At 44.8% G+C, this 288358-nt stretch overlaps 2 protein-coding genes across 3 annotated transcripts; both read left to right on the forward strand.

The window, feature by feature from the left end:
• Window positions 1–29867: 29867 nt before the first annotated feature.
• On the forward strand, window positions 29868–93161 carry LOC141148592 (natural cytotoxicity triggering receptor 3 ligand 1-like). Of its 2 annotated transcripts, XM_073636185.1 has the most exons (6): window positions 29868–29996; window positions 43036–43368; window positions 44006–44308; window positions 77938–78258; window positions 86105–86230; window positions 92329–93161. In XM_073636185.1, the coding sequence occupies exons 1-6, from the start codon at window positions 29924–29926 to the stop codon at window positions 92448–92450; spliced, it is 1278 nt and encodes a 425-aa protein (XP_073492286.1). In that variant the 5' UTR covers window positions 29868–29923; the 3' UTR covers window positions 92451–93161. The 2 variants fall into 2 exon arrangements, with proteins under 2 accessions (XP_073492286.1, XP_073492287.1); XM_073636186.1 differs by lacking the exon at window positions 86105–86230.
• Window positions 93162–118386: 25225 nt separating this feature from the next.
• LOC141148591 (uncharacterized) lies at window positions 118387–220876 on the forward strand. The gene is made up of 8 exons (XM_073636184.1): window positions 118387–118595; window positions 128620–128946; window positions 130810–131109; window positions 140394–140498; window positions 143652–143723; window positions 185935–186003; window positions 188187–188456; window positions 217444–220876. The coding sequence occupies exons 1-8, from the start codon at window positions 118550–118552 to the stop codon at window positions 217659–217661; spliced, it is 1407 nt and encodes a 468-aa protein (XP_073492285.1). The 5' UTR covers window positions 118387–118549; the 3' UTR covers window positions 217662–220876.
• Window positions 220877–288358: the final 67482 nt, after the last annotated feature.

The raw sequence follows: 288358 nt of genomic DNA on the forward strand, positions 1-288358 counted from the left end.
AATCCAAAACTATTCTTCTGCTTATACCACGGCACTTACAAGAAAAAGGGGCACATCATTTCACAATCCACACATTCTGCTTTGGATTTCAAAAATAAAAATAAATAAAAACAAAAGGACCAACAATCTGTATGATGGACCAGAAAGCATCAAAAACTATAAAACAACTGGCTGCAGGTGGCATCTATCCTAACAGGGTGTGTGGACTTGATGTGATGGGTCTGTTATATTTAAATTTTATTTAATATTACTCTTACATCATGGACCGCACATCAAGTTATTATCAAAAACCTTAAAATTTCATTTTTATAGAAGAACTTCTTATGTATTCCATCCATCTTGGCTTTGTTAAATATTATGGCAGCTTTATTCAAAATAACAACCTCATCTTAATCTTTTTTTTCTCTCAATAAGGGCTTATTGTATAAATGTAAAATTACAAAATTGTTATCTTAATCTAAACTAATCCCATTTATTACAAATTTCCCCATTAACCTGGACTTCATTTCCAACCAAAGGTCTAAACCAGTTTCAATATATCTATATTATTAATAAAATTGTTAAACTCATATTAGAAATTAATACTCATTACTACTTAATTTTACTTAATTTCCCTTTTTTTTAAATGCACTGTTTCCACTATCAAAGGATATTCAATTTGTGTAATACACAGTTAAATGTAACCTTCATTTTACCATGTTTGGAAAACAGATTCAAAATAATTGTGATCACATTGTTTACCATTAGATTCGTTAACCCGGCACATTTTGTTATAAATGTTTTGTCTAAAAAACAGAAATTGGCATGGTGTCCTTCCAGCTTATCACTAACCTCTCATCTCAGCCACATTTCTTTCATGAGAGCACAAAGGAGGGGGTCACATCTGCGTACATGACACACACAAGCAATAGAACTAAAGGTCCCAGCATTCGCACACACGTACACCAATGTCTCTCTAAAATCGCTTACATTTTTCCCATTTGTACACAACACATGCATATCATTCTCTCACTTTCTTTTAACTCTTTAATATTTCCCTGCCTAAATTCTGCTTTCCTTATTTTGTTTAAATAACTTTTATATCTAGCTTCTATGATTCTATGATCAGATGGGGAGCCACAGTGCTCATCCCATCTTCCCTCTCTGACAACATATAAAGTATTCTGTTTTAATTCTCATTTCTCTGTTTCTGACTCTAATAGTTATAGTGCCTGACTCCAAATTCATCCCACAACTTAACATGAAAATGTCCCTTTCTGTCTAGTGTTAATGTCACCCTTGATCCATCCTGCTCACATTGATAACTGTTTCTTTAGCTATTTACTCTGCACGATTCTTAGTCCCTGTGGACCTTGGTAACCCAGTTACCCAATGTGGATCCCTGTCCACTCTAACCATTAATCTAGGGGCTCAGTATAGGCGGAACCGCACCTTTGGTTCATATGTAGCGCTCCTCTTGCGCTGGGCATTTTTGAGGGTCTCTTACCCTTCATTCCCTTACTTAATTCAATGCCCATAATGACTGGCCAGTCTTCTCTCTTCTCTACTTGTGCCTATACCCTCTTGCCTCTAAACTACTTTATCTAGCAGATGTACTACATATACCTGTGAACAGCACTATTCTTCCCTTTCTTATCTATAACACTCCGATGGACAATAGACAGGGACAACATAACATATAACCACCAATCAATACAGTTCGATTAAGGGGAGTAAAATAGGTACCCTTTGTCCCGAAAATGCCTTACCGATCAAGGAAGTCTGATAACTCAAATGTAAGCAAAAGGCTTACCTCAGCCGGCTGATTATCAGAAATTCCCGGATCGTCTCAAGCTCCTCGTTTCGGATACTCAGGGTCACCTGGAATCCCCTCCTAAGGCAAAGCTCGCCATGCTTGACTCGGTTAAATTGATGATAGGCAACTCCTATCCTCATATTGATTAGTGGTTCCAAATTAATAATATCTACTGCAGTAGGGAACAGACACAAAAGATACGCTCAGCATCTTTCCAAATTACTGTTCTGCTTTATTATGACGCAATTGAAGGTTTTTATGCACATGATTACGTAGGTATCACATTAATATTACAATTGTAGGTTTATGGTAACAAGGGGCGTTACATAGGCAGGCTAATTCTAATCAGGACTCGAAAGAATGTAAACATTTACTGAAAACATTATTAGTGCCGTGTGCACAGTGAGGGCAGAGTGCAATACATACAAAATACAATACAATTATATACAGAACTTACAAATTTCCATTACAATAGTATGAATGGCATAATTCTCAAAGAGAAAGCGGTATACATAAAACAAGGTGCGCCTATAAAATATGATATTATTTGGAAGCCCTGGTGGGAAGCAAGAGGGATTCACATGTAAAATACTAATAAACACTAAAATAATTTTGTAAAGGAAAAGGGATAACTGAGAAGGGACCCTTGAGAACTTAATGATGAGAGAATGGAAGGAGAAGGAAGGAGTGAGATGTTTGAATCTGTGTGAGAGGGGGAAGCGGGTTTGTTAAGTTAATAAAAATATTATGAGACGTTTCCTTAGGCTCCACCCTATATTTAGATAATATATGTCCAGGTTTCAATGTTTTGGGATGGAGTTCTGGATCAACAAGGGGATATATGTATTTGTTGGATGTATTTCTGTACTGTCCCTTTTTTGCCCCTTGTATAAATAACAAAAATTTTTCAATAAATAAATAAAGTATAAAAAAACAACAACTGCGCAGTGGTAACACGACACTCCATAAACTCTCGGGGCAAGGAATCCCACGCACATCCGCTTCCGGCGCCAATTGACGAAATCTGTCCCACTGGAAACTAGACAACGCATCAGCCACTGAATTATCAACTCCCGGAACGTGCAGCGCAGTCACAAAACAGTTAATACATAAACAAAGCAAAACCAAATGCCGCAGTAAGCGTACAACCAGTGGGGAAGAAGCAGTATTATTATTGATGGCCTGTACCACCCCCATATTATTGCAATGAAAACGCACACGGCGATTCCAAAAGTCTTCCCGCCATAGCTCCACTGCCAGCACTATGGGAAACAATTCCAACACCGCCAGATTACATACCAAACCATCCTCCCTCCAGGATGCCGGCCACTCCCCGGCGCTCCACTTACCTTGGTAAAAAGCCCCAAAACCGCCAGAACCTGCCGCGTCAGTGAACAGTTCCATATCAAAGCTGGAAACAACTTTTTCCAACCACAGAGAGCAACCATTATAGGTTGCCAGGAACGAGTCCCAAACCTTCAAATCCTCCTTGTAATCCACCCCTAAATGAATATAATGATGCGGAGCACGGACACTGGCCGTGGCCGCCGCAAGGCGCCTGCAGAAAACACGCCCCATGGGCATGATGTGGCAGGCAAAATTCAACTTGCCAAGCAACTATTGCAACGCTCGAAGCTGAATCTTCTGCACCCTTAAAGCCCCGGGCCACCTCCAGCCGCAAACCTACCAACTTGTCCACAGGTAAACGGCACTCCATAGCCACCGTATCGATAACGATACCTAAAAAACACGACTCAGTAGCCAGTCCCTCCGTCTTATCAGCGGCCAACGACACCCCAAAGTCTTCAAACAGATGCTGAATTTTGGCCAACAGAGATGAACATACCATGCTCCCCGCAGGCCCTATACACAAAAAATCATCCAAATAATGGATGACGGATGACAAGCCGGACACATCCCGCACTGCCCATTCTAAAAAATTACTAAACTGCTCGAACAATGAACAGGAGATCGCACACCCCATGGGCAAACATCGATCAACAAAAAATTTTCCCTGGCACCGACATCCCAACAGCCGGCAGCAATCAGGATGAACCGGCAAGAGGCGAAAAGCAGCCGTTTTCACCAATAAGGTCCCTTTTCCCAAACGCTGGACCCAATCGACCGCCGTATTAAAAGACGTATAAGACACAGTACACAGGCCCGGGTCAATAGAGTCATTAACTGAACCCCCACGCTAATGGGACAAATGATGAATAAGCCGAAACTTGTTCGGCTCCTTCTTAGGAACCACACCCAAAGGGGATATGACCAAGTCCGGTACCGGCGACAACTCAAACGGGCCGGCCATACGTCCCTACGAAACTTCTTTTAACAACTTTTCCGTGACAACCCCAGGGTGTTCTTTAGCCGACTTTAAATTATCTGCCATCGGCAGAATCACCTGCAACCGACTATTCAATTTGAAACCCTCCGTAAACCCTAACTCCAAAAGCTCAGCCGCGGCTCGATCAGGATAGCGCCTTAGGAAGGGGACCATCCTTTTTACCATCTCCGGCGTCATCCCTTCTTCCAACATCCCCACCTTTTCCCCGTCCCTGCTTAAAGCACCGGGACTGTGAATGTGAACCCCCACATGTGGAACACTAATGTCGGAAACAACACTTTGCCCCGAATTTACAGGTGCCTGCATTGAATTGCCAGCAGAAACCCATGCGACTACCGGCCGGTTGTTTGGCTGAGCCCGAACCCCCGGCCCCACCCTGAAAGGGAGGCCCCGAACTTCTAGGAGAGGACATTAGCTACATCCAAAGGCTAATGTCCTTATGGTCCCACCGTAAAGAAGGGTGGACTGCCTTCCTCTGCCAGAACTGCACATCATAGCACAGCCAAGCAGTCCCCCCATACACCCTTTGCGCTTCCCCAATCGAATCAAGGTAGCAAAAAAGCAGCAAGCAATTCCCCGGCGCCTTTTCCCCAATCACGCTCGCCAAAATCGCAAACGCTTGCAACCAGTTTGCAAACGTGCGCGGGATCAATCTATAACGCCGCTTCTCCTCCTCCTCTTTCTTGCTCTCATCGGGTTTAATTTTGTCCAAGTTAAACTTCTCCAAGGGAAGCAAAGAGAAGATTTTGACATACTCACCTTTCCAAATGTGCTCTTTCATCTCTGTCTTCAAATGAGCGCCCAAAGGCCCCTCAAAACAGACATATACTTCGCATTTGGCAGCATCCGCCAAACACACCCCATCCACACCTACTGTCCCTTTACCAACCGCCACAGCATCACCAGCTGCCGCCGTTGTACCCGCCACCACTGCCGGCGCCACCAGCAGGGCCACCGTATGGACCACCCCTACACCACTCGTATTCGGACCCCCTACCAGCCCTGGACTTCCCACCGACACCACCGGGGCTGACCCCGCCTGCCTAGACCCAGGACCAGTAGCAACGTGGGCTGCAGCCCACGCCGCCACCGGGGAAGCATCCGCTACGGGCCGCGTATCAGCCTCACAACGCGCCAACACCTCACGCAACCCCGCCAACAATGTTTGCACCACCCCCACATCTCGCTCCCCCGTTACTCCAATGGACAGCGACCCACTACCCTGACCTAACCCCTTAACCCATAACTACCCCAGTACTCCCATCCCTGCACCCAGAAGTCCCCTCGCTAAGGACAGGAGAGGAAAAAGTTACAGAAAGGTTTTCACCTGGCTGTCGCTGCCGCACCGGACATCCAGCTGTGTCGCCCATTCTACGCACCACCTCTTGGATCATGCTCGCATCCCGCTCATCCAACTCTCCCTCCGACAGACTGTCTTGGGAACTCCCGGCCCCTCCTTGAGCAATGTCAGTAGGCCGCATCATCGGATTCCCCGTCGCTGTCGAGCGCCTTGCAGTGACGTCCTCACCACACGCTACACCACTCCGTGCCTCACGCTCCATGCGACTGCCATGCTGAGCCTCAGGCTAGGCAGGAGAAGCCCGCCTGGCCGCAGATCTGGACCGTATACCGCCCTGGTCCCCACGATGATGCAGTGGCACATCTACCGGTCTCCTCCTCCCTCTGCATTCTGGATTACAGGCCCCGGCCGTTCCTGGCAACAAGCCAGAGACGTCGAGCAATCTCTCCCCCGCCGAGCCGCCCTCCGCTCAGGCGGGGGGCCCTGAGAGGTGGCCGCTGTCCTTCTAGTATCCACCGCAGGAGGAGCGGGAACGGGGATTCATCCCGGCCGCTCCACCATCCACCGCCGGCTTCTTCCTGGCAGGCGGCACCAGATCCTGCACCGCGCCGCCACTTCGCTCCCGGGCACCATCCAGCGGCGGGCTGAAACGCTCAGGAGGCCTTGACCTCCTAGCACGTGGCCGCACTGGAGGGTGCCTGGCTGGGGACCTGCAATAAACTAGACACAGTAGCCTGCAGCCAGTCAGCGCCTCTCGCCTCCGTCTCCTCTCACAATCTCTCAAACAGCTACCATCACAAGTTACCATCGTGCCGCTCTGCCTAACGGGGACCGCTAGCCGGGAAATCACCTGTTCTCGAAATCTTCTCACCCTCACTGATTACCGCTCCTAAACTCCACCCCCCAAAGATACCTAAACTCCCCCCAATGTCCTGCCTCCTAAACCCATGCCCACGCCTCACTGACCCACCCCAGTCATGCTGGCCCTACCCCTAGTTACACTCAGCTCCGGGCCATTACTTTCTGTTCCTGTGATGGCAGTTCCCAGGATCAACAATCCCTGGTGTTATTACCTATAAATGCCAATATCCATTTATATTTTGTGCTTTTAGGATCCATATCCTTTTTAGAACAATCTACTGAGTTGGCCAGAACTTGTTCTTGAGGCTGGGTTCACACTATTGCAAATTTGATGTGGGCTTCCCCGCATCCAATTCACACGTCAGGCGATTGTGATCGTCTCTCTATGGAACTGGTTCACACATCTCCGGAGCGGCTCTGGTGCGAATTGCACAGGAGTCCTGTGCGTCTTCTGGTTCGTTTCAGGTCCGAATTCAGCCAAATATTCGTGCTGAAATCGGACCTGAAATGGTGAACAGGGACACACTGGACCCCTGCTGTGAGCCGATCCATGCTGCAGTGTGAACCCAGCCTTAGGGAGTCTATTCCATATTTTTATTCCATATTTTCACAGTGAAGAAGCCTCTTGCACGATTTACTGCTGTCTGTGGACCTGCCGGTAAGATTCCCATCACCTGCTATCCTGGTTACAACCTAAATTGATTGGTAATTGATTCTACAAATGATCTGTTACCAATAATTTATGGTATAGTCTGTATTAGGCATAATAAAAGTTTTAATGCTATCTGGAAACCTTTTAAGCAAAATAGACACCTCTGAAGACTTGGAAGTTTTAGCAATGGCCTTAGAGTGTATGTATAGGGCCCAAAATGATGGTGGTATTTTCAATATTGCTGCCAATGTTTAGCCAACACTTTCAGATCAGGACTAAAACAGATTTAAAAAAAATTAATTTCATGTGTCCAACCAGTAGGTGGCGCTCCAGGGTCCTTTTTCACTTATTTACCAGACTTATTGTAACCGCTCTGCTGAAAAAAAAACTGTTTACAGACCTTAATATTTGACATTAAAAAATGTAAAATATTTACTCTGCTTCAGCATTCCACCCTCGTCCATCACTTTAGTAATGATTTTGTTAATGTCATTGAAAGTCCCCAACTGCTGACAGTAGCAAGTGACAGTGAGGATGGCTCACATTTAATAATCTCTCCAATTGTGTCATTTAATGATTTGATTCCAGTGTCCAAGGGATGTGTTGGCTTCTGATTGGCCACAGTGTGAATGATTAGAGATTATTAGATGAGCCTCCAATCGTCACCAGTGGATGATTTTAAAAATATCAGTAAGTGATTGGGGAAACAGGAGCTCTGATACAAAGTAAAGTTTTAAAATGTTTTCTGAACTTTAGCCAACTACCTCATCAACCAAGTAAGCATTAGAAAAAGGCCAGCACAGCCAATCTTTAATCGAACTGCTTTTCCAAGTGAGAGAACTTTGAATTTTTACTTAGATTGTATTCCATGATAACAGTTATCTTCACAATAATTTACATTTTTATATATCGCTCTTCAGCAAAGCCTCAGATGTTACAGCTAGGGATGAGCCGAACACCCCCCAGTTTGGTTCGCACCAGAACCTGCAAACGGACCGAAAATTCGCACGAACGTTAGAACCCCATTGACATCTATGGGACTCGAACGTTCGAAATCAAAAGTGCTCATTTTAAAGGCTAATTTGCATGGTATTGTCCTAAAAAGGGTTTGGGGACCCGGGTCCTGCCCCAGGGGATATGTATCAATGCAAAAAAAACTTTTTAAAACGGCCGTTTTTTTCGGGAGCAGTGATTTTAATGATGCTTAACCAGTTGCCGACCGCCGCACGATGATGTACGTCGACAGAGCGGCACGGGCAGGCAAAAGGGCTTACCTGTACGTCCTTGCCTGCCCGCGGGTGGGGGGTCCGATCGGTGCCTGCGGCGGTCGGCAAATCTCCCCCGGCAATCGGTGGTGAGGGGGAGGCCATCCATTCGTGGCCCCCCCTCGCGATCGCTCCCAGCCAATGGGATCATTTCCCTGCCTCTGTATTGTACACAGAGGCAGAGGAAATGATGTCATCTCTCCTCGGCTCGGTAATTTCCGTTCCGGGCCGAGGAGAGAAGACTGTAATGTGAGTGCACCAACACACACACACACAGTAGAACATGCCAGGCACACAAAACACCCCGATCGCCCCCCCGATCGCCCCCCGATCACCCCCCAATCACCCCCCCTGTCACAAACTGACACCAAGCAGGTTTTTTTTTTTTTTTTTCTCTGATTACTGTATTGGTGTCAGTTTGTGACAGTTCCAGTGTTAGGACAGTGAGTGTTAGGCCCCCTTTAGGTCTAGGATACCCCCCTAACCCCCCCTAATAAAGTTTTAACCCCTTGATCACCCCCCGTCACCAGTGTCGCTAAGCGATCATTATTCTGATCGCTGTATTAGTGTCGCTGGTGACGCTAGTTAGGGATGTAAATATTTAGGTTCGCCGTCAGCGTTTTATAGCGACAGGGACCCCCATATACTATCTAATAAATGTTTTAACCCCTTGATTGCCCCCTAGTTAACCCTTTCACCACTGATCACCGTATAACCGTTACGGGTGACGCTGGTTAGTTCGTTTACTTTTTATAGTGTCAGGGCACCCGCTGTTTATTACCGAATAAAGGTTTAGCCCCCTGATCGCCCGGCGGTGATATGCGTCGCCCCAGGCAACGTCCGATTAGCGCCAGTACCGCTAACACCCACGCACGCAGCATACACCTCCCTTAGTGGTATAGTATCTGAACGCATCAATATCTGATCTGATCAGATCTATACTAGCGTCCCCAGCAGTTTAGGGTTCCCAAAAACGCAGTGTTAGCGGGATCAGCCCAGATACCTGCTAGCGCCTGCGTTTTGCCCCTCCGCCCGGCCCAGCCCAGCCCACCCAAGTGTAGTATCGATCGATCACTGTCACTTACAAAACACTAAACGCATAACTGCAGCGTTCGCAGAGTCAGGCCTGATCCCTGCGATCGCTAACAGTTTTTTTTGTAGCGTTTTGGTGAACTGGCAAGCACCAGCCCCAGGCAGCGTCAGGTTAGTGCCAGTAGCGCTAACACCCACGCACGCACCGTACACCTCCCTTAGTGATATAGTATCTGAACTGATCAATATCTGATCTGATCAGATCTATACTGGCGTCCCCAGCAGTTTAGGGTTCCCAAAAACGCAGTGTTAGCGGGATCAACCCAGATACCTGCTAGCACCTGCGTTTTGCCCCTCCACCCGGCCCAGCCCAGCCCACCCAAGTGTAGTATCGATCGATCACTGTCACTTACAAAACACTAAACGCATAACTGCAGCATTCGCAGAGTCAGGCCTGATCCCTGCAATCGCTAACAGTTTTTTTGGTAGCGTTTTGGTGAACTGGCAAGCGCCAGCGGCCTAGTACACCCCGGTCGTAGTCAAACCAGCACTGCAGTAACACTTGGTGACGTGGCGAGTCCCATAAGTGCAGTTCAAGCTGGTGAGGTGGCAAGCACAAGTAGTGTCCCGCTGCCACCAAAAAGACAAACACAGGCCCGTCGTACCCATAGTGCCCTTCCTGCTGCATTCGCCAATCCTAATTGGGAACCCACCACTTCTGCAGCACCCGTACTTCCCCCATTCACATCCCCAACCAAATGCAGTCGGCTGCATGAGAGGCATTTTTATGTCCTCCCGAGTACCCCTACCCAACTAACCCCCCCAAAAAAGATGTTGTGTCTGCAGCAAGCGCGGATATAGGCGTGACACCCGCTATTATTGTCCCTCCTGTCAATCCTGGTCTTTGCATTGGTGAATGTTTTGAACGCTACCATTCACTAGTTGAGTATTAGCGTAGGGTACAGCATTGCACAGACTAGGACACACTTTCACAGGGTCTCCCAAGATGCCATCGCATTTTGAGAGACCCGAACCTGGAACCGGTTACAGTTATAAAAGTTACAGTTACAAAAAAACTGTAAAAAAAAAAAAAACACACAAACAAAAATATAAAATAAAAAATAATAGTTGTCATTTTATTGTTCTCTCTCTCTCTATTCTCTCTATTGTTCTGCTCTTTTTTACTGTATTCTATTCTGCAATGTTTTATTGTTATTATGTTTTATCACGTTTGCTTTTCAGGTATGCAATTTTTTATACTTTACCGTTTTCTGTGCTTTATTGTTAACCATTTTTTTGTCTTCAGGTACGCCATTCACGACTTTGAGTGGTTATACCAGAATGATGCTTGCAGGTTTAGGTATCATCTTGGTATCATTCTTTTCAGCCAGCGGTCGGCTTTCATGTAAAAGCAATCCTAGCGGCTAATTAGCCTCTAGACTGCTTTTACAAGCAGTGGGAGAGAATGCCCCCCCCCCACCAACTTCCGTGTTTTTCTCTGGCTCTCCTGTCTCAACAGGGAACCTGAGAATGCAGCCGGTGATTCAGCCAGCTGACCATAGAGCTGATCAGAGACCAGAGTGGCTCCAAACATCTCTATGGCCTAAGAAACCGGAAGCTACGAGCATTTTATGACTTAGATTTCGCCGGATGTAAATAGCGCCATTGGGAAATTGGGGAAGCATTTTATCACACCGATCTTGGTGTGGTCAGATGCTTTGAGGGCAGAGGAGAAATCTAGGGTCTAATAGACCCCAATTTTTTCAAAAAAGAGTACCTGTCACTACCTATTGCTATCATAGGGGATATTTACATTCCCTGAGATAACAATAAAAATGATTAAAAAAAAAATAATGAAAGGAACAGTTTAAAAATAAGAAAAAAGCAATAAAAAAAAAAAGAAAAAAAAAAGCACCCCTGTCCCCCCTGCTCTCGCGCTAAGGCGAACGCAAGCGTCGGTCTGGCGTCAAATGTAAACAGCAATTGCACCATGCATGTGAGGTATCACCGCGACGGTCAGATCGAGGGCAGTAATTTTAGCAGTAGACCTCCTCTGTAAATCGAAAGTGGTAACATGTAAAGGCTTTTAAATGCTTTTAAAAATGTGTTTATTTTGTTGCCACTGCACGTTTGTGCGCAATTGTAAAGCATGTCATGTTTGGTATCCATGTACTCGGCCTAAGATCATCTTTTTTATTTCATCAAACATTTGGGCAATATAGTGTGTTTTAGTGCATTAAAATGTAAAAAAGTGTGTTTTTTCCCCAAAAAATGCATTTGAAAAATCGCTGCGCAAATACTGTGTGAAAAAAAAAATGAAACACCCACCATTTTAATCTGTAGGGCATTTGCTTTAAAAAAATATATAATGTTTGGGGGTTCAAAGTAATTTTCTTGCAAAAAAAAATAATTTTTTCATGTAATCAAAAAGTGTCAGAAAGGGCTTTGTCTTCAAGTGGTTAGAAGAGTGGGTGATGTGTGACATAAGCTTCTAAATGTTGTGCATAAAATGCCATGACAGTTCAAACCCCCCCCAAATGACCCCATTTTGGAAAGTAGACACCCCAAGCTATTTGCTGAGAGGCATGTCGAGTCCATGGAATATTTTATATTGTGACACAAGTTGCGGGAAAGAGACAAATTTTTTTTTTTTTTTGCACAAAGTTGTCACTAAATGATATATTGCTCAAACATGCCATGGGAATATGTGAAATTACACCCCAAAATACATTCTGTTGCTTCTCCTGAGTACGGGGATACCACATGTGTGAGACTTTTTGGGAGCCTAGCCGCGTACGGGACCCCGAAAACCAAGCACCGCCTTCAGGCTTTCTAAGGGCGTAAATTTTTGATTTCACTCTTCACTGCCTATCACAGTCTCGGAGGCCATGGAATGCCCAGGTGGCACAAAACCCCCCCAAATGACCCCATTTTGGAAAGTAGACACCCAAAGCTATTTGCTGAGCGGTATAGTGAGTATTTTGCAGACCTCACTTTTTGTCACAAAGTTTTGAAAATGAAAAAAAGAAAAAAAAATATTTTTTTTTGTCTTTCTTTATTTTCAAAAACAAATAAGAGCTGCAAAATACTCACCATGCCTCTCAGCAAATTGCTTGGGGTGTCTACTTTCCAAAATGGGGTCATTTGGGGGGGGTTTGTGCCACCTGGGCATTCCATGACCTCCGAAACTGTGATAGGTAGTGAAGAGTGAAATCAAAAATGTACACCCTTAGAAATCCTGAAGGCGGTGATTGGTTTTCGGGGCCCCGTACGCGGCTAGGCTCCTAAAAAGTCCCACACATGTGGTATCCTCGTACTCAAGAGAAGCAGCAGAATGTATTTTGGGGTGCAATTGTACATATGCCCATGGCCTGTGTGAGCAATATATCATTTAGTGACAACTTTGTGCAAAAAAAAAAAAAAATTGTCACTTTCCCGCAACTTGTGTCAAAATATAAAATATTCCATGGACTCAACATGCCTCTCAGCAAATAGCTTGGGGTGTCTACTTTCCAAAATGGGGTCATTTGGGGGGGGGGGTTTGTGCCATCTGGGCATTTTATGGCCTTCAAAACTGTGATAGGTAGTGAGGAGTAAAATCAAAAATGTACGCCCTTAGAAATCCTGAAGGCAGTGATTGGTTTTCGGAGCCCCGTACGCGGCTAGGTTCCCAAAAAGTCCCACACATGTGGTATCCCCATACTCAGGAGAAGCAGCTAAATGTATTTTGGGGTGCAATTCCACATATGCCCATGGCCTGTGTGAGCAATATATCATTTAGTGACAACTTTTTGTAATTTTTTTTTTTTTTTTGTCATTATTCAATCACTTGAGACAAAAAAAATGAATATTCAATGGGCTCAACATGCCTCTCAGCAATTTCCTTGGGGTGTCTACTTTCCAAAATGGGGTCATTTGTGGGGGTTTTGTACTGCCCTGCCATTTTAGCACCTCAAGAAACGACATAGGCAGTCATAAATTAAAGGCTGTGTAAATTCCAGAAAATGTACCCTAGTTTGTAGGCGCTATAACTTTTGCGCAAACCAATAAATATACACTTATTGACATTTTTTTTACCAAAGACATGTGGCCGAATACATTTTGGCCTAAATGTATGACTAAAATTGAGTTTATTGGATTTTTTTTAGAACAAAAAGTAGAAAATATCATTTTTTTTCAAAATTTTCGGTCTTTTTCCGTGTATAGCGCAAAAAATAAAAACGGCAGAGGTGATCAAATACCATCAAAAGAAAGCTCTATTTGTGGGAAGAAAAGGACGCAAATTTCGTTTGGGTACAGCATTGCATGACCGCGCAATTAGCAGTTAAAGCGACGTAGTGCCAAATTGTAAAAAGTGCTCTGGTCAGGAAGGGGGTAAATCCTTCCGGCGCTGAAGTGGTTAAAGTAAAAAAAAAAAAAAAGTGAAATATTCCTTTAAATATCGTACCTGGGGGGTGTCTATAGTATGCCTGTAAAGTGGCGCGTGTTTCCCATGCTTAGAACAGTCCCTGCACAAAATGTCATTTTTAAAGGAAAAAAAGTCATTTAAAACTGCTTGCAGCTTTAATGTAATGTCGGGTCCTGGCAATATGGATGAAATTCAGTGAGACAAACGGCATGGGTACCCCCCAGTCCATTACCAGGCCCTTTGGGTCTTGTATGGATATTAACGGGAACCCCGCACCCAAATTAAAAAAGGAAACAGCAGTATACAGGCTCTGTACTCTGAACAGCAGTATACAGGCGGTGCAAACAAGACAGTGACTGTAGGTTTGTTGTTCAGTAGAATCTGTTTGTAATTTTGAACTGGTACATTTTAAAAGTGTTTAGCTCCAGCCAAAAAATCTATTTTAAGCTTTTTGGAAAACATAGGGAAGGGTTATCACCCCTGTGACATTTGTTTTGCTGTCTGTGCTCCTCTTCAGAAGATTTCACCTCATTTTTTGTCCCAATGACAAATGTTTTTTGAAAATTTGGGGGTTTTTGTGAAACAAGGATTGGTGATAAAGCATCAGTAGAAAGGAGAAATGTTTTTCCAATATTAACTCTTACAGGAGAGAATTTCCCTTCCTAAGGGAAGATTTCATCTCACTTCCTGTTGTCTCCTTCTGTTTGCAAGTAGGAGTCGTTTGTAAGTTGGATGTTTGAAAGTAGGGGCCTGCCCTATATACTCTGCAGAAATTTGGGCCTTAGGTGTTGTTGTGGCCACAACACTGTAAGCCCTCACAGGGCCCGGCTGTGAAATATTAGAACAAGAATTGTAATTACATGCCCCTGTTGAACAGGGGCAGAAAAATTGGGCCTTTGGTGGTGGTGGTGGTGCTAGTGCCACAACACTGTAAGTCCTCACTCGCTCTTGGTGGGCGCAGAAACGGGCCCTGCTGTGAAATATTAGATCAAGAATTGTAATTACATGCCCCTGTTGAACAGGGTCTGAACAATTGCAACCCCTCACAGATACTCTATTTGGAACGCAGGAACGAGCCCTGCTGCAAATATTGCATCAAAAATTGTAATTACACGCCCCTGTTAAACAGGGGCAGAAAAATTGGGCCTTAGGCACTGGTGCTGGTGCCACAACACTGCAACCCCTCACAGATACTCTAGTTAGAACGCAGAAACGAGCCCTGCTGCAAAGTATTGCATCAAAAAATGTAATTACGCGCCCCTGTTAAACAGGGGCTGAAAAATTGGGCCTTAGGCACTGGTGCCACAACACTGCAACCTCTCACAGATACTCTAGTTGGAATGCAGGAAAGAGTCCTGCTGCAAAGTATTGCATCAAAAATTGTAATTACACGCCCCTGTTAAACAGGGGCTGAAAAATTGGGCCTTAGGCACTGGTGGCGGCGCCCAGAACCAAAAATGTTCTTTCAAGCTATCAGCGTGATCATTGAGGGGGAAGAGGATAATTACTCAGGATAGTCACTCAGCATCAACATAGGCAGTCTTTGAAGGGATCTGAGATTTTAAAAAAAATGATTCGGTTACATCAGCATCAGGTGCTTGGTAGCTGGTGGTGATCCAAGACTGATTCATTTTTATGAAGGTTAGTCGATCGACCGAGTTGGTGGACAGACGCACCCTGTGATCGGTTACAAAGCCTCCAGCAGCACTGAATGTGCGTTCCGAAAGAACGCTGGATGCAGGACAGGCCAGTAGCTCAATTGCATACTGTGCAAGCTCTGGCCAGTGATCCATCCTCAAGACCCAGTAACCCAGAGGATTTTCGGTGGGAAAGGTGTCCAAGTCAGATCTTGCCCCTAGGTATTCCTGCACCATGTAAAACAGACGCTGGCGATGGTTGCTGGAATCGATCATACCTTGGGGCTGCGGACTAAAAAATTGTATGAACGCATTGGTCAGACGGCCACCTTCTCCACCACTCCTTCTTTGACTGACCGAAGCCTCAGCAACACGTTATCCAGAAACAGGAGTTTGTAACCTCCCAGTCCCTGGGAACGCGTTGCACAGACCTTTCTGCAAGGCCTCCCGAAGATGTTTCATCCTCTGCTCCCTCTGCGATGGCAAGATAAGGTCCGCAACCTTACTCTTGTAATGTGGATCAAGGAGGGTCACCAGCCAGTATTGGTCCTTCTCCTTGATACCACGAATACGAGGATCCTTACCCAGGCTTTGCAGGATCAGGGAGGCCATGCACCGTAGGTTAGCTGAGGCATTCGGTCCGGAGTCCTCTGGGTCACTAAGGACGACATGGTCCACAGCCACCTCCTCCCAGCCACGTACAAGTCCATGTGTTTCTTGGGACTGATCCCTTAAAGACTGCTGCTGTTGCTGAGTGCCAGGCTCCACCTCCATACTGACACAATCCTCCTCCTCCTCGTCCTCTTCCTGTGTGATCGGCGGGCACGCAGGAACACTATCTGGATAAAGGGGGCCTTGAGATCTAAGGAAGTCCTCCTCTTCCTGCCTCTGTTCTGCCTCAAGTGCCCTGTCCATTATTCCACGCAGTGTGTGTTCCAACAGGTGAACAGTGTCACTGATGCATGCACTGTCACTGCTCACCATCCTCGTGGCCTCCTCAAATGGTGACAGGACAGTGCATGCATCCCTGATCATGGCCCTCTGGTGTGGGGAAAAAAAACAAGCTCCCCTGACCCTGTCCTGGTGCCAAAGTCGCACAGGTACTCATTGATGGCCCTCTGCTGCATGTGCAGCCGCTGCAGCATGGCCAACGTTGAGTTCCACCTGGTGGGCATGTCACAGATTAGGCGGTTCTTGGGCAGGTTAAACTCCTTTTGGAGGTCTGCCAGCTGAGCACTGGCATTATATGACCGGCAGAAATGCACACAGACTTTCCTGCCCTGCCTACCTAAGCCCGGGTACCTGCCCAAGAACCGCTGCACCACCAAGTTAAGGATGTGAGCCAAACAGGGCACATGGGTCATTTGTCCCTGTCGGAGGGCAGAGAGGAGGTTGGTGCCATTGTCGCAAACCACCATTCCTGCCTTAAGTTGGCGTGGAGTCAACCACCTCTGAACCTGCCCCTGCAGAGCTGACAGAACCTCTGCCCCAGTGTGGCTCCTGTCCCCCAAGCACACCAGCTCAAGCACCGCATGGCATCTTTTGGCCTGCATACTTGCATTGCCCCTTGAACGGCTACGGAGCACCGCTGGTTCTGAGGACAAAGCACAGGAAGAGGCCATGGAGGAAGAAGAAGAGGAGGGGGTGGAGGAACGAGGTGTGTCACAATCATTAGTAGTGGCATTTTGGAGGCGTGGTGGCGGAACAACCTCCAACACTACTGCACCTTGTCCTGCATCCTTCCCAGCTGCCAGCAGAGTCACCCAATGCGCGGTGAAACTTAGGTAACGTCCCTGTCCATGCCTTACCGCTGACGAGCCCTGTCCAGCGAGGCATGGACATTGCCTTCCACATGCCGGTAGAGAGACGGAATCGCCTTCCGTGAGAAAAAGTGGCGTTTGGGTACCTGCCACTGAGGAACTGCACATTCCACAAACTCATGGAAGGGGCAGAGTCTACCAACTGAAAAGGCAGCAGTTGAAGTGCTAGCAATTTTGCCAAGCTAGCATTCAACCGCTGGGCATGTGGATGGCTGGGAGTGAACTTCTTTCGGCGGTGCAGCAGCTGGGGCATCGAAATTTGCCTGGTACAATCTGACGTTGTTGTACCGAAAGCAGATTGCCCACAAGTACTTGGCTGTGACACACCTAATTCTACACCTTCATTCCTCTCAGTGCAGGTCTCAAAGAGGACTGAAGGTATAGTGGGGTTGGAGATCTCAGCTGATGAGGAGCAAGGAGAGGTCCTCTTTGTTCTTTGGTGTGGGTCTTTTAGATACGCTTGCCAACGAACTGCATGGCAGGTCAACATATGTCTGGTCAAGCATGTGGTGCCCAAGCGGGAGATGTTTTGGCCACGCGAGATACGCTTGAGACATATGTTGCAAATAGCAGCGATGCGATCTGATGCACTCATCTCAAAAAAGGCCCACACCAAAGAACTTTTGGAATAACGCGCAGAGACAGCAGAGCCCTGCACATGCGGAGCTTTGGGGTGTGATGCAGTCAGTGTGCTGCCCTTAGGCTGGCCCCTGGAGGGCATCCTGCCTCGTTGGTGATGTGCCTCCTCCTCCTCTCTCCTATCAGGCACCCACGTTGAGTCAGTGACCTCATCATCCCCTCCCTCCTCATCACTGGAGTAAACCTGGCAGTATGCTGCAGCAGGGGGAGCATGACTGCCAGATTGCTGTCCTTCTTGGGCATCCCCTCTGTCCGTGCTCACGTTACTTCATCTAGCTCAGTATCATCATCAGAGCCTTCTAAATGCTGGGCATCCTCCTGGAGCATGTACCCAACACTGTGGTCAAAAAGTTCGAGGGACTCCTCGGGAGGACATGGTGGGGATAGGGAAGGAGTCACTGATGCCATTGAGCCGAGGGAAGAGGCCGGGTTGGCAGCTGCTTTGCCAGACAAGGTACCCTGAGCATGGGTGAGAGAGGATGAGGAGGATGAGGACGGCTTGGTCATCCACTCGACCAAGTCTCCTGCATGTTGTGGCTCAACACGGCCAGCTGCCGAAAAAAAGGATAAGGCCAAGTGTGTCCCACGGCCACGTGCTAATGAGGATGCACTGTCTCCACGACCAGCACTGTTGCCTCTAGACACAGAGCCTGCTTGCCCTCTTTTATTGGCTTGTGACTGTCTGCCTCTCCTTGTTGGCCTTCCAGACATACTAATGGCCTGTAGCTGCACTAAGCTGGGATATATATATATATACTGATACTGCAGCTAGCAAAATCAGCTGCCTGCCTGTAGTATGAGAACACCACCAACCTTCTACAGGTAGCTTTAGGTGAACACTGTGCAGAGCTCGCAAAAAACTAACTTGTAGCTTATTTAGCTGCCTGCGGTAGTGATAGGATCAGGAAAACACCACCAACCTTCTACAGGTAGCTTTAGCTGAACAAGTGCAGAGCTCACACTACACTAACTTGTAGTTTTAGCTGAACACTGTGCAGAGCTCACAAAAAACTAACTTGTAGCTTATTCAGCTGCCTGCGGTAGTGATAGGATCAGGAAAACACCACCAACCTTCTACAGGTAGCTTTAGGTGAACACTGTGCAGAGCTCGCAAAAAAATAACTTGTAGCTTATTTAGCTGCCTGCGGTAGTGATAGGATCAGGAAAACACCACCAACCTTCTACAGGTAGCTTTAGCTGAACACTGTGCAGAGCTTGCAAAAAACTAACTTGTAGTTTTAGCTGAACATTGTGAGGAGGACGCACTACACTGACTTGTAGCTTTAGCTGAACACTGTTCAGAGGACGCACTACACTAACTTGTAGCTTTAGCTGAACACTGTGCAGAGGTCGTACTACACTAACTTGTAGTTTTAGCTGAACACTGTGAAGAGGACGCACTACACTAACTTGTAGCTTTAGCTGAACACTATGAGGAGGACGCACTAACCTAACTTGTAGCTTTAGCTGAACACTGTGCAGAGGTCACACTAAACTAACTTGTAGCTTTAGCTAAACACTGTGAGGAGGATGCACTACACTAACTTGTAGCTTTAGCTGAACACTGTGCAGAGGTCGCACTACACTAACTTGTAGTTTTAGCTGAACACTGTTCAGAGGACGCACTACACTAACTTGTAGCTTTAGCTGAACACTGTGCAGAGGTCGCACTACAGTAACTTGTAGTTTTAGCTGAACACTGTTTGGAGGACGCACTACACTAACTTGTAGCTTTAGCTGAACACTGTGCAGAGGTCGCACTACACTAACTTGTAGTTTTAGCTGAACACTGTTCAGAGGACGCACTACACTAACTTGTAGCTTTAGCTGAACACTGTGCAGAGGTCACACTAAACTAACTTGTAGCTTTAGCTGAACACTGTGAGGAGGACGCACTACAATAACTTGTAGTTTTAGCTGAACACTGTGCAGAGGTCACACTAAACTAACTTGTAGCTTTAACTGAACACTGTGAGGAGGACGCACTACACTAACTGTAAATAGTCTAGCTGCCTGACTGTGGTACTAATAGGATCAAAAGAACACCAGCAATTTTCTTCAGGTAGCTGTAAATACTGTAACAAGACAAGCCTGCCTGTCAGTAGGAAGATAACAGGAACGGGTCTAGCTAAACTGAATACAGTGTATATATATATATATATATATATATATATATATATATATACACACAACACCTTGGATGCATATATATACACAATACACTGTAAGTGCAGCTAACTCACTGACTGTCCTGCCTAATCTAGCTAACTCAAATGAAATTACACTGTCTCTCTCTCTCTCTAAGCACGCCGGAACACACTACACAGGGCCGCCGTGCAGGTGGCCTTATATAGTGTGGGGCGTGTTCTAAACCCCCTGAGCCATAATTGACCAAAGCCACCCTGGCTTTGGCCAATTACAGCTCTCTCTACTGACGGCGCTGTGATTGGCCAAGCATGCGGGTCATAGTGCATGCTTGGCCAATCATCAGCCAGTAATGCACTGCGATGCCGCAGTGAATTATGGGCCATGACGTGCCACACGAATTTGGCGCGAACGGCCCATATCGTTCGCAATTCGGCGAACAATCGAACAGACAATGTTCGAGTTGAACATGGGTTCGACTCGAACGCGAAGCTCATCCCTACTTAGGAGGAACCGGTCATCAGAGCAGAGCAGAAAGTGTGGAGAAATCTGCCCAATGTGGACACAACCATGATAGAGATTCTAAGGCTTAGTTCTGGAGTTTTGAACCGTATCCAACACGTTTGGGGCGGCTTCGGCCCCCTTTTCAAGAGTTTTGTGTGATTTTGGGCCTGGTTCAGGTGCACATTCAAGTAAAATTTTGCAACTGAACTGGTGAACAAAACCACACCGGACTCCAATGAACCTAGCCTTACTCTTTATATTTGGATATACAGCACATCTAAATCTGTACAGCAGAGATACAGGTTGCATGCCGCTTTTCAAATTGCATGTGTGATGTGACTGTAATATTTTTTCTGTGACCTAAATGTAATAACTGATGTTTACATGTATTACACATTATTTTGTACTGTTTGCAATAATGCCACTTATCTAGAAAGTATTTCCTACCATTTATGGATTGGCATTGCTCATGAGTACATTAGAAATGTAATTAACCCTTATTCATCAAAATTATGATTCCTATTTCAGAGGATGCATAAAATCTGACTTGTATCCTAATACAGACTTTTGGAAAAATCTGTGAGCCAATCACACAAGCCGAAAATTAAATTTCTAGGGGGCGTTCTGTACACTAACTGTGTTCAGAAAGCTTCCAGGCTGCCATATTGCATTGAAATTACCAGAAAATGACAGTGCTGGAGACTGAATTGTAAAGGTCATTTTTAATAACATTAAATTACACAATGGCTTGTATAACAATTGTACAGGCTGTATCATTTTTTTCTTGCTATATTTTTTTCCCGAAAATGCAATTACCCTTTAATACAATACCAAAAATCTGGAAGAACAAGCCTCTTAAAATGTAAAGGTCATATCCAATATATACAAAAGCAAATACTACAACAATACCTCAAAATATGTTCTCATGAAAAATGCATTGTACTTTCTTTTTTCTGAAAACATGTCTAGAAGAGATCTGCTGCCACTCTGCTGAGATCTACATCTGATCAGAGGACTGCCGGTTGCTGGTGGCAAATCTCAGAGTTCAACAACCCTTACATACATTGGGGGTGGGACATTTATCAATTCTCAGTAAGGCAATGTTACACTGGAGTAACGAGGCAGACTACGACACAGGTTTTGTAATAAATACAAAAAATTAAACTACGTGCAGTAGGAAGAAAACTCACACATGTAAAGTCATAATCATACCTGGGAAGTTGTTGGAAATGATCCAGCAATGCTGGAATTTGTATGTGGTTGCTGGGTGATTCTCTGATATGGCCCAGAATCTTTGTAGACATACTGCAGCAACCACATTGAGGACATTCTCACTTACTGTGGCCATTGCAGTATATTTACAAACATTCTGAGCACCTGATACCTGCGCCCCTAGGGGGAAGAAGAGAAGCGCCCCAAACTACACTTGTGCCAACACTACCTGAGGGGCCGGTGTCCCCACAACTGGAGGTAGGAAAATCACTGAGGTTATTGAGGTAAGGGTTGATGCTGGGTGTAATGGTGTAAAAGGAGGGTGATTCTGGAGGTAATGATGTAAAAGGAGTTTGCATGTTCTCCCTGTGCCTGCGTGGGTTTCCTCCGTGTACTCCGGTTTCCTCTCACAGTCCAAAAGATATGCTGGTAGGTTAATTGGATCATGTCTAAATTGGCCCTAGTATGTGTATGTATGAATGTGAGTTAGGGACCTTAGAGTGTAAGCTCCTGGGCGGCACAGTAGTGTAGTGGATAGCACTTTCGCCTAGCAGTAAAAAGGGTCACTGGTTCAAATCCCTACCACAACACTACCTACCTGCATTCATCAGCCAGGAAGCTGCGCATGGGACATACTTGGACATTCCAACATGACAATGATCCAAAACACAAGGCCAAGTCGACCTGTCATTGGCTACAGCAGAATAAAGTGGCCAACTCTGTCTCCTGATCTCAATATCATTGAGCCACTCTAGGGAGATCTCAAACGTGCAGTTCATGCAAGACAGCCCAAGAATTTACAGGAACTGGAGGCTTTTTGCCAAGAGGAATGGGCAGCTTTACCATCTGAGAAGATAAAGAGCCTCATCCACAAATACCACAAAAGACTTCAAGCTGTCATTGATGTTAAAGGGGGCAATACATGGTATTAAGAACTGGGGTATGTAAACTTTTGATTAGGGTCATTTGGGTAGTTTCTGTTGCCATTATGATTAAAAAGAATAAACACAGTTGATTGATAATAAATGGCTTCAGCCAAACACTAACCATGAGTGAAAGAAATGTTTTTGTGTTTTCATTCATATTCTCTGTAAAATGGACAAGAAGAAATCATAAATTCTGCCAGGGTATGTAAACTTATGAGCACAGCTGTATGTATGAAATGTCGACATTTTTAGTTATTTATTGTCACGTTCCAGTCAATACTTTACCCTGCTATTGAGGCAGAGCGATCAAACTTTTTCATATTGATTCACTGTGGATGTGGGAACACGTTTAGTGATTGCAGCAGCTGTACACTATTTATTTCTATCAGTAGGTGGCAGCGCACTACTACCTTATTTACATTTTTTATATATTTTTTATTTCTGATCATGCTGGAATACTGTAAATCACTGTATAGTCCTGGCAACCTTCCGAGGTTCTGTGCAAACGGCTTTCCCTCTGCACACAGAAGACTGGGAATTGGACGCCTAACGTGGCCGCCCTTCACAGAGCACCTTGAATTTATTTTCAATGAAAATAAGGCATTCTCTGATTGGATGATGTTGAGAGGAGGGAGCTGACATTATCTCATCCAATCAGAGAATGCCATGTATACACATTTCAGTGGGTTCCTATGCACATTGACATCAGTTTACATGTGTGATTTGTATGTGCATTTTCACACTACATCACTTTTCTTCCCTTTTGTGGGTTAAAAATAAACTATGTGGGGTTCCCTTTAGCCCCGGTTCACACCAGAGGCGGCACGACTTGCAGGTCACCTCAGCGAGGCGACCTGCAAACGACTGCCCGGGCGACTTGAAAAACGACTTCTGTATAGAAGTCTATGCAAGTCGCCCCAAGTCGCCCCCGAAGTAGTACAGGAACCTTTTTCTAAGTCGGAGCGACTTGCGTCGCTCCCCTTAGAACGGTTCCATAGCACAGAACGGGAGGCGACTTGTCAGGTGACTAGGTCGCCTGACAAGTCGTCCCAGTGTGAACCGGGGCTTAATATCCATACCTATCCAGGGGTTCCTCCTTAACCACTTTAGTCCTGGGGGGTTTTACCGGCTTCCTGACCAGGCCACTTTTTGCGTTACTTTGACAATTGCCCGGTCGTGCGACGTTGTACCGTACAGAGCTTTCTTTTGGTGGTAATTGAATACCTCTGCAGTTTTTCTTTTTTTGCGCTATAAACAAAAAAAGACCAACGATTTTGAAAAAAAGAAAAAAAACAATATTTTTTACTTTCTGCTATAAAACACATCCAATAAAAAAAATGTAAAAAATCTAATTTCTTCAAAAATTTAGGTCAATGTGTATTCTGCTACATGTTTTTGGTAAAAAAAAAATCCTAATAAGCGTATATTGATTGGTTTACGCAAAAGTTATAGTGTCTACAAACTATGGGATAGATTTATGGATTTTAAATTTCTTTAAACTATTTTTACTAGTCATGGCGGCGATCAGCGATTTTTAGAAGGACTGCGGCGGACAAATCTGACACTAAGTGACACTTTATGGGGACCAGTGACACCAATGCAGTGATCAGTGCTAAAAAAATATGCACTGTCACTGTATAAATGACATTGGCAGGGAAGGGGTTAACATCAGGGGCAATGAAGGGGGTAAATGTGCTCCTAGGGAGTGACTTCTAACTGTGTGGGGAATGCTGTGACTGGAGGAAAAAAGAGATCTGTGTTTCTGCTTAGCAGAAACACAAGATCTCCATTTTCTTCTCAGACAGAACAGCGGTCTGCCTTATTTACATAGGTAGACCGCCGTTCTGCCTCTCCAGTGAATGATCAGCGGGTCTTGGCTGTGTCCAATCACAGCGGGAGCTGGTCACGCCTTGTGCACAAAATCCCGTACAGGTATGTGATTTTGCGCAGCCAGGTCGCCCTGCCACAGTATATATGCGGTGGGTGGTCCGGAAGCGGTTAAAGTGTTACTAAGCCCAGTTCCCGGCATTCACTATATCTGGTCTCCCACAGTACACAGTACATGAAAATGCTATTATTTTAGTAAATATCACTTGCTAAATACCTTTTCTCATCAGCAGTATAGAGCAGTCTTATGACTTCTATCAGTGTCTGGCTAAAGCTTGAAGGAGGAGTTTTCATTCTCCTCTGACTGTCCTATGAGGCTGCAAGACTCCTGACCCTCCTGACCCTCTGTCTGGATTGGTCCTGTGTTGGTCACATGCACCCTCCCAAAACAAAAAAACTCTATAGCAATACACACCAAACTGAGCATGTGTAGAGTGTCCCCAAGGCTCTGAACTATCAGGAGATGGATTGGGGACAGTGCAAGAAGGGGAGGATCAGAGGTGACAGGACCAAACAGCCTTTTTACACAATGCAGAGGATTAACCCCTTAGATTCCGCAGTGAGTATAACAAGCATGCTTTACTGCATATACAGACTGATTTTACTGTTGTGGGTTTAGTAACACTTTAATATCCACATCAGTTCCTTCATTGAGGATTAGGGTCTGATATAAACATGAAGGGTAACCATGCAGCAAAAAAACAAAACATGTGGTGTTTCCCTTAATATCCATGCCAGACCCTAAACCTCTAATATGAATATTAACACAGAGGTACAAAAAAAAAGTTGGCTTCCCACTTTGGACAGTATTAACGTCAAAACATAAAATTGAACATATTGCAGCTTACCAATCATTCGATGTGATGGCTGCATTCATTTTCTTTTTTAGGTTTTGTTCTGTTTTCACCTGATGATCCAGCCAGTAACACCCCTCTTGTAGTGTCCCCCACTCTGGGTGAAGGAGAAACAAAGACACCTCTTTATAGCAGCATTGTCAGTCTGCTGTCCAAAGGTGTCTTTTTTTCTCCTTCATCCAGAGTGGGGGGCACTACAAGAGCAGATTTTGATACACTAACAAATTGCAGCCAAATTCCAGCTAATACTTTTTAAGCAGTTACAGCAACTGTTTTGTTCCTTTTTTGGAATAAATGTTTTACATAAATAAATAAAGCAGATCCTTGTAAGCACCCCTGTCAGTGGTAAATGTTTTTTTCTCTTACTGCTACATGTGCAAGACATCTTGTTCTGTTGAAAAACAACAGATTTACTGGCAGGATCACAAGGAGGAAATAAAAAAGATAGAAAGCCTAAAAAAAGAAAAGAAATGCAGCCACCACATCTAAGGATTGGTAAGCTGCAATATAATAAATGTTTCCTTTGAAACATTCCGCGGCTCTTTGAATTCCAAGACGGCGTTAGTATATGCTTACATACAAGAGGAGTGTTGTGTAAGTTTTCATTTGCCTGTCAATGTGATTTTAACGTAATAAAGAAACAGTATTACACTATGGATTATTCCTGGTTATAATTCCCATAACATACACAAGGATCTATCTTTACCTGCTGGAGAACTACAAGGATAAGTGGACCATCTATTGGGAAGACCATCTGATGAATATCTTCTTTTCAGGCGCAGAGTCCACCATTATCTGATGAGTGTGGGCACATAAAGAGGGAAGCCCAGCATGGCATATGAATAGCAACTGCACAAGGACTGCCCATTAATATAAAAGACTTTTTTTGGGCACTGAAAATTAATGGGCCCTTTGTATTTGTGTTATTTCATTGGGATTTTTGTATGACATTGTTGATGTTGAGACAGCGCTGGGTACACGTGTTGTAACATGATTTTAAAGGGCCTACACCTTATGCCACAGCAGCAGTCAATTAGGCAATGGGGCGCGGGGCGCGGGGATTACAATTTCTATAAGTAATTTTTCTCCCTCACCGATGGGCACTGATGAAGCTACACTGATAGGCGGTAATGATAGGCGACACTGATGGGCACTTGTAGGTGAAACTGATAGGTAGGGATGGGTAGGAATTCGGCAAATTCGAAAGCCGCGGAACACCCTTTAAAAGTCTATGGGAGAAATCAAAAGTGCTAATTTTAAAGGCTTATATGCATGGTATTGTCATAAAAAGTGTTTGGGGACCTGAGTCCTGCCCCAGGGGACATGTATCAATGCAAAAAAAAGTTTTAAAAACAGCCGTTTTTTCGGGAGCAGTGATTTTAATAATGCTTAAAGTGAAACAATAAAAGTGTAATATTCCTTTAAATTTCGTACCTGGGGGGTGTCTATAGTATGCCTGTAAACGGGCGCATGTTTCCCGTGTTTAGAACAGTCTGACAGCAAAATGACATTTCAAAGGAAAAAAAGTCATTTAAAACTACTCGCGGCTATTAATGAATTGTTGGTCCGAAAATACACATAAAAGTTCATTGGTAAAAACGGCATGGGATTGCCCCACAGGGGAACCCCGAACCAAAATAAAAAAAATGCATGGGGGTCCCCCTAAATTCCATACCAGGCCCTTCAGGTCTGGTACGGATATTAAGGGGAACCCTGCACCAAAATTTAAAAAAAATGGCGTGGGGTCCCCCCAAAAATCCATACCAGACCCTTATCCGAGCACGCAACCTGGCAGGCCGCAGGAAAAGAGGGGGGGATGAGAGAGCGCCCCCCCCCTCCTGAACCGTACCAGGCCACATGCCCATAACATTGGGAGGGTGCTTTGAGGTAGTCCTCCAAAGCCCCTTGTCCCCATGTTGATGGGGAGAAGGGCCTCATTCCCACATCCCTTGGCCGGTGGTTGTGGATGTCTGCGGGCAGGGGGGCTTATCGGAATCTGAAAGCCCCCTTTAACAAGGGGACCCCCAGATCCCGGCCCCCCCTGTGTGAATTGGTAATGGGGTACACATGTACCCCTACCATTTCACAAAAAAGTGTCAAAAGTTTAAAAAACACAAGAGACGGTTTTTGACAAGTCCTTTATTAATTTCTTCTTCTTTCATCCTCTTTCTTCTGGTCTTCCTCCGGTGTTCTTCTTCTTCCTCCATCTTCTTCTTCACCTTCTTCTTCTCCGTCTTCTTCTTCCTCTGCTCTTCTCATCCCACATCTTCCTCCAGGCTTCTTCTCCGCTCCGTCCGCACGATCCGCCTCAGTGGGAGTCTTCCGCCGTGTGACGCTTCAGTTCTTCTGACATTTCTTATATAATGGAGGGCGGGGCCACCAGATGACCCCGCCCTCCTCTGACGTACGGGGAACTTCCCTGTGGCTTTCCCCATGTTGTCAGAGGGGGGCAGGGTCACCCGTTTATGTACCTCTGTTATATAAGAAAACCGAAACGTCACACGGCGGAAGACTCCCACTGAGGTGGATCGTGCGGACGGAGCAGAGAAGAAGCCTGGAGGAAGATGCGGGACGAGAAGAGCGGAGGAAGAAGAAGATGGAGAAGAAGAAGATGGAGGAAGAAGAAGATGGAGGAAGAAGAAGATGGAGGAAGAAGAAGAACACCGAAGGAAGACCAGAAGAAAGAAGATGAAAGAAGAAGAAATTAATAAAGGATTTGTCAAAAACCGTCTCTTGTGGTTTTTAACCTTTTTGACACTTTTTTTTTAAACTTTGGCGCGGGGTTCCCCTTAATAACCTTACCAGACCTGAAGGGCCTGGTATGGAATTTAGGGGGACCCCAAAGCATTTTTTTTTTAATTTTGGTTTGGGGTTCCCCTGTGGGGAAATCCCATGCCGTTTTTATCAATGAACTTTTATGTGTATTGTCGGACCAATAATTCATTAATAGCTGCGAGTAGTTTTAAATGACTTTTTTTCCTTTGAAATGTCATTTTGCTGTCAGTACTGTTCTAAACACGGGAAACATGCGCCCCTTTACAGGCATACTATAGACACCCCCCAGGTATGAAATTTAAAGGAATATTACACTTTTATTGTTTCACTTTAAGCATTATTAAAATCACTGCTCCCGAAAAAACAACCGTTTTAAAAACTTTTTTTTGCATTGATACTTGTCCCCGGGGCATGACCCAGGTCCCCAAACACTTTTTATGACAATAACTTCCATATAAGCCTTTAAAATGAGCACTTTTGATTATTCATGTTCATGTCCCATACACTTTAACGGTGTTCGCATGTTCGAACAAATTTTTTGCCTGTTCGCAAGTTCTGCTGCGAACCAAACCGGGGGGGGGGGGGTGTTCGGCTCATCCCTACTGATAGGCACTGGTAGGCGACACTGATGGGCACTGGTAGGTGAAACTGATGGACACTGGTAGGCGCCACTGATGCGCACTGGTAGGCGCCACTGATGGGAACTGGTAGGCGACACTGGTAGGCGACACTGATGGGCATTGGTAGGCGCCACTGATGGACACTGGTAGGCGCCACTGATGGGCACTGGTAGGCGACACTGATGGGCATTGGTAGGCGACACTGATGGGCACTGGTAGGCAACACTGATAGGCACTGGTAGGCGACACTGATGGACATGTGTGGGGGGAATCCTTATGCTGCTAGCATTAGTAATCAGATAGGAAGGTATATCATATTTACTTGTTTTAAACTTTTTTTTTTTTTACATTTCTTCAGTTACTTCCTGGTTTCCATGCCTAGGCAAATGACGCTATACCTCTCAGGAGCCTTCAGGAGTGGAGGAGGATTTTCTCAGCTAAGCACATCCTCCTTCCTGCATGTGCAAGCTAAGGGAAGATGGATTCCTGGAAGTAAGTAATCATGTGCCCTTACTCTAGATGGCCATTGCCAGAAATTCTAGGGGGTGCAAAGTGGTTTCTCAGCAAAATAAATCTAGGAGACACCCGGATGGATGGAGGGTTTGCTTAGAATATTGAAAATGACTTTACTGAAATCCAGAGTGCCCTCTATATACAACCTTGCCTCTGCTTGTATCTTCAGCTGCTGCCGCCTCCTGATTTCACACAGAGCCAATCCCAGTGCACAGCTTTGACCCAATCTACCATTTCAGATTTCCCCCTCTGAACACTGAGTTCCAATATACTTTTTCACGTCAATCTGTTTATGTGTATATTCTGACCTTATTTCATTATCCTAAGCGCCAGATCTCACCCTTTGTTTCTTTGTACCTTTAATCCTTTGGACTTGTCCTAGGTCCAATAACCTTAATGAGGTAGCTGGGTGTCTCCACCCCATCATTTTTCTATATTTATAGAAAACTATATTTCCATAAATTCTTGGAACTTCCTGGTACAAGCGTCAGTAATTTCCACATAGTACCTACACAAATATTTTTCTTATACCTTTCCGTTTTTTTATCCTGACCTGCTCTATGACTGATGGTTTCAGAAGAATGAATTTCTATGTCATCTGATTATACAATCTGTATGTCACTCTGTGCAAAGGTGGCATTCATCAGATGCCTTTGTACACCTCTATCCGGAAAGACTAGTAAGAAATATTGAACGTAAACACATCTGAACAACTTAAAGAAAACCAATAAATGGTATGGAACCTTCAGAACAACATGGGGTATGGACAGGCAGCCGTCCTCCTCTTGCTTCTCTATTATACAGGTCAGTTTGATTTCACTATTCTTTTGTTCATTCACTGAGAGGAGCATCATTGTTATATTATGAGAGGTATTGAACAACAGACTTAGACTGGCCATATATTATACAATTTTCTTGTTCAAATTCCTTTAGATTTACCTTAACTATGCAGTGTAAGGGTCTGCCTGATTTCATACAAATTGAAAGTGTTTAGGTCTGACCTCATATTATATGGTTTTGGTAAATCTAAAGGAAATATTTTTCAAGAAAATTGCATAATGTATGGTCAGCCTTAGTTTAGTTGCATGATGTAGGGAACACTATCAGTATATACTGACACAGAAACTGCCACCTAATTTCTTCATTATCAGAGCAGCTGAAGCTTTATCTATCTATCTATCTATCTATCTATCTATCTATCTATCTATCTATCTATCTATCTATCTATCTATCTATCTATCTATCTATCTATCTATCTATCTATCTATCTATCTATCTATCTATCTATCTATCTATCTCTATTTATCAGCTGAAGCTAAGGCTGGCCATACAAATTTCTTATTCAATTTCCAATTTCCTTTAGATTTACCTTCAACTATGTAGTACAAGGACCTACCTGATTTCATACAAATTGAAAGGGTTTAGGTCTGACCTCATATTATATGGTTTTAGTAAATCTAAAGGAAAATTGTACAAGAAAGGTGTATAATGTATGGCCAGCCTAAACTTTTATATCTATCTATTCTTTTCTTTCTTCCTTTCTTTTATTTGTTTTTCTTTCTTTCCTTCTTTTCTTCTGTCTATCCTTCTTTCTTTCTTTCTTTCTTTCCTTCCTTCTTTCCCTCCATCTATCTTTGCTTCTTTGCTTCTTTCCGTCTTTCTTATTTTTTCTTACTTTTGTTCCTTCCTTCTTTACTTTTTCCATCCTTCCTTCTGTCCTTCTTTTCTTCTTTGCTTCTTTACGTCTTTCTGCCTTTTTCTTTCTTTTGTTCCTTCCTTCTTTCCATCCTTCCTTCTGCCCTTCTTTTCTTCCATCTTTCCTTCTTTCATTCCTTCCTTCTTTCTCTTTCTTTCGTTCCTTCCTTCCTTCTTTCTCCCATCTTTGCTTCCTTCCTTCTTTCTTTCCTTCTTTCTTTTTCTTTCTTTCCTTCATATCTTCCTTATTTCCATCCTTCCTTCTGTCCTTCTTTTTTCCATCTTCCATTTTTCCTTCTTTCATTCTCTCCTTTCATCTATCTAGTCGATTACATTGTAATCACTCCACCTACATCACAGTTGCTTTAAACAAAACCCTTCCGGAGTAAGCTTGATAGTAAGACTTGTGATAGATAGCAATGAATGATATCTGCCTGTCTTAGGCCCCTTTCACACGAGGCGGACTCCATTTCTACGGAGCCCGCCTCGGTCCGCCGGCTCAGCGGGAGATCAGTCCGTTGATCTCCGCTGAGCCGGCAGATGACAGGTCCCTCTCTGCTCACTGAGCGGGGAGGGGCTTGTCAGGCGCCGCTGCCGCCTATGGAGGGATCGGATGAAAACGGACAGCCTGTTCGTTTTCATCAGATCTCAGCCGATCCAATCCGCCAGCGACGGACCTTTGACGTAGTCAAAACTGACAGGCGGATCTGAACGGTCCGATCGTGTGAAAGGGGCCTTATGCATGGTTGGGATTTGCTTGTGTCCAATGTGACTCCCCCATCAGACAAGGGTGTTGTCTCATTCCACGCCTTGTCTCCATGATCAAGCAGACCTGCATGTCCCTGGAACAGTTTCACTGTTGCTTGCCATACTATTTCTAGTAAGGAATTTCTACTTACCGTAGAGGTAAGATGGAGCAGAAGCGCGTTTCTTACGCATTACGTGTAGGGCAGCCCATTCATTTCAATGGGCTGCCCTACAAGCGAGAAACATACAAAAGAATTCCCTGAACCGTTTGTAAAATCGGGCCGCATGGTGCGCATAAGGAGATGTGTGGGGGGTGTTATTAAGAATTAATTGCACTGCTGAACATCTGCTAAAGGCAGCACGTTTCTGTGCATGTCGAGAAAGTACGTGACTTTGCATGATTTACCAACATGCAACAGTGTGAGAGTAGCCTTCATCTACCTTGTTCTGGCCATTGTCTATCACCCTTTGTTTCTTCGTTTAGTGGAATTCAGTCATGGCCACTTTTCTTACGGGTGAGACACCAGAAGAGTTTATTGGCACACATGGATATAAATGTTCAGTATATATTCTGTAATATAATTATTTATACAATGACCTAAACACATAATTGGTGAGCAGTATTTACAGGCATTAAAAAGCTTTGACAGAAAAATAATCTGAATAGATTAGCAAAAGTGGGACCACGTAAAAAGGTGATTGACTCCTACAAAGGTAGGATTTTGAAGGATATGAGGCTGTCACTGAGGTGAGCACACAATCAAGGTAATATAAACATGTTTATCCCCTTAGCGCCGACCGTAAGCACATATGCGGCCTCGGCTTTCAGGGGTTATACCGGGGTACTTAGGGCGTGGCCTTTGACTGAACGCCTTGCTGACATCTCCCTGCAAAGCTGACACTTAAGCATTGTACACCGCTCATTTTTTCCATTACAATGTGAGTACCCTTTTTATCTGACCTAATAAATAGTGGTTTTAAACGGTTTCACACTATGGAATCCTTTCTTCTTATGTCCTTATGATATCATCCTGGTCCTGGTCCTGGTCTTGCCAAGTACTGCTGCACAGTGGCACATACCGTGACTACTCGTTACCCCTGCAGGGGATATACAGCTGGTGAGTCTCTGCACAATCACAACGCGAGACACCAGCACTGGATTAACACCTATTGTGTGCTTTGAGGAATCCCACAACGGACGCCTTTTTTCACTTATAGTGCACCGGGCACATACCCTATGAACTGTTTATTATCATAGAACCATTTGCATGGCACGTGTGTTTAGTACTTTTCAGAGTGACCTCTTTATAGGGCACTTGTCACTTTGTTATTTGTAACGTTTGTAGAGCTATATTTTAATATTTATTTATTTAGCACTAGACACTTTAGAATTTTTTGCATGTCACGTGTGATGTATTTATTACAACTTTGTGTTTTCTAGTGTCTAGACATAGACCACTTCATGCTCTTAGCAGTGGTCAATACTGTTTTTTCCTTTTGAGGGAATATAGCACTATACACCTTGGATGTAATTTATTGCACTCATTATGCTTCTTATGTTTAAATCACCAGTCACTTTAACCCACAGGAGTGGTAATAACTGCCATACATATTTCACTTAAGGGAATACACACGTGACACTTTGGATATAATTGTATATATGCAGACATTTCTTTTACAACTTTGGGACAGCGCCACACTCACACACTTTTCTTTTTTCACTATACCGGGGTGATGCCTGCAGCTGCAGGCATCACCCCAGTACTGTTTTTTTAGAGCGGGCAGTCGGCTCTTTAGGGATAACAACTGTTGCGGCTAAAAGCCGTAAGGTTGTTATGCCACAGGAACGGGAGGGGACATCCCCCCTCCCGCTGCCTTCCGCCGATGTTCCCGGGCCTCCCAACCCACCGGGAGACCTGATCCGCGATCCGGCACTTCCACTGGCTAGAGAGACTGAATCAAAGCCGGAAATGGCTTAGTTCCAGTCTCCTATGTGAAAACACGGAAGCGACGTCACAACGTCACTTCCAGTTTACTCGGCTGCCAATGGTGCCGAATTAAAAAAAACTACAGTATTCAGAATCTTCGTTTTTGGCGATCTAAATACTTTGAAGTGCAAAGGAGGGATTTGGGGTCTTTTAGACCCCCGATCCCTTCATAAAAAGAACCTGTCCCCACCTATTACTGTCACAAGGGATGTTTACAGTCCTTGTGACAGCTATAAAAGTGATCAGAATTTTTTTTTTTTTTTTACAGAGATAGTGTAAAAAAAATTAAAGAAATAAAATAAATAAGAAAAAAAAAAGAAAAACATTTAAACGCTCCCGTCCCCGCGAGCTCACGCAGCAAAGTGCATGCGTAAGTCACGCCCGCATATGTAAACGGTGTTCAAATCACACATGTGAGGTATCCCTGCAATCAACAGAACCAGATCTCCTCTGTATCTCTAACCTGGTAACCGCTAAAAAAATTTAAAGCGTCGCCTATGGAGATTTTTAGGTACCGTAGTTTGTCGCCATTCCACGAGTGTGCGCCTTTTTAAAGCATGATATGTTAGGTATCTATTTACTCGACATAACATCATCTTTTACATTATACAAAACAGTTGGGCAAACTTTTCTGTTTATTTTTTTTTTAATTCATGAAATAATTTTTTACCCCAAAATTTGCGTTTGAAAGACTGCTGCGTCCTTGGGTTGTAATGCCGCGATCATCTTGTGTCAGCGGGGAGCTGAACCCTCGTGGGATCACAGAAGGATGCCAACTGGCTTGCTCAGTGTAGAAGTGATCCTGAGCTGTCACACTGGGGAGCCGCCCACCGCTCTGATAGCCAATCAGTATTCACTGATTGGCTATCAGAGTGGTGGGCTTCTCCTCAGGCCCGCTGTAAGCCCCCCACCTACAGAGCACTATGTGAGTGCATAACACTTTGTTACAAATCTTGTTTTTACAATAAAATCTTTTTATGCTGCACATGTACTGCCCTTGCGCTTCTTCCTCTTTTTTCTGCTTCCTATATCTTAAACAATAGCACAAAGCTAGAGTTGATACTTGTTTCCAGCAAGAATAAATTGAGTTAATTGGCACAGAGTAGTCCAACGCGCTTCGCAGAGTGGTGTCTCTGCTTCTTCAGGGTAACTCTGTATATGTCAACTCTGATATCCACGTATATCTGACGGTGGACATTGTTTGCATGGCTGTGTGCGGTGCTTTGCTGAGCTGATCTGTTAGCATTCTGGGCATATAAACTGCTTCCTCCTGAATCCACCTGTGTGCGATCCAGTGTCTGCCAGTGGGTACTGACGCCATGGACTACTTGGCCAGCTTGCAGTCTCGGTCCTTTGCATCCATAGAAACATACACACTTATATTTTGATGAAGTTGACATATACTGAGTTTCCTTGAAGAAGCGGAGACACCACTCTGCGAAACACGTTGGACTTCTCTGTATCAATGAACTCAATATATTCTTGCTGGAAATAAATATCAATATCAACTCTAGCTTTGTGCTAATGTTTACACTTTGTGATATGATTGTATCTATCTTTATGGAATTTTAATAATGTTTGTACAATATTACCTTGATTGTGTGCTCACCTCAGTGACAGCCTCATATCCTTCAAAGTCCTATCTTTTTAGGAGTCAATCACCTTTTTAGGTGTTCTTGCTATTTAAGGATGTGGATGTGATGGCTGGCCCTAGAACTGGTAAACTACAATTTAAATTTAGCAAAAGTGGGATGTCATACTACAGATAAACCACAAGTCAGGTTCAGGGTCATGAAACATTCACACGTTCCTGTTGTAGTTACCCCAGTGATGGAGAAAATTAATTACTCCTTTAATTGTGGCTCATATTGTATAAGAAAGCCTCCAAATCCTGGTTAAGGGACCATATAAGGACATAAGTATGGTTTTACCTTAAAGTGATTGTAAAGTCTGTTTTTTTCTTTAAAAAAATAACAAACATGTTATACCTCTGTAGCACTCTCTACCTTAGGTAGGTGCTAGAGTGAGGATTTTTGTAGGAAAGCTGCCAGAGCAGGTCAATTTGGGCAGGCCTATGCTTCAGGCTAGGCCTGTTTGTTTTGATCTGTGGGCAGGGAGTGGTTAGTGTAGCAGTGGGTGTGACCACCTGTGCTCTAGTTCTGGGGCGCCTCCCCTGCTTCCAGGGAGAATGATCTTGAAGAGGGGCAGGGCACAGGACTGGAGTGGCAGGGAGCTCATATGAGGAGCCCTGATCAATCCCCAATTGGAATTGGCATGAGGCAGGCCTCCCATATAAGCTCAGGTCCAGCCCACTGGGGGAGGGTTGTCGGCCGGGAGATGTGGAAAATGGAGTACTAGGCAGTAGCAGGGTCCCCATCCCCATCTGGGGGGGTGCGAGGCCTAGTGGAGGAGCCCGGGAGAGCTGGGAGGGAGCTTCATCTTTACACGGTCATGCGTGAAGTATCCTAGAACAGAGGGGCTGGAGAAGCTGCCGGAACATATGTACAGTTAGTGTTCTCCATCATGGACTCGGGACAGGAGAAGGTCGGTGAGTGGTCCAAATTGGATTGCTGGATAAGACATGCCAGGGGAGCTGGGTGCGAGGCCAGTGGAGAGACTGTGGGGAAAGTGTCAAATCAATGCGGACTGAGGACGCAGAATTTGCAAACTGGACTAGCTGGAAGTCCACCAATCTACATGTGCTACTAAATTACTAGGCCACCGGGGAGAAGTACTGCAGACCTCTGGCCTAGTAACAACAACTATTACAGCCAGCCACTGAGACTGTTCAGAGCGGCCTCTTTTGCTCATAGAGGATGATGTGACAGGCAAGATAATGATCTACAGTAAAGTTTGTGCAGGAGGATAGAAGTCCTGGGAGCAACAGTCTGCAGGAGGTACGCAGAGGAGGGGAAATAGTCTGCATGGTGATGCAGGGGAAGAGACTGTAGATATTATATGCAATGGCGACCCTAGGGGGGGGCCAGAAGGGGCCCTGACCCCCCCAACATTATGCTGGGCCCCACCATGTGCCCCCCCCAAAAAAAAAAAGATTTTTTTTTTTTTTTTTTTTTTTTTTTACAAAAAGGCAATTTCTTTTTGTTTGTATTCATATCGGATGGGCCGCATCTTACTCGGGCCACCGCTGGGGTAACACAGTCTCTATTGAGAGGGAGAAGGTCCCCAGTGGGTGATTCCTCCCCCCTCCCTCTGCTCGCTGACACTGCATAATGCGAGCACTCACACAACCACGGCCGCCCGATCTGCTCCTTCCCCTGCATCCTCATTGGCAGGGAGAAGAGCGAGTTGCAAGAAGGACTCCACAGGACTCTCAGTTACTGAAAAAACAGACTGAGGGCAGGGGCAGGACAGCAAGAGGAGGCTGGGGAACCCCACAGTGGCAGAACACCAGGGCCCGGTGGCAACACAACCTTTGCAACCCTGATAGTTCTCCCACTGCTTTGGACCCTTATATTTTCTTGGTATGCTGGTGACATATATCTCTTGTTCTCTGTCACCCTGGGGGGGCCCAATACAGTAGGAAGGGAGCTCACTGCAGAACATGTGAAAGGGCCATTGTGGGATCGTAGTAAAGGGGTAAAGGGCCCCAGGATAGATAGATATATCTATCTATCTATATATATTTTATCTATATCTATCTATCTATATATATATATTTGCATTTTATATTGCCCCCCTATTTTTGTCCCTGTCCCCCCATGTGCCCCCCCTAAATATGAAAGCTGGAGACGCCACTGATTATATGTGCATCAGTACTTCAAGGCTCAACCAAATTTCAAGTTCTTTAACCACTAGCTGCCCGCCCACTGTCATATGACTGCGGGACGAGGCAGGTCTTGTTCTGGGCAGACGTCATATGACGTGATCGCCCTCCCGAGCCACTAGGGGGCGCGTGCCCACCCGCGATTGCCGGGTAACAGAGCAGGACCGTGGATCTGTGTATGTAAACACAGATCCACGTCCTGTCAGAGGAGAGGAGACCGATGGTGTGTCCCTTGTACATAGTGTGTCCCTTGTCACCTCCCCCAGTCAGTCCCCTCCCCCACAGTTAGAATCCCCTCCCTAGGACACACATTTAACCCCTCGATCACCCCCTAGTGTTAACCCCTTCCCTGCCAGTCACATTTACACAGTAATCAATGCATTTTTATAGCACTGATCGCTGTATAAATGTGAATGGTCCCAAAAATGTGTCAAAAGTGTCCGATATGTCCGCTGCAATATCGCAGTCACAATAAAAATCACAGATTGCCGTCATGACTAGTATAAAAAAAAATAATAAAAATGCTATAAATCTATACCCTATTTTGTAGCTGTTATAACTTTTCCGCAAACCATTCAATATACGCTTATTGCGTTTTTTTTTACCAAAAATATGTAGAAGAATATATATCAGCCTAAACTGAGGAAACAATTTGTTTAAAAACAAAAAAAGATTGGATATTTATTATAGCAAAAAGTAAAAAATATTGTGTTTTTTCAAACTTGTCCCTCTTCTTTTGTTTATAGGGCAATAAATAAAAATCGCAGAGGTGATCAAATACCACCAAAAGAAAGCTCTATTTGTAGGGAAAAAATTGAAAAAAATTTCATTATGGTGCAGTGTTGCATGACCGCGCAATTGTCATTCAAAATGCGACAGCGCTGAAAACTGAAAAATGGCTTGGGCAGGAAGGGGGTGAAAGTGCCCCGTATTGAGGTGGTTAATATGATGGCAAAGCAATATGTTCTATGGGCATCCCATATTCCCTTTCCCCCAACTAAGTTATATCCCTCAATAAACAAAAACAAAACAACGCAAATGACTGTTCATTGTCTTTGAGGTGATAGATGGAGGTCTGGCAGCTGGGTGATATGGTAGATGTTAGTTACTAGTAGCAACCAAGCGCTACACTTCCCTCCTCTGTGCAGTTGGTTTTGCACAGAGCAGCCCAGATCCTGCTCTTCTTGGGTCCCTCTTTGCTGCTCCTAGTTCCTCCCTCCTATCAAGTGCCCCCACAGTCAGCAGCTTCCTATGGGGACACTGGAACCGACAGCTCCCTGTGTCCATTCAGGCACAGAGCCCAAACCGGCCCGCCCCCTCTCTCCCCTGATTGGCTGACTGATTTTGATTGACAGCTGCGGGAGCCAATGGCGGTGCAGCTGTGTCTCAGCCAATCAGGAGGAGTGTGCCAGGAGGCTTAGACACTCGTGGACATTGCTGGAGAGAAATGGGGCTGGGGAGGCTTCTACACACAAAAGGTTTTTTTATCTTAATGCATGGAATGCATCAAGATAAAAAACCTTGTACCTTTACAACCACTTTAACTGATCTAATGCTACAGGAATGGCATTGTAAACTGAATATATGGCCAAGTCCAATATCATCTCTAAAAGGTGATATCACTCTACAAACAATTATGATCAGTTACTCACACACTAGTCCTGTATATACTACAGCTAAAACTTGTAAAAGTGAGTCTCATGTCAGAGCTGAAATTACACACGCATCTAATATGATCATTTGTGCCACGCCATAAGGACGGGGGACTCTGTGGTGAAAAAGGCATCTATAGCTAAGTATTTTTGTTAGATTTTCTAATATTATTACATTTGTTATCTGTATCTGCCATTACTTAAATAAACATTACACATATAAGTGTTTATGTGATCTCTCTTTTGCACATCTCAAATAAACCCAAAAAATGTAAACTATCATGTAACTGTGATAAAACACCTGGGAGGTCTTGCAGAGTTCATAACAGGAGTGAATCTTATCAGCTTTAGGCCTTCTTCAGAATCCTTAAGGCTGGATTCACACCTATGCATTTTTAGTGCTTTTTGCATTTTGCAGATTTGCACTACATTCCATTTAACATGGTTTCCTATGGGTCAAGTTCTGTAGTTAAATTCTGCAAAATGCAAAAAGCACTGAAAATGCATAGGTGTGAATCCAGCCTTATTCAATATGAAGCTTTTGCCTTTTCTATGTGTTGGGACTCTGCTGGGCGTGGCTGCTCAGTGCAGCCCAGTTTGTCTAGTGTGAACCGGCCATAATGCCGCGTACACACGAGCGGACTTTACGGCGGACTTTGCCCGGCGGACTGGATTTCGTCGGACAATTCGATGTGTGTGGGCTCCAGCGGACTTTGTTTTCTCAAAAGTTGGACGGACTTAGATTTGAAACTTGTTTAAAATTTATCCGTTGAAATCGAGTCCGGTCGAAAAGTCCGCCGTCTGTATGCTAGTTCGACGGACAAAAAGCCACGCTAGGGCAGCTATTGGTTACTGGCTATGAACTTCCTTGTTTTAGTCCGGTCGTACGTCATCACGTACGAATTCGACGGACTTTGGTGGATTGTGTGTAGGCAAGTCCGTTCATTCAGAAAGTCCGTCGGAAAGTACGTCGAAAAGTCCGCCGGGCAAAGTCCGCCGTAAAGTCCGCTCGTGTGTACGCGGCATTAGGCTCGATTCACACCTATGCATGTTGCTTTTGAGCGTTTTTGGAGGTTTTTTTTTCATGCTTGCCACATTTTTGAGCAGCGTTTTTTTTAGCGTTTTTAGCGGCGTTTTTGCGGCATTTTTGCCGCGATTTGCGTTTTGCGTTTTTTTTTTTTTTTTTTTTTTTTTTTACAGTTTTTTTTTACAGTCTAAAAAAAATTTAAAAAAAATAAATAAATAAATAAAACGGCAAAAACGCATCAAAAACGCTGCAAAAACGCTGCAAAAACGCTGCAAAAAACGGTGCACTTGCGTTTTTGATGCTTGTCCATTGAAATCCATTACATGCAAAACGCTGCTTTTTGCATGACAAAAAGTCCCCGACCCTTTCCAAAAATGCAGAGAAACAAAAAGGCATTGATGTGAACATGTTCCATAGGAACCCATGTTAAAAAATTCCCGTGCATTTCTGCAAAATGCAAAATGCATCAAAAAACGCGCTAGTGTGAATGGAGCCTAAGGCTCGGTTCAAATCTATGCAGTTTGCGATTGGTGCATTCTACAGTGCATTTTGCTGTGCGTTTTTGCACACACGATTTTGACGCAAATTGCGTTTTGTGGGGTTTTTTTGGCCAATTTTCATTGCACTACATGCTCTTCTGCAGCTTCTCCATTGAAGTGGAACCAAAAAAGCAAAAAAAGCACCATTTTGCATTTAAAAAAAGCCCCTGACCCTTTCCAAAAATGCAACAGCTGAAAAAAGCACAGGTGTGAACGTATCCCATAGGAAACCTTGTTAAGTGGACTGTAGTGCGTTTTTGCAAAAAGCACCAAAAAAACGTATAGATGGGACCCTGAATCTGAGTGTATCCTGGTCCTAATATTTCCAATTATTTGGCTTCATAGGCAGAATAAAGAGAATAAAAGGGACTGTTGATGGGGACACTGATGTAAGGGGACTGCTGATGGGGACACTGATGTAAGGGGACTGCTGATGGGGACATTGATGTAAGGGGGCTGCTGATGGGGACACTGATGTAAGGGGACTGCTGATGGGGACACTGATGTAAGGGGGCTGCTGATGGAGACACTGATGTAAGGGGACTGCTGATGGGGACACTGATGTAAGGGGACTGCTGATGGGGACACTGATGTAAGGGGGCTGCTGATGGAGACACTGATGTAAGGGGACTGCTGATGGGGACACTGATGTAAGGGGACTGCTGATGGGGACACTGATGTAAGGGGACTGCTGATGGGGACACTGATGTAAGGGGACTGCTGATGGGGACACTGATGTAAGGGGACTGCTGATGGGGACACTGATGTAAGGGGACTGCTGATGGGGACACTGATGTAAGGGGACTTCTGATGGGGACACTGATGTAAGGGGACTGCTGATGGGGACACTGATGTAAGGGGACTGCTGATGGAGCCACTGATGTAAGGGGACTGCTGATGGGGACACTGATGTAAGGGGACTGCTGATGGGGACACTGATGTAAGGGGACTGCTGATGGGGACACTGATGTAAGGGGACTGCTGATGGGGACACTGATGTAAGGGGACTGCTAATGGGGACATTGATGTAAGGGGACTGCTGATGGGGACACTCAAAATTAAAGTGGGCCAGTCTGGATGAAGTCCAGGGCCAAATTTTTGTCCCAGTCCAGCCCTGTGCCAATGTAAACAAGGCAGATCATTGTTCTGTGAGAGGGGAATGTACTGATCCTGTGCTTCTGCTAAGCAGGAACATGGATCTTTACCCTACCCCACCACATAGTTAGCAAGCACTCCCTAAGAACACATTTAACCTTTTGATTGCCCCCTGATGTTAACCCCTTCCCTGTCAGTGTCATTAGTGCAGTGTCAGTGGATATTTTTTTCACTGATCACTGTATTAGTGTCACTGGTCCCCAAAAAGTGTGAAAGGGTCAGTTAGGTGTCTGATTTGTCCACCGCAATATCACAGTCCCCCTATAAGTCGCTAATCACCACCAAGTAAAAAAAAATAAAATAAAGAAAAAATATAGAAAAATATCTCTTAGTTTGTAGACGCGATAACTTTTGCACAAACCAATCAATATACATGTTTTGATGTAGCAGAATACATATTGGCCAAAATTGATGAAGAAATTAGATTTTTTTTTTTTATTTTATTGAATATGTGTTATAGCAGAAAGTAAAAAATATTGTTTTGTTTTTTTCAAGATGTCTGTCTTTTTTTGTTTATAGCGCAAATAAAAACCGCAGAGGTGATCAAATACGACCAAAAGAAAGCTCCATTTGTGGGAAAAAAAGACATACATTTTATTTGGGAACAGCGTTGCATGGCCGCACAATTGTCAGTTAAAGTAACGCAGTGCCGTATCACAAAAAATGACCCGGTGAAGGGGAGCAAGTCTTCCGGAGCTGGAGTGGTTAAATACTAGCAGATTTGACCTGGTCTCAGCCTACAACAGTCCCTGTACAGCAGGGCTGGAGTGTGAGAGGAAGTACCAGCACAGGTAGCCAATCTGCTCATGTACTGACAAAAGGCATGCTGATAGGAGGAGAAATCAGAGTGACAGAGAGATGAACTCATGTTGCATCTCTTCCCACTATCCAATCACAGACTGCGGTGGATTCAGGATGACCTGGGCTCACAGAAAGTAGGTTATATTACGCTGTCCATACTGAATGAGGACATCTAGTGGCAGAAAAGAAATTCCTGCATGGGGCATTTCTGTATTGAACCTGGATATTGCAGCAAAATTGGTTTTACCATGTTGTCTTTTAATGGACTATTCATGTCAATCATGTTATTTTTTGCTGGAGTTCTGCTTTAACATTCCTTGCAACTACTGTATGGTCACAAAAGGACAAAAGGAACCAATGACTTGGAGCACTAGGATCCCTTGTGATTGCATGCAGTGTGTGTATTTATCTTATCATACAAACATAACCACTTTATTTATTGTCATCTCATGCAGATGCTGATGTAAAGATGACTGGACCTTCTACATATACAGCCACCCTCGGAAGAGAAGCTAACATTCCCTGCACATTCACATTGGATCAAAAGCTCAAGTATCCACAGTTAGAAGTTTATTGGTATGATAATATTTCAATTATTGCAGGAACTAATGATTCGCCGAGGTATAATACGTCCAAATATTCCATGGATAAAGACCAAGCTTTAAATGGCATTGCAAATCTGAGGATCTCTAAAATATCTACGGCAGATCATGGAATCTACAAATGTTCAGTGAGCTATGCAGGACCCCCAGAGCCAACAATTAGAGAGATAACCACGACTGTTCAAGGTACGGTATATTAGATGTGTCCACACATTGAAGAGGAACTTCACCCATGTTTCATATAGAAGTGCACACTCCATGAGTAATGTGTAAATGTCATTATAGCTTACATACATTTGTATTATGTATTTTACATATACATTGGAACTGACCTCGCAATACTGGTGATAGGGAAATCACAGAGCTTAGGGGTTTCCAATAACATTTTGACTGCTGAACCACATTCAAAAAGATGTATTTTAATATTCAAGCCTATAGTTTGAGCCATAGGCAGGGAGAACAATACAGTAAGTACATGGTGACATTCAATATGATTGTTCTGCCTGAAGCTGGGGCCTAACTAGATCTAATGCCCTATACAAAGGTGGGGGCTACCTTGTAAGTCTCTTTGAAGTCCTGATTAACTTGTTGGTCAATTAACATATACACGTCACTTCGCAAGTTCTGTGGGAAAGCCAGAGGTAGACCTTTTAACAGCTGAAGGTGTGAATGGCATTTGATCACCAAAACAGCTGTTAACTCATATGACTTCTAACATAATCAGAATACATGTTTTGATAATCACAACTAAATGTTTGATAAATAAATAGCTATTCCATTTACCCTATCACTGGTTTTGTACTTTTTTTTATATATTTACCAGCTGTTCCGAAGATCACAGTTGTTAATGATGATATCATGATAAATAAAATGAGTTTCCTGTGCTGTGAAATCTCTGGATTCTACCCGGTGGACATTAACATCACATGGCTCCAGGATGGAGAGCCATTGGGCAATGTTCTACAAGGAAAACTTCAAAACAATTCGGATGGGACATACAGTATAAACAGCTCGATAATACTAAGACTCACTGAGGAGGACAGAAAGCGGAACTTCTCCTGCAGAGTCCAACATGTGTCTTCACCTACACCTCTGAATAAAGACCTTCAACTGTATATATATGAAGGTAATGACGCTGTTTATTTTGCCTAAAGCAGCCTTTCTAAACCTCTTTTTTTTTTACCCCAGAGGAACACCTAAAATAATTTTCAGGTCTTGAGGAACCCTACTAAATCCAATTTATTCAGGGTCAATGGGAAAAAGTCCCTTACATTGTGGGTCAGTAGGAAGAACGCAACCCCTACAGACAGCCAAAAAGATCATTGGTGTCATGCTGCTGGCTCTGCCAAGTGGTGTTGGCCCCAGAAGTATGGAGGCATCATCAGAGGGGAGATAAATCAACCACAGTTCAAGGAACATCCCTGGAGGAAGCCTGGACAAGAACGGCTGGCCTAAAGCTTCTTTCAGATAGGGGGCTCGAACTTTGGCGATCTGACCAGAAGTAGGAGTGGGTCAAACCCAGGTACCCACTCCCTCCTTCTCCCCAAAAAGTGCCAAATGTGGCTGTGGAGGAGGGGGTAGATGCAAACAAGCAGAACTCTCCTTTTTTGGTGAAGTTCCGCTTTAGTCCCGGTTCACACTGATGCTGTGCGGGGAACTGTATGTGATTCGGACAGAAATCGCACCACATTGAACCAATTCATTGCACGCGCACGAAAAAGGTGCATGCACCTTTCTTTGCCACACTGGAATTGCACTGGAAGTGTCACATGAACGGAGTGCGATTGTGATGCGGAAAACGCACATGAATCGCTGCAAATCCCACACCACATCAGTGTGAACTGGGACTTAAGCTGTCCATAAATGGACCAAATTTTGTCTGGTTCAGCAGAGATCAGTCAAATTTTGATCAATGTGTCGTCACTCCCGCTCGACAGAAGTCGATCTTAGGCCTCATGCATATGCCCTGATCCTAAAACCCACATTTTTTGCCTAAGCCCCTGAACACAACTCTATAAAAGCCTATGTGTCCATACACACATAGGCTTTTACCAGAGTTTAGGAGGAACAGCATTTAAAGGCAGTTAATGCTTCTCTCCTGAATAAATAAGAATCATATTCAGGAGAGGAGCGCAAAAATGCATGTAAACGCATGTTAGCGCTTGTGCATTACTTATTTTCAATGGCTAGAATAAATTATTATTTAGCCCAATGAAATGAATCAGCGCCCAAGTGCTTGATGCTGCTAAACATGACACACGCGTTTACCAGTGTCCATCGTTTTTCTGCTGCCAGAGAGAGGCACCTAGGGAGAGTCCAGAGTGTAACCTTCCTCACAGGGGAGACCTGCACAGGAAATCAGGACACTGATTATCAGTGCAGCCCCAACAGTGCCCATCAGTACACATATCAGTGCCATCTATCCATGTGGTCCATCAGTGCTGCCTATTAGTGCTGCATATCAGTGCCTACCCATCAGTGTCACCTCATTAGTGCCCATCAGTGCAGCCTATCAGTGCCCATCAGTGAAGGAGAAAAACTACTTATTAAAAAAATTTTACAACAGAAACTAAGAAAAAAGTTTTTTTTTCAAAATATTCAGTGTTTTTTGTTTTCTTTAGCAAAAAATAAAAAAACCCAGTGGTGATTGAATACCACCAAAAAATGATGAAAACGTCATATGAGTACAGTGTTGCATGACCGCGCAATTATCATTGAATGTGCGACAGTGCTAAAAGCTGAAAAATGGTAAAAGTGGCCGGTGTTGAAGTTGTTAAACTCCTATTTAAAGGGTACATCAATCTGTACCTGTATATCTTATGCATTTCTTCCATCTGCCCTCAACTTTAAGTCTGTTCTTAACTATATACACTACTTTAGATTCAATATCCAGCCTTGATTCACATTTCCTGTCTGTTGGTCTTGGTTATTGCCTTCTGTCTGTTTGCATAAACTCTATCATTACAGCTTAATATAAACCCGTGTTTTTCACTTTATAAACCCCCCCCCCCTTTTTTTTTCCTCTCATCACATACTGTATGTACCTTTTTTCACTTCCAGGGAGTAGAGAAAATGCCCAATAACCAAGTACTGAAGAGTATATGACTAGTTCTATGCAATGTTCTAGTGCTTGGTAAATAGCCCAGTGCTGTAACATAAGGGCAGGGAGAGAATCCTTATAGGGCGTACACACGGTCGGACTTTGTTCGGACATTCCGACAACAAAATCCTAGGATTTTTTCCGACGGATGTTGGCTCAAACTTGTCTTGCATACACACGGTCGCACAAATTTGTCGGAAAATCCGATCGTTCTAAACGCGGTGACGTAAAACACATACGTCGGGACTATAAACGGGGCAGTGGCCAATAGCTTTCATCTCTTTATTTATTATGAGCATGCGTGGCACTTTGTCCGTCGGATTTGTGTACACACGATCGGAATTTCCGACAACAGATTTTGTTGTCGGAAAATTTTATCTCCTGCTCTCCAACTTTGTGTGTCGGAAAATCCGATGGAAAATGTCCGATAGAGCCCACACACGGTCGGAATTTCCGACAACACGCTCCGATCGGACATTTTCCATCAGAAAATCCGACCGTGTGTACGGGGCATAAGAACCATAAAGACCCCTTTCACACTAGTCTATTTGCACCTGCCGAGTGCCGACATCCAATCCAATCTGCTCCGTTCCCCTTTCATCTGGTGGATCGGATGGCAGTCAGGTGCAAACTGACAGGCTGTTTGTTTACATCTGACCACCAATAGAGGAGAGAGGGCTGTGTCTGTGTCCCCTCTGCATAGCGGAGTAGGGATCAGCAGACAGATTCCCCGCTGAGCAGGTGGACTCCATGTGGAGTAATGAGATTCTACACAGTCATAGTGCTGTGTTTCTTCATTCATAGAGGCTGAGCAGAGAGGTGGTGCAGCAAAGAAGCAGGGACTGTGGAAACTTTCAGTTCCTCAAGAGCGGGGGCTAGCAACCTGTTGATCGCAATCTACCAGTCGATCACAGCCAGGTGACTGGTAGATCGCGCCCTGAGCTTGCCAACCTGCCATTTTCAAGAACAGTGAAGAACGGAGTTTGCTCTGCTAGAGTGAGAAGGCGGCCACACTCCAACAGAGTCATACAAACTGCACTCCGCCTCTCTGTATCTGGCCTAGGAAAAGGCTGCGCCTGGATGGGAAAGGTTCCCCGGGAGTAGAGCTCACATGTGTGGAAGGGGTACATTGTGCTGCACTCTCAGTGCCGCGGTCTTGCAGAAAGACCAGGACCTGAAACCATAGCTCCCAACTGTCCCTGATTTCGAAGGACTGTCTCTGATTTGGAACAATGTCCCTCTGTCCCTCATTCCTCCTCAATTGTCCCTCATTTTGGTCTGATCTATATAGATGTATATAAAATGCACTTTTTATCTATTGAAAAGTGTTTTCCAGCGCTAAACCATTCATCTGATTTCTAAATTGCTGCATTTGTAAATTCTAAAAGCCAATATAAAGGAATAGTAGTGGTAAAAAAAAGCACTTGTGGATTTAACCAATCTTGTTTTTTTGTACAATTCCCCTTTAAGGGGGCGTCACAAGGGGTGTGTCCTATGCCTGCACACTTTTGCTGATAGGTGTCCCTCATTCCCATCTCAAAAACTTGGGAGGTATGTTGAAACACTCACTAATGGAACTGCACAGGAGGAAACACACCTCTCCGGCCACCGCCCTCCAAACCCCCGCCCCCCCGGAGACGGACGGAAAAGGGGGCGGTCTCCCCCCACCCACGGGAGACGGACGGGGTGGCAGCGATCAGAGGCCTCCTTACCTTAGGAGGCAGATGACAAGAATCCGGGGTAGGGCTGCTTGCTGCAACTTCCCCAGAAAAAGAGCCGCGGCCGTTGCTTCTCCTCCAGGCTAAACAGGAAGTGGGACTTAAGACTCCCTGGAAAATTGGGTCTCAGGACTCGCTTCCTGATTGGCCAGGAGAAGAATCAGAATTTGCTATTGTCACACAACTGGATGAGCTCATGGCGCAGTGCTTTTTCCCCCTCCCCCAGAGCCCACCCTATTTTTAAAGCCGATTCGAGCCACAGGTTCTAATCATGTACTTAAAGGATCACTAAAGATACATTTAAAAAAAAAAAAAAAAATAACAAACATGTTATACCTGCCTCCACTGTGCAGCTCGTTTTGCACAGAGTGGCCCCGAACCTGGTCTTCTGGGGTCCCTCAGTGGCTGTCTTGGCTCCCCCCCACGCAAGGACTCAATGGCATTGAGTCCTTGCGGGCGTGCTCCCGTGATACAGCCGGCGGCCATAGCCGCTCACTTTATCACTCGGCCCCGCCCCCCAGCGAGCCGCGTCATTGGATGTGGTTGACAGCAGCGCGAGCCAATGGCTGTGCTGCTTTCAATCCATCCACTGTAACCAATCAACGGCCAGGCTGAGCGGCGAAGAGGATGTCGGGGGCGAGCGCGGGACTTTCGAGTGGTCAGGTAAGTAAAACGGGGGGCTGGGGGGGCCGGTATTGTCAGATGTTTTTTAATCTAATGCATAGAATGCATTAAGGTGAAAAAACTTTTACCTTTACAACCCCTTTAAAAAAAAAAAAACAGTGAAATACATGCCTCCAGTGCCCTGTATGTAGATTAGGTTCCGGGCACATGGATTAGGAGGGGCAGCGCCCCTGTGCCCCTTTTGGACAGGCTGCCACTGTGTATAACCTCGGCTGCTGCCTCTGCAGCTAAAGGGGGTAGGAGTCTGTGTTCCTGTGTGATTCAGTGTAGTGCAATTTACAGTCTATTCATTTAAATCGGATGTGTATTGCACCAAATCACACAAAAATAGTGCACCAAATCGTATAATACTGCATGCGATCTGGTGCAGGCAAATGTACTACATTTGCAATGTGCGTTTGGGGAGCCATTAACAATGTATTGCCACCCACAGCAGATCCAAAGGCAGTGTGGTTTGCAGTGCAGGAAGCATGCTCTGAACCCACCTTTCCAGTAACCATGTTCTGCTGTGAACTGGACCTAACAACAGGACACTGTGCCGGTGATCTTTGACTTCTCCCACGTTATTCAGGTAGATCTCTCACCTCTCTAAGGTCGCCTACCCTTGCTCTACAGATTTCTAGGGGAACTTGAGATGTGGATCACTGACATCCAATTTGATGGTGCCTTCATAGTTCTTGGGACAATGCCAGGGCCGATCCTAGGGTCACAGGCGCCTGGGTGCAGAAATATTTCTGGCGCCCCCACATGGGTGTTGTCATCTTACTAACTCCTCCCCTCCCCTAAGGAGTCTTTGTTACCTTGGGATCCTCCCACGATCTCTTAACAATAAGCAGATACAGGAAGAGAAGCAGAGTACTCTAATGGGACCTGGAGGGGGGGTCTCTCTGATGGACACAGAGAGGGCCACTGTTAGAGAGAGCCCCCACCAGGCCCCATTAGAGACTACAATAGAGTGTCACTGAACAATAGTAAAAATAAACAACATTATATTAATATTTGATGCTTTGATGCCCAGGCCCAATCCTAGAAGACTTCACTTATCTAAATGTATACTGGGGCTGGCTGCTGCTTTTCCTGGGGCTGGCTGCTGGTCCTGATTCCTGGCTGCTGGTCCTGGGGCCTTGCTTCTGGGGCTGGGGTCTGACAGCTTGGCCCTGGCTGCTGGTCCTGGGCCACGGCAGCTGGGGCCTAGCTGCTAAGGCCTGGAATCTGGCTGGTCTCATTTCTTAAGGCAGTTCTTTGCCCAGTTCCACTTCAGAGCCCTTCAACTAAAGCTCTTGTCCAGATAAGATAGCTTACTGTTTTCCTGGACAGGGAACTTTGTCTCACCCCTGTTGTGATGGCTGCAATCTCCAGTGTTAACCCTGGGCAGGTTATTCCTACCTCACAATTATGCAGTTCTCACCACAGAAGTAAGTCTCTTTGGCTGGAAAGGCATTCTGAGCCAGTAGAGGCCCATTGGACACAGGACAAATTCAGACTGCCTGACAACTTGCCTAAATAAGAGCCAAAGGGCTTTCTCTGATGCACCGAGCCCATTACTTGTATGGTTATCCGGCAAAAAATCAGTCTGACAGTGTCACTGTGGTGGTGTACAGTAATAGTGCCCCATCTTTGGCATCAATGGAAGGAACAGTGCCCCATCATTGGTGTCAGTGGGAGGAATAGTGCCCCATCACTGGTGTAAATGGGAGGAATAGTGCCCCATCATTGGTGTCAGTGGGAGGAATAGTGCCCCATCATTGGTGTCAGTGGGAGGAGTAGTGCCCCATCATTGGTGTCAGTGGGAGGAATAGTGCCCCATCATTGGTATCAGTGGGAGGAATAGTGCCCCATCATTGGTGTCAGTGGGAGGAATAGTGCCCCACCCATCATTGGAGCACAGGTGTGTCAGGAGGAAGGAGTCTCTGAAGCGGCTCCAGGTGATCTTTGTGAGAGGGGAGTGGTGGTGAAATCTCTCCCAGTTCTCCTGGCCCCTTTCTGGGGAAGCCATGGAGGCCAGCGGGGTCTCTCCTGCTGGAAGCTCACAGCCATCTCCTGGGCTGTCGGGTGACATGCCTTCCTCTGTACAAGCCGATCTCTCGACCCCTGGTGAGGATGAAGGATCCGAGGCCATTCGGGAGCGAGTGGTGGCCGGGATAAAGGTCCTAAATAGGGAGAGAGACAAGCTGTACAAGCTCAGAGCGGAGCTGAAGCACTTGAGAAAGCAGTGTGAGGGCTTGTATAGCTAGAAACGTGGGTCCATGGAGATCCAACTGGCCAAGGTCCGGGTGGAACATCAGGAAACCATTGTGTCCATGATGGAAGGCAGAGATGGGCCCTTTAAGGAAAAGTTTGGCAACGACAGAAAGTTTGCAAGGATGACAAAGATGGAGTAGGAGACCCCCAGTTCTGACCCCCTGCCCCCTCAGGGAGAGGTAAGCAGCCCAATGCCTTCCCAGGATTTAGGAGGCATACTGAGGGTAATCCAGGCAATGGAGTCTCCTATGCGGGAGGATCAGCTGGTGTTTAATGATGAGGACATTACTGATAATGTGCCTGACAAGGTAAAGCCTGTCAAGTCTCATATGCTGGATAAAACAATTTTTGTGCCATTCAACACCATGACTGATACTGACAATGTACCCAGTGACAATCAGGCTGCTAGTCCTATGTGTAGCAATGCTGTACTTGCTGATGCTGCAGTACAGCAAAGTTTGCATTTAAAAAATGACATTCTTGCAAAGGAACTGCAAGAATCAGCAGAACCAATTAACCCCCCTTTAGATGAGTCTAAAGCTGTTTGCCCCACAGCTGCTGAAGACTCTACAGCACAGCTTCAGGTGACAGCTGGTATTGCAGCAGAAACTGTGACTATTCCTGATGGGAATGTGAATGTTTGTGTGACTGATAAAAATCATCCCAGTACAAGTGTGGTGGACAGTCCTACCAACTCCGTTCAAGCAGTTAATAATATTAATAATAATAACAATAATAATGTACAGACTAATGTGATATCAGTGTGGGGCAGCCTACCACTTTGAGCACCCCAGGATCTGGTCTTGGGTCTCTGGCTTCTGCTGGGGGTCCGAGAAGAAATGTGGTAATTCTCAAATGGGAAGGTGGTGCAATCCCTCCAGCACTGCGTGCGGTGGTGGATTTGATTTTGGAGATGGGTTTTAGGGCAAATGACCTGTATGCCCTAATACATGTAGCTGGGACATGGGATTATACCATTAGCTTCACCAGGCCAGAGGGTCTTGACCTGTTCTGGGAGCGATATGAGACTCTGTGCAGGTCAAGACCAGAATGGGAAGGTCTGGCCCCAGTTGCAGTTTCGCAAAGGTCAACGGTGAAAAAGATAACCATCATACTCACTAATGAGAGCATCCCTGCTCGGGACCTAGAGGTTTGGTTAAGGCACTATGGGGAGGTTTTGGCTAAGCCCAATAAAATCCCTGATGAGCGTAAAATCTGGACTGGGGGTTGGTCAGTAACAGTCAGGTTGGCCAGGGATGGGAATGTTGTCCGTCACCTGCCCTCCTCAGCTTTTATAGGGAGGGATAGGATGACTATTTTTAACCTGGTCAGCCGAAGCCGTGTCACCGCTGTGGAGAAAAGGGGCATTTGAGCTCTTCCTGTTCAGCCTTGATATGTTCAGTGTGTCGGGGTCAGGGTCATATGGCTAAGGACTGCACTGAAATGATCAGGTGCAACCTGTGCCTGCACCTTGGCCACCCCTACAGCAGATGTCCTGAAGCCTGGCACAATATGGAGAAGGAGGTAATTGATGACATGTCAAGGCTGGACAGGATGGAGGGTGAGGCCCCTGGTTTACCATCCTCCTCTGCGATGACTGACTCCCCTGGTCCTGCTCAGGAGCCCTCACCAGTTCCTGTGGCCACCCCTACTGTGTTTGTAAGTATTCCTTCTGTATTTGTCTCTGTGTTCCCCCAGCCTACTGTACCCTCTCCTCTTGTGTCAGAACCTTCCAAGTCTGTGTCCCCCGAGTCAGTTACCCCCCAGGAGTCTACCCCTCCTATGTCTGACTCAAAGGGAGCACCCCCCCACCAGGAGTGGTAGCGTGTACTAAAAAGGTCCCTTCTTCCTCTGTAAAGGAGTCTTCTGTAAAGACTTCAAAGAAAAAAACAAGAGATGAAGGCATCTCTGACGCGGACCTGCAGTACCTGGAGGAGAGAAGGAAGGTTGGAAAACGGAAGAAGCAGGCAGTGAGGACAGAACGGGCTCCAGTGCCTGTCTCCAACCGTTATAGGTCCTCTAAGTGGGATATTTCTTCATCTGGAGCTTCTTCGGAGCAAAGTTCCAATTCTGAGATGGAGTTTGTGGCGGCCTCAAGAAAGAGAGAGGCTTCTGGTGATGAGCAGCAGAGGAAAGCTAAGAAGCAATCCACCCAATAACCCAAATGGCGGTTCCTCCTCCATTAAAAGTGGTGACAATAAATGTCGCCAGCATTAAGTCAGTAAGAGCTCGTTCTATGGCCTTCTCTTTGTTCAGCCAATTAGACGCTGAAATTTTATTTTTGCAAGAGACTAGGCTCACCTCCTTGGCAGATATTCATATGGCCAAGAGAGAGTGGAGGTATGGTCCATCTTACTGGTCTCTTGCAGCCGAGCCTTAGGGCGGTGTGGCGGTGTTGTTTAAAACCGGCATGGTAACTGTCCGGCGGGTTATTGAGGTGGAGATTGGGAGATGTATGATCTTGGACGTCCTTGTGGGAGGGCAGGACCTGCGCCTAATTAATGTCATGGGCCGCACACAAAGTGGGACAGGAAATGCCTTTTTACAAGGATCAAGCCATTTCTTTTTACATCCCGGCAAGTGGTCTTTGGAGGTGACTTTAATAACTAGGCCCAAGGACAGGAAGGACTTCAAGGACAGGCTGGGATATGATAGCTTTTTTTAAATAGTATGGTTAGGGATGCTGGTCTTGTGGATGTGCACATTAAGCACTTCCTGGATGACACCAGGTTCACCTTCCATCGAGGTAGTAGTCAGAGTAGGATAGGTTGTTTTTTTAAGGAGACCTCTGCTTTCTCGCCCCCAGTGGTGCAGGCAGTAGAGTTCTCTGATCACTGTATGCTATCTGTGGTCCTGAATGCTTCAGACACCCCTCAGAGGGGCAAGGGCATCTGGAGATTGAATTTGTCTCTACTCAAGGAAGAACATGTTAGACAATCCTTTGAGGAATCCTTTCAGGCTCAGGTGACCATCCTGGACTTTTGTAGCAGCAAGGCTGAGTGGTGGGAGCTGACCAAAAAGAGGATCGCTGGATTCTTCAGGGGCCTAGCCAATAGAAAACAGTTTAATAAATACATGACCTACCAATGTTTATGGAAGAAGCTGGATATTCTTGTCTCGAGAGGAGGAGATCCTGGGGCAATCTCCGAAGTGAAACTCCTTCTCAGGAAGTGTCAATATGGCTGGCATGCCTCTTTGGTTCTAGAGAGGGACTATGGGAAGTACCACTCGCCTGACCCTTACCAGAACTGCAAACAAGGTGTAGCTGTTAAAATGGTTGTTGGCCTTAAGGTCAGTACAGGTTCCTTGACAAAGTCCAGGTCAGGGATTCTGGAGGTCGTGAGGTCCTTTTATGCTGACCTTCTTGGGAGGAACGAGCTTGACCGTGACAAGATGGAAAGCTTTTTGGACTCTACTCCAGGTCTAAATGGTGGAGATGTTCCATTGATGAATTTGACAGAGGGGATCACATTCGAAGAGGTGATAAGGGCAACTGAACAGCTTGTCATCAAAAAGTCACCTGGACCAGATGGCTTGACGGCTGAGTTTTACAAAGCCTTTAAGTCTATTCTGGCCCCACATTTGGTAGAGGTTTTTAACAGTTGCCTTGCTGAGGGGGTGCTTTCTCCTTCCATGAGGCACTTGGCTGTGATTCTTCTTTCAAAAGGTAAAGATCCTTTGATGATTGAGAATTGGCGCCCCATCAGCCTTCTTAATGTCGATAGAAAGATACTGGCAAAGATAATTTTCTGGCGCCTATCGTCAGTAGCAGAGTCTTTACTTTCTCGCCATCAGCACTGTTCGGTCCAGGGTAGGTGCACCTTCACAGCGGTTTTAGCTGTCCGGGAGGCCTTGGAGCGGTGCAGGGCTGCAGGCTGGGGAAAGTATTTGCTGACATTGGATCAGGCAAAGGCTTTTGATCGTGTTAACCATGAGTACCTGTGGTTGCTCCTTAGTAAGCACGGTCTGCCGGGTGGTTTTGTCGATTGGTTAAAAGTCTTGTATAAGGGGGCAGAAAGCTTTCCTCTTGTTAATGGTTGGGTTGGGCAGTCCTTTGAGGTTGGTCCGGGGTGCGCTAGGGTTGTCCCCTGAGTCCCCTGCTCTGTGTGTTTGCAATCGATCCCTTCATCAGGAGTCTAGAGAGAAGCCTGTTGTGTGGGGGCCGCCAGTCGGGCTCCCGGGTGAGCCGCCTTTGAGAATTGTTGCCTATGCGGACGATGTGTCAGTGATTTTCACTGGGGCGGATGAAGCAGAGGAGGTGGTCTCTCTGACATCACGGTATTCTGAAGCATCAGGCTCCAAGATCAATCAGGAAAAGAGTGAAGTTTTCTGGATGGGAAAGGAAGGTGAGGGGTTTGATCTCCCGGACACCTTTCCAGTGCCCCAGGAAAGAATTAAGATTCTAGGCATTGAATTTGTACCCGGCGATTATGGCCTCAAAAACTGGGAAGACAGACTGGAAATTGCCAATACTAAGGCTGGTCAGCTGAAGAGATGGAAGTTATCTATGAGGGAAAGGGTTGATCTGATTAAGACTTACCTGATTCCGATCTTCTTGTATGTCAGCTTTGTCTGCATCTTGCCAGTGTCTCTCTATGCTAGGGTCAGTAGTGTGTTCTTCCAGATGTTGTGGGGGAACAGTCTGAACCCCATCAAGAGGAATGTCACCTATCTATCCAGGAGGGAGGGTAGCTTAGGTATGGTCAACCCAGTTCTTTTCTTTTCACTGCTTTTTCTCAAGTTTAACATTGGTAATATGCTTGCATTGGAACCTCCTGGATGGGTAGGCATATTTAGATCTTGGTTTAGGCCTTTTCTACGACTTTGGGAAGAAGGTGGCCAAGTGAAGAATCTCAGGGGTCATCGTGGTCAGCTACCAGCCTATGTTGCTTCCTGCCTGAAGTTACTACGGCAGTGGTGATTGTCGTCTGGAGATCTCAGATCAGTTCCGGGGAAAGTCCTTATGAGGCGAGTCTTGAGCGAAGTCTTTCATGACCCACTGGCCTTAAGGGATTGCCCAGGCCCAGTTTTGAGGGCAGGGTTAAGACTTATTAATTTGGACAGAGTACCCCCTAAATTTAGGGATCTGGCCTGGTTGTGCTTCCATGGGAGACTCTATGTTCGGGGTAATTTGAAATTCCGCAGTGGGATGGATCGTAGCTGTCCTCGGGAGGAGTGTGCAGGTGAGGAGGAGACTATGGACCATTTTCTACTTCATTGCCCTTTTAACATAGAGGTATACAAACAGGTGGGGCGGGCCCTCTGTGTTCCTTTCCTCTCCAGGCTGGGTTATGCTGAGTGGGTGTATGGAGCATTCAATACTGGTGGTGTTTTTTGTTTAGATACACTTTTTCTAGTTAGCCTAGTAGTCCGTTATTTCACTTGGAACGCACGGTGTCAGGTCTGCACTCGGCATAAAATCCTTCCTGTTGAGGTGGTGGTGTATGACATTTTGCATGAGGTGGAGAAGATTCGGGTACTTGAGAGAGACAAGCGGAGTCAGGGGGCTTGGTTGAAGGCGTGGAGGGGTTTTAAGCCTCCCTGACTGCCAGGAGTCTCTTTCCCGGGTGTGGCTGTCTGTCTCTTATCACCCTAGATTATTATTTTTTTGGATTAATTTTTGATAAATGGCTGCGTACATAGGTGATGGGTTGTGCCTCTTAGGCCCTCTCTGCTGCTTCGTGTAAATAGTTTTCTAAAAATGTTTTGGTAGTGGATTATGTATATATTGTAAATGTTCTGAACATGGATGTGTATTCCTTGGACTTCTGTTGACGTTTTGTACTATGGTTTTGTTTTTTTACTTTTGTATAAAATTGGTTGCTTGATTCTTTTCAATAAAAGATCAATAGTGCCCCATCATTGATGTCAGTGAGAGGAATAGTGCCCCATCTTTGGTGTTGGGGGGGAATAGTGCCCCATTATTGGTATCAGTGGGAGGAATAGTGTCCCATCAATGGTATCAGTGGGAGGAATAGTGTCCCATCAATGGTATCAGTGGGAGGAATAGTGTCCCATCAATGGTATCAGTGGGAGGAATAGTGTCTCATCATTGGTATCAGTGGAAGGAATAGTGTCTCATCATTGGTATCAGTGGGAGGAATAGTTTCCTATCATTTGTATCAACGGGAGAAATAGTGCCCCATCTGTGGGTGTCAGTGAACGGACTATTTCCCCATTGTCGAGGTCAGTATCAGGAACTATGCCCCACTGTTGCTGATAATGGGAGAAAAAATGCCCAAGGGCCGGAAAAAAGCAAACAAAGGGCCACAGTTTGGATACCACTGCTCTAGAAGAAACAGCTGAGCCACATACACATTGTAAAGACTTACTGTACTCAGGGCTGTATCTTGCTCCCCGGTCTTCGGCTGTGTGGAAAGCCTCTTCTTTCTGATGCCATGACCAGTGACGTAGTGTGGATTGTCAGTGCCCAGGGCAAGGCACGTAATTTGCGCTCCCTAATCTGCGGACTTTTAGCGCTCCCTGAGTCCCTTCTTACAAAAGTACTGACCAGCCTGATTCCAACACTGACCACTTCACTAACCTACCTGATTCCTACACTGCCCCTTACACTGACCTACCTGATTCCTATACTGACCACTACACTGACCTACCTGATTCCAACACTGACCTATCTAATTCCTACACCAACCACTACACTGACTTACCTGTCCACTGCACTGACCTACCTGACCACTACACTAACCAGATTCCTATACTGACCTCTACACTGACCTACCTGATTCCTATACTGGCCACTACACTGAGTCACTGACCTACCTGTCCACTACCCTGACCTACCTGATTCCTACACTGACCCTTACAGTGACCTACCTGATTCCTACACTGACCACAACAATAACTTACCTGATTCTTATACTGACCACTACACTAACCTACCTACTGTCATGAACTGGTGTGACCAGAACCGTGTGATCTGCGACAGAGGACACCCAAACGCATATAAGTGAAAATATATATTAATTTATTAAGGAAAGTGAGTAATAAATAACAACCAACTCCAATATGACACAGTGCAATAACCAACCACAGACAGAGACCTACAAATAACAATAGACAGATAAATGCAATAAATGGGAAATACCAGGTTCATAAACAATAGCCAGGCCAGGGTCATACACAGCAGATCAGCAGGGAATGTTCCAGAGACGTAAACGTAAGCCAGGCCAAGGTCATACACAGGGAAGTCAGTAGATGGGGTATGGAACACAGGACAGGGAGAGGATGGATGGGTCAGACTGCAGGCAGGGACCCAAGGTAACAGGTGGGACAGGATAGGGTCCCAGACAGGGAGACAGGGACAGGATCAGGGCTCAGGGCTCAGGATCAGATAGCTAGCAGGTCAGGAGGCAATGACGAAATCAAGGCAAACATGTGAATGCTTGCCGGGTATTTATAGGCCTATGATTGGCCTCAAGTGACACCTGATTGTAGGAGGTACTGTCTGCTCCACACTGCCAGGATCCATCCGCTGGTGGACGCCAGTACTGCGGCCCAAAGATGATTATAAACAGGGAAAAGCTCTCCTGACAGTTCCAAACTGCCAGGAGACACCTGCTGGTGGACCTCAGTACTGCATGCCAAATAACAGGTCTTACCAGCGGATGGAACATTTCCTGACAGTACCCCCCCTCAAAGGAGCGACCTCCGGACGCTCCAACTAGCCGTTGCTGGGGAAAGTCCATGGTGTCCAGCTGGGCAGTGGGCACATCAGGCTGGGCAGCGGACAGGAACACTCCAGGCTGGGCAGCGGACGGGAACAACTTGAGCTGGGCAGCAGACGGGAACAACTTGAGCTGGGCAGCAGACGGGAACAACTTGAGCTGGGCAGCAGACGGGAACAACTTGAGCTGGGCAGCAGACGGGAACAACTTGAGCTGGGCAGCAGACGGGAACAACTTGAGCTGGGCAGCAGACGGGAACAACTTGAGCTGGGCAGCAGACGGGAACAACTTGAGCTGGGCAGCAGACGGGAACAACTTGAGCTGGGCAGCAGACGGGAACAACTTGAGCTGGGCAGCAGACGGGAACAACTTGAGCTGGGCAGCAGACGGGAACAACTTGAGCTGGGCAGCAGACGGGAACAACTTGAGCTGGGCAGCAGACGGGAACAACTTGAGCTGGGCAGCAGACGGGAACAACTTGAGCTGGGCAGCAGACGGGAACAACTTGAGCTGGGCAGCAGACGGGAACAACTTGAGCTGGGCAGCAGACGGGAACAACTTGAGCTGGGCAGCAGACGGGAACAACTTGAGCTGGGCAGCAGACGGGAACAACTTGAGCTGGGCAGCAGACGGGAACAACTTGAGCTGGGCAGCAGACGGGAACAACTTGAGCTGGGCAGCAGACGGGAACAACTTGAGCTGGGCAGCAGACGGGAACAACTTGAGCTGGGCAGCAGACGGGAACAACTTGAGCTGGGCAGCAGACGGGAACAACTTGAGCTGGGCAGCAGACGGGAACAACTTGAGCTGGGCAGCAGACGGGAACAACTTGAGCTGGGCAGCAGACGGGAACAACTTGAGCTGGGCAGCAGACGGGAACAACTTGAGCTGGGCAGCAGACGGGAACAACTTGAGCTGGGCAGCAGACGGGAACAACTTGAGCTGGGCAGCAGACGGGAACAACTTGAGCTGGGCAGCAGACGGGAACAACTTGAGCTGGGCAGCAGACGGGAACAACTTGAGCTGGGCAGCAGACGGGAACAACTTGAGCTGGGCAGCAGACGGGAACAACTTGAGCTGGGCAGCAGACGGGAACAACTTGAGCTGGGCAGCAGACGGGAACAACTTGAGCTGGGCAGCAGACGGGAACAACTTGAGCTGGGCAGCAGACGGGAACAACTTGAGCTGGGCAGCAGGCTCCGGGTCATCGAGCTGGGCAGCAGGCTCCGGGTCATCGAGCTGGGCAGCAGGCTCCGGGTCATCGAGCTGGGCAGCAGGCTCCGGGTCATCGAGCTGGGCAGCAGGCTCCGGGTCATCGAGCTGGGCAGCAGGCTCCGGGTCATCGAGCTGGGCAGCAGGCTCCGGGTCATCGAGCTGGGCAGCAGGCTCCGGGTCATCGAGCTGGGCAGCAGGCTCCGGGTCATCGAGCTGGGCAGCAGGCTCCGGGTCATCGAGCTGGGCAGCAGGCTCCGGGTCATCGAGCTGGGCAGCAGGCTCCGGGTCATCGAGCTGGAGGGCAGACACCCGGACATCGAGCTGGAGGGCAGACACCCGGACATCAGGCTGGAGGGCAGACACCCGGACATCAGGCTGGAGGGCAGACACCCGGACATCAGGCTGGAGGGCAGACACCCGGACATCAGGCTGGAGGGCAGACACCCGGACATCAGGCTGGAGGGCAGACACCCGGACATCAGGCTGGAGGGCAGACACCCGGACATCAGGCTGGAGGGCAGACACCCGGACATCAGGCTGGAGGGCAGACACCCGGACATCAGGCTGGAGGGCAGACACCCGGACATCAGGCTGGAGGGCAGACACCCGGACATCAGGCTGGAGGGCAGACACCCGGACATCAGGCTGGAGGGCAGGCACCCGGACATCAGGCTGGAGGGCAGGCACCCGGACATCAGGCTGGAGGGCAGGCACCCGGACATCAGGCTGGAGGGCAGGCACCCGGACATCAGGCTGGAGGGCAGGCACCCGGACATCAGGCTGGAGGGCAGGCACCCGGACATCAGGCTGGAGGGCAGGCACCCGGACATCAGGCTGGAGGGCAGGCACCCGGACATCAGGCTGGAGGGCAGGCACCCGGACATCAGGCTGGAGGGCAGACACCCGGACATCAGGCTGGAGGGCAGACACCCGGACATCAGGCTGGAGGGCAGACACCCGGACATCAGGCTGGAGGGCAGACACCCGGACATCAGGCTGGAGGGCAGACACCCGGACATCAGGCTGGAGGGCAGACACCCGGACATCAGGCTGGAGGGCAGACACCCGGACATCAGGCTGGAGGGCAGACACCCGGACATCAGGCTGGAGGGCAGACACCCGGACATCAGGCTGGAGGGCAGACACCCGGACATCAGGCTGGAGGGCAGACACCCGGACATCAGGCTGGAGGGCAGACACCCGGACATCAGGCTGGAGGGCAGACACCCGGACATCAGGCTGGAGGGCAGACACCCGGACATCAGGCTGGAGGGCAGACACCCGGACATCAGGCTGGAGGGCAGACACCCGGACATCAGGCTGGAGGGCAGACACCCGGACATCAGGCTGGAGGGCAGACACCCGGACATCAGGCTGGAGGGCAGACACCCGGACATCAGGCTGGAGGGCAGACACCCGGACATCAGGCTGGAGGGCAGACACCCGGACATCAGGCTGGAGGGCAGACACCCGGACATCAGGCTGGAGGGCAGACACCCGGACATCAGGCTGGAGGGCAGACACCCGGACATCAGGCTGGAGGGCAGACACCCGGACATCAGGCTGGAGGGCAGACACCCGGACATCAGGCTGGAGGGCAGACACCCGGACATCAGGCTGGAGGGCAGACACCCGGACATCAGGCTGGAGGGCAGACACCCGGACATCAGGCTGGAGGGCAGACACCCGGACATCAGGCTGGAGGGCAGACACCCGGACATCAGGCTGGAGGGCAGACACCCGGACATCAGGCTGGAGGGCAGACACCCGGACATCAGGCTGGAGGGCAGACACCCGGACATCAGGCTGGAGGGCAGACACCCGGACATCAGGCTGGAGGGCAGACACCCGGACATCAGGCTGGAGGGCAGACACCCGGACATCAGGCTGGAGGGCAGACACCCGGACATCAGGCTGGAGGGCAGACACCCGGACATCAGGCTGGAGGGCAGACACCCGGACATCAGGCTGGAGGGCAGACACCCGGACATCAGGCTGGAGGGCAGACACCCGGACATCAGGCTGGAGGGCAGACACCCGGACATCAGGCTGGAGGGCAGACACCCGGACATCAGGCTGGAGGGCAGACACCCGGACATCAGGCTGGAGGGCAGACACCCGGACATCAGGCTGGAGGGCAGACACCCGGACATCAGGCTGGAGGGCAGACACCCGGACATCAGGCTGGAGGGCAGACACCCGGACATCAGGCTGGAGGGCAGACACCCGGACATCAGGCTGGAGGGCAGACACCCGGACATCAGGCTGGAGGGCAGACACCCGGACATCAGGCTGGAGGGCAGACACCCGGACATCAGGCTGGAGGGCAGACACCCGGACATCAGGCTGGAGGGCAGACTCCCGGACATCAGGCTGGAGGGCAGACTCCCGGACATCAGGCTGGAGGGCAGACTCCCGGACATCAGGCTGGAGGGCAGACTCCCGGACATCAGGCTGAAAAGCTGGAACATCAGACTGGAAAGCTGGAACATCAGGCTGGAAAGCTGGAACATCAGGCTGGAAAGCTGGAACATCAGACTGGAAAGCTGGAACATCAGACTGGAAAGCTGGAACATCAGACTGGAAAGCTGGAACATCAGACTGGAAAGCTGGAACATCAGACTGGAAAGCTGGAACATCAGACTGGAAAGCTGGAACATCAGACTGGAAGGTTGGAAAGTCAGACTGCAAAGCTGGAACATCAGACTGCAAAGCTGGAACATCAGGCTGGAAAGCTGGAACATCAGGCTGGAAAGCTGGAACATCAGGCTGGAAAGCTGGAACATCAGGCTGGAAAGCTGGAACATCAGACTGGAAAGCTGGAACATCAGACTGGAAAGCTGGAACATCAGACTGGAAAGCTGGAACATCAGACTGGAAAGCTGGAACATCAGGCTGGAAAGCTGGAACATCAGGCTGGAAAGCTGGAACATCAGACTGGAAAGCTGGAACATCAGACTGGAAAGCTGGAACATCAGACTGGAAAGCTGGAACATCAGACTGGAAAGCTGGAACATCAGACTGGAAAGCTGGAACATCAGACTGGAAAGCTGGAACATCAGACTGGAAAGCTGGAACATCAGACTGCAAAGCTGGAACATCAGACTGCAAAGCTGGAACATCAGACTGCAAAGCTGGAACATCAGACTGGAAATTGGGAGCAGGTTGGGTTACTGGCAGGATTGTATGAGTAGGGAAGAACTTCCGTTTCTTCTTTGGCTTAACTGCTGGAGATCTGTAGGTGGCTGTAGGACTGTAGACAGGAGGTGAGGCATACTGAAAGGAAGGGCTGGGATATGGCAAGGAAGGGGGAACAGCAGCCAGAGGGAGTTCTTGTGGGAAAGTTGCAGGTATTAGAGAAGAGGCAGGTGGGTTAAAGGCAGGATAGGTACAGGAAGGAGAAACAGGGCATTGATACTTGGTGGGGAGCAGGGTATATTGGGCTGTAGCTGAGGTTGCCATGAGCGATGGGGGAATAGATTCTTGGGAAGGCAGGTGATTAATGGCAGGGCTGGGTTGTTGTGGCTTGGCTAAATTAAGGAGATCTGACCATGCCTGTAGCACAGGATGAACAAATATTGATTCACACACAGCCTGACTAACCAGAGATTGCACTGAATGGATGCAATCAGACAACACCTGCGGGGAACAAGAGGCATAATGTTCCTTGAAAAAGGCTGGGTCATCCTCTAATAACCACACCAGAGACTCAACCTGATCAAAACTGAAGGGGGGAGAAAAATCATCCCTGCCCTCTGAAGTACTGGACAAGGCTAGCTCTGCACACAGCTGGATCAGAGGCTGAACATTTTCAAATAGCAATCTACCCTGATCAACCAGAGAATGGGCCAGATGGATACACTCCAGGAGCTGATCCCTGGCCCACTCTTTCAATACCAGACGACAGTAATTGTTATCCTCCAACACCAGTGAGGCAAGGAGAACAACTGTTTCTGATTGCATTTTCATAGCACTACAATGGTTCCTTTGCGCAGTCACTTCTGGTCAGAGAGGGCCTTGATTTACTGTCATGAACTGGTGTGACCAGAACCGTGTGATCTGCGACAGAGGACACCCAAACGTATATAAGTGAAAATATATATTAATTTATTAAGGAAAGTGAGTAATAAATAACAACCAACTCCAATATGACACAGTGCAATAACCAACCACAGACAGAGACCTACAAATAACAATAGACAGATAAATGCAATAAATGGGAAATACCAGGTTCATAAACAATAGCCAGGCCAGGGTCATACACAGCAGATCAGCAGGGAATGTTCCAGAGACGTAAACGTAAGCCAAGCCAAGGTCATACACAGGGAAGTCAGTAGATGGGGTAAGGAACACAGGACAGGGAGAGGATGGATGGGTCAGACTGCAGGCAGGGACCCAAGGTAACAGGTGGGACAGGATAGGGTCCCAGACAGGGAGACAGGGACAGGATCAGGGCTCAGGGCTCAGGGCTCAGGGCTCAGGGCTCAGGGCTCAGGGCTCAGGGCTCAGGGCTCAGGGCTCAGGGCTCAGGGCTCAGGGCTCAGGGCTCAGGGCTCAGGGCTCAGGGCTCAGGGCTCAGGGCTCAGGGCTCAGGGCTCAGGGCTCAGGGCTCAGGGCTCAGGGCTCAGGGCTCAGGGCTCAGATAGCTAGCAGGTCAGGAGGCAATGACGAAATCAAGGCAAACATGTGAATGCTTGCCGGGTATTTATAGGCCTATGATTGGCCTCAAGTGACACCTGATTGTAGGAGGTACTGTCTGCTCCACACTGCCAGGATCCATCCGCTGGTGGACGCCAGTACTGCGGCCTAAAGATGATATATTACAGGGAAAAGCTCTCCTGACAGTTCCAAACTGCCAGGAGACACCTGCTGGTGGACCTCAGTACTGCATGCCAAATAACAGGTCTTACCAGCGGATGGAACATTTCCTGACACCTACAGTATTCCTATACTGACAACCCTACAATATTCCTATACTGACCACTACACTACACTGACCTACCTACAATTTTCCTTTACTGACCACTATACAGCGTGACCACCTGCTTTTCTTCCGACTGCTCTGCGGCCTCTGTCACACTGCCAGACTGGCTGCCACAATGGGGAAATGGATCCAGTCCGGAGAAGAGGAGGAGGAGGAGAAGAAGACAGCGGCTGCTCACAATGAAGTGGAGATGGGACTCCAGGAGCAACCCTGTCGCCGCACATGACCCCATTTGCCCAGTCGCCAGTGTGTGTCAAGCTCGGGACAGTTTTGTCCCCTGCGCCAGAGCGCAGGGACACAGGAAATAGAAATTAGGAGGACAGAGCTGAGAGTGACACACATTGGCACGGAATTTTGCCCCCCAAATGTTGCGCCTGGGGCCATGGCCCACTCACGCTACGCCACTGGCCATAACAGAGGAAACACTGCACTTATTCTCACAATGCAGCTGTGCAGACTACAGGGGAGAAGAGAGCAGGGTGCCTGTAGTGTGCTCACTCTGTTCCTGCATGTCAGATCACTCCTTCTGTTCTGTCTGTCGGTCATTTGCAGACTGCACTTTGAAAGACGAGGAATCGCTGGCCATTTCCGGATTGAGGTACCTCCCCCACTTACGCCACTGCCCGCCCCCTCCTCCGTTGTTATGGGATAGGATTTAAAGGCTTCTGTGTGCGCTGCTGGGAGAGCAGTGCTGTCACTGGGCTTGAAGACAGAGGAACCGAGCTCCTGCGTTGACAAGTGTCAGCTGTGAGCAGCAAGCACAGGGCTGGCACCGGCGGATGGATATAGCTGTGACTGTCAAGATCACTGCATGGCGGTGGCACGGCGCCCGAAAGTGAACAAAAGAGTCTGCTTGTCTTGGGACAGTTTTTCTTTTTAATTGCTGGAGATCGCGGCGCCCAGTCTTCTCTCTGCCTCCTCCCACCCCTTCAGGCTCTGGACCTAGAAAGTTGCCTCGTACAGAAGCCAAAGCAGCCTGGGCTGTCCCCCCCTGATGGCGCCCCTCCCTCTGCCTCAGCTGTAAGCGCCGGAGCGCGGTGCACCACGTGTACGTGGCCAGGATCGGCCCTGTGACTTGACCTGATGCAGAAGTCTCCTTCTTTTTACTTTTCCCCACCAATAACCTGCCATCAAATTTTTACCACCTCAGCAACCCACCACTTTGCCATTCCTTAACCCTTTTGACGCCCTTTTGACGCCAATGTACTATCCCAAAGGAACCATCTCCAGTCATGATGCCTCCTGTGTTTATAACACAGGGCATTGTTTCTTCCCTTCATTGTGAAAAGGGTAAGGGAAGGTTATAACACCTGTCAGTTTTTCTTTCACCACCTGTGTCCCATTGGGGAAATGTTCCTTTACTTCCTCCATAGCCAAAACAGGAAGTAAGAGGAAATTCACTTTCACTTTCAATGATAACTGTAAACAGGACAGATAGAGGGGATGAGTCTCCATGAGGGGCACAGACTGCAATAAAACTGACAAGTGTTCTAATTACTCTCCAATCTATCCAAAACTAAAAAAAAAAACAAAGTTTTTCTTTAAGTTACACTTTAACCTCTTGCCAACTGCTGAATGGCTCCCCTGTGCGAATCGGCGTAGCTGTACGGCGGCCGCTTTAAAGGGTATAGGGGGCACACGCACACCCGCCGCATCACTGAGGAGCCGATGCACGTACCCGCTGGCTGCGATGTCCGCCGGGCACGCGCGATCGCTCCTGACAGAGCCAGAATTGGGATCTATGTGTGTAAACACACAAATACATGTTCTGGCAGGGGAGATGAGACAGATCATGTGTTCCTAGTATATAGGAACAACGATCGGTCTCCTCCCCCCAGGCACTTCCATTCCCCCCTACAGTTAGAACACACACTGAGGGAACACATTTAACCCCTTGATTGCCCCCCCAGTGTTAACCCCTTCCCTGCCAGTAACATTTACACAGTAATCAGTGCATTTTTATAACACTGATCGATGTACAAATGTCAATGGTCCTAAAAAAGTGTCAAAAGTGTCCGATCTGTCCACCGCAATGTCGCAGTCCCAATAAAAATCGCAGATCACTGCCATTACTTTGTAGATGCTATAACTTTTGCGCAAACCAATCAATATACGCTTATTGCGATTTTTTTTTTTTACCAAAAATATGTACAAGAATATATATATATCGGCCTAAACCGAGGAAGAATTTTTTTTTTTTTTTTAATTTGTGATATTTATTATAGCAAAAAGAAAAAAATAATTGTTTCTTTTTCAAAATTGTCGCTTTTTTTGGTCATAGCGCAAAAAATAAAAACTGCAGAGGTGATCAAATACCACCAAAAGAAAGCTCTATTTGTGGGATAAAAAGGACATAAATTTTGTTTGGGTACAACATCGTACGACCGCACAATTGTCAGTTAAAGCGATGCAGTGCTGCATCGCAAAAAATGGCCTGGTCAGGAAGGGGTAAATTCTTCCGGGGCTGAAGTGGTTTAGAAAATTGCTGTTTATGTTATATATGTATAACTTTATGATAAATATGAAGCAGTGCTACAAAATGTAACTCAATATTGTGAAAACACAAAAATAAAATCAATATAATGACATCAAACTTATTAGGTGAAAAAATGTGTATAAAGAAATCACACCAAATATAAAAATAAGTGTCCATAAGAGCCCATTCACAAGGGGTCCCCGCAATCACAATTCATAGTGCTTCCACCACCAGGTGACACCAAGTAGTAAAGCCTCCTGTGGACCATCATATTGTATGGTCAAATGCGTGGGTTACATCTCCTTATGAACGGAGACTCCAAAGCGATTCGTTATCACGCACGCTTGCTGACCAGCGGTTGAATTTGGTGCAGTCACACAACCTGCTGCTTTTTGGGAGCAATTATATCTGTTTTAATCGCTATATGCAAGTTTTTTTAAACCTATTGCCCAAGGATTTGCTTAGTGTGATTCCCTTTGCAAGATTTACTTGTTATTTTTTGAATAAATGTTTTTCATGGGTTACACTATGGGCGTATATGCTTTTTATTTTCGATCCTGTTGATGAACCAACTAGATCACATTTGGCGCTTTGGAGTTTCCCTTCATTAGAAGATGTAACCCGCGCAATTGACAATACTATATGATGGTCCACCGGGATCCAGTGGACCATCACGAACAACTCACTTACCAGGTACAATTATTATCTCAGGAGATCAGGGATATGGGTCAGCCAGTTCCTTTATCTTGGTTGGATATCCTTAAAAGGAATACTCAAAAACAAGACGATGACCTTCTGAAAATTAAGTTAGGAAAATTTCGGCGTGATCTTAACGATTACATGAATAACAGTTTTTACATGGATGATCAAATCTCCAATACCTCACCTACCCAATTCGTATCCACGTCATGAATCTCAATCTCAATTCCAAAACACTTCCAATATTCCATCTCTTCTTTCTTTGCCCATACCCACTGTACCCCACCTTCCATCATGTCCCTTGCTAGACATTTCAAAATCACATCCCTCAGATAAATTAAAGAAGTCCAGATCCAATACTTCATCTAATACTATTACCAAAAAAGCTCATTATGAGAATAAATCACATAAACAAACAAAGGCGCCTCTAAGTGCAGAAGGTAAACAATTTTAATACCCCAACTGGGTTAAAAACACTTACAAAATAGGAGTGGTTAACAGGCACATCGTGGGTGAGGCTGCATTGGAAGGGGTCACGATCAGAGGAAGCCTTCAGGAGGATGGATGTGGTCACTGTCAGCAGCGGTGTAAAGCACAGGGAGCCGCTGTGAGGCCGGCGTCGTCAGCGTGTGAGGGCTGCGAACCCGGAAGTGATGTCATCCGATGAGCGGCTCTGTGACCAGCCTGAACCGCAAACGAAGGGCCAGAGAGGGGATGTGATGTCATCAATGAGGGACGCGTTTCGGAACCGTCATTCGTTCCTTTCTCAACCTCGCCTAAAGGAACGAATGACGGTTCCGAAACGCGTCCCTCATTGATGACATCACATCCCCTCTCTGGCCCTTCGTTTGCGGTTCAGGCTGGTCACAGAGCCGCTCATCGGATGACATCACTTCCGGGTTCGCAGCCCTCACACGCTGACGACGCCGGCCTCACAGCGGCTCCCTGTGCTTTACACCGCTGCTGACAGTGACCACATCCATCCTCCTGAAGGCTTCCTCTGATCGTGACCCCTTCCAATGCAGCCTCACCCACGATGTGCCTGTTAACCACTCCTATTTTGTAAGTGTTTTTAACCCAGTTGGGGTATTAAAATTGTTTACCTTCTGCACTTAGAGGCGCCTTTGTTTGTTTATGTCATTTTAGACCCTGCTTCAAGTCTTTTAAAGTTGCAGCCCTTTTTGCTGAAGATTACCATCCTCTCTTCCCTATCTACCAACATTTCTCCTGCTCATTTTGGACTGCCGATCCTTTATAGAGACATTATTTGGACTACAATAGTCCTGTGCGCCCTATACCACTTTTTATTTCCATTGAGAATAAATCACACATCGATACCAATATAGGACAGAGTAAACTATATATATATATATATATATATATATATATATATATATATATATACAAAAATTCTATAATAGGAACAAAGTGGTTACTACATCCCCCATCTTATCCATCACATCTGAGCTACAAGAACCCAAACATATCCATCCTACTATTTTGTCGAATAAAAATTCGGCGATTGATCCTTCTTTTTTAGTGACGAACCCCTCTCCAGCAGCTCTGCAAAAAGAAAACACGACGGAGAGGCTGTAGAGGGGGAAGAAACAAGCAGAGGAGTAAGTCATCACAAACTTCGGAAACTATAAAGATTTTTAATCTTTCTAAACACGTTCTTTCCCCTGCTGAAACAACATTACTCAGTAGGTGCCTTAATTTTGCTCCTACTTCCAAGCCAGACCCATATGTGTTATTTAAAGACCTTAATAAATACATCAGACATCTTACACTCAAAAGATTCTTTGATATCCAAAGGACCAAACAACCTGAGACCACCAACACTTCCCATACTGACGTATCTACCTCACTACAGGCTATATCTGTTAAGTTCAGTTTTGATACAGACATGATGGAACAACTAGAGGAACTTAATCTAGATAGCACCATTTCTAACTTGGATCTTTACACACAACATGTATCCACGTAACCACCAGTGCAACATTCCTTTTTAAAACACAAATCCATCTTTTACCCATATCAGTCCAAAGGTCCACACATAACAACATTTTACAATATGGTATTTGCTGACATGAAAAAATTATGCTCCCATCCATCTCCATGTAATTCAAATTTAGGGCATCTCACTCCCCTGGAATACCAAGCCCTAAAATCCCTGGCTGACAATGAGAATCTAATTGTCAAGACTGCAGACAAGGGAGGAGGGGTTGTCATTATGGACCGAGATGACTACATCAAAGAAGCATATCGTCTTCTAGGGGATACCTCCACATACAGGAAATTAACTAAGGATCCCCTTCCCGAGTATAAATTTGAAATAAACCTTCTAATAGAAAGGGCAACAAAATCCCACATTTTGGAAAAATCTGACGCCTCATTCCTAATTAAAGATTTTTACTGTACTCCTTATTTCTATCACATTCCCAAGGTCCATAAAAGTTTTGCCAATCCCCCTGGTAGGCCCATAATAGCAGCCATGGATAGCATAACTTCAGGGCTTTCCAAATACATAGACCATTACCTCCAGCCACTGGCTCAGGGCCTCCAGTCCTATATCAGGGATGGTACCCACCTTCTGGAGTTATTTGAACCATACTCTTGGAATACTGATTACATCTGGTTGTCATTGGATGTCAGCTCCTTATACACATCCATCCCACATACTTTTGGACTTGCAGCCCTCCGTCATTTTCTCTTCCAAGACCAGTATATGAATGATAGACAAGCTGCATTCATTTTGGACTGTACCAAATTTTGTCTTGAACATAATTATTTTGCCTTTGTATGTACAGGTTCAAGGCACTGCGATGGGAGCTAATTTCGCTCCCTCGTATGCCAATCTGGCAATGGGTCTTTGGGAACACGAGTACGTATGGAATAACAATCCCTCCTCTAGGCATCTTGTATACTATGGTAGATACATAGATGATATTATTATCATCTGGAGTGGTTCCCCGCAAGATATACCAGATTTTGTCAACCACTGCAACCACAATCCCCATGGCCTAGGATTTACTTATGTTTCCGATGCAGATAAATTGGCGTTCTTAGATTTAGAGTTATATCATGTTGGTGACACTATACACGCCAGAAACTACTCTAAACGCACTGCGGGCAATTCCCTGTTACATTACAAAAGTGCCACCACCACAAGTGGAAGAATAATATTCCAAGAGGTCAGTTCTGTCGCCTTAAATGTATCTGTAACTGTACCAATCACCTAGACTTCATCAAGGAGAGTAGTGTGCTCAGTGCCAAATTGAGAGATAAGGGAAATACTGAATCACTCATTCAAGATGCATATATGCATTACTTATCAGATACTCCCTTACGGAGCAAAGAAGAAGTTACTGACCAGTCAGTTCGATTCACCACCAGATTTCATCATGACCATAAAAAAATGGAAGGCATCCTTAAAAAGCATTGGCCAATACTTTTGGAGGACCCTCACTTAAAAACTCTTCTACCCAAATTTCCCATAGTTACTTATAGAAGAGCATCCAATGTCAAAAATAAAATTGCTCCTAGTAAGCTGAAACCTTTATCCATACAGTCCAGTCCACGTTTATGCTTACTTCCACTATATGGCATGTTTCAGTGTAGAAAAGCCTTATGCAAAACTTGCGACTATGTAGAACATGGCCAGAAACATTTTTCTACCAAGGGCAAGATCTATGACATCAATGAGTTTTACAATTGCTCATCTGATTCTGTAGTTTATTGCCTCTATTGTCCCTGTAACTTACTATATGTAGGCCGTACTATTCACCCCCTTAGACAAAGGTTTGGGGAACATCGCAGGAAGATCGAGGAAGGGAAAGATAGACATAGTGTCCCTCGCCATTTTTCAAAATGCCAAAAAAGTTCCACCCACGACCTGAAGGTTTGGGTCCTAGAACAAATGCCGAAAAATCTTTCTGAAGCAGAAAGGTTTTTCAGGCTGTGTGAACGGGAAACCTATTGGATATATTCCCTTGACACTTTGTCACCTGGGGGAATTAATGAGACTCTGGAGCTATCTACGATTCTATAATGATTTATGATTGATCTCTTTCCCTTCTATTTCCCCTTCTCTATCCCGAGTTTCCCTTTTCAGTGAATGAGATATACCACTATTATACTATATTCAATAAGAATAAAGTGTATAAAATACATTTAAATGCATACATACATATATAGGAAATCCAGTCCACGATAGATTATATTCATTTTGGTTTTTTTATTTCCATTTCTTTTCTATTTCCTAAAACCTGTTATTTTTAATGGTCCAGTTTTTAAATATCCTTTCTGTAGCGCTGGTAGATTTACAATCTACCGCAGATTAGGTAAATTTAGTGAATTGGGTGTTAGGAAGGTTAAAAGTTCGCCTGTGTTCCAGCTTGGCTGACGTTGTGTGTGCTTCCGTGCTGACCTGTGGGTGTCGCTGTTACCATTAGTCAGTGTTGGAAGGGCAACGTGTCGAAGCGTATGGATGCTCCTCTGTCCCGGAGGCACGCTCGGTGGAGGTGGTCCTCCGAGTTGCATTCTGGGCAAGGGTATTTATGGGACAGACGCCATGTTCTAGTGTTCGTTTTACAGCCACCTGCTGGCCCTCCTGGCCGACAGGTATGCGTTAAGGAGCTACCTCGTGGTCCTCCGATCGGGATGCGATGCTACGGCGCAGGGGTGGGTCCAGAGGCTTGTCTGGGGCCTACCACCGCGGCCGAGGAATGGTCCTGAGCTGTCGGTCCTGTGTGACAAAGCTGGACAGCCGAGGAGATCCCAGGGGAGGACCCATCTTCGAGAGATCATGCAGCGTGCTGGTCTATAGAGGGGCCTGGTGACTCGATTGCAGGACGTATCCAAAAGAAGTAATTATACAGCATAGTGTCACCGGATCGGCTTAAAGGTTCAGGCACTGTGACTGACTATTCACTGCAGAAGATCTGATACATCCTGTGGCAGAGGATCGTGCAGATTTACCCCCCCAAGTAAGTCTGTGGCAGAGACTTTTGATTTGTGCTGCGTACTGTCTGCTAGACTGGTGAGAGAGGCCTATCCAGACGAGCGGAGAGTGTGTCCCATGAGGGGAATGCATTCCACATAATTATCTGAATTCTACCGGGACATTTGTCGCTAAGATTTTGCAAGAAGATATTTGAGTTTCTCCTGAAGGTTTTCTTTTCCGTCTCTTTCCTGCTACTTCCTAAAGTTTGACTGTTCAATAAAGCATTGAAAACGTACTCCAGTGTTGGTGCGTGTGTTGTCTAGCAGTAAACTCAACGGAATCCCTAGACTGGTGCCGGTGAAACAGAGGGAAGCAAAGTGAAGGTAACAGACCCGCTTAAACCAGCAGCTCCACCGTGAGTTAGTGCTACATGTGGGGGCGTCGTCTGAGATTTGTTGGCCGACAATTATTGCAACCCAGTGGAGTGTTTTACCGGGAGTTTACAGAAAGAGCTGGACTTTGAAAAAAAAAATCTTTTCAGGAAGAGGAAAGGTTAAACTACAGGACTTTGCTTTTGGGTGCGTGGACGCTGTGTGCCAGAAGAGGCCTGTGAGCTACGTGACTGAAAGAACAAGTGGGAGGAGTTACCCTACTTGCTACCGCGTGGGACGCGTGTAGTGTGCTTGGCGCCAGAGGAGAAGATAAGCCTCGTGATCGTGCTGAAAAGATCAGAGTGTGGCCATGTCTTTTCCGGCGTTGCAATCGGTTGTGGGACCCAGAGTGTTCCCTGCAAGCACCGTGATGAATACTGTGCAATCTGGAACTCTGCTCACGGATACTGGAGTTAGAATGAAACTGCAGGGGAAGTTTGTCCTGTATACCTCGGGAGATGTTGAGGGACTGGGCATGACCTGCCATCGATGTGGAGGATTGGCCGTGCATCTCCGTCCATTCGGCCGATGTCCGCAGTGTGGAGAGTATTTGTAGTGGAGCCACCTACTATGCCACCCTGTGCCTACCGGATGGATTGGGTGACAGGTATCGCTACAGCGGAAGCTGCTATTGCTACAGAGAGAGAGCGACGGGCTGCCATTTAGCCTGTTGCTACCGACAATGTTTCGGAAAGAGACACTCTTGCTGCCGTCTCATCAGGAGACATTACTTTGATTCCTGAGTCTACTACACCTGTTCCTGTGGTGCCTACTCAGAGGAAGGGGGGCTATGTGAAGGCTTCTCGCGGCCGTGGTCGAGGCCTACCCCAGAGGTTACCTGAGCCGGAGCTACCAGAGTCTACATCTGGAACGTGTAAGCCACTGTTGGGGACTGTAAATAAGTATTTTCCAGCAGAAGAATTGAGAGACTCGGAAATAGAATCCGTGTCGGATCTTTCCGGGGATGATGACTTGTTCGAAACCATTTCGCAAGAGCTATTGTGGTCACAAGGCGAAGATGTTGCCTCCACAATGACCCTTCCTGAATGGACTGCCATGAGTTCTGGGAAGACGTCGCCCTGTGTGGAGACGCACAGTGCTGTTGCTGGGACTTTGTCAAAAGTTATTGATTTGCTACAGACACCGGCTGGGTCTATGGTGAAAAAGTCATTAGACTCCTGTGTACCGCCTGGTATGGGAAAAGACAGATCTTTGCCAAAACTTGCTCGCTTGCAAAGGATGTTAAACAAGCGTGTGGCTGCAGAGCATGGATTAGAATTCCCCTATGTGCCTCAGGATGTCATGCGGGAGATTGAAACTAATCAGGAACTTTGGTACAATGAAGCTGTTTGGGACTACTTGTCTGTGCCTAAGCCCTTTAGAAAGACTGGATGTTCTGTCCGGATGGATGAACGTTTTAATGGATGCTTTGTTCATTGGAACTATGGTCGGCATATCTATGCTGATAAAGTGGTAATCTGCAGACCGGGAAAGGACAATGCTGCGTATTTTATTACCACTGTAGATAAAGAAGGAAAGTATGCGACTCTACCAGATCCTCGGTTTTTCTGGTAATTGTGGACACTATTACTTTGAAGTTAGCTAGTTAGATAGCGACAGGGTAAAGAGATCGGCGTGGTCAAGATCTACAGATCCTGTTCGGTGTTTAAATCCAAGGACTTCTGTTTGCTAGCCAGATTTCTTTCATAAGGAAAGTTCTTGTGCAGGGATGGACTCCAAAATACTTCTAATACAAATTATAGGAAGAGAGTTTCATTTTAAATGAGGCTTTGCTCCTGGTGTTGTGTAGTGTGTATATATGTGTGTTTAAATATGTTTCTTTTTCAGGGATCATCGGATCATATACAGAGCTGGGAGGCTTTTCAGCTAGTTAGTTAGTGAGGATGTAAAAAAAAATGTATACTGTGGTTTTGTTCGCGGCTGTGAACATAATGTTTTATAGATATAAGTTTTATAATGTCTTTTACCTGTCCTTTTTCTCTCTCTTTGCCTATCTAAAGTTATGAGAAACTCAAATGCTACTCTCAGGCTTGAGAGTTCGGTTACTGCGTTCAGGACAGACGTTGGGGACAACGCCTATTGTAGTGGAGGGAGTATGTAGCGCTGGTAGATTTACAATCTACCGCAGATTAGGTAAATTTAGTGAATTGGGTGTTAGGAAGGATAAAAGTTTGCCTCTGTTCCAGCTTGGCTGACGTTGTGTGCTTCCGTGCTGACCGGTGGGTGTTGCTGTTACCATTAGTCAGTGTTGGAAGGGCAACGTGTCGAAGCGTATGGATGCTCCTCTGTCCCGGAGCCACGCTCGGTGGAGGTGGTCCTCCGAGTTGCATTCTGGGCGAGGGTATTTATGGGACAGACGCCATGTTCTAATGTTCGTTTTACAGCCACCTGCTGGCCCTCCTGGCCGACAGGTATGCGTTAAGGAGCTACCTCGTGGTCCTCCGATCGGGAGGCCCACGATGCTAGGGTGCAGGGGCGGGTCCAGAGGCTTGTCTGGGGCCTAGCACCGCGGCCGAGGAATGGTCCTGATCTGTCGGTCCTGTGTGACGAAGCTGGACAGCCGAGGAGATCCCAGGGGAGGACCCGTCTTGGAGAGATCACACAGCGTGCTGGTCTATAGAGGGGCCTGGTGACTCGGTTGCAAGACGTATCCAAAAGAAGTAATTATACAGCATAGTGTCGCCGGATCGGCTTAAAGGTTCAGGCACTGTGACTGACTGTTCACTGCAGAAGATCTGATACATCCTGTGCTAGAGGATCGTGCGGATTTACCCCCTCAAGTAAGTCTGTGGCAGAGACTTTAGATTCGTGCTGCGTACTGGCTGCTAGACCGGTGAGAGAGGCCTATCCAGACGAGCGGAGAGTGTGTCCCATGAGGGGAAAGCATTCCACATAATTATCTGAATTCTACCGGGACATTTGTCGCTAAGATTTTGCAAGAAGATATTTGAGTTTCTCCTGAAGGTTTTCTTTTCCGTCTCTTTCCTGCTACTTCCTAAAGTTTGACTGTTCAATAAAGCATTGAAAACGTACTCCAGTGTTGGTGATTGTGTCGTCTAGCAGTAAACTCAATAGAACCCTAGACCTGGTGCCGGTGAAACAGAGGAACGCAAAGTGAAAGTAACAGACCCGCTTAAACCAGCAGCTCCACCGTGAGTTAGTGCTACATTTCTAATACATAATATCAGTTCTTTTTAATGTATATCATCCAGTTTTTAAACATCCTTTTTAATATATATATTCCTTTGGGTTCTTCTTGTATACTGACCCCTTTTTCCCTCCCCAAAAAATGTATTTTCATTTTTATTTCGTCATATTCCCTATTATTTGATTGTATTATTTAATCTATTTGATTATACCATTTATAGTTTGAAAACACTATATACACACAGTTATTTTTATTTAGTTATCCCATATACATAAAAATATACTCTTCCCATTAGATCTTCATTTGTTTTTATTCCTAGAGTCCATTCACATTTGTTGTATACACTCATTTATTGCTGGAGTCCCTCTATTCAGGTTGTGTTGTACACAACCTCCACTAGATGGCTCCAATCGTGAGCACATTTATAGGCCCCCAGGAGCCTTTATCCTCTATGCTTGAGGAAGGCGCGCGCCTGTAATACAAAGTGCGCATGCACCGAACCGTATCGTCAGTGACGTCACCACGCCAGAGGCCTGCGTTCCACAGCTCATCCGAGCTTAGCCTCGTTTTCATCCCTGGGACGGAGCCTACACTTCCTGCTGGACGGGACTGTTTTTCTTCTCTCCCATGGACAGATCTTCACACAGGCTACTCACGCTGGGACATCACTACCTGAGGATTATCTGTGCTCCATTTCCCTTTCCATTTATGTAAGTGGACATATTCTTTCTGTATATTAAAGTCTTTTACTGATCTTGACCCGTAGGCGCTTTTTTCTGTTTATTTTTCATGTCACTGGAGCCTGCTTCACTCTTCCCCTAAAGGCTTGCCCTGGATCACAGACTGTTTTTGCCTATACAAAAAGGTTTTTTGTCCATTGTTTTTATCTCACATTGTGCTATCTTTCACAAGTTTTTTTTCCCAGAGGACATGTGTATTGTAGTTATTGTCAACCAGTAACAGCGCTACTTACCTATGTTTTTGCTCTATATAGTACTTAAATACTTGGTGTCACCTGGTGGTGGAAGTACTACTAATTGGGATTATGGGGACACTGGTGGAGCAAGTGAATCGTGGATAATTTGTTTCCTTTGGACTTTCTTGTTTCACATATATTTTTCCTTTTTAGCCCTGAATGGGCTCTTATGAACACTTATTTACATATTTGGTGTGATTTCTTTATACACATTTTTTCACCTAATAAGTTTGATGTCATTATATTGATTTTATTTTTGTGTTTTCACAATATTGAGTTAATTTTTTTTTGCGCTGCTTCATATATTTATCACAATTCTTGTATAAAGTGTCACAGATTGCTTAAGCGGCTGCTCATTTGTAATTTATATGTTTTAGCGTGGATATCCTATATGATTTTTTGATGTATAACTATATATTTTATTATCTGCAGGATGGGCATTGAATCTGTCTGCCCAGAAAGCCATGATGGGGAAAGATGTGAACGTTCCCTGCTCCTTCACAGTCAAGAGCCCTCCTATTGATCGCAAATATCTCTCAATAATTTGGTACTTCCAGGGAAAGGAAATATTTAGTGTTCAGAATACAGCAGTGAAATCTACAGATCCTCGTATGTCCTACACAAGCCGGGCAGAGGATGGAATCGCTGATCTGTCGATATCAAACATCAATATAACAGATAGAGGGATCTATAAGTGCTTCATACTGTACAGGTCAGAGATGGAAGAGAAGGAGATCCGACTAGATGTACAAGGTACACAGTTTAATATAGTCTAAAAACATACTTTTTGGCTGATATATCTTAAAGTTTCATCAAATAAATATTTCCCAGCTCAGGCCTAAACTTTTCTTTATTATGTATAGCAGAGGGTAAGGTTAGAACCTCCATTGCGGTTTTATTGTTGTTCCCTATTAGGGGGATCAAACTTCTCTTCCTGTCTTAGCCCTCCTTCATATTGAAGTAATTTCCTGAACTACTTTTGCCGATTTTGGGTGGGACTTCAATAGACATCGGTGCATAAGGCCGCACAGATGTCTTTTAAGTCGCTCGCAAAGTCACGACTTTGAAATTGTGCATTTTCCGATAAAGTTGCACGATTTCAAAGCCGTGTTCAGTGTGAACGAGGGCTCAATGGCAGAAGGACAATGTTCAGTTTTGGTCTGGGCTTCAATGACCTCTGGTTTGGAAAGGGTTATTTCTCATGTGCAACAGATAATGAATACTGCTGTCTCACTTGTAAGCCAGGCACACCACTTTTTGATACTGTATATATTAACCAAAAAATCCACTTCCTGTCTTTAAAATAGAACTAAAGGCAAAACTTTTTTCTTTTTTTCTTTACTTCCTGTCTCATAGCCAAAACAGTAAGTTAGAAGAAGTCCTTCCAAAGTGAGGGATTTTCACCGTTGTCATCAGGGTCACAAGCACTAGTGTCCCCATTGAAAGATGTCAACTATATTGCTTTTCTTGTGACAACCCAAAATTTGGATTTTCCTTTATTTTCACTCTTTGTTATAGCAATAAACAGGACAAATAGAGAAGGTGAATCTCCCTAAGGCCCCTTTCACACGAAGGGTCCGATCAGGTCCACCTGTCAGTTTTTCAGGCCGACCTTATTGGACCCCCCATTCACCCCTATGCACTAGCGGGAGTAGTCACCCACCAACCTCCTATGCAATCCAGTCCGCTAAAAAAACAGAAGGCGATCTGTCCACCTCCATCTAAGTGCATCAAATCGGAGGGTAGATACATGAAAACAGACAGTGGAGTCCAGTAAGTTACGTGACTTGACCTGATGCAGAAGTCTCCTCCTTTTTTATTTTTCCCCACCAATAGGGATGGGCTTTATGTTCGGGTCGAACATGAGTTTGACTCGAACATTGGCTGTTTGCCCTGTATAGCCGGCGCTAGCGATAGTAGTTTTTCATGACTTTTTTTCTTTTAGAAATTTTGCTGTCACTGTTCTAAACATGGGAAACATGCGCCACTTTATAGGCATACTAAAGACACCCCCCAGGTACGAAATTTAAAGGAATATTACACTTTTATTGTTTCACTTTAAGCATTATTAAAATCACTGCTCCCGAAAAAACGACCGTTTTTGAAACTTTTTTTGCATTGATACATGTCCCCTGGGGCAGGACCCAGGTCCCCAAACACTTTTCATAACAATAACTTGCATATAAGCCTTTAAAATTAGCACTTTTGATTTTTCATGTTCGTGTCCCATAGACTTTAACGGTGTTCTCGTGTTCAAACAAAGTTTTTGCCTGTTCGCATGTTCTGGATGCGAACCGAATGGGGGGGAGTGTTCGGCTCATCCCTACCCACCTATAACCTGCCACCAAATTTATACCACCTCAGCAACCCTACTTTTAGCCACCCATGGGAGAAACCATTCATCTGGCTCCCCTTTTAAAATTCCCATTAAGGGCCACCCATTTGGAGTGTCATTGAGAGGGACCACTGGAGTTTATCCCCAAACTGGAGGTCATGTTTGCCGAGGCTGTTATTCCCTGGTGTATCACACCACAAGTCTGATTGACTCATTAGGCGTACACCTTTTTAACTTCAATCACTTTGGTAAGCCTTTTAATTATTGGTGGCGGATCATCTATCCGCAATTTCTCTGCACAACCCTTCACTTCAAGTCACAATGATGTTTATCTTATTCCTTGATGGACTTTGAACCACTTTTGGACATTTATTTCACTGTCATACCGTTCACTTGCTTGGTTGATTGCATCTGACTGTCTTACTCATTAGAGGTATGTCATTTAGATATCACATTGAGTGTAAAATGTCCTCTTAAGTTTTACTTTGAGCTTATAACACTTGTATATTATAATCAATGAGTTTGTAATTATATTTGTTTGTTTTGGTTTTCTCACTGTCTAAGTTGTACACATCCAGTGTAAACTTGGCACAATTTCCAGCCTCAGTTCATGCTGAGACAATTTATTAGCGCTGCACTTATCTTCACATTTCTCACTTTTGCAATTGATCATTTGCTGTGCTGGCTGCTACCTAACAATTTAAAAGAGACAGCGCGGTATATTTGTTTTGTTTTTATACTAATGCAAAATTATCCAAAGGGACTAACAAAAAATGTTCTCGTACTATAGCAGAATAAACGATTTTCGTTTAATCAGTGCAGTAATCCAAAAAAAAAATCAGAAGAGCAAGACCACGCATGCTCGGAAACGAAAGAATACATTCACTTTCGAAATTGTATTCTGTCATACAAAATTTTTTGTAACATTAGTAGCCTATTGGTTTTTGATATAAGACTAGCATGCAAAAAGAACAAAAGATGATCATTCGTCCGATATTCTCATTGTGTGTACGAGGCTTTACTCTCAACCATCTTGTGTTTTACACAGAATATTTGATCCTTGTTGGTCTTTATAATAACTATTCTTTCTAGGAACTGACCTGTCTCTGGTTGACAGAATTCAATTCTACACTTGAGTTAAAACTTGCTACTTATTCAGACTGTAATGACGGGAAAAACTGAACTCGGTAATGAAGGAGAATGCAATGTACAGATCCACATGTGGAGAAGAGGACACAGCTGGGGTTGGTTTACCAAAGGCAAATAGACTGTGCACTTTGCAAGTGCTGTTGCTCCAGAGATTAGTAAATGAGGTGAAGCTTCACTTTACAAACAATACCCAATCACATGCAAGGAAAACAAAAAAACTAAATTTTTCCATGCACGTGATTGGATATTGGCGGTCAGCAGAGCTTCTCCTCATTCACTAAGCTCTGACACATGCACAGTCTATTTGCCTTTAGTAAATCAACCCCAGTGTATCAGTGCTGAAAGTGACTCCATCACCATGGGGTCTAAACTAAAGAAAAGCCACCCTGTAAATGGAAATGCTTTATACTTACTTTCTGGTGGCCCGTGTTTTCAAACACTCTACTGCATTGCTGATCCCCAGACAATGTCACTTGATACAAAAATAAAAAGAAAAACTGCGCTGCAGAGCAAAAAAGGTCAAAGGTAAAAGCTGCACACAAAATACACCAATATCTGTGTATACCATGAAAAATAAAAAATAAAGTGCGCTAATTATATGAAAATACACACATAGATGTGAATACATGTGGGTAGTAGTAAAAACCACAATCTACTGAGAGCAAGTAAATGACTCCATGAGTGGTAAAAATATATAAGTGCAAAATATAAAAACTCAAATAAAGAGAAGAAACAAAAAATGTGTACATGTGAAATACAATGATATTAATAGCGTAAAAATCTGAAAATCAAACAAACTCAGTCCATGGGTTCAAATATAAAAAGTTCATCAGTGAAAAAAAGCTTCCATCCACTATACAGCTCAGCAGCAACTAATCCCCCTATGAGTGGATTGACAAAGGAGAGAGATGTGCAGGATGGTGCAAATCCACTGGCGGTGACCCCAATAAGTGAGAAAGTGATAAAGGTGGACTCTTACCCTCCGTGTTGGACCCCCTCCTTGGCAGGGTCTATCAGGCATGCAGATTTTTGCCCTCTGCAGGGACCATGTAATGAGAAGATCTCCCCAGCAGCTGTTAGGAATGTTGTCTCCGACCCGGGCTGGTCCAAGTGAAACGCCTGGAGAGGGGGGAAGGAAAGCTCTCTTGCTCCCAGTGTGGCAAAGGAAAAAACAAAAGAGCGGAGCTCCAATAGTGTAAAAAGTTTCGGAATTTATTAAATAAAAGTACAGACCGCAACGGAGAGTGCACGCTCCGTGAGGTGAAAATACAATTAAAAACAAGCCGGCATATAAGAATCGTAATAACCCGTGCATAACATGGGGCAATCGTGACGGCTTACAACGTAGCCACGCCCTACATGTTTCGTCATTAGCAGACGTCTTCAAAGGGGCACGGGCTACGTGTTAAGCCATCCCCTATATAGTATAACAGTGCACACCAAGCCTCGTTTTCACCTCCACTCTCAGGGGAGGGAAAACCCAAGCCTCTACCTGGTGCTCCTCAGTGAATGGATGTTGCCAAGGTGACACATAGGACTGAAACTAAACAAAACTTCAGCCCCTCCCAGCAGAGCCAATCTCTCGCGCCATCTGGAGGAAGAAGCCCAGTATTACTAGACAATTAATATGTCTTACAGATGCTAATTTGGAATGTAAAACTGACAGAGCAGAAAGGAGAAAATCACTGAATCTCACCAAGAGGCAAGATGTGATGGAAAAAATTGTAAGTATATATGGAAATGTACGGAAAAGAAACAACGTTCATCTCCGTAAATAAAACCACATTCAAAAAACACATGTATGAAAAAAATATATGTATTAAAGTCACACCGTAATAAATGGAGGCCCATCCATGAACGTGAAGAGCACTCGGTATCACAATGATGCGACTAAATCATTATGATGTATAATATCTAAACTTATCACTATGCTCCCAAAAAAAAAAAAAAAAAAATTGTGAATGGATGAAGAGATAAAAAAAGTGAATGGATGAAGAAAAAAAAAAAAAAAATTGTGAATGGATGAAGAGATAAAAAAAGTGAATGGATGAGAAAAAATGTGAATGGATGAAGAGATAAAAAAAGTGAATGGATAAAAAAAAAAAATAAATAAATAAAAAATTTTGAATGGATGAAGAGATAAAAAAAGTGAATGGATGAAGAGAAAAAAAAATTGTGAATGGATGAAAAGATAAAAAAAGTGAATGGATGAGAAAAAATGTGAATGGATGAAGAGATAAAAAAAGTGAATGGATGAAGAAAAAAAAAATGTGAATGGATAAAGAGATAAAAAAGTGAATGGATGAAAAAAAAAAAAAATGAAAAAAATGAAAAAAATGAAAAACATGTATGCAAAAGAAGGGAAGAAAGGAAAGGAAGCACAGGGCCCAAAGCATCACCTATGAGTTGTCAATGAACGCATTCAACTCAATATCAACATTTAGGCCTACAGGTCTGAGGGAACGGATCTTATAAATCCACTCCATCTCGAGTTTAGAGATGGCCCGTCTTTTAGATCCCCCTCTCCATGGAAGTTTGAGTTTATCAATGCCCATGAACAAAGTACCGCTAGGGTCTTTTTTGTGTTTGTCTAAATAATGTTTGGAGACTGGGTGGCCCAAAAAACCCCTACTAATATTTCCAATATGTTCCCCCAGTCTAACTTTTAATGATCGGACCGTGCGGCCCACATAGTGGAGCCCACAAGGGCAAGTGAGTAGGTAAACCACATGGGTGGTTGAACATGTGATAAAAGATTTAATATGGAAATTAAGCGGGGAATTATTGGTAATGAATTGACACACCTTTCTCTCCGTTAAAGCATTAATAGCACAAACCTCGCAATTTTTACATTTGAAATAGCCTGTCATATGTTGAAAGAACATAGGTTTATGAACCGGAGGGTCACATGCAGCAGATAACACCCGTGCTTGGACCATCCCTTCCTGACAGACCCCAGCTGGTCTTTAGGGGTGCCCCCCAATCAGTTCACGGGTGGGTTTTTTTTTTTTCTTCATCCATTCACTTTTTTTATCTCTTCATCCATTCACAATTTTTTTTTTTTTTTTTTGGGAGCATAGTGATAAGTTTAGATATTATACATCATAATGATTTAGTCGCATCATTGTGATACCGAGTGCTCTTCACGTTCATGGATGGGCCTCCATTTATTACGGTGTGACTTTAATACATATATATTTTTTTTTCATACATGTGTTTTTTGAATGTGGTTTTATTTACGGAGATGAACGTTGTTTCTTTTCCGTACATTTCCATATATACTTACAATTTTTTCCATCACATCTTGCCTCTTGGTGAGATTCAGTGATTTTCTCCTTTCTGCTCTGTCAGTTTTACGTTCCAAATTAGCATCTGTAAGACATATTAATTGTCTAGTAATACTGGGCTTCTTCCTCCAGATGGCGCGAGAGATTGGCTCTGCTGGGAGGGGCTGAAGTTTTGTTTAGTTTCAGTCCTATGTGTCACCTTGGCAACATCCATTCACTGAGGAGCACCAGGTAGAGGCTTGGGTTTTCCCTCCCCTGAGAGTGGAGGTGAAAACGAGGCTTGGTGTGCACTGTTATACTATATAGGGGATGGCTTAACACGTAGCCCATGCCCCTTTGAAGACGTCTGCTAATGACGAAACATGTAGGGCGTGGCTATGTTGTAAGCCGTCACGATTGCCCCATGTTATGCACGGGTTATTACGATTTTTATATGCCGGCTTGTTTTTAATTGTATTTTCACCTCACGGAGCGTGCACTCTCCGTTGCGGTCTGTACTTTTATTTAATAAATTCCGAAACTTTTTACACTATTGGAGCTCCGCTCTTTTGTTTTTTCCTTTGCCACACTGGGAGCAAGAGAGCTTTCCTTCCCCCCTCTCCAGGCGTTTCACTTGGACCAGCCCGGGTCGGAGACAACATTCCTAACAGCTGCTGGGGAGATCTTCTCATTACATGGTCCCTGCAGAGGGCAAAAATCTGCATGCCTGATAGACCCTGCCAAGGAGGGGGTCCAACACGGAGGGTAAGAGTCCACCTTTATCACTTTCTCACTTATTGGAGTCACCGCCAGTGGATTTGCACCCATCCTGCACATCTCTCTCCTTTGTCAATCCACTCATAGGGGGATTAGTTGCTGCTGAGCTGTATAGTGGATGGAAGCTTTTTTTCACTGATGAACTTTTTATATTTGAACCCATGGACTGAGTTTGTTTGATTTTCAGATTTTTACGCTATTAATATCATTGTATTTCACATGTACACATTTTTTGTTTCTTCTCTTTATTTGAGTTTTTATGTTTTGCACTTATATATTTTTACCACTCATGGAGTCATTTACTTGCTCTCAGTAGATTGTGGTTTTTACTACTACCCACATGTATTCACATCTATGTGTGTATTTTCATATAATTAGCGCACTTTATTTAATGTCACTTGATAGACCCAACGTAATGACACCAGTGGCCCTTTTTAGCTGTCTGTAAGTGGGACATTCTTCCTACTGTCCACCAATGTAAGGGGCATTCTTTCCACTTGTTTTTAACAGAGGTTATCCTAGACCTGAAAACTATTTTAAGAGCTCCTCTGGGGTAAAAAGGTTATCTTCTTATCACCCACGTAATGCATATGTGCAGCAGAAAAAAAGGTGTCCACACGGCAAACATATACGTTCATGGACAGCCGAGGTTTCTGTGCTCACTACACACTCCCAGCACAGAGACTGAGCGGTCATGGACAGTTCTTGGTCTCTAGCAGTGTTCAGGAACCAGTGGGATGGGCTCCCAATTTTGTGACTACTGTGACAGCCAATCACAGTGGTCATGTGATTGGGTAGCCAGTCCCCTACTGCAAGTATAAAGATTGACTGAAAGGGATACTGGGGCTGGGCAGTGAGGGGTTAACAGAGGTTGGTATGAAACCATTTTAATGACTTTAACCTCTCTGGGACAAATGAGAGAATTGAACATTACAGTATTCACCGTGTCCGACTGCTCTTCACTTCTCTATCCCTACTCTCAGTTTTACCTGCTTATCTGCGGCATTTTATGTTTGTGGTTAATTAGAAAAACACCTTAAAGTATTTATAGGTAAACATTTTTTTTCTGCAGATGAAAAGATGTCCTGTACCAATGACCGTAAACAATATAAAACACCTATTATTCTTGGCTCGTTTCTTGTGGTCTTGCTATTAGCCATTTCGTTTCTTTGTAAAAAACAAACACCAGAGAGAGAAGGTAGGAAACAACATCTTTCTTAATGACTCAACTGTTTGGTCTTTGAAACCAAATATCACATGACTATGACAAAACTGCACCTACACTATATTACCAAAAGTATTAGGACGCCTGCCTTTACACGCACATGAACTTTAATGGCATCCCAGTCTTAGTCCATAGTGTTCAATATTGAATTGGTCCACCCTTTGCAGCTATAACAGCTTCAACTCTTCTGGAAAAGCTGTCAACAAGGTTTAGGAGTATGTCTATGGGAATGTTTGACCATTCTTCCAGAAGCGCATTTGTGAGGTCAGGCACTAATGTTGGACGAGAAGGCCTGGCTCGCAGTCTCCACTCTAATTCATCCCAAAGGTGTTCTATCGGGTTGAGGTCAGGACTCTGTGCAGGCCAGTCAAGTTCCTCCACCCCAAACTCGCTCATCCATGTCTTTATGGAGCTTGCATTGTTTGAGCACTGGTCCAAATCATTTGATGGAGGGGGGATTATGTGTTGGGGTTGTTTTTCAGGGGTTGGACTTTGACCCCTTCCAGTGAAGGGAACTCTTAAGGCATCAGCATACCAAGACATTTTGGACAATTTCATGCTCCCAACTTTGTGGGAACAGTTTGGGAATGCCCCGTTCCTGTTTCAACATAACTGTGCACAAAGCAAGGTCCATAAAGACATGGATGAACAAGTTTGGGGTGGAGGAAATTGACTGGCCTGCAAAGAGTCCTGACCTCAACCCATTAGAACACCTTTGGTATGAATTAGAGCAGAGACTGCGAGCCAGACCTTCTCATCCAACATCAGTGCCTGACCTCACAAATGCGCTTCTGGAAGAATGGTCAAACATTCCCATAGACACACTCCTAAACCTTGTGGACAGCTGAGAATAAAATGTGAAAAGTGTAGCGCTATACATAAAACAATATAACAGTGATAGACTGAAAATATTAGTGTATAAAACATGTAAACAATCTGATACAAACGTCCAAGATGTAAGTCCAATGTTCACATGTACGAAAAGGCAAATCAGTGAGGATAAAGTTCAAATAAATACATCAAATGAATAAACTTCCTAGGAAGTGTGTCCATCAAATAAATGACTGGTGAATCCTCTATCAAGGATGCTGGTAATGCAACAAAGTAAATGTGGCTGTGAGACAAGAAGATCCTCTGTTAAGAAGATGTCAATGGGTACTATTACCAGACAAGGTGGACCCATTTGGCAGTGGGTCAGTCGGGCTCGTATTGGCCGAACGCCTCGGGATCTAGAGTTGTGTTGAATTTAGTTCTGGCAGAAACCTGGAAGGTGGTCACTCCAAACGAGGTAAGTCCACTTGTCAGCAGTGTGGATTTGGCCAAAGACCCAGGACTCGGATACTTCTGCAGACAGAATGAGACTACTACCCAATAGGAAAGCCATCTGGAAGCTGATGGGAGGTGAAGGAATAAACTTGGTCAAACCGGAATGAGAAAAAAAATGTAAATGTTCCATATGGTGCAGGTCAAAAACAGAGAGATTTATTTTTAAAAGTACAAAACATCAATGACGTGTACAAAAAATTTAGTTTTCTTTGTGATCACAAGATAAAATTTTTAAAAGCAATGTGGGAAGCAAGTAGAGCAAACGACGCATTTCGTCCCAACAGACTTCAGTACGTTTCGTCCCAATGGACTTCAACTGGGGCAATGCCCCAGTAGATGTTCGTTGGGACAAAGCGTGTCGGGCTTGCTCTACATGCTTCCCATATTGCTTTTAAAATTTTTATCTAGTTTTTATTTATTTTATTCCTTCACCTACCATTGGCCTCCAGACGGCTTTCCCATTGGGTGGTAGTCTCATTCTGTCTGGAGAAGTATTGAGTCCTGGGTCTTTGGCCAAATCCACACTGTTGACAAGTGGACTTACCTCGTTTGGAGTGACCACCTTCCAACTCTAGATCCTGAGGGGTTCGACCAATACGAGCCCGATTGACCCACTGCCGCTGGCAAGTGGGTCCACCTTGTCTGGTAAGAGTACCCATCTACACCTTCTTAACAGAGCATCCTCCTGTCTCACAGCCACATTTACTTTGTTGCATTACCACCATCCTTGATAGAGGATTCACCAGTCATGTATTTGATGGACACACGTCCTAGGAAGTTTATTCATTTGATATATTTATTTGAACTTTATCCTCACCGATGTGCCTTTTTGTACATGTGAACATTGGACTTACATCTTGGATGTTTGCATCATATGTTTACATGTTTTATACACTAATATTTTCAGTCTATCACTGTTATATTTTATGTTTAGCGCTACACTTTGTTTTTCACATTTGTTTAGGACTTTGTTTGTTTTAATGTCAGCAGCTTTTTTCTGTATTTGTTTAATTTCCCCTTATTACTCCTACAGCTGAGAATAAAACACAGGAGCCACTCTAAGTGCAGTATGACAGTAGATTTATTTTCACTAATAGATATGGGTACTCACAAGAGTAAAGTAGTAACAGGCATTTAGGCACAATATGCCAAACATCCGTGAAGGAGATGCATTCATGATACTGCTTGCTGGGGACTCAGAGCTGGCTGCGCCGGTGATCGCCGACACTTATTGGGTCTGAAACACTCACAGGGAGCCGAGGGGGGAGAGAGAGAGAGAGAGAGGGGGGGGGGGAGAGAGAGGGGGAGAGAGAGGGAGAGGGAGAGAATTGGGCAAGCGAAGTAATTAAAACATTTAAATTACTCTTATGAAACTGACATTATAATACAGCACATGCACATAAAGTCAACTTATCGACCATTAGCCGAATTGATTGGATACTTTGTGAGGGTCGGGGGAGATCATGAGAGCTGGTAATTTGGACAAAAATGAAAAATAAAGAAATGAATTTAAAAAAATTAAATAAAACATATAAAATATTAAAAATGAATCTAAATAATATTAAAATAAAAAATATATAATGAAAATTATATATTTTATATATTACCATTCAATTTATATATTATTACCATATACATTTTTTTTCATTATTCTTATATATTTTTTATTTTAATATTATTTTTATTATATATTTTTTTTATTTTCATATTTATTTTTATTATTTTTATCTATATTTATTTTTATTTTTATTTTTTTATTTTAATTTTTCATTTTTGTCCAAATCACTAGCTCTCATGATTTCCCCAACCATCACAATATATCCAACCAGACAAATCTTTATCCAATCAATTTGGCTCATGGTCAATGAGTTCACTCATGTGCATGTGTGTGTGTTCGTGTATATATGTTTGCGTTTCACTGTTATGTGCTGTATTATAATGCCGGTTTCATAAGATTAATTTTAATGTTCTTAATGTTTCTATTAAGTTCCTTACTTTGTATGCCCAATTAGTCAGGTAGTTTCAGATCTTGATCTGCTTAGCGCTCTCTCTCTATGTATCCACATCAAGCAATTAAAAATGTGTGTATAGATGTATATAGCCGTGGGATCTTAGGACCCAGTAGCAACCATTCCTGTGCTTATAAGCCCTCATCCAACATGGCCCCCATTAGGCGTGAAGAAGGACGCATGCTCCGCAAACACGCCACCTATTGGTTCTCCTCTACCTGGAAGGGACGACAACCCTCGGCTCCCTGTGAGTGTTCCAGACCCAGGAAGTGTCGGCGATCACCGGCGCAGACCGTTCTGAGTCACCAGCAAGCAGCCTCACGAATGCATCTCCTTCACGGATGTTTGGCATATTGTGCCTAAATGCCTGTTACTACTTTACTCTTGTGAGTACCCATATCTATTTGTGAAAATAAATCTACTTTCAAACTGCACTTAGAGTGACGCCTGTGTTTTATTCTCAGCTGTTCCAGAAGACCCTTCTTATCTTCCACTGGGCTGCCTTCAAGTTGCTTTTAAATGGACTTTATGGACTTTTTATGAGTCGGCTTTTAACCTCCTTCAACCATTAATTTCCCCTATGAGCTCACATCGAGTCTGGTGCAATCGCTGACTTATTTTCTATGTGTAAACCTTGTGGGCGGCCTTCCCAGAAGAGTTGAAGCTGTTATAGCTGCAAAGGGTGTGCCAACTCAATATTGAACCCTACGGACTAAGACTGGGATGCCATTAAAGTTCAAGGCAGGTGTCCTAATACTTTTGGTAATATAGTCAATCTATCAGTAGCTTGCCTAGATTAAAGTAGAACTATGGGCAAAACTTTTTTTCCATTTTGGATAGGATAAAGGAGGATTATAATCCCCCGTCAGTTTTTGCTTGCCATCGTTGTCTCATTGGGGAGGTTTCCCTTCACTTCCTGTCCCTTCGCCAAACAGGAAGTGAGAGGAAATCCCTGCAAATTAAAGGAATCCATTGGAGCCCCCCCACGTCACCAGAACTAGTGCCCCCATTTGAAGCTTTCCCCTCTATTACTTTTCTGGGGACAACCCAAAATACTTTGACTTTTGATGATAACGTTAAACAGGACATGTCAGCCCATCTAACACTCCCCTCCCCCCATATTAACAATGCTACTGTCCAAATCTGACCCCTGTGCTCCTTCATCTAGAGTAGGCGCACCCTAATACAGGAGGAGTGTTACTGGCCAAATCACTGGGTGAAAATAGAGGGGAAAAAGTCTAATAAGGTAAAATAATGCAGCCGCCACATCTAAGATTGGTAAGCTGCAATATATTATATTTTTGGTTTTGGGTTTAATACTGCTCCGTCACCATATGATGTTTTAGACAGTGGACGCTACAAGAAGCGGTCTCCCTCTAACCCTAATATCAATCTTCCCCATAGCTTTGATTCTAACAACAAACCTCTCTGTAACTCTAGCATTAACCCTAACCATAATTCTAACACTAACCCTTCCTTTAACTCCAACCTTAATACTAACCCCACCTGTATCATTAACATGAACCCTTCCCATAACTCAAACCCTAACACTAACTCCATCCGTAACACTAAGATGAACCCTTCCCATAACTCCAACACTAACCCCATCTGTATCACTAACATGAACCCTTCCCATAACTTCAATCCTAACATTAACCCCATCCATAACACTAACATGAACCCTTCCCATAACTCCAACCCTAACACTAACCCCATCTTTAAAACTAACATGAACCCTTCCCATAACTCCAACCCTAACACTAACCCCATGGCTGGGTTTGCAGCACTGCCCCATTGTTTTCAATGGGAATGGGCGCTTTAGGAGCAGTAAATACACCGCTCCTACAGCGCTCCAAAGATGCGGCTTGCAGGACTTTTTTGACCGACCTGCAAGCACACCGCTCCAGTGTGAAAGCCCTCGGGGCTTTCACACTGGAGTGCATTGAGCGGCTCTTTCAGGGTGCTTTGCAGGCGCTAACCCCATCCGTAAAACCAACATGAACCCTTCCCATAACTCTGACCCTAACCCCATGTATAACCCTAACATTACCTATCTCCATAACTCTAATCCTAACCCTTCCTTTAACTCCAACCCTAACACTTACTCCATCTGTAAAACACCATCATGAGCCCTTCCTATAACTCCAACCCTAACACTAACTCCATCCGTAACACCAAAATGAACCCTTCCCATAACTCAACCCGATAGAACACCTTTGGGATGAATTAGAGCGGAGACTGCAAGCCAGGCCTTCTCGTCCAACATCAGTGTCTGACCTCACAAATGCGCTTCTGGAAGAATGGCCAAACATTCCCATAGACACACTCCTAAACCTTGTGGGCGGCCTTCCCAGAAGTATTGAAGCAGTTATAGCTGCAAAGGGTGGGCCAACTCAATTTTGAACTCTACAGACTAAGACTGGGATGCCATCACAGTTCATGTGTGTGTAAATATAGTGTATATCCCTGTGCATGTAAAGGCAGTCGTCCCAATACTTTTGGTGATATAGTGTATATCAGTCTGCTACCACTTCTTGTACCTTTTTTTTCCTTCCTCATTTTTCTGTGTTCAAACTATCTGAACCTGCTGTAACCCCTTTTCGGCATTTTGAATGCTTCTACAGATGACATTCCGTTTTATCATTCTTTTATTGTGCTGTATACAGTATACATATTTAATGACATTTTCATTTACACTACTGATGTTTAATTTATTATTTTAAATATGTGCTGTAGATGCCAACATTCCCATGAACCCTGTTCAAAGAAATGGAGAAAATGCAAATGCAGGGGAAGAAAATGACCCAGAGCCCGAGCAAAATGACGAAGAAGAGAGGGAACCCTTGAACCAAGAATAAATCGGCACACCCCAGAGGAGAGCCATAAGGCAACAAGACACAGCTCTATGAACATGGAAAATGCAGACCAGATGATCAAAGTCTAGCAGCCAAGGAAGCCAAAACCACCACCACATCCTTATTGAGAGATAATCTATCCTCTAGATCCAGAGACAGAAAAAGAGGAGAAATAGGATATAAATTGTTTTATTAGGCCCCTTTCACACATGCTGTCCATTTGTCAGTTTTTCATCTATCCGTTGACGACTGAAAAACGGACATCAATGCATCTCTATGGTAAAATGGATGTAAAATGGATGATCATTCACTTATACCCGCATCCCTCAACATCCGTTTTTTGAAACGGATCAAAGCTCTACTTTTCTATCGGACGAAAAACGGATGTAAACTGACAAACTGTCTGTTTTTCATCCGTTTTTGCATTCGTAGTGGTTGTAAAGAAACTGATTTGCAGCTGATGAAAAAGGGATGATCACTTCATCCGTTTTGATGTGACTAAACTGATGAAATGAGCAGTCCACATGTGTGAAAAGGGACTTAATAACAGTGTACTGATGGATAAAGATTGGAATTTCGGAAGATGATTATATTTATTCTATTCTATTGTTTTTTTTCTATTCTATTCTAATCTTTTGTATTCTATCATTTTGTTTTCTATTCCATTTTTTTCTATTCTATTCCAATTTCAAATTTATTCTATTCAAAATTCAAATTTCAGAAGATGGTTATATTTTTTCTATTTTATTCTATTCTATGTTTTTTTTCTATTTTCTATTCTATTCCATTGTATTCTATTTGAAATTCTAATTTCAGAAGATGGTTATATTCTATTGTATTGTATTCTATTCTACTATTTTCTATTCTATTCTTTTATTTTCTATTTTTTTTTTATTCTTTTCTTTCATATTCTTTGCTATTCTATCAATTTTTTTTCCTATTCTATTTCTTTATTTTCTATTCTATTTTCTTATATTTAAAAATTCAAATCAAATTTGAAAATTATTAAAAAAATGTTTCAAATTCGTTTTAAATTTCGTCCAAAATTTTCATTTCATTATTTCAGATTTGTTCAAATTTGTTACTATTGTAATAATGAAAAATTTGTCTGAATTTATATTCGGAATGAAACGAACTGACATTTAATTGGACTTAATTCCATTAAGTTATGGCGTGAATAGAGATCATGCCTTTATATATAGGATAACTGATCTTTCTATTGTATTTCTGGGTTATAAATGTGTTACTTGGCCACAAGATGGTGCTATCTGGTATCACGAACTATAATTATTTGGTCACTTCTGGGATCACTGTATAAATGCACCTTGAGTGATGTCGTCACATAGCCATGCCCCAGATGATGTCAGCGTGTGACGAAACACGTAGGGTATCACCTTCATCACGCATAGCAACACCGGTTGGACAATTAGGATTTATTTATGCTGTAGCTTTATTTTAATGCATGGTACCAAGGATTTGCATTGTAAGTGAGATAATTATTTGTAATAAAGATGTTTTAATTTATCTACTACACTATGAGGCTTGGTTTTCTTCTCTGTCTCCCTACTCGTTAACTGACATTTGTTTGCAGAGTGGAACTTTCTGCCTTTTGATCCCAGAAGAACGTATGGCTACTCAATCAATGGAGTGCCATTTATCTCTGGTATGGAGCATGCGTTTTCTACTCCCTGTCTCTGAATCCTTTTACAAGCTCTGGAGTAGAATGTTGCGCTGCACAGTGTTGTGCGTATCTTGAAGAACACATATTTGTGGACTTTGTATGATCACTGAGATTGGTTACATATTTTCTTTCTGTATGACCTGTGTGATTATGCTAAAACCTATTATTTTTGTGTATTGTTTTGTTATTTGAGGTTCTTTGAATAGGGAACGTGTACAAGCATGTCTGTGTACCGTTATTAAAAGTGTAACAGCTACCATGTACAAAATACACTTGTAGGTAGGTGCAGTCTGTTTTCTCCACTGCAGGAGGCGCTCACACAAGTGGTACTGTAGCCTGTAGAGTGTAGAGGAAGTCAAGGGAAACCTGGTTTCTTTATGGTTTTCTGAGTCATGGAGCAGTGTTCCCGGTTGGCTACACTGCATCCATGTGACCCCTGGTAGCCATCTTGGGTCAGCAGAGTCATGATAATTCCCTGCCCCCAGGTTTTGGTGCACTTTTGCGAAGTGGGTAGAGTTGGGAGAGAGACCTGACAGGGAAAGTGATTAGTGGCAGGGAAAGGTTCCTGACGAGTAGGGACAGGCTAGGGATTCTCTATCCTCAAGGAAGCCTCCCCTTTTTGGGACCGAACCGGCCAGGCTGCACTTCACCCTCTAAGCAGACAGTGTTGGTGCATCTCTTCTCGCTGAATCTCTTCATTTAAACTGAACTGTGTTTCCCTAAGCAGCACTCTGTTTGTAGTTTGGCATTCTCTTCATTACAAGCTCCAAGTTTTATTGCAATCGGCTCTGTGTGTATACTGCCGCTGCACCTTCCCACACACTAAAAAAGAAAAGGGAAAAAATGTAAAAAGAAAAAAATATTTTGCTATTCAGATTCTGTTTAGACATGTGCACTGCCTCAAAAATGTGTTTGTTTTTGTTTCATTCTGGGGTTTCTTTTATTCGTTTTTTAGATCATTCCTTATGATTGAAATTTGTTATTTTGAATAAATTCGTAAATTTGAAAATTCGTCAATTTGAAAAATCTCAAATTCGGAAATTCGAAATCCAAAAAGTCGGAAATTTGAAATTCAAAAATTCAGAAATTCAAAAAGTCGGAAGTTTGAAAAGTCGGAAATTCGAAAAGTCGGAAATGTTCGAATTTACAATTTATTCAAAATAACTAGATTCGAAAAGTCGAAAATCTGAAAAGTCGGAAATTCTAAATCTGAAAATTCGAAAAGTCAGAAATTCGGAAATTTGAAATCCAAAAGTTAGAGAATTCGGAAACTTGAAAATTTGGAATTTAGAAAATTCTGAGTTTCGAAAGTTTGAAAATTCGAAATCCGAAAAGTCGGAAATTCGGAAATTCAGAAATTCTGGAATTCGATATCCGAAAATTCAGAAATTCAATAATGTTGTTTCTTGGTGTCGTTTGCTGCCCTGCCTGTGCACATAGCCAATAATAGAGCAAATCTTCACAATTTGAGGTCAGAAGTTTTTGTTTTCTGCTTTGCATCGGGGGGGGGGGACCTCACGCCATGTTTTTTCATGTATTTTTCATTCTACTTTTTACATTCAGCTGTCAGTGGGGAAACCCACTGACAGCTAATGAGTCATCGGTTGTTAAGGATGTGGCGACTGGCTTCCCGGCCCGCTCCATATCAGGAAGCACTTCTTTATACAGAACTCAAATCGGTCAATCAATTTTCGGCTTCATGTACAGTAGCCTACACTGGCAGCTCCTAAACTTGAGTTAAGGAGTAGGGATGAGCTTCGAGTTCGAGTCAAACTCATGTTCGACTCGAACATCGGCTGTTCACCAGTTCGCCGAACAGGGAACAATTTGGTTCGCGGCAAATTCGAAAGCCGCGGAACACCCTTTAAAAGTCTATGTGAGAAATCAAAAGTGGTAATTTTAAAGGCTAATTTGCATGGTATTGTCATAAAAAGTGTTTGGGGACCCGGGTCCTGCCCCAGAGAATGCAAAAAAAAGTTTTAAAAACGGCAGTTTTTTCAGGAGCAGTGATTTTAAAAATGCTTAAAGTCAAACAATAAAAGTATAATATTCCTTTAAATTTCGTACCTGGGGGGTGTCTATAGTATGCCTGTAAAGGGGCGCATGTTTCCCGTGTTTAGAACAGTCTGACAGCAAAATGACATTTCAGAGGAAAAAAAGTCATTTAAAACTACCCGCGGCTATTAATGAATTACCAGTCCGACAATACACATAAAAGTTCATTGATAAAAACTGCATGGGATTTCCCCACAGGGGAACCCGAACCAAAATTTAAAAAAAAACTGGCGTGGGGGTCCCCCTAAATTCTATACCAGGCCCTTCAGGTCTGGTATGGATATTAAGGGGAACCCTGTGCCAAAATTTAAAAAAAAATGACGCAGGGGTCCCCCTCAAAATTGGATTTTAAGGGGAACCCTGTGCCAAAATTGAAAAAAAAATTGGCGTAATTACCTTTTTTTTTTTTTTTCTAATCTTCTTAGCACTTCCTGGTTTTCCTCCCATGGGAGTAGGCGTGTTTCTAGCCTCTCCCAGACCTCCCACAGTCCCCTGGGAGCTAGTCTCAGGCTTCCCAGCATGCATTGTGAAACAATCTCGAGAGATCTCGGAAACTGTTGTGATGGCAACCCAGAATCTTACAGCGATGACACTGGGCATGCACGGGAACAAGCGGTGAATGCTGGGAGTACAGCATTCACCGCATCCAGGAAATACATGCTTGTGGGCTTCAAATGCCCACAATGAAGATGGAAACCGCCTTCAGTGTATTTTATAAGTTATTCTTTACAACGAAATCGGACACAGGCGGACTTATTACACAGAACATGTGAGTAGATAATCATGAGAAGAAAAGTTTGTGAATGAACTCCAAAAAAAAAAAACGATAGATAGGTGGACCCCAGCTTTAATTCTGTTTCTGGTTACAGTTGTATTGTTAGAGTAATCATAGGCGTGCCCACGGGGTGTGCCGAGTGTGCCCAGGCACACCCTAATCATTCAGCCCTGTCTGTGTTTCAACAATTTTTGTCAGTGCTAAATGCCTGCAACATCTGTCCTGTCCCTGTGTAACTTCTGTCACCACCACTGGGGCCAGTAAAAACAGCTGTGCTGCCAGTGGGAGGTGATTGAGCAGAGAACTGGGACCTCAGCTGCGGAGTAAGCCAGCCGCATTTTCCGATGCAGCTTCTATAGTTTTGGCTGCAGGTCCTCACAGTAGCCGGCGGAGTGATCTACATCTGCACTCCGCCCCCCCTCCAGCCTCTCTCTCCCTAGAAGCAGCGGACTAGCAGAGCCTGAGAGTGGCAGACGAATGGCTGCAGCCTCCTAGATCCAGGGAGTTTATGCACTTAGAAGCTTCCAATCTCGTTTTTCTATCTCCCCCAAGTCTCATGTATGTTCAATCTGTGCCCTCCTTCACTTAGATCCTCCCCCTATCTCCAGTGCCCAGAGAACCTGGAGGAGGGGCACTGCTAGTGCCAGGTGCTGCTGACACTGTGCAGGGAAGGAGGTGAGCTGAGCTCATGTTCTAAGAAAAGTCAATTTGGAGAGGTAAGCTGACAGTTTCACATCAGAACTATTCAGGAGGATTTGTTTGCAGTGTGATGAGAATGATTAAGCTAATAGGAGGATCAGAAGAGCAGAGTGTGTATGGGAGAGTCGGCTGAGTCTTCAGCCTTGCTCACAGCTAACAGATATCTTGAACACTGGCACTTATCACTATATAAACAACCCCCACACTCTGTGTATGTCCAGATAATCTGAAGAAACTTTATAACCATTCAATTTAACCCTGTGTTCTCCAAACTCTGTACAACATGTAAATTCCCCACATAAACGAAACACTCTATATACAAGTTACCTGCCCTCAATAAACAGAGCAGAGCACAGTGTTCACAGTTATTTACATGGTAGTGCAATTGTATGAACACTGATTATTTAGAGAATAATGATTTTTTTAAATTGAGAATTAGGCTCGGTTAGGCTTTTTTTACGCACACACACAGGCATGGTTTTCATGCATTACGTGTAGGGCAGCCCATTAATTTCAATGAGCTGCCCTACGCACAAGCATCATAGAAAAGAAGTCCTGAATCTTTTCCAAAAGTGTGCGGCATCCTGTAGTTTTGTCCACATGTTTGCAGATGCATGGAGGTGCCAATAACAAACAATGGCACTGCTGCACATCTGGATAAGGGCAGCACATTTCTTTGCATGTTGGGAAGGCGTGCAATTTTGCATGCGTTACCCACACGCATAGATGTGAACTTAGCCTTAGAGTGTTTCTTTTTTTTATGGTGAATTTACACTTTGGATTTTACAGAGTTTGGATCAATACAGGGTTAAATTGAATGGTTATACATTAACTTTGCATGATCTGGAAACCACATACACAGAGTGCTTTCACTCTCATACCTCCCACACTCCTCTCCTGTACATACTGCTCACTCTCATACCTCCCACACTCCTCTCCTGTACATACTGCTCACTCTCATTCCTCCCACACTCCTCTTCTGTACATACTGCTCACTCTCATACCCCCCACACTCCTCTCCTGACCATAGTGCCCACTGTCATACCCTGCACACTCCTCTCCTGTACATAGTGCCCATTGTCATATCCTCCACACTCCTCTCCTGTACATACTGCTCACTCTCATACCCCCACACTCCTCTCCTGTACATACTGCTCACTCTCATACCCCCAACACTCCTCTCCTGTACATAGTTCCCGCTGTCATACCCCCCACACTCCTCTCCTGTACATGCTGCTCACTCCCATACCTCCCACATTCCTCTCCTGTATATAGTGCCTACTGTCATACCCCTCACACTCCTCTCCTGTACATAGTGCCCACTGTCATACCCCCCACACTCCTCTCCTGTACATAGTGCCCATTGTCATACTTCCCACACTCCTCTCCTGTACATACTGCTCACTCTCATACCTCCCACACTCCTCTCCTGTACATACTGCTCACTCTCATTCCTCCCACACTCCTCTTCTGTACATACTGCTCACTCTCATACCCCCCACACTCCTCTCCTGACCATAGTGCCCACTGTCATACCCTGCACACTCCTCTCCTGTACATAGTGCCCATTGTCACAACTCCCACTCTCATCTCTTGTACATACTGCTCACTCTCATACCTCCCACACTCCTCTCCTGTACATACTGCTCACTCTCATTCCTCCCACACTTCTCTCCTGTACATACTGCTCACTCTCATACCCCCCACACTCCTCTCCTGTACATAGTGCCCATTGTCATACCCCCCCCCCCACACTCCTCTCCTGTATATAGTGCCCATTGTCACACCTCCCACTCTCATCTCTTGTACATACTGCTCACTCTCATACCCCCCACACTCCTCTCCTGTACATACTGCTCACTCTCATACCCTCCACACTCCTCTCCTGTACATAGTGCCTACTGTCATACCCCCCACACTCCTCTCCTGTACATAGTGCCCATTGTCATACCTCCCACACTCCTCTCCTGTACATAGTGCCCATTGTCACACCTCCCACACTCATCTCCTATACATACTGCTCACTCTCATACCTCCCACACTCCTCTCCTGTACATAGTGCCCATTGTCATACCCCCCCACACTCCTCTCCTGTACATAGTGCCCATTGTCACACCTCCCACACTCATCTCCTGTACATACTGCTCACTCTCATACCCCCCCACACTGCTCTCCTGTACATAGTGCCCATTGTCATACCTCCCACACTCCTCTCTTGTACATACTGCTCACTCTCATACCTCCCACTCATACCTCCCATACTCCTTTCATGTACATAGTGCCCACTCTCTTACCCTCCACATTTTGCACTTTTCTTTCACTGTGCCGGCAGGGTGATGGGAAAGACCTTTCTTACATTATAAAACGTTTGCTCATATTTATTTATAAGAATATTTACAGTGTATATGTGTGTGTGTGTATATATACATACATACATACACACACACTCGCATGTGCGTTTAAGATTTGGTGCACACCCTAATGCGATAGGCTGCGCACACCTATGAGAGTAATATGAACAGGAGGGGGGACCTCCTCTTCTACTGTATTTAAAGACTGTATTCTGGTTCTGATAAAAGAGTCTGTGTCATGAGCAGGTGTGACCAGAACCGTGTGATCTGCGACAGAGGACACCAAAACGTATATAAGTGAAAATATATTAATTTATTAAAGAAAGTGAATAATATAATACAACCAACTCCAATATGATACAGTGCAATAACCAACCACAGACAGAGACCCACAAATAACAATAGACAGATAAATGCAATAAATGGGAAATACCAGGTTCATAAACAATAGCCAGGCCAGGGTCATACACAGCAGATCAGCAGATGGACAGGGGATGTTCCAGAGACATAAACGTAAGCCAGGCCAAGGTCATACACAGGGAGATCAGCAGATGGGGTATGGAACACAGGACAGGGAGAGGATGGATGGGTCAGACTGCAGGCAGGGATGCAAGGTAACAGGTGGGACAGGATAGGGTCCGAGACAGGGAGACAGGATCAGGTTCAGGGCACAGGATCAGATAGCTAGCAGGTCAGGAGGCAATGAAGAAGTCAAGGCAAACATGTGAATGTTTGCCGGGTATTTATAGGCTTGTGATTGGCCTCAAGTGACACCTGATTGCAGGAGGTACTGTCTGCTCCACACTGCCAGGATCCATCCGCTGGTGGACGCCAGTACTGCGGCCCAAAGATGATATACTATTAACAGGGAAAAGCTCTCCTGACAGTTCCAAACTGCCAGGAGACACCTGCTGGTGGACCTCAGTACTGCATGCCAAATAACAGGTATTACCAGCGGATGGAACATTTCCTGACAGTCTGTTTCCTGTTTGACCCTCCGTACAGAGCCTCGTCTCGTATTTGGGGGGGAGAATTATTCATATGGATTTCTTGTTCGGCTGATTGGAGTGTTCGGTAGTTGCCTTTGTGTTCGGGAATGGAATCTCCTAAACGGCTTTAACCCTTTTCATACTCGGGGTGATTCCCACAGCCCAGAAGGACAGCTACAAGAGGACACAGGCCAAAGGAAGCACAGTATGAATGGCTAAAGCGCTCTACCCTCAAGGACTTACTGAAGAACTGGGGCCGACCGGCCAACAACCGTAGGAAGAGGGACATTATCTCAGAACTAGTCGAAATGGATAGAGCCGAAAGACCCAACATAAACAAAAGGCCCAGCGTAACAGACAGGACACCCGAAGAGGCAAGTTTTGATCGGGCTGTTAACATAAGACTGGCACATTATGGCCCTAACCCTACAGCGGAGATCATAGACCGAGTTATAGCGGTTGTGGAGGCAAATTGGCTACAGCAAAGAGGTGCTGCAGCAGCAGGAGTCACAGCAGCACCAACTGAAAGGAGAAAGGTACATTTTGCTGCTTTTAAAAATTTCATCGAATCAGAAGGGGAGATTGATAGGTACCTTGCCGATTTTGATCGGCAATGTGCCCTACACCGGCTGCCCACGGAGGAATAGGTTACCATTTTGTCTAGGAAATTATCCGGCCGGGCCAGTGAAGCGTTCAGGGCCATCCCAGACAAGGAGATTATGAACTATGGGCTGGTAAAAGAAGCACTTTTGGCCAGGTATGCCGTCACACCGGAGGCATACCGGAGCAGACTGGAGACTCATATACCGAGTAGGCATGCCGCCTACACCGCACGGCATCCCACTGGGTCGATGGATGCCAAGCAGTATCCGAGGAAGAGGTGCTGAAGCTGTTCCTGCTGGAGCACTTCTTTGACAAGCTGTCCCCAGAAGTCAGAGAGTGGGTCAGAGACCGAAAACCTTTCACCTTGCCTGAAGCAGCTTGCCTGGCGGACAAATACACAGATCCGCAGGGGGGAATCCCCGCACATCCATGCCTGCGGCTCACTGCATTGAGGAGGAAGAACATTGAGGCGTCCTGCACAAGGCTGATCAAGTACAAGCAGCTAACCAGGACAACAGGCAGTAACACAGGCAGACTGTCCGGGTTAATGGAAAGGTAGCCAATGGCCTACATGATACTGGTGTCACCAAGACCCTATGTGACAGACCTAGCCGGGAGAGAGACTTTTGGAGGAGACTGAATGCTAGCCTCTTGCCGATCGATCGTGGGCCCTGGCATTTGGGGGAACGGTGCTCTTTGTGAGCTGTATGCCTGGGGACCCTTGAGGTGGTATTACTGTGGGGTCCTGGTCCCCCAGGACACACAGATTCTGGGGACCCTGGATTTGCCATATTCGAAATACTGGCTGATTCATAATGCTGGGACAAATACTGTTAGGAGATGCTGATGTCAATTCCAGCCACCTGTCTGTCTGTTGCCTGCTAGAATGTGTATTGTAAATAAGTCTAGTATGGGATCTAAGAGTCATTAGATCCCCATTGTTGTTTGTGTTAATTAACTCTGCTATTGTGTGAAGAGGAGTTCGGTGTGGATTTATGATAATGTTGATTGGGTTTTCTGAGCTACAAGATGGCCAGTCTGGCCTAAAGGTCATGTCTGAGTCATCTAGGCTGTCTAAAGGGATTAGTTAAAGCGGGGGTCCACCTATCTATCGTTTTTTTTTTTTTGAGTTCATTCACAAACTTTTCTTCTCAGCATTACATACTCACATATTGTGTGTAATATGTGTCAGATTTCGTCGGAAAGAATAACTTATATTATTCACTGCAGGCAGTTTCCATCTTCATTGTGGGCATTTGAAGCCCACAAGCATTTATTTCCTGGATGTGGTGAATGCTGTGCTCCCAGCATTCACCGCTCGTTCCCGCACATGCTCAGTGGCATCCTGGGAAGCCTGAGACTAGCTCCCAGGAGTCTGGGAGAGGCTAGAAACACGCCTACTCCCATGGGAGGAGAACCAGGAAGTGCAAAGAAGAATAGAAAAATAAAAGATAATTACGGCGATTTAAATTTTTTTAAACGGCATGTCAGCATCTAGGCAAGGAAGAGAATACATACAGATATTGTTCAAAATTTGGGTGGAACCCCGCTTTAATTAGCCCGTGTTAATTAGGTTTCTGGTCACAGGTGTATGTTCAGAGTAATATGAGCAGGAGGTATACACCTCCTCTTTTACTGTATAAAAGAGACTGTATTCCTTGCAATAAAGGAGATTCCTGGTTGAACTTACATACAGCCTGCCTGGTGTTTGTTCTGAGCTACACAACTGGATTAGAACGGCACATAGCTGTAGTTCTAGTCCCGGAGCATCAGATGACCAAACCATCAGATGTTGCGATCTGCAATCTGATTCTATAGCTGCAGAGGAGTGTCGGGAGAGTGGAATCGAGCGAGCAGGGGCTTGTGACACCCTACTACAGAAGAACCTCATCCCAGAGAGCCAACACACCGGAGACACTGTAGCCGTAAGGGTAGCAGGAGGCACCATTTACCAGCTACCCGTTGCCCGTGTTCACCTGGATTGGGGGGTTGGTTCGGGACACGTGAATGTGCGGGTGATGAAGGATTTGCCAGCAGATGTACTACTGGGGAATGATTTGGCCCCCCTCGTTTCTGCTTATGCCCCGATGGGCCCCGCTGAAGCCAACCCAGTGACTACCCGTGCCCAGACCCGTGCTGTTGGAACTGGCCCGCTCTCTGCCAAGACTCAGGTAAGACTACCTTCCCCGACATGTACCTTAGATCAGGCTCCCCTAGGCTGGGATACCCCAGAGGCATTCGGGAGGGAAACCCGGGAGGACCCGACCTTACACAAGTATAGGGCTAGGGCAGATACTCAGGAAAGGGGAATAGATGGGGAGCTTTATGAATGGGTGGGGGATAGACTGTATAGGATCTCTAAGCCATTCCCGAGAAGTAAAGTCCCTTCACAGAAACGACAGCTGGTGGTAACTAAGAAATACCAGCTGGAGATTCTGCGAATCAGGCATGATGTACCACTAGCAGGACATCTAGGGTCCCATCGCACCGTCCATAGAATTACACAGAATTTCTTCTGGCCTAATTTTAACCAGGATGTGTGACAGTACTGCAAAACGTGTGACATATGTCAACGGGTAGGTAAGCGGGGGGACCACCCTAAGACCAGACTTATGTCCATGCCTATTATTGGGGAACCCTTTTACCACATAGCCGTTGACATTGTGGGTCCCTTGGCCAGGCCTAGTCCATCCGGGAAGAAGTATATGCTCACCATGGTGGACTACGCCACCTGTTACCCAGAGGCAGTAGCTATGTCCAACATTGAAGCAGAGACAGTAGCTGATGCCCTGGTTAAGATATTTACTAGAGTGGGGTTCCCTAAGGAGATTCTCTCTGACCAGGGAACCAAGTTTACTGCTGTGCTCACCCAGCAGTTGTGGAAGGTGTGCAATATTAAGCCCTTGCTGAGCTCACCTTACCACCCCCAGACTAATGGTCCCTGCGAGCGCTTTAATGGGACCCTCAAGCAAATACTGAGGACCTTTTCGGGCACTTGCAGAGACTGGGAGAGATTCCTGCTTCACCTGTAGGGATTAGCCAAACACCCCCCCGGTTCGGTTCGCACCACAACTTGCGAACACACCAAAACTTTGCACGAACGTTAGAACCCCATTGAAGTCTATGGGACTCGAACGTTCGAAATCAAAAGTGCTCATTTTAAAGGCTAATTTGCATGGTATTGTCCTAAAAAGGGTCTGGGGACCCGGGTCCTGCCCCGGGTGACATGGGTCAATGCAAAAAAAAGTTTTAAAAACGGACGTTTTTTCGGGAGCAGTGAGGGAGCTGTCAGACTGTTCTAAACACAGGAAGCATGTGCCCCTTTACAGGCATACTATAGACACCCACCAGGTACGAAATTTAAAGGGAATATTACACTTTTATTGTTTCACTTTAAGCATTATTAAAACCACTGCTCCCGAAAAAACGGCCATTTTTAAAACTTTTTTTTGCATTGATACATGTCCCCTGGGGCAGGACCCGCGTCCCCAAACACTTTTTATGACAATACCATGCAAATTAGCCTTTAAAATGAGCACTTTTGATTTCTCTCATAGACTTTTAAAGGGTGTTCAGTGGCTTTCAAATTTGCCGCGAACACCCCAAATTGTTCGCTGTTCGGCGAACTGGCGAACAGCCGATGTTCGAGTCGAACATGAGTTCCACTCGAACTCGAAGCTCATCCCTACTCACCTGTTATTTGCGTACAGAAAGGTACCCCAGGAATCTACTGGGTTCTCCCCCTTCGAGTTACTCTATGGGAGAAGGGTCCGCGGACCCCTCGATCTCATTAGAGGACACTGGGAGGGAAAGACAGAGCAGGAGGGGACCCCCATTGTGCCCTATGTTCTGGAACTCAAGGACCGCATGGAGCAACTGTCTCTGATGGTAAGGGAGAATCTCCAGGCGGCCCAGGGGAGACAAAAGAGATGGTACGATCAGGGGGCCCGACAGCGTATCTTCCAGGTTGGGCAGAAGGTCTTAGTGCTCAAGCCTGTGAAGACCGACAAGATGCAGGCATCTTGGCAGGGCCCGTATAAAGTAGTAGCCCAGGTATGTGATACTACCTATGTTATTGCCAGCTGTGCAGATGAAAGAATCCAGCGAACCTTTCATGTGAACATGCTGAAGGAGTATCAGGAACTGCAGGAAGATTTTGTTGCAGTATGTGCCCCTGCTGCGGACGGCTCCGAAAGTTTACCCCTCCCTTACTTACTAGAGAGAGAGCCCCTGACTGACCTGACGAAAAAGAACTTACCTAGCAGAAAGCTATTACCCTGGGAAATGAGCTATGCGGCAGTGGAGAAGTGCTTGGCCCTGGTCTGGGCCCTTAAAAAGTTGAACCCTTATTTGTACGGACAGGAATTTTCATTAGTCACTGACCACAACCCATTGGTCTGGCTTAACCGGGTCTCAGGAGACAATGGCAGGTTGCTGCAGTGAAGCTTAGCCCTGCAACCTTACAATTTCACCATCAGCTACCGATCCGGTAAGCAAAATGGCAATGCTGGTGGGTTGTCCCGGCAAACAGACGTCACTCCGGCCTCCTAGTTTCGGACATCCCCAAGTTGACCCGAGAAGGATCAAGCCAGGTCTGCCAGAGTGTCCCGCAAGGAGGGAGCCATGCGCTCCCACAAGGAGGGAGCCATGTGACGGGCATCACTTTTGGGCACAGGGTGACTGAGAAAATATATCTTGAATTACTTAAAATGGGACAATAATATTTGTCCACAATATCTCCCAGGATATATGTAAAGACTATTCTTGGTTTGTTTGATTCTGAACTCAACATGTTAGTTGAGAGAGCTGATCATATTGGCCTCTAGAACTGGGTAGGAGCCGGACAGTCTACTCATACTATAGTTTGTTGCCTACTAGGCTGAAGAGGGGGAGATCACTGTTTGTATTGTTAATTGTAATTAGCTCCTGCCATTGTGAGAAAGTGTCCTGTGTGTGAGGCTCGGTGACAACAAGTCTGACCTGTAGTGAAATCCTGATTAATCATACAGTGCTCAGGAGGGCACAGAGTCACATCCGCTGCTTGAAGGGATTAGTTAATTAGTTCATGTTAATTCTGTTTCTGGTTACAGTTGTATTGTTAGAGTAATATGAGCAGGAGGGGGGACCTCCTCTTCTACTGTATATAAAGACTGTATTCTGGTTCTAATAAAAGAGACTGATTCCCGTTTGACCCTCTGTACAGAGCCTTGTCTCGTATTTGTGGGGGGAGAATTATTCGTATGGATTTCTTGCTCGCCTGATTAGAGTGTTCGGTAGCTGCCTTTGTGTTCGGGAATGGGTACCCAGGGTTTAAAGATCTACTAAAGCAGGCCAGAATAGTGTGTAGCCATGTCAGGCAGTCATACAAAGCCAGTGCCTGGTTGGCTGAAATTCAGCTGGAATTCCACCTGCCGTAAACCGGCTGATTTGTGACATGCCCACCAGGTGGAAACCGACTTTGGCAATGCTGCAGTGGCTGCACATGCAGCAGAGGGCCGTCAACAAATACCTGTGTGAGTATGGCACAACAATATGCTCAGGTCGGCGCTGCTTTTTTTCCCCATGCCAATGACTGCTCATAAAGGATGCATGCACTGTACTGTCACCATTTGAGAAAGCCACAAGGATGGTGAGCCGTGACAATGCATGCATCAGTGACACAATCTCTTGTGTTCCTGCTGGAGCAGACTCTGTGTGGCATTATGGACAGAGCATTCGAGGCAGAGCAGCGGGACGAAGAGGAGGACTTCCTTTCCTCTCAAGGCCCACTTTATGCAGACACCATTGTTCTTATGCCACAGAACACACAAGAGGAGAGAGAGGAGGAGGAGAAGGATTCTGGCAGTTTTGGAGGCATTGAAGCAGAGGAAGATATACAGTATGTCAAACAGTAAGAGATGGTTTTCCATCCACAGAACCCTTCAGAGTAGTACGTGGCTGGGAGGAGGCAGTTCCAGATACTATAATCCTCAGTGATCCAGAGGAGTCTGCTTCTCATGCCCCCACAAATTTGCGGTGCATGGGCTACCTCATGCTTCAAAGCCTGCAAAAGGACCCAATAATACGTGGCGTAAAGGAAAAGGATCACAATTGGTTGGCAACCCTCCTTGACCACCGTTATAAGGGGAAAGTCTCAGAACTCATCCCGTTCCCACAGAGAGTGCAGAAGATGAAATCTCTTGAGGACACCTTAAAGAGAAGTTTATCGAACGCTTTTCCCGACTCTGGTAGGTTACAGTGTCCTTGAAAATGTAGTTTTGAGACTTCTGTTGATCAAGAGAGGAGCGGTGGAGAAGGCAGCTGCCTAAGTGATGCATTTCTGAATTTTTTAGGTCCTCGCCGCCCAGGGCTGTCAGCTTCCATATCCCATCGGCAGCATCTGCATCACATGGTGGACGATTATCTAGGGGCAAAAACAGAGATGGAGAGCTTTCCAGTCGACAATCCACTGGCTTACTGGGTCATGAGAATAGACCACTGGCCAGAACTTGCCCAGTATGCTATTGAGATGCTGGACTGCCCCGCATCCAGCGTGCTTTCTGAACGGGCATTCAGTGCTGCAGGAGGTTTCGTTACTGATCGTAGAACATGTCTGTCCACAGACTGGACCATCTGACTTTTATCAAAATTAATCATTCCTGGATTACTAGCAGCTTTGAAGCCCCTGATGCCGATTAAGTGTTTTTGGGATGTGGAATCTCTGCAGGACTTCTAGGCTGCCTAGTGTTGTGGGTGATGACTTCATCTGGAAGAATGTCTTTGGTGTAGGTTTCATGGGCACAATTAACACCCAAAGACCAATTTTTTTGCACATGCTTGACAAGTGCACATCATTACAATTTTTGACAGCAAGGCCAATTCTTGCTTTCATCAAGAGTACCTCTATAGGGTTACAGTGTGAAGGTGCCACCGACACCCAAAGAACAATTTTTTTGCACCCGTTACAGAAGTAGAAATCCAAAGTCTGTGGTAGAGACACCAGAATTGATCCAAAAAATCTTTACTCTTGTTCCCTGTGCACTACATTGTGGCCTCATCATACAGACTAGCTCACCAAGCCGTTGCTTACAAAATAAAGAAAGCTTGCTTTGAAAATGTAATTTTTTGGGCTTTATAAATGCTATTATTGCTGCAGCAGCTTCTATACACAGTATAGATGTGCCACTTTACAGGTGTACTTAGGGGACCCCCAGGCACTATATTGAAAGGAATTTTTCATTTTTATACTTTCACTTTAAGCATCAATAAATCACTGCTCATTTAAAAATTAAGTTTTTTAAAAACTTTTTTTTTCATTGATACATGTCCCCAGGGCAGTACCCGGACCAGGGCCGTCTTTAAGGCAGGGCAAAAGGGGCAGCTGTCCTGGGCCCTGTCATTGTTGTGGGGCCCAAAGCAGCTGCCTCATACTTGCCAACAATCCCAGTTTAATTTCCCTTGTCCTTTGAAGTTTTAGTCCTGTGCTGTGTCCCAATATCTCAATGTAAAGTGCTGGTACTAATGCTGCCCAGCTCTGCCTTATTGTTGTGTACAGCTGACTCCCCTGCAGACCCTGTGTTTTCATGTAAACATCCCGGCATTCATATGTAAATAGCTGCAGCATTCATAAGTAAATAGCTGCGGCTGGCGGCATTGATATGTAACTAAAGGCAGCATTCATATGTATATCATGCCTCCCTGCAGTGAGGAGATGATGTGCTGTAACCTCTAACAACCAATCAGTGTGCAGTAATAGTGTACAGTAATCTCTAGCAACCATTTAATAAGCAGAAATCATTTGCTGTAACCTCCAGCCACTAATCAGTGAGCCGTAATGTGTGCTGTAACCTCTAGCAACCAGTCAGTAACCAGTAATGATATGCTGTAACCGCTGGCAACCAATCGCAATTGCTGCCTGATCTGATACAGTAAACTGATTTTAAGTCTAGCTGCTATTTATTGTATGTCTCAGAGAAGGTAGAGAGTGAAATTGAATGGGGGGGGGGTTGGGGGCAAGAACATTTTTGCCCAGGGTCCAATCAATAGTAAAGATGGCCCTCAACCTGACGCCCATAACCATTGTATGCCCTATTACTAGCATATAAGCCTTCAAAATTGGCACTTTTGATTTTTCACCTTCGGGTCCCATAGACTTCAATGAGGTTCGTTATTCGGTTACAAACTTTCCCGATGTTCAAAAGTTCTGGTGCGATCCGTGACAGGGTAGAGTATTTTTTGCTGTTTTAATAACCAAAAATATGCCAAAATAATGATGGTCTGCTTTTTATATGAATATTATAAATAAAGACATGTGATTCTCGGTCATTGATTGTAATGCCCCGTACACACGGTTGGACTTTGTTCGGATATTCCGACAACAAAATCCTAGCATTTTTTCCGACGGATGTTGGCTCAAACTTGTTTTGCGTACACACGATCGCACAAAGTTGTCGGAATTTCCGATCACGAAGAACGCGGTGACGTCAAGCACGTACGACGAGACTAGAAAAGGCCATTTCAGAACCAAGCGCGGCACCCTTTGGGCTCCTTTTGCTAATCTCGTGTTAGTAAAAGTTTGGTGAGAGACGATTCGCGCTTTTTCAGACTCGTAGTTTTCAGATCGTTTTCTGCCGTTCAGTTTGTGCTTGTGGGTTTGTATCTGCTCTTCAGTGCGTGCAAGCAAGTTCTGCGTGACTTTAAGTAGTCATTGTGTTCTTGTGCATTCGTTACTGTGTTTCAGGTCGCTCTTCACAGGTCTTGCTGTTCTTCAGTGCGTTCTGTTACTTCGTTCTGAGCAGCCGACCTTTTCTAGCCATGTTGCGTATACGTACTCCTCGTAGAGTTCGTGCTGTGCGGGGGCTTGGTGTTGGGGTCCTGACCTTGACACAAGTCCAGTCCATGAACAGGGTGGGGAGGAGTTCATGGACCAAGAATTGGTTGCTTCAGCGTGACCAGTTCTCTCATATGCCTTTGCTCCGTGAGATCCGTGAGAATAATCCTGATGATTTCAGGAACTTTCTCAGGATGACGGACCCCGTATTTCACCGTCTGTTGGCTTCGCTGACCCCTTATATTAGCAGGCAGGATACCTGCATGAGGCAAGCCATCACTCCGGAGCAGAGGCTGGTCGCTACCCTGCGGTATTTGGCGACAGGGAGAAGTCTTCAGGACTTGAAGCTCTCGACAGGCATCTCCCCCCAGGCTCTGGGGATCATTATCCCAGAGACCTGTTCTGCCATCATACAGGTCCTGCAGAAGGAGTATATGAGGGTAAGCTTTTTATCCTTTAATATCACATTTTATTGTATTTAATGATTGATAATATATTATATTTCTTTCCTCATTCCCTAATTACCATGATTGGAATATGCTGTGAATGTCCCCTTTGTCCTCATGCATGCTGGATTTGTATGTAATTCATTTTTTAGTCCTTCATACAGATTGTCCTTCAATAACCTCCCCAGCATGGTGTCTCCTGCCCTATATTCACCTAATGTAGTCACTTAACAAATGTATTTTATCAGCTCCATAGTAGTGCTTTACCCCAAACACCCCCTAAAATGTTTTGAAATGTGATTTGTGCTTTAAATTCAGTCAGAGTGCCAGAGGCTTTTTTTGTGGTGTCCCCAAATCATTTTTCTTAACCCTCCCTCCCCCCAACTGGTAAGTCAGCTGATACCAATTCTCTATCTATCCTCAATCATCTATCTGATGACTTTGCCAAACCCATACACACTATACACATCTCTTTTGTGGTCAGATGTATGGATGAATTCCCCAAAGCATGTAGTGCAAGGGCATGCCTGTATACTTTCAAATGGTACTGTTTGAAGTTTTTAGATCCTATTATTATCTTGAGACAGGTAATAGCAGAATGTTCAAAGGTGCTCAAATAATACAGTGTGTATTTATATCTTTGTATTCTGACACTTTTTACCTGTCCAGTGGGCTACCAATAGTGTAACTAAGGAGGGGCTGTTCCAAGTAATACCCTGTATTTAGGCATTCATCTCTCAATGAAGTGAAGAGGGTTACCTGTCCAAGATTTCCACACCCCCCATAATGTTAGAAATGGCCCATGAGAGGGGGGGAGAGGGAATATGATAGGTGTACCTTATACTTTGGTGTTGTTAAATTCCCCTTAATAAATGCTTTCTGGAGGTTGCCCCAGAATGTTTGTGCCTAATCTGCTTGCCATGTTTCTGAGAAAAAATATTAATTTATTTTTGTTTTCCTCAACAGTTTCCTTCCACGCCACAGGAATGGCAGACTGTGGCCTCCCATTTTGGCCAGCGGTGGGACTTTCCTAACTGCGGAGGGGCAATTGATGGGAAACACGTCCACATCATCCCACCACCCAACTCGGGGTCGTACTATTTCAACTATAAGGAGTTCAATAGTATTGTGATGTTGGCGGTGGTGTCGGCTAATTACGACTTCTTGTATGTGGACGTGGGGAAGAATGGCCGGATGTCCGATGGTGGAGTCATCGCCCAGACGGAGTTCTACAGGTGTCTCCAGAATGGCAGCTTGGACTTGCCGGCTCCAGAGGACAATGTGGAAGGACTCCCATTCGTGTTCGTTGCTGATGAAGCGTTTGCGCTGGGGGACCATCTTATGCGGCCATTCCCTATGAGGACCCCGGAACAGAGGGTTTTTAATTACCGGCTGGCCAGAGCCTGAAGAGTGGTGGAGAACACATTTGGAATCTAGTATAAACTTAATCATATAATCATGGCGTGCTGTATTCTCCATAACTTTTTACGGAAACATTCGGCCAACTATGCTGGCTCAGTTGGGTCTGAGGCCGGAGTGATACCTGAAACAACACTGACGGCGCTTGAAAGCGGCCGTCCTGGCTTGCCTCCCTGAGTGCCCGTGATGTCTGGTTATGATACCTGGAGTTCTTTGCGGGTAGGGGGGCCATCAATATGCCAGCAAATTTGTGAAGCCTTTTTCAAATAAAAAAGCAAAAAAAAGAAATTCTTTGTGGACATTTACTGCTTGTGTTTGTTTTAGCTGACCCTGACAGAAATGTGTTGAGTCCAGAAAATGGCGTGATTGTGTAACCTTATACAAAGCACTGTTGGGTGTTATTTACTAAAGGCAAAGACACTTTTCACTACAAGTGCACTTGCAACTGCACTGAAACTGCACTTGTAGTGCAAAGAGGGTTTGCCTTTAGGAAATAAAGCCCATTTTCACAGAAAACACCAATTACATCACCAACAAAGTGTTTTATTAGCGTTGACACAATAATCCACACATTCTTGCTTAACAATCTCTTTAATACCTGCACAATCACATGTGCATTTCGAAAAGGTTTTTCTAACAAACCCACATGTTTGTTGTTTTTCAATTTTTGGGGTAGCATTATAAAACAGATAAAGGTCCATTTATTTAAGATAAAACAGGCATGTGTAAAACCAACAAGAAAGACACAAATCTTGAACTTACAAAGTTCACCTTTGGTAGAACTTCAAGGCAATATCAGACATGAGTATTTATGAACTGTGTTTGATATTGCGTTCAGATGGGGTGAAGTCACCCCAGGAAAAGGCAAATTTGGAAGATGCACACAAATTTACCAATGTCAACATGTGCGATCAGGACAGAGCGATCAGCACAGAGCTGGGTTGTGGAGCTCTCACACCCCGCAGCACGCCGCACAGCCGTTTTTTCCTATGTTATGTTTGGTGCACATGAGCACCTTATAAATGTGAGTACCCCATGTGGGGATTGGATGTGATTTTAATAAAAGTATCCTACGGTATTATACTATATTAGCCTTTTTCTTTTATATGGTCTGATGTGAGTGGAGCCATAAAGAATCCAGTGTGGGAATCAGCTGTACCTAATACTGAGCCCAGGGGTGGCTCCAAAAGCGTGTATTGACACAATTAAAACCTGTGTCACACGCTCCAAGGTGAGCGCAATCACATTGGGGGTCACCAAGGCACTTCACAGCATGTTTTTCTTTGGGCACGTTTGATTCTAAACCGGAACTTTTTCTTTGAACCATCACCATTACACTGACTTTTATTTGAACTTGGTCACTTTATGTTACTGGATTGGAAGATTTTTTCACGGATGTGATTTGAACACCTTTATTAGGGCGATTATAGTTTCAATTCGCCCACGCATGTGATTGATTTACTCTGTTTGTGTTTTACGAATATATATATTGTTTTATTTAATTTTTTTTCTTTTTCATTTTAATCACAGTGGATCTACATATGTGTAACATTTTTTAGCATATACACCTTATTAGGAATGATTATATTTTAATCACTGTGGATTGTATATTTATCTTATTACGTTTTTCTATGCACATTGCACTTTGTAATTTATTGCACTAGATATTTTTTAGTGTGTTTGGTCATAGGATTCACACAGCGGGTGATCTTAGTAAGTGATCAGAGCTTTAGGCTCTATTTGATTTGCACGCTTTATCATCTATGATTTGTACTTAGATTTACAGTTATTCAGTTACACCCCTAGGCGCGGCGCATTTTTTTCATATAACATGTGCGACCTGCCATCACGGGGGATCAAGGGACGTGTTTTGGGGGAGAAACCCCTTCCTCTCAGCTACTTTATTATTGAGGAAGGGGTTGCACCCCCAAAACGCGTCCATTGATCTCCCGTGATGGCAGATAGCACATGTTGGCACACTGTGTGCATCCTACAAATTAGGCTTTTCTACAAATCTTGCAGAAACATTTTGAACATTGGAGCACACCAAAAAACCCAGGGATTGGGAGGGGTTTTAAACTCGCCCCAAAACATCAATGATGTTTTTATTTTTTAGAATAACATCATTGATGTTTTTCTTTAGGTTTTCCAATTGTAAATTACACCCCATGATCTCCCCGATCAGGATCTGGGCACTTTCTGATGTGAAAGGATCTGGATCCCCAACATCACGATCACCTAAAAAGAGATAAACCAAACAAAAACAGGTATCAAAAATATACCGGCATCCATCTCTTACCTGAGCCTGTGGTCGCAGGCACTCACCTGTTGTGGTGACTAGTTCCACCACGTCTTCTTCATCCTCCTGCACTGCTTGGTTTGGGGGAATTTCCCCTTCTTCCAGAGGTGGGGAGTCTGTGGTCTCCTCGGATGAGGGGTGTCCTCCGAGTCTTTTTTCCCCTATGTAAAACACAAATGCTATACTTAGCACACAGTGATTTGATGGCAGAACTATAAATAGGAAACATTGCTTGGAAGTGGGGTACAATTGTCTATTTTGGCAGAGTTAAAAAATGTAGCGTTTTCAGTGTCCTTTGTCAAGCTTCAATACTTTACCTGTTTTGTACAAGCTTCACAGATGGAAACCCCCCATAGTATACACTGGAGCACCTGTGTGGCCCCCCAATAAAAATGGTGTTCTTGTGTCCCACACTAGTGCTCCAGTGTCCAGATGTTAAAACAGCTGCTGACTGTCCTCTCCTTACACAGAATCTAGTTTGCATTTCATTCTAGTAACAAAGCCATCTACACAACCAAAATAGTTTCTGACAAGTAGGGCGTAAAAATTGTGGCCAAATGCATATGGCCTAAACAATGGTGTTTTATAGGCCGAAAGAAAAATCTTTGATACGAACGAATAATGTGCCCATGAACATGAAAGTTGCCATTTACAAATGTACACTTGTAAGAAAAGCACATGGAGCAGCACTAACGTAAGAAACATAAAAAGACTAGGAACACAGGACAACTACTTACTTTTTTGCAGCACTCTCCGGATCTTTCTGTACTGCTCGGCCTCTCTTAATTTGAGGTCCGACCACCGCTTCCTGAGCTGATCTTTCGATCGTCGTACCCCGAATTTCCGGTGCAGACTCTTGACCACTTTCGCAATTATCTTGGCCTTTCTGACATTGGGGTTGGGGTAAGGTCCATACTTTCCATCATAGTCGGCCTTCTTCAGGATGTCCACCATCTCAAACATCTCCCCAAAGGACATATTTGAGGCCTTAAATCTCCTTCTGGATCAGGACGTTTTCAGCTCCGGGCTTTCCTCCTCCTCCTCCTCATTGCTATAATTAGCACGATCCTGCTGTGTATCCGCCATGTGCTCTTCCCCCACTGCGCAGAACGAAAAGGGGCGGGGAATAGACTAGAAAGAACGTCAGGGGCGGGCGGAGTTACACGCATGTGCAGTGTGTATAAAGCGTAACACGCGTGAGTATTACGTACGATCTGTGAGCGGAGGAAGGAGCATCAAAAGCGCCGATCATGCTAAGGAAGGTAAGATCTAAACTTGGGCCTATATTGCTTCGAAATAGAAGCCTATATTTTAACAAGATTAGGAGAGTTTGGCCTGACCTTAGGGTTTGTCTTGTGTTGTGTCTTGCAGAGAAAATGGATGGCTTCAATGACCACAACTTCCTCCCCCTGTTCATAGACAAGTACAGGGAGCTGCCCTGTCTGTGGCAGGTGAGACATCCCCATTATAATAATAAACAAAAGAGGCAGGCAGCGCTGGAGAAACTGCTGGAGTTGGTGAAGCCGGTGGTCCCCACAGCAACCATCCCCTATTTAAAAACCAAAATTGGTGGCCTGAGGAGCACTTATCTTAGGGAGCGCAAGAAGGTCACAGATTCCCAGAGGTCCGGAGCTGCAGCAGATGACGTTTATGTCCCCAGGCTGTGGTACTATGAGAGACTGCGATTTCTGTCAGACCATACTGAAGTCAGGGAATCCCTCTCAACCCTTCCTTCCATGCTTCCTTCAATCCCAGCTGAGGCTTCTGATGTCCAACCTGGGCCTTCCAGCCAGGAAGAAGTGGAGGAGCCCAGCTTGAGTCAGGTGTAGCATTGTTCTACAGATTTCTGGTCAATAAATAAATGATGTTTACTAGATGTTATTATTGATCACTAATTGCTGATTGAAAAAAGTTTTTTACATATCAATAGACAGTAGTGGGCAAAAATAATTGGGACAAGAATGAAAAATGCTGGGCTCAGAATGCTAGTCTGTTATATTTGTGAACATTCAAGTTGCAACAGTCAGAAGGTGAAAATTGAGTGTGATTGATGAATAAAATACTAAAACAATGTCCCTTTTTCATACACAGGAAGACCTCAGCCAGGAGGAGGTTGTGGAATGTGGCAGCCAGGAGGAGGCGGGGGTTAGTGGCAGCCAGGAGGAGGCGGGGCTAAGTGTCAGCCAAGAGAAGCCTGGGACCAGTCGCAGCCTGACTGAGTCTCAGGTCCCTCCCCTCCGCCTTAAATATAAAAGAGCGAGGAAGATGACTCCCATGCAGGATTCTGCACTCAGGCTCATTCAGGAGGCTTCTGCATCCCTCCGAGCCTTACCCACTCCTGAAGAGGCCTTTGCCTGCAAGGCTGCCACAAAACTGCAGGGCGTGCAGGAGGGTCAACGCAAGCTGTGTGAGGACCTTCTTTATAAACTCCTAAGTAAGGGGGTGAGTGGGGAACTAACACCCAAGACAGACGTTATTGAGTTGGACCATCCTCCTCCTCCTCCTGCCGCCACAACTCCACCACCAGAGCCACCGCGTGGAAGGAAGCGTGGAAGGAAGACCAGAGAGTGATGGCCCTGGGTTCAGTCTGGTCTGACAAAAGCTGCAGTCTCTCGTATGACCACAGCCTGGGGACACAGATGTCATCTGCTGCTTTCCGGATCTCTGGGACTTCTGGACCAGACTGCCCTCCCTTAGATGTGGACTCCTCAGGCCACCAATTTTGCGTGAAAATTATTGATGTCTGCCCTGGGGGTCCAAGGCTTCGCCAATTTCTGCAGTTTCTCCAGCGTTGCCTCCCTCTTTGTTTAGTTGTGACCCCTTAATAAAAGTTTTTTATTTGGGAAAGTATACTCTCCTGTGTATTTTCATCAAAAAAGGACAGTTTGTTGGTGACGATTCAGGTACATTTCTAACATAAAATGTGAAATTAACAAGGGACAACAACACCAAACAATCTCCTACAGATTAAATAGAACAACATATTAATGGTGTTGTGGTAACTTGACCCAAAAAACACACACAAAAATTTTCACGAGTACAAATATAAATCCCAAAAACCAGAAATACGCCTTGAAAAAAATACAAACCCTAAAAAAATTAATCGGCCTTAAAAACCAAAAAACCAAAACAAAAATAAAAAATAATGATGTCAGATGTGACAAATCAAAATATATCAAAATATATTGAGGGAATCCCGATAAATAGTAAAGAAATTAGTTTGTGAGAACTCTGTGAATATGAGCAGCAAAACTACTTAATTCTTGTCACATTATAAAGAAGAAGAGAGTGCGCTGTATTAAACCATTTTTAACATTGCAGCGTGACGAAAGTACTGTATCCATTGCGAACGCTCATTTTACCAGACCGAGCTGTTCCGTCTCGGAATTTCTTCTGAGCATGCGTGGCACTTTGTGCATCGGACTTGGCCACACACGGTCGGAATTGACGCAATCGGATTTTGTTGTCGGAAAATTTTATCTTCTGCTCTCAAACTTTGTGTGTCGGAAAATCTGATGGAAAATGTCCGATGGAGGCCACACACGGTCGGAATTTCCGACAACACGCTCCGATCGGACATTTTCCATCGGAAAATCCGACCGTGTGTACGGGGCATAATTGTAATGAACATTACATATTGATAAGTAAGTGTTTACTATGGAATGGATGGGATGCGGCTATTTGCAGACAGTAGTTTGTCTCTCTATCCTGGCTATTCTCCAGCCGGGAATGTCATTGGCACTAACTCAGTGCAGTAGAGCTGGGGGAAGGAAGAAAGCGAAAGTGAAAGAAACTAGTTTCTTCCTTTTATTCCGAGAGCAAACACATTTTTTTTACTAGCTGTTTTTACTTGTGTTTTAATATAGATTTACATTTCTAGTTTTGTAAAATAGCATGAATAGCTGAGTCAGCTAAGAATAAAGAGACGAAAGGTGTGACAATGAGAAGAAAATCTCCACCCTCCTAGTAAAAAGAAATGTCTCCTCTGGGATTCTTATGGCTGCTTTTCTTGCAACACACAGGTAAGTTTTATTTGTTTATATTCCTTGCAACATATAAGACAACCAACCACACAGCAGTGGCAGACTGAGGTAGGTGCCCCACCCTCACACAAAGGGAGGGGGAGATATTAGCAGATTTGTAGGGAGTGTTCTGCCGTTATGTGCCAAAAACAGTCTGCAAAAATGCAATGTATTAGTCCTTCATTATAGGACTCTACTGTATGGCTGATGTATTTCCTTTAGGTCCCTTTCACACTTGTGCGACTTGTCCTGCGACTTGGGACTGAGAGGTCGCATGACAAGTCGTACCCCATGATTTCCAATGAGTACCATTCACATCTGTGTGACTTCAAGTCATGCCGACTTCCAAGTAGTCCCTGTACTACTTTGATCTGAGTTTCATGCGAGTTGAGGTCCATAGACTTAAAGTTTACACAGGCATTCCCTGAAATTGTGCAACTTTGAAGTCACGGTTTTGCCCCTTTCATACGTGTGCGACTTGTCCTGCGGCTGAAAAGTCGCATGACATGTCGTACCCCATGATTTCCAATGAGTACCATTCATATCTGTGCGACTTCAAGTCGCACCGACTCTAACCACTTCAATACGGGGCATTTTCACCCCCTTCCTACCCTAGCCCATTTTTAGTTTTCAGCGCTGTTGCATTTTGAATGACAATTGCACGGTCGTGCGACACTACCCAAATGACATTTCTATGATTTTTTTTCCCATAAATAGAGCTTTCTTTTGGTGGTATTTGATCATCTCTGCGGTTTTTATTTTTTGCGCTATCAACAAAAGAAGAGCGACAAGTTTGAAAAAAAAAAAAACACAATATTTTTTACTTTTTGCTATAATAAATATCCCAATTTAAAAAAAAATAAATAAAATTTTTTCCTCAGTTTAGACCGATATGTTTTCTTCTACATATTTTTGGTAAAAAATAAAAAAGATCGCAATAAGCGTATATTTATTGGTTTGCGCAAAAGTTATAGCGTCTACAAAATAGGGGATAGATTTATAGCATTTTTATTTATTTATTTATTTATTTTTACTAGTAATGGAGGCGATCTGCGATTTTTATTGTGACTGTGACATTGCAGCGGACAGATCGGACACTTTTGACACCATTTTGGGACTATTCACATTTATACAGCGATCAGTGCTATACAAATGCATTGATTACTGTATAAATGTCACTGACAGGGAAGGGTTTAACAATAGGGGCGGTGAAGGGGTTAACTGTGTTAGGGAGTGATTCTAATTGTGGGGGGAGGGAACTCACAAGGGCAGGAGACCGATCAGTGTTCTTCTGTACACGGAACACATGATCGGTCTCCTCTTACACACAGATCCACGGTCCTGCTCGGTTAACGAGCAATCACGGGTGCCCGGCCGGCATGGCGGCCGCCGGGCATGCGCATCGGCTCCCAAGTGACGCAGCGGAGGCGCGCGCCGCCCCCGAGACGGGACGGGAAGCCTAGGACGGGAAGCCTAGGACGTCATATGACGCCCGCCCAGGATGGGAGATCCCTTCTGTGGACGTCATATGACTATAGGCGGGATGTGAAGTGGTTAAAGTACAGTGGAACCTTGCAAGTAATGCGGTTATCGAGCATTTCGCAAAACCAGCGCTGTATTTCTAAAAATCCTAACTCGGTTTGCGAGTGTTGTGCAAAACGAGCAGGATTCAGGCCAGAAGCGGTGTGCAGTACGGCTTTTGACCTGAGGTGGGGGGGGGCGCTGGAGCCGAGTAGAGCCGAAAGTCGCCGAACAGCACCCTTCTGAAATGCGCGGAAAGGCCCGAGGACAGTTCGGCTGACCTTGGCAAACCTTGGAAAGGCTCGTTAACGAACTCTTTCCGAGGTTTGCCGAGGTCAGCCGAAGTGTGCTCGGGCCTTTTTGGCCGTTTCCGAGGCTCTCTGGTGCCCCCCACCTCTGGCCGCATGCGGTATTGCATCCCATTGAAGTCAATGCGGAACAAATTATTTTTGTTTCCATTGACTTCAATGGGAAAATTCGCTTTGATATGCGAGTACTTTGGATTCCGAGCATTCTCCTGGAACAGAATATGCTCGTAATCCGAGGTTCCACTGTAGTCCCTTTACTACTTTGGTCCAACTTTAATGCAAGTTGAGGTCCAAAGACCTCAAGTTTACACAGGCATTCCCTGAACTTGCGTCAAAATTGCGGTAAAATCGGGCGACTTTGAAGTCGCAGTAGTGTGAAAGGGTCCTAAAGAGGAGTGCCCCCTCCACAAAGGTTAAAAGGTAGCAGCTGCTGACTTTAACTGTTAGGGAACTTACCTGTCCAGGAATACAGCAGTGTCCTCGCCTGAGCCCATTCTTGAACTGGCTCTAGGGTACTGGCGCTGCCATCTTGGCTAAGGCCCCTTTCACACGAGCGAAACTTCAAAGTCGTGCGATTTTACCGTGATTTTGCGGGAGCATTCATGGCGAGCAGATAAGGGTCTTTACATTTTGGCATCGGGTTCCTGTCCAAATCCATACCAGACCTGAAGGGCCTGGTATGGATTTGGGGGGGACCCGCGTTGTTTCTTTCACAATTTTGTTTGCAGCTGACAGCTGATAACTCATCGGTTTTTAGGGATGCAGCGGCAGGGAGAGGGAGAACGCGTCTCCGCCAACAGAAATAGGGGGCTCAGATAAGTAGCCGGGGGGGAGGGGGCGGTCACTGCCAGAAGTTTTTTCACCTTAATGCATAGGATGCTTTAAGGTGAGAAAACACAAGGGTTTACAACCCCTTTAAGCCCTCGTTCATGCCGGTGCAACTTGTCATACGATTTGACAGTTTTTAATCGCATGACAAGTCGCACCCTATTGTCAGCAATGGAACTGTTCAAAACGGTACGACTCCGACTTTGCGGCGCCGCAATGATTTGAAAAAAGGCTCCTGTTTGCGTTATCGGGTTCCGACTTGCATAGACATCTATGCATGAAGTCGCACAGCTGTCAGGCAAGTGAAAAAACTTCTGGCACCTGAAATCGCACTGACCTGCGACTTTGAAATCGTGCTGCTTCATGTAAAGACGCATTCAGTGTGATCCAGGGCTAAAGCAGAACTGCATGCAAATATATAAACCATAATACAGTTTAGTGTTGTATAAATTGTAATCAAACATATTTTTCAATATTACTAGTTACTAATTATTTAATAAGTGGTCCTTAGTCCCCCTATACTCTTCCCAGATCTCAAAACTTACTGTATGTATCCCCCCACAATTAATATTTTCAGGGGGGGATTGCACTGTTCATAATCAGTATATACTGCAGTAAATGGCTGGTGATATGTGTGCACACTGCAAATTGTTTTTGACTAAAGTCCATTACATGTTGTACAGTAAATAGTTTGACTTTGATCCTCCAGTATATTGTACATGGTTAGTATTTACTGCAGACTTAGGCCTCATACACACACTGGACATTTTTATAGCTGCTCCTGGGGGCATCTGACATTTTCTTTTCCTGCCTCTAAACTCCCCTCCATGTTATCCTATGTGTCCTTTCACACATATGCCGCGTACACACGATCGGACATTCCGACAACAAAATCCATGTTTTTTTTTACGACGGATGTTGGCTCAAACTTGTCTTGCATACACACGGTCACACAAAACTTGTCGGAAATTCCAAACGACAAGAACGCGGTGACGTACAACACGTACGACGAGACGAGAAAAATGAAGTTCCATAGCCAGTGCAGCTCTTCTGCTTGATTCCGAGCATGCGTGTGCATCGGAATTGTGTACACACAATCGGAATTTCCGACAACGGGTTTTGAACCAGATCTCAAATTTTGTGCGACGGAAATTCTGATGGAAAATGTCCAATGGAGCCTACACACGGTTGGAATTTCCGACAACAAGCTCCCATCGAACGTTTCCCGTCGGAAAATCCGACCGTTTGTACGAGGCAATAGGCTTTTAGCAGCATTTAGTGGCAGGAAAGTTTAGAGGCAGGAAAAAAAAAAAACGAAAAAAAACACACTAATGCCCCGTACACACGATCGGATTTTCCGACGGGAAATGTTCGATGGGAGCTTGTTGCCGGAAATTCCCACCGTGTGTAGGCTCCATCGGACATTTTCCATAGGAATCTCCGTCACACAAAATTTGAGATCTGGATCTCAAATTTTCCGACAACAAAATCCGTTGTCGTAAATCCCGATCGTGTGTACACAATTCCGATGCACAAAGTTCCACGCATGCTCGGAATCAAGCAGAAGAGCCGCACTGGCTATTGAACTTCATTTTTCTCGTCTCGTCGTTACGTGTTGTACGTCACCGCGTTCTTGTCGTTTGGAATTTCCGACAAGTTTTGTGCGACCGTGTGTATGCAAGACAAGTTTGAGCCAACATCCGTCTGAAAAAAAACATGGATTTTGCTGTCGGAATGTCTGATCGTGAGTACGAGGCATACCGGTGCGTCCAGGAGCAGCAGAGTTTTGGCAGAAAAACACTTGACGCTGCTAAACTCTTCTAAACGCGCCTAAACACTTCAGCGTTTATTCATAAATAGTTAAATAAAATAAAAAAATGTATTTAAATAAATAATTAAAATAAAATAAATTCAAATTCTGGCCAATGAAATAAATGAACACCCAAGCACCAAACTGCTTTGAAAAAAAATGCAGCTTTTTTTTACAATAAACTATGTGCATGAGGCCTTAAAATCATAGAAAACATTACACTAGGGATGGGTGAATCTGCCCAGGTTTGATTTATCAAAGAACCATAAAGTAAAAGAGAGCGCACTGGCCTAGTGCATTATCCTTAAAACATAACTATATGTAATCGCTTGCCAACCGTATACTGTATATGTACACATACCTCCCAACTTTTTGAGATGGGAATGAGGGACACTTACTAGCAAAAGTATGTAGAAATAGGACACGCCCCCTGCCACACCCCCTTAAAGGAGAATTAACCCCCCAAAAAGTTTAGTTAAACCCACATGGGCTTTTTTATTATTATTATTAATTTTTTTATTATTTATTTATTCCTTTTATATTGGCTTTTGAAATTTACAAATGCAGCAGTTTAGAAATTGGATGAAAGGTTTAGCACTGGGAAACACTTTTTGAAAGATAAAAAGTGCATTTTATATACAACTATATAGATCAGACCAAAATGAGGAGGAAAGAGGGACAGAGAGACATTGTTCCAAATCAGGGACAGTCCCTCGAAATCAGGGACAGTTGGGAGCTATGTATACGGGGGAAAGGCGGCTCTCCTGCGCAAGGATCAAGTACCTAGTACGTGATGCTGCACTTCCAGGTTTGTGGCGCGCGCAAGCATTGCCGGCGGGCCACGCCCGCTCCTGCTTCGGTACACTGACAGAATGGCGGTCTGCCTATATAAACAAGGCAGATCGCCGTTCTGTCACTACAGATCCATGCCCTCTCCTAGTACAAACATTTACCCCACAGTAGTAAAGCACAACTCAGGCACACATTTAACCCTTAGATCGCCCCTGATGTTAACCCCTTCCCAGCCAATGTCATTAGTACAGTGACAGTGCATATTTTTTAGCACCGGTCTCCAAAAAGTGTCAGTTAGTGTCCCGGCTGTCTGCCGCAGTATCGCAGTCCCGCTATAAGTCCCTGATCATCACCATTACTAGTAAAAAATATATATCCCATAGTTTGTAGAAGCAACAACTTTTGGCAAACCAATTAATATACGCTTATTGGGATAAATAAAGAAATAGCAAAAATATGTACCAGAATACATATTGGCCTGAATTGATAAAGAAATTAAATTTTTTACATTTTTTTATTTGATATGTTTTATAGCAGAAAAATTTTTTTTTTTTTTTTTTCAAAGTTGTTGGCTTTTTTTGTTTATAGCACAAAAAATAAAAAACGCAGAAGTGATCAAATACCACTAAAAGAAAGCTCTATTTGTGGGGAAAAAGGACATAAATTTTGTTTAGGCACAGCGTTGTATGACCGTGCAATTGTCAGTTAAAATAACACAAAGCCTTATTGCAAAAAAATGGGCTGGTTATGAAGGGGGGTAAACCTTCCAGCGCTGTAGTGGTTAATGTAAAGGTGGTAAGTATTGTACTCACATGACAAATGCATCAAAGCTCATCAAATAGAAGCAGCACCATCCAGTCCATTATACATCATAACACGTGACAGGAAAATTGGAGATCCAACATGCTAACGTGTTTCGAGGACTTGCCTCTTCCTCAGAGCCAATAAAACATGGCTTGGCGCTGCCCGCCCGCAACCTAGATGGGGTAAGTGTCAGGCTGGATGACTGACTGACCCACCAACCGGCTGACTGGGGGGGGGGTGATCGGGAGGAGCTGGTGGTTGTTTGCCGCCCCCCTAAAAAAAAAACAAAAAAAACACCAGCCGCCACTGGTGATGGGCAAATCCTGTTGGGTTTCCTTCCGCCAAGGAATTCTTGTTTGAAATTCGGCAAACCCAAACCAGGCAAATCCCATTGAGGCCTGTCCTGCTGATACATTCTGGTGATTTGTAGAGCTACGAGACAAATTACTGCAAAGAAAGGCATGGGAAGCTGGGCACTGCTATGGGAGACATGTACCAAAGCAGAATATATATATATATATATATATATATATATATAATCTTTGAGCTTTGGCTTTGAGGGCAATACTGAAGATACACAAATCCTTTAAAGGGATTGTAAACTCCCAAGGTTTTTCACATTAATGCATTCTATACATTAAGGTGAAAAACCTTCTGTAGTGCAGCTTTCCCCCAGAGCCCCCCTTATACTTACCTGAACACAATCTTTTCAGCAACGGGAATGAGCACACCAGCTCCAGCCGGCGTCTCAGGTCCTGATTGGATAGATCTATAGCAGCGGGAGCCATTGGCTCCCGCTGCTGTCAATCAAATCCAGTGACGCGGGAGCTGGGGGGCGGGACCAAGTCCTGCTGTCTGTGTCAATGGACACAGCAGCAGGACTCAGGAGCTCGCCCGCACGCGTGCCCTCATGGAAAGCACTTCTCTCTGGGGGCATTTGAAAGGAGTATGAGCCAGGTGCGCTGCAGAGGGACCCCAGAAGAGGAGGATCGGGACCGCTCCGTTCAAAACCCTTGCACAGAGGAGGTAAGTATGACATGTTTGTTATTTAAAAAAAAAAAATAACGAGCCCTTTAACATGCTTAGGGAATGCCTTAGACCCCTTTCACACTGGGGCGGTTTGCAGGTGTTATTGCGCTAAAAATAGAGCCTGCAAACCGACCTGAAACAGCCTCTGCTGTTTGTTCAGTGTGAAAGCCTGAGGGAGAAGAAAAAAGAAGAAAAAATCTCCTGCAAGCCACATCTTTGGAGCGGTGAAGGAGCGGTGTATTCACCGCTCCTTCACCGCTCCTGCCCATTGAAATCAATGGGACAGCGTGGCTATACCGCGGTAATACCGCGCTATAGGAGGGGTTTTAACCCTTTTTCGGCCGCCAGCGGGGGGTTAAAACATAAAAATAGCGCTGTTTTACAGCCGATGCCCCCTACCGCCCCAGTGTGAAAGGGGCCTTACAGCTGTACATGGTGTTACGGTACAGTAGGGACAATCTCAGTGACCGCGTACACTGGCACTATTTGGCTGTGAAATGCATTTATTTTTCTTTTACAATTAGCTTGCCTTAAATTAACCAGCGGTACAATGCTGCTGGCTAATGTCTATCAAGCACTCATTAGGAATTAGGAAATTGCAGACTGTACAGGAGTGTAAAATTGGCCAAAATCAAGATTATTTTAGATAGCAAGGCTTGGCCCAAAATACACTCCCTGAAGCAAAAGCCCAATTTTTAAAGGAAAGTGTTGCAGAAAATAAAACACATTAATTTACCTGCTAGCAATAGTTCACAGGGAATGCAGTGCATTGGGGGTTATTTACTAAAGGCAAATCCACTTTGCACTACAAGTGCACTTGGAAGTGCAGTCGCAGTAAATCTGAGGGGTAGATCTGAAATGAGGGGAAGCTCTGCTGATTTTATTATCCAATAATGTGCAAGCTAAAATGCAGTTTTTTTATTTTCCTTGCATGTCCTCCTCAGATCTACAGTGACTGCACTTCAAAGTGCACTTGTAGTGCAAAGTGGATTTGCCTTTCGTAAATAACCCCCATTGTGTTTCTAAACTTTCCTTGGGAGAACCTGCACATAAATTCAAAGGGACCATGAATCATGAACCAACAAGATTTGCCTTAAACCCATGGTAGCAGTGAACCCGAATCTCATCCCTATTTAAAAGTGAAGGGACCACAGATGATAAAGCAGTGTAGAATGGGCACGCAACAGGACAATTGGCTGAAATGTACCACAATAATTAAGAGAGCACGGTTGACAGAGCAGTGTGGAATTGATCAGCAGCAGGACATTTTTAAAAAGAAAAGCTGGGCCCACTAGAGACAGTGGGGATTATTTACTAAAGGCAGATCCACTTTGCACTACAAGTGCACTGCAAATGCACTTGGAAGTGCACTTGGAAGTGCAGTCGCTGTAGATCTGAGGGGGACATGCAAGAAAAATAAAAAACAGCATTTTTGCTTGTACATGATTGGATGATAAAATCAGCAGAGCTTCCCCTCATTTCAGATCTTCCCCTCAGATCTACAGCGACTGCACTTCCAAGTGCACTTTCAGAGCACTTGCAGTGCACTTGTAGTGCAAAGTGGATTTGCCTTTAGTAAATCAACCCCAAAGAGTTCAGACTGGGGCTTTTCTACAAGAATTAAAATACTGCAGGAGATACAGCAGTGTAAAATTAGCCAGCAGCTGGACAGTTTTATTCAGGGATCATAGGCCAAATCAGTGTATGCCATTGCCAATGTAGCATTTACCCCCCGCAGAAGCTGCAGGTGATGATGGGCTCTCTGTTCTGCCACAACTCTTAAAGCTGCTCAATTCCCACTGAAACTGCTGGTAGATTTTATGAATGTATTGAAGAAATTAAATTATTGTAACAATGCACACATCATTTAACAGGCAAATTAACAGATTCTAGGATATTGTACTAGGTAAATGAACACTGACCTAGAAGCTGGAAGTAAATTTAACTCTAGCAACGTTCAACTAAGTTATAACCGTTGCAATAGGGTTAAAGTATTAGTGTCAACTAATTAAAATAGTGAAGGTCCTTGTGTGCACATTATTCATATCCCCATTAGCAGGTGGGCAAATACGATTCTGCTAAAGGAGTAACCCTAAAGGTGTCTGAGAGTACCTGGTGCCTCTGTCCACATTGGCCTGCTTACATTGGGGCCTTTCTGTGGGTGGTGCACGTGTAGCTTCCCCTTTAAGTATGTACAGCAGATGGCTAGTGGGCTGCTAAACAAGGGGGAGTCTCTCCTGCATTAACTGTGTCAGTGGTGACATAAGCTTGGATGTTCAGTTCACCCCTTCTGGTACAGGCATCCGATCCAGATCACTTGGTGGTCTGCAGTCCTCTGAAGCCAGGTCCTACTAGGCTCTATGTAATTCCCTGCTCGTTCTACCCTGACCCCCTTCCCCCTGGCAGAGGCAGTCAGCCAATTAGCAACAGACGGCAGAGACTCACTATGTGGTCTGCATGGATTCAGAGGAAATTTAGTCTTAAAGGGGCACTGTACAATATAACTCAACTGCATGGCTGCAGAACTAGCGCACCCACAATCCCTGCACATGGAGGAGTAGAAAGCGGGATGCTTATCGCGGGCATTCAGAGAGAGAGGGGGGTCATTTTGCAGCTGGGACCTGGAGTGAGCAGACCTGCTGCAGTGTATGTCAAAGCCTGTGAAAGACTGAGCACTTGAGAGCACCTATAGAGCCCGAGCCAGAGAGGGGTCGCTTGCTGTGCTTAAAGGACCAGAGTTGAGAGACCTCCTGCTGTAAGTGCCTCCACCAGAGTTGGGACTGGTAAGCCTTGTAAAAGCTGACAAAATCACATAGTAAACAAGTGAGGAGTAAGAGTTAGCATGCCACAACTATACAGTTTTGCTGTAAACATAAATCATTTAAAGTAAATTCCTTTCTTTAATTACATCTATTGTACATATTATTTGCAGGTGCTGCTCTGGGGTACGTACTTTTCACTCATTCAGCTAGAATGGGATCAAATACAACTATTCCCTGCAAGTTTGATGTCAATGCTGTCCCACCAGCACAAAGAACTTTCTCAGTAACATGGCGCTTTCAAGAAAAGGAAATCTTCAGGTATCCAAATAACCCAGGGGTCCTTAATTCCAGACTATCAATAGATGAAGATAGAATAAAAGATGGAACTGCGGATTTGTACATGTCTGGAGTATCTATATCGGATGGTGGACTTTACAAGTGTTCTATGGCTCAAATCCCAGGCGAGAAGGAGAAAGAGATCAGACTGGATGTCTATTGTAAGTCCCCCCCATCACATCAGAGGTTCTCTTTCACATGAGAATCTCCCCCTTTTATCAGAGTCCCCATATAACCTCAGTTCTTCCTTTTAAATCACATCCACATCACAGCAAAGTCCTCACTTTCACAACCCCCCCATTTTCACATCAGAAACCCTGCGATAAGATCAGAAACCCTCTCATCACATTAGAGTCGCCGTGGGATGGGTAAAATCTTTACCAGATGTTGCCCTCAGGCCCTAGTTTGTAGACCCGCTGGCCTAGAACACACCATTAGTCTACAGTTTTGTTTGTGGAGTTATGAATTTCTGAATTGTTGGACTACATTCCAAATAAAGTACATTGTAAAACATTAACCTATCTTGATCAAAAACACACTCCCAGCCTGCTAACTGAACAATTAAGGAGCAGCAGAAAACTGTAAAAGTTTATTACTAATGTGTGTTTCAAGGGCATTGCTTTAAGGCAGAATTTCTCAACCAGTCTGGCCCATGGTTATAACCTAGATGACCCTAGCCATCTTTCTGCAGGATGTGTTATTATTGTTGTCAATAACCACTAACAAAAAAATTCCAGATGGTAATTGACTTTACATTCATAAATACGATTGTTTTACTCACCACAAAATCCCTTTCTTGCAGTACATTTAGAGACACAAGATTCTGAGACAATTGGGTAATGCGGGCGCCTACAGGAGGATCTGGACAGTGGCAAACAAAAAAAAAATAGTAACCAGCCAGATATAACCCACCAACTCCTAGCATGCCTCTGTTTTGAGAGCAAGACTTTAAACACAGATGGGTAGGATCTATGTTCTTCAATAAACTCCAAGAAAACAATTTTACAGTGAATACTAAAATCCAATTTTCTTTCCCAAACATGGAGGGACACAAGATTCAGAGACAATTGGGACATCTAAAAGCACTCTAATTTGAGGGGCTGGCAGCACATCAAACAAAGTGCTAGCTTAGAGAATGCAGGAATAGAAGACTAGTTGGCAGCCTGATGCCAAAAAGCCACAAGAGGCACTCACTTTTCAGTAGAATATTCCTTGGCAGAAAAGGGTGGCACCCAATCCTTAAGACCGGAGCAGATTAAAAGGAATGATCTTTTTTATACAGGACAGGCAGGAAAGGTAGAAGGAGAGGGAGAGATCATTTTTAGGAATAGATATAGTTAGGCTTTTCTTCCACTTTAAGGTGTAGAAAGGTGCAGTCTATACTCCCCACTGCAGGTGGCACTTGACTGAAGCAGCAATGGAAGAGGAGAAGGAAATGTGAGGAACTTGGTTCCTCTCTGACTTCCTGGCATCACAAGGAGACAGCTGTCTCACTGGACGCTGGCGACCACACATGACTTCAGCGGCCATCTTGGGTCAGACAGGGTCTATTCAGGACTCCAGCTCCTAGGTTTGGCATGCTTTTTGCGAGTGGTTAGTGTAGATACAGATGCCCCATCTGGCAGGGACAGTGCATAGAGATAGGGAAAGATTCCAGAGGAGTAGGGACAGTGCAGGTACTATGTCTACCTTGCTTCAGGAAGACTGCCTTTTTTGGGCGTGCACTGGCTAGGCTGGATTCTGCTCCTTGTTGCAGATGCTATCAGCTTCAGATATGCCTACCTGCCAGGCCCAACTGGGTTGCATTGAACCTTTCTACAATATATCGCTGTTGCCTAACTTGGACTCTGTGTGTTCACTGTCCACCACACCACACTGCACCTAACTCACAAAGGTAGTCCATGAACTACAGAAATCAGAAAGTCTCAACTTTCAAAACCATTCTTTAAAAGCTGAAAAACTTGACTTTGCAGCAAACTCTTATACTCTAAGCTTGTTTTGATCTAACATGGCTTTTGTTACAGCCCCTCCAAGGATCACCATAACAGGTAAAAACGTTAATATATCTAAAGAGAATGTCCTGAGCTGCGCCATTTCTGGATTCTACCCGGTGGACATCGACATTAAATGGCTTCGGGATGGAATAATACTGAACAATATTATATTGGAGAAACCTCAAAGAAACCCAGATGGTATGTACAGTGTGAGGAGCTCAGTAACAATAATACCCACCGAGGAGGACAGGAAGCGGATCTTTTCCTGTAGGATCCAACACAAATCTCTTACTGCACCTCTCGAGGAGAAATTCAAGCTGTTGTATGGAGGTAATATTATTATTTTTTCTCAAATCTGACATAGACAGAGCTGTGTAGTCTGTATGTGGTTTAAACACAAGGACAAAAACAGATCATTATAATAGGAATCTCATATCACAGTTTCTCTCCATGGAGATTCCCATCTACAGCTAGATAGAAGCAGATAAAACATTCCACAAGATGAGAGTTCTTTAACAACTGTTTGTTAGGTTAAATGTGTTTTGCTTTTCATACATAAAGTCTGTCCAGTTCTCTCTTGAAGCTCAATTGAAAACACAAGAATAATTATGCAGGTAAATAGACATTCTAACAGTTACCAAAGTCCAAGTATTTCCTGCACTTTCTTTTTGCAGCAGTAGTGCAGGGTAGTCTATATAGCCACCCATAGACGGTTTGGATTTGAACCAGGTATGGGCAGGCTGAATGTACCCAAATTGATCGATCTTTCAACTTGGGTACAACCAGCCTGTTTTTACATGCGATTATTGCCAGTGGCTGTTATAGGCACTAGCAGTAATCACTGTGTTCTCCCGGCGGGGAAACTTCACTGGGGCTGATTTACTAAAGCTGGAGGGTGCAAAATCTGGTGCAGCTCTGCATAGAAACCAATCAGCTTCCAGTTTTTTTTTTTTGTCAAAGCTTAATTGAACAAGCTGAAGTTAGAAGCCGATTGGCTACCATGAACAGTTGTACCAAATTTTGCACAGTTTTAGTAAACCTACCCCAATGCCTCAGTGGGAACACTGACTGGGGGAGATTTACTAAGATTGGAGCAGCTCTTCATGGTAGCCAATCAGCTTCTAGCTTCAGCTTGTTCAATAAGCTTTGGCAATAAAACCTGGAAGCTGGCTAATTGGTTTCTATGCAGAGCTGCATCAGATTTCGCACTCTCCAAAAGACACTGACAATTGGCAACTGGGAACCCACCCTTTCAAAGCTAGGGGGCTGGCACATAACAAAGACCCCATTACTGGCCATTCCAATCCTGCTGACCACCCCTAATCACTTGCCGACCAGCCGCCACATTTATACTGCGGCAGGTCGGCTCTCTTGCGTGAACTGACGTACCGTATGTCTGTCTGTGCATGTGAGATTGCGGGAGCGCGCCCGCAGGCCCGGCACACTCGATGTCCGCCGGCCGCCCCCAATCGCTGTACACAGAGGCAGAACGGGGATCTGCCTTTGTAAACAAGGTGGATCCCTTTTCTGACAGGGGACATCTCAGAGATCTGTAGGTTTTTGCACTTTGCACAAAGAGACTATATTGCTTGTTTTGCACAGTTTATTTGCTTTTTTCTCAGTTCATTGAACTTGCACATATCTTTATTTACAGAAGAATCATTTCATTGTTCAGCCCTTGTTTAACAATATTTTGCACTCTGCACTTTGGAATCAGTCACTTTATAGTGTATTGTGGAGAGTTTTTACATTGATTTATTTTCGTTTATTTATCAATTCATTTGCATTTGTACCACTACCTAGTGGAATGGAAGTTCCTAGTGATCAGGAACAGCGATCTCTATCATGTCCCAGGCAGCACACCCCCCCCACAGTTAGAACTCACTGAGGGAACACATTTAACCCCTTGATTGCCCCCTAGTGTTAACCCCTTCCCTGCCAGTGACATTTATCAGTGCATTTTTATAGCACTGATCAATGTAATAATGTCACTGGTCCCCAAAAAATGTAATCTGCGGTCATATCTGTCCGCCACAATGTTGCAGCTCCGCTAAAAATCGCAGATCGCCGCCATTACCAATAAAAACAATAAAAAAAATAAAAGTCCCTAAATCTATCCCATAGTTTGTAGACGTGATAACTTTTGCGCAAACCAATCAATATACACCTATTGCGTTTTTGTTTTTTTTACCAAAAATATATAGAAGTATATATATCGACCTAAACTGATAAATACTTTATTTTATATGTAATATATATATATATATATATATATATATATATATATATATATATATATATATATATATATATATATATATGTATGTATGTATATACATACATATATATGGGATATGTATTATAACAGAAAGTAAAAAGTAAAAAATATATTTTTTTTTTTCAAAATTGACGCTTTTTTTTATAGCGCAAAAAATAAAAACCGCAGAGGTGATCAAATACCACCAAAAGAAAGCTCTATTTGTGGGGGGAAAAAGGACATCAATTTAGTTTGGGTACAGCGTCGCATGACCGCGCATTTGTCAGTTAAAGCGACGCAGTGCCAAATCACAAAAAATGTCCAGGTCATTAAAGTGTTACTAAACCCAGTAATATGGAAATAGTTCATCTGCCCACCCACAGTGCCCACAGCTTATAAATCTTCTTTTTACATTAAAATACTGCCACTATATACCTTTTTGGCTGATCTGTATGCCACGGTTACATGATAACCTGCAGAGTTTGTGCTTAGGTAGGAGGAGATTTCCACTACAGCCTGTATACAAGCCCACATGTGTGATGTCAATATCATGTGACCTTGGCTATCTCTGAGAACAAGGAAATGTTCTCTCCAACATAAAAGACACAACTGAGCATGTGCAGGTCGGCTACCCTGCCTGTGTTAGCTGGCCTTCCCCAGATAGACAGTGCAGGAGGGGGAGGATCTGTGCATACAGGAGAAAACAGCATTTTGACACAATGCAGAGGATTAACCCCTTAAGATCCACAGTGAGTATAACAAGCCTGCTATGGTACATATACAGACAGATTTTACTGTTGTGGGTTTAGTAACACTTTAATGCATTCTATGCATTAACATAAAAAAACTTCTCTGCTGCAGGATCCCCCCCCCCCCCCCGGTCCCTGTCCCCTTATTCTGTTGTGGTTTTAGCAACACTTTAATGGAGAAAATCCTTCCAGGGCTGAAGTGGTTAAAGTATTGCAGCCAAATCTGGGATGAAACCTACATTATATTTATTACACATTCCCATTCGAATCATAACTTAAAAAAAATTGCTGGTTACTTTTTTAAGTGTTTTTACGTAAAAATACTTCCATGCTCTCCCTGCTTTGTCATGTTTAGGAGTGGGGTGTGGAGTAATGTTTAACATAATTAACCCTGTCTGTACTGTGTTCACAGTTCTTCATTACCAGCTGTAAACTGTCTGTCCTAATAAAGGGTTAAAAATGTAGAAACCGTCTTCCTGCATTGTATGTTAATGAGGGATAGCTCAGTCTGTGTGGGGACAAAGACCCTGTGAGACTGTCCAGAAATTCAGGCCGAACCCCCTTGTTTCGCTGCAAACACCACATGCAGTGAATCCGAACCTCATCCTTATTTAGACCCGTTCACACTTGAGCATTTTGAAGCTTCTATCTTGAAGCTCACAAATGCTTAACAAGCAAAAATCTATTGTTTTCAATCGCACTTGTTCACACCTGAGCGTCTTGTCACTTGTAGCAAAATGTCTGTTGCTCAAAAAAGTACATAAGCTACTTTTTAGGCAGAACTGCGCCTTTTTGTCCCCTTAGACTTCAATAGAAACTCCTGTAAAGAGCGACATGAGCTTTTGTCAAGCATTTTTTCAAGCGTTTTCTGCTCAAACAGCAGCTCTCCGCCCCTTTTTAGTTGAAAAACGCCTGACAAAAGCTTAGGTGTGAATGTAGCCGTATCGAATTAAATGTTGTAAAAAAAATCTTTAACGCGTAACTCCACTTTGGTTGAGAAAAAAACATTCCCCCGGGTGATCTATATACATTGCCAGGATTATAACAACATTTGTTGCAGATTCCTACCTTTTGTTATTCTGAAGAAATCCCTGTTTGTCCCTCTGTGCTGAGTGGATTTAATGGGAGTGGTTTCATAATTATCAATCAGCTGTGCAGCTGCAGAGCACTAATGAGGAAAGCTGCTGAGCCTGCATCCCCTTAGATGTGTTCCTATTGGAAATATCTCACCAAAAAACAGAAAATGTATTATCAAATACTTACCGTAATTTTCCTTTCCTGATGGACTCCATGGCAGCCTATGTGTGGGTTAACCCCGCCTCCTCTCCAATGCTATAGGACCCCACTCCCATAAATTTGAACTCACCACCAGAGACTGCGTTCCATAATTGGCCAACTCTTGACCAACGGTGGGACCTCCGTCTGCCATGGAGTCCATCAGGAAAGGAAAATTATGATAAGTATTTATCATAATTAGCCAGTCCACATGGGTGGGTATGCTGATCAAAGAAAATTTGAATTTAACCCATCAACCAACAGGATTCTTAAACCAAAATTCACAGAAGATAGAGAAGCAGGCTCTATGCAGTAATGTGACATACAGGTACTAATGGAGGCCCATGAAGACGCTTTGCAGATGACGTCTGGAGCCACATGCCGGGCTGCTGCCCACGAAGCCGCCATACCCCTGGTGGAATGTGCATAGGTTGTAGATCAAAAGAGGAGGACAAAAAAGGAACGCAGTCTCTGGTGGTGAGCTCAAATTGTTTGGGAGTGGGGTCCTATAGCATTGGAGAGGAGGCGGGGTTAACCCACACATAGGCTGCCATGGAGTCTGTCAGGAAATGACATTTTTGTTGCAGGGGATGCCTGAAATGTGACTTGTATCTTAGGCAGATTTCTGGGAAATTCAGTGAGCCAATCACACAAGCTGGAAATGATGTTTTTGGGGGGCGGTCAGTACACATTCTGTGTACAGAACAACTCCAGGTAGCCATATTGCATTGCATTTATAGAAGATTACAGTGGCTGCAGACTGAAAAGGAAAGGTCATTTTTAATAACATTCAATTACAATATAACTTGTATCGCAATTGTATATGCTATATTTTTTTATTTGCTATTTTTCTTTTCCCCACGAAAGTGGAATTACCCTAATAACGACATTACTGGGTAATTCCACTTTCGTGGGGGAAAAAAAAAAAATTGATGTCGTTATTAGATACAAATTATTTTAAACCAGGGAAAGAAGAACACGTATATTTCACTAGATGGGGAAAAAAGGAGGTAATATTATTGCAAGATGTGATGAAGGGAAATAGATTATACACGCAGAAATTACACGTGAATAGGGTAATAAACCACTAGATAAATGGAGATACAGTGGAACCTCGGTTTGCGAGTAACGAGGTTAATGAACATTTCGCAAAACGAGCACTGTACTTTTAAAAATTTTAACTCGGTTTGCGAGTGTTGTCTCGCAAAATGAGCAGGATTCAGGCCAAAAGCGGTGTGCAGTACCGCTTTTGGCCCGAGGTTTCGGCGACGTTCGGAAATGCACGGAAAGGCCCGAGGACAGTTCGGCTGACCTCGGCAAACCTCAGAAAGGCTCTTGAATGGAATCTTTCCGAGGTTTGCTGAGGTCAGCTGAAGTGTCCCTCGGGCCTTTTCGGCGGTTTCCGAGGCTCTCCGGCACCCCGCACCTCTGGCCGCATGCGGTATTGCATCCCATGGAAGTCAATGCGGAACAAATTATTTTCGTTTCCCTTGACTTCAATGGGAAAACGCACTTTAATATGCAAGTTACATTGGATTACGAGCATACTCCTGGAATGGATTATGCTCGTAATCCGAGGTTCCACTGTATATCCAATTACAACATTTTACACACTCATTACCACAACCACTACGGGGAAAGGGACAATTGAGGCCAATAGAGAAATTACTTAGTTCTCCCCTAAGCTTAAATCGAAGCATCTCCAAAATATATAAAATTCTGATTAGGGGCGCATAATATGAATATCCACCTTACTTGGGGAAATAGGAAGAAGAAATAAGCCCCCTTAGAGATGAGGAACACAGGAATAAGATATTAAGGGTAGCCTGTTTTTCTGCAAGAGACGCTCAAACAATGGAAATGGAAACTCCTTGCAAGGTGGTATGTGACCCCCCAAAGGGCGCATAGATATGGGGGGAGAGCCCTCCAACTTGTTGGAGAGGCTGCGACGCTCCGGAGACCCTTGCGCATCTTTGGTTGGATTGTAATAAAATACAAACCTACTGGGAAGAAATTATAGAGGCAATTTTTCACATAACAGGTGAATGGAATTAAAAAAGACCCCTGGGTATGTTTGTTTAATGATACTATGAATGCGGTGTCCCACAAAAATACCTTTGTCCCATATCTCTTGAATGCAGCTAAAGGCTTGATTCCCTGTTTATGGAGAACCCAGGAGGCCCCAAAGATGAAGGGGTGGGTAGCAAGGGTGGAATGGGTGGAGGTCCCTGGAGGAATTAATACACATGACAGAAGACACATTGGGGATTTATTATACGAACTGGCAAAACTGGATTGAATTACGAGCTCAGAAAGGTACATGCTAATAATGGAAAGGTAGGGGGAGGGGGGATGAGGGTGAGAGAGAGGAGGGGAATAATTTATTTATTTAGTAAAGGAGGTGTTTTTTGGGGGGGGGGGGGGGACTGGAGGAAAGGGAGTAGTATTTGATTTAAATAAGGAATGTATTTATTGCTTATGGTGTTATTCTTTTTTTTTTTGTGAACCATGTATAACAAAATAAAAAATTGAAAAAAAAAAAAAAAAGAAAGTGGAATTACCCTTTAATTTCCATTCTAGCTCTGACAACGTATTAGTACATAAATCAAATTGTAGATTATACAGCTTAGTTATCACCGAATTTAAAGGATAAGTTCACCTTTTCAGACATTCAGACAATTTCACTTTTCATAATAAATAGAAGCGTTTTCCAATGACGTTTCTGGCCCAGCTTTTCTCTCATTTACATTATCCACAGGATGTTTAGAATCTTGTCAGTTTATTTGTATTTTTGAACGGATTTTCAGATTCCATCACTTCCTGTATCAGCATTCACTTCCTGTTAGATCATCTCCCAGAAGCCATCACTTCCTTGTTGTATCACAGAAGAGGGTATGATAGGGTGCATTCACCACTCTGGACCACACCTCCCTCATTACAATACCACCTTCCACCCACATCCTATACAATCTGATTGTACAATCTCCTTTAGATCAGCTATGTAGTACAAGGGCCTCTCTGATTTGATACAAATTGAATGGATTAGTCAGGTGGGTCTCCTGCTCCATAGTTCTGGTAAATGTAAAGGAAATTGTACAGAGATTGTACAATGAGATTGCATAGTGTATGGTCATCTCTATACAAGTACATAGGAGGGAGTGAACAGAGACACTCAGTTGTCAGGCCTCGTTCACATCTCCACATAGTGAAAACTCACATTCCCGCATGTGATTGTTTTGGGTGTTTTGGAGCGTTTTCACTCGTCACTCATACGGCAGCCCATTCACTTGAATGGGCTGCCCTATGCATGACAATTGCCACAGAGAAGCTCCAGAACTGTTTTTGAAATGGAGCATGGTGCATTGCCTCAGTTTTGGGGTGTTTGCCGCATTTGGGGTGCCTTTAACATGTAATGGCAACACAAGCATGATGCACATTTGCAGCATTTTTGAATTGCATGGGGAGGTGCTCTGTAGCGAAACCCCCATAGGGGCTGCTGAGTGTTGTGGACCATCCGTCATCCTGCCCAGCCAGGCACACAGTTCTTATTTACCCTCAGAAAACCAGTCCTTGAACTTTGTTTTATATTATTATTGAGAAGATTTAACTTGGATGGATATGAGATACTCATGAGATGCCCAATTGATTGCAGAAAGATATATGGGATCAACTATATACATTTCCGGTATATACAACCTCTTTACTTCCAGCTCCAGCTCAACTCTTGATCTCACTCTTCAGGACCAGCTAGCACTGATGGAAAGGCCGGACACTGGCTCAGCCAGGCCCAAAGCAGATGCCCTTTACAGGCAGGGACCGCGTTCTCCTATGGTGTAGCAAATAGTAGGAAGTCCCAGTGCTAGCTGTCCACGTGGCTTTTGAGCCCAGTACCACATCTTCAGGCCCTGCCAGCCCTCCTGGCTGTAGCTGTCTCTCCCCACTGCCCATGCCACCACAGTCCACTCCACTGGCTCTGCACCCACCCCAGTCTGCACTCTCCCAGTTCTCCCAGGTGTGCCTCCCAGTCCTCCAGACTGTGTGTCACTCACCAGCCCTCTTGGCTGCAACCTGTTGTTCCTCCCTGGAAAATTGCCTGCCGGTGCTCTCTCCTGCTGTCCTCTCCTTGCTCCTGTGCTTCCTGTCCAGGAGCCCCCACGTATTCTCAGAGGGCCCCATCTGCACCGGAGCCAAGGCCCAAGGTCACCCCCCCGGCAGCTCCATCCGTGCCACGACTTCCCCTTTTTTCCCTGCAAAGGTAAAGCATAATGGGCTACTATTCATCGCATAGTAGCCCATTATGTGTCACTTACCTGAAACCAAAGCCCTCGATGTCACTGATGTCCCCACTAGCAGCGAGCATCCATCTTCACCCCTCTTCCTTCCGGGGCTGCGAACTCTGGCTCTGTGACTGGCCGGAGTCGCGTGACGTCACTACCGCGCATGTGCGGAACCGCAAGTCACAGCATGACCCCTTTAGAAACGGCACGATCTGCCCTTTCTAAAGTGCACCGTAGACATCGGCACACAGCTTTTTTGTAAATATCTCCTAAACCGTGGAGGTTTAGGAGATATTTCCAGCACCTACAGGTAAGCCTTAATATAGGTTTACCTGTAGGTAAAAGTGGTTGTACAGGGTGTACAACCACTTTAACAAATAATGACACTGAAAGCGCAACTAGGTAATTATTGGTGTATAAATGTGGCCATACACTATACAATCTAATTGTATAATCTCTGCACAATCTCATTTAGATTTACCAAAACTATATAACAGGAGGACACACCATCAATCCAATCACTCTGTATCTAATCAGGCAGGCTCTTACACTACATCAGGGATGTCCCATGGGCTGCATGTGGCCCCAGGGGGTTTAGCATGGAGCCTGAGCTCATCTGAAGGGACTCTGGGGAAGTCAGGCAAATGCACACATGGGGGAATGCTGGGGGTGCTGTGAAAACTTAGTTGATGGGTGAAGGTTTGCTAATGAGGTCAGCTGGTAAGTTCCTTCCTGTGTCTTACTGGCTGGTCTGTCTGTGTCTGTATACCAGGAAGGTTCTGAAGTGGTCTGCAAAATATAGCCATGGATGAGGTGAGGCCTTGTTTTCAAAATCAAAGAAAACTTGTATGTTTGTGCAACCGAAGTAGATTAATAATCTATTGGTACATAGGGGAGCTGGATTTTAGAAAAAGAAAAAAAAAGGTGAACTTAGCCTTTAAAAGTCAAGTATGACAATCTAAATTCCTAACAAATGTTGTTTAAAGGCAATCATTTTAACACATAACTTGTGGTCCGGTATGTTGATATTTGTACTTTATCTTTTCGATTCTACAGATACAAAGAGCTCTACACTCTACATCATCATTATACCTGTGATTGCTGGCGTTGTGATACTTATAATAATAGCAGTTGTTGCAATATTTTGTGTCAAGAGAAAAGGTAGGAAAGTGTTTTATTTCTCACAAAAGCAAAATCACAATCCATTTTACTTAAAGGGTTAGTTCATATTTTCAGAAAAAATGAAAAGGTGAACTAGCCTCTTGCACCCTTCTGCTAACCGCTGTACTTACCTCCATGGGTGATGAGCTATCAGTGTCCATTTTACTTTTTATGACAGTCAAATTCATTCATTTTTAGCTGATGATTTATATATCATTTGACATAGCAATGTATTAAAGTGATACTAAACCCAGTAATATGAAAATAGTTCATCACATTTTCACTTAGGGGTGTACTCACTTTTGTTGCCAGCGGTTTAGACATTAATGGCTGTGTGTTGAGTTATTTTGAGGGGACAGCAAATTTACACTGTTATACAAGCTCACTCACTACTTTACATTGTAGCAAAGTGTCATTTCTTCAGTGTTGTCACATGAAAAGATAGAATAAAATATTTACAAACATGTGAGGGGTGTCCTCACTTTTGTGAGATACTGTATATCATCAGCTGTGGGGGAAACCATTTGGATCACGCTTCTTGATGTTGCAACCCATTTTTGTACAATATTTTATATTATGTAATATGTGATGTTATGTAATATATGTAGTTCAAACCTTTTAAATCGAGAAAATTAATGTTATTATTTTAATCTTATTTTTTGGTTAGAAGTTGCCTTCAAAGTTCTATAAAGAGCAATTGTGGTTTTCCAGATATAATTAACAAGGATGGTGGCAACCACACCCAGAGTCACACACAATAATTGTAACTAAACATTTATTGCTGATAAAAAGGAATGAAGTGTGGCTTTCATCCCTTATTGACACTAAAAGAATTACTTCATATGTAGATAATTATTTAGGAAATAGTTCCCATACATCTTCACACTGAATACTAAACTGAACGTGTGCTACAACAAAGACCTGTAAACGAATACTTTTAATGGCTCTTTCACACCTCAGTGCAATCATACTGCACATCATAACACACATTATAATGTAATGTGAATGCCACTAACATGCAGTAACATGCTGTATATGTGTGTTGCATGGTGTTGCCATTCTTTACGAATAACGTTTGTGCTAGAGCACAGCACAGTGCACAGATACAAGTCATCCCTGCGTTGTAGCACACTTGGTTTAAAAAAAAATTAGGTGTTCTGCTCAATGCTGTTTTACACCAACTATGAGTGATCTGGCTTGGATTAAGTAATATCCTGCTAATGAATTTAATGACCGCCAATTATGACACCTTCATTATCTGGCTGTGAAGACCTGGCCAAGATACACTATATTACCAAAAGTATTGAGACGCCTGCCTTTACATGCACATGAACGTTAATGGCATCCCAATCTTAGTCCATGGGGTTCAATATTGACATTTTCATTGTTATGTTGGAACAGAAAGGGGCCATCTCCAAACTGTTCCCTAAAAGTTGGGAGCGTGAAATTGTCCAAAATGTCTCGGTATGTTGATGTCTTAAGAGCTCCCTTCACTGGAACTAAGGGGCCAAGCCCAACCCCTGAAAAACAACCCCACATCACAATCCTCCCTCCACCAAATGATTTGGACCAGTGCACAAAGGTCCATAAAGACATGGATTAGTGAGTCCTGACCTCAACCCAATAGAACACCTTTGGGATGAATTCGAGCGGAGACTGCGAGCCAGGCCTTCTCATCCAACATCAGTGCCTGACCTCACAAATGCGCTTCTGGAAGAATGGTCAAACATTCCCATAGACACACTCCTAAACCTTGTGGACAGCCTTTCCAGAAGAGTTGAAGCTGTTATAGCTGTAATAATGAACACTTCGGACTAAGACTGGGATACCATTAAAGTAATTGTAAAGTCTCGTTTTTTTTTTTTTTTTATTACAAACATGTTATACTTACCTGCTTTGTGTAGTGGATTTGCACAGGGCAGCCTGAATCCTCCTCTGCTCGGGTCCCTCTTCGCTGCTCCTGGCCTCTCCCTCCTGTTGAGTGCCCCAGAGCAAGAAGCTTGCTATGGGGCACCCGAGCCGAGCTACAGCTCCGTGTGTCCATTCAGACATGGAGCTGCAGTTCAGCCCCGCCCCTTTCTCTCCTGATTGGCTAACTGGCTTTAATTGACAGCTTCGAGAGCCAATGGCACCGCTGCTGTGTCTCAGCCAATCAGGAGGAGAGTCCCGGATGGTCGAGGGACTTGTGGACATCACTGGAGAGAGAGGGACTGTGCTGGGGAGGCTGCAACACACAGAAGGCTTTTTATCCTAATGCATAGACTGCATTAAGATAAAAAAACCTTCTGCCTTTACTACTTCTTTAACGTTCATGTCCGTGTAAAGGCAGGCGTCCCAATACTTTTGTTAATATAGTGTACTTACAATCCTTGGTCTATAGGAGAGCTTTTGTGGAGTTTTATGCTCTTCTGCTTTGTATTTTGAAAAATGAGAGCCACACTAAGCTCAGTGCGAATCCCCATTCTCAGTTAGGGGTTCATCGGATATCATTATGACGGGTTATCGGGTAGCCAACTTGCACTGCAGGACCCTGAGTTCAGTGATCAGTGATGATGGTTGCATGAACTCTTATGATCAATCTGAGCACCCCAAAAAATCAGTACAGTTGAATTGGGTAGATGCTGCACACCTCTTACATACATACAACTGTGGGGTGCAGAATGCCTCCGCTACCTATGATTGGTTGCCAGCTTTTGACAGCTTTCAGGGGGGGATAACTTGGCTTTGTGTTTGAACATGCCTGAGCTCATCCTTACTCTGACTTCATACACTTACCCATCCCTCCTTCCGCATGGCATTCCCTGGTTTGCTGGTAGGGCACTCAGGCACCCAGAGCTAGGTACTGGAATGTGGACACCCATGTATCTACAACCAGAATGACAATATTTACCTAAGCAATGCACTCCAAAAACACACCGATAGACAAAACAGGATATCCTGACACCTGAAAGTTCAGTCCCCAAATGTATTAGTTTACAGTTTTTTTTTTTTTTTTTTTTTTTTACTGAAGGTAGGCTTTCACCAGTTTGCAATATATACATATATAATATAGCACAAAAACTTAATTTGCTTTTAGTCTGAATTGTTTATAACCAAAAAAAAAAGAAAGAAATTTTGCTCAGTTAACCTGTTTTCCTTTTTTTAATACAAAAGGTAAAAAAAATCACAATAAAGTAAAAAATCGAGAAAATCAAGAGAAAAAATTAATGCCAAGTAACCTACAAGGTAATGTTATGCACATTTGTATTTTCATTTTTTTACTTTACTTAATACCTTTTTACTAAATAACAATACACAGTGAATGTTATTGTTAGGCCCAAAGCACACTGGGCATTTAGCCCCACTGCAAGGATCAACGGTGTTTGGCTGTGGGCAGAAGGCACAGGTGTTCTTGGTCTCATACGGCCTTAAAAGTTTGTACTGCTAGGTGCACCATCAGCCAGACAGGTGCAGTTCGTTTTGTTTCGAATCTAAATTCGGACACATTTTTCGTTATTCAGAAAATCAGATGTAAAATAGAATAGAATAGAATGGAGTAGAACAGATTAGAATAGAATATAATTGAACAGAAAATAAATTAAAAAAATAAAATATAATAGAAAATGAGCTGGACATTTTGTAGATAGGCAACTCCTATCCTCATATTGATTAGTGGTTCCAAATTAATAACTACTGCAGTAGGGAACATACACAAAAGATACGCTCCGCATCTTTCCAAATAACTGTTCTGTTTATTATTATTATTATTAATAAACAGGATTTATATAGCGCCAACAGTTTACGCAGTGCTTTACAACATGAGGGCATACAGTACACTTACAATACAAATCAATACAGGAGGGATCAGAGGGCCCTGCTCATTCTGGCTTACAATCTAGAAGAGAGGGTCAAGTGGAAACAAAAAGGTAATAACTGTGGGGGGTGAGCTGATGGAGAAAATTAAAAAACAGTTGTTAGGTGTGGGTAGGCTAGGGTTCTCTGAAGAGAAGGGTTTTCAGGGATCGTCTAAAAGCTAAAGGAACGATAATTATTCCAAAAAAAGAACCGCACTACAGGATACTAAGAAACTGCTGCCCCCCTATAGACAGGAAAAACTAAAGTGAAACCAGAAAAATGCAAATAAAAAATGAAAAAATAGGGGATGGCGCTGTTTGAGAAAAGTGTATCAATCCAATGATCAGTGTAAAGTGGCAGGTGCTATGTCTGTGTAGAGAGGTAATAAATTTGTATCAGTGCAATCTTCAAAAATGTAAAATGACCAGTGCTGTCTCTGTGCAAAGATGTCTGTAAACGATATACATATGGTAGGAATTCAATCACTATACCCAAACATATAAGTGACAGGTGCTCAACCTGTACAAAGAAAATTAATAATAAGAGTGTCCTAGTGCAATAAATTCTCTTATCATAAGTATAAAGTGACATATGCTAATATTGTGCAAAAAATGTAAACTGATATACTTATATAATCACTGTAACCAAAAGGTGTGAGTAGGGGAACCGACAAGCCGTATACAAATAAAATAAAGTGACAAGTGCTAATACTACTCGTATGAATTAAAGTGACAAGTGCAAGGATATGTGTAAATGTGCAATACAAAATTTGCAATAAAAACCAATGTGCACAAAAACAGCAATAATAACATTTCATAAGACTGCTGTGTATTAATTAAAACGTATATAATGTGTTAATCTAGTAGAAAAGTTCATAGAGGTGACATAATGTTCCATCCAGTATATTTGAAATCCTCTTTGTGCAGTAGAAGATGCAGGGATGTAGCAATATTCCCCCTATGTAAATACACTCACCGGAGTACCCTACCCCTGCAGGGGTGCGAGCATAAATGTTGGTCCCAAGATGCCTGTGTTCTTCCAGCTTCCAGCAGTATGATTCAGGGTCATCCACCCGCTGGGAAGGAAGAAAGATCTCCACTGGCTCCCGTTTTAATGGAATTCCCGGTCAGGCATCCACATGGTGTGTTTTCATGGAACAAAAATAAGGGTAGTCCACATAGTGTAACTCTGTTTGATAACTTTATTGAAAAAAATATATGTATCCAGGGAATAGACTTGCAAATAAATAATAGACTAAAAAGTTTAAAAACAGGAGAGGGAGCTCACATGCTCTCGATCTCTCCAAACGACACGGGGAAGCAACGCATGCTCTGAAGAAGCTTGGCAACAAGTGAAACGCGTAAGCATCTAACCTATGCACTGGGGGGACACGGACCTCCACACATAGATGAGGAACCAACTCTGAGTATACAGAAGCTTTTTTGACCAGCTTTGAGATACCGGGTTGAGCTCTGCGGCGGACACTGGGGCTAAGCGCTTCCTTTGGTAATCTGACAGACCAAGCGCGGAACTTTTTTGAACTCTGTGACACACTGTACATCCCTACAGAAAGATCCGGAAACAACAGCTCATGTCAGCAATAGATGAATTCACCGCACACCCACACCAAGTCAGCGCGGCTACCACCATCCTCTATGGGCTCTGCAATTCATTTGCTGAAGACGTCAAACGGTGAGCTATGTAGTGCTCCAACATACAGGAGGCACACTATCTACTGCTATTTACCGTTTGTTTCCTTGCTGAATGCATAAACTTGCCCTTTTGACTGCTGCCATACAGCTGGTAACACGGGGATATCCCATCCATTACTCTGCTCTGTAATTGAGTTTGTTCTCCTCACCATCAATATCCGGACGGATATTTTTCAATCACCAGCACTGGCACTTTACCTAGTGAAGACCGAAGTGACAACAATCAATCCATCCATAACCCTATTTAGGGAGTATAGGACTTTTAGATTAGACCGGGGTCTCCTATATAATTCTACATGTGTGCAAGTGCATGAGTGGCTGAAGTATGTGGAATGAATCGGTGGCCACCAATGCTATATAGGACTTTTGTCCTATTTTTAATTTATGGTTTTTGGATAGATATACTGTTTTAATTGGGATAATCAATAAAGATATTTAGGAAAATACCCGTATGTTCTTGAGTGGACTGTCTTTTGGAGGTTTCTCCCCCCCCCCCCTTTTTTTGGGGAAGCAACGCTGCCTGGAATCGCCGCTTGCGTTCCACCGGTCGAATATCCGTAACCACGGTACCCAGATATGACATTGTGCGTGTCAAGATAGTCCCGCCTTATGCATTTCGTCACACGGACGTCATCTGAGGCGCTGCCATCTTGACACACCTTACGCCTTATATGTTAGGTGTAGTCATCGCCGCAGCCAATTTACCACTAGATGCTATAAACAAAAAGCGAGCTGGTCCAATCGGAATATAGCAACTAGATCACCAGGAAGACAAAAACCTATATTTATTAACATTGCCCTTCTGGTGCCAATCGAATTAGGGAGGGCTATCTCTATATAAAAAAGTTTAAGCATCAACTCTCCCTAGGCGCCATCTGGTGGTATAGTACGAAATGGTTATTTTGTGTGAAATGGCAGCAATGACCAACCTAGTGCAATCCAGATATTATCTGGTAAAATTAATACAAATAAGAAAGAATATATGAAAACAATAGATGTATACAGAATAATTATCTGTCAATCTGATAAATTATGGACAAGTTGTACAGAAATGTATACTGATATGCCCCAAAAGGAATTGTTAGAAAGAGATCAAAAATAAAAATAAACAAAAATAAAAATAAAATAAAAGGTAAAAGTAAAAATAAAAATAGAAATAAAATAAAAATGAAAATAAAAATAAATATAAATATAAAAATAAAAAAGAATGTGAAAAAAATATAAAATAAAAATGAAAGGGCAAGAGGAAAAATTAGAAGAACCAGATCTTATTCTTTATTGCAGTAGATCTCTATAGGGATAGCCGACTAATTGTTATATCAATAAAAATGAGTGAATGAGGAATTAAAAATCAATATAAAAAACACTACTCAATTATCCAACTACAACTAAAACCCATTACTAAACGTTAGATAAGAAACAATTCAGATCAATGTCCACGTTTAACCCTTTAGGTACCAGACTCCCCAGGCGGTATATCCACTTAGTTTCATTCTGGGGTACTTTTATTTTTTTTATTTCCGCCTCTCCAGTGGTCGTTAATCAAATCTATGCCATAAAAAATTAATCCTGTGGGGTCTCTGTTGTGGAATTCATCAAAATGCCTGGAAAGGTTGTGTTTTGGAAAACCTTTTTTAATATTATTTATATGTTCTCTGATTCTGACGAAAAGAGGCCTAGTGGTTCTCCCCACATACTGTAATCGACAGGGACATTCGATCACATATATGACGTGAGTGCTGTCACAAGTGAACAATTCTCTAATTTGGTACTCTTTCCCGGACCTAGATTTAAAAGAGATTTTTTTCTTTGGCTGTTTTTTACTCACACGGCAGGGCAGGCATTTCTGGCATCTATAGAACCCTTTCATTTCAGGGAACAGTCTTGTATTTTTCGGTGGGTCAACCACATTGTGTACCAGCTGGTTTCTCAGATTGAGGGCCTTTTTGTAAATAAATCTTGGCTTCTATGGGAGTATCTTTGCTAGAACTCTATCTGATTTTAAAATCGGCCAGTATTTCCTGAAGATGTGTTCAACTGAACGATATTGATTATTGAATCCCGTGATGAAAGCCATTTCAATTCGGGAGGGGTTATTGACCTTCTCCTTTTTTTTTCAATAAGAAATTTCGATCTAAACCTCCTACCTCCATCTTTCGTTTGGTAAGGGGTTCTTTCTGATACCCTTTATTGACAAATTTTTTAATCAGAGTATCAGAAAGAATCCCTTACCAAACGGAAAATCCGACCGTGTGTACGGGGCATTAGTCTTACGCCACTGGCGCTCGTGAGCACGACTACATTTTTTCAGACTTCTAGTATCATCTGTTTGCCAAGGTTGAAGGGGTCGGGGCCTGATTCTGTGTGTAGTGAGGGGGGGCTATTGAGTCCAGTGAGGCAAGAAGTAAGGTGTTGTAGGCAGAAGTGGCTAGGTTGGTGCAGGATAGGGGTGAGATTTTGTCATAGAGGTTGTCGATAGCAGAGTAGAGAAGAGAAGGGTTGAGATGACGTAGGTTTCTATGGGTAACTTTTAGACGGTTGGAGGGAGAGGTGGAGGAGGAGAGGGAGAGAGTGAAACTAATAAGGTGGTGATCAGAGAGAGGGAATGGATAGTTAGAGAGGTTGCATGGAGTGCAAAGGTGAGAGAATACGAGGTCAAAGGTATTGCCTTCAGAGTGAGTAGGAGCGTGTATCCACTGCTTCAGGTCAAAGGAGGATGTTAGGCTGAGAAGTTTGGAAGTGGCAGGAGTGTTAGTATTAATAGGGATGTTGAAGTTCCCGAGAATGATTGTGGGGATTTCAGAAGAAAGAAAGTAAGGTAGCCAGGCAGAGAAGTCTTCAAGAAAGGTTGATACTGGTCCAGGGGGCACGAGAGACAGGGAGTCTGGTCTTAGGAAGAATAGAAATGGGAACTAAATTGTGTTGATTGTGGCTGCTACCAGAGGGTGCAGGGTGATGGGTGCATTAGTTAAATGATGGAGGCCCAGGGTTTGGGGATATATCTCCGGAGGTTAGGAGAAGCAGGAGTGAGGGAGGTAATATGGGAGTGGGATTTATATGAAGGGACATGGCCCAGGGTCTTAGAGATTTTTAGTGTGTGTGGATTTAGAATTAGCAGGAGTTGGTGGGTGCAGTAATAAGGAGAGGACAGAAGTGAGGGTGATATATGTATGCTGTGGGGGGGGGAGAAGAGGGGTGAAGGAGAGATAGTTTAACAGAGCTGTCCAAAGGAGTGGTAGTGTCTGGTGTTTTTCATAGTATTTTCTTATGTTCATTTGCTTTGTGCATTCGCTGAAGTGCAGAGTCAGAAGTGCTTTCCACTTATAGAAATCGCCCCACTTGGAGAAAGAGCCTTAGTTGCAAATGTGTGCCCCCTGCAAATGCTTCCCCCAAAAGAAGCTTATAATTATACTGATAGGGGTGGGTGGTGGGTGGATTTCAATTAGCAATCAAGAGGTAATAAAGGTTGGCTGGTTAACAGGGCAAAATTCTTAGTCCAGAAACAGACTATCAAGAGGGCACTAAAGTTAAAGGGCCATAATTCTAGGTAAGACAAGGGAGATAATAAAGCATTGTAATGTGGACAGGTCTACAGACTGTTAAGCAAAAATAACATACCAGCAATTATTAAGACACATAAGCAAAGCAAATCAGATAGCAATGTTTCAGTTTTTGGGTGGAGATGGTTTAGTTAGCACATACCATAGCAATTTAGACTAGGGAAAACAAATGCTTTTCAGTTTTCAATTCTGTGTGGATGGCAGTCAGCTGCAAACATACCTGCGAAGAGACAGAGAAAAAATCCTCAGACATTATGTAGCAGTTGAAGGTTTTTATACACATGATTACATAGATATCACGTTAATATTACAATTGTACGTTTATGGTAACAAGGGGCGTTACATAGGCAGGCTAATTCTAATCAGGACTCGAAAAAATGTAAACATGTAATGAAAACATTATTAGTGCCGTGTGCACAGTGAGGACAGTATGCAATACATACAAAATAGAATACAATTATATACAGAACTTACAAATCTCCATTACAGTCTCCCCTCTTTTTATCAATATTTTGATCACCAACCATACCTGCTATCACCTTTTAACCTGGAACCCCCACACGCTTATGCCGCGTACACACGACCGGACTTTCCTTCGGAACGAACTCTGACGGTCTTTCCGACAGAGTTCCGCTGTAACGGACGTGCCTACACACGATCACACCAAAGTCCGTTCGTTTAGAGCGCAATGACGTACGACGCGACTAGAAAAAGGAAGTTCAATAGCCAGTAGCCAATAGCTGCCCTTGCGTCGTTCTTGGTCCGTCGGACTAGCATACAAACGAGCGGTTTTCCCGATAGGAACTGAGTGCGACGGAAAAATTTGAAACATGTTCTATTTCTAGGTCCATCAGAATTTTTGAAAGAAAAGGTCCGATGAAGTCCACACACGATCGGAATGTCCGACCGAATGGTTCCGTCGGACCTTTTCTCCTGGAAAGTCCAGTTGTGTGTACAAGGCATTAGGTGGAGGTAGTCCTGGCCAAAGAGGCAAAAACTCCATTGTGGAGAAAATAGTAGCTGAGCAGCTTTTTTCATTACAAAATGACTTTTCATTGTGAAAAAACAAATGATTGATAAGACATATTTACAGAGTACTGGCTGTACACTCCTGTGGCCAGAATGGCCTCCTAGCTTAATTGTTGGCATCCTGACTTATCAGCATATGTAAACACAGACAATTCTACATAAAATGGAAGCGTTACAAAAGACAAATATGACTTTACATAGGTTGGACTTGATGGACTTGTGTCTTTTTTCAACCTCACCTACTATGTAACTATGTAACTTCAACATGCCTAAACTATTTTTCAAATGTATATATCTCTTACAATTAAAGTAATTCAATCAAAAAGTACCCTAGGGGGCGTGGTCTCGGCATGGAGGAGTTAAGCCGTGTTTTTCAGAGGGCTCCCGGTCCGCGGCTCATTAATAGACCACCCGCACAGTTTTACCGCATATTTTGGCTTCTCAGCTCACCCATCCTGCCGAGAAGACTGCTCTGCAGCGCTATGTGCTCGGGAATTCCAATGGAGAGATTCCTCATACCGAAACAGCCGGCGGCTTCTACTCCAGATCCTTCCAAGATGGCATCAGGTACAGATGTGGGAGTGGAGCATGGCGCGCCTGCAGGAGGAAGAGGGTGATAAGTTCACGGTAATGACATGCTGCCGTTCTCCCCGACTAGTGATCTCTCCTCCTGCCTCCCCCGCTCTCTATCCCTCGCATCCCTTAACAGCCCAGGAGGAGAACCCAGCTGCTCACCGCAGTGGGTATCACAGGATAGCCAGCGCTCCCAGCCATGGAGCCTCACACTTGGTGCGCCTCTGCCCATCTCACTGCAAGCCTCCATGAGCACTGCTCCACTGACTCTGCCCTCACATGAGCCCCCATCTGTGCTTACTGGAGAGCAGACACTATTACAAAAGCTGCCCACCAGAGATGACCTGGACTCTGTAGCACTTAGAATGGAGGCAGCACTACGCGGAGAGATTGCTGGAATTATGCAAACTGTAACAGAGGTCTCCACATGAGTCGCCTCTGTAGAGACAGACACTGCTACCCTTCCCTAAGACGTCACTGTTTTAAACAACGCAAGGGAGGAAATGGCAGACCAAATCGCACAGCTACATTTGTTGCTAGACGATCAGGAAAATCGTAGCCGTAGGCGCGGCATAAGAATCCGCGGTCTGCCAGAAGCTACCCAGCAAGCAGACCTAAGGATGACAGTGACTGCTCTATTTAATGACTGTCTAGAATGCCCGACGGAAACACCTATTGCCATAGACAGGGTCCACAGAACCCTTGGCCCCAGAAACACAGTGGAGGACAGACCTAGAGATTTCCTTTGTTGCCTGCAGAATTATTCTATCAAAGAGGACATTCTCCAAAGAGCTTGGCATAGAGGACATATTCACTTTGATGGAGCCCAGATCTCTCTCCTGCCAGACATTTCCCAGAGGACCCTGCAGATGCGCCGATGCATGAAACCCTTGCTGGTGAAATTCAGCGAACAGGGAATCGCCTTCAAGTGGGGTCACCCTTTCCATTTGATTGCAACGGAAGGGAGGTCGCACATACACCCTCCGACACCCCAGGGAAGTTCCCAAATTTCTCAATACCCTCAGGCTACCAATGTCACTACCTAACTGGCTAGCGTTCGTCCTGACTCCCACCACCAATACCCCAGCGGTGAACCCTTCGGGCAGACCTCAAAGGCCTCGATGCAACCGTCGATCACAATGTAGAAGGCCGCAGGCCCCTCAAGACAACAAACCATGAATCCAAACAGTTAAGTTGCTCTTAAGCCTGAACATGGCCTTAATTTTCTTTTGTTGTCTCCTTTATGTATGTAAGTATTCCCTACCCTTGCCTTGATAGTACTTCACCTTCTCCTTTTGATTGGCTATCCAGAAGACTTTTTTTTTTTAAATTAGCCTCTGGCCCACCTAGATTGACTTCCTTGTCCCTCTCTGGCTCGTTTGCCTCAAAGAAACATATTAAGTTTCCAGTATTGTGGATGGTTGTTTTATAGCCGGAGGCAGGGGGAAGGCAAGACAGTTTTGTAGACTGGTCTCACCTGAAGGATTGTCTTTGAGAAGATTCGGATCCGATTGACCCTACTGTTATAACTTAGAGATAACGGACCTTACGAATATTCGTTTAGCAATCTCTTATTTGTTAGGCCCCTCCATTCTGTCTTGTACCGCATTACAAAACACAAAAATGGGTATACATAGGTCATACTGCCTGTTAGTTTTGATGCCCACAGCTGAGGTGCAGTTAATTCTAACATTTGATTCGGAGGGGCTGGATAGTAGTAAATTTGGAAATTTTAACATCAGACAGAGATGAATATCGGTCTAGAGATGTTGTTATACGACCAATGGTCGTCCCCCCCCCTTACCTTCCCTCCCCTCCCCCCCTTCCTTTCCTCCCACCCCCTTACCCTTACCCTCTCCCTCTTCCACCCCCCTTCTCCCCCCCCCCCCCCCTTTTTTTTTTTTTTTTTTTTTTTATAGCTACCCTGTCTTGGGACCCAAGGGTTGTCCCGGCTGGAACTTGATCCCTTCAGGAATGAGGAATGTTGGTCTGGGGAAGGGGCTATGGATCGCTGTCATTGGGCCTAGACCCGGTGGGAGTTAGCGGTTCATTCCATAGACAGGGCTGATAATAGGGGATCGGAGACTGATGTAGTTTTCCCAATAATTAAGGTATTACTGAATGTCTTATTTTTGCCTGTTATAATGTTAAGACGTGCTATGTTAAAATGATTGTTACAAGGTTATATATTATGTGTCTTTATGGAGCGATCTCATTTAAAAGAAGCCTAACATAATAATGCAGTTCCTGATAGGACCGCTCCTACTGAGAAGTGGGTTGGGGGGAGACTCGTGCTCCGGGAGTCCGAACTCTGAAGTGCCTTACCTCTTCCCCCACTAGGACCTAGCTGCCCAAATAGTCAGTAGTCCTCCATTTGGAGACGTAGTTGACTCTCACTTCTCCCTTTTTGTCCTCCTTTTTCTCTTTTTCTTTGTCCTTCTTTGTCCCTTCCTACACATTCATTGCTACTCTCCTACTCTAATCTGTCTGCCTCCTCCCCCTCTCCCCCCACACCGCCTACAGTTCTAGTTTCTGGCGAGGCCTGGTGACCCGACCCCATCCTATCCGACATGTCTCTGAAGTTTGTATCCTGGAATGTGAAGGGCTTAAATGCTCCAGAGAAGCGAACCAGTTGCCTCTCGGATCTTTGGAGGCAGAGACCTCAGGTAGTGTTTTTACAAGAGAACCATTTTCGGGCGGATAGTATCCCTAAACTCTACAGTAAGTATTTCCCAACAGTGTACCACAGTGCATCACCCTCCTCAAAATCTAAAGGGAGGAGTATCCCCCTGGCTAAAACTTTGCAGACATTTACCTTTGTGAACCTGTATTTGCCGAATGTGGACCAGCTGCCAGTGCTTGAATCATGCTTGGACACCCTGGCCTGCTTCACAGAGGGAACATTGGTGTTAGGGGGAGACCTTAATCTTACCATTGATCCCCGTAAAGGCACGTTGATGGCTTCTTCGGCCCTATCTTCGAGGTACTGGAACCGAATCAGGGACCTGTTGCATTCCCACCGGTTAGTTGACATATGGCAGATTCTCCATTCGCAGGAGAGAGACTACACCTTTTTCTCGGCAGTTCATCACTCATACTCCAGGATTGACCTCTTCCTGGTCTCCCACGCTACGATCCCACTTGTCTCAAGGGCTCAGATTGGGCACATTGCCCTCTCAGACCATGCTCCGATCTCTCTGACCCTAAATTTACAACGCCCGGCTCCCAAAACAGCCACTTGGCGACTAAACAAATCTCTTATCCAAGATCCTGAGGTGAGAGCAGACATTTTGCGAGAACTGGGTCTCTTTTTCGAGAGTAACAAACAATTAGTTCCCAATCCTCTAACTATTTGGTCAGCACATAAATGCTACATAAGAGGAATATTCATTAAACATGGACACAGACTCAAAGTAGCCAGAGAAAAGACGCTATCCGAATTACTCGCAAAACTCCATGATTGTGAAAAACGTCACAAAAATCACCCAGATAGGGCCACAGAGGCAGAGGTAACCAACCTCCGGGAGCAAATCAGAGAGCATTCTCTATTTCATTCTAAGAATAGTCTCTTAAGGATACGCAGAACCTTCTATGAGTTCGGGGATAAGTGCAGCAGAACACTGGCAAATGCCATACCGGCCCAACACAACCTTTCCTACATCCCTGCCTTATCTTCCTCCACAGGATCCAAAATTCATGACTCTGCAGAAATGGCTGAGTCTTTCAGGGTATTCTATGAAGCCCTGTACAACTTGCATTCTCCTCCCTCAGGGGAGCAGAATCAGAATAGGTTGGAAGCCATAGAAACGTACCTTGCGGCTGCGGACTTGCCTTCCCTCAATGAGGAGGAGATAGATTTGCTCTCACAGCCTATTACTGCGGATGAGCTCACAAACGCACTAGCCAACACCCCGACGAGAAAAGCACCCGGCCCCGACTGTTTCACCATCACTTATTATAAAACCTTCCAAACTCAGCTGGCAGCTCACTTTGTTACTGCTTTCAATGCCATATTAGATGACCACGCCATACCTACAGATATCCTGCAAGCCTGCATATCTGTCATTCCTAAGTCTGAGAAGGATCTGCTCCTGTGCGCGAGTTACAGGCTCATCTCCCTTCTTAATTGTTATCTAAAATTATTCACGAAAATCCTGGCTGAGCGAATAGGCTCTGTTCTCCAACGCATAATTCCTCTAGACCAGGTAGGTTTTATCCGCAACAGAGAGGCACGAGACAACACCATTAGGACGATAAATGTGGTGGCAAGGGCCAAAGGCCTTAACATCCCATTTATCTTGTTGTCTAGAGACGCCGAAAAGGCGTTTGACAGGGTAAACTGGACTTTCCTCCTGGCCACCCTGCGACGCCTTGGCATGCCGGCTTCCATGCTATCCTGGATATCTGCCATATACTCTTCCCCCATAGCAACAGTTAGAGTAAATGGGACAACCTCTAGCCCCTTTAAGATAAGCAACGGCACAAGACAGGGATGCCCACTTTCCCCGCTCCTTTTCATAATTTCACTAGAGCCCTTATTACAACATATCAGGCTTAACCCAGACATCAGGGGTCTCGAAACGAGCACTTACCATCATAAAATTGCCGCCTATGCGGATGACCTGTTATTTTACATCTCAGATCCTCACACATCTCTCCCAATCTTACTATCGGCAATACATCAATACGGGGAATTATCGGATTTCAAAATCAACCTCCAAAAGTCAGAGGCGCTAAACATCACTCTTACCCCTGGTTCCCGTGCCTCCATTAGCGGCAATTTCCCCTTCTGGTGGTCTCCCCAGGCCATTCAATATATAGGCACAAAAATCCCTTCTGACTTACACCTCATTTATCAACTCAATTTTCAACCACTCTCAAGCGTCTTCACCTCAGACCCAAGCAGATGGAAGGACCTGGCGGTCTCCTGGTTTGGTAGATGCAATGTCTTAAAGATGAATATCATGCCGAGACTGCTCTACCTCCTCCAGGCATTGCCTGTTAGGATACCACAGGACTTCTTCCGCAAGTTGCGCTCAGTATTTATTAGATATGTCTGGCAGAGCAAACCCCCAAGGCTCAAGAGATCCCTCTTACAATGACCAAAATCGAGAGGAGGCATTGGCCTCCCTGACCCAGCTCTGTACTACACAGCAATCCACATGAACAGAGTTGTAGACTGGTGCAGGCACTCATCCCATAAGTTGTGGATTGGGTTGGAACGGGAAACAGTCCTGTTCCCCATTGAAGGTCTACCCTGGAGTGGAACTCATCCTTCCAGATCCTCCCCTCCCCACCCATTGCTTGAACCCACCCTACAGGAACTTCGCAGATACTTCCAGTTGGCGGAGACGCCCAGATACCCTTCCCCACTGACACCCATAATTGGACATCCGGGATTTCCAACCAGGCCTCTGATAGGTCCTTCCGGCTCCACTCAGATCAGAGTCTAGTTAGAGCTTCCTCTTTTTGTGGGCCTTCGGAATGGAACCACCCTTCTAGCATATGTCCTAGCGTTAACTCCTCCATATTGGGTAGATGGAAGATCTTGCAATTGTCACACTTTCTCAGATCCCTTCCAGAGGTCAGCGGTTTCTGCAGAGAACCAACACCCTTTGAAGAGTTGTGCCTGGGTGAGGAGCCAATTCTGAAATCTCTTTCTCATTCTTACAATATCTTACTGACCCATACGTCCCAGCAGGATCCCCCATACTTGAGGAAGTGGGAGAGAGATCGTAACAGTACGTTTACAGAAGATCAAAAAACCCGAATCCTCTTCTTTTCTCATAAATCTTGTTTATGTAGCAAATACCAAGAAGTTACTTTCAAAATTTTAACGCGATGGTACAGGACACCCTTGTTGCTGGCATCCATATTCCCAGGGCACAGTCCCCTATGCTGGAGATGTGGCACACAGAACGGCACATTACTTCACATTTTCTGGGAGTGCCCATTCTTGACCCCTTTCTGGAGGCAGGTTTTGGGAATCATTCACAAACTCACTGATGTGGCTCTTCAGAACAAATCAGCGGCAGTACTCCTGAATCTGACTCCGATGTCCAGTAAGCATTACCGCAAATCTTTGCTGAAACACCTTTTGAATGCGGCCAGGGTGTGTGTCCCCAGCATGTGGAAGCAGCAGTCCCCTCCGACAGTGACACAATGGTTTAGCAGGGTCTGTGATATTCAGAGAATGGAACGTCTTACAGCTGCTCTCAGGGAAAAAGAGGAGGAACATAGCATCCGTTGGACACATTGGGATCTGTTTTGCTTTTCAGACGAATACAAGTAGTATATATAAGTATCCTGTCCCTGGTTGAATCGGGGCCGTGGGTCGTCGGCCTCGCCGGAACCCTATACCCACCCCCCTTCCTTCTTACTTCCCCAAATCTGTTCCTCCTTATTTCTATCCCTTTCTTCCTCCTCTGGCACCACTAGTGTCCTTTACCTTTTTTTCCCCATTAATAAGAAAAAAAAACCCTGGATTGCAGTGTCTCATATTGGTACCACTCCTATGTTTGTAGGATTGAGAACCATATTTTTTTTTATAATGCAAAGCATAGAATTTAATTCACCATAAGATAGCAGAGTGCTATTTGGCCAATAGGGATAGGCTCGTATTGCCATTTCGGGAAGTCACTTAGTTAGTTATACTGCATTGTTGATGCACCCTCGTTGGAATTAGGCTTAGTTTATGTCTATCATTTAACTCCGGATAGAGGGCGCTCTCTTCTGTGCTGATGGTTAAATCAAGCCGGAATCGTTAGCCTATGACTTCCTGCCTCAATAGCACATTTCAATGGAACCTTGCCTGCTGTCAAGCCAATATATACTTGAATTTCTTTTTAATTTTATTTTTTTGTGTGACTTACTACTAACAGAAACAGTTAACTGTCATGTTGTATTCTTGGTTTAATTGTATAATCTGCACTCCTTAAATAAAGATTTAAAAAAAAAAAGTACCCTAGATTGTGATCGCAAGAGGGAAACAAATCAAACACAGAGATTTCTTTTATTTAGTCATTTCTGCAGTGTCTGGTGTGGATCCAGGTGACTTTTCCTTCAAGTTTTGCATAACTTGTACATGAAATAGATGCTGTATTGAGTCTCCAAACATTTCCTTATATATAAATGTCTCTTAACAATCCACAAGTCACCTGGCTTTAGTTTTAGATCCTTCCAAACTTTTAGGATCTGGAATTGGGGAGAAAACACATAAATGAGTTTGTCAAAAACCTTAAAAGATCAGCAACTTTCTCTGCGAGATCCGAAAGGAGGACTTCAGCTGCTGAGACAAAATATAAGCAAGTAAGCAACACACTCCCAAACAAAATCCCATAGGGAGAGAGTCCAACATCCCCTTAGGGGCTTGATAAAATATAAGAAAACATTCAGGCAAAAGTTTTCTAGTTTCTTACTCTACTTTTTCTGCTACATTGTGGACAGTAGGGAGTGTAAAAATAAAACCTCAAAACTTCTAGTAAGGACTCTCCTATAAAAATGATTTCCTCTGTTACTCTCTGTAGATTCTGCACTCCGTACTTACAAACTATTTCTGATAACACTTTTTACTGTGGCCTTTGCAGTAGCATTTGCCACTGGACATCCAGAAAACATGACCATACAGACAAAATGCATACTCTTAAGATCCTGATTTGAGCATCTGGATATATCTTTTTGTAATGTCTGGAAGGGGTGTTCAGCTTTTGGTAACACCTTTGGTAACCGGTAAAACAAGTGGCATGTTATAAAAAAACAACCGTGGAGAACCCTGGCTCTATCCCATGCTCATTTACTAAGTCAGCCATAACTGCTTGTGATTGACAACATGGTCCATGTGTCAAGCTGGAGGGAAAAGAGTGTCTGGCAGACATAAATTATTACCTTTTCCAAAGTCCTTTTTTTATAGGAAGTTGCCCCCTGTGAACCACTTCTCGTTCTGGGGTCCTTAAAGTTGAATTATTAATCCCATCTATACTGGGCCAAAACTAGGGTGGAATCTGTGAGTTGCACAGACCCATCAAGTGTCCGGGGCTGTAAATGCAGCATCCTTAGTCGCCTGGTCTGCTTCTATGTGTGAGTTTTAATGTTAATATGGCTACCTCAGCAAGAAGCTAGAAGGCTGAAAACAGCCAATCAATTTAACTTGGCATACTTGGTTTACCTGTCGAAGTAAAAACAAACTTCTGGTCCTTCAAATGGAACCAAAAACTCTCTATATCTCGACTATCTATATAAATATACACTCTTTTTATAGCTCACAGGCTTTGCTAAAACATGGAGCTCTGCTTCTTGAGCTGGGGAAAAAGGATCCACTGACTCTGAATACAGAGTATCCTTCTGGGTGATAAACTGCATACTCAGTATAAAACCGGGAATAACTTTACAAACAATGAAATATCTGGGTCTTCGGGGAGTGTGCCCTGCATTGGGCTCACTGCAGCTGATTCCTACATCATCAATTTAACACATGTGGTTTTCCTTTGTCTCCAGCCTCCTCCAATAGAGGCAATAAGGTGGCTGGATTCAAATGTACGCATTTTTCATTGTTAGATTTGTACATAAACTCATATTTTAAACCTTTTATTAGACAATCATTTAGTTAGCTGTATATTTGCTGCGCAGAATGTGGGACCATTAAAAATTAAATATGTGACCAAAATAATGTCTAACTTTGTCTAATAGCACTTTTGCATAAAACTACAGCTCTGATATATTGGGGTAAACCCTTCATTACTGGGTCCAGCTTGCATAAATATATTACAATGGCTTGTTTTCTATCATGCTGTTTGTGTAAGAACCTAATTTTCATGTTTCAAAAAGACAACTTTTTCCTGGCAATATTATAATAAATGATAATATCCTGCGGTCATGCAGAGATGTCCATAAATCCAAAATATTCTCCTGCTTATACCACTGCACTTACAAGGAAAAGGGGGAACACCATGTCACAATCCACACATTCTGCTTTGGATTTCAAAAATAAAAATAAATAAAAACAAAAAGGACCAACAATCTGTATATGATGGACCAAATAATTCTCAGCCACATCAAAAACTATAAAACAACTGGCCGCAGGTGGGATCTATCCTAACAGGGTGTGTGGACTTGATGTGATGGGTCTGTTATATTTAAATTGTATTTATTATTATTCTCACATCACGGACCACACATCAAGTTATTATCAGACCTTTAGATTTCATTTTTGTAGAAAAACTTCTTATGTAGCTCATCCATCTTGGCTTTGTTAAATATTATGGCAGCTGTATTTTAATTAACAACCTCATCTTAATCTTTTAATTTCCTCTCAATAATGGCTTATTGTATAAATGTAAAATTATAAAATTGTTATCTTAATCTAAACTAATCCCATTTTACAAATTTCCCCAATAACCTGGATTTCATTTCCAACCAAAGGTTGTCTAAACCAGTTTCCATATATCTATATTATTAATAAAATTGTTAAACTCATATTAGAAATTAATATTCAAATGATAATTTCAATATCACACACTAATATATATCCACAGATAAATTTCCTTAAAGGGGGACATATTACTTAATTTTACTTAATTTCCCTTTTTTAAATGCACTGTTTCCACTATCAAAGGATATTCAATTTCAGATTCAAAAATAATTGTGATCACATAGTTTATCATTAGATTAATTAACCCGGCACATTTTGTTATAAATGTTTTGTCTAAAAAACTGAAATTAGCATGGTTTCCTTCCAGCTTATCACTGACCTCTCATCCCAGCCACATTCTTTCATGAGAGCGCAAAGGAGGGGGGTCACATCTGCATACATGACACACACGAGATAGAACTAAAGGTTCCAGCATTCACACACATACACAAATATCTCTCTAAAACTGCTTACATTTTCCCATTTGTACACAACACATGCATATCATTCTCTCACTTTCTTTTACCTCTTTTAATATTTCCTTGCTTAAATTCTGCTTTCCTTATTTTGTTCTGATATCCTTTTCATTCCATGTATTGTAATCCCATACTTCACATACTCTAGCTTCTATGATTCTATGATCAGACGGGCAGCCATAGTGCTCATCCCATCTTCCCTCTCTGACAACATATAAAGCATTCTGTTTTAACTCTCCATTTCTCTGTTATGACTTTACTAGTTGTAGAGCCTGTCCCCAAATTCATCCCACAACTTAACATGAAAATGTCCCTTTCTGTCTAGTGTTATTGTCACCCTTGATCCATTCTGCTCACATAGGTGCTTCTCTAGCTGTTTACTCTGCATGATTCTTAGTCCCTGTGGACTTTGGTAACCCAGTTACTCATTTTGGATCCCTGTTCACTTTAACCATTAATCTAGGGGCTCAGTATAGGCGGAACCGCACCTTTGGTTCATATATAGCGCTCCTCTTGAGCTGGGCATTTTTGAGGATCTCTTACCCTTCATTTCCCTTACTTAATTTAATGCCCATAATGACTGGCCAGTCTTCTCTATGTGTGCCTATACCCTCTTGCCTCTAAACTACTTTATCTAGCAGATGTACTACATATACCTGTGAACAGCACTATTCTTCCCTTTCTTATCTATAACACTCAACTCAACATGGACAGTGGACAGTGACAACATAACATATAACCACCAATCAATACAGTTCGATTAAGGGGAGTAAAATAGGTACCCTTTGTCCAGAAAATGCCTTACCAATCAAGGAAGTCTGATAACTCAAATGTAAGCAAAATGCTTACCTCAGCCGGCTGATTATCAAAAATTCCCAGATCGTCTCAAGCTCCTCGTTTTGGATTCTCAGGGTCACCTGCAAAACCCCTCCTAGGCAAAGTTCGCCAGCTGAGCTGGACATTTTGTAGATAGGCAACTCCTATCCTCATACTGATTAGTGGTTCCAAATTAATAATAACTACTGCAGTAGGGAACAGACACAAAAGATACACTCAGCATCTTTCCAAATAACAGTTCTGCTTATTATGACGCAGTTGAAGGTTTTTATACACATAAATATGTAGGTATCACATTAATATTACAATTGTACGTTTATGGTAACAAGGGGCGTTACATGGGCAGGCTAATTCTAATCAGGACTCCAAAGAATTCAAACATGTACTGAAAACATTATTAGTGCCGTGTGCACAGTGAGGGCAGTGTGCAATACATACACAATAGAATACAATTATATACAGAACTTACAAATTTCCATTACAGAAAATAAGGGAATAGAATATAAAAAAATAGATTGAAACTAAATAATAAATAAATGAAAGGTTTGGTGTCACCAGTGACACAACTCCATCCCTAATAGTAGAATAAAAGCAAAGGTATCACCCTTTGGAACTTTATATGAGGTGTGCACAATAGGCCGATGAGATTAGCAAATTTAAATACAATAAAAACATTTATTGCAGAAATAACCACACATAAAAATAGCATAAACAAAGGCAAAGCCGATACAATTTGTAAATGGTTAAAGCGGAGTTCCACCCATATAAAAGTCAACAGCTACAAAAAGTGTAGCTACTGACTTTTATTAATCAGACACTCACCTGTCCCACGGTCCTGCGATGCGGGCATACAAAGTCCTGCTCCTCTTTCCCTCCTCTCCTCGGCGCCAGGGTTCTGACTGTGGGCACCCGGCTGAGACAGAGGGGGGAGAGGTGAACTTCCTTCCGGCGCCGCGGTGCCCCAGGAGGAAGTGGGAGCTGGATGCCTCTAAAAAGAGGGCATCCACCCCCCCCCCAAAAAAATGACTTGCCAAATGTGGCATGTCAGGGGGTCACCTACACTTAAAGTGGAAGTTCCATTTTTGGGTGAAACTCCGCTTTAACCTGTTGCCGCCCGCCCACCGTCATATGACGGCGGAGCGGTGTGGCTCTTGTTCTGGGCTGCCGTCATATGACGGCGGCTAATTCACACAGGACATGCGCGTGATCGCGGGCGCGCAGCCCTGCTCTGTCGTTGTCGCCATGTCCCCGGGACACAGTGCGTCATTGGGCATGGCTGTTCACCATGTGATCGTCTGCAATTACATCACGGCCGATCACAAAGGGGTATTCCCCGCTTTAGATTGCACATGCGATCGGGAGCGCGCATCGCGGTCATGTCGGTGGCAGTGTGTTCCCAGGAACACTGCTCGTCACTGACAAGGGTAAACAGCCAATGGCTGGTGGCTGTTTACCACGTGATCGGCTGTGATCTATTCACAGCCGATCACTAAATGTAAACATAGACCGGTTACTAGCTGTTACCAGCTCTTCTCTCCTCACACACCGTTACCAGTGTGAGGAGAGAAGAGCCAGGAGCAGTGAGTGACCGATCTGTGTTTATACTGTACTGCACCAACACAACAAATGAAAGAGAACCTGTCACATCGCCCCCCCCCCATTACAGCTGTCACCCAACAGTCACCACATCAGTGCTTATAAAAGTGCACCTGTCACCTATCAATGCCCACAAAGTGCACCTGTCACCTATTAGTGCCCACAAAGTGCACCTGTCACCCATCAGTGCCCACAAAGTGCACCTGTCACCGTCAGAGACTGCTGTCAGCGGTGCACCTGTCACCCATCAGTGACCATCATCAGTGACCGTCGTCAGTGACCGCCATTAGTGACCCATCTGTGACCCTCATCTTTCACCTCTCAGTCCCATAAAGTGCACCAGTCATCATCAGAGACTGCCATCAGTGACTGTCATCCGTTACCTGTCACCTGTCACCCACCAGTGACCGTCACACGTCACCTGTCACCCATCAGTGACCGTGACCTGTCACTGATCACCTGTCGCCCATCAATGACCGTCACCTGTCACCCATCACCCGTCGCCCATCAGTAACCATAATTTGTCACCTATCGCACAGCCCATCAGAAAAAATGTCCAAAAGATTCTATACAAGTGAGGAGGCGTTTCAGATTCTCTCCATGACTGATGAGAGTAGCGGGGAGTTCTCAGATTTAAATGCCAATTCTGATTGTGAATCAAATTCAGCATTTGAACCGATCGATGGTAGTGGATCGGCAAATGAATCAGAGGAAGAATGGATCCCTCCTAAAAGAGCATGGCGCTCTGGAAACCAGGCAGCCACCAGCAATATACCCCAGGATCAAATTCCCAGGCCCAGTACCAGCGCTGCTGCCAGCGATAGACCCCAAAACCAAAGGCCCAGTACCAGAGCTGCCGCCAGTGAAAGGCCACAAGAAATGCCCAGTACCAGCACTTCCGCAGCATCACGCCCAAATGCCAGCACAGGAACTCCAACTACCAGCACTGGAGTGCCACGTCCCCCAAGAGCCAGGGCCGCTACATATCTCCCAGATGGTCTTGCCAATCCAACATGCCTGCCTTCTGACTCAGGATCAGAAAGAATTCCCCCTTTCACAGCACAGCCAGGTGTGCAGGTCAATACCCAAAATTTTTCTGAAATTGATTGTTTTAACTTATTTTTGCCCAACACTGTGCTGCAACTCACAGCATATTGCCAACAACCCCCAATCTTCATACGCCCGTCCATTCGAGTGGAAGGATTTGACTCTGGAGGAGTTCAAAATGTTTATGGGCCTCACCATAAACATGGGGCTTACAAAAAAAATGAAAGACATGCCTATTGGTCCACCCCATTCACCACATGCCCATTTATTCTTCTGTAATGTCCAGGTCCCGATACGAGATGATAATACGCTTTCTTCATTTCAGTGACAACACCCAGTGCCCTCCCCGCAATCATCCAAATTACGATAAATGATATAAAATTCACCCATTCATTAATTTCTTTTCCCAACGATTTGCAGAACTCTATGTCCCCGATAAGCATATATGTGTAGATGAGTCCCTGGTACCCTTTTCAGGCCGGCTAGGAATAAAAAAATACATTCCTAGCAAAAGGGCCAAATACGGAGTGAAATGTTATAAGCTTTGCGAGAGAGTCACGGGATATCTGTATGCGTTCCGCATATACGAAGGAAGAGATTCCCAGCTCCAGCCCCCTGAGTGCCCAGCCTACATGGGCACAACTGGTAAAATTGTATGGGACCTGGCCTACCCACTGCTGAAGAAAAGTTACTACATATACCTGGATAACTTCTATACAAACCTGCCCCTTTTCAAACACCTATACCTCACACAAACCCTGGCCTGTGGAACCTCCAGAAAGAATAGGAAGGGCTTCCCACAAGCCATAGTAAATAAGAAATTGCGAAGGGGAGAAAGAGCAACTTTGAGATGCAACGAAGTGCTGGCCTTGAGGTGGATGGATACCAGGAATGTGTACATGATGTCCACCATCCATGACGACACTACAGTTGAAGTTCAGAGAAGACGAGGTCCCATTGCAAAGCCAAAATGTGTGCAAGATTACAATCTGTACATTTGGGGGGGGGGGATTTCAATGACCAAATGCTTCAGCCCTATTTAGCAATAAGGAGGTCCCGTTTCTGGTACAAGATAGTAGCACTCTAATTCATTTGGCCATTTATAATGTCTACATAATTTACCCCAAATCCACCGAAAGCCCTGCCCACTTCCTAAAATTCATTGAAGAAGTTGTCACGTCCCTCATCTACCATCAAAGACCCCCCCCCCCAGAAAACCTTTGCTCTGATGCTGTTAGCCGACTTCATGAACTCCACTTCCCGGACCACATTCCATCATCTGAAGCAGGCCGAAGACGCCAAAAAAGATGTTGAGTATGCAGCAGTAAAGGATTTCGAAGAGATACCAGCTACCATTGTCCCCAGTGTCCCCTTGAACCCGGCGTTTGCATTGGTGAATGCTTCAAACTATATCACACATCCCTAAAATATTAGCCAATATTCTTAACCATTTCCCCATTTTCATCATCTGTGCTGACCATTTCCCATGCTTCCTCAAATAACCATGCCACTGCCTTCTACGTGAACTGACCTGGCCTGTTTTTTGACTATGCCTCTGCCAACCGTTTGGACTGCTTACATGTGAACTGACCCTGGCCTGTTTTACCAACTACGCTTCTGCCTACTGTTTGGACTGCTTACATGTGAACTGATCATGGCCTGTTTTACCAACTACGCTTCTGCCCACCACTTGGACTGCTTGCACGTCATCTGACCCTGGCCTGTTTTATGGACTATGCTTTTGCCTACCGCTTGGACTAATCTGTTGCCCTGCTACTGTAGGACGCAGGGGTCTCACATGTGAGGGGCTCCAGAAATGTTTTTCTGGATGGAGAAAAAATTTTTTTTTGTTGTCTCCGGGTTTTATAATTTCCGGATTAGGGTCTGGAATCCAGAGGCTTCAAAGAGATTTGGGTGGGTCGAAGCCTCTAGCCCTGTGCCCAGGTCCTACCTGATTGTGGCCCTCAGCCTGCTGCTGACTTACTGCTGCCATCCCCCTGCCTGCAGCATAAACTGACCACACCTCTGCCTGCTACCTGGACTATGGAAATAATTAGCTGTAGCAAGAGGCAGTATGTTTACAAAGGGCCGGAGATCGGTACAATGAGTGCAGGAAGGTAACAGTGTACCAGGACCAATATTATGGCTGTGCTGGCTGTCTCTGCCTGGACAATTTCTATGGATAAATGCTTTGGCTGTGCTGATGATATCCTTGTGCTGACTATAGACAATGTTCCTGTCTGCTGCCTGGATAATTACTATTGTTGCTAAGCACATCCCTGCCTGCTGCCTGCACCAATTCTCTCCTCTGGGGACACTACTAAAACCACAGGTAATACTTTTTTTTTACCCTTTCCTCAATAGGATTATTTTGGAGTGTAACATTTGGTATGTAAATGCTATGTGTTATGCCGCGTACACACGATCGGACTTTCCGGCATACTTGGTCCGGCGTACCGGAGTCCGTTGGACAATTTGATCGTGTGTGGGCTCCAGCGGACTTTTTTTTCACAAAAGTTTGACGGACTTAGATTTGAAACATGTTTCAAATCTGTCCGATGGACTCGAGTCCGGTCGAAAAGTCTGCTCGTCTGTGTGCTAGTCCGAGGGACAAAAACCAACACTAGGGCAGCTATTGGCTACTGGCTATGAACTTCCTTGTTTTAGTCCGGTCGTACGTCATCACGTACGAATCCGTCGGACTTTGGTTGATCATGTGTAGGGAAGTCCGTTCATTCGGAAAGTCCGTCGTCAAGTCCATCGAAAGTTCCGCCAGACAAAGTCTGCCATAAAGTCCGCTCGTGTGTACGCGGCATTAGAAATATAAGGGCCTTCAAAAATAATAGGTTGTCAGGAAATTAGATGTTTAATTTATGCTTGTACGCCTGAAGGTGCTACTTCAATGGTGGGCCTCTGTATGTGGTCAGGCTGTGTAAAAGTCTGACACATGTGGTATCGCCATATTCAGGAGGAGTAGCAGAATGTATTTTGGGTAGTCATTTTTGCTATGTACATGCTATCTGTTGAAAATATTTTAAAAATGGACAACTTTGTGGAAAAAAAATACGTTTTAATTTTTTTCCACATTTTCCAAAAACCTCTGGAAAAAAATGAATTGTTCAAAAGACTCATTATGCCTCATAGATTATACATTGGGGTGTCTGCTTTGCAAAATGGGGTCATTTTGAGGGAGTTTCCATTGTCCTGGTGCTCCAGGGCCTTCAAAATTGTAATAGGTGGTTGAGAAATGAGATGTGTAATTTATGCTTGTAGATCGCCTGAAGGAGCTACTTCCCTGGCGGGCCTCTATATGTGGCCAGGCTAGGGAAAAAGTCTCACACATGCAATATCGCCATACTCAGGAGGAGTAGCAGAATGTATTTTGGGGTGTAATAATATACACTAATTAGGGTTATTTTTACCAAAGATATGTAGTCGTATAAATTTTGGCCAAAATTTATGAAGAAATATTACTAATTTACAAAATTTTATGACAGAAACAAAGAGAAAGGCATTATTTCACCACATTTTCAGTCTTTTTTTATTTATAGCACAAAAAATAAAAAACCCACTAGTGATTAAATAACACCAAAAGAAAGCTCTATTCATGTGAAAAAAAGGATGCAAATTTCATTTGGGTACAGTGTTGCATGACTGAGTAATTGTCATTCAAAGTGTGAGAGCGCTGAAAGCTGAAAATTGGCCTGGGAAGGAAGGGGGTGAAAGTGCCCTGTAGGCAAGTGGTTAAAGATCGCATTGCATTAGAAATACATGAGTATACATAACATCGTAAACAACTGACGCATGTCGCAAGATGTGACTCGCTCTTCAGGGGTGGATGCATGTAGGATATATCTAAAAATGAATGACCAAAAAGGTAATGTAACACATGAATAAATGATGGAGAAATGGTAAGAGGGGCCTTACAGAAAATATAGATATACAGTGGAACCTTGGATTACGAGCATAATGCGTTCCAGGAGAATGCTTGCAATCCAAAGCACTCACATATCAAAGCGAGTTTCCCCATAGAAGTCAATGGAAATGAAATTAATTTGTCCCACTGCACACCGCAGAGGCTTAATCCTGCTCGTTTTGGGAGACAATACTCGCAAACCGAGTCAGGATTTAAAAAAAAAAAAATTGCTTGTATTGCGAAACGCTCGTTAACCGCGTTACTCGCAATCCGAGGTTCCACTGTATATATATTCCAGATATATCCTACATGCATCCACCCCTGAAGAGCGAGTCACATCTCACAAAATGTGTCGGGTGTTTTAGATGTTATGTATACTCATGTATTTCTAACCATGTACAAATTGTTTTCGCTTTGCCTTTGTTTATGCTACTTTTTATGTGTGATTATTTCTGCAATAAATGTTTTTATTGTATTTATATTTGTCAATTTCATCGGCCTGTTGTGCACACCTCATATAAAGTCCCAAAGGGCAATACCTTTGTTTTTAGGGTAAAACAAAACAGAATATAATAGGAAATAAAAGAATAGAACAGAAAAGAAAAGCATATAATAGAAAATAAAAGAATTGAAAAAAATAAAGTAAATCAGAACAAGATAGAATAGAAAAGAAAAGGAATAGAAAAGAATAGAATGGAGAATAAACAATAAAATAGAATATAACCATCTTCCGAAATTTGAATTTCTATTAGAATAGATTTGAATTTGAATACAATAGATTAGAATAGAATAGAATAGAAAAGAAGAAAGTAGAATAGAAAAAACAAAAGACCAGAATAGAGAATAGAGAAGAGAGAATATAACCATCTTCCGAAATTCAAATTTTGAGTTTGAATACCAATTTGAACGCGAATGCTGATTAAAGTTTTCAAAATTTGGTCGAATTGAATTTATATCTAATTTGAAAATTAATAAACGAAAAAAAAATAAACTAATTTAACTAAACAAAATTATTTAAATAACGAATCGAAAGGAAAGGGATTTTTTTTTGTTCTTTACATGTTTATATCAGCCCCGTCCCACCAAAGCAGCTTTCAGCCTCCTATAGCAGGGGTCTCCAACCCCCCGGGCTGCGGCCCACTACCGGGCCTCAGCTTATTTACAGGCAGGCCACGAAGTCTGCACAATCTGAGGTGCGGCGGCGGGCGAGCAGAGAGACCACTGCAAACACCGCACTTCCGCCCACACAGCCCCGCCGCTACACTGTTGGGGGTGAAGCAGCTGAGCAGAGAGATGACATCTCCCACCGCCCGCCCGCATCACCGCTGTTCCGCCCACAGAGCCCGGCCAGTATACTGTTGGAGGTAAAGCAGGGGGAGCAGAGAGATGACATCATCTCTCATCGCCTGCCCCGCATCACCGCTGTTCTCTCTCACGCGGAACCTACCACTCAACTGCACTGCCTCTGTGCTTAGTGACAATTTGCATCTAGGAGGCAGGAGACAGTGGCATGTGCAATCTGCATCTGGTGGCATGTAGCTGTGAAAATCTGCATCCTTGGCATGTGGCAAGTGACTGTGGCAATCTGCATCTGGTGGCATGTGGCAATCTGCATCTGGTGGCATGTGGCTGTGGCATGTGGCAGTCTGCATCTGGTGGCATGTGGCAATCTGCATCTGGTGCAGGGGCGGACTGACCATTGAGCCACTCAGGCACTGCCCGAGGGGCCCTGGGCCACTAGGGGGCCCCATCAGGGTTGCCAGCCTCAGTAAAACCAGGGACAGTATGTATAAATCTGTGTTTTTTTACATCTGTCTGTGTATACTGTGTGCACATGTATGTGTATACTGTGTGATTGTATACTGTGTGTGTGTGTGTATACTGTGTGGCCCCATAATCTCTGATTGCCTGGGGGCCCCATAATCTCCTATTGCCCACGGGCCCCATGAGTTATCAGTCTGCCCCTGATCTGGTGGCATGTGACTGTGGCATCTGGCAATCTGCATTTGGTGGCATGTGACTGTGGCCATCTGCAAGCATGTGACTGTGGCATGTGGCAATCTACATCTAGTGGCAATCTGCATCTGTTGGTATGTGGCAATCTGCATCTGATGGCATGTTACATAGTAAGGTTGAAATAAGACACCAGTCCATCCAGTTCAACCTGAGTGAGTGTCTACAATCATCCCTATTATTTAAGGTACCCATATAGCGCTGCCAATTCACGTAGCACTCCGCACATACATCGTACACCCACATCGGTCCCTACCCTCAAGGAGCCCACAATCCAAGTCTCCCCAACTCACATTCATATACTAGGGTCAATTTTGAACAGAAGCCAATTAACCTACCAGCATGTCTTTTGAGTGTGGGAGGAAACCGGAGTACCCGGAGGAAACCCACGCAGGCACAGGGAGAACATGCAAACTCCAGGCAGGTAGTGTCGGGGTTGGGATTCGAACCAGCGACCCTTTTTACTGCTAGGCGAGAGTGCTAACCACTTCTCCACTGTGCTGCCCCATGGGGCATTCTGCATCTGGTGGCATGTGACTGTGGCATGTGGAAATCTGCATCTGGTGGCATGTGTCAAGTGACTGTGGCAATCAGTATCTGGTGGCATGTGGCAATCTGCATCTGGTGGCATGTGGCAAGTGACTGTGGCAATCTGCATCTGGATGCATATGTCAAGTGACTGTGCAATCAGTATCTGGTGGCATGTGGCAATCTGCATCTGGTGGCATGTGGCAAGTGACTGTGGCAATCAGTATGTGGTGGCATGTGGCAATCTGCATCTGGTGGCATGTGGCAATCTGCATCTGGTGGCATGTGGCAAGTGACTGTGGCAATCTGCATCTGGTGGCATGTGGCAAGTGACTGTGGCAATCTGCATCTGGTGGCCTGTGACTGTGGCAATCTGCATCTGGTGGCATGTGACTGTGGCAATCTGCATCTGGTGGCATGTGGAAAGTGGCTGTGGCAATCTGCATCTGGTGGCATGTGGCAATTGACTGTGGCAATCTGCATCTGGTGGCATGTGGCAAGTGACTGTGGCAATCTGCATCTGGTGGCATGTGGCAATCTGCATCTGGTGGCATGTGACTGTGGCAATCTGCATCTGGTGGAATGTGACTGTGGCAATCTGCATCTGGTGGCATGTGACTGTGGCAATCTGCATCTGGTGGCATGTGACTGTGGGATGCGGCAATCTGCATCTGGTGGCATGTGACTGTGGCAATCTGCATCTGGTAGCATGTGACTGTGGCATGTGGCAATCTGCATCTGGTGGCATGTGGCAATCTGCATCTGGTGGCATGTGACTGTGGCATGTGGCAATCTGCATCTGGTGGTAGTCTGCATCTGATGGAATGTGGCAATCTGCATCTGGTGGCATGTGACTGTGGCATGTGGAAATCTGCATCTGGTGGCATGTGGCAAGTGACTGTGGCAATCTGCATCTGGTGGCATGTGGCAATCTGTATCTGATGGCATGTGGCAATCTGCAACTGGTGGCATGTGGCAAGTGACTGTGGCAATCTGCATCTGGTGGCATGTGGCAATCTGCATCTGGTGGCCTGTGACTGTGGCAATCTGCATCTGGTGGCATGTGGAAAGTGACTGTGACAATCTGCATCTGGTGGCAATCTGCATCTGGTGGCATGTGACTGTGGCAATCTGCATCTGGTGGCATGTGACTGTGGCAATCTGCATCTGGTGGCATGTGACTGTGGCAATCTGTATCTGGTGGCATGTGGCAATTGCACCTGGTGGCATGTGGCAATCTGCATCTGGTGGCATGTGACTGTGGTAATCTGCATCTGGTAGCATGTGACTGTGGCATTTGGCAATCTACATCAGGTGGCAATCTGCATCTGGTGGCATGTGGCAATCTGCATCTGGTGGCATGTGACTGTGGCATTTGGCAATCTGCATCTGGTGGTAGTCTGCATCTGGTGGCATGTGGCAATCTGCATCTGGTGGCATGTGACTGTGTCATGTGGCAATCTGCATCTGGTGGCATGTGGCAATCTGCATCTGGTGGCATGTGGCAATCTGCATCTGGTGGCAGTCTGCATCTGGTGGCATGTGACTGTAGCAATCTGCATCTGGTGGCATGTGACTGTGGCAATCTGCATCTGGTGGCATGTGGCAATCTGCATCTGGTGGCAAGCGATGTGGCAAGTGGCAATCTGGTGATAGGCACCGTGGCAAGCTGCATCTGGTGGCAAGTGACAAGCTGCATCTGGTGGCAGATTCTGCATTATGGTGAGTTGAACTATTTAATTTTATATTACAATATAATACAAATAATGTGCTTCAATTCAGTTTAACCGGCTTTTGGCAGTGGGACTGGATGAGACTGGATGGTGCACTTAGTGGTACAAATATTTAGGGCAATATATGCCCAGGGATGAATTCCCGGAAAGGAAAAGGTCGGTGTTCTGGGTATTCGTCCCTGAGCACATACAGCCCTAAATGTTTGCACCACTAGGTTCCCCATCTAGCCATGACAGCTGTCAGCCTCTCATAGTGGCTGATACATAGGGCTGGACATCTGTGTCTTGTGCCCACAAGTGAACACCAGAGCTTCATGTACCGAGACTAAACACCCAGTGTCCATGGGGCCTTAAAGTAGTAGAAAATGTTTACGGTTTACGGCAGGGGCACATTTGTTGTTCTGCACACCTCTTCTCCACCCCACACCTTATATATATCACCCTCACTTCTGTCCTCTTCCTATTACTGCATTCACCAACTCCAGCAAATTCTAAATCCACACGCCCAATACTCCAAACCACTGGGGCATGTACCTTCACATAAATCAGATTCCCACATTACCTCCCTCACCCTTCTGCTTCTACTATCCTCTGGTGATGTATCCCCAAACCCTGGGCCTCCTTCATCTAACTGTGCTCAACGCACCCATTACCCTACACCCTCTGGCTGCAGCCACAATGCACACATTCTAGTTCCCATTTCTCTTCTTTCCAAGACCAGACTCCCTTTCTCTTGCGCCCTTTGAAATGCTCGTTCTGTAACAAACTCACCTCCCTCCACGATCTCATCGCTAACTCATTTAATCTACTCGCCATTACCGAAACCTGGCTTCACGAATCCGACACTGCATCTTCTGCTGCTCTATCCCATGGTGGTCTTCTTTGGACTCACTCCCCCAGACCCAGTGGACACAAAGCAGGGGGTGTTGGAATCCTTTTCGCCCCACATAGCACCTTTCAAGTACTTCACCCACCTCCCTCTCTGGCACTCTCCTCATTTGAGGCGCACTGCATTCGTCTCTTCTCCCCAGTTTCTCTAAGGATAGCTGTGATCTACCGGCCCCCCGGTCCAGTATCATCCTTTCTTGATGACTTCTCTGCCTGGCTACCCTACTTTCTCTCTTCTGAAATCCCCACAATCATTCTTGGGGACTTCAACATCCCTACTAATACTAACACGCCTGCAACTTCCAAACTTCTCAGTCTAACCTCCTTCTTTGACCTGAAGCAATGGATACACGCTCCTACTCACTCTGAAGGCAACACCCTTGACCTCGTCTTTTCCCACCTATGCACTCCATGCAACCTTCCCAACTATCCTTACCCTCTCTCTGATCACTACCTTATTAATGTCACTCTCTCCCTCTCTCCCGCCTCCTCTCCCTCCAAATGCCTAACGGTCATTCGTAGAAGATTAGAATAGAAAATAACAAAATAGAATAGAAAAAACAAAAGACCAGAATAGAGAAGAAAGAATATAACCATCTTCCGAAATTAAAATTTTAAATTTGAATACCAATTTGAATGCGAATGCTGAATAAAATTTTCAAAATACGGTCGAATTGAATTTATATCCAATTTGAAAATGAATAAACAAAACAGATTAAACTAATTTTAACTAAACAAAATTATTTAAATAACGAATCGAAAGGAAAGTGATTTTTTTCGTTCTGCACATGTCTACATCAGCCCCGTCCAAAGCAGCTTTCAGCCTCCTATAGAGTTTGACCGGCTGTTGGCAGTGGGACTGGATGGCTCTGGATGATGCACTTAGTGATATAAATATTTAGAGCAATATATGCCCAGGGATGAATTCCCGGAAAGGAAAAGATCTGTGTTCTGGGTATTCGTCCCTGATCACATACAGCCCTACATGTTTGTACCACTAGGATCCGCATCTAGCTATGACAGCTGTCAGCCTAGCATAGCACCTTTCAAGTACTTCACCCACCTCCCTCACTGGCACTCTCCTCATTTGCATTCGTCTTTTCTCCCCAGTTTCTCTAAGGATAGCTGTGATCTACTGGCCCCCCCGGTCCAGTATCATCCTTTCTTGATGACTTCTCTGCCTGACTACCCTACTTTCTCTCTTCTGAAATCCCCACAATCATTCTTGGGGACTTCAACATCCCTACTAATACTAACACTCCTGCAACTTCCAAACTTCAGTCTAACCTCCTTCTTTGACCTGAAGCAATGGATACACGCTCCTATTCACTCTGAAGGCAACACCCTTGACCTCGTATTTTCCCATCTTTGCACTTCATGCAACCTCTCCAACTATCCTTACCCTATCTCTGATCACTACCTTATTAATTTCACTCTCTCCCTCACCCCCTCCTCCTCTCCCTACAAACGCCTAAGGGTTACTCGTCGAAACCTTCGCCATATCAACCCTTCTCTTCTATACTCTGCGACTGACCACCTCTATGACAAAATAGCACCCCTGTCCTGCACTGACCTAGCCACTTCTGTCTACAACACTTCACTTCTAGCATCACTGGACACACTGGCCCCCCTCACTACACACAGAATAAGGCCCCGTCCCCTTCAACCCTGGCAAACAGATGATACTAGAAGTCTGAAAAAACACAGCCATGCTCTTGAGCACCCGTGGCATAAGACAAAGTCTCAGAAAGATTTCGGCCAGTATAAATCTGCCCTCCAAAAATACAATTCCAGCCTCCTCACTGCCAAACAGACCTATTTCATCACCCTCATTAAAAACTTATCATACCGTCCCCGTCAACTCTTCTCTACCTTCAACTCTCTCCTTTGTCCTCCACTGCCTCCACCCACTAACTCACTCACTGCCCAGGAGATCGCCAATCACTTCAAACAGAAGATTGATACAATTCGCGAGGAGATCTCTACTGATCAGATACCCTCCATGCTTTACACCTCATGCCCACAGATACAATCATTATTTCCCTCTTTAAACCCCACCACTATAGATGAGTTTGCTAAATTACTTGCTAATGTCCATCTTACCACCTGCCCTCTGGATCCTGTTCCCTCGCAAATGCTACGTTCGCCCTCTGGCTCTATTCTACACTCTCTAATCCACATCTTTAATCTCTTCCTCTTTCCTGGCATCTTCCCTAACTCTTTGAAACATGCACTAGTCAGCCCCATACTTAAAAAGCCCTCACTGGACCCATCCAATCCTAACAACTTACGCCCCATCTCCTTGCTCCCCTTTTTATCTGAACTCCTTGAACGTCTAGTCCACAACCGACTGAGCATCCACCTTGCTGATAATAGCCTTCTTGATCCCCTTCAGTCTGGATTTCGTCCTCAACATTCCACAGAAACTGCTCTCCTAATACTAACAAACGATATACTAACGGCCAAAACTAAAGGACACTATTCTGTACTCCTACTTGTGGACCTCTCTGCTGCCTTCGATACAGTTGACCACCCCCTCCTCCTCAAAAAACTCCACGCCTTTGGTCTCCGTGACTGTACTCTTTGCTGGTTCTCTACCTACTTATCCAACCGCACCTTTAGCGTCACTTACAATTCTACTTTCTCCTCTCCTCTTCCTTTCTCTGTTGGGGTCCCCCAAGTTTTGTTCTTGGACCTCTCCTATTCTCAATCTACACCTCCTCCCTGGGTCAGCTGCTGGCCTCCCACGGCTTTCAATACCATCTCTACGCTGACGACACTCAAATCTATTTCTCTGCCCATCAACTCTATCAGATATATCAGTTTGGATGTCACACCACTTCCTCAAACTCATTCTATCCAAAACCAAACTTATAATTTTTCCTCCCCACGTGCCTCTTCCCCTGATCTCTCTGTCAAAATTGATTATTATTATTATACAGGATTTATATAGCGCCGACAGTTTACGCAGCGCTTTACAACATTAGGGCAGACAATACAAGTACAATACAATTCAATACAGGAGGAATCAGAGGGCCCTGCTCGTTAGCGCTTACAATCTAGGAGGGAGGGTCAAGTTATACAAAAGGGTAATAGCTGTGGGGGATGAGCTAATGGAGAAAATAGTGCAGTTGTTAGATGGAGGCAGGATAGGCTTCTCTGAAGAGGAACGTTTTCAGGGATCGCCTAAAGGTGGATAAATTTGGAGACAGTCTGACAGATTGGGGTAGCGAATTCCAGAGGATGGGCGAGGCTCGGGAGAAGTCCTGGAGGCGGATATGGGAGGAGGTGATGAGGGAGCTAGAGAGCAGAAGGTCTTGGGAGGAACGGAGGTGGCGATTAGGTTGGTATTTTGAGACTAGGCTAGTGATGTAGCTGGGGGCAGAGTTGTGGATGGCTTTGTAACTTATTGTTAGTATTTTGAATTAAATTAGTTGGGTGAGTGGTAGCCAGTGGAGGGATTGGCAGAGAGGGGTAGCAGACACTGAGCAGTTTGTAAGGTGGATGAGTCTGGCAGCAGCATTCATGATGGACTGAAGGGGGGATAGTCTATTTAACCAATGAGGAGGGAGTTGCAGTAGTCGAGGCGAGAGATAACCAGGAAGTGAATCAGGAGCTTTGTGGTTTCATTGGTTAGAAAGGGACGTAGTTTAGAGATGTTTCGGAGGTTAAGGCGGCAAGCTTTGGAAAGTGATTGGATGTGGGGCCGAAAGGAGAGTTCAGAGTCCAGGATAACACCTAGCACCCTGACATGTGGGGACGGGTGGATGGTTTTGCCATTGCTCTTGACAGAGAAGTCAGGGGAAGAGGCACGTGGGGGAGGAAATATTATAAGCTTGGTTTTGGACAAGTTGAGTTTGAGGAAGTGGTGTGACATCCATACAGATATGTCGGTTAGTAAGTTAGTGATGCGTGAGGAGACTGATGGAGTGAGTTGAGGGGTGGAGAGATAGATTTGTGTGTCGTCAGCGTAGAAATGATATTGAAAGCCATGAGAGGCTATCAGCTGACCCAGGGAAGAGGTGTAGATTGAAAATAAAAGAGGTCCAAGAACAGAACCTTGGGGGACCCCAACAGAGAAGGGAAGAGGAGTGGAGGAAGTAGAATTGTAAGTGACACTGAATGTGCGTTGGGATAGGTAGGATGAGAGCCACTGAAGAGCACAGTCATGGAGACCGAGGGAGTAAAGTTTTTTGAGGAGGAGGGGGTGGTCAGCCGTGTCAAAGGCAGCTGAAAGATCCAGAAGTAGGAGTACAGAATAGTGTCCGTTGGTTTTTGCAGTTAGTAGGTCATTTGTGAGTTTTAAAAGAGCAGTTACTGTGGAGTGTTGAGGGCGAAATTCAGATTGAAGGGGATCAAGAAGGTTGTTTTTAATGAGGTGGTCACTCAGTTGGTTGTAAACCAGGCACTTAAGTAGTTTAGAGGAAAAGTGGAGCAAGGAGATAGGGCATAGGTTGTTAAGATTGGTAGGGTCCAAGGGCGGCTTTTTAAGTATGGGAGTGACCAGTGCATGTTTTAGAGCATTGGGGAAGATGCCAGAGGTGAGGGAGAGATTGAAGATGTGGGTTAGAGAGTGTAGGATGGGGTCAGAGGGCGACCGTAGCATTTGAGAGGGAATAGGGTCCAGGGGACAGGTGGTTAGGTGGGCGATAGAATGGAGTTTAGCAACTTCGTCTGTAGTAGCAGATTTGAATAGGGGGAGTGTCAGTTGTACCTGTTGACATGGGGTCTTAGCTAGGGGAGATACCTGTAGAGTGGAGATTTCATCACGGATTGTATCAATCTTGTTTTTGAAGTGATTAGCGATCTCCTGGGCAGTGAGTAAGTCAGTGGGTGCGGGCAGTGGAGGACAAAGTAGAGAGTTGAAGGTAGAGAAGAGTTTACGGGGACTGGATGAAAAGGTGTTAAGAGTTGTAAAATAAGTTTGCTTGGCAGTGTGGAGGAAAGAATAGTATTTTTGGAGGGCAGATTTGTATTGGTTGAAGTCTTTGAGAGACTTGGTCTTGTGCCACAGATGCTCAAGAGCGCGGCTACGTTATTTGAGAATTTTAGTGTCATCTGTTTGCCAGGGTTGTAGGGGTCGAAGCCTGATTCTGCGTGTAGTGAGGGGAGCGAGCTTGTCCAGGGTGGAGGACAGGGATTTGTTGTAGATGGACGTGGCTTGGTTGGGGCAGGACAGGGGAGAGATTTTGTCATAGAGGTGGTCAGTAGCAGAATAGAGGAGAGAGGTGTTGAAGTTGCGAAAGTTTCTACGGGTGATGGTTAGGCGATTGGAGGGAAAGGTGGTGGAAGACAGGGGGAGAGAGAAACTAATAAGGTGATGGTCGGAGAGAGGAAAAGGATTGTTTGAGAAGTTGCATGGAGTGCATAGGTAGGAGAATACAAGGTCAAGGGTGTTGCCATCAGAGTGAGTAGAAGCTTGTACCCATTGCTTCAGGTCAAATGAAGAGGTTAGACTAAGAAGTTTAGAAGTAGCAGGAGTGTTTGTATTAGCAGGGATGTTGAAATTGCCGAGAAGGATTGTGGAAATTTCCGAAGAGAGAAAGTAGGGTAGCCAGGCAGAGAACTCATCAAGGAAAGTCGATAATGGTCCAGGGGGCCGGTAGATCACAGCAATTCTTAGGGAAGTAGGAGAGAATAGACGTATACAGTGGGCTTCGAATGAAGAGAGAGAAAAAGAGGGAGGAGAGTGAATAACCTGGAAGGTGCTCTGGGGGGATAGGAGGAATCCCACTCCACCTCCTTTGCATCCATTAGGCCTAGGGGAGTGAGTCCAGTGAAGCTACCCTGGGATAGGGAAGCAGGAGAAGGGGTGTCAGACTCGTGGAGCCAGGTTTCGGTGAGAGCAAGTAGATTGAAGGAATTAGTGACAAAGAGGTCATGAACAGCAGTGAGTTTGTTGCAGACAGAGCGGGCGTTCCAGAGAGCGCAGGAGAGAGGGAGGCTGGTGTTGGGAAGAAGAGGAATGGAGACTAGATTGCGTCTACTGTCAGATGGTGTAGGGTGATGGTGATGGGTGTGTTGGGTACAGTTAAATGAGGGAGGCCCAGGGTTTGGGGAAATATCTCCAGCGATTAGGAGAAGCAGAAGAGTAAAGCTGGCCATACACCTATAGATTATCTGCAGATTTTCTATGGTTAGATGGAAAAGTGGGAGATTCCTCCATCCACACAGTTTACCGAACATGGAGAAATCTGTTGCACTTTTTCCATCTAACCATAGAAAATCTGCAGATAATCTATAGGTGTATGGCCAGCTTTAGGGAGGTAGTATGAGAATGTGATTTGTATGAGGGGGCATGCTTCAGTGTCCTGGGGGGGTTGTTAGCAAGTGGGCTTAGAGTTAGAAAGAGGTGATGAGTGCAGTAATAGGGGGAGGGGAGAAGTAAGGGTGATATGTACAGATTGTGGGGTGGAGCAGAGGGGTGAAGAAAAGAGAGTTTGAGGAGAGAGGCAGCAATTGTGAAAAGGGGGATAGGTAAAGAGTGCATGTTTCAGAGAGGAAGGAGAGATAATTTGAAACTGGGGTCACCTGCAGTCTTTTGTAGTTTGCTTTGTGCAAATCGCTGAAGTGCAAGAGCAGAAGTGCCACTTATTTAAAGAACCCCACTTCTTTGGACGAACCCCTGTATGTGCTCCCCCGTTAAGAAAGCCTTGTTATATACTGTGTTGGGTGTGGATGGAATCTGGCAATTAATCAATTAGGAGGTGATATAAAGGCACACAGCTAGTAGAGCAAAGCTTTCACATCACAATCAAATTGCAGGATGACCAAGAGGCCAAAATTGTAAAGATAAGGGAGCCCATAATTTAGGTAAGACTTAATAGCTAAATAAACATTGAAATAATGTGAACATGGCTACAGCTGAAGTTGAAACAGCGGTGACAAACAGATTTACCAAGTATATGTGTAAGCAGTCAGTCAATTTTCAGTTTGCAGGACATGGGGTATAAACGCAGATTACCAAGTATATATGTAAGCAGTCAGTCAATTTTCAGTTTGCAGGACATGGGATATAGACGCAGATTACCTATGAAGAGAGAAGAAAATGTTCAGATTGATGGTGCAAGAGCAGAAGTGCCACTTATTTAAAGAACCCCACTTCTTTGGAAGAACCCCCTGTATGTGCAGCCTGTATGATTGATGGCACAACTATCAGCCCATCCCCACATGCCAAGGTCCTAGGAGTAGTCCTGGACTCTGAACACTCCTTTAAGCCCCACGTCCAATCGCTGTTCAAATCTTGCCACCTTAACCTCTGCAACATCTCCAAAATACGCCCCTTTCTAACCAATGACACAACAAAGCTCCTAATTCACTCCTTGGTCATCTCTCGCCTCAATTACTGCAACTCCCTCCTCATTGGCTTAACTCTGCGTACTCTATCGCCCCTTCAGTCCATCATGAATGCTGCTGCTCATCCACCTTACCAACCGCTCTGTCTCTGCTACTCCTCTCTTTCAATCCCTCCACTGGCTTCTGCTCACCCAACAAATTAAATTCAAAATACTAACAACTACCTACAAAGCCATCCACAACTCTGCCCCTAGCTACATCACTGACCTAGTCTCTAAATACCAACCTAATCGTTCTCTTCGTTCTTCTCAAGACCTCCTGCTCTCTAACTCTCTCATCACCTGCTCTCATGCTCGTCTCCAGGACTTTTCCAGAGCCTCTCCAAGCCTATGGAACTCCTTACTCCAATCTGTCCATCTATCCCCTTCTCTGTTAGCTTTTAGAGGATCCCTGAAAACCCCCTCTTCAGAGAAGCCTATCCTACCCACACCTAACAACTGTTTTTTCATTTTGTCCATCTGATCATCCTCCACAGCTACTACCCTTTGTTTCACTTGACCCTCCCTTCTAGATTGTAAGATCTAACGAGCAGAGCCTTCTGATCCCTCCTTTATTGAATTGTATTGTAACTGTACTGTCTTCCCTGATGTTGTAAAGCGCTGCACAAACTGTTGGCGCTATATAAATCCTGTATAATAATAATAAATAATAATAGAGAAAGAGGGGGTACTAAATGGTAACCAAGAAAGTCGGACTTTGTAGGCATGGAAACAATGGAGAAAGTAACAAAACTAATATTGTACAAACTATTTATTGAAAAAAGTATATCATATATAGACACTGTTCAAAAAGATAAAAACAAACAGATGATACAATTTGTACATTGAGCCCTTGTGCGTCTACGCGTTTCATCGTGAGGCTTCTTCAGGACACAAACGAGGTTCAACATTGTAACAAAAGAGGGACAAATCTCACTATCTCAGTGGTTCTCAACTCCAGTCCTCAGGACCCACCAACAGGCCAGGTTTGCAAGATACCTGAAATACATCACAGGTGATATCACTTGCTGCTCAGTGATTGCAGTATTCTAGTCTGCAACTCCCCAAGGTAATACATAAAATCTGGCCTGTTGGTGGGTCCCGAGGACTGGAGTTGAGAACCACTGCACTATCTGAAAATGAGATATATTCCAATTAAAATCAAATATTACACATACATGTTATGTCATTAAAAAACATATCTTGAACTGGCCAAGAGAGCACAAGGACAGAAAGACATCATCAAAACAAGATACCTTCAAAGGAGTGAGCCTCATGTACAAATTCATAGCAGCCGGGGAGTTTCCAAGGGTATGGAATATTTATAGCAAACTGTGAAAGGTAAACAGCGTGCCGCTACTATTTCATTAAATCTATATTGTTCTAGCAGGGGCAAGTGTACGTCAAATATCCAAGAGTAGGAATGACCAAATAAACGGATAGGCACAGAGGGATCCACAATCCATAAAGGAAAAGCCTTGGTAATGTTCAACAATAGCAGTAGCATGTAGTAGAACTTAGACTAGCATATACTGCCTATGTACATGGGATTTAGGAAAGGAGTACCATTAGTAGACTTGACAAAGTAAATAGTAATTAGAAAAGTATATGGGAAAGTACTTACTTAGACTTTAGAATGGATAAGTGTGCCCCTGGGAGACAGCCGGATGCTGTTCACGGCGTCTGAATGCAGAAACGGGCTATTTATACTGCCTGGTAGTGTCATGATAATCCGACGAGACAGCGTCATATGACCGTAGGCCGTAAGTAGTGAGGTGGATTCTGGGAATCGTAGGCAACGCAGAGCGGACCTCCGCTCGATTTGCGCAAGCGCCGAATAGATGGTACAGAAAAGCTAAATTGTGAGGCGTCACCTGCTGTGATGGAACGTCAAATGATGCAATCACATCCAGCCGTCGTTGCTAAGATATGGGAGATGTAAATAACGCAGAGCAGTCTCAGCCCGGTCTGCGCGTGTCCCAGAAGGAAAAAACATATCAGATGAGCTGAATTATGGGGATTGTAAGCTCAGTGACAAGCGGAACACCGCTTGAATCACAGTTGCATACAAACAAATGGGACAAAAAAGACTTGCTATAAAGATTAATGCTGCATAGAACAATAATATTGACTGAAAGAAATGCTTGCATAGAACAGCATAGAGAAGCAAGAAGGGTTATCACCCCTGTAACATTTGTTTTGCTGTGTGTGTCCCTGTTCAGAAGATTTCACCTCACTTTCTGTCCCAATGACAACTGGATTTTGAAAATTTTGGGTTGTTGTGGAAACAAGCCCTGGTGATAAAGCATCAGTGGAGGCACCTTTTCCCCATAATAGCTCTTACAGGAGTGAATTCCCCTTCCTAGGGGTAGATTTCATCTCACTTCCTGTTGTCTCCCACTGTTTGTAAGTAGGAGTCGTTTGTAAGTTGGATGTTTGTAACTAGGGGACCCCCTGTAGTAATGTATTCTTATTTTGAGTCTTCTATGTGGTTTTGTTTGATGCCAACTATGGTAATTTTACCTTTAAACAATGGAATTTGACCATGAAAAAATTGTATATATATAACTGTGATACAAGTGTTATATGTATGTTTTATTAACTTATGCTTTTTGTCCACGAGATTCACCGGTGACAATGTGGCGCACATCACTAAGATATCTTCTATTTGCCTCTCTATGCTGTTCTATGCAAGCATTTCTTTCAGTCAATATTATTGTTCTATGCAGCATTAATCTTTATAGCAAGTCTTTTTTGTCCCATTTGTTTGTATGCAACTGTAATTCAATCGGTGTTCCATTCGTCACTGAGCTTACAATCCCCATAATTCAGCTCATCCGATATATTTTCTCCTTCTGGCAAACGCGCAGACCAGGCGGAGGCCCGCTCTGCGTTTATTTGCATCTCCCATATCTTAGCAACGACGACTGGAAGTGATTGTGTCATTTGACGTTCCATCACACCAGGTGACGCCTCACAATTAAGCTTTTCTGTACCATCTATTCGGCGCTTGCACAAATCGAGCAGAGGTCCGCTCTGCGCTGCCTACGATTCCCAGAATCCACCTCACTGCTTACGGCCTGATGTGATTGCGTCATATCATGACGCGACCGGGCAGTATAAATAGCCCATGTCTGCATTCAGACGCCGTGAACAGCACCCGACTGTCTCCCAGGGGCACACTTATCCATTCTAAAGTCTAAGTAATTACGTTACAATATACTTTTCTAATTACTATTCACTTTGTCAAGTCTACTAATGGTACTCCTTTCCTATATCCCATGTACATAGGCAGTATATGCTAGTCTAAGTTTTACTACATGCTACTGCTATTGTTGAACATTACCAAGGCTTTTCCTTTATGGATTGTGGATCCCTCTGTGCCTATCCTGTTATTTGGTCAATCCTACTCTTGGATAATTGACGTACACCTGCCCCTGCTAGAACAATATAGATATAATGAAATAGTAGGTATTTTATTTTTCATGCTATACTTGCTTTCTATTGCTGCATATATTGCTACTTAAAACCAACGGCACGCTGTTTACCTTTCACAGTTTGCTATAAATAATCCATACCTTTGGAAACCCTCTGGCTGCTATGAATTTGTACATGAGGCTCACTCATTGGAAGGTATCTTGTTTTGATGGTGTCTTTCTGTCCTTGTGCTCTCTTGGCCAGTTCAGCATATGTTTTTTAATGATATAACAAGTATGTGTAATATTTTGATTTTATTTGGAATATATCTAATTTTCAGATAATGAGATTTGTCCCTCCTTTTTGTTACAATTTTGAACCTCGTTTGTGTCCTGAAGAAGCCTCACGGTGAAACACGTAGACGCACAAGGGCTCAATGTACAAATTGTATAATTTGTTCATGTTTTTATCTTTTTGAACAATGTCTATATATGATGTACTTTTTTTCAATAAATAGTTTGTACAATATTAGTTTTGTTACTTTCTCCATTGTTTCCATGCCTACAAAGTCAGACTTTCTTGGTTACCATTTAGTACCCCCTCTTTCTCATGTTTACGGATGTGGCAATTTGAGTGCTTCCCCCTTTTTAATTTTCCAATAAATAATAATACTCAGGTTAGTGAATATGTTGTGTTCATCAGAAACCAATCATGTGCAAAAGTGTTAAAAAAAGGATTTTTTCCTGCCTGTTATTGTGTGGTTGACGTGAACACAGCATTACTTTACCTATGTACAGTATTTAGTTAATTAACACCAATATCTGTTTTATTTAAAGCATTGGTCCACCCAAAGCTGTTATTTGACTGTTTGGCAGTTTCTGGAGAGTTAAGCTACCTGTCTCTTCTATCTCTAGGGGACTCTTTTGGTTGAAAGCGCTGCACCAAAATCCTGGTTCTGTACACCTGCTCATCATGAGTGACTCCCACTCTCTATCTTGAAATCCTGGATGGACAGGAACATTTGAGAATTATTACAGGGAGATCTTTGTTGGGGCAGCAAATACACATGAGAAGCCAGAAGGTGGCCTAACCCCTTATAGGCTCCACTTAGAACCAAAATTTACTTACGTACAAATCTTTCAAAGAGACCCATACTATACCAATACTGGAAACAGGAAGCAGTATCAGCACCATTTACACATCTTTTCTCACTCCATCTCCCTGATCCACTGCCATGGCACCTCCCTATAGTCCTTTGACTTGGGTTTCATATGGGGGTGGAGCTTATAGCCAAACATATAACACATAAAAAAATGTTTTTCTGCCATATGGTTCTGCATATTGTTTCTACGTTTTTTTACTTGAATCACTGCACCATCAGCTTTTATTCTTACAGAAACTTCAACTCGTATAAAAAAAATAATATTACACAGAAACCAAATTTGCTTTTGGTCTGGATTGTTTATTATTAAAAGCCAACAAAAGTTAGTTTGTTCAGTTTAACAACCTATTTTTTTTTTTCATTTTGTTAAAAAAGGTCAAAATAAGCACCATGAAGATAATCAGGAGAATCAAAAAGAAAATTTATTGCCAAATAACCCACCGGGTAACGTAACATACGTTTATACTTTCACTTTTTCACCATTTAAGATTTTATCTGTGAAATTTATCAATTAAATTAGTAGAAATGTTCACTTGGGTTAGCAAATATGTTATGCTCACTCTGAATGTCCAATCATGTGCAAGTGAATTTAAAAGAACAGGATTTTGCCTTCAACGCTATTGGATGATTTAACAAAGCTTTACTTGCATTTTAAAAGTAAAAAATATTTAAAAAACTATTATTTAGAACTATTATTTAGTTAATGAACACCAATATCTGTGTTATTTAATAAAGAGTTGGTCCACTCAAAGCTGATATTTGAGTGTTTGCCATTTATTGGAGGGTTAAAGTGGTTCTAAAGCATCATGGTTTTTTACCTTAATGCATTCTATGCATTAAGGTAAACAAAAAAAAAACTTCTCTGCTGCAGGATCCCCCCTAGGTCCTTTCCCCCTTATTCTTACCTGAGCCCAATCCGATCCAGCAATGTGCAGGAGAGTAGCGGCTCTCACCGCTGTCTCCCTCCTCATTGGGCATATTTGATAGCAGCGGGAGCCATTGGCTCCTGCTCCTGTCAATCAATTCCAGTGATGAGGGAGTGGGGGCAGGGCCAAGTCCCGCTGTCTATGTTAATGGACGCAGTAGTAGGGCTCGGGAACGGTTTCCTATTGGGGGAACCAGCAAGAGAGAAATAGCCAGGTGCGCAAGCAGGGGACCCGAGAAGAGGAGGATCAGGAACGATCTGTGCAATTTTATTGCACAGAGCAGGTAAGTATAGTTTGTTATTTTTTTTTATTCTGTTTAGAACCACTTTAAGCTATCTGTCTCATCAATCTCTCAGGGACTCTTCTGGTGAACACTCTGCTCTGAAATCTTGAGTCTGAATGCCTGCTGGGGTCATTATGAGGGGCTCCCACTGTCTATCCTGAAATCACAGGTGGACAGGAAAAATTGTGAATTATTACAAGGAGATGCTGTTTTACACAGTACTGTAGCATGCCCTAGAGTAGACATCTCTTTTAATATTGTGCTCAACATACATGCACATTATGGCAGGCTCACCTTGTATTTGCCATTTTCCATAGATTTGGCAGCTCTTTTCTATGGCTATTGGATGATCACTGGTGATATAATTGATGTGCATGCCCAATGAGACTGGATCATTACAGTCACCTCTGGCTTGGGTACACTTCTCCCAGGTCTCCAGGAGGATAGCCTCACTCCAGGGAACACTTGGCCTGGCCTAAAATGCCTTTTGCAACTTGCTATACCCTCCACCACCATAAGAATCAGGAAGTCTACAACCTGCTCTTCTGGTTAAAGAGCTACCTCTCCCTGTCCTCCAGACCCTGTCCAGGGCTTCCACGTAGCCGATTACATCTGCCTGATGGTTGGGTCTCTGGCTTCCATGCCCAACTGCGTAAAGCTCCTCCCAATCTGGCTTATATGTGAGCATTGACTCACCTATGACATCACTGCTGGAGGGCTTTAGCTAAAAAGGGACCTAGCACCTGATGACACTATTCTCTGTAACCAGACACTATTCTGGAACAGAACCACCTAGTGGCAGACTAAGTGCACATAGTTACAAGTATTTGCAGAGATTTTTTCTGCTTTGAAGCATAATTCCATTTAAGCACCCTATTACATAGTTAAAATACATACATGCTTACTGTTTTATCTACCTAAGAATTTTTAATTCTAGTAACTAGGTTCTCCAAGGCACCGCGCGTTACTGCTAACGCAGCTGCGGTGTGAGTGTGAAAGGGGTCTATATGATAGCTCCTTTTTAACACATAGTTTTCAAATGTAGCCACCACTGGAATGCCAATATTTATCTCACATCATTTTCCTGCCTGACAATCCAGACAACTGCAGACCCGACACCAGAAAGAAGGAGGAGAAGATGTCACCACTGGTGAGGGAACATGGGGAGGTAGGTATTTGCAGACTTTATTTTTGCTGAAGGAAATACTCTAGTCACACAACCAAGTGCACAATTGAAATATATACAAGTTTACTGTTTACCAACAGAGTTTTATTAATGCATTGCAATGTGTACTTTAAACACTCTTTCTGAAGAAAGAGTGTTTAAGCGCAGAAACACGTTGAATAAAGTGTTTACAGAAAGCCTGAGGGCACCTGGTTTGAATCTATATATGCATCATAATTCTGCTCTCCTTCAGACCACAGACTGACTGGGAATATCCATCCTTCCTCAGAAAGACAGAAAAAATGCTCAGAGAGATCTGGGACTCAGCAGGCTCCTGTGTACAGCCCAGTTCTTCCAGCATCAGTCCACCCGACATCAGATACTGGTCTGGAGCCAGTGACAGCAGTCACCCAAAGTAACTCATACATTACCAGCCTACAGGGTACAAAGGACCGCAGACCGACCATAGACAAGCAGACCGGAGACGCAGGCAGAGGACAAACAGCACCGCAGCATAAGATTGGTAAATATCAGCAATCTAATACATAAAGCATTTTGACTGCCTGTTATGATTCTTTCTCTGTTACTTACCGTATTTATCGTATTAAGTTTAGGAGGGAATCTTAAGGAAAAAACTTTTAGGAGGGAAGTTTAAGGAAAAAAACTTACATTTAAATGCCCATCAATGCAGCCTTGTCAGTGTCCATCTGTAGCCTTGTCAGTGTCAGTGTAGCCTTGTCAGTGTCCATCTGTAGCCTTGTCAGTGTAGCCTTGTCAGTGTCAGTGTAGCCTTGTCAGTGAATGAATGAATGAATGAATGAATGATTTGTATAGCGCTGCATTTGCGAACTGAATCGCCTCAAGGCGCTGGATCCGGCCTGTGTTGTCAAGCTTCTCAGAAGAGGTAGGTCTTGAGTTTCTTTCTGAAGGCCTGATGGTTTTCTTCCATGCGAATGTGAGTAGGTAGCGCGTTCCATAGCCGTGGTCCTTGGACTGCGAATCTTCGTTCTCCCTTTGTTTTGTAGCGGGTTTTTGGAATGAGGAGGAGGTTATGGCTGGAAGATCGAAGACTGCGATTCGGTGTGTAGCGTTTTATTTTCTCGCATAGGTAGTGAGGAGCGTTTCCGTATATGCATTTGTGGGTGAGGCAGAGGGTCTTGAAAGTTATCCGATTCTTTACGGTTAGCCAATGTAGGCTCCTCAGGGAAGGGGAGATGGAATCCCAGGGTTTTTTTCCTGTTAACAGTCTTGCCGCCGTGTTTTGGATGAGTTGTAAGCGCGCAAGCTGATATTGGGGTAGTCCTATGTAGAGGGAGTTTGCGTAGTCGAGTCTGGAATTGATGATAGTTCCAACTACTGCTGCTTTGTCCTCTTCTGGCACGAATGGGATGAGTCTACGTAGTCAGTGTCAGTGTCCATCTGTAGCCTTGTCAGTGTCAGTGTAGCCTTGTCAGTGTCCATCTGTAGCCTTGTCAGTGTCAGTGTAGCCTTGTCAGTGTCAGTGTAACCTTGTCAGTGTCCATCTGTAGCCTTGTCAGTGTCAGTGTAGCCTTGTCAGTGTCAGTGTAGCCTTGTCAGTGTCCATCTGTAGCCTTGTCAGTGTCCATCTGTAGCCTTGTCAGTGTCAGTGTAGCCTTGCCGGTGTCAGTGTAGCCTTGTCGGTGTCAGTGTAGCCTTGTCAGTGTCCATCTGTAGCCTTGTCAGTGTCAGTGTAGCCTTGTCAGTGTCAGTGTAGCCTTGTCAGTGTCAGTGTAGCCTTGTCAGTGTCCATCTGTAGCCTTGTCAGTGTCAGTGTAGCCTTGTCAGTGTCAGTGTAGCCTTGTCAGTGTCCATCTGTAGCCTTGTCGGTGTCAGTGTAGCCTTGTCGGTGTCAGTGTAGCCTTGTCGGTGTCCATCTGTAGCCTTGTCAGTGTCAGTGTAGCCTTGTCAGTGTCAGTGTAGCCTTGTCAGTGTCCATCTGTAGCCTTGTCAGTGTCAGTGTAGCCTTGTCAGTGTCAGTGTAGCCTTGTCAGTGTCAGTGTAGCCGTGTCAGTGTAGCCTTGTCAGTGTCCATCTGTAGCCTTGTCAGTGTCCATCTGTAGCCTTGTCAGTGTCAGTGTAGCCTTGTCAGTGTCCATCTGTAGCCTTGTCAATGCCCATCTGTAGCCTTGTCAGTGTAGCCTTGTCAGTGCCCATCTGTAGCCTTGTCCATCATTGCAGCCTTGTCAGTGTCCATCTGCAGCCTTGCCCCTGTGTAATTTGCAGACTACTGGCGATTAAAAATGGCGCCTGCGTTCTCGCCGGCTCTCGGCCGCTCTCGGCCATTCTCGCCGGCACTCGGCCGCTTTAGGACGCACTCAGCCGCTCTTGGTGGCTTTCGGCGGCTCATGCGGGTTTGGGAGAGCCACTGAAAGCCGCCGGAAGTGGCCGAAAGCCGCCAAAAGGCTCACAATCGGCAGGGGATCGGCGTATAACAAGCACCCACGATTTTCCCCTGATTTTTTTTGTTATACGCCGATAAATACGGTAATAATGTTGCTACTCTTAGAAGTGCTCCCCCTGTGGTCCCATTAAAGGATTATACCCAGGGTTTTCTTTTTAGCTGGAACTTGGTGGAACTCCACCACCTCTGGCTCAGGTCCTCTGCTTCCTACTCACCACTATCACTTGTAAACTCAGAAGCCTGGCTTATGTGTTTACAAGTTACGAATGGGATGAGTCTACGTAGTCAGTGTCAGTGTCCATCTGTAGCCTTGTCAGTGTCAGTGTAGCCTTGTCAGTGTCCATCTGTAGCCTTGTCAGTGTCAGTGTAGCCTTGTCAGTGTCAGTGTAACCTTGTCAGTGTCCATCTGTAGCCTTGTCAGTGTCAGTGTAGCCTTGTCAGTGTCAGTGTAGCCTTGTCAGTGTCAGTGTAGCCTTGTCAGTGTCAGTGTAGCCTTGTCAGTGTCCATCTGTAGCCTTGTCAGTGTCAGTGTAGCCTTGTCAGTGTCCATCTGTAGCCTTGTCAGTGTCAGTGTAGCCTTGTCAGTGTCAGTGTAGCCTTGTCAGTGTCAGTGTAGCCTTGTCAGTGTCCATCTGTAGCCTTGTCAGTGTAGCCTTGTCAGTGTAGCCTTGTCAGTGTCCATCTGTAGCCTTGTCGGTGTCAGTGTAGCCTTGTCAGTGTCAGTGTAGCCTTGTCGGTGTCAGTGTAGCCTTGTCGGTGTCAGTGTAGCCTTGTCAGTGTCCATCTGTAGCCTTGTCAGTGTCAGTGTAGCCTTGTCAGTGTCAGTGTAGCCTTGTCAGTGTCAGTGTAGCCTTGTCAGTGTCCATCTGTAGCCTTGTCAGTGTCAGTGTAGCCTTGTCAGTGTAGCCTTGTCAGTGTCCATCTGTAGCCTTGTCAGTGTCAGTGTAGCCTTGTCAGTGTCAGTGTAGCCTTGTCGGTGTCAGTGTAGCCTTGTCGGTGTCCATCTGTAGCCTTGTCAGTGTCAGTGTAGCCTTGTCAGTGTCCATCTGTAGCCTTGTCAGTGTCAGTGTAGCCTTGTCAGTGTCAGTGTAGCCTTGTCAGTGTCCATCTGTAGCCTTGTCAGTGTCCATCTGTAGCCTTGTCAGTGTCAGTGTAGCCTTGTCAGTGTCCATCTGTAGCCTTGTCAATGCCCATCTGTAGCCTTGTCAGTGTAGCCTTGTCAGTGCCCATCTGTAGCCTTGTCCATCATTGCAGCCTTGTCAGTGTCCATCTGCAGCCTTGCCCCTGTGTAATTTGCAGACTACTGGCGATTAAAAATGGCGCCTGCGTTCTCGCCGGCTCTCGGCCGCTCTCGGCCATTCTCGCCGGCACTCGGCCGCTTTAGGACGCACTCAGCCGCTCTTGGTGGCTTTCGGCGGCTCATGCGGGTTTGGGAGAGCCACTGAAAGCCGCCGGAAGTGGCCGAAAGCCGCCAAAAGGCTCACAATCGGCAGGGGATCGGCGTATAACAAGCACCCACGATTTTCCCCTGATTTTTTTTGTTATACGCCGATAAATACGGTAATAATGTTGCTACTCTTAGAAGTGCTCCCCCTGTGGTCCCATTAAAGGATTATACCCAGGGTTTTCTTTTTAGCTGGAACTTGGTGGAACTCCACCACCTCTGGCTCAGGTCCTCTGATTCCTACTCACCACTATCACTTGTAAACTCAGAAGCCTGGCTTATGTGTTTACAAGTTACAGCTTGTCTCCTAATAACTTCCACAGATCAGATCTCCAGAGCAGCTCCCACTGAGTGCAGGATGGGGACAAGGGAGGTGGAGGTGCCCAGGGTAGAGTGTAGATGCTGACACCCTCACTGTACTCTTTTTGTGGACTGAATGGTGTCAGCCCTGCACAGTAGTCTTTTACTAAACAATTCAATCCCTCCCACTCTCGTCCTCTCTACAGCATACAGACTGATTGTTCTAATTATTATAGTCCAAGAGAAGATATAGAAGAGCTAATTGTCCTTGAGATAACACAGGAAATATACACAAGACACAGAGCATCTCTGAATTTCTGACATGATCAACAGCAATTTTTTTCTTTCTTTTTTGCATGTATCAAACAGGTATTATAACATGTTTCCAATAATATATTCAACATGGAGAAAGTGAGTAAGTAAGAGAAGTTCATTGTTAAGGTTGACATACATACAGTGCTGTCAGGTCCTTACATTGTATATATATCTGACAGCAGGTGGGTTTACACATGCCGTGGCTGCACCCCCATCGTGTGCCCCCGCCATGTATCCCTAGCTCCGCATGCCCATCGGCACACCTGAGACCGGCATTGTGTGTTCCTCTGGGTAGAGGGAAAGGAGCTGAGCAGATATAAATCTGTCTCCTCCACTTCTTTTTGTTGGCCTGAAAGCAACATATAAAATATCAATTCCAGGTTCCCCCTTCACTTCCCCCAGCCTGTATGGTTAGGGCAAAAGCTGATGGAGGAGGATCTCCATTCCATCAGCTTCAATGGAGGGCAGGTGAGACATCAGGGGTTGTTTAGCCCCCTGGTGTCTGATTAGAGAAAACCTGTCACCAAAAAATGATCACATCCCCTATGTGATGAAAACAATGTTAAAAAATTAAAGCTCCACCCAAGCACTTAAAATCCTACCCACATTTTTGAGGCCCCACACCCCCACATATAATGTCTTGAAAAAGTATTCATATCCCTTGAAATTTTCCACATTTTGTCATGTTACAGCCAAAAACGTAAATGTATTTTATTGTTTCTTTTTTTTTTGTGATAAACCAAAACAAAGTGGCACATAATTGTGGAGTGGATGGAAAGCGATAAACGGTTTTCATTTTTTTTTTTACAAATAAATATCTGAAAAGTGTGGCGTGCATTTGTATTCAGCCCCCTTTACTCTAATACCCCTAATTAAATTCTAGTGGTACCAATTGCCTTCAGAAGTCACTTAATTAGTAAATAGAGTCCACCTGTCTGTAATTTAATCTCAGTACAAATATATCTGTTCTGTGAAGCCCTCAGAGGTTTGTTAGAGAACCTTAGTGAACAAACAACATCATAAAGACCAGGGAACACACCAGACAGGTCAGGGATAAAGTTGTGGAGAAGTTTAAAGCAGGGTTGGGTTATAAAAAATTATCCCAAGTTTTGAACATCTCACGGAGCACTGTTCAATCCATCATCTGAAAACAGAAAGCATATGTCACAACTGCAAACCTACCAAGACATGGCCGTCCACCTAAACTGACAGGCCGGACAAGGAGAGCATTAGAGAAGCAGCCAAGAGGCCCATGGTAACTCTGGAGGAGCTGCAGAGCTCCACAGCTCAGGTGGGAGAATCTGTCCACAGGACAACTATTAGTTGTGCTCTCCACAAATCTGATCTTTATGGAAGAGTGGCAAGAAGAAGGCCATTGTTGAAAGAAAGCCATAAGAAGTCCTGTTTGCAGTTTGCGAGAAGCCATGTGGGAGACACAGCAAACATGTGGAAGAAGGTGTTCTGGTCAGATGAGACCAAAATTGAACTTTTTGGCCTAAAAGCAAAACGCTATGTGTGGTGGAAAACTAACACTGCACATCACCCTGAACACACCTTTTCTTCAGCAGGGACAGGGAAGCTGGTCAGAGTTGATGGGAAGATGTATGGAGCCAAATACAGGGCAATCTTAGAAGAAATCCTGTTAGGCCCCTTTCATACTTATACGACTTGTCCCACGATTTTGTACTGCAGTCATTCTCCATGATTTTCAATGACTACCATTCATATTGGCACGACTTTAAGTCGTGCCGACTTCAAAGTAGTCCCTGCACTACTTTGGTCCAACTTCCATACGATTTGTACTCCATAGACCTCAATGTTAAACCCTCAAGTAGCATGCAAATCGTACCTGAATAATATAGACACAATTTCAGCACTACTTTGTAAGCACAAGCTGAGAATGGTTAATGCCAAAGTTGTGGCAAAGTCGTACAAAGTAGTACTGCTCCCAAATCGCTGCAAAATCACGGTAAAATCGCAGCAAAATAGTGGCCGCGAAATCACGGTAAAATCGCATGACTTTGAAGTCGTATAAGTGTGAAAGGGGTCTAAAGCCCCATACACACGATAGGACTTTGTACAAACTTTCCCTTGGATTTTTGTACATAGGGTGTTGCCCAAAAGTTTGTATACAGACGACAGGACTTTTCCAGCCAACTTTCACCATATCACGTGGTTTTTCAGCTCTTTACCACCACCCTTTGGTCAACTTGTGTATTGTTGTCTGATATTGTGTCAATCACGCCACTTTTTTTTTGGCGAGATTGACACCTTGCGAGCCAGGTTGACACTGGTGCGGGGATCCGACTTGGATCCCTGCCAATGCCAGGCACTTTGTTTGGTATGAATCTTGAGGGGGAACTCCACGCCAAATTTTAAATAAAAAACCGGCATGGGTTCCCCTCCAGGGGCATACCAGGCCCTTAGGTTTGTTATGGATATTAAGAGGAACCCCCTACGCCGAAAAAACGGCGTGGGGGTCCCCCCCAAGTCCATACCAGACCCTTATCCGAGCACGCAGCCCGGCCGGTCAGGAAAGGGGGTGGGGACGAGCGAGCGCCTCCCCCTCCTGAGCCATACCAGGCCGCATGCCCTCAACATGGGGGGTTGGTGCTTTGGGGGAAGGGGGCGCTCTGCGGGCCCCCCACCCCAAAGCACCTTGTCCCCATGTTGATGAGGACAAGGGCCTCTTCCCGACAACCCTGGCCGTTGGTTGTCGGGGTCTGCGGGCGGGGAGGCTTATCGGAATCCGGGAGCCCCCTTTAATAAGGGGGCCCTCAGATCCCGGCCCCCCACCCTATGTGAATGAGTATGGGGTACATCGTACCCCTACCCATTCACCTAGGGAAAAGTGTCAATAAAAAATACAGTACACAGGTTTTTAAAGTAATTTATTAGGCAGCCCCGGGGTCTTCTTCCGACTTCGGGGGTCCTCTTCCGACTTCGGGGGTCTCTCCGGCGTCTTCTCCCGGTGTCCGCATCTTCTGCCGGCTCCACCGCTATCTTCTGGTGTTCTTTTGCCAGCGGTGGTCCGGACTTCTGGATCGTCTTCTTCCCTCTTCTCTTCCAGAGATGTTGACACGACGCTCTCTCCAGCCGAAATGGTCTCTGTGCGCTCCGCAACGGACTTATATAGGCAGTGACCCCCCCTATGACATCACAGTCCCAGGGCATGCTGGGACTGTGAGGTCATAAGGGGGCATGGTCATGTCGTCCTATGACCATCGGACTTTTGTTGCAGGAAAGTTTGTCCGTTCGCACAGCCAACAAAAGTCCGCTGGAAACTGAAAAAGTTTGTCCGATGGAGCGTATACACTGTCGGATGTTGCCCCAAAACAGCTAATTTGCATGTTTGTTGTCAAAAAGTCCGATCGTGTGTACGGCCCTTAAGAGTCTGCAAAAGACTTAAGAGTGGGGCGAAGGTTCACCTTCCAGCAGAACAACGAACCTAAACATACAGCCAGAGCTACAATGGAATGGTTTAGATCAAAGCATATTCATGTATTAGAATGGTCCAGTCAAAGTGCAGACCTAAATCCAATTGAGAATCTGTGGCAAGACTTGAAAATTGCTGTTCACAGATGCTCTCCATCCAATCTGACAGAGCTCGAGTTATTTTGCAAAGAAGAATGGGCAAAAATGTCACTCTGTAGATGTGCAAAGCTTGTGGAGAGAGCCCCAAAAACACTTGCAGCTGTAAATGCAGTGAAAGATGGTTCTACAAAGTATTGACTCAGGAGGGTGCTATACAAATGCACACCACATTTTTCAGATATTTATTTATAAAAAAAATGTAAAACCATTTATCATTTTCATTCCGCTTCACAATTATGTGCCACTTTGTGTTGGTCCCAATAAAATACATTTATGTTTTTGGTTGCAACATGACAAAATGTGGAGAATTTCAAGGGTTATGAATACTTTTTTAGGCACTGTACACACGCGTATGAATGCAAATGCATACTTTGGGGGCACCCACGAAAACGTTGATTGCGCTACACATGTTACATATTGCTGCACAAGCCGAGTGACAACAATAATTCTAGCACCAGAGCTTCTGGGTAACGCTAGACTGATGACCTATAGGGGGTTCTAAAGTGTCACCTAAGGAAAATATAGGTTATTGAAGTTTGTCACCATTTCACGGGGGCACAAAATTTTAAGGTTTGACATGTTGGGTATCTGTTTACTCAGAACAACCTCATCTTTTCTATTTTACCAAAATATTGGGCAATTGTGTTTGTTTTCCCTAGAATTAAATTTCGAATATTTTTCACTGAAATTTTGCATTTACAAAACAGTTGTGCTAATATCAAGTAACATTGGATTTGTAAAATTGAAACTAGAATTTTATGAAGAAGATGCCACCACTGGCGAGGGAACACTGGGAGGTAGGCATTTGTGGACTTCGCTGAAGAAAAATTCTAGTAAAACAACCAAGTGCACAATTAAAAATATACAAGTTTACTGTTTACCACTGGAATTTTATTATTGCATGCCAATGGGGCTGATTTACTAAGAACAGTGCGTTGCGCCGGTTCATACCTTAATTGTTGCACCGGATAAATCATTGATTGAGCGTGCGAATCGGCCTCCGCAGACACGCAACACAATAATAACTATGTAAACGGCAACTGGTGGCAGGGTAACTGCTGTTTTCTCATTGATAATAGTGCACGCCCATCTCATTGGTGTGTCTTGTTAGGCAACTAGTAGGTGTTCTCACTTAATTAACCATTTTGATGCTAATCCCATTCCTATTACTTCTAATATATCTTTGAAATTTTTTTTTTCTATTTTCACTCAAATATTTCAATACATAACAAAGAACAGAGAAGTGTTTCTAAACCCAATAAACTAATATTTTCAGATCTTGATCTTTAAAAGGTGACCATACACTGCAATCAGTTAGATCTTAAAAAAACTAAATTTAGTGCAAGAGCCTGTTGATTTCCTATAATTTGAATTAATTGTTAAGTGCATCTTCCTGTTACCTATTTTTCCGAAATATCGAGTTGTACAGAGATTGGCCAATCAAAATGCATAGTGCATGACCATTCTTAAGTGCCAAATTTGGAATGTAGAGACATGACCCACTTGTATTTTCACAAGTGGACACAATTTGTGTCTATAGTTACATATGTGTGCAGCACAGTGTTGTAGTGGTTAGCACTTTCGCCTAAAAGCAAAAATGGTCGCTGGTTCGAATCCTGCCCATGACACCATCTGCCTGGAGTTTGCATGTTCTCCCTGTGCCTGCGTGGGGGTACTCCCACAATCTAAAAACATGCTGTAAAGATCCTGTCTAAATTGGCCCTAATATGTATAAATGTGTGTTAGGCACCCACACAAACACCACCCCATGTTAAAAAAATATTTTTTTTCTTAATTTGCAAATAAGGATCATCTCTTCCTGAGAGAACTTAGCAGCAGTACAAGCAACTTCCTGTAGGGGTGTGATGTCATTCTGGCCACCGCTTTCCGATGCGCATATTTGTGCGCATCTCACATACACAGCGGTTGCGCATCTAGCTGCAGGAACTCAGTTTTTATGTAAAATTAATAGTAAAGCAGATGCAGACTTCCAGGACTGGACTAAGAAATGTTTCTAGTGAAAGGCAACTGGTGTGTTCTATTAAACAAGGTCTAAATGGACCATTGACAGGCATCACAGTTGAACTTAGGAATGTGTAATTGCAAAGTTAAACTAAATTAAATCCTTTCTTATTTTTGCTTGGGGATAGAGTGCAGAGGGATTAGAAGTCTTGTCAGTTTTTGGGGATGTCTGCACCCCTGATAGGGTGAAGACAACTCCCAAATTTTGCCAGTTTCTCCTTCAAATTTATTCACTTCCTGTCACATAGCCAAACAGGAAGTGAGGGTAAAACCCTACCAATGTCTTTCCTTGGGGACACACAGGTCAATCTAAATAGTTTCCCTATTATGTAAATTGCACTCCAGCATTTTGCTGTGTACACCCCAAATTATTAGGCATCTTGGACTTTATTTACTAAAGGCAAATCCACTTTCCACTACAAGTGCAGTTGCTGGAGATCTGAAGTGGACATGCAAGGAAAAGAAAAGACAGCATCTTTGCTTCTACATGATTGGATGTTAAAATCACCAGTGCTTCCCCTCTGATTTTCAGCGACTACACTTGTATTGCACAGTGGATTTGCCTTTACTAAACCCCAAACTACCTAATCATTTGGGGTATATACAACAAAGTGCTAGAGTGCAATTTGCTTAATGGGGACACTAGTTAGATTGACCTGTGTGTCCCCAAGAAAAGACATTGGTAGGGTTTCACCCTCACTTCCTGTTTGGCTATGTGACAGGAAGTGAAGCCAATTTTAAGAAAAGGGACACAAAGCCCAACCTAAAAAAGACAAACAGGGGTTTTAACACTCACTTGGTTTCCCTCAAATGCCCACAATTAGAATAGGATTGTCTTGATCTAGATTTTAGCGCAGTGCTCTAAATCAGTGCTTCTAAACCCTGTCCTCAAGTACCCCCAACAGGCCATGTTTGCAGGTTTACCTTTATCTTGCACATGTGCTTTAAAATCACAGTCAATGGCTTGGTATTTTGGACAGCTATTCTAGATAAGATAAATTCACAAAACATGTCCTGTCTTGAGGACTGAGGCTGAGAACCACTGCAATAAAAAGGAATATTGAATACTTACCTCTCTGTATTCTTCCTTTCCTGGTGCCTATCCATGGCAGCATACACACAATCCATGCATATGGTACCATGAAGGCACCAGGAAAGTAACTTTAAGCCCTCATGCACACAGGCTGTTAAAAAAACGTTATGAAAACGCCAGTATCTTTGCAGTGATTTTTTTTAACTTTTTTCAGCGTTTTTCAGCGTTTTTGCAATAGCGGTTTTTAGCGTTTTTGAGCGTTTTTCCGCGTTAGCGTTTTTGAGCGTTTTTTTTTTTTTCAATTTTTTTTTTTTTTTTTTTTCAATGGATCAAAAACGCTAAAAAACGTTGGTGAATGACGTTTTTGAGCGTTTTTCAGCGTTAGAGCGTTTTTACAGCTGAAAAACGTCTCTCAGAACCCACTGGTCCTGGGTTTTTTTTACAGCTTAAAAACGCCTATGCCACTTGCAGCTCAAAAACGCCTAGGTGGGCATGAAGCCATAGACTAACATAGACAGGCCTTTTTAAGCTGCAAAAAAAGCTCAAAAAAGCAGCTGTAAAAACGTCCGTGTGCATGAGGACTTAGACAAATTGCCACTTGTTTTGTTTTGACATGCTAATCCGCCTAGTTACGCTGCAGCTGAGAAATTTTATTGGTCAACAAAACAGGACTTGGAAAAGAGCAAGGAAAGCAAAAAAAAAACATGTTAATTTGAGACACTAACAGAATATGGTTTTTGAGGTCTGACCATTTTGCATTGGAAATAACAGGAGTTAAAAGGACTGCACACACAAATGGATATCTATTAACCACTTCAGCCCCGGAAGGTTTTACCCCCTTCCTGACCAGAGCACTTTTTACAATTCGGCACTGCGTCGCTTTAACTGCTAATTGCGCGGTCATGCAATGCTGTACCCAAACCAAATTTGCGTCCTTTTTTTCCCACAAATAGAGCTTTCTTTTGATGGTATTTGATCACCTCTGCCGTTTTTATTTTTTGCGCTATACACGGAAAAAGACCGAAAATTTTGAAAAAAAATGATATTTTCTACTTTTTGTTCTAAAAAAAATCCAATAAACTCAATTTTAGTCATACATTTAGGCCAAAATGTATTCGGCCACATGTCTTTGGTAGAAAAAATGTCAATAAGTGTATATTTATTGGTTTGCGCAAAAGTTATAGCGCCTACAAACTAGGGTACATTTTCTGGAATTTACACAGCCTTTAATTTATGACTGCCTATGTCGTTTCTTGAGGTGCTAAAATGGCAGGGCAGTACAAAACCCCCACAAATGACCCCATTTTGGAAAGTAGACACCCCAAGGAATTTGCTGAGAGGCATGTTGAGCCCATTGAATATTCATTTTTTTTGTCCCAAGTGATTGAATAATGACAAAAAAAAAAAAAAAATTACAAAAAGTTGTCACTAAATGATATATTGCTCACACAGGCCATGGGCATATGTGGAATTGCACCCCAAAATACATTTAGCTGCTTCTCCTGAGTATGGGGATACCACATGTGTGGGACTTTTTGGAAGCCTAGCCGCGTACGGGGCCCCGAAAACCAATCACTGCCTTCAGGATTTCTAAGGGCGTACATTTTTGATTTTACTCCTCACTGCCTATCACAGTTTTGAAGGCCATAAAATGCCCAGATGGCATAAAACCCCCCCAAATGACCCCATTTTGGAAAGTAGACACCCCAAGCTATTTGCTTTGAGGCATGTTGAGTCCATTGAATGTTTTATATTTTGACACAAGTTGCGGGAAAGTGACAATTTTTTTTTTTTTGCACAAAGTTGTCACTAAATGATATATTGCTCACACAGGCCATGGGCATATGTGGAATTGCACCCCAAAATACATTTAGCTGCTTCTCCTGAGTACGGGGATACCACATGTGTGGGACTTTTTGGGAGCCTAGCCGCGTACGGGACCCCGAAAACCAATCACTGCCTTCAGGATTTCTAAGGGCGTACATTTTTGATTTTACTCCTCACTACCTATCACAGTTTCGGAGGCCATGGAATGCCCAGGTGGCACAAAACCACCCCAAATGACCCCATTTTGGAAAGTAGACACCCCAAGCTATTTGCTGAGAGGCATGGTGAGTATTTTGCAGCTCTCATTTGTTTTTGAAAATAAAGAAAGACGAGAAAAAAAAATTTTTTTTTCTTTTTTCAATTTTCAAAACTTTGTGACAAAAAGTGAGGTCTGCAAAATACTCACTATACCTCTCATCAAATAGCTTGGGGTGTCTACTTTCCAAAATAGGGTCATTTGGGGGGGTTTTTTGCCACCTGAGCATTCCATGGCCTCCAAAACTGTGATAGGCAGTGAAGAGTGAAATCAAAAATTTACGGCCTTAGAAAGCCTGAAGGCGGTGCTTGGTTTTCGGGGTCCCATACGCGGCTAGGCTCCCAAAAAGTCTCACACATGTGGTATCCCCGTACTCAGGAGAAGCAACAGAATGTATTTTGGGGTGTAATTTCACATATTCCCATGGCATGTTTGAGCAATATATCATTTAGTGACAACTTTGCGCAAAAAAAAATAAAAAAAATAAAAAATTGTCTCTTTCCCGCAACTTGTGTCACAATATAAAATATTCCATGGACTCGACATGCCTCTCAGCAAATAGCTTGGGGTGTCTACTTTCCAAAATGGGGTCATTTGGGGGGGGGTTTGAACTGTCCTGGCATTTTATGCACAACATTTAGAAGCTTATGTCACACATCACCCACTCTTCTAACCACTTGAAGACAAAGCCCTTTCTGACACTTTTTGATTACATAAAAAAATAATTTTTTTTTGCAAGAAAATTACTTTGAACCCCCAAACATTATATATTTTTTTAAAGCAAATGCCCTACAGATTAAAATGGTGGGTGTTTCATTTTTTTTTTTCACACAGTATTTGCGCAGCGATTTTTCAAACGCATTTTTTGGGGAAAAAACACACTTTTTTAAATTTTAATGCACTAAAACACACTATATTGCCCAAATGTTTGATGAAATAAAAAAGATGATCTTAGGCCAAGTACATGGATACCAAACATGACATGCTTTAAAATTGCGCACAAACGTGCAGTGGCGACAAACTAAATACATTTTTAAAAGCCTTTAAAAGCCTTTACAGGTTACCACTTTAGATTTACAGAGGAGGTCTACTGCTAAAATTACTGCCCTCGATCTGACGTTCGCGGTGATACCTCACATGCATGGTGCAATTGCTGTTTACATTTGACGCCAGACCGACGCTTGCGTTCGCCTTAGCGCGAGAGCAGGGGGCGACAGGGGTGCTTTTTTTTTTTTTTTCTTTATTATTATTATTATTTTTTTATCTTATTTTTTAAACTGTTCCTTTCATTTTTTTTTTTTTTTAATCATTTTTATTGTTATCTCAGGAAATGTAAATATCCCCTATCATAGCAATAGGTAGTGACAGGTACTCTTTTTTGCAAAAATTGGGGTCTATTAGACCCTAGATTTCTCCTCTGCCCTCAAAGCATCTGACCACACCAAGATCGGTGTGATAAAATGCTTTCCCAATTTCCCAATGGCGCTGTTTACATCCGGCGAAATCTAAGTCATAAAATGCTCGTAGCTTCCGGTTTCTTAGGCCATAGAGATGTTTGGAGCCACTCTGGTCTCTGATTAGCTCTATGGTCAGCTGGCTGAATCACCGGCTGCATTCTCAGGTTCCCTGTTGAGACAGGAGAGCCAGAGAAAAACACGGAAGACGTTGGGGGGGGGGGGCATTCCCTCCCACTGCTTGTAAAAGCAGTCTAGAGGCTAATTAGCTGCTAGGATTGCTTTTACATGAAAGCCGATCGCTGGCTGAAAAGAATGATACCAAGATGATACCTAAACCTGCAGGCATCATTCTGGTATAACCACTCAAAGTCATGAATGGCGTACCTGAAGACAAAAAAATGGTTAACAATAAAGCACAGTAAACGGTAAGGTATAAAAAATTACATACCTGAAAAACAAACATGATAAAACATAATAACAATAAAACATTGCAGAATAGAATACAGTAAAAAAGAGCAGAACAAGAGAGAGAGAATAGAGAGAGAGAGAACAATAAAACGACAACTATTTTTTTTTTATTTTATATTTTTGTTTTGTTTTTTTTTACACTTTTTTTTGTAACTAACTTTTATAACTGTAACCGGTTCCAGGTTCGGGTCTCTCAAAATGCGATGGCATCTTGGGAGACCCTGTGAAAGTGTGCCTAGTCTGTGCAATGCTGTACCCTACGCTAATACTCAACTAATGAATGGTAGCGTTCAAAACATTCACCAATGCAAAGACCAGGATTGTCAGGACAGGAGGGACAATAATAGCGGGTGTCACGCCTATATCTGCACTTGCTGCAGACACGACATTTTTTGGGGGGGTTCGTTGGGTAGGGGTACTCGGGAGGACATGAAGAACATGCCTCTCATGCAGCCGACTGCATTTGGTTGGGGATGTGAATGGGGGAGGTACGGGCGCTGCAGAAGCGGTGGGTTCCCAATTAGGATTGGCGAATGCAGCAGGAAGGGCATTATGGGCACGACGGGCCTGTGTTTGTCTTTTTGGTGGCAGCGGGACACTACTTGTGCTTGCCACCTCACCACCTTGAACTGCACTTATGGGACTCGCCACGTCACCAAGTGTTCCTGCAGTGCTGGTTTGACTACGACCGGGGTGTACTAGGCCGCTGGTGCTTGCCAGTTCACCAAAACGCTACAAAAAAAACTGTTAGCGATCGCAGGGATCAGGCCTGACTCTGCGAACGCTGCAGTTATGCGTTTAGTGTTTTGTAAGTGACAGTGATCGATCGATACTGCACTTGGGTGGGCTGGGCCGGGCAGAGGGGAAAAACGCAGGTGCTAGCAGGTATCTGGGCTGATCCCGCTAACACTGCGTTTTTGGGAACCCTAAACTGCTGGGGACACTAGTATAGATCTGAACGGATCAGATATTGATCCGTTCAGATACTATACCACTAAGGGAGGCGTATGCTGCGTGCGTGGGTGTTAGCGGTACTGGCGCTAATCTGACGCTGCCTGGGGCGACGCATATCACCGCCGGGCGATCAGGAGGCTAAACCTTTATTCGGTAATAAACGGCGGGTGCCCTGACACTATAAAAAATAAACAAACTAACCAGCGTCACCCGTAACAGTTATACGGTGATCAGTGGTGAAAGGGTTAACTAGGGGGCAATCAAGGGGTTAAAACATTTATTAGATAGTATATGGGGGTCCCTGTCGCTATAAAACGCTGACGGCGAACCTAAATATTTACGTCCCTAACTAGCGTCACCAGCGACACTAATACAGCGATCAGAAAAATGATCGCTTAGTGACACTGGTGACGGGGGGTGATCAAGGGGTTAAAACTTTATTAGGGGGGGTTAGGGGGGTATCCTAGACCTAAAGGGGGCCTAACACTCACTGCCCTAACACTGTAACTGTCACAAACTGACACCAATGCAGTAATCAGAAAAAAAAAAATACCGCTTGCTGTCAGTTTGTGACGGGGGGGGGTGATTGGGGGGGGGGGGGGGATCGGGGGGCGATCGGGGGTGTAAAGTATGCCTGGCATGTTCTACTGTGTGTGTGTGTGTGTGTGTGTGTGTGTGTGTGTGTGTGTGTGTGTGTGTGTGTGTGTGTTGTGCACTTACATGTCTTCTCTCCTTGGCGCTGGAACGGAAACTGCCAAGCCGAGGAGAGATGACATCACATCCTCTGCCTGTGTGAAACTACACACAGGCAGGGGAGGATTCGGATTGGCTGGGAGCGATCGCGAGGGGGGGGCCACGATCGGATGGTCTCCCCCTCGCCTCCCGACGCTCCCAGTCAAATGCCGACCGCCGCTGGCACCGGGGGGGGTCCGATTGGACCCCCCGCCCGCGGGAGGCAGATCACGTACAGGTACGTGATTCTGCCTGCCCGTGCCATTCTGCCGCCGTATATGTGCGTTAGGCGGTCGGCAAGTGGTTAAGAATTTAAACATTAATTATTCACAACATCTTGAGAAATATTTTGCAAAATAATGCAGCGCAGACAATTAAATCAAATTGAACAACCTAAAAATGACATACATTGACAACATCAAAAATATTTCAGGGGAAAATATCCCCCACCCAAAAAAATAAAATAAACTAAAAAAACTTGCTTGAAATCACATGTATTTTGCAAAGACATAACAAACAAAATACAAAGAGAAAATACATTTTCGAGTTACAAACTCGATAAGGACACCCAAATGTACTCTCTTGCCGGACCCCCACACACACAATCTTTCCCCTTTTCAGGGCAAAGTAAAGAATGCTATCTGCAAGCTTTATATAACATAGGTTTGTGTGCTAATGAGGCAATTGAAAACACATGCACAGTCCATAAAACACACAAAATGCAAGTTTACCCAATCTAGAGAAGGAACTTCAAAGTGGGTACACCTGTTAAGGATGTCCTTAAATTACTAACCCAAAAAACACACTCTGAGCATGCCCAAAAACATCCAAGTGCTGTTCACACACAAAAATCACCACCAAAAAAGCAAAGTCACTGAGCATGTCCAGACCAACTCAAATGCAGCTAGCACAAAATAAGCCACCCACTGTCCAAAATTAAGCACATCATCCAGCATGCTACTAAATTAGAGATGGGACTGTCAGCGCGAGTGAGGAAAAGCGGATCACCGGCTCTTCCTATTTACATTGTGATATTGACTGCCTGTTATGATTGTTTTTCTCTGTTACTTATAAATGTTGCTACTCTTAGAAGTGGTCACCCTTGTGGTCCCATTAAAGGGTTACACCCAGGGCTTTTTCAGCTGGAACTTGGTGGAACTCCACCACCTCTGGCTCAGGTCCTCTGCTTCCTGCTCACCACTATCACTTGTAAACACAGAAGCCTGGCTTCTATGTTTACAAGTGACAGCTCTTTCCCCCCATGGCTTCCACAGATCTGATCTTCTAAGCAGCTTCCACTGAGTGCAGGATGGGGACAAGGGAGGTGAAGGTACCCAGGGTGCGATGCATATCATGACACCCCCACTGGATGATCTCCCTGTAAGTGAAAGGGGCAGAGCCACCTACAGTGTGCGGGGGAGGTAATAGAGCCATTTGTGGGGTCATGGTTGAGTTCCTGCATCTATTTTCTGAGAAAAAAAGGCCACCACTCTGACAGATCACATAGTAGAGAGGGTCCTTACTGCATCAATCCCATGCCTAGACTACACATGAGGTTGGTCCTTCCCTGTATATATCACCTCTCAAAGAGAAGTGAGTCGCAGACAGAAGAAGACATGACAGCACAGAACCCTTCATTATTGCAGCACCAGCAAAACGTTTTACAACAGGATTAACAATAACTTGCCTACATATGGGCAGGTAAATATGTATGTATTTGACAGTTTGTAGGGGGTTCCACTTAACGCCCAACTCTGAGCACAACAACCCTATTGGGTTTCAAGCAGTTTCCCATGTCCTACTAATCTGGATGTTTGAATTGGGGTTTTAGTATCACTTGCACTATTTATCCGCTCTAAATGCAACCATTGCAGGTTTTATAGACCCCAGTGCTGTGGTCTTGTATACTGTAGGTCAGTGGTCAGATGCAGCTTGTCACTTTAAGGCCAATTTGTAAAGATTTTCTGCAGTGAAAACACTTACATGTATTCTCTTGCAGCCTCTCCCCAGTGGTACAGCCTCCTGAGCATCCCACATTTGAGCAGGGAAACCAGCACATGCAAAGTAGCTATACTGCCATCCTATGACAGTCCGGAGGCAGAACAGCTGTGATGTGAGGTGGGCGGGGAAAGATGATGTCATCTCTCTGCTTGCCTGCTGCACCTCTTTCAGTGAAGAATTTGGAGGCCGTCTGCAAACAGGGCACAGACCAGTACCGGTCCCCGGTCTGGGGGTTGGGGACCCCTGCTTTAGATCATAAAGGTCTAATAGGCATAGCTCCCAACTCTCCCTGATTTCAAGGGGCTGTCCATCATTTGGAACAATGTCCCCCTTTCCTCCTCATTTCTCCCTCATTTAAGTCTGATTTATATGGTTATATATAAAATGCACTATTTATCTATCCAAAAGTGTTTACAGTGCTAAACCTTTCACCCAATTTCTAAATTGCTGCATTTGTAAGTTTCCAAAGCTAATATAAAGAAATAGTAGTGGTAAAAAAAAGCATTACACAAGTAAAGGCGCAAAGAACTGGAAAGTTATAGAACCATCATAATTGGCAAACAGATACTATATATATGATGTTATCTTGGGAGAAAGGGAATGGTATATTTATGACAGTCTATGTTGGAGACTAGGGATGAGCTTCGAGTTCGAGTCGAACTCATGTTCGACTCGAACATTGGCTGTTCGCAAGTTCACCGAACAGCGAACAATTTGGGGTGTTCGCGGCAAATTCGAATGCCGCGGAACACCCTTTAAAAGTCTATGGGAGAAATCAAAAGTGCTAATTTTAAAGGCTAATATGCAAGTTATTGTCATAAAAAGTGTTTGGGGACCTGGGTCCTGCCCCAGGGGATATGGATCAATGCAAAAAAAAGTTTTAAAAACGGCCGTTTTTTCGGGAGCAGTGATTTTAATAATGCTTAAAGTCAATCAATAAAAGTGTAATATCCCTTTAAATTTCGTACCTGGGGGGTGTCTATAGTGTGCCTGTAAAGGGGCGCATATTTCCTGTGTTTAGAACAGTCTGACAGCAAAATGATATTTTGAAGGAAAAAACTCATTTAAAACTACCCGCGGCTATTGCATTGCCGACAATACACATAGAAGGTCATTGATAAAAACGGCATGGGAATTCCCCAAAGGGGAACCCCGAACCAAAATTTAAAAAAAAAAAATGACGTGGGAGTCCCCCTAAATTCCATACCAGACCCTTCAGGTCAGGTATGGATTTTAAGGGGAACCCCGCGCCAAAAAAAAAAAAAAACGGCGTGGGGTCCCCCCAAAAATCCATACCAGACCCTTATCCGAGCACGCAACCTGGCAGGCCGCAGGAAAAGAGGGGGGGACGAGAGTGCGGCCCCCCCTCCCTCCTGAACCGTACCAGGCCACATGCCCTCAACATTGGGAGGGTGCTTTGGGGTAGCCCCCCAAAACACCTTGTCCCCATGTTGATGAGGACAAGGGCCTCATCCCCACAACCCTGGCCGGTGGTTGTGGGGGTCTGCGGGCGGGGGGCTTATCGGAATCTGGAAGCCCCCTTTAACAAGGTGACCCCCAGATCCCGGCCCCCCCCCTGTGTGAAATGGTAAGGGGGTACATAAGTACCCCTACCATTTCACGAAAAAAGTGTCAAAAATGTTAAAAATGACAAGAGACAGTTTTTGACAATTCCTTTATTTAAATGCTTCTTCTTTCTTCTATCTTCCTTCATCTTCTGGTTCTTCTGGCTCTTCTGGTTCTTCCTCCGGCGTTCTCGTCCAGCATCTCCTCCGCGGCGTCTTCTATCTTCTTCTCCTCGGGCCGCTCCGCACCCATGGCATGGGGGGGAGGCTCCCGCTCTTCTCTTCTTCTTTTCTTCTCTTCTTCTCTTCTTCATTTTCTTCTCCGGGCCGCTCCGCAATCCATGCTGGCATGGAGGGAGGCTCCCGCTGTGTGACGGCACTCCTCGTCTGACAGTTCTTAAATAACGGGGGGCGGGGCCACCCGGTCACCCCGCCCCCCTCTGACGCACGGTGACTTGACGGGACTTCCCTGTGGCATTCCCCGTGACGTCACAGGGAAGTCCCGTCAAGTCACCGTGCGTCAGAGGGGGGCGGGGTCACCGGGTGGCCCCCCCCCCATTATTTAAGAACTGTCAGACGAGGAGAGCCGTCACACAGCGGGAGCCTCCCTCCATGCCAGCATGGATTGCGGAGCGGCCCGGAGAAGAAAATGAAGAAGAGAAGAAGAGAAGAAAAGAAGAAAAGAGCGGGAGCCTCCCCCCCATGCCATGGGTGCGGAGCGGCCCGAGGAGAAGAAGATAGAAGAGGCCGCGGAGGAGATGCTGGACGAGAACGCCGGAGGAAGAACCAGAAGAGCCAGAAGAACCAGAAGATGAAGGAAGATAGAAGAAAGAAGAAGCATTTAAATAAAGGAATTGTCAAAAACTGTCTCTTGTCATTTTTAACATTTTTGACACTTTTTTCGTGAAATGGTAGGGGTACTTATGTACCCCCTTACCATTTCACACAGGGGGGGGGCCGGGATCTGGGGGTCACCTTGTTAAAGGGGGCTTCCAGATTCCGATAAGCCCCCCGCCCGCAGACCCCCACAACCACCGGCCAGGGTTGTGGGGATGAGGCCCTTGTCCTCATCAACATGGGGACAAGGTGTTTTCGGGGGTTACCCCAAAGCACCCTCCCAATGTTGAGGGCATGTGGCCTGGTACGGTTCAGGAGGGAGGGGGGGCCGCACTCTCGTCCCCCCCTCTTTTCCTGCGGCCTGCCAGGTTGCGTGCTCGGATAAGGGTCTGGTATGGATTTTTGGGGGGACCCCACGCCGTTTTTTTTTTTTTTTTTGGCGCGGGGTTCCCCTTAAAATCCATACCAGACCTGAAGGGTCTGGTATGGAATTTAGGGGGAACCCCACATCATTTTTTTTTTTAATTTTGGCTGGGGTTCCCCTTAATATCCATACCAGACCTGAAGGGCCTGGTATGGAATTTAGGAGGACTCCCACGTCATATTTTTTTTTAAATTTTGGTTCGGGGTTCCCCTTTGGGGAATTCCCATGCCGTTTTTATCAATGAACTTCTATGTGTATTGTCGGCAATGCAATAGCCGCGGGTAGTTTTAAATGAGTTTTTTCCTTCAAAATGTCATTTTGCTGTCAGACTGTTCTAAACACAGGAAACATGCGCCCCTTTACAGGCATACTATAGACACCCCCCAGGTACGAAATTTAAAGGGATATTACACTTTTATTGTTTGACTTTAAGCATTATTAAAATCACTGCTCCTGAAAAAACGGCCGTTTTTAAAACTTTTTTTTGCATTGATCCATGTCCCCTGGGGCAGGACCCAGGTCCCCAAACACTTTTTATGACAATAACTTGCATATAAGCCTTTAAAATTAGCACTTTTGATTATTCATGTTCGTGTCCCATAGACTTTAACGGTGTTCGCATGTTCGAACGAACTTTTTTCCTGTTCGCATGTTCTGGTGCGAACCGAACAGGGGGGTGTTCGGCTCATCCCTATTGGAGACATGTGGAAAATAAACTATTGGTATGGGATCCACAACCAGGGCTGCCTTCCAAAGGAACTGAAACCGAGCTCCAGGATCTGAAGGAAAAAACACAAGGGGAAAGGCGCCTCTGGGTGTAGTATGTAAACCAATTTAATAAAAAAGCCAATGTGCGAACAACTCACATTTGGATGAATAAAAGACAGCATATGGTAAAAATGAAGAGGTGATCCATCATGAGAGGGGTCCGTCAGGTCAGTCACAATCGTCTCTGCTGGCTGCCGTGCGTGTGGCTTGCTGTATACCGCTGAAGCCGGCTGCGGTGGTGATGGAATCCAAAGCGAGGCCAGGAACGCTAGTGGAAGGCAGGCGCGGGGTTGTGACGTCACTGGTAAGCGACGCGTTTCCTGAGCGTATGGGCTACGATGTCACAATGTCATCTGAGCTTGATGAAGGAGCGCGGCTACTGTGACATCATAGCACTTGTAAAAAAAAGCACTTGTGAGTTTAACCAATCTTTTTCTTTGTACAATTCTCCTTTGGGGGGAGGGGGTGGTGTGGGTGGCAGGGGGTGTGTCCTATGCCTACATACTTTTGCTAATAGGTGTCCCTCATTCCCATCTCAAAAAGTTGGGGGGTATGCCAATAGGCCCCCCTCTTTCCTGGCCAATCATAAAATACACACCCAGACCAGGGGAAAATATAATTAATCAAAGCACTGAGCAATTTTTTTATTATATGCTGAAGCCCCTTGACTTCATAGGCTATTATCTGGAAAAAATATGACATGCTTAACACCTGCACCAGGAAAAAAAGGATTGATTTCACTGTGACAAGCAGCAGCCCTCCAGTGTTTACAACACAATCAATAAATATAGTAGCTAAGGCAGTGCTAATAAATCTATATAAAATTACCTTTTTTTGTGCAAACTCAAAAATAATGTCCTATGGTGCCAAACGCCTATTCAAGGTGTCTCTGTGTTTTAATTCATTACACAAAAATTAATAAATTTACATTACTATTAATGAAGCGCTCAAAGTCCATAAGGTGCATTAATAATAAATTGTATAATATCTCAAAACAGTGCAGCACTATCCTTCAATCAATATATATATAGTGCATAAATCATATAAGTGACCAGGGCCGGGAGAAGGGGTGGGCAGGAGGGGTGGCTGCCCTGGGCGCAATGGTTTATTGCAGAGATAGGGGTGCCCTGTTCCAAGGAAGTGGGGAGGAGTGCATTTTGGAATCTTGACCCTGGATGACCTTGTCCCGATATTGTAAGGGACCATTAAAATGCAGCGCTATCCTTCAATGAATATATGGTGCATAAATCATAAATAATAACAAAAAAAAAAGAATATAATCAAAGTGCATCTTTCATTAAAGTCCATAAAATAAGGAATGTCCAATTTCAGTGAATAGTGCAGTCCCATACACCATAGGAATCTTAACTTTGACCACCACAGTGTCCTTCACCCTACCTAAGGGTGTCCTCTCACCTGCTTAGACAGACCTCACTAATTACAGGAGGTCAATTTGTGTTTTTGCAGTATTATAGTGGCACTGCTCCACTGGCTGAATGATGACAGTCCACAGCTCCCAGCATGAACCTTTGAGAAAGCCCATTGGGCACAACGCATGAGGTAAGCGGTGATGTAATCATGCTGGGTGGAGCTAGGCGGAGCTGTCGATGCCAAAATGATTCAGAAGTAAAAAACATGCTGTTTTTTTACTTCTGAATTGTGAGTGAGGTATACATTTAAATAAAAGATACTATAAGCGATCTGCACTATGGTTTCTTCCTCTTGCTTTCTATATTAATGACACCACGCTGGGAGCTGCGGCCCGGGATCATTCAGCCAGTGGAGCAGTGCCACTATAATACTGAAAAAGCGCATATTGACCTCCTGTAATTAGTGAGATCTGTCTAAGCAGGTGAGAGGACACCCATAGGTAGGGTGAAGGACACTGTGGTGGTCAAAGTTAAGATTCCTATGGTGTATGGGACTGCACTATTCACTGAAACTGGACATTCCCTATTTTATGGACTTTAACCACTTCCATACAGGGCATTTTCACCCCCTTCCTGCCCAGGCCAATTTTCAGCTTTCAGTGCTGTCACACTTTGAATAACAATTGTGTGGTCATACAACACTGCACACAAATGAAATTTTTATCATTTTTTCCCCACCAATAGAGCTTTCTTTTGGTGGTATTTGATCACCCCTGCGGTTTTTATTTCTTGTGCTATAAACAAAACAAGAGTGACAAGTTTGAAAAAATACACAATATTTTTTACTTTTTGCTATAATAAATATCCAAATTTTTTTTTTTTAAACAAATTTTTTCCTCAGTTTAGGCCAATACGTATTCTTCTACATATTTTTGGTAAAAAATATCGCAATAAGCATATATTTATTGGTTTGCGCAAAAGTTATAGCGTCTACAAAATAAGGGGATAGATTTATAGCATTTTTATTATTATTTTTTTTTTTTTACTAGTAATGGCGGCGATCTGCGATTTTTATTGTGACTGCGATATTGCGGCGGACATATCGGACAATTTTGACACATTTTTGGGACCATTCACATTTATACAGCGATCCGTGCTATAAAAATGCATTGATTACTGTATAAATGTGACTGGCAATGAAGGGGTTAACCAGGAGGGGGCGCTATAGGCTTAAATATGTTGCTAGGGAGTGATTCTAACTGTGGGGGGAGGGGATTCACAAGGGGAGGAGACCGATCGGTGTTCCTCTGTACAAGGAACACACCATCGGTCTCCTCCCATCTGACAGGACGTGGATCTGTGTGTTCACACACACAGATCCACGGTCCTGCTCGGTTACCGGGCAATCGCGGGTGCCCGGCGGACATCGCGGCCGCCGGGCATGCGCACCGGGACCCGAGCGATGCGGCGGGCGCGCGTGCCCCCTGGGCTGCCTGGAAGGCTGCGCCGTCATATGACGGCGGCCCAGAACAACAGCTGCTCCGTCCCGCCGTCATGGCGGGCGGGCAGCAAGTGGTTAATGAAAGATGGACTTACTCTGATTTATTTATATACTTTTTGTTTTTGTTATTATTTATGAGATTGATGGTCACTTATATGATTTATGCATTATATATTCATTGAAGGATAGCGCTGCACTTTTTTGGGATATTATATACAGCGATAAAATAAGCATTGAACACATCACCATTTTTTTAGGTAAATATATTTCTAAAGGTGCTATTGACATGAAATTTTCACCACATGTCGATAACAACCCATGCAATCCATACATACAAAGAAACCAAAACAAATACGTTCAGAAATTAAGTTATGTGTAATAAAATGGAATGGCAAAGGGAAAAGGTATTGAATGCATGAAGAAAGGGAGGTGCAAAAAGGCATGTAAAGCCAAGACACCAGCTGAAATCTGTCAATAATTAGAAAACAATCCTTCCCCTTGTCAGTGCAAACTAATATCAGCTGGTTCAGTCTCAACTGATGGCCTGTAAAAAGGTGTCTCATTACCAAGGTGTCACACAAACATCTCATGATGGGTAAAAGCAAGGAACTCTCCCAAGACCTTTGCAACCTTATTGTTGCAAAAGATATATTGATGGCATTGGTTACAGAATTCACCACATGTCGGTAACAACCCATGCAATCCATACATACAAAGAAACCAAAACAAATAAGTTCAGAAATGAAGTTATGTGTAAGAAAATGGAATGACAGGGAAAAGTATTGAACACACTAACCAAAATTTATTTAATACTCCGTACAAAATCCTTTGTTGGTAATGAGAGCTTCAAGACGCCTCCTGTATGGAGAAACTAGTCGCATGCGTTGCTCAGGTGTGATTTTGGTCCATTCTTCCACACAAACCGTCTTCAGATCTTGAAGGTTCTGTGGGTCTCTTCTATGAACTCTGATCTTTAGTTCTTTCCGTAGATTTTCTATTGGATTCAAGTCAGGTGATTGGCTGCCCTGTTCTAGCAGCTTTATTTTTTTTCTTTAAAACCAATTGAGAGTTTCCTTGGCTTTGTGTTTGGGATCATTATCTTGCTGAAATGTCCACCCTCGTTTCATCTTCATCATCCTGGTAGATGGCAGCAGATTTTTATCAAGAATGTCTTGGTACATTTTTTCATTCATCCTTTTTTTCAATGAAATTAAATTTCCCACTACCGTTTACTGAAAAACAGCCCCACACCATGATGTTCCCACCTCCAAACTTCACCGATGGTAATTTGGTGTTTTTGGGGTGATGTGCCATTTGACCTCCAAACATGGTATGTATTATGGCATCCAAACAGTTCAATTTTGGTCTCATCTGACCAGACTATATTCTCCCGTATTTCACAGCCTTGTCTAAATGTTGTGCAGCAAACTTTAAATGAGCTTCAATATGCTTTTTATTTAGCAATGGAGTCTTGCGTGGTTAGCGTGCATACAGGACATGGCAGTTGAATGCATTACTTATTGTTTTCTTTGAAACAATTCTACCTGCTAATTCCAGGTCTTTCTATAGCTCTCCACAAGTGCTCCTTGGCTCTTGGGCAACTCTTCTGATAATTCTTCTCACACCTTTGTCAGAAATCTTGTGAGGAGCACCTGGTTGTGTCCAGTTTATGGTGAAATTATGTTCTTTCCACTTTCAGGTTATGGCCCCAACAGTGCTCACTGGAACATTCAGAAGTTTAGAAACCTTTCTATAACCAATGCCATTAGTATGTTTTGCAACAAAACGGTTGTGAAGGTCTAGAGAGAGCTCTTTACTTTTACCCAAGATGTTTCTTGTGTGACACCTTGGTAATGAGACACCTTTTTATAGGCTATCAGTTGAGACTGAACCAGCTGATAATAATTTGCACTGACAAGGGGAAGGATTGCTTTCTAATTATTGATAGATTTCAGTTGGTTTCTTGGCTTTACATGCCTTTTTGCACCTCCCTTTCTTCATGTGTTCAATACTTTTTCCCAGTGTCATTCCATTTTTTTACATCTAACTTCATTCTGAACGTATTTGTTTTGGTTTCTTTGTATGTATGGATTGCATGGGTTGTTACCAACATGGTGAAAATTTCATGCCAAATGTTAGAAAAAGACTGGTTCTCTAAAGTGTTACTAAACCTAGGACCCTGTATTCACTATATCTGGTCTCCCACAGTGCACAGAACATGGAAATGCAAATATTTTAGTAAATATAAACTGCTAAGTACCTTTTCTCATCAGCAGTATATACGTAGCAGTCTTGTGACTTCTATCAGTGTCTGGTTAAAGCTTGTAGGAGGAGTTTTCATACTGCACTGGCTGACCTATCAGGATGCAGGACCCCTGACCCTCTGTCTGGACAGTGCTGATTGGCCCTGTGCTGATCACATTCTCCCAAGAAAAAAACCTCTCTGGCAATACATACCAAACTGAGCATGTGCAGCCTGACTTCATTTACTCTGTCTTATCCGGACGTGTTTTGGGGACAGTGGAAGAAGGGGAGGATTAGAGAAGACAGGATCAAACAACCTTTTTACACAGTGCAGAGGATTAACCCCTTAGGTTCTATAGTGAGTACAACAAGCATGTTTATCTGCAGATACAGACTGATTTTACTGTTGTGGGTTTAGTAACACTTTAAGTGGTTAATGCTCCATCCACTGTTGCAAATAGATTTGTATAATTACACTGACTCTGGTGGTGTGGCAAAAATCAATTGTGCTCCACCTGAAACTGAACATTCAGTTGTGCTCCATCCACACTCCACAGACACATTCTTAAGCCGCGTACTCACGAGCGGAATGTCCGACAGAAAAAGTCAGACGGAGTCCTCCCATCATCTATTCCGATCGTGTGTATGCCTCATCTGCCTTTTTTTTTTTCGAAAATTCTGACGGACCTAGAAATGGAACATGTTCTAAATATTCCGGCGGAACCTATTCCTATCGGCAAAACTGATTATCTGTATGCTGTTCTGAAGGACCAAAAACGACGCATGCTCCGAAGCAAGTACGAGACGGAAGCTATTGGCTACTGGCTATTGAACGTCCTCTTACTAGTCCCGTCGTACGTGTTGTACGTCACCTCGTTCTAGACGTCGGACTTTGGGCGGACTTTGGTTTGACCGTTTGTAGGCAAGACCGCTTGAATGGAATTCCGTCGGAGAAACCTTCGGAGTTTATTCCAATGGCAAAACCGGTCGTGTGTAGCGGCATTATACAAATCTATTTGCAACAGTGGATGGAACATCAATTGAAAACTTTGTTTTGAGTGGAGCACATCCAAAACGTATGCTAGGACTTTTCCCAATGGACACTTTTGCACAGAAAGTTGTGACTGCAGCTGAACTTAGCTTAAAAAGCTTTCATAAGTAAATGCACATACACAGTGGCCCCCTCAGAGATGGCACCCACCACACCTCCAGGTCAGTAGAGAGCCGACCAAGTCACGGAGGTCATGGGCGGAATCCCCCCCCCGGTCAGGCAGTTAGTGGTTGGGGCCCCGCACTTACCTCATCTCGTGGGCAGCGCTCTGGGTGGCAGGCGGCGTCGGCTTCTCTCTGGGCTGTTTTCTCCGGGCTGTTTCCTCGCTTCCCCTGCATCTCCTCCCTCCTCCTCCTGGCGGCCAATCGGATCTCCTTTCGCCCAATCGGGTGACCTGACCCGCTTCCTGATTGGCCAGGAGGAGAACCAGTGTTACAATAGCGAATATATATTCGATATTGTCACACAACTGGGTGGGCTTCGGGTACAGTGCTCTGCGCCCAGAGCCCACCCTTTTTTTGAAGCCTGGCTCTAATCACGTGCTTCAAAAAAAATCTCTGCTTGGAATCCATGCTTCCGGCGCCCGGCATGTAGATCAGGGGGGCTGGACGCATGGATAGGGGGGGGTGGCACTCATGTGCCATTAATGGTCAGGCTGCCACAGCATGTAACACTTAAATACTGAACATCCAGATCTTGCTAAGCATGATCATAACTCTTCTTTATTAGGTTAAATCAGAGCTAAAAACTCATTAAAAAAAAACTTAAAAAAAAACAGAACAAGTTGTCTGACAGTAGCATTGATGCCTGGAAAACATTAGCAGTTCACTGAGTTGCCCATTAATATATTTATTTGCATGATTTTTATTGTGTCATTGGACCATTTTGATCTCTACTATCTTATCGTTGTTTCCATTATCTGCAGGAAATCAAGGCGGTGTGAATTCAGCTAAATGTGCAACTAAAAATTGGAGCAGAGATTCTAGGAGTCCTGGATGTCAAAAGACCACTTCCCCGGCCTTGGCTGATCCCCCGGAACCCCAAGTAACAAGTAAAAAGACAGAACCTTCTAATCAAGAAATCTCTGAAATCATTCCGGGTACGGTAGCCGAACGCAGAAAACAATTTGGAGCACAAAAATGAAATCTTAAATATTCCTGCACAGAGACAACAAAGACACTCACTGTGCCCTTCATGCTTTCACATCACCAAAATAGGGATGAGCAAATCTGCCCGGGTCTGATCTGCTGAAAAATGTGAAATTCTGTGAACCCAATTCAGCAAATGAAGTCTATGGGGGGGGACAAAACCTGTTTGAAAATTCTGACTGGTTTTAGGCCTAATAGTCAAGCTGTTGTCAAAAACAGACTCAGAAGCCATGCACTACTATGGGGCACAGGTACCAATGCAAAACCTTCTTAACCCTTTACTGCCACCGCTGTACATATTACAGCACAGCAGTGACAGGATGTGTGAGGATGTAAACAGACTCCATAACCAGCAGCCGCCTTTTGATTACATGTTGTAGGGTCAGCTTCTGGCTCTACATTAGAAATAACCTCATTCCAGGAAAATTTGGAGATATTATTGTTTTTGTGAACTAAAATGAGTTTGAGAGTATGTTTAATGAACATGGAGATTTGATAAGCAGTTAATGCATTAACATGAGACATAATAATTTTATTCAATGGGTGCTCTGCTTCCAGCGAAATTAAAATACATCATGTGCAGTACCATTTAACCACTTAAGCCCCGGACCATTTCGCTGGCCAAAGACCAGAGCACTTTTTTGCGATTCGGCACTGCATCGCTTTAACTGACAATTGCGCGGTCGTGCGACGTGGCTCCCAAACAAAATTGACGTCCTTTTTTTCCCACAAATAGAGCTTTCTTTTGATGGTATTTGATCGCCTCTGCGCTTTTTATTTTTTGCGCTATAAACAAAATTGGAGCAACAATTTTGAAAAAAACACATTATTTTTTTACTTTTTGCTATAATAAATATCCCCAAATATATAAAAAAAACATTTTTTTTACCTCAGTTTAGGCCGATACGTATTCTTCTAAATATTTTTGGTAAAAAAAAAAAAAAAAAAAAAAAAAAAAAAAAAAATCGCAATAAGCATTTATTGATTTGTTTTGCTCAAAAGTTATAGCGTCTACAAAATAGGGGTTAGTTTATGGCATTTTTTAAAAAAAATTTTTTATTAGTAATGGCGGCGAAATGCGATTTTTATTGTGACTGCGACATTATGCCGTACATATCAGACAATTTTGACACATTTTTGGGACCATTGTCATTTTTACAGCGATCAGTGCTATTAAATTGCACTGATTACTGTAAAAATGACACTGGCAGTGAAGGGGTTAACCACTAGGGGGCTAGGGAAGGGTTAAGTGTGTCCTAGGGAGTGATTCTAACTGTGGGGGGAGGGGCTGTGTGTGACACATCACTGATCGCCACTCCCAATCACAGGGAGCTATGATCAGTGACACTGTCACTAGGCAGAACGGGGAGATTCTTGTTTACATCAGCATTTCCCCGTTCTTCATCTCCGTGAGACGATCGCGGGTGTCCCTGCGGACATCGAGTCCGCGGGGCCCGCGGTCAGACTCACGGAGCTCGCAACGTACAGGTACGCCCATTTGCCTGTCCGTGCCATTCTGCCGACGTACATCGGCGTGCGCCGGTCGCTATGTGGTTAAGGCTAGGTTCACACTACTGGGAATTGGATGTGGGTTTCCTCGCATCCAATTTGCATGACAGGAGATGTGTGAATGGCTCTCAATGGAGCCGGTTCACACATCTCCAGAGTGGCTCCGGAGTGAATTGCACAGCAGTCCTGTGCGTCTTCTGGTCCATTTCAGGTCCGAATTCAGCCAAAAATTCAGACCAAAATCGGATCTGAAACGGTAAACAGGGATGCACCGGACCCCTGCTGTGAGCCGCTCCGTACGGCGGTGTAAACCCAGCCTGCAGGCCAGGGAAAAGTCAATCCCCAGAACAGGTGTCCATTATGGCATTGCCCTCATCAGAATACACAAATATGTTCCAGTGGAGCCACGTTTTAGAATATTGTTCTTATTTATTCTGAACAGTCAGTATCAGGTGCTCCATTCTGTTGACATCATCCACCTTGTTAAAGGATAAGTTTACCTTTCGTAAGATGTTACACCCATATCTCCCTGATCCCTGCTGTGACAGCTAGTGGGGTTCTTCTCCCTCCTCGCTAGATGTCACGATTTTAAAAAACGTGGCCGAGCGGTGCTCTGCCCGCCTTGCCGCGTCACTGGTTGACAGGGCTCCGGGCATGGAAAACTACAAGGTTTGGCAGCCTTTGTGGCTTTTTGGCTTGTAGTTTTAAATGGACTACCATGGACGCTGTGAGCCCCATGGTAGTTCATTCATGCTTCCTGTCAGAATGTATCCGCTTACCCATATGCTGGAGACCTGCATGGCACCAGAGATCTGCTGATCACTGGTGCAATGCTTTACAGGCTCCAAAAAAAATAACTGCACATTTTTACCTGCAAAAAATGTGCATTTATTTATTTATTTTTGCAAAAAAGTGAACTTATCCTTTAACCACTTCAGATCCGGAAGGATTTACCCCCTTAATGACCAGGCCATTTTTTTGTGATGTGGCACTCCGTTATTTTAACTGACAATTGTGCAGGTGGGTGACGCTGTAAACAAATAAATTTGATGTCCTTTTTTTCCTTACAAATAGAGCTTTCTTTTGATGGTATTTTTCACCTCAGCTTTTATTTTTTTTGCGTTAACAAAAAAGACTGCCAATTTTGGAAAAAAAAAAAAACAATCCAAAAAAAAGTAAAAAAAAAAAAGTCTTCATCAATTTAGGCCAACATGTATTCTGCTATTTTTTTTTGGTAAAAAAAAAATCCCAAATAAGCGTATATTGATTGGTTTGCGCAAAAGTTATAGGGGATCATTTACTATAGCGACAGGAAGTACTGGGCACTATTGCAAATAGCGCCCATTTTAGCCAATTAAAAGTTCAACAGGCAAATGTGCGCATGAAAAGGGTGCTATTAGCGGCGAACAAACGTTAGTAAATTCAAAATCAGCGCTAATTAGTGATTCCGCGTATATGCAAATGCCAATTTCTACTAAGTTATTATAAAGCACTGCACTGTAACCATGATCCATGTATGTGAAAAAAACATTATTTATGTGAGATGTGCTCCTACCTCGTGTGCATCTATTAATGTATATTGCAATTAGTATTCCTATTTTTTTTTCCTTCTTTAGCTAACGAATGCAGTTATGAATGATTATTACATAGCAATGTCTGCTATTCTGTAAAGTTACATGTATTAAACATTTAGGTTACCTATTTGTTGTATGTTGTTTTTTTCATTTTTTAGTTTTAATTTAGGTGACTATAAAGCAGTAAATTTATTTATTTATTTCAGGTACTTATATAGCGCCGTCAATTTACGCAGCGCTTTACATATACATTGTACATTCACATCAGTCCCTACTCTCAAGGAGCTTACAATCTAAGGTCCCTAACTCACATTCATATACATACTAGGGACGATTTAGACAGGATCCAATTAACCTACCAGCATGTCTTTGGAATGTGGGAGGAAACCCACGCAGGCACAGGGAGAACATGCAAACTCCATGTAGGTAGTGTCATGGTTGGGATTCAAACCAGCGACCCTTCTTACTGCTAGGCGAAAATGCTACCCACTACACCACTGTGCCACCCAAATATTTATGTTCATTCTTTAATCATACTACACTATTATGCAGGTCTTGTACTTAGCACAATGGCTTAGTGGTCTGCTCAGATGTCTCCACAGCACTCATGGTATGAGTTCAAATACCACCCAACCTACCATCCACCAGCTGTGTTTATTTTTTCAGTGCACAAGCGAATTAAAATAAACAAATGTAAACTGCCCGTTAGCTAGTGTGTGGTGTTTGGAATTTCACACCATAATATTATTGAATACTTACATACCATTGCATGCATTTGAAGAGTTAATATAATAGAACCAGCCAAATTAAAGTGCATTGGCTAATTGGCATACACCTAATTTGAGCATATGCTGCTTTGGCTAATTGGCATTTGCCTTTTTTTCATCAAGTTTTTCAAGGTAGAAGTGCTGACCACTAGCCTATTGGGCATAGCACGATCATCCATAGAAAATACATTTACCAGTGTTTGATGTTTCTTCTCCCTGAGCTGTCTTCTCCCCGAGCTGACTTTCCTGCAGCCGCCGTCTTCTCCCACTGCTGTTTTCTTCCGTGCAGCCGGTTACCCGCTAATAAAACAAAAAGCCACTCTTCTTCTGTGGCGGTCTACTGTGTCCATCCGATAACGTCAACCGGAGAGTCCGCTCCATGGCTATGTAAGAGACGCCACACAGCGAGTGACAACACAGCAGAGGAAGACCGCCACAGAAGAAGAGCGGCTTTTTTTTTTATTAGCGGGTAACTGGCGGTGCGGAAGAATACAGCAGATGGAGAAGACGGCTGTGGCAGGAGAGACGGCTCTGGGAGAATACAGCTCGGGGAGAAAATGGAGGAGCAAGAGACAGTGTCTGGAGAAGATGGCTCAGGGAAGAAGACAGCTCGGAGCTATTTTACAATAAAGGACTTGTCAAAAACCGGCTATTGATTTTTTTTACATATCACTGCTTTTTATGGTGAATAGGTAGGGGTACTATGTACCCCATACCTATTCACATAGAGGGGCAGGATCTGGGAGCCCCCTGTTAAAGGGGGCTTCCAGATTATGGTAAACCCCCTGCCCGCAGACCGACAACCACCGACCAGGGTTGCTGGGAAGAGGCCCTTGTCCCCATCAACATGGGGACAAGGTGCTTTGGGCCATGTGGCCTGGTACGGTTCAGAAGGGGAGGGTGCTTGCTCGCCCCCCCCCCCCCCCATCCTGACCTCTAGGCTGCATGCTCAGATAAGGGTCTGGTATGGATTTTGGGGGGGGGGGGCCACGTCAATTTTATTTTACATTTTGGTGTAGGCTTCCCCTTAAAGTCCATACCAGATCCGAAGGGCCTGGTATGTACTGGGGGGGACCCTACAACATTTTTTACCTTGATTTTTGGAATTCCACACCATAACATTATTGAATAAGTACATACCATTGCATACACTTGAAGAGTTAAAATATGGAAAAAACCAAACTAATGTGCACTGGCTAATTATGCTGCTGAGTGTCAGTGGGATTTGAACTCATGGCTTAAACCTTTGAGGGCAGCAGGACATACCGCTATGCTACAGAGCTGAGCACATACTTACAGAGAAAATACATTTAGTAATGTTTGATTCTATACAATAATGTTTTGCATTTCAGGCATTAATATTATAGTAACAACCATGCTGATGTGGCATTGGCTAATAGGCGTTCACCTCTTCTCAGCATATGCTGCTGAGTACAATGCAAGCTTTCAGTAGGTGATACCATCTGTGTGATTTTCAGCCATTTGAGCACATTTGTACTCGGAGTCAATCTGTGGATAGTGTACAAAGGAACAAAAAGCAACAAAGAACATAGACCTGAGTTGTGCCCTGGTCAAATGGTCAGTATGCCTAAAAGGGGGCATACCCAAGTATGAATTGAAATAAAATGAAAAAAGAAAAGAAAAAAGGGGAATGGGTGGGTGGGACACGAGATCCTACGACCATAGGAAGGAGAAGAAGGAGGGCAGGCTTTATGCAGCCTGACTCCTCCTACAATAACAGGCTGACCTGCAGTCAGCCTTACACTTGTACTCGGAGTCAATCTGTGGATAGTGTACAAAGGAACAAAAAGCAACAAAGAACATAGACCTGAGTTGTGCCCTGGTCAAATGGTCAGTATGCCTAAAAGGGGGCAAAAATGACCAGTAGGATGAATATGAAGCCAAATTATAGCCCACTGAAATTACGTATAATCTACCAAATACCAATTGCTTGTGGTATCTCTAAAGTGGCTCTGGGCCAACCCAGAGAACAAGACGACCTGCACTTACCCAATACGACTGAAGTCCCAGGCACAAATATGCAGAACTGCTCCTGTCTCTTATGACCCAACCCCGGGTATAGGCCTGCCTTGAGCACCAAGCTAGTACCCAACACGAAGGAGACCATGGGAATGTGATAGATACGATACGGAAAATATGACCCATGATGAGAAGTCTGCTGATCACAGCAGGAGGGCTACTTTCAGGAACCCTGAGGATGGCTTTAATAGAATGCACGGCAAATAAAGAAAACCTGTCCGGGTCTACTAACAACATGAAACGCTGAGTCCCAATCAGATACGCCCCGACACTGCTGTGCCGATATGAGTTAAAAGAGGCCAAAAACCGAACCAAGTAGGAAGCCTGCTGATACTGGCCTAGGGACTGAGAAAATTCAGAACCCACAAAACCCCTGAGCCCGTAAAGGCTGCTGGAGCTGCCATGGCTGACTAACCAATAGTTCCATGCTTTGCCAACCCTAGCCAAGGGTAGCTAGGCAACAAAAGGTCGTGTGCATGGATAAGGAGGAACCACAGTCCCCTGGGTAACCTATTTTTGTGTAAGTGACACACCACTGGGTGTGAACTACGAGAGAAACATGAGCATACTGAGAAAACCTGCACCAGGAACGAAAGCTACGTGGAGGAACGAAACCCATGTATAATGCGAGCTTACGAAAAGTGAGCAGCCTAAAAAACCGAGGCTGCCAGAAACCGCAAACTACTTGCGAAATACCAGTAGCATGAGAACGTGAATTAATGAACGTGAGATGAACATGAGAACGAGAGTAACCTTGGGAAAACATGAGAAACCTGGAAAAAACGAGAGAAACATAAAAGTGAGAAAAGCATAAAATTATATGAAAAACATAAAATTGCATGAGGAACGTAAATAGCATGAAAATGTAAATAACATGAGGAACGTAAATAACATGAGAACACATAAATTGCATAAGAAACGTAATTTGCATAAGAAACGTAATTTGCATGAGAAACGTAATTTGCATGAGAAACGTAATTTGCATGAGAAACGTAAGTTTGTACGAAATACATAAGCAACGTAAGAACAGATGAGAAGACTTGCCACTGAACAAGCCAATTAAAAACGATCACCTCAATCAGTTAAACCCATAGACGTGACGGGTAATCTGCAGTGGTAGAACATGAAACAATTCAGCTGTATGAAAGCAATCAGATAACATTACAAATAACCAGCCCTAAAACATAACACCCCTAATACCTGACAAGTATGAAGATGTGAGTGCAGAAATGACAAGACCAAGAGCGTAAAAAATGAACCTAATGACGACACCCCCCTACTGTATGCAGTGAGCGAGCCCGAGCAACCTGCCACGCCAAGACAGGAAAATTAAAAACGAACACTCAGGGCTAAAGTACCCACAGACCGTGGTGGGTAGTAGTAAAGGTGTAATGGTGAACGTGCACGTATGACGTATGGAAAACAGGCGAGAAGATTGTGGGACAACAATCAATTAAAAACGAAACCTCAGCCTGTACGGATCTGTAAACGTGACAGACCCTGAATGTGAGCACTAGCTAACGGTAATGCAGCGAACGAAAGGTTGTGACATAAAACATATGACATGAACGTAAGAGACATGGGAAAACGAGAGAAGCATGGGAAAACGAGAGAAGCATAGGAGAAAACGAGAGAAGCACGGGGAAACGAGAGAAGCACGAGAAATCCACAGGGGAAAGAAAAAAAAAAAAAAAAAAACACCAACGAGAAAACGAGAAGCATGGAAAAACATGAGGAATATATGAAACAAAGAAAAATAGGAAAAAACATGAATAGGCATAAGAAGTGACAATTTGCATGAGAACACTGAAAAACTTGCATGAGAACACTGAAAAACTTGCATGAGAACACTGAAAAAATTTGCATGAGAACACTGAAAAATTGCATGAAACGTAATTGCATGAGAAAACTGTAAATTGCACTGGCAACTGTAAAATGCATAAAAACCATAATCACATGAGAAACTGTAAAAAAGCATAAAAAACCGTAAATTGCATACGAAACTAATATGCATGAGCAACCATAAATTGCATGAAAAACCGTAGAATGAACAAGAAATCACAAATCGCATGAAAACCGTAAAATGCATGCGAAACCGTGAGTTGCATGAAAACCCGTAAAATAATGAGAAATCATAAATCGCATGACAACCGTAAAATGCATGAGAACACTGTAAAGTTGCATGAGAACACTGTAAATCGCATGAAAAACGTAATAGTATGAGAAACTGTAAAAAAAAAAATTGCACGGGCAACCGTAAAATGCATGAAAAACTGTAATCACATGAGAAACTGTAAAAAAGCACGAGAAACCGTAACAAGCATGAAAAACCGTAAATTGCATACGAAACTAATATGCATGAGCAACCGTAAAATTGCATGAAAAACCGTAAAATGAATAAGAAATCGCAAATCGCATGAAAACCGTAAAATGCATGCGAAACCGTAAAATAAATGAGAAATCATATGACAACCGTAAATGCATGAGAACACTGTAAAATTGCCTGGGAACACTGTAAAATTGCATGAGAACACTGTAAAATCGCATGAAAAACATAATAGCATGAGAAACTGAAAAAATTGCATGAGAACCCGTAAAATGCACTGGCAACCGTAAATTGCATAAAAAACCGTAATCACATGAGAAACTGTAAAAAAGCACGAGAAACCGTAACAAGCATGAACTGTAAATTGCATACGAAACTAATATGCATGAGCAACCGTAAAATTGCATGAAAAACCGTAAAATGAATAAGAAATCGCAAATTGCATGAAAACCGTAAAATGCATGCGAAACCGTGAATTGCATGAAAAACCGTAAAATAAATGAGAAATCATAAATCACATGACAACCGTAAAATGCATGAGAAACGTAAATTGCATGAAAATAAAAATCGTAAAATGAATGAGAAATCGTAGATCGCATGCAAACCGTAAAATACATGAGAACCAGCATTCCATGAGAAACCGTAAATCGCATAAAATCGTAACATACATGGAAAACTGAAAATTACATGAGAAATGGAAATTTACATGCCCCCAAAGGACCCCCACAGAATATCATGAGATGACCGGCAATGAGCAAGTGTCATGACAACCCCACAGCCTGAATTAACCCCTGAAGACCCACACTATAGACCACGTGGAGGGACACGACCCACTATGTGGCGCTCAGGAGGGGGGGAACCCATCACACGAAGCTGAGGAGGGGGAGGGGGGGGGGGGGGAAATCACCATGAGGCTAGGGAGAGAGGAGACCTTGCCCATACATACCTATGCTGTAACCTAACAGTGGTGACAGCAGACCCAAATACCAAACACTAAATGCAATGACCTACACTATTACAACTTGGACAAACATGGATCCCTGCTAGAAAAAAGACGTTTCATTGTATTGCCCACCTGTATTCCAGGAATACAAACGTGCTATGCAGTGCTAATGACAGAGGCGGGACATCGTGACATATGAGACTCTGCCATCATCTCCTGAAAACCCCCAAACACACTCCCCCCAACCTGCAATCCCAACACATGGTGCTATCTGAACCCCAAGCTGACCGGAGTAAAGTGAAAACGGATAGAAGAATACTACCCCTATCCCTGCGCCCGCAGCACACAAGACCCTGCTGCCTGGTAACGCTGCCGAGACCTGCCACGACCACCGGGAGAGAGATCCAAACAGAAAACCCTGCAGCCGACCATGCTGCCGCCCTGCAAGCCACAAACAGGAAGTGATCTGCCGTGACCTGCCCTAACCCGGAAGTGACCTGTCAACACGAGATCCTACGACCATAGGAAGGAGAAGAAGGAGGGCAGGCTTTATGCAGCCTGACTCCTCCTACAATAACAGGCTGACCTGCAGTCAGCCTTACACTTATATTGAGAACATACGTTTACTAGTGTTTGATGGTGGGACTACTTTATATTCTAGGTATAATAATACTCAGCACAGTGAGTTAGGCCCCTTTCACACTTGTGCGAACTGAAAGTGCGATTTTGATGCGACTTTAAGCAATGCCTGTGTAATCTTGAGGTCTATGGACGCAGAAGTCGCTGGGAAAGGCGCGCAATTTTCCCGCAATTTTGCATCGGCAATTTTGCCACAATTCCAGGGAATGCCTGTGTAAAGTTGAGTTCTATGGACCTCAACTCGCATCAAAGTCGGACCAAAGTTGTACAGGGACTACTTTGAAGTGACTTGAAGATATGAATGGTACACATTGAAAGTCATGGGGTATGATTGTCATGCAACTCTGATGTCCAAAGTCGCACAAGTGTGAAAGGAGCCTCAGCCCGACTTTGTGAGTGATTTCAGAGACATCAGTGCACTTTCCTGCACAGATGTCTAGTGAAATCACATAGGTCCCAACTGTCCCTGATTTGGAACAATGTCCCTCTGTCCCTCTTTCCTCCTCAATTGCCCCTCATTTTGCTCTGATCTATATAGTTGTATATAAAATGCACTTATATAAAATGCACTTTTTATTTTTCAAAAAGGGTTTCCCAGCGCTAAACCTTTCATCCAATTTCTAAATTGCTTTGTTTGTAAATTTCCAAAGCCAATCTAACGGAATATTATTGGTAAAAAAAAAAAAAAAGCACTTGGAGGTTTAACTAATATTTTTTTGGAAGAATTCTCCTTTAAGAAGGTGTTTTAGGGGGTGTGTCCTATGCCTACATACTTTTGCTAATAGGTGTCCCTTATACCCATCTCAAAAAGTTGGTAGGTAAGAAATCACCCCCCCGAAGTCACCCAAAGTAGTGCAGGAACTACTTTTGGGAATCGTTGTGGTGTCGCACCAATTCGGACAGTTCCATTGCCGTCAATAGGCGACGATTTGGCCTGCAATTTGACATGTCAATTCAGAGCTATGTGAACATGATGGGTGAAGTTGCATAGATATGAATGGAAATCATGGGGGGCAACTTTTCATGTGACTCTGAGGTCCAAAGCTGCATGAAAAGTCATCCAAGTGTGAAAGTAACCTAATGAGATTAATTGATAACACCTTTGAATAAGGCCCCATTTGCACTTGTGCGACCTTAAAATTGCACAGCTTTGCCATGACTTGAAGCAATGTCTGTGTAACCTTGTGGTGTATGGACCTCAAATTGCATCAAAGTCAAACCAAGGTAGTGCAGGGACAAATTTGCCCCACTTTCAGGATGCACAAGTTACAATAGGGCCAAATTCAAAGGTATTATCCTTGAATCTCATTCACACTGCTGTGACCTGAAAGTCACACTATTTTGCTGCCACTTTGCCGCTGCAACTTGGCCTCGACTTCTGGGAATGCCTGTGTAATATTGTACCCGATATACCTCAAGTCACATGAAAGTCACACCAAAGTAGTACAGGGACTACTTTGAAGTTGGTGCAACTTAACCATCTCAGCCCCGGACCATTTGGCTGTCCAAAGACCAGAGCACTTTTTGCGATTCGGCACTGTGTTGCTTTAACTGACAATTGTGCGGTCGTGCGACATGGCTCCCAAACAAAATTGACGTCCTTTTTCACCACAAATAGAGCTTTCCTTTGGTGGTATTTGATCACCTCTGCGGTTTTTATTTTTTGCGCTATAAACAAAATAAATAGCGACAAATTTGAAAAAAACGCATTATTTTTTACTTTTTGCTATAATTAATATCCCCAAAAAATATATAAAAAAACTTTTTTTTTTCTCAGTTTAGACCGATGCGTACTCTTCTACATATTTTTGATAAAAAAAAATCACAATAAGCGTTTATTGATTGGTTTGCGCAAAAGTTATAGAGTCTACAAAATAGGGGATAGTTTTATGGCATTTTTATTAATTTTTTTTTTTTTACTAGTAATGGCGGCGATCAGCGATTTTTATCGTGACTGAGATTATGGCGGACACATCGGACACTTTTGGCACTATTTTGGAACCATTCACATTTATACAGCGATCAGTGCACTCGCGGACATCGAGTCTGTGGGACCCATAATCACACTCACGGAGGTTGCGGTGGGTGCGCGCGCCCGAAAGCCGCTTCTTAAAGGACAATGTACAGGTACGTTAATCTACCTGTACGTGCCCTTTTGTCGATGTATATCGGCGTGAGCTGGTCGGCAAGTGGTTAAAGTAGCACAGATATGAATGGTTATCATTGAGAATCATGGGGTACAACTTATGCAACTCAGAGTTCCAAATTTGCTGGAAAATTCGCCCAACTGTGAAACAAGTCATATATATTTTACTAGTAATGGTGGCGATCAGCGATTTTTATCAGGACTGCGACATTATGGCGGACAGATCGGACACTTTTGGCACCATTCACATTTATACAGCGATCAGTGCAATTAAAAATGCATTGATTACTGTGTAAATGTGACTGGCAGTAAAGGGGTTAACCACTAGGTGGCGCTGTGGGGGTTAAGTGTGTCCTGGGGAGTGATTAGGGAGTGATTCTAACTGTGGGGGGGGAGGGGCTATGTGTGACACGACACTGATCACCGCTCCTAATTACAGGAAGCTGTGATCAGTGTCACTAGGCAGAACGGGGCTCGTTTACATTAGCATTTCCCAGTTCTTCCTCTCTGTGAGATGATCGCGGGTATCCCCGCGGACATAGAGTCCGCGGGACCCGCGATCACACTCACGGAGGTCGCGGCAGCCATGTGCGCCCGCAAACCGCTTCTTAAAGGGCAACGTACAGGTACATTAATCTGCCTGTACGTGCCCTTCTGCTGATGTATGTCGGCGTGAGCCAGTCAGCAAGCGGTTAAAGTAGCACAGATATGAATGGTTATCATTGAGAATCGTGGGGTATGACTTGCGCAACTCAGAGGTACAAATTTGCTGGAAGGAGCTCTCATTTATATGTGCATAGTCCTTACTGATTTACATCAGCAGAACAAATGCAGGAAGTGATGTGTGCACATGGGACGGAAGCAAATGTGTGGTGATGCCAAACAAATCAATGAACCCCACCCACACCAAATCCAACTACCACATCCACCCCCACATTGATTAAGTACAAGTACATATCCTACACTTACCCGGCAAATCAGCAGCACCTCCTTTTTGCTAAAGAGGGACCTCGCCATGTCCACCTAGATGGAGATCCTGACCAGCACAGGAACTTCCGGGTGATTACAATGACTCATTTCAGAAGGTGAATCCACGCTCTTTTGTTTGCAACCACGATTAGTATTTTTTATTTTCGTTTATTTTCAGATATGCAAATCTGTATTTCTACATATGATGATATTTGAAGGTAAACTTAAGGGAGTTTTATAAGAAATGGTGTCCCTGGGTTAGCAGCAGGTGAATTACAAAGACAAAAGGCCCAGTCTGAGCCCTGGTTCACACTGACAGCGGGAGGAAGGCGTTCAGCTGAACTCCCACAATTTCATTCCCGCTTGTCAGTCCCGACAATATCATAGACATCTGTGCAGGTTTCTGCACTGATATCAATACAAATCGCACCCCAAAGTCACACCAATTAGAACAGTGCAATTGCCACCGATTTGACTTGTCGAATCGCACCAATGTGAACCAGAGCTGACACATACAACACTGCCTATCTACCAGCTGAATTCATTACCTGCAATTCTCCACAGCTGATTTATATATATATATATATATATATATATATATATATATATATATATATATATATATATATATAAAGATTCCACCTTTATCACTTACTTGCAGGTGTGCTGAAGCCTAGGTTTACATTGGAGCGATTTGTCAAGCGATTTTAGAGCTCAAATCGCTTGACAAGCCACAGTCTATTGGCAGCAATGGCATACCTCCCATTTTGAGATGGGAATGAGGGACACCTACTAACAAACGTATGTAGGCATAGGACACGCCCCCTGCCACACCCCCTTAAAGGAGAATTAACAAAAAAAAGGTTAATTAAATCCACAAGGACTTTTTTTTACCACTACTATTCCTTATATTGGCTTTTAAAATGTACAAATGCAGCAATTTAGAAATCGGATGAAAGGTTTAGCACTGGGAAACACTTTTTGAAAGATAAAAAGTGCATTTTATATACAACTATATAGATCAGACCAAAATGAGGGACAAATGAGGAGGAAAGAGGGACAGAGGGACATTGCTCTGAATCAGGGACAGTCCCTCGAAATCAGGGACAGTTGGAAGCTATGCAATGGCACTGTTCCAATCGACGCAACACCGATTTTGTGGCACCACACCAATTTGCAAAAGTAGTTCCTGTACTACTTTTGCCGATTTCAGGTGTGACTTCAATAGACATCTGTGTATGAAGCCACACAGATGTCTATCAAGTAGCACCTGAAATCGCGCTGACCTTGCTACTTTGAAATCACGCTACTTCAAGTGAAGTAGCATCAATGTAAACCAGGGCGAAGAGACTCATTTTTTTGGTGCACAAATACATATAGAAATAAGATGATATAAAAAAATATTGCACTTCCCCAAAACCACCACCCACAGCTCAATAATGTATTTTTATTTTGCCAGCAGAAACAAAAATTATGTACATTCATTTACTACCTTCAAAATAAAAAAAAAAATCTACATGATATATGGTGCTACATTTAGCAAAAAAGTTAGCAATTTGATTTTAAGGGCCCTGTTCATAGGAGCTTACAATCTAAAATTTGTCTAAACCTTAGAGTGGACACAGCTTTACTTTCAGTGTATAATGGGCAACACATTTTTATCTGCAAGATTATCGAAACATACTTAACACTCATTCTTACAAAGCATTCCAACATAATATTAAAAAAGGCACATTGTCATATTCACACCCACCACCACCCCACAATCCACACATATACATACATTGGTGACCATGTTCTGCTGGAAGCTGCATTTCTGTGTACATTATTAAGCAATGAGATCAAAGAGTAGAAGGTCAGCACAAGCTCCCAAACCATGTTTGCATGGTCAGACAAGAACAATACACACACAGCATGGCCACATAAACCCACTTTTGATGGAAAAAATGCACAAGCAAACAACCCTAGTTGGGCGTCCTTCTCCCCCACAATTTTTTTTGTCAATTCAAGCAGGGGTCCACCTATCTATCGTTTTTTTTTTTTTTTAGTTCATTCACAAACTTTTCTTCTCAGCATTACATATTGTGTGTAATATGTCCGCCTGTGTCAGATTTCGTCGGAAAGAATAACTTATATTATTCACTGCAGGCGGTTTCCATCTTCATTGTGGGCATTTGAAGCCCACAAGCATTTATTTCCTGGATGTGGTGAATGCTGTGCTCCCAGCATTCACCGCTCGTTCCCGCACATGCTCAGTGGCATCCTGGGAAGCCTGAGACTAGCTCCCAGGAGTCTGAGAGAGGCTTGAAACACGCCTACTCCCACGGGAGGAGAACCAGGAAGTGCAAAGAAGAATAGAAAAATAAAAGGTAATTACGGCGATTTAAATTTTTTTAAACGGCATGTCAGCATCTAGGCAAGGAAGAGAATACATACAGATATTGTTCAAAATTTGGGTGGAACACCGCTTTCAGTAAATGGACAACAACACACATATACTGTCAGTACTTAGTGACTGCGTCCTTCACATCATATGACCAAACAAATTAATAATACAGAGCACATCTTAATAATCATGCAAATATATCAAAAGACATTCCACTTATCCCTCTTCCAATATCTCCCAGCGGTTTCCTCCCCCATCCCTTTCACATCAAAAAGATAAACAATATACATCCTAGCCAAAAATATCCTCACCACATCTTCTACAGAAATGAACCTCTTCCTTCCTACCCATATATTCCTAACATCCCACATTACTTCCTTGCAGACAACAGAAAAGCACCACGCCTTCCTGGCTGCATTTTTCTCCAATCTCCCCAAACCCAGAACCACCATTTCCTCCCTTACAAAAACCACCCCCACCCACCTCCCTCAGGAAGCTCTTCAACTTTCCCAGCACTTCATTAGCGAAGACACAGTTCCAAAACACGTGGAACACGTCCTCCACTCCCCCACAGCCCTCCCTTGGACACAACTCCGATCTTACCAAATCCCTACTTTTCAGAAAACTCATGGTTATCAGACACCCCATAAAGGTCATCCAGGATATGTCTCTTTGGCAGTTAGTCACTCCTCTTGTGCTCATACTCTTCCAGATTTGCACACTTTCCTTCTCTCTTAAGTACTGTATCCCATTAGGAAAAATCTCCCCAGTAATCCAAGCTTTAAGTTTCTTTTTATCACCAACCTCCCTCCCCGGACGCCCCAACCTCCATCCTTCCCAGATCTTGGTTAGGACCAAAAAATACTGAGGAACGACCCATGCCTGTGGCTTTTCCAGGGCCCGCCTGTAGAGTCCCCATCTTGTAAACAATCTTCCTCCAAGGTATGCATCATCTCCTTCCCGATTCCTTTACCCCTTAGGGTCCTTATTAACGTCACCCAGTAATGCAGCATCAAAAAGTCCCCGATCTTTGGAAGTCCGAAGCCACCTTTAGTTTAGTAATCTTCTCCCTTGCACACTTCTCCATCCTCCCTCCCCAAAATAACAAAAACAGTAGCCTCGTCATCTTCCTCACCCAATCATCAGGAGGCGGGAATATAACAGACATACAACATAATCGGAAGGATCACTGACTTGTTGATCAGAACTTTCCTGGTGCAGGACAATTCACATATCCGCCACATAGACAACTTTTCCTCCACTCGCTCAGTCACCTGAAAACTGCAACTTCCCCTCAACTCCCTGTCGAAACACACACCCAGCACCTGCATCCTCTCCACATTCTGACTCCGTCCCTCATTCACCTCCCCCTCACGGCCCAAACTACACACCTGACACTTACTCCAATTCACACTCATCTCAGACACACTGCAGAACAGACTCACCTGCAATCTTCCACGCCGCACATCAGCCATTCCACCAGCCACCAACACAACATCATCCATGTACCCCAACACTTTCACACTCCTTCCACCACTGCCAGGCACAAACACACCCTTGAATGCCTTGTCCTTCACTGCACTCAGTAATGGCTCCATCACGCAGATGAACATCAAAGGCGATAGGGGGCACCCCTGCCTAACACCAGACATCACAGAGATACTCCCACCTAGGGTACCGTTGACCAAAACCTGACTTGAGACACCTTTGTATAGTCCTCTGATAACCTTCATCAGTTGGTCTGGAAACCCTAGAACCTCCAGAATCTGAAACAGAAACTGATGGGAGACTTTGTCGTAGGCCTTTTCAAGGTCAGTCGACTCTAGAAGGCACAGCAAGTCGTTCGATTGCGCGTAGTATACAACATCCCTCAGTAACGATAGATTATCGGAAATCCGCCGACCAGGAACCGCACACACCTGCCAATCACAAGCTTGACTCGATCGGCAATCAACCTTGCCACAATCTTGTAGTCAACGTTCAACAGTGTAATTGGCCGCCAATTCCGAATGTCTCTTGTCGCCCTTTTTATAGATGAGGGTAATCACCCCCTCCCTTAAGGACTTTGGCATCTCCCCCACTTCAAACACCAGCCTCACCAACTCACACACCTCCTTCTTCATCACCTCCCACGCTTTAAAAAAGAACTCAACAGACAACCCATCCTTCCCAGGTGTCTTATTCCGGTTCATCCCATCTATCACTCGCCTCACTTCCTCCTCAGACACAACCACACACATACCAAACCTATCCTCCTCAGACAATCTTGCATCCACATTCTCCTCAGCACTTACTCCACGTCCGCCTGCAAACAAATCCGTATAAAACTCACTCACTGCCTCCATCACCTTCTCACCATTCACCTCCTGTCCCTGCACCATGACCGATTTCATTACATTGCGTCCCCTCAAGAGCTTCTTGAAGAAGAACCGCGAACATGTCTCCCCTTCCTTCACTTTAGCTTTGAAGATTAGCTTCTTCCCTCTCATCACCCAAGCTTTCTTTATCTCCTCCCGAAGCTTTCCAATCTCCTCTTCTAACTCCCAGCCTCCCTGCCTTAATTTAAGCAGGAGTCTCAACCTATGCTGGAGAGCACTCCCTTCTTGTTTCTCTTTCCTTGCCTTCTTTACACCTGCTTGAAGAAAGAAGAGCTTGATTCGCTCCTTCAGCCAGTCCCACCACTCAAAAAAGGATTCAAAATCCCCCTTCCTTCCCAACCACACTTTATATTGCAGAGCAAACTTATCAAAAATCCCTTGGTCTTCCAATAATAGATTACTTAATTTCCAGATTCCTCTCCCAGTCTTGACATCCAAAACCTATTGGTCGGAGAAAGACACCTCCCATTGCTTCCACTCTGCGACCTTCAGTGCCCTGGAACCTAAAATAAAGTACATTTGGGATTTCACGCTTCCCTTATCTGAAAAAAAGGTTGCTGGGGCTTTACTATTTCCATAGTAGCAAACCGCTCCATCCTGCAAACAAAAATCCTGCAAAATTGCATTAAAAGCTGTGCTGGTGACATCAGTCTGGCTTTCACCTTGGCCTACTCTATCTTCAGCAGTCTTAATAAGATTAAAGTCTCCAGCAACAATGGTCTTTCCTCTCCCCACAAGGTGGAGCCTCAAAATTTCCAACAAATCCATCCTGGCATTTTTTCGCACTGGTGCATAAACACATACCAACTTAAAGAATTCTTCCAGGTAGGTAAACATTACACTCAGAACTCTTCCTATCACCACTTCCTCCCATGATTCAAATTTAATTTCTGGGTTTTTAAAGAGTACCCCCACCCCTTCACTTCTATTTTCCGCAGCACAAGACCAAACCGCTGGTCCTGCAGACCAGTCCCTATGGCCTGGAGCATACCACAAACCACACTCTTGCAAACACAAGACATCACACTCAATCTAATGCCCCGTACACACGGTCGGACTTTGTTCGGACATTCTGACAACAAAATCCTAGGATTTTTTCCGACGGATGTTGGTTCAAACTTGTCTTGCATACACACGGTCACACAAAGTTGTCGGAAAATCCGATCATTCTGAACGCGGTGAGGTAAAACATGTACGTCGGGACTATAAACGGGGCAGTGGCCAATAGCTTTCATCTCTTTGGTTATTATGAGCATGCGCGGCACTTTGTCCGTCGGATTTGTGTACACACGATCGGAATTTCCGACAACGGATTTTGTTGTCGGAAAATTTTATCTCCTGCTCTCCAACTTTGTGTGTCGGAAAATCCGATGGAAAATGTCCGATGGAGCCCACACACGGTCGGAATTTCCGACAACACGCTCCGATTGGACATTTTCCATCGGAAAATCCGACCGTGTGTACGGGGCATTAGCCAACTCAGACAAAACAGCTGCACGATGATAGACAGATCCAATCGAACGCACATTCACACTACATATAGACAAAGCCATGAGAAGGATCAAACAAATCCTGCAGAACACACTAAACCCCTCCATCAGGAAGCTCTTTTCCACTTCTGTGCCCTGTACCTTTTACAAGAGGATCAACTCACTCTCCAAATATTGCATGGCAGGAGAACCGATCAAGCCCAATGGTGATGTTGCTCCACTTGAATCATCTGACACTTGTGAATCCATACTTAAACTTGGCAGTACACATCCACCACCACGACTTGAACCCAGAGACAAGTCCCATTTAGGCTTCTTTCTCCGTGCCTCACTCTCCTGCTCCACCTCAGGCCCTGGTCTTTGAGTAGCGGTTAAAAGGTCTTTTAAACCTGACACCTCCTTCCTCCTCATCTCCATATCCTCAGCCCACTCACCAACCTCCTCATCTACATATTGACTCTCCTGTTCTGCCTCCACCTGTTTTATCAAAGCGATCAACTCTTCACACACTCTGCCCACCTCCCTCCCTGCCTTCACCTGCCACAGCTTCTTCTGCCTCACCAACCAGCATCTCATTATCCCCCTCCTCTGTCAGATTAATATTCATTCCACTTTTATCCATACTCCCTTGCAGTTCCTGTCCGACACCTTCCTTGGAGCTACTACCGGGGTTTTCAGCGTCTGGGGGGGTCGGCGCCTTTCCACCTTTGGTGCCAGCCACCTGCTCACCCCCTTCATCCGCCCGCTCAATCTCCTGCTCTTCCGGTTCTCGGCTCACATTCTGCCCTGTAAACCGCCATCTCTGCACAGCCTCCGCATGCGAGAACATCTTCCTCCCCACTATTTTCGGACAGTTTTCGACCATATGCTCCCCTGAACCACACAGGTCACATTTTTTTCCCTTGCACTCCGCTGCATTGTGTCCCGGCTTCAAGCACACTCTACAGCAAAGCTTAGAAGTGCAGTCCTCACAAATATGTCCATACTGAAAGCAGGCCACTGTGATTAGCCCTTTACCTCTAAAGACGCTCTCTCAGAGCAAGAGAGCCACGCTGTAGCTTCCTTTCGGCTATAGCGTGGTAATGAAGTGGTTAAAGACTTGGGGTTCACCCCGAAGAGATCAGCTTCTGAAACTTGCCACTGCTGGATGTCACAACTACATGGACTCACTTCTGCAGGTATGCTGAGACAACACATAGCCTGGTTAGGATTAAGAATTGGAGACTTTTTTGTCAATTTTATCTTGGGCTGTCTTGTCTGCTTTGGACTCTTTTGTAATTTTGCACTTTATTCAGTAAAGTATTGAAACGTTGCCTTTTGCCTGGTCTGAAGTTACTCAAAGGGGTGTAATGCAAGTAACCGACACAATTACACACTTAGTCTACAGTCTGGGTCACTAGCACATGGGGTATGAAGAGTTAACATACTAAAGAGTCACTTTAATACACATTACATATGTGGTTGCCAGGAGCAATGAAGGTACAGTCAGCGAGCAGCTTGTTCTAAGAGTGTGCCTGTTATAGGTGGAATTGTCTCTAACCACAAGAGAGATGATGTTGGCACTCCCTACGCCGCATTCCATTTCCCTTAGCAACTTGAATGAAACTGCATTGCAGAGATCTTAATCCTGTATAGAGGTATGGAAGTTCATGAGTTAAAGTCAAGTGCATGTTGGAGCCTGCGCTATGTGCACTGCGGGTTCCATGCGGCTACTGGGACCACTAGTGAGAAAGGCTGGACAGGTGGCTGTGGTGTTTGGCACGGCCCACCTATTCACAAGCTACAATGGGAAGATATACATTTACATGAGGACCCGAGAGTAACTGGAGAACAGTTGTTGTGCACGTGTACATGGTATACGGTCATCTCTAAGAGTAGAGGCTCACCTTAAGGTCAAGTATTCCCTGATGGCAACCTCAGCCTTGTCCCAGGGCATTGGTGAAAAGGAACACAGTAAAAGGTACCCCATGTGTGAAGTAAAGACCCTGTACAAGGTGGTTAGCGTAGCCCAGAAAAACCCACCCCGGGGTTAGGCCTCTTGTGTTTCCCAGACTTTGTTTCCAACAAGTTAATTGGAAAGCATGAAAGACGAGACAAACAACCACCCTACTGCCCTACCCCTTACAAACTAAATATTGAACTTTGGGCAAGCAATTCAGACTTACACAAAGGCCCGATCAACATTAAACAAAAAAACAATATACCCCCAAAAGTAATGAAAACCCCAAAATACAACCCCCTGAAACACAATTTTTATAAGGAAAGCCTTGCAGCAAAACATTTGCCATAGCTGAAACAGTAGCTAAAAGTGACTGTAGTCTTCAACCACAAACTAAAATTAAAACCAAAAAAGCCCCTAATAGTCAAACTAAAACAAAAATGCAGATAAGGGGGTGATTGGGCAGAGAGCTAGCAATCAGAATCAAAGCAGTTTACTATCTGACCCAAATCTCTCCTATGCAGTTTGTCAGCTTTTCCTATCTGTTTCCTACACAGGCTTTGATACACTGTCACTGTGGCTGCTCTAAGCATCCCACCCCCATCCTTTTATAGTGTGGGGGCTGTCTTATCTAAAAGTCCCCCTATTGGCCATTTTAAGTCTGCTATCCATGGTTCAAAGACCATACAGTGCTTTTATGATGTAAAAAAAAAAATGCACCCCAATGCATTTGCACATTAATTCACCAGGATCGTAAATCTCCAACCCACAAGATTGGCTGAGTTGATGAATGATAAACTACTAATCTTTGCCAAACACTCTTTGTGTAAATTGTTAAAGGGGTTGTAAAGGTTCGCGTTTTTCACTTTAATGCATCCTATTGTTGGATTTTCCGAGCGTGTGTACACAAGTCTGTCGGACAAAAGTCTAAAGTACAAACACGCATGCTCAGATGCAAGGACGAGCCAGAAGCGGTCGGTCTTGTAAACTAGCGTTCGTAATTAACATTTGTGACGTGGCAAATTATGAAATCTCCAAATGAGCACACAATTCTCTTCTTCTTTAATGGGATAATAATGAAGCTGCTTTGATACTGATGGAGTTATCACAAACAAATTTTTAAAGGCTTTTTTTTTCCTAGTGATATCAAGAATAATATTGTTATGGTTTTTTTTAATTATTTTTTTTGGGCAAGTTACCACAACACCATTATGCTGTAGTATTTAAGATCAAAGATACAACTATGTTGATGTTCCTTGTCAATTTTACATTGTATTTATTTATGTATTGTATTTTATAAAATGTAACTGCCTACTCCCAAATTGTCATTTGAAGTAAAACACATAGCCAAGTATTATTCTACACAATTTGTTTTATTGTGCATTAAAAAAAGAAAACAAATAAAATTAGACATGCTATCTGCCAATAGAACTTAACCAAAAAGTGCATTCTATGCATCCAAAAATTTAGAAAATATACCAAATCAAATCATTTTTATTCACCAAAAAAATAATGCCAAAGCAATAACTCCAAGGCCAATAATAAATAACACGTTATCTCCTCCGATTCCGCAACATGGCTGGTTTACATGGCTGGTTGACATGGCTGGTTGACAAACGATCGTTCAGAAGCGAACTGAAAAATGCAAAATGAAAAGAGCGGAATGAAAAGCGCGAATCAACACTCACCAAACTTCTACTAACACGAAATTAGCAGAAGGAGCCCAAAGGGTGGCGATAAAGAGCTGAAAAACAACGTAGTACGTCACTACATTCGTATTTGTTGGCCAACAATTGTGTGGCCATGTGTATGCAAGACAAGTTTGGGCCAACGCCCTTCGGACAAAAGTCCGCGGTTTTGTTGGCCAACAATCCGATCATGTGTACGAGGCTTTAGTCCTTTCGGTTGATTCAGTGGATCCATATGGAGTTGTCCTCAGGGTTCATTTCCTTTAGTAGTGCCCTAGTGAAACTTGTAGAGGCTCTGAGGAATACCTGTACCTGTCCAGTTTGGGTTATATTGGGATGCATTTTTAGTTATTCTATTTTCTACATGAATTTTGTAGGATATTATCAGTAAACATTGGACCTCCCCATTTGTCCCCTTGCCAGCTCTCACGTTGTATACATACTGTATGTAGTAAACCTATTGCTTTACAGTATATATGTATCACACAGAAAGAATCATGTTGCAGTTTAAGCCGCAGGGATTTCAAATCCCCGGAGCAGTGATGCGGCGACCGAATGTGTCACAACAGGTGATAGTGGGACTTCTGTATAGTGGGACTGGGGGGGGGGGGGGGGGGAAGGGGGTCCAGTGTACGTTCACCTTACCCTTTAAGGAGTATTTTGTGGGTACAAGGACTACATCATGTAAGCAGCCTCAGGCTCTTTTCAATCAGGCACCTCCGCTAAACTGAATCCACTTGCTCAGTGGGGGTCTCTCCGCTGATCCTCGCTGACCAGGCAGTTGACAGGTCTGTGTCCGCTCCGCTATGTAGAGCAGACCGTCCCGCTCTCTTCTTTGGGGCCATTCAATGGAAATGGACTGACTGTCCATTTCTATCTGATGCCATCCGATCTGCTTGATGGATGGAAAATAGGACCACCATCCGTCTGCTTTTGGTGGACAGGATCGGATTGGATGGTGGCGGGTGTCAGTGTACATGTGTCTGCTGCTCCATAGAGGACAATGCAGGGTCCGATCTGAACTGGCAGGCAGACCTGATCGGACAGCCCATGTGAAAGGGGCCTTACACTACATTTAACCATGTTTCTTTAGGCCACTCCCAACATCAGTGCAATTTAACCACACCCACCTTTTGCTGCAGCTTCTCCTTTCTGGGTTGACCGTCTTTCTCATCTTCTAATGTCGGGATATAGGATCACAGGTGACAATGCCGGGTGACAATGAGATTTTGTTAAAAACAGACAGAATATTTAGATTTCAACTGATAAATATGCCCTAAAACAGACCTCACAACTTTCTGAAGTGGACATCTTTTAGAGCATAGTATGTAGGCAAAGGACAGGTTCCTGTCACAGGCTCAGTTACATGGATCACAAAGGTCTAGTACATAGATGTTCATAGTTGCCAACGTTGTAAAAAAAAAATTATAGGGACACTTTTTTGTCTGTAGGTGGAGTCTTGTTATAGTTAGGGGCCAGCATTTGTTTGTAGGTGTGACATAGCGGGGAAAGAAAAATGTGGCGTGTGAAGTGCACCGCAGCAAAGAATGGGTGTGGTTTAAACTCAGTAGTGGGTGTGGCTTAAATGGGGGCGTGATGCAAATGGGGTGTGGTTAGAGTCTGAGATGAACGAGGGATGGAGGGAGAAAGAGGGAGAGAGAAGGAAGGAAAGAAGGAGGGATGAAGGGACAGCAGGCCCAGATCCTACACCACAATAGAAATATGTGTATTTCAGAAAGTTTAACAATCAGCACATAAAGATACTCTAAACACCTGATGTTAGTGCTTCAATCACCCCGCCACCATGGTTGTTATGGTATCAGAATGATTGAAGCGCATTTTTATATTATTATATTGTAATTTCAAAATGAAATCATTCAACTCACTATAATGCAGAATCAGTGGGAGCCCTGAGCATGTCACCTGCCACGTCACCTGCCACCAGATGCCATCAGGTGCCCCCAGCGGAGTCCCCCTTACACCAGGTACCCCCAGCGGAGTCCCCCTTACATCAGGTGTCCCCAGCAGAGTCTCCCCTTACATGAGGTGTCCCCAGCGGAGTCCCCGTTACATCAAGTGTCCCCAATGGAGTCCCCCTTACATCCGGTGTCCCCAGTGGAGCCCCCCTTACATCAGGTGTCCCCCCAGTGGAGTCCCTCCTTACATCAGGCATTCCCAGCAGAGTCCCTCCTTACATCAGGTGTCCCCAGCAGAGTCCCTCCTTACATCAGGTGTCCCCAGCGGAGTCCCCCTTACATCAGGTGTCCCCAGTGGAGCCCCCCCTTACATCAGGTGTCCCCCCAGCGGAGTCCCTCCTTACATAAGGCATTCCCAGCTGAGGCTCTCCTTACATCAGGTGTCCCTCAGCGGTGTCCCCCTTACATCAGGTGTCCCCCATACAACAGGTGTCCCTCAGCTGTGTCCCCTTTCATCAGGTGTGCCTCAGCGGTGTCCCCCTTACATCAGGTGTCCCTCAGCGGTGTCCCTCCTTACATCAGGAGTCCCTCAGTGGTGTCCCCCTTACATCATGTATCCTTCAGCGGTGTCCCCCCTTACATCAGGTGTCCCTCACCAGAGTCCCTACTTACATCAGGTGTCCCTCCACGGTGTCCCTCTTACATCAGGTGTCCCTCAGCAGTGTCCCCCTTACATCAGGTGTCCCTCAGCAGTGTCCCCCTTACATCAGGTTTCCCTCAGCGGTGTCCCCCTTACATCAGGTGTCCCCCTTACATCAGGTATTCCTCAGCAGAGTCCCTCCTTACATCGGGTGTCCCTTAGCGGTGTCCCCCTTACATCAGGTGTCCCTCAGCGGTGTCCCCCTTACATCAGGTGTTCCTCAGTTGAGTCCCCCCTTACATCAGGTGTCCCTCAGCGGTGTCCCCCTTACATCAGGTGTCCCTCAGAGGTGTCACCCTTACATCAGGTGTCCCTCAGCAGAGTCCCTCCTTACATCAGTTGTCCCTCAGCAATGTCCCCGTTACATCCAGTGTCCCTCAGCGGTGTCCCCTTACATCAGGTGTCCTTCAGTGGAGTCCCTCCTTACATCAGGTGTCCCTCAGCGGAGTCCCTCCTTACATCGGGTGTCCCTTAGCGGTGTCCCCCTTACATCAGGTGTCCCTCAGCGGTATCCCCCTTACATCAGGTGTTCCTCAGTTGAGTCCCCCCTTACATCAGGTGTCCCTCAGCGGTGTCCCCCTTACATCAGGTGTCCCTCAGAGGTGTCACCCTTACATCAGGTGTCCCTCAGCAGAGTCCCTCCTTACATCAGTTGTCCCTCAGCAATGTCCCCGTTACATCCAGTGTCCCTCAGCGGTGTCCCCTTACATCAGGTGTCCTTCAGTGGAGTCCCTCCTTACATCAGGTGTCCCTCAGCGGAGTCCCTCCTTACATCAGGTGTCCCTCCACGGTGTCCCTCCTACATCAGGTGTCCCTCAGCAGTGTCCCCCTTACATCAGGTGTCCCTCAGCGGTGTCCCCCTTACATCAGGTTTCCCTCAGCGGTGTCCCCCTTACATCAGGTGTCCCCCTTACATCAGGTATTCCTCAGCAGAGTCCCTCCTTACATCGGGTGTCCCTTAGCGGTGTCCCCCTTACATCAGGGGTCCCTCAGCGGTGTCCCCCTTACATCAGGTGTTCCTCAGTTGAGTCCCCCCTTGCATCAGGTGTCCCTCAGCGGTGTCCCCTTACATCAGGTGTCCTTCAGTGGAGTCCCTCCTTACATCAGGTGTCCCTCAGCGGAGTCCCTCCTTACATCAGGTGTCCCTTAGCGGTGTCCCCCTTACATCAGGTGTCCCTCAGCGGTGTCCCCCTTACATCAGGTGTTCCTCAGTTGAGTCCCCCCTTACATCAGGTGTCCCTCAGCGGTGTCCCCCTTACATCAGGTGTCCCTCAGAGGTGTCACCCTTACATCAGGTGTCCCTCAGCAGAGTCCCTCCTTACATCAGTTGTCCCTCAGCAATGTCCCCGTTACATCCAGTGTCCCTCAGCGGTGTCCCCTTACATCAGGTGTCCTTCAGTGGAGTCCCTCCTTACATCAGGTGTCCCTCAGCGGAGTCCCTCCTTACATCAGGTGTCCCTCAGCAGTGTCCCCCTTACATCAGGTGTCCCTCAGTGTTGTCCCCCTTACATCAGGTGTCCCTCAGCGGTGTCCCTCCTTACATTAGGTGTCCCTCAGCGGAGTCCCTCCTTACATCAGGTGTCCCTCAGCGGTTTCCCCCTTACATCAGGTGTCCCTCAGTGGTGTCCCCCTTACATCAGGTGTCCCACTTACATCAGGTGTCCCCCCTTACATCAGGTTTCCCTCAGCGGAGTCCCTCCTTACATCAGATGTCCCTCAGCTGTTTCCCCCTTACATCAGATGTCCCTCAGCAGTGTCCCCCTTACATCAGGTGTCCCCCCAGTGGAGCCCCCCTTTACATCAGGTGTCCCCCAGTGGAGCCCCCCTTACATCAGATGTTCCCCAGTGGAGCCCCCCCTTACATCAGATATCCCCAAGTGGAGTGACCCTTTACATTAGGTGTCCCCCAGTGGAGCCCCCCTTTACATTAGGTGTACTCCAGTGGAGCCCCCCTTACATCAGGTGTCCCCCAGTGGAGCCCCCCTTACATCAGGTGTCCCAAGTGGCGCGCCCCCTTACATCCCAGCAGCGGAGTCTCTGCCACCATTACAGTAGACCAGCTCTCGTGTAACGAAGGGCACAAGCAAGAGGCGGAGCCAGCCAGGTGGCTGCCAATAGAAATTGAGCTGGTGGGAAGGCCGAGGGGTGGGGGGTTGGCAGCAGTTCAATTTCTATTGGCGGCCACCCGGCCTGCTCTGCCTCTTGCTTGTTCCCCTCGGTGAGTTACCAGGCTATACAAGAGCTGGTCTTCTGTAAAATGGCAGCCGGCGGAGACATTTCACTGCCGGCCGTGGACCTCTAGTGGAAAAAACGGGAAAGCGCGGATTTCCTCGGACATATCCCAGGAAACGCTAAAAGCGGGACAAAGGTCTAAATCCCAGGAATGTCAAGAGAAATTCGGGACAGTTGGCAACTATGGGTGTGCGTGCACCCCAAAGCTCAAACACACGTCTTTTTATGCAGCCTCAACTGCACTGGACAGTGAATGAATGGGAAGTACTCTGTGCTGAGCGGCTTTCGGTTAATTCACAAACTGAAGCATTACAGATACAGTTTACTATGCTTCAGTTATGAATGAACACAGTGAGTGAGTGTGTTCATTTAGAAAAGAGAGGGGCAAGTAAATGGCATATTAACTAGCCCTTTCCTCCACTCTCCATCCTAAAACATCCCTGCAGCAGCTAAGGGCTGAGGAGAGAAGCTTGCAACATGGGGGGAAGCCCGAGCAGTAGGGGGAGTCGGCACCGCCCAGAGTGATTGATTAGGGTGTGCTGAGGCATACCTTGCACACCCCCTGCACACGCCTATGGTTTAGTATGCAGAAAATTATTGGTGAAGCCACAGAAGTGTTTTTATTTTATTTACTTAATATAGAGGTCGGACAAAAAGTTTAGTGCAGTGTAACACTTTTGGTAGTAAAATAGTGTATTTTGTATAGAGGTGTATACATCAGACTGAAAAGAGGGATAACTGAGGATGTACGAGGGACAGAGGGATCTGGTATCAAAAGAAGGACAATTCCCCCCCACAAGAGGGACAGTTGGGATCTTATGCCGCATACACACGATCGCACGTTCTGACAACAAAATCCATGTTTTTTTTCAGACGGATGTTGGCTCAAACTTGTCTTGCATACACACGGTCACACAAATGTTGTCGGAAATTTCGAACGTCAAGAACGCGGTGACGTACAAGATGTACGACGAGCCGAGCTAAATGAAGCTCAATAGCCAGTGCGGCTCTTCTGCTTGATTCCGAGCATGCGTGGAATTTTGTGCGTCGGAATTGTGTACACACGATCGGAATTTAGGACAACAGATTTTGTTGTCGGAAAGTTTGAGATCCAGATCTCAAATTTTGTTTGTCGGAAATTCCGACGGAAAATGTCCGATGGAGCCTACACAATTTCCGACAAAAAACTCTCTTCGAACATTTCCCGTTGGAAAATCCGACCGTGTGTAGGCGGCATAAGGGTGGTTTCACACTGTCCATCTGTGGATTGGCCACAGCGTGAGTGTAGCATAGTGTATGTGTGATTTTCGTGCGGGTTACCTGTACTTTTTGCACTTTCTGGTAGACTTCTATTAGATCGGGAATTTTTGGTGAGTTTTCTGAAAGTGCACCAAAGATACAGCATGCAGGACTGCACCAAAAATTCAGAGAATGCAATAAAAATGCCCAATCTAATAGAAGTCTATAGGTTTTCGTACGGAGCTGCATGAAAACCGCAAGTACACTGTGCTGTGGCCAAACCGCAGCAGGGTAATGTGAAACCTCCATAAAATGTTATTTTCTTTGAGTGGGGAGGTGGGGGTGGGGTGTTTTCTGTATGGTGGGATTTGCATCCAAGCTTCCTCATGGGAAAAGAAGAGGACAAAAAAAAAAGAAAACTAAGTGAAAGTTTGTGTTTCCAGGGATTGCAGGAAGTTACAATGTTTGTACCATTTCTGCTCCTTCTTTTCCTACAACAAAAAGGTAATTATCTTTAAAATATTGAGATTAATTGACGATATGAAGACACACAGGAGATGACGGAATGAGTAGACACAATGAAAAATCTGAGAATATCGTTTTCTTTGCTGCTAAACCTTTTCTTTCCTGACAGACTCCATGGCAGCCTACGTGGGTTAACTCCACCTCCTCTTCAATGCTATAGGACCCCATTCCCATAAATGAGCACTCACCGCTAGATACTGCGTTCCTTTTTTGTCCTCCAACGGACCTACACATGCTGTTCGCATCGGATGGATCCAGGATTTGGCATACCCTATATGGTGCAGCTCAGAGCCCAGCCATGGGTGGGCGAGTAGCTTTAGAGGCTGGAGTATTCCCCTATGGTGGAAGGGTGGTCGCCTCTGTATGCCCGACGGACGGACGCATCAACGGCTGGCAAGGTCTGCGACTATCCTTACTCTCTCCTCCATGGCAGTGTCTCTGTGTCTGTTTCCCTGTGTGTTCATGTCCTCTGGGCTGTTTTTCCCCATAATGTGGCATTTTTTGGTATGTCTCCTCCTCATGGCGGCTGGAGCGCTTGTGCGTTCCAGCTCGGAGTAGTGACCGAGACTTAATGGAAAGAGACACCTTGCCCACATCCCTATGTATAGATACACAATGGGGAATTTCCTCTTGGTGGGACTTTAAAGGGCAGGAGTCTCGAAACAATGTATCAACAAAGTGTGGATAATAATTACATATTTTATTTATCAAAAGGTTAAAAAAGACATAACAATCGATAAAAGAACAAAGAAAAAACGGATGCTGAGATTCCAATGATGATGATACAGCAATAATGTAAGACAGATTCACAAAGATACACTTATCCCCACAAAAACTGTTCCAGCCAGAGGGAAGCTGTACAGTAGAGCCCGACGCGTTTCAAGGTTTTATCAGTGTTGAGACCTCTTCTTCAGGGGCTGGTAGTGAGGTACTTAATCTGTCTAAAGACATTTTATAAACAAAAAGATATATATAAATGGAGGAAAAATAAACAATGAAGATCAAAGAACAAAATGAACAACACCGTATGGACCAAACATAGCACATTATTCCATATTTACATGACATAAACATCACAGTACTATATAAAGAGAGGTTCTAACCGTGTTATTCCTTGATCGGCATCCTATAACATCCAATTTAAAAACTTTAAAGGGATAGAGTGGTTTGCCAATGGGGTTCAAGAACTGAAAAGCCTCTGCTGTCACTGAGGGACTGAATGTGTCCTACACCTAGGACACGACACTCCCGCCCACCAGCTGGCGACACTTTTGATGTTGACAGTCGTAAGGTGTGGTTGTTCACTAAAAAAGAGGAGAGTATGTATAGTGTAGAAAAACATGTCCCATACAAAGAAAAAAGGAAAAAGAAGAAAAAACAAGCGGAGTGATGTCTAATTAGACTATCACCTGCTAAGAGTTTTTTACGAATATGTATATATGTATAGTTGATACATACCTGGCCGTGCATGTATAGGGTAATTAGCCCTAGTAACAGGCTAAAGTGAGGGTGTCCCAAAAAGTGCTGTCTGGTCTGAGCACCAAAGAAAAGGCACTAAGGCAGCCTCTGCAGCCAGTGGCTATAATCAAAACAAGAAAGAAAAGAAAGTAAGTATGGGCTCTCTAACCAAGCTAAATTAAGCATAGTAGGTAGAGGTTCCAGCTTGCCACGGCACTTCCGGGTTGCGGCTGCCCCCGCTGATCACGCTTGTGCAGTAGCCGCCTCGAGAGCGAGGCTTGGCTCGCGCATGCGCAAATCGGGGGATCACTCGGCGCCCATGCAGGCGGCGTTTGGCCGCCATCCCACAGCGCATACACAAGGGGGGCGGTGATGTCACGGGCGGGGAATTTTAATCCTGACCTCCAGCTCCTGCCTAAATGCGATTTCCCTGGCAGTGAAGGGAGGCAAGACGGTTCCCCTGCTCTGGTCTGCACTATTCCCAGGTAGGTGTCTGACAAATGCCATGCATATATATATATATATATATATATATATATATATATATATATATATATATATATATATATATACAGTCAGGTCCATAAATATTGGGACACCAACACAATTCTAATCTTTTTTGCTCTATACACCACCACAATGGATTTAAAATGAAACAAACAAGATGTGCTTTAACTGCAGACTTTCAGCTTTAATTTGAGGGTATTTACATCCAAATCAGGTGAACGGTGTAGGAATTACAACAGTTTGTATATGTGCCTCCCACTTTTTAAGGGACCAAAAGTAATGGGACAATTGGCTGCTCAGCTGTTCCATGGCCAGGTGTGTGTTATTCCCTCAATATTCCATTTACAAGGAGCAGATAAAAGGTCCAGAGTTCATTTCAAGTGTGCTATTTGCATTTGGAATCTGTTGCTGTCAACTCTCAATATGAGATCCAAAGAGCTGTCACTATCAGTGAAGCAAGCCATCATTATGCTGAAAAAACAAAACAAACCCATCAGAGAGACAGCAAAAACATTAGGTGTGGCCAAATCAACTGTTTGGAACATCCTTAAAAGAAAGAACGCACCAGTGAGCAACACCAAAAGACCCGGAAGACCACGGAAAACAACTGTGGTGGATGACCGAAGGATTCTTTCCCTGGTGAAGAAAACACCCTTTACAACAGTTGGCCAAATCAAGAACACTCTCCAGGAGGTAGGTGTATGTGTGTCAAAGTCAACAATCAAGAGAAGACTTCACCAGAGTGAATACAGAGGGTTCACCACAAGATGTAAATTTTGGTGGGCCTCAAAAACAGGAAGGCCAGATTAGAGTTTGCCAAATAACATCTAAAAAAGCCTTCACCGTTCTGGAACAACATCCTATGGACAGATGAGACCAAGATCAACTTGTACCAGAGTGATGGGAAGAGAAGAGTATGGAGAAGGAAAGGAACTGCTCATGATCCAAAGCATACCACCTCATCAGTAGGGATGAGCTTCGAGTTCGAGTCGAACTCATGTTCTACTCGAACATTGGCTGTTCGCAAGTTCGCCGAACAGCGAACAATTTGGGGTGTTCGTGGCAAATTCGAATGCCGCGGAACACCCTTTAAAAGTCTATGGGAGAAATCAAAAGTGCTAATTTTAAAGGCTTATATGCAAGTTATTGTCATAAAAAGTGTTTGGGGACCCGGGTCCTGCCCCAGGGGACATGGATCAATGCAAAAAAAAGTTTTAAAAACGGCCGTTTTTTCAGGAGCAGTGATTTTATTAATGCTTAAAGTCAAACAATAAAAGTGTAATATCCCTTTAAATTTCGTACCTGGGGGGTGTCTATAGTATGCCTGTAAAGGGGCGCATGTTTCCTGTGTTTAGAACAGTCTGACAGCAAAATGACATTTGGAAGGAAAAAACTCATTTAAAACTACCCGCGGCTATTGCATTGCCGACAATACACATAGAAGTTCATTGATAAAAACGGCATGGGAATTCCCCACAGGGCAACCCCGAACCAAAATAAAAAATAAAAAAAATGATGTGGGGGTCCCCCTAAATTCCATACAAGGCCCTTCAGGTCTGGTATGGATATTAAGGGGAACCCCAGCCAAAATTAAAAAAAAAAATTGACGTGGGGTTCCCCCTAAATTCCATACCAGACCCTTCAGGTCTGGTATGGATTTTAAGGGGAACCCCGCGCCAAAAAAAAAAAACGGCGTGGGGTCCCCCTAAAAATCCATACCAGACCCTTATCCGAGCACGCAACCTGGCAGGCCGCAGGAAAAGAGGGGGGGGACGAGAGTGCGGCCCCCCCCCCTCCTGAACCGTACCAGGCCACATGCCCTCAACATTGGGAGGGTGCTTTGGGGTAGCCCCCCAAAACACCTTGTCCCCATGTTGATGAAGACAAGGGCCTCATCCCCACAACCCTGGCCGGTGGTTGTGGGGGTCTGCGGGCGGGGGGCTTATCGGAATCTGGAAGCCCCCTTTAACAAGGGGACCCCCAGATCCCTGCCCCCCCCCTGTGTGAAATGGTAAGGGGGTACTTACCCCTACCATTTCACTAAAAAACTGTCAAAAATGTTAAAAATGACAAGAGACAGTTTTTGACAATTCCTTTATTTAAATGCTTCTTCTTTCTTCCTTCATCTTCTTCTTCTTCTGGTTCTTCTGGCTCTTCTGGTTCTTCCTCCGGCGTTCTCGTCCAGCATCTTCTCCGCGGCGTCTTCTATCTTCTTCTCCTCGGGCCGCTCCGCACCCATGGCATGAGGGGGGAGGCTCCCGCTCTTCTCTTCATCTTCTTCTCTTCTTCATCTTCTTCTTCATCTTCTTCTTCTTCTTCTCTTCTTCCTTCTTCTCTTCTTCATGTCTTCTCCGGGCCGCTCCGCAGCCATGCTGTGGCATGGAGGGAGGCTCCCGCTGTGTGACGGCGTCTCTTCGTCTGACGGTTCTTAAATAACGGGGGGCGGGGCCATCCGGTGACCCCGCCCCCCTCTGACGCACGGTGACTTGAGGGACTTCCCTGTGACGTCACGGGGAATGCCACAGGGAAGTCCCATCATGTCACCGTGCGTCAGAGGGGGGCGGGGTCACCGGGTGGCCCCGCCCCCCGTTATTTAAGAACCGTCAGACGAAGAGACGCCGTCACACAGCGGGAGCCTCCCTCCATGCCACAGCATGGCTGCGGAGCGGCCCGGAGAAGACATGAAGAAGGAAGAAGAGAAGAAGAAGAAGAAGATGAAGAAGAAGATGAAGAAGAGAAGAAGATGAAGAGAAGAGCGGGAGCCTCCCCCCTCATGCCATGGGTGCGGAGCGGCCCGAGGAGAAGAAGATAGAAGACGCCGTGGAGAAGATGCTGGACGAGAACGCCGGAGGAAGAACCAGAAGAGCCAGAAGAACCAGAAGAAGAAGAAGATGAAGGAAGAAAGAAGAAGCATTTAAATAAAGGAATTGTCAAAAACTGTCTCTTGTCATTTTTAACATTTTTGACAGTTTTTTAGTGAAATGGTAGGGGTAAGTACCCCCTTACCATTTCACACAGGGGGGGGGCCGGGATCTGGGGGTCCCCTTGTTAAAGGGGGCTTCCAGATTCCGATAAGCCCCCCGCCCGCAGACCCCCACAACCACCGGCCAGGGTTGTGGGGATGAGGCCCTTGTCTTCATCAACATGGGGACAAGGTGTTTTGGGGGGCTACCCCAAAGCACCCTCCCAATGTTGAGGGCATGTGGCCTGGTACGGTTCAGGAGGGGGGGGGCCGCACTCTCGTCCCCCCCCTCTTTTCCTGCGGCCTGCCAGGTTGCGTGCTCGGATAAGGGTCTGGTATGGATTTTTAGGGGGACCCCACGCCGTTTTTTTTTTTTTTTTTTGGCGCGGGGTTCCCCTTAAAATCCATACCAGACCTGAAGGGTCTGGTATGGAATTTAGGGGGAACCCCACGTCAATTTTTTTTTTTAATTTTGGCTGGGGTTCCCCTTAATATCCATACCAGACCTGAAGGGCCTTGTATGGAATTTAGGGGGACTCCCACATCATTTTTTTTTTTAAATTTTGGTTCGGGGTTGCCCTGGGGGGAATTCCCATGCCGTTTTTATCAATGAACTTCTATGTGTATTGTCGGCAATGCAATAGCCGCGGTAGTTTTAAATGTGTTTTTTCCTTCAAAATGTCACTTTGCTGTCAGACTGTTCTAAACACGGGAAACATGCGCCCCTTTACAGGCATACTATAGACACCCCCCAGGCATGAAATTTAAAGGGATATTACACTTTTATTGTTTGACTTTAAGCATTATTAAAATCACTGCTCCTGAAAAAACGTCCGTTTTTAAAACTTTTTTTTGCATTGATTCATGTCCCCTGGGGGAGGACCCAGGTCCCCAAACACTTTTATTGACAATAACTTGCATATTAGCCTTTAAAATTAGCACTTTTGATTATTCATGTTCGTGTCCCATAGACTTTAACGGCGTTCGCGTGTTCGAACGAATTTTTTTCCTGTTCGCATGTTCTGGTGCGAACCGAACAGGGGGGTGTTCGGCTCATCCCTACTCATCAGTGAAGCATGGTGGTGGTAGTGTCATGGCGTGGGCATGTATGGCTGCCAATGGAACTGGTTCTCTTGTATTTATTGATGATGTGACTGCTGATAAAAGCAGCAGGATGAATTCTGAAGTGTTTCGGGCAATATTATCTGCTCATATTCAGCAAAATGCTTCAGAACTCATTGGACGGCGCTTCACAGTGCAGATGGACAATGACCCGAAGCATACTGCGAAAGCAACCAAACTGTTTTTTAAGGGAAAGAAGTGGAATGTTATGCAATGGCCAAGTCAATCACCTGACCTGCATCCGATTAAGACAAAACTGAAGGGAAAATGCCCCAAGAACAAGCAGGAACTGAAGACAGTTGCAGTAGAAGCCTGGCAGAGCATCACCAGGGATGAAACACAGCATCTGGTGATGTCTATGCGTTCCAGACTTCAGGCTATAATTTACTGCAAAGGATTTGCAACCAAGTATTAAAAAGTGAAAGTTTGATGGATGATTGTTAATCTGTCCCGTTACTTTTGGTCCCTTAAAAAGTGGAAGGCACATATACAAACTGTTGTAATTCCTACATCGTTCACCTGATTTGGATGTAAATACCCTCAAATTAAAGCTGAAAGTCTGGAGTTAAAGCACATCTTGTTCGTTTTATTTCAAATCCATTGTGGTGGTGTATAGAGCCAAAAAAATGTGAATTGTGTTGATGTCCCAATATTTATGGACCTACACTGTATATACATTATAATGGAAAGATGAAAAAAAAAAAAAATTTTATGTATTTCTAAAGCAATATTTTCTTTAAAAAAAAAATGTGTTTAAGGGATTTTTTATTTTATAAACTAAATTTTTTATTTTGAAAAAAATAAAAATAAATAAATAATAAATATAAATATGTAAATATATATTTGGATATATATATATATATATATATATATATATATATATATATATATATATATATATATATATATCTGTTAGAGGAGCAAGAGTGTTCAAAATCTACTCATTGGTACCTTTGGCTTTTTCAGGCCATTGTTTGCAGACTGCTATATCGTGACGTTCCTCGTCCAAGATCATGGACAAGTCACCGCCTTTATGTGGCCAGCCCTCACGCACAAGGTATAAGCTATTGAGGGGATGGGTTGAGGTACAGTCGCAAATATTTGCGGTTCTGATATTAAATCTTGCTTCCCCCCTCCCCCTTTTTTGTTTTCTTTCTCCAGCCCTTCCAGGTCGGACCCTCAGGTTGTGGTCCAGAATGACAGAGACCTTGCCAGGCCACAATATCATTCATCATCTAGATCCAGACGAGACTCCCCGTCCAGGTCTCACCACCAGAGGAGATGTTCTCATTCCTCCTCCAGACACTGCTCCCACTGCCATGATAGCCACTCTGATCACAGAGCCTGCTGGGGATGTGGGACACGAGTCCCGGAGGGCAAGTCCTTGTGTGACCGTTGCTATGCCCGCGCGGTTGGGGAAAAAGAGATGGAAAACCAGCGTTTGGAGTCTCTTGTGAAACGTGTGGTGCAACAATCCCTAAGAGAAATGCATACACCCCACACAATGAGCCAGTCCACTACTTTGTCTGGCCCGCTGGCTGACGAGGCCCGTGATGGTCCGGGCACTTCCCAGCCCTATGTTGCCTCTCTTGACTCTTTGGATGCTGAACCTGAAGGCGAAGAGGACATCGGAGGTTTTGACTTCGCTATGGTTTCGCCATTAATCAAAGCAATCAAGGAGGCCCTTAAGTGGGAAGACTCTTCCACTCCCCCAGCTAAACAGAAAAAGTTTTTTAAACATCTGGGGAAAGAACGCTCAAATTTCCCGCTTCTCCCTGAACTAAAGGACATCATTGATGAGGAATGGAGTAAGACGGCGAAGAAGTCCTCCATGTCAAGTAAAACCTCCAGATTATACCCCTTTAAGTCAGAAGAAGTGAAGTATCTGGAAAATACTCCCCTTGTGGACGCAGCCCTAATGCGTCTGGCCAAACATGTTACTCTTCCCTTGGAAGATGCAGTGTCCTTCAAGGATGGGCTCGAGAGGAAGATAGAGTAAGATCTAAAGAGAATTTATGGGCTTGCCGGTATGGCCTGTAAACCTGCCCTGGCACTTGCAGCCATGTCAAAGGCCATGGAGGCTTGGACGGAGAATGTAGATTCCTTCCTCAGGGGTGTCTCGGAGGAACTGGCTGGAAGTTCAGCAGCCGCAGAACTAAAGCTGGCAGCAGTCTTCCTGGGGGAGGCGTCTATTGATTTGATCCGCCTACTGGCACAAATTATGTTGTCTTCAGTTACGGCTAAGAGGGCCTTATGGTTGCGCCCTTGGCTCGCTGACCTGGTTTCCAAGCAAGCCTGGTGCAGAATCCCCTTTGAGGGGTCCTCGCTGTTTGGCAACAAGCTAGATGATGCCATAACACGGGCCACGGGCGGTAAGTCGGGCTTCCTTTCCCAGGACAGGCGTCTGCTCGGACGGAAGAAACCCCAGTTTAGGAGACGCAGCCCGGAGCGCTCCAGAGAAGCACGCTCTTATAAGCCTGGCCCAGACTTCAGGAAAAATTGGAGCAGAGGGCAGGCATCTTTTCATAAACCCACTAAAAGCCAGACTTCCAGCGGACGTGAGCAGGCCAAGTCTTTTTGAGATTGCGCCCGCTCAGGCGGGTCGGGTAGGGGCTCGTCTGCTTCTCTTCCGGCACGTCTGGGTGGCCTCAATCTCAGACTTCTGGGTTGTAAGGACAGTCTCGTCAGGACACAGATGGGCTTTCTCCAGTACTCCTCCCAGATTCATCTCCACTCTATTTCCTCGTTCAGTGGAACAGAGACAAGTATTACTGTCCTACGTGGACTTACTGAAGATTTAGGGAGCAGTGGTACATGTCCCAAAGGATGAATGGTTCCAGGGGATATACTCCTCTCTCTTCCTAGTTCAAAAGAAGAGTGGCTCTTGGCGCCCAGTCATAGACCTGACCTACCTCAACAAATTCATAGAGCATGGAAAGTTCAAAATGGAAACCCTGTCAACCATCCAGCAAGCCATACAGCCAGGCGATTGGATGATTTCAATCGACTTAAAGGACGCTTATTTCCATGTCCCAGTGGAAAAGGAATTTCACAAATATCTCAGATTCCAAGTCGGGCAAGATCACCTGCAATTTATCTGCCTCCCCTTCGGGCTGACAACGTCCCCCCGGGTCTTTTCAAAGGTTCTCCTGGCCACAGTGGCTCTCATCAGATTAAAAGGGGTACGTGTTTACCATTACCTCGACGACCTCCTAGTGTTGTCTCAAAACAGAGAGCAGCTGCTGGTCCGCTGGGAGCAAGTGATCTTCACCCTGTCCAGCTAAGGGTGGCTCCTGAACTTAGAAAAAAGTCATCTAGACCCAGCTCAACGCCTAATATACTTAGGAACTCAGTTCGATATAGTGGAAAAAACCATCTCCCTTCCAATAAAGAAGATCCCGACTGTTCGAGACAGAATTTCTCGGGCCCTACACGCCCCACGTCTGAAAGCCTCCCAGTGCCTGGAGATTGCCGGCACGATGGTTTCCACGACTCCCATGATCAAATGGGCCTTGTGGAGGTTACGTCCTTTCCAGTCAGGTTTCCTCCAGCAATGGAAGTCAGGAGACAAGAACCAAATTATCGACATAACTACATCAATGAGGAACAGCCTCTTCTGGTGGCTTCAGCGCAAAAACCTTCTGACTTGCCACTCCGTTGCCCCCATCTCTTGGGTCACGGTCACGACTGACGCCAGCAGTACCGGTTGGGGAGCCCTCTGCAGATCGAACCTTGCTTTGGGCAAGTGGGACACTCGCCTCCCCGACCCGGGCTCAAACATCCTGGTGTGCCCTCCAATCCTTCTCTCACCTTCTGAAAGTCAGTGTTATTAAGGATGGACAACACCACGGCGGTCTCCTATGTGAAGAGCCAAGAGGATACTCCGAGCTCCACACTCCTTCGAGAAGTCAAACCCATTCTATCATGGGCACAGAAGAATCTATCCAACATCTCAGCAGTCTTCGTCCCAGGAGTCCAGAACACTCAAGCGGACTTCCTATCACGTACCCCATTGGACAAAAACGAGTGGTCCCTTCATGTACAGACATTCAAGTGGATCCTGTTGCTGGGAATCGATCCCGAAGTAGATCTGTTCGCTTCCCCCTGCAATTTCAAGGTGAAGAAATTTTACACCCGAGGCCATTGCAGTAAAGCCTTCGGAACAGATGCCCTGACGGATCAATGGAGGTTCAGGAGGCCTTATGCCTTTCCCCCACTTCCGGTTATCCTGAGATTCCTGCAGAGGCTCTGAGTGGAAGCCGTCAAAGTGGTGACAATAGCTCCCTATTGGCCGAACAGGCCTTGGTTCCCCCTCCTTATCCAACTCAGTTTCCGGGACACAGTGCCTCTCCCTCTCAGGCCAGACCTTCTTTCTCAGGGGAAAGTCTTACACCCTTGTCCGGCAGTACTGAGACTGATGGTCTGGTTCTTGAGAGGGAGAGGCTAGAATCTCTTGGGTGCGCCTTAAAAGTGATCTCCACCCTCATGAGTTCAAGAAGATCAAGCACTAATAAAGTTTATGGGAGAATCTGGACCAAATTTGTGGAATTTTGCTCTTCTACGGATAGGTCTTTTAGACATCCAGAAGTCCAGGATGTTCTCAGCTTCCTTCAAACTGGTCTAGATCTACCCTTATCTATCAGCTCTCTTAGAGTCCAAGTATCTGCTTTTGTCGGCCTTCTCCGGTACTTCATGGGCGGTTCACCCCCTGATTCGGCAATTTTTCCACAGGGCATCAAGGCTCAGGCCCCAAAGAAAACCCAGATTTCCCAAGTGGGACCTTCCACTTGTCCTCGACTCAATCTCTGGACTCAGTACCACGGGGCCCTTTCCATCAAGGACTTTTCAGCAAAAGTCACCTTTTTAGTAGCCGTCACCTCGGCCAAAAGGGTCTCTGAGATCGGATCACTGGGTCATGAAGAACCCTTCTTGACGTTTTTTCCGGACCGTGTAGTCCTCATCCCTATGCTGGGTTCAAATTTGAAAGTGTCTTCGGTGTTTCACGAGAATCAGGAGATCATCTTACCTACATTCAGGTCCCCGGTGTCCACTGAAACTCCCTGGATGTAGGCGAAGCTATAAAGGAATATCTACAAATTACCTCTCCCTTTAGACGTTCTGGTCATCTCTTTGTCTTGCATTCTGGTAGCAATAAAGGGAAGAAAGCCTCAACCAGGACACTCGTGGCCTGGATCGTGCAAAGCATCCAGCAAGCATACAGGGCTAAGGGCTTGGCTCCTCCAGAGGCGGTGACAGCTCACTCCACCAGGGGAATGGCAGCCTCGTGGGCGGAGGCCCGACATGTGGCTCCAGACACATGCGGCCTCCTTGGCCTCTATTAATACATTCATGTCTCATTACTGCATAGAGCCTGCTTCACTGACTTCTGTAAACTTTGGTTTGAAAATCCTATCGGTTGATAGGACAAATTAAAATTATGTTTTGTTCAGCATACCCACCCGTGTGGTTGGCTAGTTATTTCCCACACGTAGGCTGCCATGGAGTCTGTCAGGAAATAGGAAAATTTATTATCAAATACTTACCGTAATTTTCCTTTCCTGATGGACTCCATGGCAGACGGAGTTCCCACCCATTGGTCAAAGAGTAGGCTAGTTACTGAACGCAGTATCTAGCGGTGAGTGATCATTTATGGGAATGGGGTCCTATAGCATTGGAGAGGAGGTGGGGTTAACCCACAGGTAGGCTGCCATGGAGTCCATCAGGAAAGGAAAATTACAGGATTTGATAATAAATTTTCCTTTTTCAGTGTTAAGCTGGGAAGAGAAAAGATAAAGGAGGAGGTTGCTTCCGTTAACTCCCTGTAATCTGACATCTTCCCTTCCTATAATACACTCAGCAAGAGGCAACACATCACAACATAGAACAATAAAACAAAAAGGAGAAATGGTGCAAGAAACCAACCCAACATGGAGAGCAATCAAAATTTTGTGTGCATAACAATGTCCAAAGTTAGCGGTATATAACCGCGGTGTATGTGTATAGAGTTATGGGAGGATGATGTATATATACAAACACATACACATTTAAAGTAGAGAGTCCCAAATGATGATTAAAAGTTCAAATGAAAATGACGATATGCACCAGCGGCAGCTCCCTTGAGAGTAGAAGCAAAACTCTGGAAGACAATGTGAAAAGAGACAAGGTACGCCAATCTAAGTGCAGTATCAAAAGCAACTTTAATAGATAAATATAAAAAAGGAATGGCCAAATGGCTACTCACAAACACTCAATAAGAGTTGGGCATGTATATACATGTAGGTTGTCCATGGGCAAATCTGTGGCTGCTCACAGTGAGTGGTCCCGAAAATGTGCAATACGCTGTCCGGAAGATGTTCAGAGGCAATCCATGGTCAGCTGTCCTCGGCCATTGGAGACACAACCATAGGGGGAACAGGAAGACCCAGATGTCAGTAAGGCTGTACACTGTTCGTCTCGGACACCGGAAGCCGGAACAGGACGAGGACCAGCGTGAAGCGCACGGTTCACTGGAGTAGAGGCAGTGGAAATGACATCTGGACCTGTCAGATGACGCGTTTCAATGCATCCGCATTTTCTTCAGATCTAATAGGCTGATAGGTAATGTTCATCATATATAGGCTGACGCCAGTCGCTAAGCAACGGCGTCAGCGGGAACAGAGCTGTGGAACTAGAGAGAAGTTAGAAGTACTAACAATATGGAAATATATAGGGAGTTTTTTGTAAAAAAAATTAAAAATAGTTTTTAAAACTATTAAAAATATTAAAATATTAAAAAACATATCTTAATGGAATATTTTTTCATGTGCTATTTTTTCCTTCTGTTTCTTTCTCTTTTTTCATTAACCACTTACCGACCGCCTAACGCCTATATACGTGAACAAAATGGCACGGGCAGGCAAAATCACGTACCTGGTAGCCCCCCCGGTGCCAGCGGCGGTCGGCATTTGTCTGGAAGCATTCAGTGATGAGGGGGAGGCCATCCAATCGTGCCCCCCCCCTCGCGATTGCTCCCAGCCAATGAGAAACATCCCCTGCCTCTGTATAGTACACAGAGGCAGAGGATGTGATGTCATCTCTCCTCGGCTCGGCAGTTTCCGTTCCGGCGCTGAGGAGAGAAGACATCTGAGTAAGTGTAAAATACAACACAGTAGAACATGCCAGGCATATATTACACCCCCGATCCCCCCCTGATCGACCCCCGATCCCCCCCAATCACCCCTCCCCCCTCCCTGTCACACTGACACCAAGCAGGTTTTTTTTTTCCTGATTACTGCATGGTGTCAGTTTGTGACAGTTAGAAGTGTTAGGGCAGTTAATGTTAGCCCCCTTTAGGTCTAGGGTACCCCCCTAACCCCCCCTAATAAAGTTTTAACCCCTTGATCACCCCCCGTCACCAGTGTCACTAAGCGATCATTTTTCTGATCGCTGTATTAGTGTCGCTGGTGACGCTAGTTAGGGACGTAAATATTTAGGATCGCCGTCAGCGTTTTATAGCGACAGGGACCCCCATATACTACCTAATAAATGTTTTAACCCCTTGATTGCCCCCTAGTTAACCCTTTCACCACTGATCACCGTATAACTGTTACGGGTGACGCTGGTTAGTTCATTTATTTTTTATAGTGCCAGGGCACCCGCCGTTTATTACCGAATAAAGGTTTAGCCTCCTGATCGCCCGGCGGTGATATGCGTCGCCCCAGGCAGCGTCACATTAGCGCCAGTACCGCTAACACCCACGCACGCAGCATACGCCTCCCTTAGTGGTATAGTATCTGAACGCATCAATATCTGATCCGATCAGATCTATACTGGCGTCCCCAGCAGTTTAGAGTTCCCAAAAACGCAGTGTTAGCGGGATCAGCCCAGATACCTGCTAGCACCTGCGTTTTGCCCCTCCGCCCGGCCCAGCCCAGCCCACCCAAGTGCAGTATCGATCGATCACTGTCACTTACAAAACACTAAACGCATGACTGCAGCGTTCGCAGAGTCAGGCCTGATCCCTGCGATCGCTAACAGTTTTTTTGGTAGCGTTTTGGGGAACTGGCAAGCACCAGCGGCCTAGTACACCCCGGTCGTAGTCAAACCAGCACTGCAGTAACACTTGGTGACGTGGCGAGTCCCATAAGTGCAGTTCAGCTGGTGAGGTGGCAAGCACAAGTAGTGTCCCGCTGCCACCAAAAAGACAAACACAGGCCCGTCGTGCCCATAGTGCCCTTCCTGCTGCATTCGTCAATCCTAATTGGGAACCCACCACTTCTGCAGCGCCCGTACTTCCCCCATTCACATCCCCAACCAAATGCAGTCGGCTGCATGAGAGGCATTTTCTTTATGTCCTCCTGAGTACCCCTACCCAACAAACTCCCCCAAAAAAGATGTTGTGTCTGCAGCAAGCGCTGATATAGGCGTGACACCCGCTATTATTGTCCCTCCTGTCCTGACAATCCTGGTCTTTGCATTGGTGAATGTTTTGAACGCTACCATACACTAGTTGAGTATTAGCGTAGGGTACAGCATTGCACAGACTAGGCACACTTTCACAGGGTCTCCCAAGATGCCATCGCATTTTGAGAAACCCGAACCTGGAACCGGTTACAGTTATAAAAGTTACAGTTACAAAAAATTGTAAAAAAAAACAAAACACAAACAAAAATATAAAATAGAAAAAAATAGTTGTCGTTTTATTGTTCTCTCTCTCTCTATTCTCTCTATTGTTCTGCTCTTTTTTACTGTATTCTATTCTGCAATGTTTTATTGTTATTATGTTTTATCATGTTTGCTTTTCAGGTATGCAATTTTTTATACTTTACCGTTTACTGTGCTTTATTGTTAACCATTTTTTTGTCTTCAGGTACGCCATTCACGACTTTTGCCGCGTACACACGGTCGGACTTTCCGGCATACTTGGTCCGGCGGACCAGAGTGTGCCGGACAATCCGCCCGTGTGTGGGCGCCGGCGGACTTTTCCGGCGGACTTCTTCCCAAAAGCCCGCCGGACCTAGATTTGAAACAAGTTTTAAATCTTTCCGTCGGACTCAGTTTCGGGTGGAAAGTCCGCTCGTGTGTGTGCTGGTCCGACGGAAAGCCCGCTCGTGTGTATGCTGGTCCGATGGACCAGATACGACACGAGGGCAGGGTATTGCATCTCGCGCTCGCTGCAATAGGAAAAACAAATTTTCCTATTGCGGCGAGCGCAGGGCATACCAGGCCCTTAGGTCTGGTATGGATTATAAAGGGAACCCCCTACGCCGAAAAAACGGCGTGGGGTCCCCCCTAAGATCCATACCAGACTCCGATCCGAGCACGCAGCCTGGCCGGTCAGGAAAGGGGGTGGGGACGAGCGAGCGCCCCCCCCCCCCTCCTGAACCGTACCAGGCTGCATGCCCTCAACATGGGGGGGGTGGGTGCTTTAATAAGGGGGCCCCCAGATCCCGGCCCCCCACCCTATGTGAATGAGTATGGGGTACAAGGTACCCCTACCCATTCACCTAGGGAAAAAGTGTAAGTAATAAAACACACTACACAGGTTTTTAAAATATTTTATTAAACAGCTCGGGGGGGGGGTCTTCCTCCGGCTTCGGGGGTCTTCTTCCGGCTTCAGGGGTCCCTCCGCTTCATCTTCTCCCGGTGTTCCAGTTCTTCGGCCGGCTCCTCTGCTGTCTTCAGGTAGCTCTCTTGCCAGCAGAGGTCCGGACTTCTGGGCATGGTCAACATCACCCAGTGACCACGCCCCCTAAAACGTCACAGTCCCAGCAAGCCCAGGGACTGTGACATCAAAAGGGGGCGGGGTCTCCGCCTATATAAGTCACAACGCAGTCATCAGAGAGCAGTCCAGCTGGAGAGAGCGTCGTGTCAACATCTGGAGAAGAGAAGAGAAGACAAGAAGCCCAGAAGCCCAGAAGCCCAGAAGTCCGGACCTCTGCTGGCAAGAGAGCTACCTGAAGACAGCAGAGGAGCCGGCCGAAGAACTGGAACACCGGGAGAAGATGAAGCGGAGGGACCCCCGAAGCCGGAAGAAGACCCCCGAAGCCGGAGGAAGACCCCCCCGAGCTGTTTAATAAAATATTTTAAAAACCTGTGTAGTGTGTTTTATTACTTACACTTTTTCCCTAGGTGAATGGGTAGGGGTACCTTGTACCCCATACTCATTCACATAGGGTGGGGGGCCGGGATCTGGGGGCCCCCTTATTAAAGGGGGCTCCCAGATTCCGATAAGCCCCCCCGCCCGCAGACCCCGACAACCAACGGCCAGGGTTGTCGGGAAGAGGCCCTTGTCCTCATCAACATGGGGACAAGGTGCTTTGGGGGGGGGCCCGCAGGGTGCCCCCCTCCCCCAAAGCACCCACCCCCCATGTTGAGGGCATGCGGCCTGGTACGGTTCAGGAGGGGGGGCGCTCGCTCGTCCCCACCCCCTTTCCTGACCGGCCAGGCTGCGTGCTCGGATCGGGGTCTGGTATGGATTTTAGGGGGGACCCCACGCCGTTTTTTCGGCGTAGGGGGTTCCCTTTATAATCCATACCAGACCTAAGGGCCTGGTATGACCCGCGACGGGGCTCGCAAGGTGTCAATCTCGCTGATAAAAGCGGCAAGATTGACATCCTTTTCTAGTCCCGTGGCACCTGAGTCACGTTCAAAATGAACGGACTTGGCCGTGTGTGGGCAAGTCCGTTCATTCTGAAAGTCCGCCGTAACTCCGGCGAAAGCCTGTCGGAAAGACGGGCGGACTTAGCCCGCCGGAAAGTCCGGGCGTGTGTGGGCAAGTCCGTCCGTTTTAAAGTCCGGCGCACCTGGCGGACAAAGTCCGTCGGAAAGTGTGCCGGACCAAGTAGGATAGAAAGTCCGACCGTGTGTACGCGGCATTTGAGTGGTTATACCAGAATGATGCCTGCAGGTTTAGGTATCATCTTGGTATCATTCTTTTCAGCCAGCAGTTGGCTTTCATGTAAAAGCAATCCTAGTGGCTAATTAGCCTCTAGACTGCTTTTACAAGCAGTGGGAGGGAATGCCCCCCCCCCCACCGTCTTCCGTGTTTTTCTCTGGCTCTCCTGTCTCAACAGGGAACCTGAGAATGCAGCCGGTGATTCAGCCAGCTGACCATAGAGCTGATCAGAGACCAGAGTGGCTCCAAACATCTCTATGGCCTAAGAAACCTGAAGCTACGAGCATTTTATGACTTAGATTTCGCCGGATGTAAACAGCGCCATTGGGAAATTAGGGAAGCATTTTATCACACCGATCTTGGTGTGGTCAGATGCTTTGAGGGCAGAGGAGAAATCTAGGGTCTAATAGACCCCAATTTTTTCAAAAAAGAGTACCTGTCACTACCTATTGCTATCATATTGGATATTTACATTCCCTGAGATAACAATAAAAATGATTTAAAAAAAAAAAAATGAAAGGAACAGTTTAAAAATAAGATAAAAAAGCAAAAAAAATAATAAAGAAGAAAAAAAAAAAAAGAGCACCCCTGTCCCCCCTGTTCTCGCGCAAAGGCGAACGCAAGCATCGGTCTGGCGTCAAATGTAAACAGCAATTGCACCATGCATGTGAGGTATCACCGCGAAGGTCAGATCGAGGGCAGTAATTTTAGCAGTAGACCTCCTCTGTAAATCTAAAGTGGTAAACTGTAAAGGCTTTTAAAGGCTTTTAAAAATGTATTAATTTTGTTGCCACTGCACAATTGTGCGCAATTTTAAAGCATGTCATGTTTGGTATCCATGTACTCGGCCTAAGATCATCTTTTTTATTTCATCAAACATTTGGGCAATATAGTGTGTTTTAGTGCATTAAAATTTAAAAACGTGTGTTTTTTCCACAAAAAATGCGTTTGAAAAATCGCTGCGCAAATACTGTGTGAAAAAAAAAATGAAACACCCACCATTTTAATCTGTAGGGCATTTGCTTTAAAAAAATATATAATGTTTGGGGGTTCAAAGTAATTTTCTTGCAAAAAAAAATAATTTTTTCATGTAATCAAAAAGTGTCAGAAAGGGCTTTGTCTTCAAGTGGTTAGAAGAATGGGTGATGTGTGACATAAGCTTCTAAATGTTGTGCATAAAATGCCAAGACAGTTCAAACCCCCCCCAAATGACCCCATTTTGGAAAGTAGACACCCCTAGCTATTTGCTGAGAGGCATGTCGAGTCCATGGAATATTTTATATTGTGACACAAGTTGCGGGAAAGAGACAATTTTATTTATTTCTTTTGCACAAAGTTGTCACTAAATGATATATTGCTCAAACATGCCATGGGAATATGTGAAATTACACCCCAAAATACATTCTGTTGCTTCTCCTGAGTATGGGGATACCAAATGTGTGGGACTTTTTGGGAGCCTAGCCGCGCACGGGACCCCGAAAACCAAGCACCGCCTTCAGGCTTTCTAAGGGCGTAAATTTTTGATTTTACTCTTCACTGCCTATCACAGTTTCGGAGGCCATGGAATGCCCAGGTGGCACAAACCCCCCCAAATGACCCCATTTTGGAAAGTAGACACCCCAAGCTATTTGCTGAGAGGTATAGTGAGTATTTTGCAGACCTCACTTTTTGTCACAAAGTTTTGAAAATTTAAAAAAGAAAAAAAAACATTTTTTCTGGTCTTTCTTCATTTTCAAAAACAAATGAGAGCTGCAAAATACTCACCATGCCTCTCAGCAAATAGCTTGGGGTGTCTGCTTTCCAAAATGGGGTCATTTGGGGGGGTTTGTGCCACCTGGGCATTCCATGGCCTCCGAAACTGTGATAGGCAGTGAAGAGTGAAATCAAACATTTACACCCTTAGAAATCCTGAAGGCGGTGATTGGTTTTCGGGGCCCCGTACACGGCTAGGCTCCTAAAAAGTCACACACATGTGGTATCCCCATACACAGGAGAAGCAGCTAAATGTATTTTGGGGTGCAATTCCACATATGCCCATGGCCTGTGTGAGCAATATATCATTTAGTGACAACTTGTGTCAAAAAATAAAATATTCCATGGACTCAACATGCCTCTCAGCAAATAGCTTGGGGTGTCTACTTTCCAAAATGGGGTCATTTGGGGGGGTTTTGTGCCATCTTGGTATTTTATGGCCTTCAAAACTGTGATAGGTAGTGAGGAGTGAAATCAAAATTTTATGCCCTTAGAAATCCTGAAGGCGGTGCTTGGTTTTCGAGGCCCCGTACGCGGCTAGGCTCCCAAAAAGTCCCACACATGTGGTATCCCCATACTCAGGAGAAGCAGCTGAATGTATTTTGGGGTGCAATTCCACATATGCCCATGGCCTGTGTGAGCAATATATCATTTAGTGACAACTTTTTGTAAATTTTTTTTTTTTTTTTTTGTCATTATTCAATCACTTGGGACAAAAAAAAATAAATATTCAATGGGCTCAACATGCCTCTCAGAAATTTCCTTGGGGTGTCTACTTTCCAAAATGGGGTCATTTGGGGGGGGTGTACTGCCCTGCCATTTTAGCACCTCAAGAAATGACATAGGCAGTCATAAACTAAAAGCTGTGTAAATTCCAGAAAATGTAAAAATATAAATATACGCTTATTGACATTTTTTTTACCAAAGACATGTGACCGAATACATTTTGGCCTAAATGTATGACTAAAATTGAGTTTATTGGATTTTTTTTTATAACAAAAAGTAGAAAATATAATTTTTTTTCAAAATTTTCGGTCTTTTTCCATTTATAGCTTAAAAAATAAAAATGGCAGAGGTGATTAAATACCATCAAAAGAAAGCACTATTTGTGGGAAGACAAGGACGCAAATTTCGTTTGGGTACAGCATTGCATGACCGCGCAATCATCAGTTAAAGCGACGCAGTGCCGAATTGTAAAAAGTGCTCTGGTCAGGAAGGGGGTAAATCCTTCCGGGGCTGAAGTGGTTAAGGTATGAATTTTATTATTTTAAATATTTTAAACTGTTTTTAATTTTTTTAAATTTTTTTTACAAAAAACTCCCTATATATTTCCATATTGTTAGTACTTCTCTTGTAGTTCCACAGCTCTGTTCCCGCTGACGCCGTTGCTTAGCGACTGGCGTCAGCCTATATATGATGAACATTACCTATCAGCCTATTAGATCTGAAGAAAATGTGGATGCATTGAAACGCGTAATCTGACACGTCCAGACGTCATTTCCCGCTGCCTCTACTCCAGTGAAATGTGCGCTTCACGCTGGTTCTCGTCCTGTTCCGGCTTCCGGTGTCTGAGACGAACAGTGTACAGCCTTGCTGACATCTGGGTCTTCCTGTTCCCCCTATGGTAGTGTCTCCACCACCCGAGGACAGCTGACCATAGACCATGCCTCTGAACAACTTCCGGACAGCGTATTGCACATTTTCGGGACCACTCTGTGAGCAGCCGTGGATTTGCCCATGGACAACCTACATGTATATACATGCCCAACTCTTATTGAGTGTTTGTGAGTAGCCATTTGGCTGTTCCTTTTTTATATTTATCTATTAAAGTTGTATTTGATACTGCACTTAGATTGGCGCACCTTGTCTCTTTTCATTACAACATAGAAGTCTGACAAAGGATTTTTATTAACTCTAATTTAAATGTATTTCATGTCATAAAAATCATCATCAGGATAAGACTATGGTTGTACAAATGATTGTAATATAAAAGAATGATATTTGTGCCAATAACATAATAGTCAGTGAGGTGATGCTGCGAGGGATGAGTGAGTTTGAATTTGCTGGACAATTACCTATTTTACATAAGCAAAATGTCATCAAAGCAGAAAATGTCAATTTCACATCTTGAGGGTGTGATTTATTTAAAAGGGTGCTTTTGTATGTACTGAGGGTAGATTTCTCTATGTTAGTGTTGTTTGTATTTGTATTTATTTTGTGTTTATTTTTTTCTTTGCGTATTTGCATGTTTTTGCATGCTTTTTATATTTTACTTTTTTAATTGTCTTTTTTTCTTTCAGTTAAAAAAGTAAATTAAAGCGGAGTTCCGCTTAAAAAAAATAAAATAAAAGTCAGCAGCTACAAATACTGCAGCTGCTGACTTTTAATAATCGGACACTTACCTGTCCCAGGGTCCAGCGATGCGGGGGAACAAAGCGTCGCTTGTCTTCCCCTCCTCTCTGTGGTGCCGGAATTGTCACTGTGGGCGCCCGGCTGTCGCTTCCCCTGGGGCAAGCACTGCTCGCGTGCGAGCCTCCCGGCGCGCTGTGACTGGCCGGGCAATCATCTGGGACCTGTGACGTATCCCAGATGATTGCCGAGAGGGAGGGGGGAGAGGTTATCTTGCTTCCGGCACTGTGGTGCCCCGGGAGGAAGTGGGAGCTGGAACCCTCTGAAGAGAGGGTTTCCGACCCCCCCCCCCAACAAAAATGACACGCCAAAATGTGGCATGTCCGGGGTCACCTTCCCTTAAAGCGGAAGTTTCATTTTGGGGTGGAACTCCGCTTTAATGAGCGTAATAAAAGTGGTAGTAAACTTAGTTTTTTGACTTGTACCTACAGGAAAGCCTATAATAAGGATTACCTGTAGGTACAGTGTACAATGACTATCTCCTAAACTTACACTGTTTAGGAGATATTCACACTGCATGCAGCCGGTGACGTCAGGGCCGCTTATAGAAATCATGGGGCCCCGTACAGCCTACCTGACGGGGCCCCCTTCAGCACCACCCTGGTCCCGCCCTTGGTCTCTCCTTTAGCCCCACCCTGGCCAGCCCCTGGTCCTTCCTTCAGTCCCACCCCTGGCCCCTCCCCAGACGGTCAGAGACTGCAGACATACCACAAGAGATAATCAGAGACTGCAGACATACCAGAGGAGATAATCAGAGACTGCAGACATACCACAGGAGATGGTCAGAGACTGCAGACATACCACAGAAGATGGTCAGAGACCGCAGACATAGTTCAGGAGATGGTCAGAGACTGCAGACATACCACAGGAGATGGTCAGAGACTGCAGACATAGTACAGGAGATGGTCAGAGACTGCAGACATACCACAAGAGATGGTCAGAGACTGCAGACATACCACAGGAGATAATCAGAGACTGCAGACATAGTACAGTAGATGGTCAGAGACTGCAGACATACCACAGGAGATGGTCAGAGACTGCAGACATAGTACAGGAGATGGTCAGAGACTGTAGACATACTACAGGTGATGGTCAGAGACTGTAGACATACTACAGGTGATGGTCCGAGACCGCAGACATAGTACAGGAGATGATCAGAGACTGCAGACATACAACAGAAGATGGTCAGAGACCGCAGACATAGTACAGGAGATGATCAGAGACTGCAGACATAGTGCAGGAGATGATCAGAGACTGCAGACATACCACAGGAGATAGTCAGAGACTGCAGACATACCACAGGAGATGGTCAGAGACTGCAGACATACCGCAGAAGATGGTCAGAGACCGCAGACATATTACAGGAGATGATCAGAGACTGCAGACATACCACAGAAGATGGTCAGAGACCGCAGACATAGTACAGGAGATGGTCAGAGACTGTAGACATACCACAGGAGATGGTCAGAGACTGCAGACATACCACAGGAGATGATCAGAGACTGCAGACATACCACAGGAGATGATCAGAGACTGCAGACATAGTACAGTAGATGGTCAGAGACTGCAGACATAGTACAGGAGATGGTCAGAGACCACAGACATACCACAGAAGATGGTCAGAGACCGCAGACATAGTACAGGAGATGGTCAGAGACTGCAGACATAGTACAGGAGATGGTCAGAGACTGCAGACATACCACAGAAGATGGTCAGAGACTGCAGACATACCACAGGAGATGATCAGAGACTGCAGACATAGTACAGTAGATGGTCAGAGACTGCAGACATACCACAGGAGATGGTCAGAGACTGCAGACATAGTACAGGAGATGATCAGAGACTGCAGACATACCACAGGAGATGATCAGAGACTGCAGATATAGTACAGGAGATGGTCAGAGGCTGTAGACATACTACAGGAGATGGTCAGAGACCGCAGACATAGTACAGGAGACGGTCAGAGACTGCAGACATGGTACAGGAGATGGTCAGAGACCACAGACATACCACAGAAGATGGTCAGAGACCACAGACATAGTACAGGAGATGGTCAGAGACTGCAGACATACCACAGGAGATGGTCAGAGACTGCAGACATACTACAGGAGACGGTTAGAGACTGCAGACATAGTACAGGAGACGGTCAGAGACTGCAGACATAGTACAGGAGATGGTCAGAGACTGCAGACATACTACAGGAGACGGTTAGAGACTGCAGACATAGTACAGGAGACGGTCAGAGACTGCAGACATCGTACAGGAGATGATCAGAGACTGCAGACATAGTACAGGAGATGATCAGAGACTGCAGACATAGTACAGGAGCTGGTCAGAGACTGCAGACATAATACAGGAGATGATCAGAGACTGCAGACATAATACAGGAGATGATCAGAGACTGCAGACATAGTACAAGAGATGGTCAGAGACTGCAGACATAGTACAGGAGACGGTTAGGGATCGCAGACATGATTGATTCAGGAGATGGTCAGAGACTGCGTTTATGGCTGAACCCAGTGTACAAGTATATAGTATCACAGGGCTGATCTACTCTATTTAAACCATCTCTGCAAGATCAAGTCAGTGATTTTCCTTTGAAAGTACAACCAAGTGACAGAAGACAGCATCACATCCAATTTCCAAAATACAAATTTTCTTACAAACAGTGAACTGGTAAGGATTAGTGGAGGACAGTAACCAGTTAATGGGTCTGTGAAACTTTTAGCCGGATCCAGAAGTAAATCCTCCAAAAAAAACATCAGGGAATATATTTGAATGAAAACTTTTGTGTCTGAAGTTCAGCTTTAAGAACAGAAAGTGAAAGGATTTTTTTCCTATTAGTTATTAGGATATTAATATGTACAGGTAAACTTTAGCACAAAGTACAAAGTTTGGATGCAGTTTTATTTGTTTAGGTGCAAACTGAAGATAACTAAGAATAGTTGGGAAAGGTGCAAGCAGTGGTTACAAATGGATTACAGGAGGACTGTTTTGCCTTTGTTTCTTCTATATTACACAGGTCAGTTGAATTTAAGTTTTTGTTTTTTTTTATTGGGGAAAATACAGCTAGATACAGTATGCTTAAAGTGTAAACATACAGGGAAAAAAATGAACTGGGGAAAAGGGGGACATTTTCCCACTGGGCCAGTACTAATAATATACGTTGAGCTGGTGCTGAGCCCTTAGTAAAAATACTTTACCAGTCAGATATCAAGTTTTCTTGTTTTATTCTTCTTCTTTTTTTTTCTTTCAATCAATATTTATTTATTGTAAGTTTGATGATTTTCATCAGCGGACAATTGTGGCAAAACCACACCCGTGCTCGGGGTACCATTGGAAGTGACGTTGATCGCAAGGACGTCCCGTGATTTGCTGTGATTTGGGATCGCGGCAGAATCGCGGCGATCCCGCACGCAATCCGGGATGCCTAGATATTATTTTATTTTGGGCTGTGTAACCTACCCATGTTGCTCACACAGGCTACCCTTTGTATGCAGCACCCTGTGGTACAGCTGTGCAGTAAACTAGTGTACACCAAAGCTCTACATATTCAACACCCTATTGCCATTACATTTAGGAAATTCTCTTTAATAACCACACCTTTAGCCCCCGTTCACACCTATGCGAATTAAATGTGGCTTACACCGCATCCAATTTGCAGGACATTTTAAAATACATTCATTTGAATGTATCTGGTTCACATATGTGCATTGCATTCGCACTGCGCATTGTACAAAAAACTTGTGCGTTTTTTGGGCATTGCGGTGCAAATTACAAGCCCATTATCTCCTATGGGAAGGCATCTCATTTGCAGATGCATTGCGTTCTGAACATGGATTTTCTCCTTCTCCTCACTACACCTCCCCCTCTCCCTGCTCACTGATCCGCAGCTACAATGCAGAGAAGCCTCTGAACAACTGCTTTTTATTTTCCCAGTGAAACCTGAGCTTCAATTCGCACCGCACATGTGTGAACCCAGGCTTAACCTTAAGTCCCAGGGCTTTTTTCAGGTTTTGGACATGTGATTGTCTAAAAATCAGGGCCACCTATAAGTGGGTACAGCTAGCCCACCTGTAGCAGGCCAGGTAGCCTGCTCAGTTCAATAGGGGGGCCTGGGAACCCGCTGAGCAGGAGGACCGGCTGCACTGCCTTATCACTGGAAATTATCCTCCGGTGGTTGCCCCCGCAGCACAGCCAGCTTCTCCTCCTCTCCCTCCCTCTAACTGCACTACAAGGGAAGCCACAGAAGATTTAGTTCCAGTGTCTGACCCCCATCCCCCACCCTTTCCCCCCTGCTGTCCGGGCCCCACTGTGTGCCGCCCTTCAGTGCTGCCGGCTTCTCCTCCTCTCCTTTCCACCGGCTGCAGTGGGACACACAGGGGGATTTTTTCAGTATGAAGGTTGGGGGGGGGGCTGTAAATATCACTCCTGTGTTAATTCATAATGGAAGCATAGAAAACTGTGTTTACTATGCTTCATTTTGTGAATAAACATGAAGCCTCAGAGCTCTTCCTATTCATCTCTTGTGCAGCTGAGGCTGCAAATAAAGGAATCTAAGTTGACAGTCCCTTTCTATGTCTCAAAAGTGAGACATTTGTTTAGACCCCTGATATTTCACCAGAGCCCCCCCCCCAACAGAGAAGTGGAAAATGCAACAAATAAAAAACAAATACAAAAATTAAAAAAATGTAATTTTAAAAAATAATTTAAAAAATAAGGGCTCATTCACGTGTGCTTTGCATTGCACGCGGTTGCGGGGCGCTTGCAGAGAAGTGCTATTCACTTGGGTCGCATTCCACAGGGGGTTTAATTCCTGCACTGGCTGAGAAGCAAAGCATTGTGGCTGCTGCATGTGTGCACCCAAGCCACAGATAAGGGGGTAGCGGTTGGGGGGGGGCAGTAAAAGCGCAGGTCAACCACGGGATTCGCCAGCCCTGACCTCACATGTGAGCGATCCCTAAGGACTCATGCACACAGGTACTCTGCCCATGTGAAGGAGTAGTTTGTTCATGTGGCTGAAGCTGCCTCTTGGGGACGTAGCAGCTTAATAAAATAAAGCTCTGTGTGTGAATGTCTGAATGAGACATTGGCGCACATTCACATGAGCGCTGTAGCCTGTACAGTGTGGCTGGAGCCGCCTGGAGCTGTGTGCAGGATCCAGCCACATAAACAAACTGCTTATCTACAGATAGTAGTTTCTTTTGCTACTATATTTTAAATAATATAAAATGGTACCAATTATGAAACCATTTTCTGTTGATTTTGAGCACATAAAAAATATAAAAGATGAAGCACGGTTTTTTTTCAGAAATACAATTTTTTGATTTAGAATGAAACAATATCAAATTTGCCATTTTTTTTCCAAGTTAAGGGGAAAATATATTGTGTGGAAAAAATGGTGCAGGTATATAAAGTATATTGGATTGTATTTACGAAACTTTTTACTAGACTACAACAAGACCCTATCTTTGAAAATATGTTGAAAGACCCCAAAAATTGTACCATTTTGTACAGAAGACAATCTGAAGTGTTAGATGGTGAATGTGTTAAACATTTGTAAGTAATAGTTTTATAGTTAGTGGCTCAGGAGTGACAGGACCCCAGAAACTACCCAAAAATTACTTTCTTAAGAAAAGTAGACCCCTTAAGGTTTTGGCAAAAGGTTTACATTGGACTTTGAACTCCAATTTTCCAGAATGCACATGGCAGCAAAATTAGGAAAAAAATGTAAATACAAAATGTTCAATAAAAGAGTGACAGGTGACGGGTTTCACAAACACAGTGATGGTAAAAACTGCATCCAATATTATTCTTAGCCCCTGTGCACAAGAATACCAAGAATACCATATAATTAGACCTTAGTCACTTGGTGGGAACATAGCAGGGTCCAGAAGGAAGCTCATTCTGTCTGTCAAAAACCACCATTATTGGATGTGTACAAAGTAGCGCCTGGTGCTTCTGACTTGAAGGACTTTTTGGAACATTAACCCTGGGTTCACACTAGTGCGATGTGGGAACCAGCCCGATTCCAGTGCCAGTTCACCTTTTCTCCTTTTAAAAAAATAAAATAAATGCACATTTTTTTGCAGATAATAAAATATGCATTTACTATTTTATTTTAGGAGCCTGGAGCATTGCATCTTCAATCAGCAGATCATGGGTGCCATGCAGGACTCCTGCAGACTGTCAGTGTAAGCCGTCACTTACACAGCGCTCAACAGTGCCATGGTACCTGGAATGTCCGAGGACTTGGTGATAGGGCCAAGCGGATGGCTATTCTATCGCACCTCAAATCCCACAAAGCAGATATTTCAATCCTGTTAGAAATCCACCTAGCGGGCCAGAAACAAATGTGCCTTAAAAAACCATGGGTGGGATGGTTGTATCAAGCCCCTTATACTACTAACCCATTCTGGCTGTCCATATTACCCAACCTAGACATGATCCAATCCGAATGGGAGCATTTTTTTCGAACTAACGAAGGCTCCGCTTTGGCGGGGAACGTCTGGGGCACATTCAAACTACATGCTCGCGTGATACTCTCTATACATCAATACACACAAGGCCACCTCCAAAGCACTGCTCCGTCAGGCAGAAGATCATTTAAATACACTGGAGCAAACTTTTCAAAGTGACCCAACAGCAGCTAACGCTACCCTTGTGCGCTCGCAATCCAGACTGACTGAACAGTTACACTTTGAGAAAGCCAAACAAGGCATTTTCTTTTTTAAGCAACGCATCTTTGAACATGGTGAGAGAGCCGGTAAACCCCTTGCATACATGGCACACCTAGAACATAAGCCACCAGTAATAGTCTCCCTCCAATCAGCTTCTGGAACTAGTATAACGGATCCAGATCTGGTGGCTGAAGAGTTCCGGACCTTTTATTCCATCCTGTATTCCTCAAGGGATAGTTACTCCCAAGAGGAGCTATCGGCTTTCCTGCAGAACATTGACTTCCCCACGCTCACCCCACCACAAGCTGCCCAATTAGATGCCCCTATTACTACGGATTGTATAGCGGAGGCCCTGACCCAACTCCCTGCGTCCAAAGCGCCCGGATCTGACGTTCTCCCCCTAGAATTTTACAGCCAATTCAGAGAAATCCTTGTTTCTAAATTATGCAAGCTGTACTCCCATATCTTTGACACTGACACACTTCCGGCTTCCATGGGTGAGGCACTCATTGTTCTGATACCCAAACCCAGTAAGGACCCCCATCTCCCTGAATCGTATCGACCAATCTCCCTTCTTCAACTAGACGTCAAAATACTCGCCAAAATTCTAGCCATACGCCTAAATAAAGTTATTCTTACTCTCATCCACCCTGACCAAACCGGGTTCATGCCTAATAAAAACACGGCCTTCAATCTTAGGAGACTCCACATGAATTTAAAATCCCACCATGACAATGCAGGTTCCAGAATAGTGGTTAGCCTTGACGCCGCTAAGGCGTTTGACTCTGTGGAGTGGAGGTACCTATGGGAGTGCTTTCGTAAATTTGGGTTTGGGCCAAAATTTATCAAATGGCTCCAGCTTCTCTACCGGAGCCCTACCGCACGTATTCTTGTAAATCTCCCCTTCCTTTCCGCTCTCTCGCAGCACACGACAGGGCTGCCCCATCTCGCCACTACTATACGCCTTAGCTGTAGAACCCTTAGTTATAGCTCTTAGAAGCCACCCCAATATTAATGGTTTCAGACGCGGACACTTGACAGAGTTAGTTAGCCTATATGCTGACGACATGCTCTTGTACCTGGCAGATGCTGGACCATCCCTTCAGACAGCTTTACAGCTCATTACGGACTTTGGAACATTTTCCGGCTTGCAAAATAACTGGGACAAATCCCAAATTCTCCCCTTAGATTTTGCCGTCCCCACCGCTGACCAAGCCTCGCTCCCGCTAGTTAGAACAGACAATTTTAAATACCTGGGCATCCAGATTTCTCGTTCCCTACAAGACTATATTGCCCTTAACATTGAGCCCCTGTACTCAACCCTTAAAACTAAAACACAAACATGGTCCCGTCTCCCACTGGGGGTCATGGGACGAATAAACCTAGTTAAGATGATTATACTCCCTAAATTATTACAAGCCCCTCTTTATATCCCTCAGCGAATATTTAAATCCATGGAATCGATCCTAAATACTTTCATCTGGGGCTCCTCCCGACACAAGTTGCCGTGGAGGGTTCTCAAATGCCCGTTTGATCTCGGCGGTGCGGCGGTACCAGATCTCTTCACATACTATGTAGCATCCCAACTCTCTCACTTCTTTTACATAAACCAGGAAGATAAGGAGAGATATTTCACCCTAATCTGTTCCCAAGCCCCCGGCCTAATATCTCACCCCTTTCAGACCCTGTTCTGCGGCCCCCGCGGCCTGCCCCGCACCATAGATAGGCATCATATGCTCTTCCACCACCGCAAAATATGGCAACAGGCTATGCGCCTCAACGGGGCACCTGAACCTCATTCACACACACCCCTATGGAATAACCCACAACTGCCAGAGTTGGTATCCATCCCTGACAATGTCCTGTGGATTAATAAGGGAATTATATATTTAATGCAAGTAATAGCCAATGGCACGGTCAAACCCTTCCAAGCCTTGAAAGAGAATTTCGCCCTACCTAATCATATGTTTTTCAGATATCTTCAGCTTCACCACGCCCTTAACACTCAATTCAGGGACTCCATCCCAATCCTTGAAATCATGCTACACTGGTGGACATAATTTCCGGGACAGACTCCAAAAAACTTATCTCACAGATATATAACTATCTCCTACTTCCCACTGCACAAATCACTGCCTCTCTACTCAAAACCCACTGGTAGCCTGACCTGGGCGCAATATCTGATGAGGACTGGGATGAGGCACTTGTCATCTCGAGGACCGTATCTCCTAAATTGTCAGACCGCCTTACTCACCTCTACATCCTACACAGGTCATACCTTACACCCCACCGTATCTCCAAATACAACCCTGGACACAACCCTAATTGCCCCAGATGTAAGCACCCTACCTGCTCCTTCTACCATCTACTCTGGACCTGCCCCCCTATACAGGAATACTGGACCCAAGTGGTCCAATTCCTCCACGATCGCATGGGCTCCCCTCTGACTGTGTGCCCCAGACAGTGTTTATTGGGACTCCTTTCGTTATCTGAAAGTGAAAAATATCTAAACATATTCTTACAAGAAACTTTGTTCATGGCCAGGCTACAGATCGCTAAACTATGGCTGAGGGAATCCCCCCCCACGCTGCAGCAATGGATGAGGAGAGCTGTTAATAGCACTCTCCCTTACAAGAAAGCCCTGTACATCCACAGGGGCTGTCCAACCAAATATCCAAAATTTGGGACAGATGGCTCACAGACTCCTCCACCTGCAACGCCACAGACTAAGGAAGCACCCTCATGTTCAACCCCCCATGTTTTTGTGCGACCAATATGGTATACTCACCAAGCCTTTATAAACATGGCATTTTTTATCAGCCTCTTGCATGTTAGACACCTCCTACACCCCGTAATGAAGCACAGTCAATGTGATCATTCTGTATGTAGTGCCTGTTGCACTCACTTTATTGTTGTTAAAGTGGGGGTCCACCCACACCGCCAAAAAAAAAAAATCTTAAAAGCCAGCAGCTACAAATACTGCAGCTGCTGACTTTTAATACATGGCCACTTACCTGTCCCAGGGTCCAGCGATATCGGCAGGCGACGCCGAGAACCTGCTCGGTTCTCGGCAGCTGCCGCCGCCATCCTAGGTGAGGGAATCAGGAAGTAAAGCGTTGCGGCTTCACTTCCCGGTTCCCTACTGCGCATGCGCAAGTCGCGCTGCGCGTCCCAAGTGGTCCCCGCTCTCTCCTGGGAGCTGTGTGTTCCCAGGAGACAGCACGGAGGGGATGGGAAGTGGCGTAGACTCCCATGGGAGTCTATGCTGCAAGTGGGTGCAAATACCTATCTTACACAGGTATCTGCACCCCCCTCCCCCCTGAAAGGTGTCAAATGTGACACCAGAGGGGGGGAGGGTTACGAAAAGCGGAAGTTCCATTTTTGTGTGGAACTCCGCTTTAAAGCAAGATATTTTCAATAATTTTCCTAAGCTTTTACACATCCGTCTGTTAATACTTCTAAAATGCTCAATAAACGATATCTTGATAAAAAAAAAACAGTGTCATGGTAGTTAATTGAGAACTGCAAGCCGACAGCTGTGAAAGATGTCAGTACTCGTAGTTCATTAATTCACAGAACTCTGTGAATGAATAACATGGGCGTGTAGGCAGAGCTACGCACGCTCATGCTCTTTTTAAAAAGTGACAGCTGGTATGGGGAACTTCTCCCCATACTGCTGTCACACAGGGGGCTTAAATTGCAGAGCAGCTGCAGGAGCTGCAACATTTTACATGTTCCACCCTAAATGTTATTATTATTATTATTATTATACGAGATTTATATAGCGCCAAAAGTTTACTCAGTGCTTTACAATGTATAAGGGGGACAACACAATTACAGTACAATACAAAAGGTACAAGAGGGCCCTGCTCGTAGAGCTTACATTCTAAAAGGGAGGGGGTGGTGGTACAAAAGGTAATAGCTGCAAAGAATGATTTGATGGGGGTGGCTCAGGGACAGTTATGTGGGTTTGGGATAGGCTTCCCTGAATAAATGAGTTTTCAAGGATCTCCTAAAGGTGGACAGGGTAGGGGCTGATCGGACATACTGGGGCAGGGAATTCCAGAGGATGGGAGAGGCTCTGGAGAAGTCCTGAAGGCGAGCATGGGAGGAGGTAACAAGGGAGCTAGAGAGCAGGAGGTCCTGGGAGGAGCGGAGGGGGCGATTTGGGCGATATCTGCAGATGAGGTTGGTGATGTAGATGGGGGCGATGTTGTGAATGGCCTTGTATGTTATGGTTAGCATTTTGAATTTTACACGGTGGGGTAGGGGAAGCCAGTGAAGGGATTGGCAGAGAGGAGCAGCAGTCACGGATCGATTAGTGAGGTGTATTAGTCTAGCAGCAGCATTCATAATAGACTGAAGGGGGGATAGCCTGCTTAAGGGTAGGCCATTAAGGAGAGAGTTGCAATAGTCGAGGCGGGAAATAATCAAAGAGTGAATAAGTTGTTTTGTAGTGTCATTAGTCAGAAAGGGTCGAATTTTGGAGATGTTGCAGAGGTTAAGGCGGCAGGATTTAGCCAGTGATTGGATATGGGGGCTGAAGGAGAGGTCAGAGTCAAGGATTACACCCAGGACTCTGGCATGTGTGGAGGGACCAATGGTAGTGTTGTTGATATTAATGGTGAAGTCACAGGAGGGGGACCGTGAAGGAGGAAATATAACAAGCTCAGTTTTAGAAAGATTAAGTTTGAGGAAGTGGTGTGACATCCATACCGATATGTCATTCAGCAAGTTTGAGATCCGTGAGGCGATAGTGGGGGTGAGTTGGGGAGTGGAGAGATAGATCTGTGTGTCATCGGCATAGAGATGGTATTGGAAGCCATGGGAGGTGATCAACTGGCCCAGGGAAGAGGTATAGAGTGAGAAAAGGAGAGGCCCAAGGACAGAGCCTTGGGGTACCCCAACAGAAAGAGGAAGGGGAGCGGAGGAGATGGAGTTGTAAGTGACGCTGAAAGTGCGCTGAGATAGGTAGGAGGAGAACCAGGATAATGCAGAATCACGGAGGCCAAGGGAGTGTAATTTGCTGAGGAGCAGCAGGTGGTCAACTGTGTCAAAGGCAGCAGAGAGGTCTAAAAGTATGAGTATGGAGTAGTGGCCATTGGTTTTGGCAGTTATTAGGTCATTGGTGATTTTTAGTAGGGCAGTTTCAGTCGAATGTTGTGGACGGAAGCCGGACTGTAGGGGGTCGAGAAGGTTGTTGTCCGTGAGGTAGCGACTCATTTGGTCATGAACAAGGCGTTCGATGAGCTTGGAGGCAAACGGGAGAAGGGAGATAGGCCTTAAGTTATTCAAACAGGTGGGGTCTAGTGAGGGTTTTTTGAGTATGGGGGTAACCAGTGCATGTTTGAACGGGGAAGGAAAGGTGCCGGAGGAGAGGGAGAGGTTGAAGATGTGGGTTAGGGAGTTGAGGATAGAGTGGGAAGGTGGTCGCAGCAATTGAGAGGGGACAGGGTCCAGGGGACATGTAGTGAGGTGGGCCATGGAGAGGAGTTTATCAACTTCTTCTGTGGTAACTGGGCAAAAGGAGGAGAGTATTGAGTGTGGTGTTGGACCTGATATGTTGGGTAGGGGAGGAATTTTAATGCTGGATATCTCCTTGCGAATTGTGTTGATTTTGCTATTGAAGTGGTTGGCAATATGTTGAGCGGTAAGCAAGTTGGTGGGAGGGGGCAGTGGGGGGTGAAGTAAGGAATTAAGGGTAGAAAAGAGTTGACGAGGTTTGGATGAGAGGGTTTTGATGAGAGTGTTGTAATAGGTTTGTTTAGCAGTGTGGAGGCAGGAGTTGTATTTGAGAAGGACAGATTTGTAGAGGGTAAAGTCTTGCAGGGATTTAGATTTACGCCATGCTCGCTCAAGAGCACGGCTGCGTCTCTTGAGACTTCTGGTGTCGTCTGTTTGCCAGGGTTGTGGCAGATGGGGCCTGGTTCTGCGTGTAGAAAGAGGAGCAAGTACGTCTAGGGAGGATGACAACGTGGTGTTGTAGATGGAAGTGGTTAGGTCTGGGCAGGACAGGGGTGCGATTTTGTCATAAAGGCCATCAGTAGCAGAGTGAAGAAGGGAAGGTTTGAGGTTGCGAAGGTTCCTGCGGGTAGTGGTTTGTGGGTTGGCAGCATGGGATATAGGAGACAAGGAGAGTGTGAAACGGATAAGGTTGTGATCAGAGAGAGGAAAGGGTGCGTTGGAGAGATTGCAGGGAGTGCAGCGATGGGAGAATACAAGGTCAAGAGTGTTGCCGTTGGAGTGAGTGGTGGTTTGTGTCCATTGTGTTAGGTTAAAAGAGGAGGTTAAGTTGAGTAGTTTAGAAGTGGTAGCATTATTAACATTGATTGGAATGTTAAAGTCACCTAGGATGATGGCAGGCACTTCAGATGAGAGAAAATAGGGTAGCCATGCAGAGAAGTCATCCAGAAAGCGTGACACTGGTCCAGGAGGCCGATAAATGACTGCGACCCTCAGACAAGCTGGAGAGAAAAGACGAATGCAGTGCATTTCGAAAGAGCAGGTGGAAAGAGAGGGAGGTGTGGGCAGTACCTGGAAGGTGCATTGTGGGGAGAGGAGAAGTCCGACACCACCTCCTTTTCGTCCACTGGGTCTGGTGGAGTGAGTCCAGAGAAGGCCACTGTGGGACAGTGCAGCTGGAGAGGTAGTATCAAATTCCTGGAGCCAGGTTTCAGTTATAGCAAATAGATCAAGGGATTTGGAGAGGAAAAGGTCATTGATAGAAACTAGTTTGTTGAAGACCGAGCGGGCATTCCAGAGGGCACATGAAAGAGGGGGGCTGACTTGTGGAATCAGGGGAATTGGGATGAGAAGGTTGAAGTTGCGACTGTAAAATGTAACATGTTCCTGATGGTGAGCTTATCCTTTACAGGCATTCGGCTGCTATGTGGAGTGGCTTGGCAGAGCTATGCCAGCTCTGTCTGACCCTCCATAATGAACTGCAGTGAGTTGATGTTACTTGGGATGTCACCACACCCCAACCGGCGGCCTGCAAGCAATCCCAAATGGCACTGGGGCAAACAAAAAAAAAGAGAGGTAGGCTTAAAACAAGGGGCAGAGTTTTTTAGGTAGTAGGGAAGGGCATAGAGGTGGCCACACATCTGCTTTTCTTGTCACATAATATAACCATGCTATACAGCCACAGCACATGCAAGAGGTAGTGGAGTGGCTGAAGCTGTTAATGGTGAGGTGGCAGAGTGTCTATGGGTGATGCCGGCTGGAAAGGAGGAAAGTTCAGAACACCAGTGAGGGAGAATGTTGTCCAGAGGCAGGGGCACCTTCCAGAAAACTAGAGGGGATCATCCAAATCCACTTGGCAGCACTGCCCCACAAGTACAGGCCACTACTATCCCCAAGGCTAGTCCACAGAATTCTCAAGACAACATGAAGTGTAGGCCATGTGTAATGTATCTGCTTCCAACAGTACCGTTCTGGTCTGCAGCCTCTGCTCACAGCATATAAGCCATGGGGAAAAAAATCCCGCCATTTGGGTACTTTGTGCTTGAGGAAACATTTGACTTGGTGGAAGCTGCACCTAATAAAGACATGTTTTAGCAAAAAGGCCAACACGCATCTTCCTCATTCCTCAGTTTCTACATATCTCCCTCCACAACATTCTTTTGCTGCGTCTGCTGCAACATGTGCGCCATCCAATGAAAAGTCTATGAAGGGGTTTCAGAAGCTTACCATACTTCACATCAAGTGAGGAAGAGGGCCATTGGGCCACACTGAGAACAGTAGAGTAAAGGCTGAAACCTTACCAGCATTGTGTGACACCGACCTCACTGTCTCCGGCAACATATTTGTCACAACAGGGTCTTATATCTTTGCACAGTAGTACTCGATTACATGTATGTCAGTGGTTCTCAACCTACCCAGTGCTGTGACCCCTTAAAAACATTTCCAAAGTTGTGGGGACCCCTAACAGAAATTTTTTTTTCGTAGCATAGGTTTTCAGCACCCAAGGCAAGACAAGTAATTTGCCCCCCTAACCCACGGACATTTAGCGCTCCCCGAGTCCCTTCTACTCGTACAGTATAAAAAAAACCCTTATGGTAAATTTTAGGATTTACCACTCTCTTTGCCTTTTTTTCTCTCTCTAATTTCCTGTTTTTTTCCCCCATCCCCCTCTCTAGATGTCTTTCTTGTTCTTTCTCTTATTCTTTCTCTCCCTTTTTTCTTTGTTCCTCCCCCTCTTTTCCTCTCCCTTCCATGTATTCATGTATGAATGGGATGAGTGGCAGTGCTGGCGGGGAGTTGGGATGAGTGGCAGTGCTGGTGGGGGGTGGGATCAGTGGCAGTGCTGGCGGGGAGTTCTGATCAGCCAACTTAGGTGCTCATGATCAAGGTCATCTGCTGATCTGAGAAATGTAGTGCGGACATTTAATGGAAACTATAATCACAGTCAGTGTTGCTCACTGTGTCTCCGACTTTGTGGTGTCTCGCAGCAGTGACACCTATGCCGAAATCAGGAGATAGGGTCTCCTCCAGCCCCTCCCACTTCACACTCCTCACCAATCAGCTGGCCTCTAGTCTCTGCCCCCCAGCCATGCCGTGAACTGAATGGGCGGCTGCGAAAAGGCTGGGAGAGTGGTGCGGGCTTCAGGAACAGCCCAGGATTTGGTGACCCCTGGCAGATCGTCATTCGACCCCCGAGGAGGTCCCGACCCCCAGTTTGAGAACCACTGATGTATGTGATTGTTTACAGAATGTGTATTATCCACACAAATGTTCTTTGCTTATTTACTTCTCATTCAGGTGCTGCTCTAAAAATAACGGGACCTTCAAAACACAGAGTCATGCTGGGATCCGATGCTCAAATTCCCTGCAAGTTTACAGCAGATAAACTTCCTGTGGATCCCAAATATTTTGCAGTTATTTGGTATTATGGAATACAGAGTATCCTAAGCTATGATAACACAGTGATGACAACTAATCCTAGATATTCAATTAATAAACATCAAGCTTTAAATGGCATTGCTGATCTGATTATATCAAGCACATCGATATCAGACGGTGGAGTCTACACATGTTCAGTGACTAACAGTCCTGTCCGAATGGAGAAAGACGTGACATTAAGCATTCAAGGTATTGAAATTTAGATTTGATTTATCATTAAGGATCTTTTCTGCTGTTCTACATAAAATGTTTTAGGCATTTTCTTCTTTACTTCTACATCAGCATCTCACAAAAATGAGTACACCCCTCACATTTTTGTAAATATTTTATTCTATCTTTTCATGTGACAACACCGAAGAAATGACATTTTGCTACAATGTAAAGTAGTGAGTGTACAGCTTGTATAAGAGTGTAAATTTGCTGTTCCCTCAAAATAACTCAACACACAGCCATTAAAGTCTAAACAGCTGGCAACAAAAGTGAGTACACCCCTAAGGCCCCTTTCACACTGGAGCGGTTTTCAGGCGTTATTGCGCTAAAAATACTGCCTGAAAACCGCCCCTAAACAGCCTCCGCTGTTTGTTCGGTGTGAAAGCCCGAGGGCTTTCACACTGAAGCGGTGCGCAGGCAGGGCGGTGAAAAAAGTTCTGCAAACCGCTTTTTTGGAGCGGGGAAGGAGCGGTGTATTCACCGCTCCTTCCCCGCTCCTGCCCATTGAAGTCATTGGGACAGCGCGGCTATACCGCGGCAATACCGCGGCTATAGCCGCGCTGTACGAGAGATTTTAACCCTTTTTCGGCAGCCAGCAGGGGGTAAAACCGCACCGCTAGCGGCCGAATACCGCTGCAAGAACGACGGTACAGCAGCGCTAAAAATAGCGCTGTTGTACCGCCGACGCCCCCACCGCCCCAGTGTGAAAGGGGCCTAAGTGAAAATGTCCAAATTGGCTCCAATTAGCCATTTTCCCTCCCAGTGTCATGTGACTCGTTAGTGTTACAAGGTCTAAGGTGTGAATGGGGAGCAGGTGTGTTAAATTAGGTGTTATTGCAGGGATAAGGAAGAGGGGGGCCAAACAGCAAGATCTTTCGGAGGTGGGGAAAAGTACCTGTCAAAAACAGGTACCTGCTCCTCCCTCACACCCAAAAGTTACAAAAGGCGATCTTATGCTTTAACCACTTACGGACCGCCCGCCATTGTTATACGTAGGTACTTTGAAGAGGATTATCATTCTTATGGCAGCAGCTAGCTGCCATAACCCTGGTATCCTTTTCTTCAGCGTGCGGTCCGCTATCAGATAAGTGGTCTCTGCGATGCGAGATCACTTTTATTGGCGGCGGGACAGGGCCTCCGCCATGTTCTGGTGCCCTCCGCTGCTTACCGGAGCCGTCTGTAGCGGTGGAGGCGATCGGTTTTGTTCTCCTGTTAGGTATGGAGATGAGTGGAAGATGGCCCCCACCCATCTCCATACCATTGCAAGGCGGAAGCAACATCAAAACGTCACTTCACCCATAGCTCTTAAAGAGACCTTTTTTTAAAATCACATTTCATTCTTTTTTTTTTTTATTGCATTTTTGTGTAAATATGAGATCTGAGGTCTTTTTGACCCCAGATCTCATATTTAAGAGGTCCTGTCATGCTTTTATCTATTACAAGGGATGTTTACATTCCTTGTAATAGGAATAAAAGTGACACTTTTTTTTTTTAAACTAACAGTGTAAAAAAAAGGGTAAAATAAATAAGAAAAAAAAATGTATTTGTGCCCCATCCCCCCGAGCTCGCGTGCAGAAGCGAACGCATACGTGAGCAGTGGGTGCATATGAAAACGGTGTTCAAACCACACATGTGAGGTATTGCTGCGATCGTTAGAGCAAGAGCAATAATTCTAGCCCTAGACCTCCTCTGTAACTCAAAACATGCAACCTGTAGAATTTCTTAAAAGTCGCCTATGGAGATTTTTAAGGGTAAAAGTTTGTCACCATTCCACGAGTGGGCGCAATTTTGAAACGTGACATGTTGGGTATCAATTTACTTGACGTAACATTATCTTTTACAATATAATATAAAATTGGGCTAACTTTACTGTCTTATTTTTAATTCAAAAAAGTGTATTTTTTCCAAAAAAGTGCGCTTGTAAGACAGCTGTGCAAATACAGAAAGTGTTAGAACCCCCAAACATTGTATATATTTTTTTCTAAGTAATTTTCTAGCAAAAAAAACTATTTTTAACTTGTAAACACCAAATCTCAGAAAGAGGCTCGGTCCTTAAGTGGTTAACTGAAGCAGAGAAAGATCAGGTCTCCTCTGCCAGACATAGCTGTGCTGTGTAAATCTCAGGACTAGGGATGAGCCGAACACCCCCCGGTTCGGTTCGCACCAGAACCCGCGAACGGACCGAAAGTTCGCACGAACGTTAGAACCCCATTGACGTCTATGGGACTCGAACGTTCGAAATCAAAAGTGCTCATTTTAAAGGCTAATTTGCATGGTATTGTCCTAAAAAGAGTTTGGGGACCCGGGTCCTACCCCAGGGGACATGTATCAATGCAAAAAAAACTTTTAAAAACGGCCGTTTTTTCGGGAGCAGTGATTTTAATGATGCTTAAAGTAAAAAAAAAAAAGTGAAATATTCCTTTAAATATCGTACCTGGGGGGTGTCTATAGTATGCCTGTAAAGTGACGCGTGTTTCCCATGTTTAGAACAGTCCCTGCACTAAATGTCATTTTTAAAGGAAAAAATCTCATTTAAAACTGCTTGCGGGTTTAATGTCATGTCGGGTCATGGCAATATGGATGAAAATCAGTGAGACAAACGGCATGGGTACCCCCCAGTCCATTACCAGGCCCTTTGGGTCTTGTATGGATATTAAGGGGAACCCTGCACCCAAATTAAAATAAGGAAAGGTGTGGGGCCACCAGGCCCTATATACTCTGAACAGCAGTATACAGGCAGTGCAAACAAGACAGGGACTGTAGGTTTGTTGTTAAGTAGAATCTGTTTGTAATTTTGAACATTTTTAACGTGTTTAGCTCCAGCCAAAAAATCTTTTCTAAGCTTTTTGGAAAACATAGGGAAGGGTTATCACCCCTGTGACATTTGTTTTGCTGTCTTTCCTCCTCTTCAGAAGATTTCACCTCACTTTTTTGTCCCAATGAAAAATGTTTTTTGAAAATTTGGGTTTTTTTGTGGAACAAGGATTGGAAAGCATCAGTGGAAAGGAGAAATTGTTTTCCCATATTAACTCTTACAGGAGAGAATTTCCCTTCCTAGGGGTAGATTTCATCTCACTTCCTGTTGTCTCCTTCCGTTTGCAAGTAGGAGTCGTTTGTAAGTTAGATGTTTGAAAGTAGGGTCCTGCCCTATATACTCAGCAGAAATTTGGGCCTTAGGTGTTGCTGTGGCCACAACACTGTAAGCCCTCACAGGGCCCTGCTGTGAAATATTAGATCAAGAATTGTAATTACATGCCCCTGTTGAACAGGAGCTGAAAAATTAGGCCTTAGGCACTGGTGTTGGTGCCACAACACTGCAACCCCTCACAGACACTCTAGTTGGAACGCAGGAACGAGCCCTGCTGCAAAGTATTGCTTCAAAAATTGTAATTACACGCCCCTGTTAGACGGGGGCAGAAAAATTGGGCCTTAGGCACTGGTGCTGGTGCCACAACACTGCAACCCCTCACAGACACTCTAGTTGGAACGCAGGAACGAGCCCTGCTGCAAAGTATTGCTTCAAAAATTGTAATTACACGCCCCTGTTAGACAGGGGCAGAAAAATTGGGCCTTAGGCACTGGTGCTGGTGCCACAACACTGCAACCCCTCACAGACACTCTAGTTGGAACGCAGGAACGAGCCCTGCTGCAAAGTATTGCATCAAAAATTGTAATTACACGCCCCTGTTAGACAGGGGCAGAAAAATTGGGCCTTAGGCACTGGTGCTGGTGCCACAACACTGCAACCCCTCACAGACACTCTAGTTGGAATGCAGGAACGAGCCCTGCTGCAAAGTATTACATCAAAAATTGTAATTACACGCCCCTGTTAAACAGGGGCTGAAAAATTGTGCCTTAGGCACTGGTGGTGGCGCCCAGAACCAAAAATGTTCTTACAAGCTATCAGCGTGATGATTGAGGAGGAAGAGGATAATTACTCAGGGATAGTCACTCAGCATCAGCATAGGCAGTCTTTGAAGGGATCTGAGATTTAAAAAAAAATTATTCGGTTACATCAGCATCAGGTGCTTGGTAGCTGGTGGTGATCCAAGACTCATTCATTTTTATGAAGGTCAGCTGATCGACCGAGTCGGTGGACAGACGCACCCTGTGATCGGTTACCACGCCTCCAGCAGCACTGAATGTGCGTTCCGAAAGAACGCTGGATGCAGGACAGGCCAGTAGCTCAATTGCATACTGTGCAAGCTCTGGCCAGTGATCCATCCTCAAGACCCAGTAACCCAGAGGATTTTCGGTGGGAAAGGTGTCCAAGTCTGATCTTGCCCCTAGGTATTCCTGCACCATGTAAAACAGACGCTGGCGATGGTTGCTGGAACCGATCATACCTTGGGGCTGCGGACCAAAAAATTGTCTGAACGCATCGGTCAGACGGCCACCTTCTCCACCGC

The sequence above is a fragment of the Aquarana catesbeiana genome, linkage group LG06, assembly GCF_042186555.1.
Source record: "Aquarana catesbeiana isolate 2022-GZ linkage group LG06, ASM4218655v1, whole genome shotgun sequence".
Classification (NCBI taxonomy): domain Eukaryota; kingdom Metazoa; phylum Chordata; class Amphibia; order Anura; family Ranidae; genus Aquarana; species Aquarana catesbeiana.

Coding starts and splice junctions, on each gene's coding strand:
- LOC141148592 (XM_073636185.1), top strand. CDS start 29,924: ATGGTATGGAACCTTCAGAACAACATGGGGTATGGACAGGCAGCCGTC. Junction 78,259..86,104: donor GATCCGACTAGATGTACAAG/GTACACAGTTTA, acceptor TTTTTTCTGCAG/ATGAAAAGATGTCCTGTACC. Junction 86,231..92,328: donor ACAAACACCAGAGAGAGAAG/GTAGGAAACAAC, acceptor TATGTGCTGTAG/ATGCCAACATTCCCATGAAC.
- LOC141148591 (XM_073636184.1), top strand. CDS start 118,550: ATGTCTCCTCTGGGATTCTTATGGCTGCTTTTCTTGCAACACACAG. Junction 143,724..185,934: donor AATGCCAAGTAACCTACAAG/GTAATGTTATGC, acceptor TTGTTAAAAAAG/GTCAAAATAAGCACCATGAA. Junction 186,004..188,186: donor ATTGCCAAATAACCCACCGG/GTAACGTAACAT, acceptor GCTCTCCTTCAG/ACCACAGACTGACTGGGAAT.